The sequence below is a fragment of the Cyrtonyx montezumae genome, unplaced genomic scaffold (genome assembly GCF_038088225.1).
Source record: "Cyrtonyx montezumae isolate F1298 unplaced genomic scaffold, pur_monq_1.0 scaffold_9, whole genome shotgun sequence".
Taxonomy (NCBI): Eukaryota; Metazoa; Chordata; class Aves; order Galliformes; family Odontophoridae; genus Cyrtonyx; species Cyrtonyx montezumae.
The window spans coordinates 5622788-5901167 of NW_027072100.1; the positions used below are offsets into that span (position 1 = coordinate 5622788).

At 50.0% G+C, this 278380-nt stretch overlaps 15 protein-coding genes across 18 annotated transcripts; 5 read left to right on the top strand and 10 right to left on the bottom strand.

The window, feature by feature from the left end:
• The first annotated feature begins 9335 nt into the window (after positions 1-9335).
• On the top strand, positions 9336-12827 carry KCNS1 (potassium voltage-gated channel modifier subfamily S member 1). The gene is made up of 2 exons (XM_065754105.1): positions 9336-10313; positions 12289-12827. The coding sequence occupies exons 1-2, from the start codon at positions 9348-9350 to the stop codon at positions 12730-12732; spliced, it is 1410 nt and encodes a 469-aa protein (XP_065610177.1). The 5' UTR covers positions 9336-9347; the 3' UTR covers positions 12733-12827.
• A 4334-nt stretch (positions 12828-17161) lies between these two features.
• Positions 17162-204036, bottom strand: STK4 (serine/threonine kinase 4). 2 transcript variants are annotated; one of them, XM_065754559.1, is made up of 12 exons: positions 204031-204036; positions 53656-53728; positions 52045-52125; positions 51242-51370; positions 49422-49536; positions 48722-48886; positions 48156-48323; positions 47487-47624; positions 46741-46869; positions 44381-44567; positions 33012-33169; positions 17162-17685 (listed from the first exon to the last, which is right to left on the bottom strand). In XM_065754559.1, the coding sequence occupies exons 2-12, from the start codon at positions 53685-53687 to the stop codon at positions 17527-17529; spliced, it is 1461 nt and encodes a 486-aa protein (XP_065610631.1). In that variant the 5' UTR covers positions 53688-53728; positions 204031-204036; the 3' UTR covers positions 17162-17526. The 2 variants fall into 2 exon arrangements, with proteins under 2 accessions (XP_065610631.1, XP_065610630.1); XM_065754558.1 differs by lacking the exon at positions 204031-204036 and adding an exon at positions 152412-152416.
• On the top strand, positions 53773-57308 carry TOMM34 (translocase of outer mitochondrial membrane 34). Its single transcript, XM_065754562.1, has 7 exons — positions 53773-53910; positions 54014-54113; positions 54354-54506; positions 55291-55451; positions 55659-55803; positions 56377-56503; positions 56710-57308. Exons 1-7 carry the CDS (start codon positions 53799-53801, stop codon positions 56806-56808), a joined length of 897 nt encoding a protein of 298 aa, XP_065610634.1. The 5' UTR covers positions 53773-53798; the 3' UTR covers positions 56809-57308.
• Positions 60055-69252, bottom strand: PABPC1L (poly(A) binding protein cytoplasmic 1 like). The gene is made up of 15 exons (XM_065754573.1): positions 69060-69252; positions 68273-68466; positions 67767-67882; positions 67028-67167; positions 66176-66270; positions 65769-65906; positions 65239-65334; positions 64385-64651; positions 63815-63905; positions 63423-63551; positions 62764-62897; positions 62373-62466; positions 61804-61934; positions 60962-61051; positions 60055-60388 (listed from the first exon to the last, which is right to left on the bottom strand). Exons 1-14 carry the CDS (start codon positions 69250-69252, stop codon positions 60968-60970), a joined length of 1902 nt encoding a protein of 633 aa, XP_065610645.1. The 3' UTR covers positions 60055-60388; positions 60962-60967.
• YWHAB (tyrosine 3-monooxygenase/tryptophan 5-monooxygenase activation protein beta) lies at positions 70945-83780 on the bottom strand. Its single transcript, XM_065754395.1, has 6 exons — positions 83758-83780; positions 76886-77186; positions 75806-75929; positions 74738-74901; positions 73323-73418; positions 70945-72833 (listed from the first exon to the last, which is right to left on the bottom strand). The coding sequence occupies exons 2-6, from the start codon at positions 77177-77179 to the stop codon at positions 72777-72779; spliced, it is 735 nt and encodes a 244-aa protein (XP_065610467.1). The 5' UTR covers positions 77180-77186; positions 83758-83780; the 3' UTR covers positions 70945-72776.
• On the top strand, positions 104559-151889 carry RIMS4 (regulating synaptic membrane exocytosis 4). The gene is made up of 6 exons (XM_065754563.1): positions 104559-104819; positions 132347-132488; positions 143198-143310; positions 143941-144042; positions 144299-144438; positions 146464-151889. The coding sequence occupies exons 1-6, from the start codon at positions 104723-104725 to the stop codon at positions 146680-146682; spliced, it is 813 nt and encodes a 270-aa protein (XP_065610635.1). The 5' UTR covers positions 104559-104722; the 3' UTR covers positions 146683-151889.
• Positions 154834-158545, bottom strand: KCNK15 (potassium two pore domain channel subfamily K member 15). The gene is made up of 2 exons (XM_065754028.1): positions 158263-158545; positions 154834-156223 (listed from the first exon to the last, which is right to left on the bottom strand). The coding sequence occupies exons 1-2, from the start codon at positions 158543-158545 to the stop codon at positions 155310-155312; spliced, it is 1197 nt and encodes a 398-aa protein (XP_065610100.1). The 3' UTR covers positions 154834-155309.
• Positions 162577-164243, bottom strand: LOC136060038 (P2Y purinoceptor 1-like). Its single transcript, XM_065754298.1, has one exon. The coding sequence runs from the start codon at positions 164212-164214 to the stop codon at positions 163177-163179; it is 1038 nt and encodes a 345-aa protein (XP_065610370.1). The 5' UTR covers positions 164215-164243; the 3' UTR covers positions 162577-163176.
• On the bottom strand, positions 166373-169508 carry CCN5 (cellular communication network factor 5). The gene is made up of 5 exons (XM_065754062.1): positions 169449-169508; positions 167607-167814; positions 166915-167166; positions 166612-166790; positions 166373-166460 (listed from the first exon to the last, which is right to left on the bottom strand). The coding sequence occupies exons 1-5, from the start codon at positions 169506-169508 to the stop codon at positions 166452-166454; spliced, it is 708 nt and encodes a 235-aa protein (XP_065610134.1). The 3' UTR covers positions 166373-166451.
• On the top strand, positions 178527-191059 carry ADA (adenosine deaminase). The gene is made up of 11 exons (XM_065754017.1): positions 178527-178599; positions 182568-182629; positions 184051-184173; positions 184270-184413; positions 185465-185580; positions 187217-187335; positions 187710-187781; positions 187893-187994; positions 188147-188214; positions 188330-188459; positions 189474-191059. The coding sequence occupies exons 1-11, from the start codon at positions 178564-178566 to the stop codon at positions 189573-189575; spliced, it is 1074 nt and encodes a 357-aa protein (XP_065610089.1). The 5' UTR covers positions 178527-178563; the 3' UTR covers positions 189576-191059.
• Positions 192218-200052, bottom strand: PKIG (cAMP-dependent protein kinase inhibitor gamma). The gene is made up of 3 exons (XM_065754564.1): positions 199985-200052; positions 193858-194033; positions 192218-193091 (listed from the first exon to the last, which is right to left on the bottom strand). Exons 2-3 carry the CDS (start codon positions 194006-194008, stop codon positions 193012-193014), a joined length of 231 nt encoding a protein of 76 aa, XP_065610636.1. The 5' UTR covers positions 194009-194033; positions 199985-200052; the 3' UTR covers positions 192218-193011.
• Positions 204037-216481: 12445 nt separating the features above from the next.
• Positions 216482-223982, top strand: SERINC3 (serine incorporator 3). The gene is made up of 10 exons (XM_065754585.1): positions 216482-216565; positions 216974-217135; positions 217502-217695; positions 218406-218485; positions 219154-219291; positions 220117-220286; positions 220984-221074; positions 221447-221624; positions 222048-222275; positions 223053-223982. The coding sequence occupies exons 1-10, from the start codon at positions 216527-216529 to the stop codon at positions 223189-223191; spliced, it is 1419 nt and encodes a 472-aa protein (XP_065610657.1). The 5' UTR covers positions 216482-216526; the 3' UTR covers positions 223192-223982.
• Positions 223983-226713: 2731 nt separating this feature from the next.
• Positions 226714-232397, bottom strand: TTPAL (alpha tocopherol transfer protein like). 2 transcript variants are annotated; one of them, XM_065754085.1, is made up of 5 exons: positions 232379-232397; positions 231118-231570; positions 230240-230433; positions 228697-228807; positions 226714-228070 (listed from the first exon to the last, which is right to left on the bottom strand). In XM_065754085.1, the coding sequence occupies exons 2-5, from the start codon at positions 231554-231556 to the stop codon at positions 227795-227797; spliced, it is 1020 nt and encodes a 339-aa protein (XP_065610157.1). In that variant the 5' UTR covers positions 231557-231570; positions 232379-232397; the 3' UTR covers positions 226714-227794. The 2 variants fall into 2 exon arrangements, with proteins under 2 accessions (XP_065610157.1, XP_065610156.1); XM_065754084.1 differs by lacking the exon at positions 232379-232397 and adding an exon at positions 232128-232180.
• A 4577-nt stretch (positions 232398-236974) lies between these two features.
• On the bottom strand, positions 236975-253559 carry HNF4A (hepatocyte nuclear factor 4 alpha). Of its 2 annotated transcripts, none has more exons than XM_065754022.1 (10): positions 253010-253559; positions 249672-249846; positions 248486-248580; positions 246412-246518; positions 244668-244823; positions 241643-241730; positions 240991-241146; positions 240474-240710; positions 239983-240105; positions 236975-239339 (listed from the first exon to the last, which is right to left on the bottom strand). In XM_065754022.1, exons 1-10 carry the CDS (start codon positions 253128-253130, stop codon positions 239197-239199), a joined length of 1401 nt encoding a protein of 466 aa, XP_065610094.1. In that variant the 5' UTR covers positions 253131-253559; the 3' UTR covers positions 236975-239196. The 2 variants fall into 2 exon arrangements, with proteins under 2 accessions (XP_065610094.1, XP_065610093.1); XM_065754021.1 differs by having other exon boundaries at positions 249672-249849.
• Positions 253560-267600: 14041 nt separating this feature from the next.
• On the bottom strand, positions 267601-270391 carry R3HDML (R3H domain containing like). Its single transcript, XM_065754566.1, has 5 exons — positions 270131-270391; positions 269008-269126; positions 268777-268909; positions 267883-267998; positions 267601-267800 (listed from the first exon to the last, which is right to left on the bottom strand). The coding sequence occupies exons 1-5, from the start codon at positions 270389-270391 to the stop codon at positions 267668-267670; spliced, it is 762 nt and encodes a 253-aa protein (XP_065610638.1). The 3' UTR covers positions 267601-267667.
• Positions 270392-278380: the final 7989 nt, after the last annotated feature.

A 278380-nucleotide genomic window follows, 5' to 3' on the forward strand; every position in this document is an offset into this window, starting at 1 on the left:
ACCCTTATTTTATATATGGAAATTTCTATCCTGACAATAAACACCCTGGAGATTTGTAGGACATGTCTTGCTCCTTTTTGCTGGGCTGCGGGGCCCTGCTTGTGCCCGAGCAGGGTCCCCCACCCTCTGCCTCTGAACGTCCCTTGGGAAGATCTTTGCTCCATGAGCACCCCACGTGGACCCCCACTGGGGACAAGGATGGGTGTTGCTGAGCCAGAGGTGTGATCCTAATGGCACACACTGCCGGTCTGACGCTGCTGATGGGAGCAGCTCCCCGAGGAAACACGCAGTAACCCGCTGAGCTGGGATGTGGGGGACAGCACCCCAGGGCACAGCAAAACCCCATTAGGGCCGCGGCTGAACAATCCTGCGCAGCACCATTAGCGGCTCTCACTAGAGGGCACCAGACACCGGTGCTGCTGAGGGGTGTGGGATGGGGCACCCTTTCTCACCCGTGAGCTGTGTGGGGAGGGATGGAGCTCCAGACAGAGAGCACCGCATCGCCACAACAAGGGGACAAAGGCTGGCTGCAGGGCGAAGCTGTCCCTGGGAGGCTTTGTGCGTCCTCATACAGCTGGGATTTCACCACCACAGCCAGACCGAGGCACGAGCACTGCCCTCCCCCCCGCCCCCTCCCCGACTCTCAGTGATTGTTTCATAAGTGATCAAGGGGTTGTATCTCTCATTAAAAGTGCTAAATTACCGGTGCACATCCCAGAACGCCTGTTTGTGTTGGCTGACTCCTTCCCGTTGTTTAACAAATGACTTTACAAACAGCCAAATGTGACCACAGAGTCATTAGGGGAAGTGGGTAATAATTAACAGATACACAGACAGTTCAAGACCAGTTTTTGTGGCACAGGGAGACACAATGGAAGTCAGAGTGGGAAAGGGTGCAGTGAGACAACAAGAGGGGACGGAGCAAAGAGGGACAGTGCCCTCGTTTTGCTGGGCTTTGCCCTGCACACTGCAAAACCCAGGGCTGCCCCAGCCTGCATCTGTGGGAACACAGCTGGCCCAGAACCATATGCTTGCCTGGGGGAAGCCCACCCCCTGACCACTCCTTGTGCCCATTTCCATCACAGCTAGGCTCTGCATGCAGCAGGAATCCCAAGGAAAAGCTTCGGGAACTGTTGCACAAAGTAAAGGGGGACATTACTCCATTTCCTGACAGAGGCAACTTCCCATTGCCCAAGAGCACCTAAAGAGAACAGCTCCGCTTGGAGGAAGGGCACAGGCTCCTCATGCAGGACAGATACTGACTGCCCCCAGAGAAGCCCCAGGAGGAATTGCAGCAGGTCACTGTCGTGTCTTATCCTGGAGAACGGTGCCTGTGCAGCAGGGCACACAACCACTGCCCATCTGCTCAGGGGCTGTGCCCCCCACCCCACGTGCAGCCGCACAGCACAGTTGTGCAATGCAGCAACTTTGCTTTTTGAGCAATTGAACAATCGATGCGTGTCTTATGCAAAAGGCTTCCAGAAAACACAACGCAACAGCAGAGGAAAAAGGCACAAACACTGACACCCGCCCAGCTTCCTCCCCTTCCCCCGCCCCTTCATCCCGTCCCGTCCCGGGGCACTTAAATGCCGCTGTCCCCAGCGAGTCACAGTCGCACCTCTCCGGGAAGCAGCAGCATGAAGGCCGTGCCTGCCCTCCTGCTCGTGGGGATGCTCATCCTCTGGGCTGAGCTGCCATCAGGTACGATGCCCTGGAGGGAGAAGTACTGGGCAGGGGCAGGGCACTGATTGCAGCAGCAAGCCATCCCCGCTCCATACTTTGCTGCGAGGGTTGCTGCAAAAGTGCAGCTCCTCCTTGTGCTTCAAGGGGAGTGGGTGGCACCTGCATCAGCTGGGAAAAGGTCCCCTCGGGAGAGAGCCCCTCCCCGGGGTCTCTGGGCTGCAGCAAACAGCCCTGTGCTCTGCAGGCACTGCCTGGTCCTGCCCCAAGGTCCGCATCACCTGCGCCTTGGCCAACCCGAAGAACGACTGCTACCTCGACCAGCACTGCCCGCGCTCCAAGAAGTGCTGCAGGACCTTCTGCGGGCGGCGGTGCCTCTCACCCCCCCCTGCCATCCCCGTGTCCTACGGTACCACCACCTCCACGGCCGCCTCGGGGTGCTGGGGCTGCGGTGGCCGTGGCTCTGGGCAGGGAGCTCGGGCTGCTGCGGGTAAGCCGGTTTTACCTCTTTGCTCTCTCTTCCTTTCCCCAGTGTGAGCTGCTGCTCCCAGCACAGCCCGAGGGTGTCTGCATCCCCGTGCCACCTCCAGCACCATGTACCCGCAGAAGGACTGCCAGCTCGCAGGGGATGGGGACAGCTTCTTGCTCGCACTGAGACCTCCTCTGCTGCTACGTGCCATCTTCTCACCCTCTCCCTTCACTTCCCCACTGCTGTTACAACAAATAAAGGCTTATCCCACGAGCACCGGCGTGCAGCTCCCTTCCTCCCTTCCCTGCCCCTTGTAGCCCATCCCAGGTACACCCAAGCTGTGGGATGGGGAGTGGGACCAGTGCTGCAAATGGCAGGGGCATTCTTCCATTGCACGGTGCTGATGGAGGATACAAACACCAGACGATGAGGGCTGAGAGCTCACCAACCAAACTCAGGTGGGAAATTGGGCATCGCTTACCTCCAGAACAGAGCCTTCCCATGGGGACAGCCCCTTGCATCATGTGCACCCGTGGAGTGGGATGCACTGTGTCCTGCACAGGGACAAGGCAGAGCCCCAGTGCTGCACCCAGGCTGGCACTGTGACACAGACAGGCTGGCATGATAGTACACACGATGGCGTGTCCCATTAGTCACAGCTCCCCTCCTCCAGCAGCACCAGCTATTATCAGCTATTAAGCAGGCATTTCCATACAGCTGGCTAATTCGATAACGCTGCAATTATCCTGGTTTGTTAATAAGATTAAATCACTAATTAGTTTGATTAAGTGCTATGCTCCAGGCGTGGGGTGCCTCCAGCTGCCCGTCCTGTGGGGACAGAGGAAAGGTGACAGCACAGGAGGGCTTAATTCCCCTGCAAGCTGCTGTCTGGGGCCTGCAGGCCTTGAGGTGGGTGTCTGCAAGGGCCCTTCCTCCAGCCCTTGTCACCACTGCCACCCAGATGGGCAGCAGGAGATGATGAAAGGAGGAGGGGGCTGAGCACAGTGTGGGGCTCACAGCTGTGGGACCTCCAATCGGGGTCTGAATACAGAGCAGGTTGTGCTCTGCAGTGACGCGAGACCTTTCCAAAGGAGGATTCTGACTGGTCTGCTAGGAAAAGCTTTGCAAGGGGAGGGGGTTTAACCAGCCATACCCCCAGCAGGATGCAGCTGCTGCATGGAACCCTGAAGAGGGAAATCCCTAGGCCGAGTGGACTGTCTGCTACGTGTGGGGAGCAGCTGGGGCTGTTGGGGGGAATGAATCAGTGTCACCCAGTGCCTGCAGACAATAAATACACCTCTGCAGAGAAATAAAGCATCCTCGCTGCTGAAGGCCAACCCGAGCATGCACTTTCCCTGTGCTGCCTCCCACACACTGGGTGCCCTCTCTGAGGTTCAGGAAGGGCTGAGCCCGATGCTGAAGTGGATATGTAGGCAGCGCTGCCCACTGAGGGAGGGGGAGGGGGTCCCCCCCCATAACAAGGCACGGCTCCTGTATGCACCAGCACAGGGATTCACATAACCCTGCCCGTGCCAAGGCAAACGCAGCTGCTCCTTCCCCTGACATCTATGTAGGTTAATGGCATGCAATGTGATTGCGAGACACAGGAAACCACAAAGCTCTGTCAATATTTAGCTTTTGCACATTTGGCTAATTAGGGAGCAACCTGTGATTCCCTCTGAGCGAGGAGTGGCTGCTCTGCTCACTCTGTTGCTTCGTGTGCTCCTGCTCTGTAAGGGACAGACATCACCTCCTTATTCCGGAGTTCTCTGCGGTCCTGAACCGCATTGCCCAGGCTCTGGATGTCAGAAATCATTACACTAAATAGAGCTTCATGCATGATTCATGAGGCAAGGCTCCGTGATCATTAGAGATGGGCGTAAGCAGAGCACGGTCCCAACACACACAGAGCCCAAACGGGCAGGCTGGATGTGGGCAGTGGGCCGATGATCGCTGGTACCTTTCTGCTTTGGGATCTGCTGCAGCTCACACTGCTTATGAGCACGGGCAGCTGGCACAGCAGCCAGGAGCAGCCCCAGAGAGGCACTGAGCACAGCCAGCTCAGGGCTGGTGGAAACACCTCCTGGCTCCGTGCAGCCTCTGGAAGCAGAGGAATGGTTCTGAGTGCCATCAGGAGGCTCCTTCCAGCTGCAGGGTGAGCACAGATGCCGTGCTGCAGCAGTGGGGAGCTCCCTGGGACACAAACCCTTCTCCCATCACTCCAGGTCTCTGGAAATTATGGAGATGCATCACCTCTTTGAGGCTGAAAATGCAGTCCCTGGGCTGTGAAAGACAAGCAACAAGTGAGGGCCGCCCTCAGTGTGGCAGTGGCAATGGAAGCGGGAGGTGGAGCAGCGTGGTGCATTTATGTGTCCTGGGTACAGCACCGTGTGCAGGTATGCTGTCAGGTGAGGGTGGAGGTGATGCACATCCTCCAGGTGTGTGGAAGCCCTTCAGACAGTAAATCCCTCTTCATCAAAGCAGCTCTGCGGGCACGCTATACCTATTTCTATTCCCCCCCCCCTCCTCATTTTAATTTCTTGCTACATCAGCTATTAAATAACAGGAAAAAAATAAAAAGAGCAGGAGGAAGAAAGGAGCAGAGCTGACACGGGATGAGTCACTGCAGCACGGAGATGGCTGCTGGCTCCGCTCGCCCCGCTGTGCAGCACAGAGCGTGGCACGTGGCCGCGTCCCTTGGCCCCACATTCACCAAATGGTTATCGACAAACCCCCCCCGGGCAGCGGTGGGAGGAGGGCCACCTTTGAGAGAGGAGGGAGGGGAGACGTTTGTTAACGTTAAGGAGGGGATGGCGTTTCCAGCTGACCTGATTTCTTCATGTTTCCCTGCTCACATCACTGTGAGTTAGCTCAGGAGCTGCGCTGGGCGCTGGGGTTGTGGGAGCTGCATCCCCTGGTGTGGTCACATTGATGGTGCTGTGAGCACGGCCCTGTGCTGGGGAATAGCCTGGAAACAGGAGTCCCTCCATCCCACACCGGCTTCTAGGTGTTAGCAGGAGGTGTTAGCCAGCCTGGGAAAGGCCAGGAGGTGAGCAGTCCCGGGCTGGGAGCAGAGTGCCGGGGCAGGCATGCAGGGATGCTCAGTGCCTTTTCCCGATGCATAGAGGCATCAATGTCCCAGGGAGCCCCAGCAGTGATGGGCTGCCACAGCTGTACCCGGAGGCGGGTCTGGGTCTGCCCCGCAGCACTGCATGGCAGTGGAGGAGCGCTGGCAGCGTGTGCAGGCTGCACGGTGTGAGTGCTGAGCAGGTCCACGGAGAGCACGCAGGTTCCCCGAGGCAGCGTTCCCTCCCAGAAAACAGAAGGGGAAGGACAGTTCCCCCCTAGTTACAGAGCAGACACACTGGGATTGTGCCCCACAGTCCCCGCAGCCGGGCAGGGAGCAGCGTGCAAGCAGGCGGTGGTGCCATTCATCTCGCAGCTCAGCCATCCCTAATCGCCATCAAAACAAACGCTTTTTGCTCCGTGTCTCAGGACAGAGGAATTTCCCCCACTTGAGTATTTTTTCCGATTTTTTTAAAATATTTTTTCTTTTATTTCCGAGGCCTCTCTCGAAGTCTCCCCTTCCCCCTCTCCCCCCCCCCATCTCCGCCGCCTCCTTCCCATGTAAACAAGCGCGGGGCGCACACAGCCTGACACATCACGCACACGGCATCCCGCTGACGGCCCCGCAGCACTGCCTGGCTCAGGGACCGCTCTGGCACGGCCACGGGAGGCGGGCACACGGCGGGGGGAAGGATGCTCTCCCCACCAAGCATCTCTCGCGCGGCTCCGGGCACACCCAGGGAAGGCTGAAGGCCTGCAGGACGCTCCGAGCGTAAAGGATGGACGCGCGGTGAAGCTTCGTGCCGCTCCGACGCGGCTGCGATGAGACATCGCCGTGCGGCCACGCGGCCCCAACCGGAGCCCTGCCCGGGGCTCGGCTGGTCGCCCTGCCGTCCCCCCGCCCTGCCGGCCGGCTCCTGGGGCACTTCTGGCTCTCGCCCTGCTGTGCTGGGGTGCCCGCAGGTGGCCCAGTGACCCGAGCGCAGCGCTTGCCATGCCCGGGGCTCACCGCTTTCTCCCGACGCGGAGACAGTGGGGAGCGGAGCGCCCGGGGTGAGGGGCTCAGCCTGGGGGGGCTCAGCCCCGGTGCACCACGCGAGCCCCGTGGCAAAGAGGAGGATGGAGCCGGATGGTGTGATGGGAGCTCAGAAGGGCCGAGGCGCGACGGCTGTGCAGTGTGGGGGGACACGCTGAGCCCACCCCAACAGCTTGCTCTGAGCAGGTAAGGACGTGGTGGGGTGGGGTGCCCATCCCTGGACACGGCTCCCCTCCGGTCCCGTTGGCAGCCCCGGCCCTGTGCATCTATCGCTGTTCCAAGTAGCAAACCGGTTTTTGCCAAAAATCGGGTCCCCCCCCCCCCACGGCGTGCACAAACAGCTCACGCCCGTCTCCGGCTTCCCCGGGGGTGCAGGGTGGGGGGGGGGATTCCCCAGAGCCCCCATCCCCCACCCCCCCATCCTTTTCCCCGCTCGAAGCGCAGCGGTTCGGGCGGGCGGGGCCGGAGGGCGGCACCCCGCGGTGGGGGGAGGACGGGGGGCGGCGGGGCGGCCCCCCCGGCCCCGCGGAGCTGCCGCCGGCCCCGCAGGGCTCCGCAGGGCTCCGCGCCGGGCGCTCACGTTGCGGCGGGGCGGCGCCGAGGGCAGGTGAGAGCGGAGCCGGGCCGGGCTCCGGCTGCGGGTGCGGCATCGCGGGGAGCGGGAGACCGGCAATGCAGGGAGCAGCGGGGACCGGGCAGCGGCATCACGGGGAGCTGCGGGGAGCGGCACGCCGGGGCTCCGGCATCCCGGGGTGAGCGGGGAACGGGGCGGCGGGTGAGCGGGGTGTGCCGGCGTCCTCATCCTGGGATGATGCTGGGAGCCGGCGCTCGGGGATACCCCTCCCGGTCTCTCTGCAGGCGGCGGTAGAAGAGCCCCTCTCACCGCAGGGCTTTTCCTTCCCTCCCCCCGAGAAGCTCAGGGGCTCGGGCGTCCACAGCCAGATCTGTGCACCCGCTGACCAAAACCTGGGAGCAGAGGGTGGCTCAGAGCAGGGCATCGCCTGCAGCAGCGCTGGGCTGCCGGCTCCGAGCAGACATCCCCCCGAGAAGGCAGGGAATCCCCCCACAACCTGCCTCCCAGCCCTGGGCACTTCGGCGGCCTCTCGGCGTGCGGCAGCAGCTCGCTCTCTGTGTTTCCCAGCAGTGGGAAAACCCCTTCCATGCTTTCCCCCGCACCCATGCCCGCTAGACAAACCGCCCAAGGACGGGCGTGCTGCTGAGCAACCTCCGCTCAGAGGCACAGAGGGATGGGATGCTCAGCAAAAAGGATGGGGCACTTCTGCCTAACGGGAAAAGCGGTGCCTCCCCAGTGCTGCCCAGGCTGCCCCCAGTGTTGAGGACAAGAGCTCAGCCCCTCGGTGCCCCCAAACCTGCCCCATGGACACCCCACTTCCCAGCACACGTGGGGCCAACGGGCGCATGGGGCCGGGCTGCAGCTGGGGCTGAAGGGTTTCCTCCGCTCCGCATTCCCAATGGCGCTCCCCACTGTGAGACACGCTGCCGGGAAGCCGTGCTGAGCGGTGAGTGCAGGGCTTTGTGTTAGGGCTGTGAATCTGAATCCATTGTACCTGTTTGGAAAACCCCCGCGTGCAGTACTCCCTGCACTCACCGCATCCTCCCTTGAATATCTATGAGCATCTCCCTTCCCACCCCCCCGGGTCCCCTCTGCCAGTTGGAATACATATACATAACTTCCACTGGAAAGCCTTTCAGAAAAAAAAAACCAACAAAAAAACCCACGTTGTCAAGGGAAACTCTTCCAGCATTTCTTACAGATCGGCTCAATCTGCTTTTATGTTTAATTTTTGCTGTCATAAATGCATGTATTAGAGATCTCTTTTCTCCACGAGGTACATATTCGATGAACGCCCGATTCACGCTGGGCTCGTGCAATTCCAGTAGCTGCTCCTTCAAACAGCTTACAGTACATTTCCAAATTCATCGGGGAGAGATTGGCCTAATCTGTTCCATCATTTACGGAGACGGCACCGTAACTAAAAGGGGAATTTGCAAATTCGCATTACTCCAGACACACACATTTGTATTCTCTGCCCGTTGTGCCTTTGCAAAGAAACACACCCGACCTTCCCCATCCTTTCACAGCAGATAGCCCTGCAGACACCACATGGTGCTGGTGATCAGTGGGGAGAGCACGCAGTGCTGGGTCCAAAGCCCAGCACATCCCTGAACCTCAGCTCAGCTCCTCATGCACCTCCAGGAGTTGGAGAACTACTAATTGCTGCCTTAGATTCCCAGATGAAAGTGAGACGTGGGCAGAAATCATTTGTTCTATGCGGGAACAAACGTTGGAAAGGAGAATCTCCACTGGAGAACCTCGTGCTGCTCCCTCCGCCGTGCTCAGCCCCAACCCACCCCACTGGGGGCTGCCCCCAGCCAGAGCTCTGCTACCTCCACTCCCCCACTCTGCTCTGAGCTCCGCCTTTAGTCGCAGAGGAGCCCCTGGGGGCTGCCCAAAGCAGCAGATGTGTGCGGGGAATTGCGAGGACTGCCAGCTCCACCACGGTCCTGCACACAGCGGTGCTTGGGCACACAAGGTGAGCAGCATCTGTTCCCAAGGTGACTTAGATGGCAAGCAGCATTTACCTTCTTGACTGAAACCTCAGGTTTAGGTGGGTAAATGCACTTCGGGGTGTGGGGATGCTGCTCTCGGTCAGGTGCTGGAGCTGGTTCTCAGTGGCAAATGGCATTGCCGCTGTGCAAAAAAGCAGAGCTCCCCAAAACCCATAAAATGCCAAAACGCTGAAATCAGAACTTCAGGCTTTTATCCCTTCCAACGTACAGGTTCCTATTTCAGAGCCATCGGTGATTCTGACTCACGTCTCTTTACGTCTCAGCACTATAAAAATAAATGGTACTATTTTACACGGCAGGACACACGCGTACACACACAGCAGGCAGGTGCATTGTTTTGGCTCTTCTGCCATGGAAATTCCCCACTCTCATTTCCCCCCCCAACACCGAAGAACAAAGCCCGGAGCCTTTCCCTGCCCCCACGCACATCCCATCCCCCGCCTGCCCCCGTCCCAGCCCCGCTGCGTCTCCCCCACAGGTGGAGGGGCTCCGGCTCTGCCGATCATGGTCAACAAGACCTTAACGTACTGGGGTTCCGCCTTCGAGGAGGACCTTATCAACATCAACGTGGGGGGGCTGCGGCGGCGGCTGAGCCCCAGCGCGCTCTCCAAGTTCCCCGACACGCGCCTGGGCCGCCTGCTGTCCTGCGACTCGGAGGAGTCCATCCTGCAGCTCTGCGATGACTACGACGTGAGCGCCCGCGAGTTCTACTTCGACCGCAACCCTGGCTTCTTCCTCTACGTGCTGCACTTCTACCAGACCGGCAAGCTGCACGTGATGGAGGAGCTGTGCGTCTTCTCCTTCTGCCAGGAGATCGAGTATTGGGGCATCAACGAGTTCTTCCTGGACTCGTGCTGCAGCTACCGCTACCACGAGCGCAAGCTGGAGGGCCGGCACCACACCTGGGACGAGGAGAGCGAGGTGAGCAGCGTGGACACGTCGCCCGATGAGATCTCGGACATCAACCACGAGCTGCTGCGCTACAGCACGCTGCGCTGCGGCACGGCACGCAAGCGGCTCTGGCTCACCATGGAGAACCCCGGCTACTCCATCCCCAGCAAGCTGTTCAGCTTCGTGTCCATCAGCGTGGTGCTGGTGTCCATCGCCACCATGTGCATCCACAGCATGCCCGAGTACCAGCGCGTGGACGAGAGCGGCGCCGTGCTGGACGAGCCCGTCCTGCACAAACTGGAGTACTTCTGCATCTCCTGGTTCACCTTCGAGGTGTCCTCCCGCCTCCTGCTCTCCCCCAACCCCAAGAAGTTCTTCAAGCACCCGCTCAACCTCATCGACATCGTCTCGGTGCTGCCCTTCTACTTCACGCTGCTGGTGGACGTGACGGCGGGCAGCGACTCGGAGCTGGGCAACCTGGGCAAGGTGGTGCAGGTCTTCCGGCTGATGCGCATCTTCCGCGTGCTGAAGCTGGCACGGCACTCCACCGGGCTGCGGTCGTTGGGGGCCACGCTGAAGGTAGGACAGCCAGCTCCCATCTGTGGGCGAGCAGAGGGCTCCGGGCTGGGTGGGGATGAGGGATGCTGCCCAGGAAGACTGCGTGGGGCTGTGGATGGGGCCGTGGGTCTAAGTGCTAAGGCAATGTAGCGTGAGGGGCACTGAGTGGATCCTGCTGCACGCAGCCGGGGCTCGCAGAGGGCTGGTGTAGGAGCAGGGTGCTGGCACGCTGGGAGGTGGCACCCATGCAGCTGATCTGGTGAGATGGGGTCCCCTCCCTCACATCGTGCCCTCTTGTTGTGACAAGAGTTGAAGCATGAAGGCACTGAGCCCCTCAGCACCTGTCACTGTGGCCCTGACCTCCATCACTACAGCCCGGCCACACTGCGCCCGACTCTGCTGTCCCCACTGTCCCTCCCTCATCCATCCCCACTGAGCTGAGGTACGTATGGAAGGCAAAGCTGCCCCCTTCCCTCCCTGCACTCACATAGGAACCCCAGCTAAACACAGAGACCAATCAAGCCCAGACTTTAATTTTCTCTCCTTTCTGGTGACCCCTCCAAGACACACCCCGAAGCCAGCCCTTGAAGCTGGCCAAGCAGAGCAGCTCAGGCTTGAGCCGTGCAAGGGGAGCACAGATCAGAATTACACATGGGAAAGGCACCCTACATAAGTGTGGTGAGGCTGAGCAGGGCTGCGGGGCTGCCTGCGTGTCACGGAGGTGCAAGGGCCACCAACTGGGGTTGGTGATGTGATGGAGTGCCCCTTCTCAGGGACCCCGAGCCAGCTGCAGCCGGGGTGAGCACAGACAGACCTGATGCAGCAGCTTGGTGCTGGGGCTTACCGGGCACGTAAACGACAACACAGTGTTAATCATGATTTAGTTCTTGCTGCATCAAGCAGCAGCAGAGGAACAAAGCCTGCTCACAGCCAGGGAGCGACGGCTCTGGCACGAAGAGGAGTTGTTCGCTGCCACCAAAGCGCCGGCAGAGGGATTGCTGCCATTTGTGCATCGTAAGCTCCGAGCCCTCTTCAGATCAGCTGGGGCTCAGTGCAGGGTCCCTGCTCTTCCTCCCTGCTGTGCACCAGCTGCAGGGTTGGTGTTGCCTGCATTGGGCTGTCTGGGCTCTTGGGACCCACGGGAGTTGTCATCTGTCTCTTTGGTGGCCTGGACATGAAGATAGCAGAGATGTATGTCCCAGAAGGGACCTGTGTCACATAGGTGGGACAGGTGTCACCGTGAGCTTGGTCACCACATTGGTACCTCTGTCTGGGTTCAAACCAGGCTTTTTCTTTCATTTTTCTTCCACTGCAGTGGAGGGAAGGCACCGTGTGCATGCAGCAGGGAAAGCAGTCTGCCTTCCCCTCACCTCTGTCCTCTAACACACCCTGGGGCCATAACTGATGCTCTTTAAAGATGCATAGGGTTATTTGGCTGGGACCTGTGGGTGTGCTGCTGTGCTCCAGCCCGGAGCATCTTTCTTGGTGAACTGACACATCTGTGGCGCTCAGAGCTCTTTGTCCTTCCTTAGGAACAGCCCCAGAGCTGCTGTGGGGCTTATGCTAATAACATGCTGTTAGAACTCTGATTTCCTTTCCCTAGAAGATGAAGAGCAAGTTGGCAGATCAGCAGGCAAAAACAGCCAAGAAATCCACTTGTGACACTCAGAGAGGGAGCGAACTGCAGCGCTCCTGCTCCATCCCCTCTCCCATCCCCACTTCACTCCACACATCCCCAGGCTCAGCCCTGTGCACTGCTGCTGGATCCCACCCTGTGCACACCTGTGTCTCATTGCCACCACCCCGGGTCCCCACCTGAGCTCAGGTTTCCCCTGGGGCCCAGGGGATGTTCAGCCCCAGAGGGCTGCACTTTCCTGGCCCATAGGCAGGCAGCTGCTGGGTGATGCTATACAGGGGATTTGGGGCAGCAGAGTGGCAGAACTCAATGCCTTGCGTGTGCTCACTGTGACTCACTGTACCCTGCTTTGCCTTCCAGCACAGCTACCGGGAGGTGGGCATCCTGCTGCTCTACCTGGCTGTGGGGGTGTCTGTCTTCTCTGGCGTAGCCTACACTGCAGAGAAGGAGGAGGATGTCGGCTTCGACACCATCCCGGCGTGCTGGTGGTGGGGCACGGTCAGCATGACCACGGTGGGGTACGGTGACGTGGTGCCTGTGACCGTGGCGGGGAAGCTGGCTGCCTCAGGCTGCATCCTGGGAGGCATCCTGGTCGTGGCACTGCCCATCACCATCATCTTCAACAAGTTCTCCCACTTCTACCGCAAGCAGAAGGCGCTGGAGGCCGCCGTGAGGAACAGTGAGAAGAAGGAGCCCGAGGAGATAGAGAGCGAGCGGGACTCAGAGGTGCTGAGCGAGAGCTCCCTGGGGGGGGGCAGCCCTGACCGCCGCAGTCTCACCCCCGGTGCCCTCCCCGCTCCCTGAGCCCCATGCAAAGGACAGGGGGTCGGGGTCTGTGCAGAACGAGCCCCGGAGGAGCGGTGGTGCCTGGCATGGCCCCCCCCCCCCAGCAGCAGGACCGGCTGGGCCTGGCCCTCCTTGCATTGCAATCCCTTCCAGAGGAGCAGCTGCTGCAGCCGCTGGCACCCAGCCCACGCAGCACACAGCCTGCCAAGGGCTGCCGGGCACGGGGGGCACGGCTGGGCACAGAGCAGCCGCCTCTGCCGCGTCCCTGTGCCCTCAACTCCTGGTGCTGGAGGAGCTGGGGCTGCAGCCCCTGTGCAGGAGGGAGCAGCCTCGCTGTGACCCCGAGCAGGACCGCAGGGAGTGGGGACAAAGGGACCTTGCACTGCTCAACTCCAGCTCCTGCCTGACCCCTCACAGCCGGACAGGGAGGGCACCCCCATCTCACCTGGCCCCCGACCAGGCTGCACACACCCCAGCACAGCATCAATTCCCCCAGCATCGTGCACCCCAGCTGACCAGCCCAGAGCCACGCAGACGGCTGCAGGATGGCCCTGGTCACCTGGACGATGGCTTTCAGGGCACAGCAGTGGGTGGGAACGGCTCTGCAGCGGAGACTGCTGACCTTGGGGAAGAGAAGATGGAGCTGGAGCAGACACAGCCCCTCTGCATGGGTGGGAGCAGGGTGCAGGTGCCCATGTCCGTGTCTTCCAGCACTATTTGCTCCGGTTCAGCTCCCACTGCACTGTTACTTGAACAAAGGAAGGAGTTTCCCCTTCTCTCCATAAGTATTCCTGTAGCAAAATGTACTAAAATAGGAAGACTGAGTGACGTGTATTAACTACAAAAGCATTATGCAAACCATTAGAAAAGCATGTAAATTAATTTTCTATCTATGCATGGGATGCATACGGCATATTTTATTAAAGATGGAAGTGACCCAGTTGGGAAGCTGGTTCTCTGTGTCACAGCAGTACCACCACCGCCCATCAGAGCCGAGGGACCACACGTCCCTGGGGCAGCAGTTTTCCCAAGAGCATCTGCACTCTCCTTTGGCACAGTAGGTAAATCAATTAAACACTGTATCAGGTTATTTCCACATAAATCCTCTCCACACTCAAAAAGTGATTGATGAAGGAGAGACTGCGTTACCTCCAGGGGATGGTGATTAAGGAGTGACCTCATTAAGCTATTCCACGCAGCTGAGAATTGGACAACGCTCCTTGGAGACAAAGCAAACTTCATTGCTTGTTTCAGACTGCTTCCCTTTGCTAGCTGCCAGAGCCCTGGCTGCCCTGAGCGTGCTCTGTGCTGGGTGTGGGAAAAGCAGGAGATCTTAAGGGTCAGGACACGAGGGAAAGGAGAGCCCTCACCACAGCACGGGGGCTGTCCTGCTGCTGCAGCAGCTCCGCATGGGACTCAGCCTCTACTGAGTTAACAGCAATGACAGGGAGGGGAGCAGGGCAGGATGCAATTCATAGATGGGATTGGATTGTTATAAAGTTTTTAAACAAGTTGGCTGCCTTCCTGGGCTCTTAAATTAAAGGGCAATTAAGTCACTCTCAGTCTGGAAATAGCTGATGGGTGTTTCCTGGTTTGACTATTACCTTTTGCTGGAGTGATTAATGCAATGAGAAATCATCAGCTCTCAAGTCGGGGCTGTCAGCCAACACTGAGAGCATTTATCTGAGCTCCTGCTTGGGCTCCTCTGGACCACGGACAGAAGGAAAGAGGACAAAATGATGGCTGCCCATCTGCCATTGTTAGTCACATTTGTGTTTCTGCAGCACAGGCACTGCTTGTGGCATGAAACAAATGCAGGTGAGGACTCCCCTGGGGTGCAGCCCTCCCTTCATGCAGGTGATCTGTGGTTTTGTGGTGATGCTGCTGAGAGCACGTAAGTGCTCTGGGCTTTCCTAGCTCTAGGAATGCCTGCAGTCTCCCTCCCGTTGGATTCCACACTCCTTCCTAACATTTGAAAGCTCACATCTATTTTGTTTCTTCCGGCACTGCTAACACAAGCTGCCTCCTGAATGAATTCTGTCTCTGCCTCAGTTAGTCATCCCTTTGGGACAGATTTAGTAACTGCTCAGGGAAACCACGTAAAAGCCAACAGTTCGCCGTGAAGGCAGCACCCACTCACTGTCAGCATTCTGAGCCAGCGAGCTGAGAGTGCAGCCAGGATGAGGAGCACGACTCGAGCCTCACCTGCTGTGTAGGAAGGGATGGACTGCCCCTCACCTGGTCCCAGAGCAGCTCCTGTCACAGCTCGCCAGCTCTTATGTAACACTCATGACACTGAAGCTTTCTGTAAGGACAGTTTATTTGCCCCTTTGAACAAATAAGGCAAGAAATGTTGAGAAAGATCAAACACAATCTCCTGTATCAAACTCAGAGGAATGCAATAGAAGTTACTATTTCATACGTACATAAACTAAGGACCCAACACTACTATATACAAACAGCCAGGTCTTACAAAAGAGCATTTCAAGTCAGCACTTTATGCCAGTGTTGCTAATTCATTACAAAAAAAGTTAAAGCTATAAACTTCACATTGTTAAGTCTCGTGTGACTGACATCATCAGTATCTGTGGGTAGAAGCAAAGAACACGGTTTGTCCAGAACACTTTCGGCACTGCAGATGTGCCCAAGGAGCACTTGAATGCAGCTTCACAATTAAGCAAGTGTTTTGCTTAAAAAACCTTGTCGGAACAGCTCTCCTTGAGGGTGTGAGCCTTGGTCTGTAGGACTCTGAGAAGTGAGTGGGTATGATGCTCAACAAGGGGACCAAAAGGAGAATTACTTTCTGTCTACCTGATAATCAGTGAAGGAGAAAATAATATGAGCTCCGAGTGCAAGAAACATCATCAAGTCTCAGCCACCACAAGCTTGTAAGAAACGTTCGAAGGCAGTTAAGTCATTGGACCAGTTTTACTTATTTTGGTTCATTTGCTGTATTTTAAGACAATCACACCAGCTAAGCAGAGCTTACATTCAGTCACAGCAGACACAGGTTGCATATTCCAGAAGTACACACCGCAATGTGGTGCTGCTTCACCTCAAACTCAGGTTTTCTAATGCCCTACGATGACCAGAAAGTTACCTACACAGTGCAGAGGTAAAACTACTCCCAGGAGAATCTGCCTGACTGACGTTACACGCCAGCAGTGCACGGTTTGCCACGTCCCACATCCCTGTGCCCACCAGAGCTACAGAGCAGGCTTGGCAGAGCAGTGCTGCTCACTCTGGGACAAACCGAGGCAGCCAGATCTGCAGGGGGGTACAAATGGCTTGGTTCCTTTCACAGCAACGGAGTATAGCTGTTAACAGTAGTCAGGAGTCTGCTGCAAGCAGGGAACAAGAGCCTCTCGAGGCATGAAATGAGCAGCATTTGATTCAGGAGACAGTGCCATTCAGTTTAATTACCTGCATGAGGTACCAAGGCCTATTTCAGAGGGCTGCATGGAAACTCTCCATCAGAGCAAAACAAACATACATCGGTAGGAACACGTGGTTCTGTCCAAATATTCCACCATAAGCCAGGTAAGCTTTGGTTTCCTCCTCAGCTCCACCAACGGGAGCAAACTGCACCACTCTCAGCGATTGTACACGCAGGGCACCTTCACCCACAGACCCATGCCAGGAAATATAACGAGAAAGGAGCACTTGGAGGGACTGGAAGAGAATGAATCTCTTCCCAGACATGAGCCATTGGCCTCTCTGGATCAGCTCTGTCTCCACTCCACCCAATAAAGCATGTCTCTGACGAATGTGTGTTTTCAGTTTAACTTTTTGGTGTGGTAAGCCTGGCAGAAATATGAAGGATTGTGAAGTTTTTATACCGGCACCTAAAGAGGTAAATTTGAAATGATGAAGCGTACAAAGTATTTCACCAACTGCAGAGTACTTTCAGCCCTCTCAGATGCAGCAGAAGTACCAAATTCTGAGAGAGATTCACCCGATCTCCACCCATTCCCATCCTGTGCCCTCCTCTCAGCACTGTGCTGTCAGAAGGACATTTCTAAAGGGACAGAGGAAGGGGAACCTGCTTTGTTTTAGGTCAGATCACTGACTGGCTTTCAGCCTTACGTCAATGTGGGTTTTAAATTACAGAATGTAACTTCTCCTGGAGGCACAACACACTATCTACTGGTATTAATTCCTAATGTACATAAACGAAGGACAAAACCAAGGTCTTGAAGAAATCACACTCGCTCAAAGTACGAAGTGTAAGGCATGGGGCTTGTTATAGGCTTCTTAAAAATGAGATTTAAGTGTCTTCCTAAAGGCTGGGACAGTTAGTAGGTGTTCTCATCTACTCTCTCCAGTGACCCAAAACTTATCAGTACCTTAACAGCAGAACCATACAGTCATCAGCATGAAACAGAGTGTGCATTCACAAAGAACAACAAAAACAACAACAACAAAAACCCCACAACAGATGTGGATGTTAAATACACAATTCATATTAACTTAAAACAAAGAGAACGGACTATGGAAAGGTTCAGTTGAAAAGAGAGTGAGCCATCTTCCATTGGTCTGTTTCTATCTGCTCATCTGATTTAAAAATAACCCATCTAAAAACAGTAACAAAACTCCTTCGGATACTGCTTTAAATATGTGCCTAAATTAAAACACACCACAAGGATTCTCCACTTAATGGCATTCCTGAGTTCACAAAGGTGCTATGGAAAAATAAATGAGCAGAAGTATTGCCCTCTATTTTGCTAGCATATTTCAATAGAAATCAACCTGCTTAGTAGTCACAGAAGCAAGGAGCTGATTGTTGGAGGCTGGAAGGTCCCTGCCCGGGGCTCAGAAGTTCTGCTGCCGCCGCTTCTTGGCCTCGATGGCATCGAGGATGGGCTGCCGCTTCGACTGGTACTTCTGGCGGATCTCCTCAATCTCCTGCTCCATCATGGGGTCCAGCGCCGACAGCCGCCTCTGCAGCTCATCCACACTCCACGTCTTCAGCTGCCAGGGAGAGGAAACAACAGACACCAGCATCAGAGCCGAAAGCAGGCACAACCACAGGTACTTCTGCACTCTCAGGTTGAACATCAGTCACGGTGAGGAATTCAGACTCCTCTGCTGAGTAAGAAATCCCAGGGCACACACGTCAGGTCATGCAGGTCAGCTCTGCGCTGATATAATATGCAAGTACAAGTTGTGTTTTGCTGTACAGCTGTATTTCACTGTGAAGATGTCAGGCTGGTCTGGATGAGCCTCTCGCACTGACTTCACTATCTGCCTGTCCTTGGCTTAATTGGTTCTCTTGTGAGTGCCAATTTGCTGAGAACTGGCACAGAAAAGTTTTACTCTGCGATTCAAAGTGCCAAAGTTCGCCCAGGACAGCCTGAATCGTCCACAGCTATGTCCTCTATGTAAAACTGTAACCTGAAAAACAGGAGGATTTGAGGATAACGTTAAAAAAATAGGGATGCTGAGTGTGCTTCCCCCAAGAGCCAGTCCTCCTGCCATCCAAGACAAAGAGAAAACATCCAGAAACACGTGGGAGGTGCTGCCTGACAGACACTGCAGCACAATGGGGATATGACTGCCTGCACGCCCGCTTGCAGCTACAGAATCACAGATCTGATCTAATAATCCAGGTGAAACAAACTCTTTCAGCTAAGGGTGTACAGTCTTTCTGCTTCTCCAATCAGTAAACCGTTCATTAGAAAGACAAAGCACTTCCGCCACAATGATATACATTATTTATACACAGTAATGCAACTTTACCAGGCAGCAGCTTCAGTTGATGTATGGCACCAGTGACCTTTTCACACTAATGTATCACAGAGCAGGTGATCATTCAACACTGCCCTTCCTCACAGTCCAAGGGACTGAGAGCAGAGACAGCTAAGTCTGCAGTGGGCAAAAGCTGGCAAGCAGACACAGTGACAGAGACGGTGGGCACAGGGGGGGATGGGCTGATGGTTGGACAAGATGACCTTGGTGGTCCTCTCCAGCTGTAACGACTCTATGATTATTAAGTACACCACCTGTGCAGACAGGTGATACAGAACCAGGCTGCTGACCGTGGGTTAAACAGAAGGGAGATGTCGGGAGGAGAGGGAAGTCACTGCACTGCAGGACTGAAGGGCACAGAAACACACCCTGTGCATAGCACCGGGTGATGGAGAACTAATTGCAGGCGTTTCATCTGGAATAGCATCAGTGTGGCTGTGAACAGAAGCAGAGGATCCAGAGGGCAGCCCCAGCTGAAAGGTGCAGAGCGTGACTGCTCACCACGACAGCCACGGTGTGCAATTACTCATGGCTGAGAGGCAGTGCCCACGCAGAGCAGGGGAAGGGGAGCAGGGATGCCTGGCCCCGCTCCCACACGCTGTCTTCTCACTTGCACCGACATCTTTGAAAGGAAAACCAGAGGTGCTTAGAACCTGAGTCTCCACTTCATTTTGCTGCACGGCCTTGCCTCACAAACCAGCCCCACAGACAGACCTTCTCCTGGAAATGAAGCTTTTAAAGGCCAGCACTCCTGTCTCAGCAGTGTTAGGCTTCTGGGATAGCAACATCATTCTCTTAGTGAAGCACCAGGAGCAAAATCAGAAGAGGACAAGGACAGAGCATCCCACGATGCTCAGAGTCAAGGCTGCAATTAGAGCTGGGCTCAGCCCCAGGGCTTAGCCCCATCCTCTCCTCACTCCTCAGCGATTTCTCTCTGGTAAGGAGCCCAAAATGCCTTTGTCAGAGCTATCTATTTTCATCCACTGTGATCAAACAGCCATGACAACCTTTTAAAGGAAGGAATTGCATTTCAAAAGTAAAGTCTGATATCAAACACTTGTTCCAAGGCTGGTGTCTTGCAATGAAATGGATCTCGCAACAGGGAGAGGGGGCAGAGCAGGGAAAGCGTTCAAGCAAGGTTCCATGTGCAGCAAGCTAATTGTAAACTATTTGATTAACAGCCTTCTTTCTATGCAAGGTTGCGAGGCACAATTTCTTCCTCCAAGCAACAGATCCACAAGCCACCCCCAACATCCCTCCACGAGCAGCTCAGACACTCACTGATAACAAATGCACTGCACAGAGCTCACCTCAGCAAACTGCTTTCCCGAGTCACCATCCTTTCAAATCAGCCCTTAAAAAAATAAAATCAACCAACATAAAAAAACTCACCCTTAGCATTCGTTGCAGTCAAGGCAAACGCTGCTGCAACGTGATATTCTGCTGAGTGCAAATGAACCTGAGCAAAAGAGGAAACGTGAAGGCTCTCTGCAGGGATGTCAGAGCATTTTCCCACAGCAGAGCCTTCAGCACAGCCAGTCTGGGAGCCAGCATATCGGGATGGTCTCTTCCCAGCCCTCCAGCAGCACAAGGGCACCGCTGGCTCGGGCCAGCCCAAACCACTGCCATAAACACAGTGCTGCCCAGCAGTCCCACCTCAGCTCCCGTTCCTAGTGCTCCTCTTGCAAAAAAGACTGCCAAGAACATCCATTTGCTGCATGAGTTATAAGCATCAGACAGAAAGGAGCCATCTCCCAGCAGCTGTCACACTCTTCTCTCCCAGCATAACATTCCGACAGAGAAACTCCTGCTGCCTCTCCACTGGGGTCACAGGCACCCTGAGCACTGCCCTGCTGCACCTTTCCCTTTCCCTTGACAGCACTGCATCTGGTCCTGAGATGTAGTGCAGAGCCTTTTCTCTGCGCACACCACATCAGCTCTGTTTTTAAACACTCTTTAAATTCCTGAAGCTGGTGCCCAACGTGAACCCATCCGTCACCAGCGATGGGGTGCAGCTCTCCCATCGCCTGGCAGGTCTGCAGACAGATGGAGCACAACCAGAACACACGTGCTATTGGTGAGATGGGGATATTTCCTCACGGTGAAAACATCTGAGCAGTCCTGCACAAGTGCCACCAACAGCTGTGTGCTGCTGAGGAAGGGAACACCCAGCAGCAGCTCCCAACCTGCCTTCAACCCCCATATTCCAGGTGGCATCCACTGCTCAGCATAACTTGATGTCAACTTAGAAGATTTAAAATAGCCCTTCGAAAAAGTGGCTTGAGCGATTCTCACTTCATAAGGGGCGGTGGGAGTTTGAAGTCTGAAATACAGAAATAATGAAACTGCAGCTTCCCACGCCACATGGGGAAAAGACATCAGCTAGATGGGAACTAAAGAAACAAAAATAATCCTTGCTTGAGCATGGCTTTTGTTGTTCTCCCCACCTTTCTGCCTGGTTTTACACTGCAGTTTAACAGTTCTTGACTGCACACCCAGAGATCAAAGCCCCTAAACACACTCAAAGTGTATCAAATGATGTTAACAAGGAGCACAATGCTCGGCATACAGGCAGGCAACGCTGAGCATGGCTCCAGAAGGGTGTCCATGCAAAAGAAGTCATCCAAGGCATGCTAAATATTCAATGCCAAAAAGGAGTTGCTGCTACAGATGGTGAAAATGACCATCCCTGTAATAATAAAGCTCAGAATTAATATAAACTGAGTTTCATATGTGCACACGCAGACATGTGGGACCTGCTGTGAGCACAGAGTATGTAAGGATGTTCACCAGCTCCTGGGTGCCACAGGAGTTATGTGTCACCAGGAACGTGGAAGTCAAGATCATGTATAAAAAGCCAGACACTCCAAAATCAGACACGAATCCAGCAAGAACAGCAGTCACCTGGACAACACCAAGCCACCTGAGAGCCACTGCAATGCACGGCAATGAAATCATGAAGGACAAAGACCAGGAAGGAGCGAGGCACAGCCAGCAGCCAGGTTAAAGAGCAGCAGCAATGCTGCCAAGATGTTTCCCCTCCGAAAAATCCTGGGGCAATGCCTACATTCCTCTTTCAGGATCCGGCCGCTCCATTTGACATGCATCCACCTCAATGTTATAACCCTTCTTCTATCACTTCCTCAAGAAGAGTTTTATTTTTGGGCCACAGACTTGGGTTATTCTGGAATTATGCTTCTGTGACTTGAAGGGCTGTTTAAGCACGGCATCAATTAAATGCTCGTACCAAATACACCCGGAGGAAACAGATCACTGAACAGTACTATCTACTTTTTTTTTTTTTAAGCATTCAATTTCTCAGGCCAAAATTAAATGAAGAGGGTGATTTCTCATGCTAAGCAGTGCTCCGGAGTCCAGGTCTCGAAACTGGTGATATAAATTGGTGTTGGAATAGCATGCCACTTTCCCTTAGCGTTTTTCCTGAAATGCTGGCTCAATCCCATTTGGCATACTTTCAATCACTGATCTAAAAATTAAGTGCCTTGTTCTCATTTATGTTCCCAGCGTCAGGAGGCCTCGATGCAACACAGGAGCAGGCATTAACTAGTTATGTACCGTCACCTCGTGCCCAGCGCAAGGGACACGGGGATCTAGGAACCTGCAGCCCCTCCCTGCCCTCTTCTCACGGTGACTGCCAGGGCCCCACAGCCTCACATGTGTCAGTGTGTAGCCGTGCTATGGAGAGGCTGCAGTACATCAGAACCCCTGCACCAACACCAACATTAATTACCTTGATCTCCCCCCGTTTTTAGCATGAGAAGTTTCATACCGTTATGAAAGCGGCGGGTGAAATGCACTCACTGTGGGATTTCATGCAAGATTAAAAATACAGATATTAATCTTTCAAAGGATTTGAAAAATAAGTCTCTGCAGCACAAGCTTCTGCTTTTAATGCATCTTAATTATTTAGCAAAACACACCCTGGGCTGCAAGCATCCAGCACAAATCGAACAGCACTGCGTCCAGCATTTCCAAAAGGAAGGACTGCTGCAACAGAGCACACATCTGGAGACAGCAGCTTCAGACCACCCTGTGTGGACAGGAGATGACTTCACACAAGAGACGAGATCCCAGCTTTCAAGCAGATCATCATATGCTTCAGAGGCCAAGTCAACCCAAGTCAGTGCTAAGCAGTAACATGGCAACGTGCCTTGTTGTGGAGGACAGGCAAGCACCAGTGCACTCAGCTCTGGATATCTGTATCTCACTTTTGCAGCTGTGGAGTTTTAAGGCTCCTGGAAGTGAATCATAGAATCACCAAGGTTGGAAAAGTCCTGTAAGATCATCCAGTCTAACCGCCCACCTATCACCAATAGTTCTCACTAAACCATGTCTGTCAACACAACACCTTCCTGGTACAATGCTGGTGAGGATCCTAGCTATCAAACGTGTAGCTCTGCTGATAAGGCAGGGCTAGCTCTGAGCTGGGGACTTCTGCAGGCCCTCCTTCCAGCCCAGCAGCTCACTGCCTTAGCAAGGCTGCCCTCAAGCTGTCACAGGACAGTGATGGGCTTCTGGGGATCTGCCTCAGCACCAGCACTACCTCACTGCAGGAGATCCTTCACCACTGGCTGAGGCAGAAGCTGCCTCCAGCTCAGGATCTGTCTCTTCTGCAGCATGCTCTCTCTTTCTTCAGGCTTTATTTATATCCACACGGTTTGATCCTGCTGGTTCAGCAAGGACCTTGCTCCAGCACATTTGCTAACTCTGTCACTGCTATTGAAGAGATAAATAGACACACTTCAGATACGCATCTGCTCCTTCATCGCCCACGAGGCATCTTTCCCCTGCTGGCTGCCCTTCTCCAGTTTGCAGGTCTGCCCCGTTTCCTTGAAGCCTGCAGAGCTGGGGGGAGCTTTGCTGTTGGCAGGGTGTCAGAAAACTCCCAATCCAATATGCAGAGGACTACAGCAAGCACAGACCTCGCTGGTAGTTTGGGCTCTGCAAATGTACCGGCACAGAGCAGCATCCCCAGGGCACAGATGGCCCAGCTGTGAGAGCACCACGCCGTGCAGCAGCACTGCTGGCATCCTGGAGCTGCACCTTACTGCTCCTTACTGCAACCCCTAAAAGGCTCAAGGAGGTGCCACTGCCAGCACAATCATATGGCCTCTACACAGGGTTATTACCCTCAGTAATGTACAGAAATTGTATTAAGGGGAAAAAAAAACAAACCAAAACATCCAAAGGAATACTCATTGATATGACTGGCCAAAGAAAAAAAAGTTTTATCTTTTTTGTACTTTAATCTTCAGAGCTCCATGATTTAATTCCCTTTTATTCTACCTTTCTATCAATTATTCACTTCCAAAACCATCCCAAGTATAACAAACACTTAACCTAGACAAAGGGAATGACAAATCGTTTTGGTGTTGCTCCGCAGCAGGAAACTTCAGGAGGTCCAAACCTTAAGAACCTCCAGGGACCCAGAAAGTGGCTGAGTAATCCTATAACCACCAAGACAAGTTATCTCACCGGTTTTATTTCAGTAACTGAATTACAAACCAAGCAGAAAGGTCAGCCTGTCTGGACAAGAAGGGAGAAAAAAAAGTAGCAAAAAAGGAGCATTGGCTGCTTATAAAATACACTTGCTGGCCAGAGATTGGATTAAAAAAAAGCACAGCAGGTCCAACGCCCTTCTAAGTGATTATGCTTTAATTTCCTTAAGTAAGAGTACCAAAATACTCTGGACACGCTAAAATAAATCATATCACTGAAGATCCTGCTAGCTGTACAGATCAACTGCTAAGTGCACAGCTGGCCAAGTTGCCTCCCTCTCTCCTTTCTTTTTAAGAAATGCAGTCTGTCAGAAAATGCTGATTTCTTTAAAGTGAATACATGTCTCCAGCAATGTGAGGCTTCTAACGAAGTTCTGCTTGCAAGGGTACGTGGGTCTGTAACAGAATTCTTTCTCGGTCAGATTCACTCTTTGTTTAGGGACTCCAATGGGCTCTACTCACTCACTTATTAAAAATGAATGTATTTCTTCAAGATCTCTTATTCTGAGTGCAGCAGAATACCTGCAGGAGCAGCAGTAACACTGCAAGTCTGAGGGATTCCTTCACACTGCTCTGCTCCAACCCGGAGCACAGCACTGCCATCAACCTCAAGCTGTACCCATCCTTCTGGGGTTGCTCAGCAGATGAATGCTGTCTGCATCACATCACTGACTGAGTGCTCTGCTACTGGAAGACAAAGACACTGGAAAGAAATCCAGAGCCACTAAGTGAAAGTTATTAGGGCAAATAAAGGTAAGGCACAAGAACAAGCGTATCCCCAACCTGAAATTCTCTGCTTTTCCTGGAAGACTGAAGCTGGTCTAGTGAGATGCAACAACAGCTTAGGACAAGCAGCTTCATCTTCAGAGACTAAATCATCCCTGGCAAATATTAATCTCTTTTCAACTGGTGCTTTTAATTTCAGTCTTAGTCCTTCCTAATCTATTTCCTGCCCCAGGAGAGCTCCTGAGCAGGGCCAGCCTGCAGCAGGGCCACAGTGCTTCCTCATGCTGTATGCCCAAGAGCAAGTGACAGAACAGCACTGCCACTGCCCTGCCTCTCCTCCACCACTGGAAAAGAAATGTGATCTGGCAAAGTGGATGAGAGAAAGACGGCAGGAGAAGTCAGTGTTTTTGTGCAGAAAGACAACTGTGGGGATTTCAAGGGCGTTTTGAAAACGAATAGCTGCATGACCCCGGGAGAGGCTGTCGGCTTTGAAAACGGAGGCATATGTTTGATATCTTGGAGACAAACACTTTTTCAGAACGGCCCTCTAGTGAATGAGCCAGCTACTTCAAACCCTTGTCACACAAACCTGCATGCTTTGCCACGGGAGCTCTCCTCAAGTGTTCACTCTTGCTTAGGCACCTATTTATAATGACACCGTGTGAAGGCAAGATGAAAAACAAGGAATTACGCACACTATTTCTCGGTAATATTCTTCTGACTCTGTGTGTGCTAAGTGAGTCTTCCTCCCTCTTTCTTGCAGAGCAAAGCTTGGGATCATCCTCAGCACTGCACAGATGAGCTGGGGCAAAGCTCCCAGCACTCCCACAGCTCACTGCAAACTCCAGCACTCTGCTTGCTGGAGAGGCCTCAAACGTGACAAAACTCCCACTGCACAGTCCCCTGCTGAGGTAAACTGGAGACACCCAGCAGTTCCAGGCACCGAACACCAGGAGCGAGCACCATCTAGGCTCTTCTGCAGGATTTACTGCAATATGCACAAAGGCAAACACACCAGGTCCAGAAGTCAGAGCTGCCTTTGCTGCTGCACAGAACGCGGCTCTGGGTGAGGCCCTGGGATGCATACAAGGCTGGATGCAGGCTTCGTCCCTGTCCTCCTCCCTCTGTCCACAGACTCCATCCTCCGAGGCGATCCCAAGCAGCCATATCGGGCTCTTGATACTGAGTCACCAAGAGGAGCCCTTCTTGCTAGAGATGAGAGAAACCTGGGCAAACCTGTCTTTTATAGCAGTGTTACCCTTCACATTCGTGCTGACAGATGAGTTGCAAGAAGATTTTAGAAGCATTTCCAATCGATCTCATCCAAGCAGCAATGTTCTTTAAAGGAGGCACTGTGCCAAGAACACACCCAGGCTTGAAAACAGGTCTCAGGGCATAACAAGGCTCGAACAGGTTTTCTAAAGAACTCAGTATGCTGTGAGATGTTTCCAGCATCACACCTTCAATTATTAATTCCTCTTCCCTTGCTCCCAGCAAAGCAATGCACGCTGCAGCCTGACCATAAGCACACAGCACTGAGACGAACGCAGCGCTCGCACTGCCTGCCTGCACAGCTGGTCACTCTGCTCCTCCACATACCCTTCAGCCTCAGCTGACTGAACACAGCATTAGGAAAGGACAGGCCAGGATGCCTTGTTTACAACTCTAAATACTTTGGTAAGAAGTTGATTCCAGGCTGCATTACTTCTGTCTCCATTAAGGGCTGCGACCTAAGCAATTCAATGCAAACAGCAGCGACTCACTTTACTTCCCACTCACTGCAAGTTTCATTTGAAAGCCTTATGTCACAGAAGGCCTGCTACAGACAAAAATACAGCAAAATGAAATTCTGACAGCAAGTCGGAGCAGTAAGTGCTTTGCAATCAATGTCAGTACGCACCAAAGTGAAAGCAGGTGGTGAACAATGACCCTGTTAGAAAATAGAAGAGGACAGAAAGCTATTCTCTTCTACAGCAGATAGAAAATTCAAGCCACTGCACTATTCCTCCCATTTCAAGTATTGCTAACAAATTATAAAGCCAAACACCTTCTGATCTTGTTACAAAGGGAATTGAGGAAGGTTTATGAAACCTGCGTGGTGTGGAGCTCGCTGTATATCACAGCAGGGCTTTGAAGCAGCCACGAATGCAGGTTTGCAGCAGGGTTGAGAGTGCTCCTCCATGCAAACGTTACAGAAGACTCAAGACCACTTAAACAAGAAAAGAGAAGACAAGCAAGCTGTTCCACGGCTTATTTTTAAAATGACAGTATGTTTGATTAGGAGGTAACAAAATAAACCATTTCTCTTTAATAAAGATGTCAGTGGTTAAAGTGTTCTCTGGGAGGGACATGCTAAGCACACCAGCAAGGTAACACTGGAAAGAAGAACAAACAATTAGCAGAGCTTTAAAAAATTTTGGCAGATGGCTGAAGGAAAAAAAAGGAAATGCATTTAAGGGACTTGATGCTATAAATCAAGGCAGGTGACATTTAAAACTGTTGAATAAAACATATCAAAAAGCTGTCTCTTTGTATAAATCATACTTCACAGCAGAGATCACGTCCAGGCAATGCACTTCCAGATCTCACTCCATTAGCAGGAGATGTGGTTTGGGGTACAGTTTTGGAAGTGAGCTTTCTATTCTGGATTGCTTACTTCTGTCAGAAAAAAAAAATAATCTTGGTTATTTATTTTTTTTATCTTTCAAAAAAAGCGATGGTCTCAGTGCTCTCCCATTAAAAGAAAGCTTTCATTTAGAGACAGCACAGAACAAACTAATAAATACCTTTCAGTTTGCCTGCATCCCAGCCAGGAATCTGCCACAGCTCTGGTGAACATGGACAGGAATACCCATCAGCCATCCCAGATCTGGCTTTCTCTCACAAATTGATCCATATTCTAGTAATAAGCTCAATTTAGGATTGAAGTAAAACTATTTGAATCAGTTGCTGCTTGAGAAGTAACTGGAAAAAAGGGGAGGCCACAGCACACAAAGGGGAGAAACTCCTGAACAGTCTGAAGGTTCACTGAGTGTTTGGTCAACAGCCTTAAAAAATAATATAATCAACAACAAAATAAAAGCTCTACTTCAACCAAAGTTCCCTTTTATCCTGCACAAAACCGTATGTATTCAAGCTAATTTCTGGAACAACCAATCCTCGTTCATCACGCGAGGGTCAGAGAAACTTGCTTCCCTAGAAGATAAGGAATGTATCACAAGATTCACGAATCAATAGAAGTGGAGATTACTTGCTTCTCAATGAGCTTCTGAACGACCTGCAAATCTGCATGCTCTGAAGGATTTTTTGTAAGTGGACAGACTTTCTGGAGCCTTAGTAAACCAGCTCACAGGAGTAATTTGGGTGGGGGAAAAGAGGAACAAAAAAGATCAGCACAGAGACACCTAAACCAAGCAGCTTAAAAGACAGAGGCAAGTAATGAAGAGATAAAGCTAGAGACAGGATACATTATAAACTGATAAACTTTAAAAAGTCACACAACAACAGCTTACTCATACAATGAGAGTGCCTTTCTTCCAGCATTTGCCTCACCCACGTATCCTCAGCATGCCTTTCTCCTTTTGCTAGAAGAGACCCAAGGACCAGTTTCAACGAAACAAGAACCAACTATGCTATTGTTTTCAAAGCCTGCAACTGTATAGAAAATACTCCCAAGTTTTTAATCAACTGAAGAAGGACAGACAACAGGCAGCGTGGCTATAAAGCACCAACATTGGATTGCTAATAAACGCTATCCAAATGAATGTTCAGAGAAACCAAAGGCAATGAATGTTCCAGGTACTGGTAGACAACACACTGTTCACAAGACAAATGACATCTTCACAGACAGAATACAATAAATTAGAGCCTTTGGTCATTGTAAAGCAGAACGTGTTTACTGTCATTGATAAACAATAAATCACCTGCCCTCTAGCAGTTCCTCCCTATAAATCACTTCCAAAGGAAGAAGCAGATGGTTGCAGCCCAGAGCTGGGAGGGGAAGCACAGCACCCAGCAGCTGCACTGGGGAAGCAGCAGGGCCATGCATGAGCACAGAGCTCGGAGTTCACAGCAGCTCTCTGGCTTACGACTGCAGCCTACACTGAGCCATCCAGGCCAGCATCCTCCCTGCTGAACCTCCCTGACACACAGATGGAGATCCTGATCTGCAGGCATCACTAGGTTGGTATCAGGCTCAAAAGTATGTCATGATCCTTATGTGATTTAATTTGCTTCCGAAAGAATTACACTTTCTATACACTTTCCAGTAAGAACCTCATGCTCTTGCAAACTCAGCATCAAGTCAATCCTCTAAACTGGAAAGAAAGGATTTACATTCACCATTTCATCACCAACCAACAGCCCTATGTGCAATGGAACAAGCTAAAGACACTTATGAGACTAGTATGCCTCTCTGCTGGTAAAGACCAGTTTTTTCTTTTTTTATCATTGTTTCCAGTGTAATGCTTCATGCTACTAACTAGAAGCACAGAAATGAGGGTGTTATTGAAAAGCAGTATATCCCAGATAGGAGCACATAATGGTACACTATCTCAATAAACTGAGAAATTTAAGTTTTCTTTACTGCTTTGGCGAATAGAATTATATCCTCATTTAGGAAGAGGATGCTTTCATTTCTTATATCTGTAAAATGAAAATCTAAGCAATAGCTCTGGCTAGAAACAGCTTCAACAGAGAGACTAAAATAATAGTTTTCTATCAGGTAAATAGAAATGGATATAACGCCTTCTAAATCTGAAGCCTTCCAAGTTACATAGCAGAGGCTGCTGTTGGGATACCAGCTCTTGCAGCGCAGATCATTGGAGAGCTCCAACAGATGTGAATATACCTGAAGAAAATGTACTTTATTAAACACAGAAGAATACATTTCCCTTGACAGTTTCCCAGACTATTGCTTTGTCTCTGAGCAAATCACAACCTCAAATGTGAAACGTGTTTCTGTTGCTCTCTCCTAGGTACCACTGGCTCCACATCCCCAGCTGAGAAGGTTCCAGGTTTGCCAAAGGTCCCACAAGACAAGAATGGCTGTAACCTGCTAACGTCCTAACGAAACAGACTTCCAGCAAAGTGATCAGTGCTACAGATGATCCAGGGGTACCTGCTACAACAGGCTTGAACAGGGCAGTCTTTTGAGCAGGATAATAACAAACTTGATAGTAATAATAACGAAAAATGATCCCACTTTAGTCACAAGTGTCACTGCAATGCTAGTCTGCCCAGAGCAGTTAAAAGGCTTTAAGATCCATGAATAAAAATAACCCTTCAGAAGTGCTCAGGAGTAGGAAACACCGCACAATTAATTCTGCTGTGTGCTACGGTACCACTGAAGGATTAGAATGCAAAAAAACTGCACGACAACATCTAAACAAATCTTCGAGCATTATTAATTTAAGTCTGTGCAACAGTATGTGACTAATGTGCACTGGCAAAATTAAATTCAATGACAAAAGTGTTGAGAAGTGATTACGGCAGCTAGGAACCGCACGCACAGCGCAGCCTGCCCATCAGCAGCCTACCCTGCAGCACTTCCAGACCAGAGGTTGTTATTATATTCCTCCTTGCAGCAAGAAGCCTTGCACATAATTAGAACTGTTTTCCACAGTAAATAATCACGACGCTTTTGAAAATACTTTCTGCAATCAGGCAGGGCTAAAGTCTTCAGAGATCCTTGCTGAAACCTGAGTGAGGAGAAGCAATAATACCTCTGGGCGTCAGCTTATCCCTCATTTCAATCTCAGAAATCTAAGGCTGGAGATGCATCGGGCTGATGCCAACTTAGATGAGAAGCAGGGCATGGTTCGAGCACCGTGTTTAGGAGGAAGGGAGTTCATCACCTTTCAGAACAGGATCTTTGGGTTTTCAGCTGTGCAGTGTATGGGGCTCGACCAACCCTTATCTAACGTGTCACTGCCCTGTGATATAAATTGCTTCTTATTTGCCTGCTTCAGAGCAACAATTTTAGTCCAGAAAAGGTCAAATGGTTTTATGACAAGGGAAAAGAGAAAAACCATCTGTAATTCAACATTGGTTTGGTTTTTTTTCCCCTTTTTTCTTTAAAGATGGGAGACCCCAGGTGCCACTCACAGAGGAAGGAGGGGAATTCAGAACAGAAGCCAAGGCATATTTATTTAGGCTGCAGCAGCACAAAGCAATAATATTTCAATTGTTTCCTGAGGCTCTGGAGGCACTCTCACGCACTGAGCACCTCACTGATCCTGTCTCTGCTTGGAATCCTGCAAACTCTATAGACAATGCTCAAACCTATTTACCTTGGCAGTGCAGAAATAAGTTACAGCTACGGGAAATGCTAGGATAGATGAACTTCACGCACCTAATGGCTGTATTCCTTCCGATTCTGCAAAGCGTACTGCATCGACGCTTTCAATTACTAAGCATTAATAAACATGACTTTTACCCACAGCTTTTACCCACCACGTGGATCTCCTCTCAGCCAAACAGGAGAAATCATCCAGTTGTTAAGTCTTGGACTAGGTTCTGCACCACGAGGTTATCACTTCCACACCCCAGAGAAGGGCAATACAAATCCCCAGGTGTTGTTTTCAAGTGTTTTCCTTGTCCCACAAAAAAAATAAGGAAGCGATGAGGCGTGAGTGCAGCTGTTACAAGATCTGCATGCAGGACAGGCCAACACGTTCATACTCTAACTAGAGAAATACACAGAGCTGCCTACAAATTACTACATGAAGGTGACCCAAGGCCTGATTTATTCCTACATTTTCTGGTTTGCTTTTATTGCTCACAGCACACTGGTAATCTATGCACGTGGCAATACTTCAGCACTAATGGAAATGAGTAAATAAGGTCACACGCATGTCAAACAGTTGCTCTGCACGTTCCAAAGCCTGCACCTACATCTCGCTGGTGGAGCATATCCATCCTGCTGAAAACAAGGGTGACTGATATATACCAACCAAATCAGAAAGAAAAAATAATCAAAGCACATTTTCCCCTGGGCAATATCTTCTGCAGACTACAAAAAAATAAAAAAATTAAGTTGTTCCCAAACTGTCTGCCTTCCCTGGGAAATGCCACACGTTGAAAAAACTATTTCTCATTGAATTAAGTTACAGAATGTAAGGTGAATGAGCTGCACTACACACCTCACCAGACTGGATTCGTGTGCTTGTCCCCTGTGATGCACAGGCTGACAAGGCAGCGTGCAGGTTATTTTTGCAAAGCATGCCCATGCAGTCAGTTTGAGCCTTCAGGCTACGCATAACATAGTGCAAAGGACTACAAGGAAGCAGTGCAGCAGGTCCCCTCTGCTCCTCCCTGCCTAGATAACAAAACTAGAGATGTCACAGCAAGAACTGCAGAATATACATAACAACAACAGCCTACCCAATCCGTGCAACCGGAACGAATGGCTCCTGCTGCTGTTCAAGCCACAGAGTGAAGCATCTCCTCTGCTGCCTTCTGTCGTGACGAGCAGAGGGAGCTCGCCTTCTGCACGGCTTGGTGAAGGTGGAGTGAAGCTCACCAAGGGCTGAGTGCAGCGTGACATCCTGAATCACGGGCAGCACCAGCACACTCTGTGAGGGTGTACAACACACTCAGAGCAAGGAGTGCTCGCACTGAAGCATCGCTGAAAGAAAACGCAGTGCAGGGATCGGTGCTCAGCACAGCACGTTTCCTCTGGCATTTTAACTCCCATCAGATTTTTTCCCTCGGAAAGCTTATAAATAATGGAACACAGAACTTAGGATCTTCCTTCTCACTTCTGAAAACTTCCTGAAAATCTATGGTTTGGGTGATCAGAAAAGACTGAAACTGCAGATTTGTATGAAAAATGAAGATGAGCTTGATGCCCACACAGTAACCCAAAACCCACTGCTGAAGCTTGACAAAAACAAGGCCATCCAATGGTTGTAGCACTGTGGCTGTTTTTGTTGGTTTCTTTTTGTCACACACTCTGCATTCAAATTCTACATTTTCCAACTACCATCTAGAATTCCATTTTTCTATTTTACTTTAAATGTATAATGGGGATTTGAGGCATCGAAGTTTCTACCTTAGTGTCCTCAGGTTTTACTTTTTCTTGTTTGCTTTTAAGCAAGAAAAGTATACAGATAATGACTGGTTACAATAACAGAGAAATACCTAAAGAAAATGAGTTTTTCAAAATGACCCACCCAAGTTCACTGGCAATTACAAACTCCTCAAGTTTCCCATTAGTCTGACAAAACAAGAAATAATCTTACAGCAGTTCTCACTAAAACTTAAAGATTGTCACACTGATTCAGTTTCATAGTATAGACTTACAAATTCATAGTCTCCATCCTGCGGTACTTTCCAATCAGATGAGTTTTTTGTCTGGCCAGACACATTCTTCCCCAAGTTATTGACTTGATTCTCTTTCGCCTTCTGCTCAAAATATTCCAGGAATGATGGTCTGGCTGGCTGCATCGTTTCATCTCTCCCTGGAAATATAAGGAAAAAAAAGCAGAGAAGTTTTAAAAATATACTTTCGATTATGCTGCCTCATATCACACCCAAAAGTGAGTTCATCTTTTTAGCAGACACTAAATCACACAGGACTGCTGAAGTACGATTTTTCAGCAGCTGTTCAGATATAAAGCTATTATGAATCATCCAGAAACACAGAAGGGAAGCTCAAGGTCCAGTACACACGTGATGACAGCGCTGGAACCTGGGGCCCTAGAGCTGCAATCTGTCCCCCAAACCGTGCTACCAGGTAACCAAGCTCTGGGCACTGAATGCTGCAAGGAAGCTGCCACCTACTGCTGCAGTTCTTCATCCAGCCAGGGTGCAGGCTGCAAATACTACACACGCCAAAACCAAACAGCATTATTTTAAAAGCACAAACTCACATTCATATTTATGAGTAGAACAGTTCAAAAGTAAGGCTTGCCATGTCTGCTTCCCATACAGTTCCTAGTTTGCCTTGGGTAGGAAAAGTTAGGTTCTAGATTTCTTGAGTAGAAAGTACTGATAATAATTTGATTAAGTAAAGTAATTTGATAAGCAGCTTTCTCTTTAGAAGCAATCAGTTAGTAAGCTGTCATGTTAACAGTACTAGCTTAAGCTGATTCCTCTGGAAATACTGTCTTATTAGATTACTTGAATAAACCATATATATAAATTAACTGTCCAAATTCAGACCACGTTTCAGAAACTTGAGTCAGTAACAAACAGGTAAGGAAATAAAGGGAAACAGGGGAGTCTCAATAAATGTCTGAATGCACCTGGATTCTGAAGAGCAGCCTTGTAAGCCTTCCAAGCACCGTAACAGGGAAAGGTGTTCACCCATAGGGCAGCACAGCAGACAGCCAGGAGCACAGTGCTTCAGCACAACTATGTTCACCTTGCTCTAGCATTTCTAAATCATTCCTCAACAAGCAGAAGTGCAACGCGAGGAAGAACAATGCTGACCGTTAAGAGCAATGAACCAGTACAACTGCAGTCTCACCAGGTAAACAGGGATGTCATGCAGTTGGTCAGATCATGGATAACAGCACTTGTCCCATTTCCTCCAACCTTCACATCACTTGAACTCCTGCTCCTGTCACATCTGTACCATTACATCAAATGAGCCCAGCAAACATCAAGCAACAGGCCTCCAGCACCAATTAAAACTACTCAGAACGTAATGCCATAGTGCTGCTCCCCACAGTAAAACGCCTCATAAAAACCTGTGAGTCCAACTGAGGTGAGCACTGTGACAACACCAAGTGTTTCTGTTGCAATAAAGTAGGTGGAGTAGGTCCACCTACTTAAAAACATATTTTTATCCAACGCAGAAACCATAACTTTCAGAAAGCACGACTGGGGGTCCAAGGACCAGAGTTAACAGAATTGGGTGGCAGAACTGCCAAACACATGCACAACTCTGGACCGTGGGAACAGGTTCACTGCTGAATGCCATAAACTTGAAGTAAACCCCATCTGCCTGGCAGCCAACCAACCAGCCCTTCAGAGCCCCAGAAGTACACAGAGCAAACAGAGCCACCCCTGCAGAGGTTCTCTAGGTCTGCATGGTGAGAAGACTATCACAAAAGAGCTGTCAGCTGCAAGTTACTCAGCAGTGCCTTCCTCTTGAAAAAAAATATTACCTCCTCCGGAAATCCATTAAGATTTTAATCACAGAATATCATTCCTGAGCTCAAAATTGCTATCCAGTGATCCAGAACTCCACTGGCAGGATGTCCGAGCCTCAGACAAGTGTATGAATTCCTTGTTCAGCCATTAAATACTTAGGAAGTTATTTGTCTGCAGACACACTAAAGGGAAAAAATTTCAGCTATCCCTAGCATTAATTCCCCTTCAAAAACAAAACCAGAAAACCCACACCAAAAAAACAACTTGTGCAGAATTAGATGAAGAAAGACATCTTCAGACAGACTGCGTGAAGGTCAGTCACGAAATGTCTGAGAAGGAGAGAACAGATTTGCTATTGGGAATAATTACTGAAATACAATAGCAATCCAATTACAGCTAAGTGATAAAACATTTATTTAGAATGAAGTAAATACACCACTTGCATTCTGGCAGCCCAGCCAGCTTGAAGCAAGGCTAAAGTTAATGCTACAGCCAATCGTGGCAACATTTAACACTGACAAATCTTATCAAAATAAATGAATTCCTAATGACCCAGGCTAATCTATACACAGCTTACCGAGAGCCAGTTTAGGTCTCAAATTTAATTTGGGCTTCCTAGATGAAAAAGCCATCTACATTAAGCTTGCACTGTACACTTAGAAAACAACTACAAGCACAGGAGAAGCTGAAAGCAAATGTCCCACGCAAGGTGACACTGGATTAGACTTAATCACATTTGGTTCCCCATGTATGTATTTTATCCATAACTGCAATATTTGTGTCCAGGTAATTGGGATGAGTTGAGAGGTGATGGCCACAAGAGGTACCAGGGGAGGTTCAGGCTGGGTATCAGGAAACATTTCTTCTCAGGAGTGGTGATGGGTCAGGCTGTCCAGGGAGGTGGTGGGGTCACTGTCCCCAGAAGTGTTCCTGAGCCGTGGAGATGTGGTACTGAGGAACACAGGCACAGTGGGGTGGGCTGGGGTTGGACTTGATGATCTTAGAGGTCTTTTCCAAGCCTAACGATTCTATGAATTATCACAAGGCACATCTGAAAATAAGTTTTATTTACTAAACCTTCTGCTTTCGTGATGATATGAAACAGACAAAGAAGGAAGCAAATGAAGTGGCAGCAGTGGCTTATAATCCTGAGAGTACCACAGGATTTTTGGCCCCATCAGTGCATGCAACCAAGAGGCCACAGCAGAAGGCTGGGGCTAGGATGGGCTGGTAGCTGGGATGGAGGGGAACAGCCGTGGGTTTGCTTGGTACAGGCTGGGCAGGAGGGGCCCAATGAGGTCCCCCACTGCCCCACAGGAGCCGGGCCTGCCTTCCTGTCACCCACACGGTGCCACCTTTTTGAAGATGAGCCACTGTTAACTGAACAGAAGGATCACACCACTGTAATTTTAAGATTTTGGTCACAGGCGGCCGAAGACAAAACTCCATCACTGCTATTTGCAGGATCAGGTGCTGCCAAGATGACAATGCACTAAGCATGCCTGTGCCAAAAAGCATTTCAGTTTCCAGGTTTGTAAGGTTAGACTAAAATACGAATAGTTGACAGAAAGTGAGATCACAGCTGTGGCAGAGAAGTGTCTTTTATTAGAAGGTCATCCTGCAGTGACAAGAAAGGCATCTCTGGGCATCTATTCTGAAACCCGAAGAGCAGTGTATAAAGCTGTGCTGCGAGAGCTCTGTGGAGCCATTAGCAGCCTGCCATCGAGATGTGCCGTCATCTTTTAGGAGCTCTATTAATTACACAAATGGAACACCACAGCTCTGCTGGGACCAGTCCAGCCGACTGCAGAACTGCAGGTTTGGGCTAGGCACACAGAGTGCCCAGTACTCCTAAAGCCATGCTGAGTTCGGCCCTACAGCAAAGGGCAGAAGCCTTACACACACCATAAAGTGTTCCTATACCAAGTGCTGCCTGGTATCAAGTCATATTTAGGAAAGCCCAAAAACCAATCAGCCCAGATAAGCCAAAAGATGACAAAGGCTGCAGCACACAGACCTCTCACACCGAGCAGGAGAGGACAAAGGAGGTGTGGAGAGCACTCCACACATTGGTACTTCCATATCGTGCCTCGCAGGAAAAGGAATGATCAGGAAGAAATAGCACAGCCAGTGAAACCAGCACAAGATTCAGCCTGTCCTTCAAGAGCAAGGAGTGCTGGTGCAACCAGATCATTCAGCATCATCTAGTCCCAGAAATGAATGTACTCATTTTGCTGATTTTGTCAAATTAGCTCTCGCAAGTGAAAAATTTCAGAAGCTCATGAGCTTCAAAGGAATCCTTCAACAGGAAAGTAGATGTATTAGTCCTTCTATCTGACTGAAGGCTGAGCAATGAAACTATAATTCCTGCTTTTCTCTAAGATTACTCTTCTCTACTCAATTCGACAGCAGAAGAATCCTCGTTTTGTTATTCTCCCCTCTTCAAAGAGATAGCTACACCAGCTGGAGTGAATTCCAGAATCACAGCCTATCATGAGAAAGAAACATATCCTCAGGAACACATTTAACTCTTTACTCAAGGTACTTAAGTGAATACTGCATTATTTAAAATACCTACTCTCAAAGCCACACTGAGAGATTCCCTCCCTTCTCTCACACAAATGGGAAGCAGCCTGGAGATGTGGAGCAGCCAGGACACCCCACTACAAACATGTTTTGAACTACTGCTGGATCTAGCAGTACATTTTAGAACTGGCACTCATAGCATTTCATAAGGGGAACACTCATCTATGAAGAAGGTAATTTAAATCAGCAACCATGAAGTGATGAATTACTACATTAGCAATATCCAAGTGAAATCAGCTACTTGCTACACGAACACATATTTGTCAAGATTCCAGGAAGCTGCAATCTTTAGAGAGACAACTGTTGTCAGCTTTGGAAGATACTTGTGTTTTAACAGGATGTCAGGAGCAATAAGATCAAATGTTTTAAACCAACTTACTTGTGCTAACAAAGCATGATGAGCTCCTTGAACAAAGCCTGGGAAGACGCTTTTATAATAAAATAATTTGTGATTCTTCAACTGCAAAGGACTTTGGATAGAATGAATTAATTTCATTGTCATGACAAATTTTACTCTTAAATTTGAGAGTATACGGGATTTTTCTTTCTTTATACTTTTGAGGATGAGAAAATATGTTAGCAAGCTCCCATGGGCTGACAAGTCACCTTGGAGTTGGACTCCATGATCCTTATGGGTTCCTTCCAACTGAGGTTACTCTATGAACACGGGGAACCGAGCTCTACGCAGACACTGTGAACACTGCTCTTGTTAACTCTACACACAACAAAACCAATGCTGCCTTTCTGCCACAAAAGAGTGCCCTGGGAGAAACTGCTTCTGCTGTCATACACACAATTACACACATCCTTTCACAGAGGGACCAAGACCTATTGTAAGGCAATTGCTTTGCTTTGTCCTTGCTGCAGCTCTGCTGGAGCCATATGCTCTCTCACCTTCAGTCTAAGCCTTATTGGTTACTTGTGCACATGCACTTGCTCCCGAGCAAGCCCCAGCCCTCAGGTAATCAAAACATTACTCTCTCCAGTGCTCACCCTCTCTCCTCACGACTCCCACCTTTATTTTTGTTTGATTTAAATAGTCCTCATACCCATTTTCAACCTCCATTTACGTGGTTAAAATAAGCACGGATCTTTCGCTGACCTCTCATTTCCCAGCCTTAGTCCCCTGTAGTCTCAGTACTCTCTGCATGCTTTGGTTTGAATTATGTAACTTTGAGACAAATTGCTCACATATCTAGGATGCACAAAGTGCGGGATCGTTACGTGCAAGCAACACTTCATTAATATTAACATTTCCAATGGAACTGTAGTTTTATTTGCTTCAGGCTGCTCCTTCGAGATCACAGATGAACCCCAGCAGCTGGACAGCATAATTTGTACAGTGCAAGTAGGACTGAGTCATTTCATACAGCAGAGCAGAGAGATGCCAATTTATTCAACCAGAGTAAAAAGTGCTCCATCATTAATGAATTCAACCCGTGGCAAAATGAGCTGATCTCCTCACATTAAAAGCAGGCTGCATAACACCTGATACATGTCAAAGCTCATGAGGATGAGCCCTTCCCATAACTATGGCCCATCTCAAACTAAATCAAAGCAGAATGTCTCTGACAGGCCCTGCAATTACTGGGGAGCCCCTGAATGACCATCAGTATCAATGCTGGCTATCCTAACTCATCTCTCTTAATGAATGTAAGGTGGAGACATCTAAGGAAAAGAGTACCCACACACTCATCCCGATCTGTGGTGTATTCAATTGAGAACTTGCTGAAAGAGGAAGAAACCCCAGTAATGAAAGCCTTTCAAGACCAGACTGCCTTTTCTCTTGGATATCTAAAATTTCTGTTACATAAAAAAAATCGAGAATATTATGAATTTATAGCAGCTTCCTTTCTCCTCCTCCACAGATCTCCAGTGGACACCTAGATCATTAAACCTCATTTGCCTGAGTTGCTAATTTAGTCCACCAACTGCATTACAGTGCAGCTGCAGTGAGACGTGAAGGTGCACGAAGTGCACATTTCATGTCCCACGTGGACTGGGTCAGGTTCTGATGAACTGTAATAAGAAGCAGTGTTAGTGCCAAGGCCACGAGCAGCAGCTCAGGCTCCCCACATGGCACATAAGCAGAAAGTATTTGCTACCACCCCTTCGGTTCATGACCTGAGAACTCATTTGCTCATCTACAGAGAGCACAAAGCAGCATGGCAATGAACACTTCAATGAACCTCAAAGATTCAAAGGCTGTTGGTAAAATCTAATCATTTGTAGAGGGATTGTTTGCTGCTCAGGAGGAAAGCTTCAACCGTGCTTTACTCTGACCCAGCAGAAAACGAGTTTATTGTTGGAAGAGAGAGGTATGTCACCTTCTGCCTGTATGCCTGTGCAAATACACCTAGGCACGTGTGACAGGTGCACTCGAGTGGTTCTCTACTCCCTGTCCCATGGTTGATTCTCATGAAATGTATCACCTTCTGTATGTTATTCAGTACTCTATCAGCCATACTTCCCATCTGCATCAAGCAAAACATCTCTTCTGCTTCCAAACCCCCACCGTCACAAATGCATATACAAATAAAGGAGTGCTTAATAAGCTACAAACAGTAAAGAAAAAAAAACAACCACAAGCACCTCTTCCTCCAGTTTCAGTGTCTCTGGAAATACAACCATGCCTCATCTTAGAGCTCTGTCAAACAAAGCAACTGAAGATGGATGAGCATCCAGCTCAGATCCCAGAGGTAACTTTGTGATGCTTCAATCCAATAGTGTATCAGTACTCAAGTAAAGGAAGAAAAATCCTTCAAAAATGAGAGTACATACAACCCCTCCCATTGATACTGTCCTTATGTCCACACAACTTAATATTCTTGAACAAATGAGGCTGGCTGCTGTTTAATGTAAGGTCTGCCAGCAAGCCTGCTATTAAGACAAAAGTTAAAAAAAAAATAGTGCATATGGAAGACTTATCTGGGGAGATTTATATTCTCCACAACTCAAGGGTGGCAGCATAATGCTTCTTACAGTGAGAGGAGAGCTCAATCAATGTAGGTGTTTCTAGAAGCAGTGTGTTATTTAAATGCATAACACAGAGAATGGTTTATGGTCCAATTACGCCTAAATGGACCCGTTTGTTTTAAGTACAGAACTGCACCACTGGACATTAATAACACTAAGCAGTGAGAAGCTGCTACGTCTGCAGGGAAGAGCAGATGCAAACACATCCAAAGTCTTTGAAAAGACATTTAGCCACACTCTCCAAAACCTGCATTATCCATTTGGTAGTGTGCACCTACACAACCTCAGCCAACTACTGATGTGGATCCACCTATCGCGATCTCAGCCCCAAACCATTCATATTTTAATGGAGTATTACATTAATGCAATCACAATCATCTTTCTATCCGTATTCATTCTGCTGCTCATTTCAAGCTTCTGCTAAAGCAGTCACTGCTTTGTATGACAAATTACAGGTTAATTTGGGGGTTGGAAAGCTTCCAGAACCTTGGCAGCAACACTTCTCCGGTTTAAGCATCATCCACTCTGTGCCTTGCAAAGCCACCACGACTAACAAGCTTATTCCAGATCATTTTTCTAATAGGAAATCGCCAAGTTTGCATCTCCGCTTGTTTAATTTGCTAATGAAATCCAATCTCCCCTCAAAAAGAAGAATATGGTTTCTAGAGGGCAGGACCAAGCTTAGCAGTGCAAACATGGTAAAAGTGTAACAAAACCAAGACCACCCCTAACTTGAAGGGCTGAGCCTAGCAACTTCAACATTTACCAAATGCTCAGAACGTTCACCTGCACATTACATCAATTAGGGCAGTATCAATTAGGGCTTCTGGGCCATCTCCATACCAGATGATCACCATGTGTGCCACATTAACAAACCTACACCCGCAGTTCCATCCTCTCCCAGTCCCTCATTCCTCTCGACCCAAAAAACTGAATGGCTCAGTTTATGTCACTGCTGACAGATCTTCATTCTCCAGTGTTACCTCGTGCTTAAACATGAGGCACTTTAGCAGTGACAGACTCAAGCACTGGACTAACTCGATCCTGTTCCTCCTGGATCCAATCACATTACAGTCTAAGAAAGGCAATGGGTTCATCTGCTGTATTATAAAATTATGTTCCACTCTAAAAGACAAACTCATGCCAAGTTTCCACTATCTAAAGACCTAAAGCAAACAAAGGAGGAAAAAGAATACGCCGCAGAGTTTACCACCGCTATATATTCTCACCCAGAATAATTAAAAAGATGATTGCAGGCATATCCATAGTTCAAACTTATTGCACTGCCAAACACAACGGGAACGCCTCACTGCAAATCACTGTTTGCCCACAGTCCTTCAGCTGCTGCTCAAGCCTTCACGGAACAGTTAAACTGCAATCCATAAGTAATCCGGCAGCTATCGATTCGTAAGTAAAACGTGTCACAGCACAATTTAGTACCTGCAGTTTCGTGCAATCACTTGAGTGCTTTGAAAATGCATAAGAGAATGTCACGGTGACATTTTTAATGCTGCCTGAATGTTTATGTTGAGCGTCCAGAAAAACAGCCAAGCAAAGGGAAGAGTTTAAGCAAACGGAATTGCAGCTCAGTTGACCACAAAACAAAAAGAACTTCCTCATATTACATCCAATACTACAACGTGAGGATGCTTTTCCTCTGAGCCTGAAATGTCATGAGCTGACTCAAGCAAGAGTCACTTGGGAGGCTATTAGAACTTGTTTGCTAGACATTTCTAAGACAACGCTGTCTAAAGCATTGTATTTCAATGTCTCAAATATTTTCACATTAAAAAAAAAAAAAGAAACCAAAGCAAAAAGTGCTAAAGATAGATGTTTGTTTTTAGCAGAGCTAGATGACTAGCTCAGGAGCTCGCAGTCAGGGAGGTGGCTCACAGCTGCCCAGGGAAGCTCATCTCTCCTGCCAATGCCACGCTAAGAAAAAGCTGTACTTCTTCATTGATTTAAAGCAGGTTTTATTGTGAGTCATAACACAAGCTGCCAAGAAAAACACAGACCTCTGTAAAAATATGAATCAATGAAGCCTCTTCACATTCAGCAGCTTCCAAATACCATTATTACTTTTATGTTTAGGATTACAAAAAGAATTTGCTCCAGAGAGTTCTGCAGCAGGCAGATGAGCTCTACAGTTAAATCAATTTAACTGCATGTTAAGCAAACATGAATATGGAGATGGCTGAAAAACAGAGCTGGAGGTAATTCACGTGAAAGATATCTGCAAGCTGCTAAAAGACACTGCTCTTCATACGCCTACAAAACCATTACAGAACTTCCTGGTGCAGCAGCATCAATGTCGGTGTCAGGCTATTGGAAAAGAGACTAAGGCAGTAAGGAGAAGTTCTGTTTTAATTTGGCACAATTGTCTTCATTAGCATCACATCTATTGGAACCCAGTTACAGCAACGCAGCACCACCTGCAGCAGCATGCTGAGTGCAGCTGGGTGTCAATGGACACTGCTGTGCTGACCCTCTCACCATGGCAGTGGTACCAGTGTCAGACACCACTCGCTCCCAGAGCCTCAAAGTACCTCCTGCAGAATGCAGAGCTGCTCAAGCACTTCTGCTCCAGCTCGGCTGTGAATCCTAGTCACAGAGCTTCACCCTTAGAGCTTGTTCTGCAGCTCCCTCTTGAGGCTACATGCTAAACCACACTAAAGAAACTGCAATATCCTCCTGTTTCCACTCTAAATCCTTGCAAAGGAGAGGTTATCAAATGTGCCTCTTCAAAGCCCTGTACACAAGCTTGAAGAGATCACTGGAGCTTTTGAGTTACAAGTACTGCAACCTTAAAAAGAAGGTGAGAAAATAAAGACCTATTAAGCACAGAGATAACCCAAGTGCTGCTGCTTCACTGCCACAGCTCTGATAGCCACTGCAGGAGCTCCACAGACAGTGCCTCTGCTATTACAAATCATGAAACAGAACAGCACACACTGGCTCTATCTGTACAGACACAGTGACTTCATTTGATACAGATGTGCTAACGCATCCCACTCTTTGGCTGAGTATTAAAACCCTGTCAGCACCCACCTGGCTCCTGCTGGTCACCTGGCTCCACAAACACCCAGCAGCATTACACCCCTGGCTTCGTGGCCCTAAGCTGTCACATGGGCTGATGCCTCCATTTCTAATCCATTTCTAAAGCACTGAATTGGTGTTTGCTAAAGTTTGCAAAAGCCCTGGAACAGGCTTTGCTGAAATGTCAGACTTTAGGAGAAAGCAGTATCCCCCCACAAACACAAGAGGGCACCCACACAGAAAAAGCTTTCAATGCAAAATTTCATTAAGAAAATGATTTTTCTGAACTCTCGCTGATATTTTTTTTTCCTCCCACAATAGCTAAGGCTTAAAAATCAGACAGCCAAAGAAACCTCTGGAAACTCTGCAAGAACCTAAAGAACAAGCCTTGCCTATGACAGCCACATTTCCCAGCTGCCAAGCCCCCAGTCAGCACTCTCCTCAGTCCTTGAACAAACACCCACACCGGCCAACTGACCTCTGTGACTGCCTCTGCCTTGAAACTCTTGAGATTACCATCTCTATGGGAACAGATTTCTATGAGAATTCATAACTGACGCAAGATTTCCTTTCTTCTAGTCATACTTCACCCAGGAGATTCATTCTCCTTACCAGCTCTTCAATTAAATATTTTCAAGTCTTCTCCAGATCACACTCTGAGGTCTTTCACAGACTATCAACAATCAGCATGGCACCCTTCTAAATCTTACATCCTGTGATAAAGCTTATAGTCTTAGCAAGCTTTTCTCTTTTAGTGTGGAACAAATTTCAACTTGAGCATCTCAGAACAGCCACCATTTATTCAGTTGTCTTTACTAATAAAAGTACCTTAAAAAATGCACACATTTTAGAGATGCTAGCTCTTCACACTGCATGCCCATGGGTTTGAAATGTGTAAGCTGTTGCGAGTGTGGCCTTTCCTTTATTTTGCCAGTTTACCAGTAATTTTGTGTAAGCTAAAGATCAGTTCTTACTTTTCATGGTGCCCTCCTCCTCTTCATCTTCACTGTTTATGACCATCGTACCCAGCTGGGATTCCAAGGTGCCATCATGTTCTATCATGGTATTGGCTCCATCACTCATTGTGTTGACCACTCTTATGGTACCAGTTTCGTCCCCACTTGCCCTCACCATGGTACCTGAATCAGTTTCATCTTCTTCCTGTACAAAGATACCAGAAATACATTTTTAGTGATGGTGGTGAAGTCCAACAAAGAGTGGATTCATGGATCCTCTGAATCAGTAAGATTTTCCAGATCTTGACAGATACACTTGGAAACCAGCAACATTTTGTTTTATGCACTCAGATCTCTCCCTGTTACCTCCAAAGAAGTAAAGAAAACTCTTCATACTGCAACAATGAGTGGAAGTTTCTCAACAAACCAGCATCTCATTGCTGACCTGGTGAGCCGGCCCAAGACAGACTGCAATACTCATTCAGTCATCAGTGTTTCTATTCACATTGCCAGTTATAACAGTGGAACTAAAACCCATCTTAAGTGATATAGTTCACTGAGGAGGTATTAATTATGAGACTGCAACAGCTCCCAATCTGTACTGTGCATGGCATACCAAACAAAGCCACTACACTCTGCTTCAGAAGTCTGCTTTCAACATTTAGGTTGTTTTATTTCTATAAAATTCAGAAGCACTGAAGAAAACTGAACCAAAAAGGAATTAAATACATTATCAAAGCCTCATCATTTTTTTTGTATCAGATGAAAGCTATTTCTTATCCTACCATTTATTAACAGCTATTAATTTGTTAGAAACTGAATTATTGCTGTCAACATTCAAGGGATGGAATCTGTAAGAAACTTCTGAAACAAGTTCTTGTAGGAGTGAGGTCAAAATCACTACAATCTAGTTTACCAGCAGCATGCAGCTGGTATCCCACTACAACAGCAACAGACATCAATTCCTCAGCTTACAGCAGAGGTACTTATTATATCTGGTAAAAATGAGTTTCTGGGCATCCCACCTTGAAAATTAATGTTAAAAAAATAAAGCTCATATTTTGGTTTGAGGATTAAGTTCACAGTTCTTTAACCTGTGCAAGCATGGGCTTACAGGTCCGAATTAGTGATGAAGGGAAAACACAGGTCTAGCCCAGCAGGCTGTAATACTCTATCTCAATGCCACTGGCAGAAGGTTCAGGTGGCACCTTTTCCCGTTCTGGTGTTCTATCCATTTTCTTTGCTCTGTCGAGCGTGTCTATATAAATATATCTCCCAACCTCAAAGCCAATAGCACGAGGAGGGAAAGACTACACAAGATGTTAATGGAAGAGAAGTATGTTTTATGTGGAGATGAGAGGGTGAGAGGAAGCAATAAATTCCTTTGCTACACATCATTTAACAAAGAACTACAGCAGAAATTTCCACAGCACTTCAAAAGCACTTGAGAACACTTTTCTGCTGGCAGACAGAGTACAGAAGCTTCAGGAAAACAAACAGGCCCAGACAGAGACCACTCGGCTCCTATACAGGGACACCATCTCTGAGCACCACCACCCCAGAAACAAACGAGAGACGGTCAGGACAATACTCCTTGGGTCATCATGGCAACAGAACCAATAAAATTACTTCCACACTGAATAAATAAACATTCCTCAACTGGAAAACTAGATTAACAGCATAGATCTTTTTTTACTGTGCAACACGTTCCTCGTGTCCAAGCCCTGGAAAGGACTGTGGCACACAATGACTTTTGTTGCCCATGTCATTTATTCAGGTTGAAGCAAGCAGAGGCCCATGAAACAGCTTTCAACATGCTTTCCATATTCACATGCTGTAACCACTGGAACAAGGCACCCAGGACAGAAATTCACAGCAATCCCCTGCACACTCATCATGCCCTCACCTCATACTTCTGCCGGTTGCTCTTGTGTAGTACAAAGTTTCTATAAGGGATGTTCTAAAGCACAACAGTAAAACAACATAACACACTTTATTACAGTGCATAACAGATATTAGTTTGAATTAAGACAGCATTCTAAGACCTGACTGGTAATGAAACACTGTCGTTGCTGTATGAATAATACAGTCCAGTTAGAAATGTCTTTTGCATGTGCTACTACGAACTCACAGTCAATGGCAGGTCTTAGTATTTAGCTCCAGGTACAGCTAAGTCACACACACTGACTGTCCCTTACAAAGAAAGATTGAGCAGAGCCCAAACATCAGGTTAAGCAGCCCTAAGTCCAAAACCCTAAAGCTATGTAAAACCCACGGGCAGTTGAACAAAACATTACCAAAATAAGGAACAAAACAGTTGAGCATTACGCAAGGCCCAAGAGTCTGAACTTTGCACACTGCTGCTCTTAAATACTCACTGAATTTTCCTCATCTTCTTGATCCAGCTCACGCTGCTGCGCCTCCTGGCGTTTCAGTTTGATATCCATTGCTTCGTTAATCAAATCACGCAGAATTGATGCTCCTTTGGCACTTTTAACAAATGGATGCTGTGTAGTATGTTAAAGTTAGTAAGCACTGCACCTGAACCAACACGTAACAGTTACTGCGGCCCACTTCCAATCAAAAGTAATGTCTAACTCAATATCTTGCTAAAAAAACCCAACAAACTACAACAAAAAACCTTCTGCACGCACAGCAGGGAGACCTCCAGTTCCCACAGACAAGATCACACTCCAAAGGCACTACTGCTGTGACACCTCGGGCTCATTCCCCTCCCACAAGCTCTACTTATTCCTTAACAGCTGAACTGTCAAAAAACCAATGCCAGCATCATTCTGTGCAGTTATGTTCAATTAGAATCGCAGAACGGCTTAGCTTGGAGCGGACCTTAAAGTTCATCTAGTTCCTTTTTAGTGGTTCTCCTGAACAGTTACTTAGCACTGCTGGTGAGAATATGAAGGTTAAAAAAACAACAAATAAAACCTCCACAAAGGCAGGAAGCCGAAGTCAGACTAGATCTTAAGGAAGAACTGAAAAGCTGAAGTTGGGTACAAATTCGTCATGAGAAGGATCACCCAAGAAATGAAAACAGCCCAACAGGCACAGCACTGCCTACACTAGCAAGCCTTCTCTAGAGTCCACGCCCCCCCCAGGCGAAGCAGACCTGCAGAAGCTGTGTTGCAGTAGCACGCTGCTCGGGGCTCTTGACAAGACACTGCTTCACGAAGTCTGTGAAAGCATCTGACCAGAGCTCTGGTTTCCGAAACGTTGGAGGTGGGTTGGTTGGAATCATGAAAATGGCCTAATAAAAGAAGAACATTCCAGGTTTCCAAACAAAGTTTATAACCTCCTGACATAAATACATAAAAACATAAATACAAGCGCTAAAGAATGACACGTTTCAAGTTTGCTGCTTCTGAAGAGTTTGTACCAATATTTTATATATTAATTTCCTCAGAGAATGGAAAAACATCACTTTCCTCACTACTTGCTTACACTTCTGACTGAGCCATTTTATGCACCAAGAGGTGTGAATCTGCCACTTTAAAGTCTTAAAAATAAGTGCTTGCTTGCAAAAAAAGAAAACCATTTTGTACAATGCACAGCATGAAGTATATTTCTTCACACTCAGCACTGGAAGATTCAGCTGTGCTTTGACAGATGAGGATCATGATTTTCCTTCCGTCTTTCACTGAATCAACAGTACAAAAATCTGACAGAAAGCAAATCATTTTCTCTAAGTTACAGACAGCATCTCAATGTGCCACTCACCCAGCTCTAAGAGCAAATCACTTTCCCATCACAATGCATTTTCAAAAGTCACAGCCCTCACCCTCATAGGATGAATATCTGCATACGGTGGTTTGCCTTCAGCCATTTCTATTGCAGTGATTCCCAGCGACCAGATGTCTGCAACACAGTTATATCCAATCTCTTGAATCACTTCTGGAGCCATCCAAAATGGGGTCCCTATAACTGTGTTCCGTTTTGCCATGGTATCCTGAAAAGAAGATCAAGATCCAGACCATGGCAATTGTTGTTAGCCACAAGTATTTATTAATGATTTACAATCTTAATTATCTTCCACCCACACACACATACATTACTAGGTTAAGCAAGATAAAGGTATGGAGGGCTGCTGAGAGCAAGTGAAATATGCTTGCAGACGCTAGACATAAACTGAAGCAAACAGCAAATGTTATTACAAACCATTACTTAGGTCTAACAGCTCCCACTGTTAAGCAGAGGAAGCTCTGCTGCTGCTTCAGTGTCTCATTATGTTGACATAAAGTGCTAAAAACACTTCTGAATGTCTCAAAGTCTCCACAAGCACATAACACCGATGTGTACGTTAGAAAGAAAAAATGAAGCATACACAGTCATCCTGGTTTTACTTACTGTGAGCTGTCCTGCCACTCCAAAATCTGCAAGTTTAGCATGTCCCTCTGTATTTAGCAGTATATTTCCAGCTTTAATATCTCTATGTATTTTCCTCATAAAATGCAGGTACTCCAGTCCTTTCAGTGTTGATTGTACTATCGTAGCAATTTCCTCCTCTGTAAGCTAAAAAGAAGTGTTACTGTCAACCTCTCAGTTTCTGAGATGGAACATGGTGGCATTCCAGTTCATACCTCCCTGAGATTTACTGACTGTTATTTAATTGCCTGCACTGAAGGTTGCCATACTGACTAATAGAGAAGTACATATACTCCCAGGTAGCAACCTTCAGCATTACATTCTAGTATTAGCTTTTGACCAGCATACTTACACTACCGCACCATAGCCCCTCACACCTAGTAGTTCTTACCCTGCAACAGCCAAAAGCAAAGCAAAGCAGTCTGTCATTCAGAACCTCTCTGGGTTTTCAGGAAAGCCAATCCAACATCTTAACAAAAACGTGCAAAGTGATTACATGAGCCAAACACCCCAAACTTGGTCAACACAACCGGCATCCTTATCTTCAGGGGAACAAAGGACTCACATCCAGACACCAAACACCTCATGAGAAATACACCCAAAGCACTGCATGTGCTGCTCAGCTTCCTGAGCTACCACTGCTGATTTCCCACTCATGGCATTCAGAGGAGAGAGTACGTACAGTTTTATTTCGTAACCGAATAATATCGGACACGGATCCAGCGCCGCAGTACTCCATGACGATCCACAGGTCTGTGTTCTTAAAGTAGCTGCCGTAATATTTCACCACATGAGGACTATGAAACGTGAAAAAAGAACAAAAGGTCAGCACCACTGAATAAGCAAAGGCAAACAATACTGCAGCCTCCCTACGCAGGTTCTAAAAATTCAGACACGGAAACACTGAAGCCCTGACCAAGTGCTCCAAACCACACTGAGTGTGCAAGCCTCCCTGGCACCAGTGTCTGTGTGACCTGCCACAAAGGCTCAGGGAGTGAAACGTCTGGATATAAACCCTGCAGGAACAACGAAAGATTAGCTTTCAGTCTGCTTTTCCTCCCTGAACTGTGGCAACCAAGTAGGCAAAGCAGCAACAGAATGAGAAACAGATCACGGCAGACCCTGGTACAGCTGCTGCTGCAGAGTGTCTGAAACCAAACAGAAAGATTAAATAAGGGCAAAAGCTGAAAAGCTGGAAAGTTATTGTGCTCATGATGAGGAACCGTCATGCTTCTATTATTGGGTCCAAAACCACAATGTATTTTAGAAATTAAGTACAATCCAAATCTTTCTCATATAGTCAACTATTGGACTGCCCAGAAGGCAAACAACAAAGCGTAGCGTAGTCAGAACAACCACTTGTACTCTGGGAAAGGTAAAGCAAAAATGCTAACAGAGAGAACCTTTCAAAGGGCAAAGCTCAAGAACAGAAGTGCACTTAACCTAAGCTCTACCAAATATCTTCTAATGAAGAAGTTCAAGACTAGCAAAATGGAGAAGCCAGTCACACCCCAGTGTACTCCGTAACGTTTGAGAAGAAAATCTGACCTCTGTTGATTCACACAGTATGGCTTTACAAGAACAAATTCTTTATAAGTTTCAATTTCTTAGCTGCCACCATTTATCTTCACTTAATGCTAGTGAAAGTGAAGAGCAATAGAGTGAATGACTAAAAACAGTTTCATCTTGCTAATATCATTTATTTTAAATGGTTTTCTATGCCTGAAGTCCCTCAAAATAGCATTTCTTGAGGTTGGACTCAAATCATAGCAAGAAATTTGTATGTTTTATGCTTTCAGACTAAAAGATCACTGACAGAAGGTCTTCTGCAGCCCTTGCTCTTGTCCAGCTGAGCCCATATAATGACTTTTCCCATAAGAAACATGCAAAGTCAACCAGAGAGCCAAACACCAGCCCGTAAGTTATTCTCAGCATGCTGACATCAGCACAGCTTGTCATGCACTGCAACCTGCACTGTTAGTACAATCCTGCCACCTAAGCAGATGACAACACGTACACTGCGCACATGCAAGAGCAGTCATGCATTAGCAGCTCTGATCCACATGCCCTTAAAAACAAAATGAAACAACAATCTCTCTCCTAACATTTTTCTCTCCCAAAGCTTGTGTGCAATTCACTGCCCCCCTCTGGACAGGGGAAGTCCAACTCACAGCCTCATTACTGCTGCCCAGAAGTTATGGTGCATCAGGAGCACTGCAGGAGCTGCTCACACGCTTCGCTCTGTGCTGGCAGCAGGTGCAAGGTTATTTCACTTAGTTAGCTTAATGCTCTCACATTGCAAGCTAAGTTGTTGTCGTCTTACCTTCACTTGGGTTAACACTACCCAAACATGACTCAGGTGATACGGGGTAACTTGACTGTACAAGTCCAGCCTTTCAAAAAACATTGAGGCAACATCATCGCTGTTATGTGGCTACATGCCAGATCACAGTCAGTACTTTTCTTTGCACACTGATGATGGGTTCTGCAGTATACATTTACCTGTCACATTGCTGCATAATGGATATTTCCTTTATGATCTCTTGCAGGTCAGACTCCACAGGAACCTGTTTGATTGCAACAACTTGACCCGTTTCTTTATGAATAGCTTTGAACACACTGCCATAGGAACTATGGAACAAAATATCAAGCAGTGAATACAATAATATTTTAAAAACACAAAAAGCATAATTGCAACTGCAGACTTGAGAGGAAAAAACAGATTACCCTCCTGCTAAGATAATTTTCCAATTTATTTAAATAATCAACCCACAGCTTGCAGATGCTGTAAGAACATGAATAACCAGCAGCATGCTGAGATGGTCAGAAAGGAGCCAACAACCACTACGTGCCCACAGCTTTGGAAGAATCCAACAAAACCAATTCTTTCTTTCTCTGGCATACGGTACTGCTGAGCAACAGGAAAAACTACAGCTCTGGTCAGAAAGCTTTGCTCACTTGTCAGACATTATTTGCTTTATTTCCACCTTCTTACAACAGCTAGGAAGAACTGCCACTCCAATTTATAAATGAAGTGCTTAAGGTGGTAAACATGCCGCTCACTGAGTGCTCCCAGAGCAGTGGCCCTAGGGAACAGAAGCTGCTTCCACCACGCAGACCTCCTACAGAGGAACTGGGGATAAACTACAAGGCCTTCAGCCACTGCAGCTGCTATGCTACCACATACTTCTACAGCAACAGGATCATGACAAAAGGGAAAAATCAAAGCCCATTGAGCACATGCTAGTTACACACATCTGTTCTTTGATAGATGTACTTTGGGCACATTGTCATCAAACACATACCCTTCTCCAAGCTTCTCCAATACATCAAATACTTCTTCAGGCTGTTTGGTTAAGCTGTCTTCATCTAACTTCTTCAGCTGCCTGCATATGTAAAAACAGAGAAATTTCACTTAATTCTGTGACAGTTTGGGCTCTGTTGAAACAGAAAAATTAAAAAATGGCACTGAAACTTACAAAAAACTCAGTATAAAGTAGGTTTATTTCTCATCATCAGAAGACCAAACATTAGTGTTGCCTAATAGCAAAAGAGGACTGAGAATTACAGGGCAGAGGATTTGGTCATGGACACAGACCTGCAGCCCTTCTTTGTGGAATGCTCTGAGGGATATGCATGCTGGTGGCAAAACTCCAACACAGCACCACAGCCTCTTGCTGCTACTGACCACACCAACTAACATTCACAGTCCTACATGGAAAGGACATCACACGAAGGGCATGCAGAAGGGAACATAGCCTTCTCTGATGCATTCTATATATAAGATGTTTGCTGGGAGGAAGTAGGCAGTACTGTGCTGATCTCACTTTAATGACATTAGTTCAGACATTGTTTTTGTGCCTGGACAGATAATGCATGAAAGAGGAAGGGCCAGCTGGAGTTGTACTGTGACCTCTCACTTATCAACCTCCCCAGTACAACTTTATGGAGATCCCACACACAAAACAACTACATTTGTTCCAGTTCACTGTGCTGCACTGACAGCTGATCACCAGGAAGCTTCCTAAAGTGGCTGAAGGACCTATCTTTATTTATAACAGGCACTACAAATCCTAGAAGACAAGCTGAAGGAGCTGGACTGGTTCAGCCTGGAGAACTGAAAGCTGCAGGAGACCTCAACACTGCCTTCCAGGACTTCAAGGGGGATTATAAACAGGAGGGAAATAACCTTTTTACACGGGTAGATGGCAATAGGATGAGAGGGGGTGGTTTAAAACTAAAGGAGGGAAGATTTAGAGCAGCTGTTAGGCACAGGTTGTTCAGACAGGGTAGGGGTGCTCTGTCCCTGGGGGTGCCCAAGGCCGGGCTGGATGAGCCCTGGCAGCCTGACAGAGCCCTGCAGCGGCAGCTCACAGCTGGAACACGATGATCGCCGAGGTCCCATCGACCCGAGCCGTTCCGTGATGCTATGAAACACGTTACAAGAACGCACCATGCAAACACATTGCAAGCACTGAGAAAATGCCGCTTTGCTGTCAAATAAACATCGCTGTTCCGCACGGACCTGTTACTCTCGCTACTAAACACGCACTTTTCTCCCGTTTTTTCGCCGCCGCCGGGAAGCACGGGGCCGTGCAGCGGCGCACAATGGCTGCCTGCAGCGAAGGAAACATGCAGGCGAGTCAGGAAGTGGCGAAACGCCGAGCACAGGAGGCAGCCGCTTCCCGCAGCGCTACCGCCGCCAGTACCGGAGCGCCGAGCCGAGCCGAGCCGAGCCGAGCCGAGCCGAGCCCGCTCGCACACCGCTGCGCGCAGCCGCAGCCCGCCGCTCCCCGCCGGCCTCAGCCCGAGCGCAGCTCCGGACGACACCGGCGGCCCCGCTGCCTCCCGTCCGCGCGGGGCCCCGCACCGCCGCCCTCCGCAGGCTCGGACCGGACCCCCCGCCCCGTCCTCACCGCCGCGGGTTCCGCAGCTGCACCGCCTCCATAGCGCCGCGGGACGGCCGCTCCCTCCGCGCTGCCCTCACTCCTCCATCGCGCTCCCCGCGCCGCTTCCGCCCGCCGCCGGAAGTCGCCCGCCCCGCTCCGCGCGGGCCGAGATGGAGAGCGCCCGCGCTCTGCGCAGCGCCGGCAACGAAGAGTTCCGGCGCGGGCAGTACGGGACGGCCGCCGAGCTGTACAGCCGTGCGCTGGCGGTGCTGGAGGACGCAGGTACGGCGGGGCCGGGCGGGGCGGGGCGGGGCGGGGCCGGGCACACCGCACCTCACCTCACCTCACCGCACCTCACCTCACCGCGCCGCTGTGTTTGGCGCAGGGGAAGCCGCCGCCGAGGAGCGCAGCGTGCTGCTGGCCAACCGCGCCGCCTGCCAGCTGCGGGACGGAGCATGCCGGGGCTGCGTCGCCGACTGCTGCGGGTGAGCACGCCGTTCCGCTGTGGCTGACAGCCAGGAGGAAAAACACCCTTCTTTCCCTTTCGGTTCCGTACGGTAGGAAATGGGACAACGGCTCCCAGCCTGTTTCCCGCAGTTTGGCAGCGCTGTAGGTGAGCACGGAGCTTGGCTGCTCAGTGCTCGCAGGACACGTCCCGTTACACGGCGGTAGGGAACTCTCCGAGGGCTCACTGCCCTCTGTCACCTTCTTTGTCCCCGTCACAGTGCACTCAGCCTGACCCCGTTTGCCATCAAGCCCCTGCTCAGGAGAGCGGCTGCCTATGAGGCCCTGGAGAGCTTCGCCTTGGCCTACGTGGACTACAAGACCGCACTGCAGGTGGACTGCTCCATACAGGCGGCCCACGATGGGGTCAACAGGTAACCCCGACTGTGCTCTGCTTTCTGCCTCCAAGCACTGCAGTTTGGTTTACTGCTCCAGGCTGCCCAGAGGGCTGTGGGTGCGCCACCCCTGGAGGTGCCCACAGCCAGGTTGGATGGGGCCCTGGGCAGCCTGGTGTAGTAGGGGGCAGCCAGCCCACGGCAGGGTTGGAAGTGGATCAGCTTTAAGGTTTCTTTCAACCCAAGCCTGAGATTCAGGGCCCTGTTTTGTTTCTGCAGCAGTGTCAGGAGCACACTGCATCCTGAGCACGTTAACAGGATGGCTGAGGCTCTGATGCTTTGTGCAGAGGGCAGGCTGGGTCATGCTCCTTGCATGTGCTGACTCCCTCAGCTCTTTTTAGGCTGCTGGCACTTGACAGAGGGATAGGAATAATTTCTTGCTTTGCCCAGTGCCTGTTTTAAAGGAAAAATAATTTACAAGTTCTAGCATCCTGTGCGTTGTGCCCCCCACGCAGATGGGGGCTGCGGACTGCTGGAGTCTTTTTCTCTTCCTGGTCGTGTCTGATTCACTCCACTGTTCACCAGGCTGAGGAGTAACAAATGTCCCCAACCTGGCTGAGTATTAATAGCCCCAACCTTTGTCCTGTGGTATTTTTGGCCCTGCTGACAAGAAGGCACACCTTTCCTTAGCAGCCTGCTTATAGCTGTTTGTAAAATTGTTAGTGGGGAGTCGTTGCCCTCAATACAATCCAGGTTAGAAAGTGGTCTTCCAGCTCCTAAGCTCTGAACCAGCAGGAGCATGACTGCCAGCTGTCTCTTCCAGGATGACCAAAGCTCTGCTGGAGAAGCACGGGGTGAACTGGCGTGAGAAGCTCCCACCCATCCCCACAGTCCCCATCGATGCCCAGAAGAGATGGAGCCTTCCTTCTGCAGCAGCCTCTGCAGGAGGAGCTCCCCCTGGAAACACACTGCAGGGAGACCCAGGTGAGAGCCCCTCAGCTCAGCAGGGCTGCAGACAGCAAGGTGGCTGTGTGCAGCTGGGGCTGAGAGCTGTGGGAACCTGGGCTGGCTGCTTGTTCTGGGTCCTTTGATGTGCATCTTTGCCTCTGGGATGGGGCTGTTTGCTTTCTGAGAGGCTGCTCTGCTCTTAACACTTCTGTGTGTTCTGTATTTTTTTTGTATTGTTTCCAGGCCAGACTGCTGCTGGCATAGAGAGAGCTCGAGCTCTTAAGGAAGAAGGAAATGAACTCGTAAAGAAAGGAAGCCATAAAAAAGCAATTGAGAAGTACAGCGAGAGTTTAAAGCTCAACCAGGAATGTGCAACTTACACCAACAGGTACTGCCCAAGTGCTTTCTGGCATTTTATAAAAGCCACTTTGGTACTTCTGACACAGCTGTCTGATGTTTGTCCCAGACAACTGAATTAAAAAAAACAACAACAAAACACCCACACATTTCCCCCAAGTACAATCTTCCCTGTAGTTTGTATAATGTTGTACAATCTGATCAAAGAACAGGCCCTAGAGCCACTCAGCTTAGGGCTGCTAGGGGCTTCCTCCCTTTGATGCTTGTCTGCCAGGACTGTGTTATTTTGTTATTTGTGTCTGCTGCCCCATGAACCACAAATTACACACCACTGTACTCAGAGTATACTTCTGAGATGAGCAGTGCATGTTCCAGAGCAGTAGAGCTAGGAGCATGTTGCTGTGAAAATGCTGGGTTCTTTTCTTTTTTTGTACTGAAAAACTGTTTGCTACCTTCTGCTCTTAAATAAGCATCAAGCTCTGCAAGATTCCCCTGCGTGCCTCCTGTTTTGGGAGTCCATCTCTCTGCTGTGGATAGCTCTCTGCACTGCAGCAGTAAATGCTGCTTTTAACCAAAGGTCTCTAACCAGGTGTCTGTATTGCAGAGCTCTCTGTTACCTGACTCTGAAGCAACACAAGGAAGCAATCCAGGACTGCACAGAAGCTCTGCAATTAGATCCTAAGAATGTTAAGGCATTCTACAGGCGTGCTCAGGCACTCAAAGAACTGAAGGTAAGTTGGAGTTTTTGATCAGTTTTCAGGTTGGAGACTGTTAATGACCTTCGGCACGTTTTTAGAACAGCTGGTGTCCGAAAGCAGCTGTACAGAGGGAGGCCCAGGCTGTTGTGTTGCCTTGCCTCCATCACTGGTGGTGGGTTCTCCAGCAGGAGCCTTAGACTGCATTTTCAGTGCACTAACATTTAAAATTCGTCTTCTAGGATTACAAATCAAGTATTGCTGACATCAACAGCTTGTTGAAAATTGAACCAAAGAACACAGCTGCGCTGAGACTACTGCAAGAACTGAACAGAGCCTAGGGTAACCAAGCAACAAGGAAAGCTTTTTCTGCTGCAGAAAGAAGTTCCTCCCTTCTGATGCTGCAGGGACCAATCTTAATGCAGGATTGGTACTGAGATCTGTCTTTAATTGCTGCTGAGATATGACATGTTCTCTGCCACCACAGCGAACACGTTAATGTTAATAATTGTTTGATACAGTTTGTGTATCTGGCTCTAAGATGAAGCAAAGTTTTCACACACTTGCCTGAAAGGGAGGCACACGGGTGAACTACCCTGGCTGAATTCAGCATGCCTGTACCTGCTGGCCTCAGGGACTCTATCCACTTGGCCAAGATGCACGTGAAGTGGCTGCTCTTTCTGAAGAGTTACAGGTTTTTTTAGTCCTTATTCAGGTGACAGTTTTGCTGCATTTGTGCTGCTACTTAAGTAGGGTTGCTAAAGGACTGCTGCAAGAAATGCTGCAGATGCCTGAGCACCACATACCACTCCTAGAACCAAGTCACTGTTACTTGCACAGGGTTGAGTGCTTTCCCTCTCCTGCCTGCTGCCTGGTGGCCTTCAGTTGAGTTTCTGCTGCAACCTGTGACTGGACAGGTGTTTACAGCAGCAGCTTTATCTTTAATTATTCTGCACACATAAGAACAGCAGCTTCAGCCCGCCTTGCTCAGCTGTGCACTACTGTCCCATTTATAGGTGCTTGGGCATTTTGCAGGGGGTTGTGGTGTTGTTGGTTTTTGTTCTGTTAAAAGTTGAGCTTGTCTGTGCCTTCTGGAGCAGTTGCTGCAGTTACAGGGTGTTACAGGGCTGCCTTACTACATCAATGCATGTTTATACTTCTTGATATTTTTTCTTTATAATACTGATGGCACTGACTGAAAATGGTAGATTAAGAAGTAGTTGGAGTTGTTCTATGTCCTGTTGGAACTGTTCACATTAAAACGTTTATTTTCACTCTTGGAGTGTGTTTTATAGGGGATGGAAGGCACGGGGGAACTGAGACACTTTCATGCTACTTTATTTCATTCTGTTAGCACTTAGTCAGGATGCTGGACAACACTAGGCATGACCTAACAGCAGCTTACAGTAATGATCCCAGCTGTTAGTACTCCAGGCAGATGCTGCATTGAACTGAATTTGGAAGGCAGGCGTTACTAATGCTGTTACACTCCTGTAAGAAGTCTTTGTAGATCCCAGAGTTGTACTCCAGCACCTGCAATACCACCAGGGTTGGAAACAACACCTCCCCAGGGGCAGACTGTGCTTCCTTCAGTGCTTCACTGACCCTGCACCCACCATTCCTCAGGCAGTTAGAAGGTAAGCATGATAAATTTCAGGTCAGCCCTACACAGAGAAGAGCAGGAGGAACTGTCTGCTTTTAAAAGCTCTCCTTCTAACAGTCCCCTGTGTTATCAGGGCTCACAGATACCTGCATGTTCCAACTACAGTTCATTACAGTGCTAAGCAGCAGCAATCATTACCTCCTTCCCCCTCTCTAAGCACAGCAATGCAATTTTGCTGTCTTATCTCTATGACTTTCCCCAGTAAAGTGCAATACCACCAAGCAGACACAGATCACACACAGTAAAATGACAGCGTGCTTCAAGCCCAGGTTTCTTCTGCTCCTCTTTCCCTTCAGTTCCAGCAACCATGCTGCTGACTGCACAAAGATATCTTCCAGGCAGGCAAAGGTGCTGCAACCTTCATGGGCAGTTGGAGAGTGCTTCTCACAGAGGCACTCCTTCATTTATCACTTTCAAATGCCACAGCAATTATTCCAAACTAGACTCCAGACCTACACGTCAACCTGCTGCAGCCTCAGACCTCCCTGAGGAGTTCAACCACTGAGCTCCTCTTGAGAACTTTCCAGCATTCTCCTGGGCTTGCAGGTATCCAAGTAACAAGTTTACACTTCCATGTAACGGTTTTAAGGACTCCAATCTTTGTTAATGTCCTTTATTTGTCTGTTCTATATTCTGCCCATCCTGAATTACTGCTAGCTGTTCTTGTGAAACAAGGCTTCTAGCACTGTCAGTGATGTAACAGGCACATCCAAACTGGTAGGCTACGCCTGAAGGACTGCTGCAGCTCAAACTAGGCAACAACAGAATGAATTTCACCTGTACAATTCCATCCCAGCTCCTAATATACATATCTCCTATGCAATATGCACTTTCTCCTCTAGAGAAAAAGTATAAGGGCTTCCAGCCAGTTACACACTGTGGAAAAATAACTAAGAGGAAGTAAGCATCTCACTGATACGGAATTATCTAAGCAGTGCACAGCTCAGGCTGTGGCATCCTCTATTGAAGAAAATATTTAAAGAGCTCAGAGCAGGAAAGTAAAAAAGCCCCAGGAAAGAGTCCCAGCTGAACAGAACAGTGGCCACAGAAGAGCAAATGTGTTAGTGCCTCTATTAAAATGCTGGAAAGAAAACAAGAGGTAGGAGGGATGAATCAGTAGTGAGTTGAAGGGAGGGTGTGGTACAGCACAGAAGGAAGAATGTGACAGCAGTGCCAACTCACAAGATGGACAGAAAGAAGGTGGGCTGTGCTGATGGAGGTGGACTCCTGTGAGCTAAAGGAAGCAGTCAAATAAGATCAATATATTGATTGACAATCCCAAATATAACTCTAAGGATAGAAACTCCTCTCCTGAATGCAGAGTGGAGGATTAAGGCCAGGATGACTATAGCCTCTCCTGGAGCGTGCTGCAGTTGCTAAGAGCAGACAACAGTAATAACAGGCCTCAGCAACCTCCATGCAATTATCAGAGTTCTCAGGCCCATCAGCCTGAAAATACACAGGATAAGCAGCTTTTGATTTACAGATTTTGATCCACAGTAATTCAAGCTGGGTCTCACCACAGAGCCACACACGGTACAGGGGCAGGCAGGAGGCTCTCAGCCCCAGCACTCCTGCAGGCATACAAGCCTATTAGAAGAGCTGCAGGAACAAGCAGTCCCTTAAAGGGAAATTAGAAGGGCTACCTAGAAAGGATAAAATCCAAGAGGATGGTGTCAAATTTGCTTAAAGCCACTCTCCCAGAAATTGGAAGCATCAGGAGAGCTGCTGGTCAGCAGTTTGTGTAATCCTGCACGGTGCTTCTCCTGTCCCTGAGGCAGCTCTGAGGACTATCACCCTGCCAACATCACAAGCTTCAAGCACTAATCCCAGCAGCCTGGCTGACACGTGTCCCTCCTCTGGCATAAAACAAAGAGAGTATTTGCTGCCTTTCTGCAAAGGAAGCTAACTCATGCTTCGGAAGTGGAAGCATCAGTTCTTTATTAGCACCAGCTACAGGAACAAATAAAACTACAGAACCCAATAAATTCACCAAAGTGATGATTCATCTTGTCACTTCCTGGGCCACCGAGTCAGACTGAGTTCCACATTACATTTCACAAGATGCTTTCAGAGGAGAATTAACTTCTACAGAGGTGAAGGAGGAAGTGGTTCTGCAAGATACACAGCAAGCAGGATGGGGCATTGAAGGCAAACCAGGGTCAGTGTGAGGGCACCATTCCAAAAGCAAGGTGAGGTGAGGCAGCTGCTGCTGTTCTCCAAAGGCAGTTCTCAACATTCACTCTCAGTCACGAAGCCTACAAGAAACACAAAGAACCCACACAGAATTTTCAACTGCCAGAGAACCATTTAATCCAGACAAAATTCACAGGCCAGCTCTGGACTTGGATTAACACAGTTTCCTGGTGATAAGTCAAGAAAGCATCATTTTTAAAAAGGTATGTGAGAGTCCTAAATTGCTTACTAATGAATCCATCCCACACTCAGCTTCAACATTTTAAAAGCTTATCTGCTGACAAGGTTCTGCAATGACAGTGGGGAAATCCTACGGAGGCTGCACTAGTCCTTCACAGGACAAACAGGAAAGCAAGATCCTTCCCTGTCTTCCTTTCTGGTAGCACAGTTGCTCTCATAAACATGTGAGGAAATAAAAATAAACATCACACACAGGACTGTGTCTTTGCAGTACAGTTAAGTCTGGAAAAAATGGAGGATGAATCACGTGACTTAAAAAGTGAAATACTACAAACACTCCTACACTGCTTAACCAGCTTCACTTGATCTGGACAAGAAACCCAGTCCCCATGCTTCAGAGTCACAAGCCACAAACCCTGAGCACATGGCAGCTCCTGCAGCAGCTCTGCACCTACCCGGGCTCACTGCAGGAACACAGCAGCACTGCCCTTGTGCGACACCTCCGTGGCCTGGTGTGCCTGGAGAACAGCAACTGCTTCCTCAATCTGATGAGAGAGCACATTTGGGGAAAAGCTGAGTTGCTCCATCATGGGAACATAGTGCACAAGAACTGCAGCAGCCCAGGTTCCACTCAGGCCATGCTTCCAGGGGGTAAAGAGCTTACATAATAAATCCAAGTCTGCTTCCTGTTGCAGAAGATGAATCAGCCCTCAAACCTCTGGTGTCTCCTCCCTAAGTAAGGGCTGAGACATTTCTCCTTTTCCAAAGGAGTCACAAGTGGCCAGAGAGAGAACCCAAACCTCTCCACATGTGAAGCTGCTAGACACTGCCCAGCAGAGCCAAGGCTCCTCCAAAGAGACGGTAACAGAATGGTGAAAGTGAATCCTGCCTCCAAGCAGCAGCAAGGATATGCAATAATTCATTCTCATTGTTTTGATGGGAAACAGAAGTGAAACATCCATCAGGACCAAGTCAAAACTAAATAGCATTTTGCCATTTAATTGCTGGGAGCAATGCTCACTCTGCGTTTTCCCATCTTCCTTCCTATCCATCCCCAAACCCAGAGCTTGGCTGTGCTTTCAGAGCTGCTCTGAGCTCCTCCTCTTGCTGAAGACAGGCAGGCATGTTATCAGCCTGTGGCTCTTTGTTTTCCTTTCACTACAAAAAGCAGCTGGTTTATCTTTCTGTGGTATCAAAGTCCCCAGCCACAGTCAAGGCCAGGGCTCTTGTCTAGCATTTGCAGCAGTAAGACTTTACCCTTCAGGACATGATCTGATGGACACCACATGCCCCCTACCTTGGAGTGCAGGGATTCAGGGGACTCCAGCAGAAGCAGCAGCTCTGAATTGTCGATCTCCAGCAGCATGCCTGTAATCTTGCCAGCCAGCGAGGCATGCATTGCATGGATCAGGGGGTAGAGCCGCTCACCTGCACAAAGCACCAGGGAGGACGTCAGTGAAAGCCCCCCTGCACTCCCAGCTTAGTGCCTCCTCTTCTCTTCTCTCCTGAGACTGCTCTGCTCCCAGCCCTCTGCTGAGCCCAGGAGGGTTTGGCATGCAGAGGGAAGTCAGCAGGTGAAGTCAGACAGCTGCACAGGCAGTATGGAGTTGTGCCTCTCCTGCAGAGTGTTACCAGACTCCATCTCACTGCCAGGCAGTGAAGACAGAGAAGGGGTTGCTACTTCCATACCCCTCCAATACAGCCTAGATCCCACCCCTGCTCCCCACTTTTTAAAGCAACATAGTATCAGAGAAATCCCACAAGGGATTACAGCTTCTTCTATCATCTACATCTTCCCTAGCACGTGCAAGTCCACTTGCCCATGCATGCATAGGCAGGAGGATCTCTGCCAGCACGGACACTCACCTATCATTTGCTTCTGCTCCTGTGGAGGGGCTGCTGCAAGCATGGACGCCGTCAGTGGCTCCTGCCCTTGGATGTGCACAGCAGGTTCTCCTATCTGGGTGAAGAAATACAGATAAGAGCAGCAGTTAGGCTGAAGCAAAGCATGAGCTGGCATACAGGAACAATACTGGCCCATGGATGCAGTGGGGCATTTCACCCTTCAGAGCCACTAGGTGCAAGCTCTGGCACTGCCTACTTGTATCCCAGTTTTTTTGTATCCCAAGCTTTTGAGGAAAATCAGAGCCAGGCATCACATCTATGCTGCCACAGAATGGGCATCTAGAGCTCACAAGGGTATTCCATCACACCAGTTAGGACCAAAACCACAGGATACCCCACAGCCAGGCACTACCTGCTGAGCCCCAGGAGGCACACTGCCCATCGGCTGGATGTTCCTCACAGCCAGGGAGTACTTGTACTGCGGAGCACTCCGCAGCGTGGGTGAGGAGGGCACCCGGGCATTGACCGTCTGCGTCCCTATGTTGGCTGCAACAGAGAGGGAAGAGATTGTTAAACATAGGCCTGCAATCAAGCTAATCTCCCTGTGGGCTCAAACAGCCTCCAAGACAAAGGAAGCACCCCCAGGATAGGCACTGCCTTTGTGCCCACCAGTCTGTGAGAGACACCCACACCTTGGCCCCCCAGAGAGCAGTGTGGCAGGCCATGGCTCCAAGCAACTGTGACATGAGCATTTTACTGGACTCAACCTCACAGCGGTTCACCTGGAGCAAGTAAGATCCCCTGCTTCAGTCTGAGCACCAAGCCATAGCTGCACCACCATCTTTAGTGAACTCATGCAAGGAGCAGCATCTAGCAAAGCCAGTCTGTGTATCAGAGATTTGTTCCTTAACCAGAAAGGCTACAACTTTCCCCAAGTGACATACTTCTATATGCATTGCTCCAGCCCCATCGCCACCCCTCCTCCTCTGCAAGCAATCACACCGTCCCACGTGCCTCAGGGGCGGCCAGTCCCCACGCACACCCACCATGGCAGGGCCCCGTGGCACTCACCCACTCTCTGTGCCTGGGGGGGCACACGAGGCACCTGGGTGGACGCCTGTCTCATGGTGCTGATGTTGGACAGCAGGCGCCGGGGCTGCACCGCAGCCCTCAGGATGGGGGTGGTTGTAGGGTACGCTGCTGGAGAGATGGAGCACAATTAGTGAAGTTTCTGATAGAAAAAGGCATGGGAGGAGACGTGCTGGGAGGTGGCCGTGCTCAGGGAAAGCCTCTGTGGTTAGCCTGAGCCCCAGTGCCTGTCACCAGTGAGCGCTACATCAAGACACCACATGCTTCTCCAGGTGACATCTTCCCATGGCCACACCATTTGTGGTGGCTTTAAGGAAGCGTTTTGATCCCTGGACCCGCCCAGCTGACTGCAGGGGACGGATGGATGCACTCACAGGGAGGCCGGGAGGGCTGCGCACTCCAGCGAGTGGCAGGACGGACAGGGACAACTGGGCTGGGGCTGTAGAAAGCAGCTCTGGTTTGTGGCTGTGGAAGGAGAACAAGTTACCTGAGGTGATTTGGGAGCTGATCTGTATCAGATCAACAGGGCACAGAGCATCTCAGCAGCCATGCAAGCCAAAGATCTGATTCCAATCCTACCGCCGGTGTTTCCTCCAGCAAGTCCATGCAACTCCTCCCCATGAGCACCTTCTGCACTTCTCCAGCCCTCCTGCCCCCCCTCATTCCATTAGGAGATTCTGTTTCCACTCTCAAACCCTTCTACTAAACCTCTTGGTGATAGGAGCAGACTGTGGCTACTGAACACTCAATCCCATTGCTGGAGGATCTCAAGACAGCTTTCCTGCACACATCCTGCTGCTGACTTGGAAGCCAAGCACCAATACCAGCCTGCTCTTATGTCTGTGCAGAACAGAGACTCTCTCCTAGATCCTACCAACCAACCCCAGCTCCCCCCCACCCCCAGCAAATTCAAATCCCCATGCAAGGCTGCCCAACGGACCCACCTGAGGGATGGGGGGGAGGAAGTACCCTGGGGGAGGCTGGAAGGAGCCAAGGAAAGGGCTAGGCAGGGCCCTCATGGTGGCCAATCGCTGCATGTACTGGTTGGTGAGAATTGCTTTCCGCTCCTCTTTCCTTTGTGCGAGTGCAACGTAGAGAGGCTTAGTGCTAACAATCCGTCCGTTCATTTCAGTCACGGCCTTGGTAGCCTCTTCTGGAGAGGAAAAACATACAAAGCCAAACCCTTTGCTGTGGCCACCCTCTGTCATCACCTAAAATTGGATTAGAACAACACAGCTAAGTCCACAGATCAGCACAGCCACCCACAAAGCACAGCATGGTCAGAGCCTGCCCTGCTTGTCAAACAGCAGGACAGAGGAACCACATGGCACCCACACCCAGGGTTGGGCAGGCTGGCATAGGATGCTCCCACCTGTCCCAGCCTTTCCCAAAGAAAAAGCACATATGCCTGGGTGAAAACCACAGGTTTGCTACATGCAGAGGTCAGACTCCAGGCCAGACCAAGATCTGTGACCTCCCTTAGCCCTGCAGAACTCAGCCATGCTGCAGCATGCAGCTCAGAAGCAAGGGTTGCAGTGTGGCCCTGAACCATGTTAGCAGCTGTGCAACATTCCAAGTGATCTGGGATCACATCTTGCACTTCACTGGGGCTAGCATAACTCAGCAAAGTTACCAAGATTTGCTGAATCAGATCTGGATACAAATGACAAATCCTTCATGCTTGGCTTGAGATACAAGCCATCAGTAGGGAACTATAGCTCAAAAGGACAATCATTCCAACCCCTCACAGAGGGCTGAGCAGTCAGCCAGCCAAGCCCAAGGACTCTCAACACCTCACCTTGGCACTGGTGATGGTGCCATAAGGAGAGAACTCCTTCCTCAGCCGCTCATCATCTATCCCATCATCCAGGTTCTTCACATACAGGTTGACCCCCTGCAAAAGGGCAGAAAAGCAGCTTGGCCTCCTCCCAAAAAATAAGTTAGGATCACAAGATTTTAAAGCAGCTTTTAAAGCTGACATTTCATCAGCAGCTCAGCCAGCAGTTGGGACAGCCCAAAAACACTCCAGTGAGATCAGCAACTTGAAGAGGAGCATGTGTTTTTGCTCACTTGGGGATACACACCTAACTGATATGAAGTGATGAAGTGGCTTCCAAGAGCTCAAGAAAATTCCCAATTTTGAGACTAATATTTTATTTTTGGAAAAAAAAGCAGACCTGTTTTTCACCCTGGGCTCAGAGCTCTTTGCTGATACTGCTTCCCTGGATGTTAGAGAATAGTGACTGGGTGTCTGCGTGGTTACCTGCATTGTAGAGGGTATGCCTGCAGTGCCAGCACATGTGAGGGAGCACCCCACTCCCCCCTTACCTGGTACCTGCTCACTCGCTCCTGCTTCATCTGCTCAAATTTCCTTTTCAGTTCACTCTGTCGCTCCAACCTCTTCTGCGCCCGGCCCACGTACACCATCCGCCCATTGATCTCCTTTCCATTCATGCCAGCCACAGCCTGCCAGCAGAACACAAGCTATGAGCCCAGCCCACTGCCCCGGCCCCACAGCAAGCAGAGGTGAGCGGAGGGCAGGAGCTGTGCCCTCACAGACCTCCACACACCCCAGCCAAAAGGCTGGCATGTGCTGCCCCCCACAGCAGTGCTGGCACCATGGCCAGCAGGGACATCAAACTCCCACTCCAGGACACAGGAAACCTCAGCAGGTGACCAGAGACAGCAGCAGGTGGCCAAGCTGCCCATCAGCTCCACAGAAAGAAGCTGCTTGCCTTCTGGGCTTCTTCGTGTTTCTCAAAGTTCACAAACCCAAAACCCTTGGAGCGGCCGGTGTTGTCCATCATGACTTTGACACTCAGCGTCTTTCCTGGAAGAGGGAAGGAGAGCACCAGGTTAGAGAAGGCTGCCCAGACAGAGCACAGGAGCAAACAAAGCCACCACAAGACATCAGCCCAAAGAGATAACCAGGGGGCAGTGGGGAAGAGTCAGTCAGCAGGAGGAACTGCTGGATCCCTGCTGCAGCGTGGGAAAAGGAGGCTGTGGGCAGCCAGGATGACCCCACCCATCCACTATGCTGCTCTCATTGCTGTGGGCTTTTTAGGTTCTTTGGCCAAAGTTCTCATCTCCTTGATGCATCAGCACATACACTGGGTTCGTACAAACGGCATTCACAGATGAGCTGAGCTTGCACTAGCCAAGCATGGTCTATGAGCTGGCACAGCACCAAGCTCTGCTGGGAGAGGCACCCTCCAGTAACAGACTGAACAGAGAAAGCCACTTCAAATTCAAACTCAACAGCTCCTATCCTCAACATCTCCTATGGCTCCTAGAACCAGACAGCACACTGATTTCAAAACAATTTCAAAAGCAAAAAGGTACTAAAATCTAAGGAAACTAACACTTTTCTAGGGTCACCTAACAATATCCTCCATCATTACAGGGAAGTGCACATAGCCTCCTGACCATGCAAGTCTCTGCAATTTTTGGCCATGTGATGCTTTAAGCAAAGCAGGTCACAGCAAGAGAAGGGCTCTGTGCTTCAGCCAAGCATTCCCCATTTCTCTTCGGGGTCCCCAGCTCACTTCCCAGACATTTGGTTATTTGGTTTCAGCAACTCCACTCACCAAACTTGGAGAATATCTCCCGCAGTCTGTTGTCATCCATGTCATCCCCAAAGTTTTTGATGTAGACGTTGGTGAACTCCATTGCCCTAGCCCCAAATTCTGCCTCACGCTCTTTGCGGGATTTAAAGTGGCCAACAAACCTACAGAAAGCAAGCAGAGGACCATAAAACCTTCTGTGTCCTCTGCAGAGGGAAAATAGGCACAAGCTCATCTGCCTTGGCACAGGCCAGGAGCGTAGCTGGGAGTGTCATCCCAACAGACACTGAGGGACGCCACCACATTGCAGCTCTCCTCCTCCAAGGCATCCCCAAGCCCTTTGGCAGCCCCTTGCACAGAGAGGGAAGCAGCCCACAAGATCTGAGGTGATGTAACATCAGCAGAGTGCTGCAAAAGCACAAAGCTTCTTCCTGCCCCAGATTAAATGACTCAAATGATGAAGATGGAGGACCAGCCCTGTTTTGTGGGCATTCATTACACGGCCTTAACAATAAAACACAGCCCCAGGTCAGGTTCCTTCCCCATCATCAGGTAGGGCTCCAAACTGCTATCACGCTGCCATCAGCAAAGACTGCAAGTGGCTCCAGCTCTGGAAAGCAGAACTGCATTGCTCAACTAGGAAGGGGAAAAGAGGAGATCCTGAGGGCAGGAGGCAGCAGCCTGAGCACAGCACACATCAGCTCACAAGCAAGCACCAAGGCGATGGAGGAGCAGCAGCAAGGCAGCCCCAGTGCAGACTTACACCTTGCGGTCGTTGAGCAGCATCCCATTCATAGTCTCAATTGCCCGAGTTGCTGCCTCCTGAGTCTCAAAATGAACAAAGCCATGACCACGGGATCCATTTTCATCACAAACCACCTATAAAAGCAGGTAAAGGGAGAAGAAAATCCACAGATGCTGGTTTTCTCCATCCTTGCACGTGATAAGTCTCAGGAAAACCCACCCTTGTTTCCAGAGGGTTCACAGCCCACTCCCAGTGCAGCAGAGCTGCGTTCAGATGTCTGCAGGCAGCAGGTCAGGGATAGGAAGAAGAAATTAAGGGAGTGTGGGGACAAAAAGCTGCCCCCACTCCCATGGGAAACACAGAACTTTCAGGCATCTTTCCAGGCAGAGGGTGGAAATTCAAAGGAAACTCAGGAAGTGAAACAAGAAAGTGAATTTCAGCTGGTTGTAACACGCTGCCAAGAATCTGGGGAAGCTCTGCATTCAGCAAGTCCCCACCACAGCAGCGCAGCCACAGGGATGTACCTTGCAGGACAGGATGTTCCCAAAGGCTGAGAACGTGTCGTACAGGGCTTTATTGTCGATGGAGTCATCCAGGTTCTTGATAAAGACGTTCCCAACCCCTGACTTCCTGAGCCCTGGGTCTCGCTGGGACCACATGATTCGGACAGGTCGGCCTTTGATCACTTCGAAGTTCATAGTGTCCAGGGCTCGCTCAGCTGGCAAAGAGTGAACACAGAGAGGATCACCACAGGGACAGACTCTTTCCACGTCCTAGAGCCCTTGAGACAGGTGTGGGAATCAGGGACTCTGCTGGGCATTTCCTTAAGCTAAACAAGGCAGACAGCTTCAGCTCCTGCCAGAAGCATCTAGCAGATGAGCCTTTGCCTTTTAGGCAATTCTGCCATTCAGTGCAGTACTGCTGCAGAGAGCAGGGTGAGATGGGATGTCAGCAAAGGGAAACTGGGTGAGGAACCTTACTTCTGCTTGGTATAAGCCCGCAGGCAACCAGCTGCCCAGCAAAGGGCAGAAGGGGTTTAGGGGCCCTTCTTTAGGAGATCAGAGAGTGGAGACTCACAAGTCACACTCCTCTTGCCCATACAACCCCGAAGCCCAAATGCTGCACCATCTCTCAGCCCCTGAGCAAACATAGGGTCACCATCCCACAAGAGAGTTCAGACTGGGATTAATGACAGCCCAAACCCAGTTTGCGCAGCGTATCAGCACCCCTAACAGTTACCAGCCCTGCTCCTCCCAGACCTCCCAGAGCCCCAGGCGTGGGGCAGCTCTGTGGGGCTGTTTCGGAGCTCACCATCCGCTGGCTGCTGGAAGTTTATGTAGGCATAACCCAACGATCGGCGTGAGGCCACATCCCGGCAGACCCGGATGGACAGGATGGGCCCAGCAGGTGAGAACTTCTCGTACAGCATGGCTTCGGTCACGTCCGGGTGGAGGTCCCCCACATAGAGAGAGGCCAACGGGTAACCGGGGCCACTGGCGTTCATGGTCAACCACAAAGCTCAGCTGCAGAGGGAGACAGACTCACAGCGGGGGCTGGGGACCGCAGGGAGCAGTGACAGCCCCATGCCAGAGCCAGGAGAGGTGCCAGTGCCTCCAGGGGCAGCAGCACCAGGGGGACCCCACCGGCACACATCACAGCACGCTGCAGGCACGGGCTCGGGCCTTTCAGCGCTCAAACACAGAGAGGAAAACAACGAAGCTCCGTCCCTCTGAAAGCAAGCAGCCCTCCGCCAGCAGAGCTCCGCGCCAACCCCGCGCTCAGAAGGCCCCAAAACGGAGAGCGGCACCCAAAGCCATCAACCAGTTGGGGACGGCGGAGCCCGGCTCGGGCATCTCGGAACCCCCAGCGCCGCAGCAAGACGGCACAGCCGAGCCGCGGCCCCACGCCGAGCCCTCACACACAGCCGGGGCTCAGGGCTGCGCCGCAGCTCCGGAACGGCGGACGCAGGCGGAGCGCCGCGGGCAGAGGGCGGCGGCGGGAACCGGGCCGGGGCTGAAGGAACCGGGCCGGGGCTGAGCGCGGCCCCGCGGGGAGAGCTGGAGGGACCCGCCCCGCTCCCACACTCACGCCGATCGCTCCGGCGGTCCCACGCGCAGCACCGCTGCGACCGCGGCCACCGCCCGCCTCTTCCCGCGGCGGCGCCGGGGGCGGAACGCGGCCGCGCCTTCCCCGGGCCCTCCCCGCCCTCCGCCAGCTGCCGCCCCGCCCCGCCCCGCTCCCGGCCGGGATGATGGGTCCCAGCTGCTCGCAGCTCCAGCCCGAGGGTCCGCACGCGGTGCCCGCAGGCGGAGCGGCGCCGGTTGGGGCTGGCGCGGGTAGCTCTGGTTTGCGAGAGTTACACCTTCCCCAGAAGACAGAGCGACTCGGGAAGCGCTCCTGAGCTCCGCTGTACGAGCGGGGGCAGCCGGCCTCGGGATGTGTCGTTTTTGGAGCGGACGGCGCCGTTAGTGTGATCGATAGGTAAAACTCAGAGCGGCTGAAGGGCGAAGCGGCAAGCAGCGCAGGTAGGCGTGAGGAGTGAAACATTGAGGCCGGGCTGCAGGGCCGAGCTGTCAGCCAGCTGCACGCCCCGTCCCGGCACGGCTCGGCCGGGGAAGCGTCACCTCCGTGCACGAGCCGGGGCTGTGCCGAGCTCAGCGCCCCGGCCCGGCTGGGATGTGCTGCCCGCGCCTCCGAGCGCGGCTTCCATGAGCTCCGCACCGCAGCGTTACTGCTCTCGTACCAGAGCGTGTGCAGGCTGCGGTCCATCAGCGCCACGGGGGTGATGGGTTCAGGCCCAGCCACGAGGCCAGCCCCCACTCAGAGCGATGCACTCGCACGTCTCCCGTGGAGAAAGCTTTAAACGTGAGCGGCCGAGAGCAGCGGGCGCTGCGTGACTTCCCGTGCTACGCCGTGCTCGTCCATCCGACATGCAGTGACTCGCGGCAAATTAAACGGGTTTATAGCTGCACTTCCATTGAGCGCCACAGTGGCACTACAGCACGAGTACGGCCCCCAAAAACAAAGAGAAGCAGCTGGTCGGAGCTGGAAGGGTGAGGGACAAAGCTCTCCCTGCGAAGGAGTGGATGCTGTGCGCCTGGGAAAGCACCCATCGACTCACACCCCCAAGAGGAGCACTTAGCACAAAGGAAGAGGCAGTTCTGCCACGGGAAGGATGGCAAAGATACCACGCGCAGACAACTGATAAAATTTTTTTATTATTCACTTTTGAATTCTTTTACACTTTCCTGATTATTCCGTGTAAGGTGAAACTAGAACTGTTTAAAAGACATACACAAATCTAGTACATCAATAACCAGGTTTTTCTTTTTGCTATACTATTCTCACAACCACGTGTGTGCTAGGCAATATAACCGTCACAGAAGCAAACTTTAGGCAGAATACTGGTCAGTAAAAACAAAGCAAAGAGCTACCAGATATACAGACAGGCTCGGTTCCACATTCACTACTGCATTTATCAAGCGCCAAGTATTAACTGCACAATTTGTTCAGCTAGTAGAGGGGAGTTTTAAAATCAGTGCATGAAATTCTCTCTTCAGCAGACGGATGGACAGACAAACAGATGGATCCTATACCTATGTGGAATGTGAAGGCAGGGGATGATACCGTGAGACCGGTGGTGACCGCTCCTCATCTTTTCCACTGCATCATTCATTAGGTTTTATTCAATGGGACGTGCTTGAAACATAACGAGGCGAGGACATGGGGAGCTCAAATATGATGAGTTACAAGCATTACAGATGTGTGAGCTCCGCATTCCAGTACCATACGTGGGAAATCCCGAATTTTTGAGCCAGATTTTGGAATTATATATTAAAAAAAAAAAAAAGGCAGATGAGCTGAAGACTGCAACAGCACTGGCAGCTCTCAAGCATCCAAGACAGAAACCTGTCCTCTGGCAGACTCAGGCCTCACGTGCCATCCTGACATCAGCCACAACCAAGGGAAGGATGATGTGTGTGTGTGGGAGTCTGAAATTGCTTCAGTGGAGTTTCAGTGGGTAAAAGGGTCAAGGATGAATGGAGTCGGATGGGAGAAAGTTTTCTGTGAAGCAAACTTAAAGGCTCAGTGAAGTAATTAAAAGGCTTGAGAAAATTACGTATGGGAATACCACGGAGTTTTTGATTCACCCAAGAGTACAGTAATGCAAAGGTGGCAGATCACTTCATGGTATCATCCAAACTAATAAGGCCATTCAAAAAATTGAATCTTCTGCTATTGCAAGTCCATGGCAGTGAACCAAGAATTCTCACTATTGAAGAATATCGAAGATTTAATTAAGTTATTGCTGTGGGAAGGGGCTTAGTCATGCATGTTGTATGAGCACAAAACCACTTTTGTAAGTCAAATCCCAGTTATCTGCCAGTGTAAGGAGTTTGGAAATCAAGCTGCTAACTCCCCCGTTACCCTCCTCCCCAAAACAAACCCAGTCCCCAGAAAGGTGGGATCCACAAAGTGAGCTTTTGACTGAAAGCGGTGCCTCAGACTTGGTTAGAAATGTCTACAGAGTGTGCCTGTTAAACTAACTCATAGCAGTGTGTTACTAACTGGAATGCCATACAGCGGACTGTTTTCCTTCCATGCCCCAGTGTCACAATAGAATCTCTATAACTTTCTGTACAACTTTACAACAGAATTGTACTTCGACTATTTTGGTGCCAAATTTTACTTTCCATTGTTACATAACTGATGTCTACTTCTCTACCAATAAGAGTTTTGCAAAGTCAATTGCAATCACAAAACCCATAATCACAGTGTTCAGTTAAAAATATAAACACGGTAATCGTAACTGTAAATGTTCATAATAGGAAAATTCGGAATGCCATTATAATAACCGACCTCCATTTTAAGTACACAGAACACCAACCAACTGCTTTTACCCCACAGACAGTTTTTGCTACGTTGAGGTTGTGAAAGTCAATGTACTATTCTTTTTGCTTGTCGCACAAAGGGATATATGTGTAGGATACAGGGTGACATTGAACATATAGTGAAGCGTGACAGCCTTTAGTTCTCTCCCTCCCCAGCATCACCTTCATCTCCCTGGTTTTCCGACGTCCATAGCTGTAAGAAAATACAAATAAGTGTTCATGCTGAAAGCATACATTTAATTACAACCACAAGTAAAGGGAAGACAGCATAATTAGCAGTAGCTGTGTAATTTACTCAGCTAAGAGTAATTGAGAATTGAATTTAATAGTAAAGGTAAAGAACAAACTAGGAAATGGGTAGAGGATTACAAGTAAAAAGCAAACAAAGTTCTCAAACCAAACAGAAAGACAGCCTGGCTGCTGAGAACAGCCACACTGCATGCTGTGTTACAAAAAGGTTGTTTGCTGCAGTGGTTAACAAGTGATCACTGATTTAAGGAAGCAAGTCTGACTTGTCTGCTTACAAGAAGCAGTGCACTTCAGACACTGACTTAATGGCTCAGAAGAGGTGTTTTTAATGACACAGAACGACATGAATCTACAGCCATGTCCTCCTTAGCAGAGTCCAGCTGCCTCAAGCAGCAGCAACGCAGAAAGCAGCAGTTTGCCCTGTGCTACTTACAGTGAGGTTGTCTCTAAGCAGCTGCATGATGAGAGTGCTGTCTTTGTAAGACTCTTCATTCAGCGTGTCCAGCTCTGCTATTGCTTCATCAAATGCCTAAAACATGTGAGACAAAACAAGAAAGCACTTCTACTCTGCTCTCTGAACTCATTTCTGCCTACATAAATCACCTAAATTTGTCACAAAAGCTTTGTGACAAAGCTTCCATATTTTTCTACCAAGAAAAGGAAACTGAAGTAAGCACCAGACTGCTAAACAACCAATGGGAAAAGACAAGTCTCCACAAGGGGCCAGACTGAGGCCAACACCAAGTACTGCAGAGGTAAGCACGGGCTATATTGAACAGTGACTCATAGCTGAAAGTCAGGTCTAAGAGGAAAACTTAATAGCAGTACTTTAATTAAAGGAAAGGCAAAGCCCTCAGTGGTTTAAAGTGAGAGTAGAAGAAAAAGGTACAATTAAGTTGATACATATTATACTTAAACAAATAAGAAATAAAATGAAAGTCAAGGGTTTCTTTTTGTTGGTTTTTTTTTTTTTTTTTTTTTGAGGGTAGAGTAGGATTCTTTGTTTTGGATTTCTTTTCAAAACAGTAAAGGACATCAGGTATGTTTCAACAGAGATTAAAAGCCATGCTGCCCATCCATCTGTTCCACATGAAAGCACACACACTGCAGGTCAGAGCTGGGAGCCACGATTACAGTGCCCTTTCTCATTTGGGCTTAAAAAACAATGTAAGCACGTTAACTAAAAACAATGATCAGGAATAGCAGTATTTTGCACATACAACCTTCAGTACTTGTTACAAAATATTGTTAAAATGTATATCGAGATCACAAAGATTCAGCTGATCCCATATTATTCAGATTACTACCAGACACCATTCACAGATGTAAAAAAGTGTTTCATTTACAAGGCTTTAATTCTGTTTTAGGGAGAAGACTAAAGCAGAAAATGACTAACTATTTGTCTGGCATGAACCACAACACAAGCTCTTTTTGGTCTCTGGAGAGAGGTGAGCACACACACACAAAGCAACACTTAGAGCTATGCCTGTAGTTACAAAAGACAACGCTCCACGTATCTGCTAAGTGTTCAAATTTAGACAATTTTCCACTTTCAGTGTTTTCAAGCTTGACATGAGGACATTTTAAGGTAATTACATGAACATAAGAAGAATCACTTGGTCTCCCCCTCAGTGGATCAAGTGCCCTACCAAATTAGCTTCGCTGAAGGCTAAGCTAGTCCAGCTTAGTTAACTTACCTGAAAATATACCAAGATGAGCATAGTTTAAAGATAACAATATTATCAAGGAATTTCACAAGAGAAAGCATAATCATCTACAAGGTGCTACTGTAACCATGTAATTAGCTCCTTAGCCCACACAAAAATTGGTGACACAAAGTCTGCTTACCGTCTTGGCCAGATTACAGGCTTTCTCAGGAGAATTGAGTATCTCATAATAGAAGACAGAGAAATTGAGAGCCAAGCCAAGTCGAATGGGGTGTGTTGGTTGCATCTCTTTCTTGCTAATTTCAAATGCCTCCTGGTAAGCTTGCTGAGAGTTTGCTACTGTTGCTGCAAGAAGCAATTACAAGCATATTAATGTACAGTACTTCATGGTACTTGCACTCTTGGTCCAGACTATTTATGCCACTAGGTGCTTATAAAATCACAAATGCACTCAAGGTTCTTTCAATGATTTTGGAGGGAATGGCCTCTGGGTGAACTACTAAGGCTGAAACATTTGTTCAGAAAAAGGTTTGGGCTATAGAACTTAAACTCTAATAAATTCAGACAATACAGTATGAGGGAAAAGAGTTCGTCTAAACTACATAATTTGAACTCTCCCGAGAAGGAAACTTTCAGCAGGCAGGCCATGATGTACTCAATATCTCAGTACGGGCTTCCAGAAGAAAGCAAACAGTCCCTTCCCTGCCTAATGGGCAACAATGCATTCATGAATGGTGTCAAACTAAGCTTGCAAGTTATGGACCAGATCAAACACTCACCAAGAACTCAAGCATAATTCAGTGTTGCTTTACTTCCCAAGATTAAGTGGCTTAAGACTCAGAAACCCAATGTCCTACACCTCTGCAAGCAGAAAGCTTGCAAACATAGAAGACTTGTGAGATAAATTCATGGCTGAAACAAAAGATGATAGCAACAAAGCATTTCCCAGGAGAAAAAAAAAGCTCTCTTCCTCCATGCACCAGGAATTAATTTTTACACTGCCAGATAAACTTAAAAATCATTGAGTTTGGGGGTTGCAAGCAGAATTTGACTGCTGTGATGAATACTGGTTTATCACTTCAATTAATTTCATGGAAACCTGTTTCTCTGAAAGTGACCTGCTCTGCATTCATCTTCAAAACTATACAGCATGAGCAAAAAAGAAAGAAAAAGGAAAAAAATGAAAAGTGTTTCCTACACTTCATTTTACCCAGTCCTCAGCAGAATGAGAGCTTTCACCTCTACCTACTTTGCTTATTGTCTCCAGATGCCACCTCTGACAGGTATCTGTAGTAATCGCCTTTCATTTTCAAATAGAAGACCTTGCTTTCCGGCTGCGTGGCATTGACGATAAGGTATTTATCCAGGAGTTCCTGAGAAAGGAAACATCACTTATTTTTTTTCCAGGTCATAAAAATAACGTCTGAAACAGAGCCTTCATCACAGTGGTAAACATGTACTGTTAGAACATTAACAATGATGTGTGTGCTCGTGTGCCAGCCACTCTGACGCTTCCTAAACTCAGAAAGTAAAAAGAAACTGCTTGTATCCTTGTCCTCAGAAAGCTTGCTCTGCTGAAGCTATTGAGAATCACTCCTGCAGAATCTAACTGCTATCAGAGCTTAATGCTGCAAATATTTTCCTAGAAATAACACTGAAGCAAACCTACACCCACAAGCAAGCTAAGGAAGAGCAGCAGCTTGCCATCAGCACAAATACAGTCACTCTTCCCACCACAAACTTCAGGCATGCACAACAGTGAACTGATCCTATTTGCAACTCCAGCTGAAAACCTGAGCAGTGGCAGTGAGCACATGCACATTCAGAAAGAGGTGAAAGGGCTGAGAGTACTGACATCATCCACTCCTCAGGGCAGATCCTTAGCAAAAAAAGACAGCAATATAAAGGATCCCTCTCAATTAAGGGAAAGAAACAACAGAACTAATTTTGGGGAAGTGCACACCTTCTCCATCCCCCAAAAGTCAGTATTCATTAACAAAACAATTTAAGCAAACAGCAAGCTTTTTAACAGGATTTATGCTAAGCTCACTTTCACACTGACCACTGGCCAGCAGTTAGGCAGTCTTCAACACTGCCCTGTTCATTTCTATATAAACAAAATGCTATTTTTAAAACACGTAAGAATCCAAAAAATTCCTTAAGAAACAAACTGGATTATTTAGGAGCCAGAACTGGACTTAAACCTGTTAAGTTTTAAGCAAAATTGTTCCCCTGCTATGGTGATGCAGTGCCTACAACCTTAACAAGGTTCCCTCTCTGAAGAATGCTGCAGGACCAGCTTTTGTTATTTCTGCTGTTGGATTATTACCAGAACATCATTGCAGATATCTTGCAATTCAGCCTCGATTTTCTCACGATATTCTCTTCCCATCTGCTGTTTTTTCTCGTTCCTCTCTGTTTTCTGCTCAATGCTGGAAATCACACGCCAAGATGAGCGGCGGGCACCAACCACGTTCTTGTAAGCAACCGAGAGGAGATTCCTTTCTTCATTGGACAGTTCGTGTCCTTGCTCAGTGACAGCCTTCATAGCGGCAGCCATGTCATCGTAACGCTCGGCCTGCTCAGCCAGCTTGGCTTTCTGTACCAACTCACTCTTATCCATGGCTATCCTGTAATTAGCAGGGAATAAAAACAGAAAAATACTTTTCTGTTGTTATACAGTGAAAGTTAATGCTGATGGGTGAAGGACAACTCACAGGCTCTAAAAGGTGGCAAGTTTACCAACTCCAGTAGATATGATTTTTTTTGTAAATATATATATTCTAACAAATAACAATTTACATATTGAAATTATACATATTTACAACCCTGAAAACACATAACCATTATTCCTCATACTTCAGCAAAATCTAAATGGGCATTAAGGTGGGCACATCAGTACATGGCCTGCATAAATCTCTCTTTCCCACAGTGGCCATAGCTCAGTCTGGGATACACCCCATTTTCTAAGGCAGGAATCAGCACAGCTTCTGTTGGTTTGTTTTGGTTGTGCATTAGTCTTCAACAGCAGCTGTTTCAGAGCACAGAACAACTGGACAGCTCCTCCTGACATCACATATCTTCTGCACATTGTAAAAGATGTTTCTGTGGCAATGGACCATACCCACTAAAGATGCAGCCATTGGCAACCACAAAAAATACATTTATATTACTCTACTAGAAAATTGCTCTTTATATATATTGATGCATGTGTAAAATGGACAATTCTATACACCTGGAGTGGCTGCAGATTCAGGTTCTTAAGATCTTTAAGTAACAATAGCATTCACAGAAACTGAATGGGACGCAGCCTGCAGAACAGTCAGTGCTGCCGAACCAACTGCTCACATGGAAATGACTCGTTTATCATCTCCAATGGCTTCAGCTAAACTGCACTAAGAAAAGCACATCACATGACCATTATGTCCCTGAACAAGTTCAGCAAAGAAAAATGAAGTAAAGAACGTGTCAGTAAGCAGACTGAGTGTTGCTTGTTCCTACAAGACAACGCCAGCATATAGTTAACTTGGCCATTGAGCTAACATTACATTCCATCATCCGGGCCCCAGTTTGCAGGAAAATAAAAAGAGTTTCCATGCAGAGGACCTCAGTGCCTCACAAACTTTCAGGTGTTCCAGATTTATCAGTAACATTTCTCCAGACACTTAAATCTGCACTTTCCAACAGACCAAGAGTTGTCATTTTTGTTAGTACTGAGCACTGACATTCCTTTCTTCTTTAAGTCCAGTCAGGGTTCTCACAGTCGAGATCAGAAATTTTCAGTCTGAGGCCTAAACAGCCTACAGACACCTCTAAAAGAACAGGAAAAAATAAATGAGAACAATAAATTCCTAATTGGCTTTCACAGGCTTCTCCAAATTAGGCAAGAGACTGTAGAATCACAATAACACTGGTGTGTATATACACGTATACAGTAAGACTAAGGAAATCACCAGACTGCTTAGCACTGAGAGAATCTATCACAACTGCTGCCATCTTCTGAAACCATCCCCTTAACTCAGCACTGCATTTAGATGATGTGCTTCATGTGCAAAGTGACTCCATTTCTTCATCCACAGAGCACACCTGAAGAATGCTTTGGATGTCACAAGAGCCAACTTTAAAAGGACATCTAAACAAAGCACTTCCAGCTTCCCCAGTCTGCACAGCTTCTAGAAGGAGTTCTACTGCCATCATCTTCTCTTCCTCTCATGGAGCACGATTATGCAGTAGGAAAAGCCTGCTTGCTGAAGCCCCAGGGCAAGCAACTCCAGCACGTTACGTTCTGCCACTGAAAGGTCAGTATGATCTTTGATCAGTATTTCGCCAGCAGTGGTCTGACGTGCACACAAGGCATAGGTCCAGAATTCTGTTTACAAACAGAATATAGTTTAGTTCTGAAATGCTGAGGGGTTTGTTTTATCAAGCTAACTGACACATCTTCGGATGCAAGTCAGTTCATGGCAGCCACCAGGCTCATGTAAGGACGTGCTAAGGACATCGGGGATTTGCAAAGACGAAATTGCTCCAGAAACCACTTAAACACATCAGCTATACAGCTGAAACATTAGCACAGAGCATCACAATGTTGTTTCTCAAATAACTTTCTTTAGTAGCACAAATTCATGCACACCTTAAACACAACTCAATCTCATTACTGAAGATGGAGCTCATCAGAACTCCACTGGCTTTAATTAAGAATTCATTATACAGAGGTTTGAACAGTCAGTTTATCTTAATATCTGTACTCTTAGCATGTTCGATATGAAACTACAAAGCACTATTCCATAAAATGGAGTTAACAGAACTTAAATGCAACAAGACAGACATTGCCCACACCAAGATGTCTGCAAGCCACCAGTAAGCCTACCATTACTTCACTCACAGGGTGCTGCATAAAGAACACCATTTTATTCTCCGTTGCTTACCTTGCTAGAAGCCTGGAGAAGAGCTTTTCAGAGCTATGCTGGCTTGAGCTCCAAAAGAGGGAAGTGTTTGCCAGAAGGAAAAAAAGATACAAGGAAAGGAGTGATGTTTGAAAAGGCAAAGAGGCAAGTATCAGTTATAACTAGTCCCTCCCATAAAGGAGATGGAAGCCACGCTAACAATGGATCAGTGTGCCACAGTCTGAAACAAGCAAAGCCTAGAGCTAAAAGTAGTCCTAGGCCACAAACAGAAGCCAGCTAACAAAGGTTACCTGCAGCTAGGAGCCACACACACAGAGGTGACGAACAGAAGGCCAACAGGAATGAACTACTCCAGTACTAATGAAGCCATGCCATGTAGGCAAAAGGGAAAGAGGGAAGATGGAAAAAGGAGGGAAGACGTGCAGATCACAGCCATGGAGGAGTTGCAGAAGTTGCCTGTTCTAAGCAGAAGATCTTCAGATTTGTTAATACATTGAAAATTCTTAAGATTGCCTTCTTAAGAATCTGTCAAACCACAACTTAGCAGCCCTCGGAAAAGAAGTGGCTAGACACTACTTACAGTAGGAATGCCACTACTAGCCAGCAGCTGCAGCCACCAGTACAAGCAGCCAGAAACTCCAAGCATTCTGATTCCCCACATTCAAGATGAGACAAAAAAACATCTCTCCTTCATACAGCCTTAGCTCTTCCAACCCATTACAAGCATGGGAATACAAGTATAAATAAGAAAAGACTACAACTGCTTACTTCCCTCCCCTCAGAAAGTTTTACATCTGCATTGGTGAGATCTGATACAATTACAAAACATCTAAGGTAGAGGGCAGGAGGTTTATAAATGCTTCACTACTTTCAGTGCCAGATGCAGTAAGGAGGGAAGGCGTGTCCATCCTGGAGATAGTACCTGAAGTCAGGATGCCCAGAGCTTTCAAGAGAAGAGGGACACACAGCACTGGGGGTTTACATGTCAATAATCAGCCGAAGAGCAAACCCCGTAGGTAACATTCTTCAGGAGACTACAGGTGCTTGACGAGGACTGCGTCTTGCTACAGCAGATACTACATCTGCTTTGCAGCCTTCATTGCTCCCAGGCTCAATGAACTGTTTAGGACAAAGCCAAAACAGATCAGAAGTAACTGTGTTTAAAGTCTGCAGGAACTCGATGAAAAATGACACTGAAAAAAATCTGGCTTATGTAACATATTGAACTGACAAGACAATACTAATAAGCCGATGTTGGCCTGAAGTCTGCCTGTTCCTCTGATGCTAATTAAGTCATCGATTTCTGTGTATTGTTTTTCTCCTCACAGCAACCATTAGAGGCTGTCAGACAAACACTTCCACCTCATTATAAAACTGGTGCAGCTACTGGTTCGACATACCCACTACTAATGAGTCAAGGAGAGAAGTAATTTAACAGACTGATGTTTCAGTGAGAGAAACGAGTGTAACATCAGATTCAGTGTAACGTGACACAGTCATTTCTCAGTCACAAACTGTGTAGATCTGTTCAAATTGTAACAGGAAAAGCATAAGTGTGGTATAGCATTCGTGGTTCAACTGCCAGCAACACATGAACATACCTCACAGGTTTGTGGATGGGCAATTAATTACAAAATTAAACGTGTCTGTAAGGTACACTCTATACTGACATCTCACAGTCTGTTTCTATAATTATTGAGAATAACCTCTTCCGAGGTATTTCTAAAGTGAATGACAAGGCCATAATTCAGGTGCACACACACTGGCACTAGAACTGTAATGCTGGCAGAACCTGTGTGACACTGATGGCAGCCACCAGCAAGCAGGTATAGATCACAGTTGGTATTTTCTGCAGGAAAGGAATTGGCTCACTCCAAATGGAGTGCGAGGAACCTTCTTTGCTTTCTCAGGCATTTCACTTCATTATTTTTGTCTCTCTATTTTAGTTCCCTCCAAGGCAACCATCTATTGTTAAACAACTGATTAGAAAATGGACGTCTGCTATGATCAGAACATTTCTACAGCTATCCTGAGCTTGGCTACAACAGAAGTTTGGTAAAACATACTGCATTCTTAACGAAGGGAAAACGGTTTCACAGCTGTGATACTCTCACTGACCTTGTATAGCACATAACATCATCCCCCTCTGTACCTGCTGATTAGAAATACATCCCAGCCCTCAGTGCTAATCGTTCTGAAAATGTTAAGACAACATTAACATTCTATAAACCCATGCCTCAGCTTGCTCTGGCCACTTTCTGCCACCATTAACTGCCACTCTCTAAAACTGACCAACACCATCTTGGAAAAATGATACATAAGGTTTTCAATCTCTGCAGATAACCATGGGGTTCTCCATCAGAGGGAACAAGAGCACAGATGGAAACTGATAGTGTATGGACAACTGAAATTTAGCAACTGCAGCCCTGCTGTCCCTAATGTCTTCTGATGAAGAACTCGAGGCTGAAAAGCATTGCACTACTACATACCTATGGCACTTCACACAGGGTAGCTGCAGGTGGAGACAAGCACGCGGTTCCAAAGTACAATATACTTACGTGGTAACACCTCGTTGTTCCAAAGAGAGTGTTTTTGGCTCGAGTCCAAGAGGAGACAGCGAGTTACCCCAAAAAACATCCCCCCCAGGCATGAAATTAATGACAAACTACTGTATTCGTATTACAGACAAATCACTTTGGTTAATAATAACCTGAGAACGTTTCTATAGTAAGCGTGGCCATATAAAAGACACCAAGGTAAGGCCCAGTCCTGCTAGGATTCAGGAGGACACCAGACAGACTACAGTACTAGTTTTTTACCTCATCATTTAAATCATTATTTACTTAACTCCTCCTCATGTGAGTTTATTCACACAGAGCACAAAAAGCTGCATAGCAGCAAAGGCCTGCTTACAAAAAAAGTACTCAACATCAAAATAGCAGAGATCAGAACATGCGGTACTGACATAATGAGGTTGAGAAAACTGCACTAGGCCCATCTGTGCAATGAGTCTACCACTTCACCGGTACCAACCTAATAAACAAAGTATTACATAAACTATATTTTTTGTAGGCTTTTAATATCAAGAATGAAAAAAGCATTTACATTCCTGTTTTTCTTTTTCTACACCAGTTTGCATCTCCACCTTTCTTTCAAATAAAAGCAAGTTTCTCTTTAAATAGGAGAATTACTTTCCAAGTGAGGTCCTGCAGCAGTGCACATGTGAAGACATACTCCTATAATCACAAATGCTACACAACCTTTAGCAGAAATTTAGCTTTTACAACACTGTGTGATATGTAGTTTTTCTCCCTAGCATAAGTTACTTTAACTGCTAGCAAGAAAATTAACTAAGTAATTTATATTACCATGGCTGCGTGACATATACTTTTGCTCCATGTGCTAGCACAGTGACTGCATCTCACTGATTTCTATCATTCCAATTGATATCTGATTACACATACCTCAAATAAGGCCTAGAGTTGTTAGCTCTGGGTTACTGCCTAACGTTCCTATATGTTGGGGATAGTGTGAAGCCACCTTCTTTCTCTCTGCAGTCCTCCCTAAACTCATCTCTATTCCCAAATGCAAATATTTAAAAATTATACAGCGAATATTACATTTTCTTCTAAATCACTGAAGATGTTCCTCTGATCACCTCTGCTAAACCTGAGCAGGCTCACGCGGAAGGGCACAGCCCCAAGGGGCTGCAGGGGCCTAGCAGCTGCCTCCAGAAGCTCCCGGCTTTGTGAACGCCGCGAGAAGGCCCAGAGCCCGGAGAGGGGTCGTGAAGGGAGGAGTCCTCGGGAGGAGGGGGCCGCGAGCCTGGCTCGGCCCTGCCCCAGGGGCGGATCGCCTCCTCCCCTCGCCTCACCGAGCCCTTCACGGGCGGCGACAGAGGGCGCGGGCCCGCGGCTCCGGCCAGGTGTGCGCGGCCTCGCCCCGCGGCGGCCCAGTGACTCAGGCGGGTGGGGCCGGGCCAGGAGGGGGGCAGGAGGAGGCGGCGCAGCCCGCACGGCCTCCGCGGCGGCCCCCGCGGGAGGGTCACACCGTTACTCGAGGCGGACTCGCTCCGCCGGCGCTAGGAAAACGAGGGGTAAAAGGCGGCGCGGCCCCGCCGCTCCCCCCCCTCCAACACGGAGCCGGGCCCTCCCGCCGCGGCCTCCACCGCCCCCCCAGGCGACGGGGCGGGAGCGGCAGGCCTCCCCCGCCCACTCCCCGGGCTCCAGGGGGACGGCGGCGGCGCGGCACGGCCCTGCCGGGGAGCGAGGTACGGACGGCCGAAGACCCTCACCTGGCCGGGGGAGGGGAGCGGGGCGCACCGCAGCCTGGATCCCGACGGGCGAGGCGACAGGAGCGCGGCGGCCGCTCGGCGCACGCACACACACACCCTGCAGAGCTGCGGCCCCGCTTCCGGCGCCGAGAACACGCCCCTTCCGGCGCCGGGGGGGAGGGAGGGGGGAGCGCCGCCTCCTGATTGGATCCTGATTGTGGCGACGGGCGCCAGCCGGCTCGCGGTTGCCATAGCAACGCGGAGGGAGGCGGGCGCGTACCCGCGCCTCGGGCCTGAGGAGGTGATGGGGGAAAATGGCGGCCGCGGGGCGGGGTGCTGCGAGTCGAGCCCGGCCGCACGCTGCGGGCCGAGCCGTGCGCTGCCGCGGTTGAAGGAAAAATACAACAAAGCCCCCCGAGATCCTTATCTGCGTGCTAGGTTTTGTGCAGGTGTAACACCGGCCGTTGCTGGGGGAACGGGGGGTGAGCGTGTTGTGGCCTGGAATCAAGAACGCCAAGGAGAAAAAGTACTGCGTTACGTGTGTGTGGTCCGATGGGACTCGGCCAGCACCGCCCCTCCGAGCTGTGCAGTGGGCACAAAAGACAAAAGTCTGTCCAGCTGTGGGACCCCAGCGCCCAGCCTGCTTTTCAGGCTCCTGTGTGGCCACGGGAGGACAGGGGCAGCTCCCTGCTTCGGCCAAAGGTCAATGGCTGAGAAGTCGGGAGGAAGGTGCACTGCCCTGTGTCAGCTGCAGCAGTGAGCCTGGTTCCATCACTGCTGCCCCCCCAGGTTTCTCCTCCATGTAGGAAGCGTTCTGCTGCCTTGCCCCATCTCCCTGCTCTGTATGCTCCCAGCGCTGCTGTGGTCCTGCTTCCTGGTATGGACAACTCACACCATGTGTTCAGCACAATTCTGCATTGGTTTTGAGAAGTTCTGGTACGCTCCCCATTGCATCACTCAGAGCACTTCACTGGCCTGCAGCTGGGTACCATAGGCACAGAGAGCTCTGCCAGTGCCCCTGGTCATTCATGAGTTTTCCTCGCTCCAAGATAGTCCTTGTTGCTGTGAGGCTCAGGGAAGGAGGTGAGGAGCAGGAGGTTTGGGCTGGAGCTGCTGCCCTGACTTAGCTGTGAGTCCTTCAGGAGCACCAACTTCCCAAGGAGGTACTGCAGGCTCAATGGAGCCAGGAAGAGTCTATGAAATGACAGCTGCTATCTCAGGGGCTGTTATCTCAGCCCATCGACGGGCTCAGCACAGAGACCAGGCCTCTCTCCAGCAGAAAGACTCCTCTTGCTCGGACCAGGGAAGCACAGCCACTTCTACTGGGCCTGGCACTGCTCAGGCAGACATGCTCCAGGATCCATCTCCATCCATAGGTGCAGCCGAGGTGAGGACCCACAGTGGAGGAGCGGTCATTGCATGGACTGAGTTTTCCTTAAGGAATGAAGTCTTGATGGGTTGCTCAGGTTTTGTGCTTTTTTTTTTTTTTCCTGTCATTTTATTTTGGTAGCAGTAGATCTCAGCTGAGGTAGATACCAGGAGCAAACAGGTGATGGCAGTGCATGATCGCTGTGTAGGGGACGCTGGCTGCCGAGCAGTCTGTCGCCCAAGGGGAAAAGGAAGGTGCTACACTATCATACTGAAAGGCGAGCACTCAGAATATAATTGCAATCTACCGAGTAAGGTTTATTTTTTGATTCTCTTGTTTTCTGTGTTCTGCATCAATAGTCCGGACCTTCCCGTTGTTCCAGAGCTGAATCAGATCAGTGATGTGGGAGGGGATGATCCTGAATGGAACTAGGATGCTGGTTTAAGGCATGTGCTATAACAACCTTTTGGCTTTCCTGGGCCATGTGAAGTGAAGAGGAACTGTCTGGGGCTGCACCTATGAAAGTTGCTCTGGAAGTAACACCTCCTAATTACCTCACAATGTAAAGTACAACTGCTACAAAGAACACAATAACCCTGATGAGCAGAGCATGTTCTCATCTACAAAGCATGCTTTTTTAATGGTCACCACCAGTAGCTATGCATTTTTGGCAGCAATGAACAAGGGCCTGCATGCTGCACTCGTAACAGTCTGCAGCAGCAGAGATGACCTGTGTCAGCACTGCTGAAACACACCAGCACGGCCTCGCTGCGCTCACACCCACTGCTTGTTGTCCATCAATATTCAGCAAGCATCGATGAATATCAGCAGGGGCCATTGTTTCTGCATGGAGGAATTCAATGACACGTTTTTGCTTCATACACACTTCCATCTCAGGTGCCATTCAGACTGCCCCTCTGCTGCCATCTGTCATTCAGCAACAAAATGCCATGCCACCGATGTCCACTTCTGGCAGCATGGGCCGGCGTCATAAAATATATAGTTAATGTATATAAGTGACAAAAAATAAAAATAAAAAAATAAAAAACAGCTGCAAAACCATAAAACCAATGGGATATGTCACCTTGTTTTCATGAAGCTGACGCCTGTCTGCAGTGACTGCAGTTCATGGTGAGCCCTCAAGGTGCTCGAAATGTTGCTCTTCCTGTGCTTCGTCCTTGAGAGCACTTGTTCTCAAGGGTACTTACTGCCAGAAAGCGATGACATGAATAAGGTTGGACTGTGAAGTGAGGGCTGTTTCTGGTAAGAGAGGGCTGGTAAAAGTGGTGAAGAGATGCGGTCACATTTTGGATTGCAGCTCTCTATATTCCATTTGAAAATTTGCAAGTAATGTATTTATGTTGACTGGAAATGGAATTGCAAATAAGCCAAAACATTCATGACACTTTTTGCAGTCTTGAAACCTATCCTCAAGTTCCTTGATCACATATTTTTTGCTGTTCACAGGACTGTTTAGCCAGTCTATCAAAATCCATGAACTCATTTGCCATCACTTGAGTCAGCCCTGCCCTGCTCCCTCCCCGTGCCCTGGTGCATCCCAGGTGGGGCCAATAGCACACCGATATTGGGGTGGTGCTGAGGGATGGCTGTGTGCCTGGGGCGTGGGTGTGCCTGGATCATGGCTTCCCTGCCGGGATGGCCAGTTGGTACACCATGAGCTCTATCATTTGTCATTGCTGGTTGTGGTAAAGTTGTACATGGTGGAGATGGGTAAGGAGCCTTGTAGGGAGGCAGCACTGAATACAGAAAAGCCCCAAAGGAAGAATACCTCTGTTTCATGTCTGTCCTGTGTTTTCTCTCTGTACACAAACTGCCTGTGACACTGCAGCCAGCTGTGCTGAAGTTGAGACTAGAAGTAGATTAGTTGGAATTAAGTTTATGAAAGATACTGGTACTTCTGAACAGGTCAAACCCAAACTTGAACCAGAGGGAAACATCTCACATAGGATGGAATTCCTTTTTAACATTATTATTAACTTAAAGTGGCATTTAAAGCAAAGAGCTGCAGGTTTCCTGCATGGCTCCTGCCAGCTAAATACTAGGCTGAGTAGTGCTTGGTTTGGGCATCTTGCAGTTCTTCCTTCTGTCCAAGCAATGTGAGGGTTTGGTACAGATTTCTATTAAATGCAGTTTGGTCTGAGGTCAAACACTTATTTTAATTTGAAGGTGTTTGAAGGTCCGAAGGTGACTGAAGAACAAAGGTGAAAGCAAAATTGCAAAGCAATGGAACGACGTGAGAGCAAGAAAGCATAAATGACCTAAATAGCAGAAAATGGTATGATGGGGAATGTGGGCAGAATTGTACAGGGTAGAAATTCAGCTCCAGGAATGCAGCCTTGGCAGGAGCATCCCAAACAGAGAATGCTATTTCTCGGGCAGTGCAGCGAACTCTATGTCGTGAATTAAACTCAGGTAATTATTGCAGTCTGCAAGCAGTGACAGTGCAGAAAACCAGCATAAATGGAACAGAACACATTGCTGTACATTTTGTAGCTCTTGAGACCTGTGGAGTTGCTGTGCATTTCTAATGCCAGATAATGCCTAAAATCATTCAAGGAACAAAAAGCAAGTCTTCCCGGGGCATCAGCTCAAGGAAATAGAGTTTCCAGGGAAAAGTAGGATTGGTCTGGAATGGTGTGCCAGCACCAGGGCCTTTGGTGTTGCCATGCTCCTTTTTCAGTAAGGGCTTTCTGAAGGCCTAGAAACCTGAAGCCTGAAGAACTACACAAGCTGCCCATAGCTCTGAAGAAGGTCTTCATGGTGAGAACAGGACTGTGGAATATTCAACCTTCATCCTGTGCAGAACCTATCTGTCAGAAAAGAATTTATAGCAAAGGGCAGATCTTTATCTACTCTTAAATAGGACCACAATTTCCCTCCTCCCATTCCTACCCAAAATCTGAGGATGAGGCATGCAGCCAGTCAGCTGCAAAAGAAGAGGTGACCGTTCTCTACCTTCCCATGTAAATGACTCTCAAAAGCTGTTTTTCTCAGGGAAGCCACAGTGAGAGCACTGAAGCAGCATGTCTCCAACCTCTGGCTTGTAGTTCAAGGTGTCCTTCTTAACAGACAGCAGCCAGTGGCCATCAGCAGCTTAACAGTCCTCCGGAGCTTCCAAGGAAGTGACAACTGATGGTCAGAGCTGTGGGATAACTCTGAGGATGGCACAGGGCTGATAAAAGGATTAATAAGTAACAGCATGGAGAGCTGCAAGGGCAGGTTTGTCTGACACTGGCACTGAGGATTATTTCATGCACTCAGTGCTTGTAATTACCTTCCTCCCCAGAAATTCAGTGTGCAGCTCTGGGGTGGGCTTTCTAGAGCTTTCCCCCGCAACCTGGATAAGATTGCCTTCTAATTCATGCTTATACTCCAGTTCTTCCAGCCCACTCATGCATTTGAGGTGTGCTGATTAAACTGATGGAGGCAGAGGACATGGGGCAGTGCTTTCTCTCACTTCCTTCATGGCAAAGATGGAACAGTTCTGCAGATGTAAGCTGTGGACTCTCCCAGCCTTGCTCCACAACTCCACTTCTCTTGGAAATTTTGTCTTTCTCTGGAAATAGAAGTCTGATTTTCTTTCTGCCACCTGCTATTCCCACGGGAAGTAGCTGTTCTGATATCATGAAGGTACCACCACTCTCAAGGGCAAACTAAGGACATTTCACACACTGATCTGCAGGAAATTTCGGTAACCAAATTCGGTATGTTACTGGAATTGAGCTACTTTTTCAGAAAGCAAGTAAAGCCCTGCAGGGAAATCTCAGCTTCTATCTTTGGGTATTTCCAAAGCAAAATGCCATCCCTCTGCCTAACTGGAAAGCAGTCAGGCCTGACAAAGTGAGAAAGAGAATCTGAAACTACATTTTAGCACCTCATACTGAAGCTTAGCATCGCAAGCGCTGCGCTCCCAGCACCGAGGCTCAGCCCCACTTTCCCAGAGGAAGGCAGTGCTGCTTGTGGGCCACCCGAGTTCCCTCAGCAGGATTGTGCTCCCAAGAATCATAGGAAATGGACTGTCTCCTTCATGTCTGTACAGACAGAAATTCAAGTGGAGAGAGACGCAGGAGAGCCAGGGTTCAACGCGCTGTTAGGCACAGAGCCCAGAGCAGCATGAGGCTGTCTTGAAAATCCCAGCTGAGACTTCCCTGTTCATACTAAAGATCTACAAAACATCTTTATTTCAGGCTGCATTCTTTTATTGAACACTCACAGATCAGCCAGAGGCCAGGAGAGTATATGGGAAAGTGTTAATGCATTTACCTTTGGAGTGCCAGAACATAATCTAATTATCCATTTTGATGCCAGCTGCCTTGGAAGACAAAAAGCTCTTAATAAAGAAGCAACTGGGACAAAGAAATGGTGAAATGAAAATAGCAGAGGTTAGCTCCCAAAGATGGATGAGTTTGAGGTGTGAAGGGATAACAAAGCCACCCGGAATGCAAACAAACATTTCACAAACGTAAGTGCATCAGAGGATCTGTGACTGTAGCCCCAGAAAATAAGACAGGATGTGGTATTTCATTTTAAACCAATTTCCTTCCAGTCTGCTTGCGGGAAGCACTGCAAATCAAAGAGCCCTGGGATTGTGGGTGACAGCAGCCACTATGTTCCAGCACTGCTCCCGGACCTGGCGCCCAGCAGCTGCTGCAAACCCACATGGCAGAGTAAAGCTGGGAAAGTGAGATGAGCTTTGAGCACATGGACACCCTTCTCTGGGTGACCTCTGAGTAGGAACAGAGGCAAATCCACACTACTGCCACAGCACCAAGTCCTGTCCCCTTGGGAAATGGATTCAATCAAATCCTGTTTGCATCTCTGACAGTTCTGAGCCTGCGCTCCTATCTTCAAAGGGCAGTTATTATCCCTCACAACATGTTCCTTTGGTGCTCATTTCTCTGCAGTCTTCTATGCCCGTGTATCTAAATAATGAAAAAGTCAGAAGCTGTGATGCCACCATCCCCACAGTCATCACAATTGGTCAGATCTGCTGCTAGCTGTGCGTTGCTCACGCTGTCTTTCTTCCATAACCATGGCAATAAGATATCCCTGGGCACAGAGAGCAGGCAGTGCTGCTGGGCACTGCACAGCGGTGGTGGTGGCCCAGGCAAGCCCTGTCCCAGGCTCTGTGCTGCAGCAAACACCCCCTGAGCCCACACTAAGCTCAACTCTGGGCTGACACGTCTCTGTGCAGACCCAGGCAGGGATGTCTGTGCCGGTGCAGCCTGCAGGCACCAGCTGGAGGGAGCCCCTTGGGAACCAAGGACAACTAGCAGGCTCAGCCTGACCCTGCTCTTGGAGCACAGTTCTCCCACTGCTGGTGAGGTTTGAGTTCAGCTGGCGAGGCTGGAAACATTGGAAACATTGCTTTGTGTAAGCTACGGAGCAGAAAGCAGAGTCCTGGGACTCTTCTTCTCCAGAGAATGCAGTGTCAGCTCAAGTCTGGTGACAAAATTAACTCCTTCCTGCCCAAGGATGAGCTCTGCGCTCCCCACAGCGATCAGTTAACATTGGCCACAGCAGCTTCCTGCAGTGCAGAGGACACGTGCTGGGACCCAGGCACCGACCTCAGCCCTGAGCTTCTCTGTCTCCCTGGGATCTCTCCTCTTGCTGCACATCCCATCTCGCTTTTCAAGAACCATTTTCTACTTAACCACCAGCCCCAACTTTCAAAGTTACCTGGGGCTGGGGAGGCATAAATAGATGCTGGACCAGATGGGATCTCTGTTGTGCTTTATAGCTAGCTGAGCCATCGCATGTTCCTCTTGTAGCCTGAGCAAGGGCAGTATTAATTATGACACTGCCCAGGCAGATTGCATGGGAGGTTACGACTGCGATGCTCAAGCTGAGGTTAAATATAACCTGGCCGGGATGTTTTGCTGAGTGAGCACAACACGGACATGGGCATGGATGACCAGCACAGTTTGCAGGGCATTTCTGCAGCAAACCTTAAAGCAAAAGTGGGCATTTCGCTTTAAGAAATCATAGGTCTTGCACTTTCCCTGCACTGCACGGTGTACAGAATGCATCTCAGTGTCACACACGATTGTCAGACATGGGGAAATCTTTATACAAAAGCTTCCTTGGGAGCTCTCTGCATCACAAGCTGAATCAGATGTGCAATTACAGAGCCACGACTTAAGAACCTAAAACCCTTCTAAGCTTGATGGAAGGTATCAAGCCTATAAACAATATGTAGGGAGAATTTAATCTTGCAGAAGCTGCCTTTATTTGAAGGGAGAGATTGTATTTGGGATTAGGAGCCAAATTACTGCATAAGTTTTTATTAAGTCTTTATATTTTCAGCCGTACCTTAGTATGGGTGTTTTGGGACAGGATCTCAGTTTTACGGTGGACATAAATCCAGGAAAATATTGCAGATTCTCTGAAATGGGCAAAATATCAGCACACACAGACACAAAAAAAAGAAAAACAAAAAAGAAAGAATTTGTATCCTGTCGGAGCTGCTGATTACTTAAAGCTTACGCACAAACATTTCATTAAAGCATGCAATTTTCTGGAAGGCACCAAAAGGAAGTAAAAACATCTAATTTCTCCAACATCCCTAGAAACTGAAAGAAGCCCTGGGGGTGTACAGCCAAGACGGTTGGGTTGGGAGAGACCTTGGAGCCCCCCCAGCTCAGACTGCCCAGGGCCCATGTGTGGCCTCGGGCACCCCCAGGGATGAGGCACCCACTGCTCTTTGCAGCAGTGCTGGGGCCTCACCACCTGTGGGTAAAGAATTTCCTCTTCACGTCTGACTTAAATCATGGGACCGCATGGATCTGCCTTTAGCACAAAAACCCCCATCTTCAGGTTGAGAAAGTGCACTCATCTCCTGCCCCGTGCTGGCAGCTGCCTCCCCAGGTCCTCTGTCCTGCATCCAGCTGCAGCCCTGGTGGCACCATGACCCTGCAGCACCTGGCACACCGGTGTCCCCTCGCTGGGAGCTGCGGGACAGAGACACAGACAGCAGGACCAGGGCTGGCTGCTTCTTGCAGATGTGAGGATGAGTACTTCTGATTTATGATGGCAGAGAGAAGCGATTGGATGTCTTCTGGCAGCACTACTCCTGTACGAGCCATAACTTAATCACAGCTGTGCACAGGGCTGGCTTGGCGTGGAGGCAGCGGCCGGCTCGCTGCTGGTGAGGCAGCAGACAGCTTTGTTCCAGGGCACAGAAGCTCACTGCTGTGATGCCAGTGGTGAAGGGACACAGCTCTGGGCCACCTCCCTTTGCCCTCCCATTACGGAGGATGCCCTCCATTACTCCTGAAGCCCAAGTGGGAGCTGCAGCTCAAACGCAGATGAGGCAAAGCGAATCCCTGCTCATGCCAGTACCGGGCTCCCAGAGCTCTCTACTCACTCATCCCCAGTGTCCCCAGGCTGCTCCTGCTCCACTGCTGGGTGATTAATTCAGTGTGAGTAATTTTGGAGCAGATGATCTAATTCCCATGGTTCCTGATGTTTTTCCTGCAGAGGAAAGGAGAGGAGGGGGTGGTGATGGCAGCAGGGACAGTGCAGTGTGACCCCCCCAGGCCAGGCGTCCCCATGGCCAAAGACAGTATTCATTGGAGCCATCCCCACACATTCATAGGAGCAGAACACAGCCTGAGAGCACTTGGTGCCACGAGCTGAGCAGAAGGAAATTTGCTGGCAAATTGATTTCTCTCAACAGAGGGCAGTTTAATCATTTAGGCTAATAAGGGCTCAATTATGACTTTGCAACGAGGCCAGTGTTTGGGGCAGCAGGCGGCTGCTGTGGCTGGAGAGCTGCTTTGATGCTCAGCTTCTGGGGCTGGCAGGGGCCCTGCTGTGGGGTGGCCCAGGCACCCAGGACTGCCAAGCTCTGCCCTGCCAGGGGACGGGGAAAGCTGTGCCCCCACACCAATGCCACAGCCATGGTGGCCTTTACAGAGTGGCAGGGACACGCCACATGGGAAACCCATTGGATGTGGCACCCTCCAGCTTCCCTCCTTTGCTGAAGTGCTGAGTGCGTATGGAGATATATAGATGCAGGTCTACGAACATATATTTTCTTATACAGCTCCATTTTACTTGTTTCCCCCTCATCTTATGGGCAGAGTGGGGCTGCTGCTGGCCCTGGAGGGCTGCAGGCACAGGGCAGCCTCAGCACAGTGCTCCTATCCCTCTGTGCCATGGAGTACCTGGAGGGAACCCTGGGAAATGGGATGAGATTAGCAAAGCGGTTGAATTATTCTAAGCTAATAAATTATCCAGTCCAGATGGCTCCCACCATGAATACTATTAAAAAGTCAGGGTAAATTAGGAGATTTGGGACTAACGCTCTTAATTCCTGTGCAGAAGATGCTCTGTGGGGCGGGAGCAGCCCCGGCCCCATGGCTGCCCCCTTGTAGCCCTGCAGGGAGGAGGATGCGCAGATCCATTGCTCTTGTCCCCCACCCCCCGCCCCCCCAACTCCTGTTTCCCCCAGGACACTGCATTGAAGGCTGTGGGGCTGTCTCCCCCTCCATGCTATGGCCGAGGATGGACATACAGAGCACATTCTTATTCAGACAGGGACAAGGAGAATGGAGCTGCCTCCTGCCCCAGGGATGGGATCAGTTGGTGGCAGTGTGTTTTGGTTTGGGATTACCCCAATGAGATGCAGGGTTCGTTATTTGAAGAGTTCAGAGAACTGGTGAGAGCGGGGGAGCAGGGACACGGGGATGTTTGGAGATGGAGCATCCTATTAATACCCCTGCTTGCACAAAAGGTCATCAGCAAACCAAAGAAACATCTGCAAGATCCATTGCTGGGCAGGGAGTGCTGTGGTGAAGGTACCAAAATCCCCATCACAGAGAGAATCAATGGGGTGAGGTGTGGGGGTGGGTGGTAAAACCTTCCCTTGTCCATTTCTCTGGGTTTTTTTTTGGTCTCTTTTGGAGGTTACTGTGACCACTGTGTGCTCTCAGCCCTGTGCTGAAGCTGTGCTTACCCAGGAATTGATTTGCCATGCTTGAGAGGGAAGGAAGCACAGATTAAATGTAAGCTATTTGCTCAGGATCTCAGTTATGCAACTGGACATCGTAGATTAGGGAAGGTGACCTCCTGTAGCGTGGGGATTTATGTTCTGGCAGATATTACATGTCCTGGGATCCAGCACAGCTCGGGATGGAGGAGAAAAACGCTGCATTGCGAACTGTCACTGCCTGTTTGCTGAAAGGCTTTTGACTGACAGCAGCTTGTCATACTGCCAAGCAGGGCTGGGGGGCCGCGAGGTGACACCAGCAGCAGCTCTGGGCAGCCATGCAGGGGCTGTGCGCTGTGACATCCTGGCCGGACAGGGCCACCTGCCCAGCAACATCGCTTCCCATAGCTCTGAGCTCCCTCAGGTCCTTATCTCTTTCTCCCCTCTTCAGACCCTTCTGAATGGCCCAGGTTTTCTCTCTTGATGTGCGATCTTGCAAATGAAAATGATTTCCCAGCAAAGCATCTGCTCCTCAGGCAGCGGCTGTACCACTGCAGGCATCCTGCAGGAGATGCCGCTGGTCCTTCGTGCAAATGTTACATGAAACAAACAAACCAATAAAAGCAGTGGCAGCAGCAAAGGCTTTGGTTGTCTGTGCTGGGAAACATCAGAGCCACGTGTGATAACTGCCCCGCAGCCGTGCCGGGATGGTTTCTGGGCCCTGGGACACCTGCCTGCTGATGGAGTGGTTCAGCCCATCTGGTCGGTGCTGTGCTCACTGGGAAATTATTTCTTTGCTTTGGCTTTAAATGATGAATCGTTGCCTGACAGATTATCCTTTGTTTATCTCCCTTTGTTCCAGTGGCCCTCTTTGCTGCCCGCCCTGGGCAGGAGCTGGGAGCAGAGGCTGCTTTCCCAGTGATTCCCACCCCATGCTCAGGGGCATGGGCAGAGTGCACAAAGTGATGCTTTGGATGCAGGCTGGGCGTAGGGCGAAGGCACCTATAGTGCTCCCCGCCTCACTCCAGCCCCCCAACCCCAGAGCACATGGTGTGAGCCCACCTCTGTGGTAGTTTTCCCTTCCTCCAGCAGAACAGCCCCTATACCGGGGATGTAGGGAATTATTTGTGGTTTAGATAATTTTCCTCAGAAAAATTTGCTGGAGAGGGGGACCATTCACGGGGACTTGTTCCCACCTCACCGCTTGGAGGAGCACTTCTGCCTGCTCGTGGCACGGGCAGGAGAGGGGGACCCCAGCTGCAGTAGAATGGGGAGACTTGCATTTCTCTACAGCACGAGCTCTGCTCAGAGCACAGGCACCAGGACTAGGAACTACAAGTGCCAGAGCCCTCTGTAACTCGGCTGCATCTGGGGCGGGGAAGCTGCAGAAGGTCACAGTGACACCGCAGAGGAACAAGTGTGCTGTGTCGAACCCTGCTCAAGTTTTCGTGCCTTGGTAACAGAGCTGGAGCATCTATAACTAGCAGCAGGTTATTTTTGGCATCTTAACCTATTTTGTAGCTCCCAGGAGGATGAATCCGCTTCTGTTTGACTTTGCAAAGCCTGGATTTCTTTTTGTGTCTGCAGGATGCTGAAATCTGCATTAAAATTCTCCTGCCTCTGCCTCTCTTAGCACAAATATAGGGGTCCTGGCAACTGCCCCTGCTTTGCACAGAGCTCTGAGCCCACAGCCTGGCAGAGGGCTGCGTTGTTCAGGACACTGTTCAAAATAACCATGCATAATGCTGTTACTGCCCTAAAAAGCCCCAGATCTGAGCAGATGTGACACGAGGGTCACGCCTGCTCTCGCAGGAAGGTCACTGGGCGGTGGGCATTGGCTGGAGGTCACTTGGAGAGGTAGAGGTGGGTGCTGGAGGTGGAGCACAGGGGATGGAGCAGGCTCCTGGGGGCAGCTCTCATGGCTCTCCCCATTGCTGCTATGCTCTTCCTCCACTGAGGATGCATCCACCCCATGTTCCCACACTTCTGAAGGTGGGTGCAAGCTCTCTGGTCCTCCAACACACTGTGTGACTTCTGCTCTGCCTTCCTCCTGCTTCTCCCACACGGAGAATTAGAGAAAGACAGGAAAATATTTAAGCCGGAACGCACGGATCCGTCACAATCAAAGCACTTCACAGAACTGACTGCATTTCACTGCAATTTTGTTTTGAAAGCAACCCAACAAGAAAGCCTGGCAGCATGAAGATGTCTTCTTTCAGTGTTTTCAGGAGAAGGAAAACCTTTCTTCTCCATTCTGAAAAGGCTCTTCACTGCTGAAATTGTTTCAGAAAATGGCTAAATCGACAGAAGTTAAATTAAAAAGTGAAAGTCTTCTGGGGATGGGTCCAGTCAATGCGTTCTGCTGGGGAAGGCAGAGCTGCTCTGAGCATCCCCATGTGCTCAGGTGTGCCAGTCCTGATGAACGTTAACCCACACACATTTAATGAGACTCTTCCTTTGGGAAAGAATGGAAATGGACCTGAGCCATTGGAGCTCACGTTGCCCACACTGTACTGCGTGGTCCGTGTGGTTCCCGGCGGATCCGAAGAAGAGCTGGCACCTTACATGCTGATACTGAGTGAGTGTCAAATTCCTCCTTACCTTATTTCTCCCTTCTTCACCTTTTTACTGAAACAAACTGCCAGCAATTCTTGGGCCTTGTACGACAAGGTAGTTATCTCTGCAGACAGCCAGCAGCAGATTTATTGACCTCTAAGACGCATTGAAACCATATTTTCTCTCATCTGACAAGCGTGCTATTTTATTAAAACAGTTTTTCAGCAATTCTGAATCACTGACGCAACTCCATTTTGTCAAAAGCAAGCTGAAGATGTTTTCCACCGGAGACAAGGGGATGGAGCTCAGCACTGCTCTGTCTTGTGAAATGGAGAGCATCAATCCCGTAGTGTTCAGAATGGAGGCCAGAAAAAGGCAGGTTTTCAGACAGCCATGATAAACTTCTTAATAACTGAACTTGAAAGTGAGGGAGTCTTTTTGGCAGAAAAATTAGCAGATATGGGAAACTGTTGGTACAGTATTTTCAGTGAACATTCCAACGTGTGGGCCTCGTGTTTTGAAGACTGGGAGCAATTTGGGTGAACTTGAAGATCTCTCCGCAGCAAAAAGCATGAAACCCAGAAGGAATTGTGTTTGTACTGTTGTCAGCGATGCCCTCCAAAAGATTGGCAAAGGTGAATGATTGGAGGAGCTTTCAAATGTTAAAAAAAATACTGAAATTAAATGTGAAGAGGGGAATAAAAATAAGACTGGTGAGATAAGAAGCACAGTGATAAATTCGAGTACTTTGTGCAGAATGCAGTCTGAGAGAGAACATGGAAATATTATCTGCTTTTTTACTGGTGCTACCAGGAGCCAATGATAAAAAAAAAATACAATAGCTCTGAAACTACTAAAGCAATCAATGTACAAATGAATTCCCAGGATATGCTTGTGGTGCATTTACATTATGCCTCTTAAAATGAAACTTTCAGGAGACAGACACTTCCCAGTCTCTTCCGTCCCCTCCTATGGTTTCCTAAGGACCAAGAGAGGAGTTGCACCACTGGGAAAACCAACCTGTTGATGATGTATTTGACATGTGAGCTATAGCAAATGATTTGTTGGCTTTAGGACAGGTTACATCAGAAGACAAGAGGTTTTTGAGAAGCCAAGTTGGCTTACCACTGAAGGCTCCAGCACGCTCCTGAGGTCCCTGTGTATTTGCAAGGTGATGCCACATTGGAGGGTATGATGGCAAAATGTGTGGCGTCACTTGGCTGGGCTGGCTTTCAGTTTGTAGGTACACTGTTGGAGTCTCAGCTTTCAATTACTTATCTTGTACAGTCTTCTGCGAGCAATCTGCTGGGGGCTCCTTATGTAACACTATTCCTACTGACTTCAGCAAAAATGCTGCAGTGTGAAAAATGTGCATAATATACAACAAATTTAGCCCCGTTGGTACCTACAGACGTGTGAGCCCTTTTTATCGTTTTTGGAACGTGGTTGCAACAGCCTGGGGGAAGGAGGAAGGGAAAAAGAAGAAAAAGGGTAAAAGCAGCCGTGCAGGCAGCACCAGAAAATTACCACCACGCTTTGCCAAGCTGTTGCTAGCTCTCGGGGGGAAGAAAAAGCATTTTTGCCTCTCCCCGTTGCCCAGCCACTCCATCCTGCAGGACACGACAGCAGCCCCAGCACAGCCACCACCCTTGGAGATCTGTGTCCTCCCGTGAGTGTGGCAGTTTCTCTTTCCTGGACACAGCTTTGCTCTAGCTACATTGCATCACCGCTCATTCTATAAATCTGTCAATGTCTATTCGAGCCCGGAGCAAATCCATTTGCTACAACTTTTACAAGTACTAAAGCCCATCTGTGGGAAGTCACACACGGGATTATTTCTGTCCTCTTCTCATTACAGACTCAGCAGTCTCATTTAAAAAGATATTTCCCAATCCAGGCTGGGAGTATGTACAAAGTCGCCCCAGTGCCAAAGGCTTCAGCCCTACCAATGATGCCCAATGGAGGGAGCAGAGATGAGACATGTTGCAGCATGGAGCACTGCAGCCACATGTTCTGGCAACTACAGAACCCAAATTCTAACAGTAAATGCACCCATGTATGCGTGCAGGGGAACAGGGTGCAGCCACAGCCGTCAGAGAAGTAAGCCTGAATCCTTCCAAGCATGACCTGGGATGAGTGCCATACTACTGCTATGTAATTTGGCTCTGCAGCTCTGAGCTATCCGAGTTCTTCAGCCATCATTACTTTGCTTGGTTATCATTCATACATTTCTATATGCTAGTTTGCTTGGAAGAAAGAGGTTGGAAATTTACAACTAGAGTGGATCAGTCTGTATTTTTGGAATTGGAGCCGAATTACCCACCAGTTGAAGCATTATTGTGTTTTACAATAATTGCTGATTAAAATTCAAATGCACTAAATTCCACCTGTCACTCCCAGCATCGCCTCCTCTTGTGACAATGCCAGTGCCACGAGCAGCTATGAATGAAAGGAGTGAAGGAAGCAGTTTGTCTGCACAATTCTATGCTTTCATTCAGCCACAATCTGTTAAATCCTCGCTCCTAAACCCTCAGGATATCTTCCACAAAATGTCTGCTCTGCAGGATGGTTTGTACAGCGAAGACACTGTGGCTCAGATTTGCAGGGGCAGCTCCTTTGTTTCCATACCCATGCAGGACTGACCCCTGATGTCTGAGCTGCAGCTCTCTCTCGTTTGGGGCCAGTCAACCTGACACTTCAATACACAGACACTTAGGATTACTGATCTGCTTTCCAGGTGAGATTTTCTCCTACAAAGCCTTTCAGAGGAGCTAGATGGGCTGTGTAAGTCCTACTCAGCCTCTTGGGTGTGCTCCTCAGATGTAGGATGTGCCTCAAGCCCAGCTCTGTTGAACTTCTCCATGATTGTACAACCTCTGACTGCTTAAACTCCCCACTCCTTTCCTTCTCTCCCGGTGCCTCCTCCAGTTCAGCATTTTTGGCTTTCTTCCTGCTTTTGATTTCTCATTTTCTTTTTCTCTCAAGCTTCTGCTTTCGGTGTATAGCATTTCCAAGCCCAGAGAGCTGAGGAGTGGCCTCCAGAGAGGTGCTGTGCTTATGATAAATCAGGGCAGGGGATAAGCAAGCACTTGCTCCTTAGAGTATTTTTTCCATGCAGATATTTCCTGTTCCCTTTCACTTGTGGCTGAATTTTGCAACAGAAAGCACTTGTCTGCAAATGGCCGCTACCTGTACTTCATCAGTCTGGGCCCATGTTTCAGTCCTTCGGATCTTCAGAAAACAAACAGCCTGAAAAAACACCTCTGCTGTCTGAATCAAAGTGGGAGAAAAAAGACAACAAATCAACACCTGAGAAGGCAGAGTGAAGCAGAGATTGTCAACTGAAAGATATCCTACAGCAGTACTCAGCCCATCCATGCAGCCCTGCTCCCAGCGGGTGGAAATCACTGAATGGGCTGAAACTGAAGTGAGTCGATGCCAACAGTAAGAACAGAGTGCATGGTCTGGTGTGAAGCCTCAAAACTTCTTAACCCTTGGAAAAAAGGCTGGCTAGGCAAATATGAGAAGAAATGGGGATAGCAAGAAGAGGGAATGTAGGAGTGAAAGATGATGGCTCAGCATCTTGTTGCTCACCTTCCTGGCTCTGTCTCCTTGGTGGTTTAGCACATTGCAGGCTTGTTTCTGATAACTAAGGATAGAGAGAGAGATGACTACAACTACAGGATATTAAGAGAGAAGGGTGGAAAAACAGAAAGACTGAAAACAAATCTGCTTATCAGTGGGGCTTGGGGTTTAAAGAAGGGCAGTTCATTCTGGACTGTGCACCACACTGCATGCTGCACTGGCCAGCTTCCTGCAGCAGCAGTGCTTGCTATGCCACAGCAGGGCACGGATGGGGTTGGGCTGTCAAGAAACTGAAGCACTCAGCTTCCCTGGATTCCAGCCAGCAAAGGATGCTGTAAAAACCTGTCTGGACGCTTTGGCAATGTGCACTATTTCCCATGGACAATGTAAGTTTGCTGAGGCTAGAAAATAAGAATGCCTATATTAGCAAAAAGCTGAAGGTAGGCTTGAGATCAAAGCAGGAAATCTGCATTCAATTCCTAACTCCAAAAGAGCTTTTCCTTATGTGGTCTCGGGCAAACCAAGTAAAACTCCCATGCTTCATACCCTGCACTTGTATAAGAAAAATTATACTGCTTTCTGTTATTTGTCTAGACTATGCAGACAGTGAGCTCCTGGGGAAGAGATGTTTTCTACCACATGTTTGTACAGCGTCTGGCTCCTCAGAGCATCAGTCTTCAATATCCTCACAACACAGATAACAAGGAATAAAAATAAAAATAAATAATAATCCTCTCACTCCAGCATATAAAATATATCTTCCCAAGCTGACCCGGACACCCAAGACTCAAGATAAAAAAATAAGTGGCGTGACTAGTTGGAAGAGAAAGAGGAAGTAGGAAAAATCTATCAGAGCTTTCCATGGTTCAATCCATCAGAGCCTGCTTCACTGGGGAAACAATCAATGAACCACTTCCACTGGAGCAGCCGCAGACAGGCTGTTCTGGGGGCAGTAAATCCTTGCGTTTGTTTGTTCTCAGTTACACTCAGCTTATTTACAGCTCCGCAGGAATCTCCCTCCTTGCTTATCCTCACTCTTCTGAGTTTCTCCCAAGGATCATTCTGTTCTTGCTGACCAGTGAAGAGCACTTCCAGGCTAACAGCTGCCAGCTTCACTTCTTTGTTGCCCTTAAACATACTGTCTTCTCCAGCCATCCAGAGGGCATTATGACTTTAACTGTCCCTCTGAATTCCAGCTGTTGACATATTTTGACTTGATTAAAGGCAGAGGTTTTTGGTTTAGGATGTTTTGGCTCAGTTAGGCAAGCCCCTGCCTTAAGAAACATCATCTTAAAGCAGGCAGAGGAGGGGTAGATGACACCAAAGTTAATGGATGATACTGAGAGCACTCAGATCATGCATGGGTGAAGAAAGCAAAGGACAGAGAAGAGCACTGAAAATCACTCGGCGCCTGAGGGAGCAGAGATCCAAACCACAGGTTAGGCTCTGTCCATTACCTACTGGTCCCTCTGCCAAAATTGTGCTTTAAAATGCAGTGGAACAAGAGACATTCAGGTGACTACAGCATAATTCAAGACTAAATTGCTGCTCCTTATTTCAGAACTTCCTTATATGCTTGGAACAAATAGAAAGCAGCTCTCAGCACTTCTAGGTAGCTCCTGGGAACCTGGAAGCAGATTTTGATTCACAGATGTCCTTTGCTCCTCAGATTGCATGCGCTGCCAGGTCTGGTAGACAGGAGCTGTCTAACAGCTTTAATGCACTTGGATTTGTCCCTATAGCTCTGCTAATGCCTTGATTGGTGCTATTGAAATCACTTCTTAAGCATATGGTAATACATTCCTCACTGATGTTCTTGCCTTTCAAAACTCAGACCTGGAGTCATCATTGTCTGTAATAAGTTCATTCTGTTCCTTCTGCTTTATAGCCTGCCCATCCTTTGATGAAGGAATTAATGCTGTTCCAGAGCAAATTTTGATTAGTTTTTGGATTAAGAAATGCACTTGCTATTGGTAAGCCTTGAAAACCCAGTTTAGCATCTGAAACTCAAATGACCTTTACTATTCCGTATGGATCACCAGTAATAAAAACAGTGTATGCTAGGGTCAGGGAATGCACTAATGGGTCTTAATTACCCTGAAAAGCCTCACCTGAGTCCCTCAATAGGCACTCCATTTAAACTCCATTCTGCCACCTTCAGCTCTTGCCTGTGCCGTGTTAGAGGTGAACCTGCCTCAGTTGTATTCCTGTGCTGGTACCTGGCTTTCCTTGGCTGACCTTGGAGTGCGTGTGCCATTAGGACGTGCTGCCTGCAGTGTGGGGCTCTGCCTGAGCGCTGAGGGTGCTGCTGTGCTGTGACCTCCTGTTTCCCTGCTCAGGGAGCAGCCTTGCTTGCCTGGCACTGGCAGCATGTGTATGCTGCAGCCCTGGAAGGGCTTTCAGGTGATTCTGTGGGTTTATTTATTAACTGTTTGGGAGAAAAGTACAGTTGTTATTATGAGCTGTAATTCTTATGTCTTTTTACCGTGCATGGAAATAAAAAGAAAGGCAATGTTTGCAAGCATGAGGTCTTTAACTCTATTACAGCCTTAGAGCTACTGTGGGTTTGAGGCAAGTACTAGATGTGACCGAGCCCAGGGTGTCCTCTGTGGTCATCTTCTGTTTTCTGTAGCTGGGCTCCAGCATCTGAGAATATTTTTCTTTCAGGTTGCTGCTCAGTAGCACCCAGCTTACAGCAGCTACAGCCATACTTTTCCCTTAAACAATACCCTGGGCTCTGACCTGCATTTTGTGAGAGCACTGATAGGCCTGTGATGCTGCAGTCTGTGTGGGAGCTCGTGGTGGTGGTGGTGGGTGAACAGAGCAAGTGTCTTCCTTTGTGCTTCCAGATAACAGCATCTCTGATGGGGAGAGTAAATTACAGATAGAAAATGTGCTCCACTTCCTCCCTATCCAAGGCATAGCTACAGTGAGTAAGGTATGTTGGTTCCCTCCCAAAATGGGTAAGGGTGATGTCATGATGTCTATGCCACTTCAGAGCAAGCAGTGATCAGCTCCTCCGGACAGCTGGTGCGTCTGAGCCAGTGCCAGCAATTCTCTGAGAGGCGGGCCAAGAGAAATCCAGGCACCTAGCCTTTGGAAATGAGCTGAAATTCACTCTGTTTCTGCAGCACCCAAAATTCCCATCAGAACTATTAAATGGTGTTGCAGAGCCAGCCTGAAAGCTCAGGTGGAACAGGCTGTGGAGGCCTGTCCTTACCGTGTGTGGACCCTGGGTGCCGCGGTGGGAGCAAGCTTTGGTCTGCCTGAGGGTAGGAAGGCCCTACAGGGGGTCCTGGGCAGGATGACTGCTGGGCAGGGGCCAATGGGATGAAGTTCAACAAGACCAAGTGTTGTGGCCAAAGTGTAGGACCCAACAGCCCCACACATTGCTACAGGCTTGGGGTGGCTGGAAGGCTGTGTGGAAGAAATGGACCTGGGGCTGTTGGTTGATGCTTGACTGAACGTGAGCCAGCAGTGTGCCCAAGAAGGCCGATGGCATCCTGGTGTGTATGAGAAATAGGGCAGCCAGCAGCACAGGGAGCGATCATCCCCTGTGCTCAGCACAGGTTGGGCTGCACTGTGAGTGCTGTGCTCAGCTGTGGGGCCCTCAGTACCAGACAGACCCTGGGGCCAGAGAGGGGCAGTGGGGCTGTGAGGGGTCTGAGCACAATGGGGTCTTGTGGGGAGCGGCTGAGGGAACTGGGATGGCTCAGCGTGGGAAAGAGGAGGCTCAGGGGAGGCATTATTGCATCTACAACTCCCTGAAAGGAGTTGTGTGAGGTGGGGGTCGGCCTATTTTTTCCAGGTAATAGTGGTAGAATGAGAGGTGATGGTGTCAAGTCGTGCTGGGGAGGTTCAGGTTGGCAATGAGGAAAACCCTGTCAGAGAGAGCGGGGATGCAGTGGCACGGCTGCCCTGGGAGGTGCAGGAGCACTGTCCCTGGAGGTGTCCAAACCCATGGTGATGCTGAGGGATGTGGGCAGTGTCGGTGGTAGGTGGACAGTTGGATTTAACGATCTCAGAGCTCTTTTCCAACTTTAATGATTCTACAACTCTTCGCTTCAATTTTCTGCTGCTTGATGAGATGTGTCTGGGAGACAGAAGGCTCTGTTGGTGAATACCCCTCGGGACCCGCGGACCGCCCTTTGGACCGCGACCTCCTCGTTCCGGAGGTTCATCCCCTCCTTACGCGGGTGCGGACCGGCCCCGGGCTCGGCAGCCGCCGTGAGGCGCGGCCCGGGGCGGCCCTGCCTTCGCGCCGCCATTGGCGCGGCCGGGCCGGGCTGGGCGCGGGGCGGGGCGCCGCTCAGAGCGCCGTGCGGCAGCAGGTGGCCGCGCTCCGCACCGAGCTCCGCGCTCCGCTCCGCACCGCCTCGCCCCGCCGCCTCGCCGAGGCCCCCGCCGCAGCCAAGACGCCGCGGGCCGTGCTCCGAGTGAAGAATGGGGCGGCCAAGCTGGCCAAACCGCCCGCGGCGGCGGCGGGCGAAGCCCCCGGAGGCGCCCCCGGCTCCGGGCTCTTCATGGAGCGCTCGCAGAGCCGTCTCAGCCTGTCCGCCTCCTTCGAGGCCTTGGCCATCTACTTCCCCTGCATGAACAGCTTCGACGAGGAGGACGCGGGTACGGGGAGCGGCGGGCAGCGCCCTGCGGGGGCCGCGCGTGTCCGTCTGTCCGTGCGTGCCCTGGGGGGGGTTGGGATGCGGGGCGGCGGACACGGGCGTGCGGCGCTCCGGCCCCACGGGTTGGGTGCTGCCACGCGTGCCCGTGCCGGAATAAAGGAGGAGGTTTATTTTCACGCGCTCGCCCTTCTGACTGATGGCAGAATCCAGGTTTGTGCGGATGAGCCGCTGAGCTCCCTCCTGCGTGAGGCGTTAAGGGGCAGCGCTGGGGGAGGAGGTGGCTTTGCTGCTGGCTGCAGGGCTCGGGCTGCTTGTTTGGGGCTGACGTTAGCACACCGTGCTGCTTTCGGGATGCGGGAGCGGGGGAATAATTCAATCGAACACGGGCAAAGTAGATCACGAAATGAGTACAGAATCCTTTCAGAACGGTTGTGGTGACATCTTTCTGCTGCACGACGGCAGTTGGTTGTGTTGGTAACATAAAGGCAGGCTTCAAGGAGAGGGCTGTCTGTAAGCAAAGCGGGGTAACAGTGGGGCTGAACGAGGGAAGGGCACTGGGGAGTGGAGGGTGGCTCAGCAACTACGTGGGGAGCCCTCCACACATGGCTGGAGGACTGGTGATGGGTGCTTCTCCCAGTACACACTGAGTCTGAACTGTACGTGAATCCTCTGAGCAGCAGATGATGAAAGTTGGTAACTAAGGCATGTTTTAGCATGGACTGTGATGGTTGCATCCTTCAAAATGCCGGCATGCGCCTTTGTTAGCTCATCCCAGGATGTGCAAATGCCAGCAGGAATTCATGGGCAAATCAGTGCTGCTGCACCTTTAACGTTATTGTTTCTAGAGGAATTGACGTAAGAATAAATTCATCGTCTGTGATTAACTTGTGATTGTCATCAGTGTCTTGTGAGGATGCTGGGGAGCGGGCAGAGGATTGTATCCCCCAATGGACATGTATTTAATTTTGTTCTCCAAATGTTGCCTGTGATTTATTTTCAGTTCAGGTTTGGTTTCAGTGTGTGGTGATAACGGGAGCTTTGGGAAGTCCTGGCGCTGTTGCTTCAGAAATGATTAATGGTGAGACATGCTCGAGTACCAGAACCTGACACAGTGCCCTGGACAGTGTTTCATTCCCTGGAGTCCGACCTCTTTGCTCTGTGCAGGGTGACGGTGAAACAAATACCTTCTGTTCCAGTGCTTAGAAAAATGGTTTTGCACAGAACTGTATTTATTTATTCACACTTACTGAATGCTCATGCATGAATGCTAATAGGCTGCTCTTAATACAACACAAGTGCTTGTCTCTGAATTAAATGAATCTACAATTAAGACCTCGTTCTCCAGCAGTGTATTAGTGGCTCTTGCCTGTCTGAGTTAGTCTCGTTAATAAAGCTGTTGGGGTGATGCTCAGTACATTGAGGATGTTGCAGTATTGTTCCTGTGTTTTCTGCCTTTTAATGTGCATCCAGACGTGTGTGAGCCAGCAGCAGCAATGAGTGTGTGCTGCTGCCTGAATTTTTTTTTTGTTTAGAAAGTAAATATCATGAAAGGGAGACTTATAAGAGAAGTGATGAGATTGTACCAGGAGGTATTCTGTAGTGTCCATCCCCATGCATGGCCCTGAAATAGTGAGATTCTGACCACTTTGAGTTGCAGTGTGATTTCTGTCCAAAAAAAAATTATATGTATCTTGATCACTCCATCATGGAGATGAATGCTGCATTTGGCAAGGTGTTCTCCATAGGAGACAGCAGCAGAGAAGAAATAAAATTGATCCTATGAGCACTGACAAAGTAACAGTCTTATTTCAGACAGACACATCATCCATTTTGTCTGAAGCTCAGAACTGCATCTTTAAGAGAGTACTCATCCTATGGAAAAGAAACGAGGAGTTGATGGATGGCTGTGCCATCCCTCTGGCAAGGGGAAGCAGCCTGATGAGAACTGGGATCTGCAAACAAGGAAAACTTTAAGCTCATCACTAAAGTTACTTCAGGTGGGTCAGGTGGAAGGGGTGTGGGAGGAAATTTGTCAGTGCCCATGCTGAGAGGTGTGGTGGTGCAGCAGCTGCCAGCCAGGTTTGGCCAGTGGTGGTAGTATGTTTAGGTTCTGCATTTCCCACTTTTTGTCTTGGAAAATGGATCTGCTTTTGAGAAATGCTTTGACTTGTAGTGTGTCCTTTTTTGCACTGGCCCTTTTGTTCTATACTGTCCATCCTCTGCACAGCAGAGGAGAAAACTCTCACAATCTTTTATAGCTTTTCTGCCAGCCATGAAACTTGAGAGGTTTAACTGATTTCTCAGCTGCAAAGTGGATGCAGGTGATGCCTGCACAAGCCACATAGTGTGCAGAAGCAGGAGGCCAATGTGCATAGGACAGTGATGGGACCAAAGAACCAAGGAAGTGGGGGTCTTTGGACACTTCCTGAGCTATCGTCCCATAGTGAGGGTGTGCTTGAGCCTCTGGTGTGTGCTGTGGCAGACAGGACCATGTGCCTCTTGCCAAAGAGGCCGATGTGGAGCAGCTCTGAAATTTGCACTCCTGTGCTGTGATACCCTGTTCACTCCTCAGCTGCCTACACAAAGAGGGTACTGTGAGCAAACACTGGGCTCTGTTCACCAGTAGGCTGCAGAGGGGCTTTGAAATAACAGAAATTGCTGTCTGCACTCAGTAGCATAAGGACACTAGGTTAATCGCTCTTTTGGTCTGGGAATGGTAATGTTGCTGTGCTTCCTGCTGGCTGAGTGCTGCTCTTTGTTCCACCAGGGTCCCCATCAATGTCAGTGAAAGTTAACGATTTTGAAACTGCAGTTATCTGCCTAATTGTTGTCTTAACTTATGCAGATGCCTGTCCTGTGCTCTGATAACGTTTCAGTTATGGAGTAGTAGGCTATAAAGAGGTTCCACAAAATGAAGTGTAGATGTCCAAATGGATATGTACCTGTGGCTACAAAGTAGGTTTACTTACCAGGATCATAGGTGTGGTGTTGCTCTCCTGCCCTGCTGGGATGTGATAGGCTGCCTGCCACCCAGGGCCCTGTGCTCTCCTGACTTTCTGTCTGCTGTCCATTACAAGCATGCTAACACTATCGTGATTGCCCTCTGTGCATGCATGTTTCTAGAGATGTGAGACTGAATCCCCTGCTTATTCATAAGTGTGAACACAAATCTTGGCTGTTTGGAGAATTTGCCTCAATGCTTTGTCTTGCTCTTGGCTAGAATCAACTCTACTGGTGGCAACATGTCAGAAAAGCCTGAACTGCCAAGTGGCAAGTGCACATGGGTTAAAAATAGCATGCTGGGGATTTATGATGACTGTGGGAACCTGCCTTGTAGACAGCTTGTGATGTCTGGATGCGGGTTGCAACTGAAGCTTGAGTTCTGCAGAACAGAGTGCTTGTAAACCCCCCTTTACCAGGAGAGGTCTTCCACGGCCTTGACCAGAACTGAGGGCAGTCTGCAAGATTAGTGGGAGTGTTCTGCTTAACTTCTACTTGCTCAAGTGAGGATTGGTTGAGAGTAACAGCAGCAGGCTTGGAGCTATGCATGCAAAACCCAAGTGAGCTCTGGGTAGGAACAAGGAGGTGGCCTTGCTGCCTGGGGCAATCAGTGTAAGGGAATTGGGGTCCATGAGCTCTGAGGAGGAATGGACTCACATGCAGGAGCCTGTGTATGACTGAGAATACAGACTGTACTTGCAGGCACAGGTGGGGTAATGCCAAACATTGCTCTGTGCTTAGTAGCGTGCTTTGAAGTCCATGGAGTCTGCAGGGTTGGTGGTGTCTCTTAAAAATGGCATTGCCAACCCTGGGTGCTCTCAGAGCTGGAAGTGGAGGTTGGGTTTCCCTAAGATAGTGATTAAACTTCATGATCCAGGAGCACTTCTCACATCTGGGCATCTGCTCCAGCTGTACTGTGGCTGAGGAACAGACCCTCTCTCTTCCATCCTATGCCCCGATTTCACAGGGAGAAAAATCCTGTTGCACTAATGGAAAGCACCTGAGGTGTGCTCTGACGAGAGGCAGATGCAGCTGTCTGGGAGGTGAGCCATGGCTTGTATTGCCAATACAGCTGCCCTGAAGTCGAGGTATTCATCCCTGTGCTCACGTTAGAGTGACTTGCAGGCCTATGGATACAGGGGAGCTGAGAGGCTTTGTCAACTGAGGCCATAGGTGCACGGTGCTGGAGTCTGATGGGTTTGGAGCCTTGACACAATGGCTGTCTGCTTGGAGACCTCCACCATGCTGTGAGGCACAGGGTGCAGACGTGCCTCAGCCAGCTGGAGCTGAGGGTCTGACAGGGAGAAAATGGTTTCCAAAGTCAAAATGTCTCCTGGATACTGACTGCAAGCCTTCCTCGTGGCAGCTGCTTGTTCTGGAGAGTTGAGCTCGAGATAGAATCCAGCCTGGGCCGCTGCGCACACACACTATCAAGTACTGGCAGATGTACCACACTGTGATCGATTGCTTTGAAGAGGAGCCACATGAAATATGAATGTAACGTTTAATGTTGGGCTGGAATAATGGGCTAGTTGAGGACTTTAAGGTTAGTTTAGGAAAAGCTTTTGCCTTGAGTTGTATCTGTTGGACTTTGCTGATTTTAATCATTAATGTCTATATAATTTTAAACATTGAAGATTCATAAAGTTATTAAGCAGATCTCCTATGCAGGTTTTTAAGTTACCGTGGATGTTCTTCAGTTGTAACACTGCGTTGGATTGGGGTTCATGTGATCTGCAGAGAAAAAGATAATTCAAGTCTTTTTAACGTATATTTACTGAAGTTTAGTCCCTCTATTCCTTTTATCTAAAAGATGTTCCACATTTATAGGATGCTCCAAAACCAGGTTTGTTGGTTCTTAGTGAGGTAGGCAACCTCATCCATGCAGAGAGCATTCAGAGGACAGGGTAATTATTTGTGTGGCTGTAACATCAAGCATTTTTTCTATTAACGTTTCTCAAACAAAATGAAAGTTAATCCATGCAGAGATTTAAACTGTGGGGCTCCTCCAGCATTGAATGCTGCAGGACAAATCCAGATTGGCCTTGGAACAGGTACGTAGGGAGGTGCCCATGTTTGTGGTTGCTGTGTGAGTGGTGGGCTGTGGTTTGAGGGCAGTTCTGTGACAGTATTTCCTTTACACCCATGATAGCTCCTTGCAGAATTCCCTAAGTGCGTGTTGGGTGCTGTTCTACCGTGCTGTAAGCAGAGCACTCCCTTAGGGCCAGGCTGGCTTGCTTTGCCCAAAAGCCCAGCCTGGGGTTGGGGACAGCCTGTCACTGCTGCCAGCCTTTCCTTGGTGGCCACCCAGATTGTGTCTGGGTTTGCAGTCTGGGGGGATGTCAGTGGGATGATGGGGTTTCTGAGGGCATCTGCTGTCCCCACAGGACGGCACTGGTTGTTGCAGCACGCACCTGGAGTCGTGGGAAATGATGATGCTGCCTCCTTCCCTCAAGTGGGACTGTGTCCGATTGGTGCTGTGGGTGCCCCAAGGATGGTGTACACAGCAGCCCTGTGTGTGGTGCTGAGCAGGGCTGCCTGGACACCAGTCACGGGGGAAGGATATCTCTTTCTCTTATTTTGCTGTCAATTTACTCTAAGTAGAGGAGTGTGTCCCTGAAAAGCTTTCTGCCTGGGAGAAACTGTTTCCTTACTGTTTCTATTTCATGTGAAATTAATTCTAATGCAACATTTATTAATTCAAAAGCACTCTGTTCTCCAGGCTAAAAGAAAGGCTTTACTCTGTCAGCTTTCTACATCGGGACAAGTCGTGAAATGCTGTAACTACTTTGCTTCAGCATTTCTGTTTGACAGAATGTATGTATCTGCTTTGCGTAGGGGAGGAATTAGATTTGATTGGAGCAGTTGTTTTAAGAAATAATTTATCTGTGCAATTAGATTCGGAAGCGCTATCTGCTCATATTTGAGTGCCTTGGTTAGATTAGAAACGTGAATGTTTTAATTGGGGAAGTGGTCTGTAAGTGGCCTACACGTTTCAGAAGGGCGATGAGACGCGGTTTGCATGGGTGTCACAGCTCTGCCATCCCCTCTGCTCTTCTTCCCCATCAGACATCTGCCACGAAGCTCCATTTGCGTATTTGAATAAGAATTTCTAGTCCAGTGCTGCTCAACACGCTTTGAATACAATACCCATCTCTGCAGTGGTGGTCCTTGGAGAGTTGCTGTTGTGCTCTGGAAGAGGGTAGAACTGTGCTACATGTATGGGAATGTGTCAGAACAGGGATCGTGCAACATAAATGATTTCTCTGTGGGGGCCATTGCTTTAATTATCTGCTGATGATATGCACAAATTAGGCTCTGCTTTAGTTACCAAACCGTGCTTGCTTGGATTTGCCTTTGTTATCTTATGCTTTGCTTTTGCCAAACTGCGTGCACATGAAGCCTGGGAAGCTGTGATGTAGCCTGACTTCATGTAGGAGTACAGCAAAGCTCAGCAGCCCAATTTTGTAACCAAATCCAGCCACAGTGCAATCACAGTGGCAGACAATTGGTATTTCAGCTTCGTGCCTTAGCACTGTGTCACACAGAACTCGCTCAACCAGCTAAACGTTGAGTGCTCACCAGTTTGAGGAGCACAGTGCCTGTAGAGCTGGACGTCACCTTTTTTGTTAAAACCCCTTTATGAATAAGGGGAATTCACACTGATGTCAGCCCCTCGACTCTTAGGGGCATAGGGTGCAGGGTGTCCTTGAGAGGTCACTCACGTCAGCTTCCCATGAACAGCTCTTCCCATTCAAGATTCCAGTTAGGACAGTTTTGCAGACTAATTTGTAGACTAAATTGTAGACTAAATTGTCCTGGAAATTAAGTGTTACCACTGTGTAGCTCCCAGTGACGTGGGGAACAGTTGATTGCTTCTGGCTTTGGAGCAACACTTCACGTGGCAGAACTGTACTGCCCTGTGCTAATAATCAGGAAACTAATGAAGACAGCTACTGTCTCATCCCTCTCCCTCATTTTTTCAGCCTTGCTGCTTTGTCCCTGCCAAGTTGGGTTTGCTTTTTGCACAGAACAGCATGGTGCAGGGCTGTGGGAAGAGGGGGGTTGTCAGCCCCATGCTTGGGGCACAGCACCCTCAGCATGCATGTGGTGTTTCCACGTGTGTCATTGTTCTGGACTCCCATTTCAGATGCAGTCCCTACCACTTTAAGATTGCAGGATGGCTGCCTGGCTGCTCAGCTGCTTTTTGGTGGTGGTGCATTTAACAATTTCCACATCCAGAAGTTACAGCTTTCTGTGTGTGCCTCTACTGGGTTTCCTCTTACTGATTTGGGTGAACTATTTTATGCCATTGGCATCGCTCTGAATTCTGTACCTCATTGAGGAAGAGCTGTGCTGCTGGGATGAGGGTGGGATAAATGGCCATAAGTGCTTTGTCCTTCAGGAATATTGAAGTGTTTTGAGGATGGTTTTGGCAGCTGAGGAAGTACAGCTCCGTAACTGAGGGTCCGCAGGTGAACTGGAGCATCCTTGAAAATCTGATGCCTCTAGTGCATAGGGAGTTGTCTTTTTTAGTTTCTTTCCCCCCTACCTCCCCAGTGCAGTGCCCAGTTGAGGGGACTGTGAGGTGTGCTTTGCAGTTAATAGAGTAAAGGTAACTGTAGTTACAGTGGCAGGTCTGACTGAAGAGGTTGCGGTCTCCCAACTCATGACATTTGTGGTTTTGTCCCTCTCTGCAGCTTGCCATCCTTCAGGTGTAACATCCCATCTGCCTGCAGGCCAGACCTGCTCCCATGGGTGCGGGGCTCCTGCTGGCTGCCCACCAGCACCCTGTGTATTTGCAGTTAGCAGGGAACTTCTCCTGCCCTGTGGATGGCATTAATTGCTCAGCAGATGTGATGTCTTAAGAAGATTAAGATTTTTCTGTTGGAAAACCAGCTCCTCATTTAGTGCTTCTCAGCGTCTTGGAAAGATTGTGTGGGTGGATGTTTATTTTTCTTTACTATTATTTCTACTACTTACCTTTCCCTTCTTGTGTGGATACATGACATCACAGCACTAGCAAAAAGTTGGGAAAACTTGGTTGGAAAATGTAAAGGTTGCTGCTTTATGTCCATATTTTGTTTTTTAATCCCACTGTCAGGAAAACAGATGAGGAGACTTTTCCCCTTTCTTTGTGCCTGGTAACCCTCCAGCTGTTGGGGACAGCTCACTCCTGGATAACTGTGTCATGGCAAGCAAGACTCAACAGCTTTCTCTGTTTCTTCTGCTCACTGTTGTGAGGTCCCACTGGTGGCTCACAGGTTCAGAGCAGTTGCTCTGCAGCAATTCTGTACAGCCCTTTTAGTGGTGTTTGTTAAAGTTATGGTAAAGGTTGGTAGTGGTCCAGACTAACTTTGACTGCAGCCTAGTGCTTCTCTTCCCTTCAACAAAACAAAACCAGCAAATTGAGTTGCTGCCCCAGTGTTTCCTATTTGGTCAGTGGTGATTTTGGAATGTATGGATCAGAAAGCACAGTGTTTTTTGTACCTTACCTGGGTGATCCACTTACATCTGTCTTTGGGAATCACATAACCCACAGCTACATCCCCTTAGAAACTGAAACCCCAAGTCCTGTGTGAGTAGAAAAGGCAAGGTAGGATGTCAGTGTGCATGGCCAGGCTGAGCAGAGGACCGAGCTCATTTGAGCTCTGTGATTCAAAGAAGTTGATGGAGGATTATTGAGAATGCTGGTCTGGAAACTGGGGCAAGAAATGTTGAAAGTAGGTGTCTGCCAGGCTGAGCTCTGGCCTGCACAGCATATTAAATCAGAGTGATTTATGGAGCTGTTTCTGTTTAAAAGCTTCCTCCTGCATTTTAGAAAGAGGAGCTGCCAGACTGGTCAATGTCCAATCCCCAGGCAGCCGGAGCTGGCTGCTGGCTGCAGCAGGAGCCGTGGCAAAGCTGTAACAGCCATTCCGTGCAGGTTTTGCATGCTGCTACATCCTTACTGCTTCCCAGAAAACAGACAGTGTCAAAATGTTACACGGTATGAGGACATCGCCATGGCAACGTTAGCATCCCATGACACTCACTCTGATGCGGTGGTGTCGGTGCTCGCTGTCATCGTCGTGCTTGCTTTCTCCATCTGGGGCCTTTAGGAATGCCATGCTGCTATTGGTGTGTGTTTCTGCAGGCTCTGCTGGTAGCTGTGGGGCTGATGGTGGGTGAGATGCTCCCTGGTCTTTAGGGTCTCTTAAATAAAGCGTTCCCTTGTGTAACACAGTGGCTCTTGTGTAATTAATCCTGTGCTGTAGATGCTGCCTACCTGTGCTCTTCCTGGGCAGCAGGGATCTGTAGGGTCTCGTACTCTGTCTCCTGCTTCCATTCCCATCTCTGGCATTGGTTTTGGGCTGCCTATAAATACTTCAGTTCTTGCTGCTGCCTCTGCAGTAACAGTGTCCCACTAGGGTTTGCAGTATTGCCTGTCTGTGTTTCTCCCCCTTTTTCTCTATTTATGCATTTCTGCCAGGTGATGTTTTCCAAAATTAGCATCATGGATTTTTTTCACTGAGCAGGCAACACATGTTTATTGGCTCCTTTCCCTTGACACAGAGAGAGTTGTTCTCAATGTTTTATTGATAAGCAAGAGGCTTGGCAAGAAATAATAAAGGTAAGGGTATTTCTATATGGCAGCCAGCAGCCATTCCACCACTGATATTTTCTACTGCTGTTTGACACTAGGGAAGTGCAGCAGGCTTAGTTTAGTTATTGTGCATGAACAGCTTCTGAAAACTGCACGGTTAGACAGCCATTTACCTAATGATTCACCTATCTCCAAGGCATGAGCTGTGGGTGATCGTAGCTGGGGATGTGAGCAATCAGCTTTGCTGTGTGTGCACAGCAAGGCTATGCTCATGCTGCTGCCATAGGATAAAGGGGTCATGCAAGATATATTTCAGGCTTGTGATTCTACCAGCTGGTCTGAAGTATTTCACTTGAAAGGAAGGAGAGGATAAATGGAAGATCTGAGAAAGTACAGGTTGAAAATAAGGGAAGAACTTGACTTGGGATCATCTCTTCTGGACAGTTTCATAACATTAATTCTCAGCTCTCCTCTTGGCACAGGGCTCTGCTTGAGTCATGCCAAAGACCCAAGTTATCTTTCTATGAACTCTTTCTCATCTGTTTCAACTAAATTCCTAGCTTCTGCCTCGTATAGGAGTCTGTGCCTGTGTCCTGTCAGCTCTGTGCCTGCGGAGATGCTCTGTAAGTCCCCAGCTCTGTTTTTCCTAAGACACAGCCCAAGTCGAGTGCCTCTACCACAGCATCGTGTTGGACCTGTTTCACTGTGTTCTGTTTTTGACTCTGTGCTTCCTGGCTCACCTGCTAGTGCCCCATGAAATGTTGGATGGTTGGTTAAGGCAAAATTTGGCTCGCTGCTCTAGGAATAATACCAGGCAAATTATCCACAGCCCATTTTAGTTGGTGAATTTGACTCTGTTTTCACAGTCTGTTCGCTGCAACCATCTGGTGCAGAGAGGCAGCGAGCTTCTAGGACAGGCTTCCTGTGAAAATCAGGAAGTCTTATTTCAGGCCATCATTTTGCTTAATCTCCCAGATTTTATAGAACTGCTTGTTTTCCTCAGCACCTTTCCCTAGAGCCTGAAGACTGGCTTTGCAGAGGTCAGCTGTGGAGGAAAGAAGTGAATCTTGAAGGGGTGGTTGGACCCCATGGTGGCCTGAAAATGTTTGTTAATAACTACTGAGGCTTCTGTCTGTTTTGTGAAGACTGTGTTGTTGTGTGTGGGTTGATCAATACAGAAATGTTCTACTTGTGTCAGTAATGCAGATGACAACAGCATTTGCCCTCTGACATTCAGTTAATGGTTTGATAACTGGATTTTTGCTTTTGTCATATTAAACACTGGTGTTTGGAAACGTTCTCAGTCTTTTATTTCAGTTTGTAAGAAAGGAAAAAAAGAAAAGTGGAACATCCTGATATGAGTACACCTTTCAAGGTTTAGGTGTTGTAAAAGATTCATTGAGCTTAAGCTCTTACAGTCATCAGATTTGAGAGGAAATTGCAGTCAAAAGCAAACACTTGAAAACTTGCTGATCTAAGTGGTCTAATAGTCGACCTGTTTTTCCCCTTCATTTTCCTGTGCTTATCTCTGCAGACCTGCAGGTATTCAGTCCACCAAGGCCGCAGAGCAAAGAGCTGAAGAACTAGGACAGACTTGGATTATATTTAACAGTGCTCTATTTCAACTTGACAACCAGCTATGGAACACCTACAAGTTTGCAACTGTGATTCACTAGGAAGCGACATTAACTGATGTCACGTTGTATTAATAGCTGCAGAATTGTAACTGCATTTAGCAGTGAGCTTCATTAACAGTCTCTACAAACACACTGACAACCGTTTGAAAACCTGAAAATATTAGGTATGGATAAAAATGGTTTGTGCCATAGAGGAACCTCCCTGTGCTGCCAAATGTGTTTACAGCAAGTTCTTGCAGGTGTTATGCATAGTAATTCCTCTTCATCACTTTCAGTAGGTCTTGCTGCTGGAAGGGAACGTTTGAGGTCTGATCTACATTCCTAAATTAATTAGGTGCTTGTAATCTTAATTGGGGCTACACACAAGCATGCGTGGCTGTTCTCAAGAAAAATGCTGTGGCCACAAGTGGAAGCTGTCCAACAACTACCCAAATAGGGCACGCTGTTGCTGTGGGAAGCTTTTGGTCCTTCGTGGTTTCTTGCTGGATGCTGGATTTGGTTGGAAGCACGGTTCTCACGCATTGCCTGTAATGGGCTCTGGGCTGAGCAGAGCTCTGAGTTCAGCTCCCTTTGAGCTTTGCCTGTTCTGGGTGTGAACTCACCTCCCAGATGGATGTGGGGAGGTGGAGGTGTTGAGTGCTGCCTGCTGTCTTTTATAGGTGCTAAATTAGCAGCTAGTTCCTCACCAGCACTTGCAAACTGTCCCAGGATGAATGAAGCAGTTCCTCTTGTCGCCTCTCTGCACTCTGTATGTGCTGCATTAAGCTTTGCATCACTGCCATGGAAGGTCAGGATTCACTGATGAGGTGAAATGAAAACTGGGAGTCGGAAGAGCGTGTGTTCATTGTGCTGGGTGCTGAGAGTGGACCTGCAGCCTCTCCTCCAAGGAGGTGGCAGGGAGTAAATCTGTGGGCCTGCACACTTTGGTCTGTGTAATGCTCCAGGTACCTCTGAAAGCCGCTCTGCTGCTCCTCCCAGCAGTCAGTCACCTACTTCCCTCTGCTCCTTTTCTGTTATATGTCACACTGCCTCTTCCTTTTGGCCATGAATAATTCAATTGGATTTAAATTTGCAAGTGATGTCTGCTTCTGTCATCCATCCATCACTTGTTTTTGACATCTATCACTTGGATACAGCTCAGCTTTTGCTGACCTTGTGAGCCCCTTTCTAGAGGCTGGGGGTCCCCTGAGACCAGCAGGAATGGCAGGTAACAGCCCTTTGAAAGCAAAGGACCAGAATTAATTAAAAAATACAGAAATCATAGGCAATTTTCCCTTTTCTTATTGTTCTTTGCGAAGTTAGAAACATTGTCTTCAAGTACAACACCAAATGGTCACTCGCTCTTCCTTCTGTAGGGTGCTAAGAAGCTGTCCAGTTAATTAAGTATATTGAGGTCTTCCAGTAATATCACTTTATTTAAGATATTGCAATAGCAGCTCTTCATTGGATGTGTAAGCCAGCAAGTGATGAAACCACCTCTGGCTCAGTGTGTCTATGTTGTAGCAGCCTATGACAGTGAAGGAGTGTAATTAGCAAGACACATAGAATGGGATTAAAAAAAAATGTGAAAATAAGCAGAAAGATTTGAAAAGGATTAGGAGAGTAAATGACAAACCAGTGGTTAAATGGTGCATGATTAATGCCTGTAGATGTAAAAGGTTGGCTAAATGTTGTGGCTGTGTAATGGCTGCCCCAAAGTAATAGACAATATTGTGTTCAGAAGACTCCACAAGTGGGTCTGTGTCAATGTGTGCTGGCTCTGGGGTTAGACACAGTTTGTGTTTTAGAGGTGGGCATCTCAAACTGCCTGGAATAGCGTTTGTTAGCTGGTGGCTTTGGGAGCCTTACAGGAAATTTGTCTGTACTGGAATTGTTTTCTTAGTGCTGAAGAACATCTGTGTGTACGTAAAAAGAGCCTGGAGAGATGCATCTTCCACAGTGGTACAGTAGGAAGCATTGAGAGTAACTGCAGCGAACTGAGAGTAGCTGTGACTATCACATCTGCTGTAAGACTAAGTCTGCAACGTACTGCCTGATCTGGGACTGGATTTTGTCTCTGGTTTCTTGTCATTATTTCTTAATTCTAATTTTCAAGGAGGTGCTGATCCCTAGCTTGTGTTCAGCAAGTACAGTTGGAGCAAAACGTGCAGGTGGTGCCTGTCTCTTCCCAGCTCTGCTGTGTCCTTTAAGACACGGAGGAGCAGATCTGAGAATGACTATTGTATTGTTTTGTGCTTTAAAGGTCAAGATTGGTATCAAATCAATGCAAGCCAGTGAAAACCCAGAGTGCTGTCCTGTCATACTGAGATGCTTGAATGAAGATTTGCAGCTGACCTAATTTTTCCATTAGGAGCACTGAAGTTAGGGAAACTGAGTGCAGCTGGGGAGGGGGGTTGGAGAAATGGTGGTTAATATTGCTTAACTATACATTTGAGGTATGTCACAGGCTGGGCGTGAAAATGGTCACCACAATGTCTGCATTGACTTTGTCTTGTCCGTTATATCATTGGAGTGTATATGAGGACTGTGTTCATCTTCAGAGTTAACCATCTCTATCAGTTGTATCAGTATGGAGTGTATTCTGTCTCTTTGGGATGGATGGCTTCCTGAGAAATGTTTGCCACACACCTGCTTTATAATCGGGACCTTTGAATATAGTTCTGTGTTTGTTACACACAAATGTGGGGGGAAAATTATCTAAGGGTGGTTTATTAATAATGCTTTCCATAAGAAAAGCTTTCTGTCGTAAGACAGCCATCTGTGCAGGATGCTTTGCTTGTGGCAGGAAGGATTTAAAGAGTTCATTTCTGTCCTGGAGGTGTATGCCTGTGCTGCATTGCAATGGGAGCTGATGGGAATAGCCAGTCCAGAAAGAAGAATAGATCCTAAGGACTGTACTAGTAAGAAATCTCAGCAGACTCTGATGCAGGGCTGGGTGTGTAAATTGAGTTCAGATGCAATAAATAGGTTGCTGTCATCTGCCCATCATCCGCCTCTTCTGTAGAGTGAAGATGGGAAACAGTCATTGTGAGAGTTTCCAAAGTGATTACAAAGGGGTAAAACCAACGGCATTGTTTGACATCTTTTAAGGAAGAGATGAGGTGCAGCGTTTTCTCTTTCTGGTTTTCACTGCCCTGTCAGCCTGTGTTCATCAGTAGAGCTGTCCTGAGCAACACCAGAAGCTGTGGTCAGTAGCTCCCAGCTTTTGCAGTTTGATTTTGTCTTTGAGCATTAAATTGCTGTGAGTTCAATAATTTATCTCCTTCCGACTGCTTTATTGTCATTTTGATTTAGTAATGGGTTGGCTTGGACAGCTGTGTCACTGCAGAGTGAAAGCAAGGGGTGTGCTGAGCTCAGGCAACAGATTTGAGCACATCCTGTGAGCAGTGCACCATTTCCATGGGGCTGCTTCTGGAGGGACAGCATGGCTGGGAGATCAGGATGTGCAGAAACCAGAGCTCCTCAACTCTGCCTCTGTCCCTTGGAATGCCCAGTGCTCATCCTGTCACACTCTCTTGCTGTTGAAGTTCTAATTGTTCTTTTTTGTTTCCCCTTTTCCTTTCCTGAAGTAGATTTTGCTACTTAAATAATATTTGTAGAGCAGCGCACCAAAACTGCCATGGGTTTATGTCCTCACTGGCATTATTAGAGCAGGAGGGAGCCTGCCAGAAGGTATTGATTACTTGGTAAAAATAAACCCTTCAAACTTCTTTGGTCTTTATTCCTCCTTGCTTTTTTATCTTTGCTTCCTGCACACACTTCAGAGCAATTTGCCAAAAGTTCAGAGCAAAACACTGACCAGTCATGGCAGCCTTTCGGGTGACATCAGAGGAGGCTTTGCAGTGCTCTGGGAAGTCTTTCTAGGATTTACATCCACTTGGATCATGGATCAGTTTTATGACCAATGCATCCAACTCGCCAGGTAGGACTAGGGAACTAATGTCTTTGGGGTTCGTGGAACTCTGTTGTTCACAGAAGCTTGTCTCAGCTCCATAAAGCTGACATTTAGGTTTGGTTAGTGGAGTTATTGATAGCTGAGTACGAGCAGTGTATTTGCGATGTATGGTGGGTGCTGTTGAGGGTGTTGGGGCTGGCTGGTGGGAAGGGCTTGCTGCTTTTGGTGTTTTCTAGTTCATCTCACAGCAGTGGCTTACAGCTTCCCTTATGCCTCCCTGCAAAGAACAAAATGTCACACTTCAAGTTCATTAGGCAGCTGCGCAAACGGTAAAATGCAAGGAAGGAAGTCACGTATCTGTAGTAGAAAATGAAAGACAAATATTGTAGAATGGTCTAAGGGCAGTTGTGTTCGGTAAAAGAAAATCTCTGAGGAGGGATGCAACAGAAGGATGTTCAGAGAAGGAACGTGGCCAGCAGGGTACCAGAAAGGTGTGACAATGGATCCTCAGAGCTGCCATTTGTTAAGGAGCTCAAAATCAACCCTAGCTTACTCTGGTTGCAGTGGGTAGTGGAGCAGGAGCAAAACACAGCGCTTCCTTGTGAGTAGGACAAGGCACGCACCAAACACCCGCACGTGTTGTGACCTAGTGATTGCTTCGGCTGCAAGGCAAGTCCAGGGCTGGAGGAGACTGCAAAGTGCTTTCTGTGCGTGTGTCAGACTGCAAATGGGTTCTTTCCTTACCACATGTCTCCTTGGCATTCATTTTCTGCCATTATTCCAACCACTGAACTTCTCCGAGCATTTAGGTAATCGGGGAGTTTTTAAGCAAGTATTTATTAATGGCTGCGTGCAGTGAGCCATCCAGCAGCCTAAGAAGTGTCCTGTCACTGAGTGAAGGCGCGTCTGTCTGCCACCCATTAGCACTCAGAGGGCCCGTGCTGATTCAGCATGCCAGCCTGCTGCTAGCAGAGCTCCTCCTGGCCACGCTGTGCAGCCTTGCTCCTCCAGGCTCAAACAAATGCTTTGCTTGGGAGACCTGGGACAGTTTATGGATAGGAAGGCAAGAACCACCAGCAGGTGCTACAAATGCATTCCCCTGAGCTCAGATTGTGCAGCTGGGTAAGAGAGATGGAATGGTAACCGATGCTGACAAGTGGCAGTGAGGTTTATTTTGTTACTGAAATGTTAGAACCCATCAGTAACTTCGAGGTGGAGCTGTGGGACAGTGGGAACCCAACACTACAGTGTTAACATTTGTCAGTGGAGCTGTTTGTGTGTAATTGTTTGAGGAACCACCTGAACATAGGTGACTCATTAGTCCTACTGAGTGAGCTCTGTGTGGGCATTGGCAGCTGCATGTAGGAGCGTGTAGAGTTGGATAGGAGCATCTGTGGGATGGAGGGATCCTGTTGTATTGGGCATGGATGGAGCAGGGAGGCCACGCAGAACGTGCGTGGAACCATTGTGTGAGCTGCAGGGAAGGACAGTATGGAAGCAGCTGAGATAATGAACAGAGTGCTGTGACCTGACTGCTCCGTGCTGTGGTGAGTGAAGGATGCCCAGCTCACCTCGTTAGCATTCTTCTCAATTGTTGGGATGGGAAGTTCTTGGCTGTGGGTTGCCCCCACAGGTGGGGCAGACCCTAATTTTAGCACATTATGCTGGTTTAATGACACTAATAGAAAGTCAATTTATAGGCAGGAACAAACTGCCTTTTTATGTGGGGAGGAGGATAATTCCTCCCCTGTGTTACATTATTAAATTTGTAATCTTCATTTCTAATGCTTTTCAAAAGAGATTATTAACAGAATCTACAATACAGATTTTAAATTTATGAGCTGCGTTTTTCCCCAAACTCCTGAAATTGTATAATTTATCTTTAAAGGTGAACTTCAGCAAGGCTTTTTTTAACTTAATGAATTTGAGTCCCTTATTTGCTAGCTATATCTGGACAAGCTCAAAGGCTCCAAAGATACTTCAATTTTAAATAAAAGTAATGGTTATCTATTTCCATCTTTGCTGAGTGGTAAGTTTTGAGTTCAGCCTTCTTCCCTAGCGACAAAAGACTCTGGAGGAAAAAAGGTGGCACGTTTCTACTCACACAGTGCTTGCTGGAGGGAAGGCTGCTGTGATGCTCCCTTTTTGTCACCAAGGAAATGGAGCCCTGAATGCATGGCTCTGCAGGAGGCTGAGGACGTGTTTTGCTCCTGGGATTGCTTTGTGCTTCTTACTCATGACTGGGGACACGTTGGGACCTGGGGTCTCTGGGTGGTGTGTGAGGTGCTCCTACCTCTTCTGGCCCAGCCAGTGCCCATGCCAAGAAATCCCAAGGCCTTTTACATCAGCCTGGTCTTGAAGTCTGAGAATACCTACAGAAAAGTTAAATGCAGATCTGAGGAGCAAGTTGTGCAGACACAGGTGCTTCGTAAGCAAGGTTCATGTGCAGTGTTCCCTTCTGAGAAGGTGTTGCTTGCATGCCTTATAAAGAAGTTCCCATGCTACAGCTTTCCTTCCCTTTAAATAGAGATGCATATTGCTCTGTAACGTGTGCTTGATCTTCCTGTTAGTGTTGTCTGCAGAACTGTCACTGGCTTTATCACCAGTGTTACTACTTTTGTATTTCTCCATCAGCTGTTCTCATTTCTGCTCCTGAGGTCAAGTGAGAGGAATCAGCAAGGTGCTCTGCAGCACTTTGTTCATCCCTGCTCCTTCTACACAATACACTTGGCACAAATCGTGGGCTTCTGATGAACTTGCTGCTGCCTTGTGTCATTGGGTAATTCAAACCATCAGGGATTTTTATTTTGTGTGCTCCTTCTGTGCATGCAGAAGACAGATGTGGGAGGCAGCTATGTGTCTGCCATGTTTGTCTGTGGGAGTATTTCAGTGGGATGCAAATCAGATCTTTAAGTTCAGGATGAGAAAGATGTTACTTGACTTTTTTTTATATATTCATATGATGTTTGTTAGGAGCCTGCTAATGAAATGTCAGTGTCCCAGTTCTTGGTCCTGAGTAGTGTTTCCCTGTGGCTGATGACTGACTGGTCACCGTTTGGAGATGCCTGTCAAAGCAGTGTGATTGACAGGGCTGCTGACCTGCTGCTGTCACCCGGGGCTTTGGCTGCTTTGATTGCAGTAACCACGAGTTGCTCACGTTGCAGCAGGAGCTTTCACTGTGGTGGCTGGTCCCGTCCTGCTCTTAGGCTTGGGAGGTCTGACCCCTCTCTTCCAGCTGCTCAGAGATGCCTGCAGTGAGGCCATGGGGGGCAGAGCTGCGGCCTTGAGCTGTGTTGAGGTAATCCTGGAGGGATGTGACAGCTGCCTGGCACAGTGGGCTCTGGTGGCATTGAACCTGTTGAGGATGATCTACCTGAGTCAAAGCAGCATGTAGAATTAGAAAGGAAAAATGTGCTGGCTTTCTTGCTTCTCTCAGCACTCACTGCAGGTGTTATATGAAAGCACCTTTGCTGACACCCTGATGTGCGTGGCAGTATCAGCTGATGCAACTGAAATGAGAAGCTGAATGCCAGGGGTTGTTTGACCCTTTGGAAACCAGACCATCTTCTCTCTCTCTCTCTGCTTCCACAGTGGATCAAATAATTGCTTCCCACTGGATGCAAGTTAATAGGCAGCGTGTATAATTAAAGTCAACTCCTTGTAAATTTGATCATTCATTCCTATAAGGAAAATATGAAGTAATTACAACCCAAGCTGAACACAAATCAAATGCTACTCTGTGTGCAATTCTGCACCGTGGTTCTAGTTTCTGAATGACTCTAGGGTTCTGTGGCTTCATGCCTGCTAAAGAAATGTGGCTGAGCCCTTAATTGTTTATAACAAATGAACAAAAGATTGCATGACTCATTCATTGTCAAGACCTTGCTCGCTGTGTTCATGCGTGTGTGGGTTTGACAGAGTGGTTGCTCGAAGAAGAGCTTCAATGGGACAGAAGAGAAGGAAAAAAATTTAAGGCATCTGGGCTCGTCAGTTCTTTTTCCTCTGAATTCAATCTGTACCAAAACTAAACTTTCTGTGCCCCGAGGACTTGGGAAGGGCAGAACAGTGTCTCACAGAGCTCCCTGGTGTAGCAGAGCGTGGGCAGGACAGCTCTTTCATCTCATGCCATCCTTCTCTTATAGTGATGCTTTCTAGCTGCTTTTTTTTTTTTTTTTTTTTTTTGTGAAGTCACCTCATTTTCGTGATCCTCTTCTAAATTGAGAGGTTTTCTGCAGCTCAGGCTCATTCATATTTCAGACTCTGGACTTAAGCAACGTCCTCATGAGGAGTTATTAATAGTATAAGACGGATGGCAGAATTGGGACAGTGCTCTGGTTCAACACTCTTGTAATTAAGGAGAAATCCTGACCTGGCCTTTATAACTTGCTTGGGCTGCTGGAGGACTTCCAAGGACAGGGATGCAGATCTCTGCCTCTGTCCTTCCTTCTGAAATAACAGCAGGAAAGCTCTGGCATGACCCTGGCAGACAAACAATGGCCACTTACCCTTTGGCCTTTCCTTTTCTCTCTGTGCCCGAGTCATATAGCTTGTAAAGTTTTAGGTTTTGAACTTAAACTTTGCCTTAAATCAGTAGTTGGAAGAAAATGTCAGATGTAGTGTACCAGTTTAATAGGGGAAAAGTATTGCCATGCAGAGGATAATTTGTGTTATTTGTTGTTACCCATTGCCCGTGGCTGAGCCACACATACCTGTTCTCCAAGTCCGGCAGCTCAACCTTCCTGGTCTTGGAGTGCACTTGGATAGTTGGCCCCAAGGGTGGGCGAGTGCCAGAAAGGAACAGTTACACTCTGGGTGACTCTTAAACCACAGAAACACAAGAAGTGGAAAGAGTGGATCCCCTCATTGCTGTGCAGTGTGTATATATGTAGTTTATTGCATTGTAAGTACCATGGTAAGGATTTTTTTTTAATTAATTTTTTAATCAATCTTTGCTTGAATGCTTTAGGTGAAGGTGGAAAAAGGCCAGGGACATGTCTGGGAGCTGCAGCATCAGCAGTCCTGTACTTCCCTGTCCCTGAAGAGCTGGGCCTGCAGGGGTGGAAGTGCTGGGGACTCACTGTTAGGCTGCTGAGGTATTGTTACAGCAGGTAATGTTCTGCATGCATACGGACACTTCATGTAATCAGACCCTTTCCTGAGAGGCATGGCAGACTGCGGGAAGAGAAGAGAGCATGTTCTGCTTTTTTTACAAAAAGGAACAAGAGCCAGCCATCAGATGAAGCAGTTGGATTCTCCAGTTGCAAATGAAACAGAGGCCCACAGAAGCCAGATCTTGCTGCAATTAGTTCCCATGAAGTACTCTGGAAGAAATGATCAGTGTTCATAGTGTTATGGTACTGTAACTCATTTTCGTGGTGAAAAACATAACACATTTTTGTAACCATGGTCAAAAATCTCCTTATATATCCCACTTGCCAATGGCTTCCATGTTCACCTTCTGGTTTCTTAGCTTTGTCTCTGCTGTCAGTGAAGGAGAAAATCTCACATTTTGCTGCCTATGTGCAATTTGTAGGATTTTGTGGAATTCTTTCGTTAGAAATCTCTAAATAAGAATTTTGGCCGTTTAATTCTTTCTTACGCAGATTAATTTTCCAGAAAGGTCAAATCATTAAAAATAGCATTATGGAAACTGTTCGTTTTTAACCTCAAATGGAGCCAAATAAGTGTATTGCGTTTTCCTAGTCTCAAATTTGCAAATGGATGTCAAAGATAGGACGTAACCAGAGTTTTACTGGTGCACTCAGGGCTAGCATCTCTCTGGTGGTGGAGGCCTGCATGTAAAGACCTCCTGTGCCTTGCTCAGCCACACAGTGTGTGCTGGGGAAGCTTTCCTCTGTGCATCCCGTGCTCAGTGGGTAAGGAACGGATGGAGCCTCGAGGCTGTTGCCAGGTGCCTGCTGCCTTCTACCAGCTGCTTGATTAAAAATTGTGGGTCTTGGTCATCTTGCTCATCAGGAGGAAGAGGAAGGAGTATGTGTTGTGAGGAGAGTTAGTTTTACTGGCAGAGTGCCTGTTGAGGGTGGGGGAGAGAAGGCAGGGGCAGACACTGGGATGGGAGAAGGAAGATTGATTGTCCTTTTCCAGCCACACAGATGTACTTAATGTAATCAGATTAAGAATTAAAGGGTTAAAATATATTTTCCACCCCATGGAAGATTTTCTGTTTCATTTGAAGAGATGGGTATAACTTTGTTAGCAGCTGGAAGTAGGGCAAGCAGCCTGATTAGTGCCCCTGTTTATCCCCAGCCATTTTCTGTCATTTCTGCTGGATTACTCAGGCTGTGATGATAGTCTGGCATGTTCTGGAGCACAGTACAAACTGCCTCTCTTTAGGTGCTCATAATTCACACTCCATTAGAATGTCGACATTGGGAATACTTGGCAGGATGTTAGAGCTTGCCAGGCATGATGAGATTGAGTTCATCTCGTTAAGCTGCTGACAATCCAGCGCTTATATCTTTCTTCCTCAGCAGCAGGAGAGCAGCGTGGCTTGCTCTGAACACTGACACCAATGTACAGGGCCTGTGATGTACTCCCGACAGGTGCAGCTGGGCTGCACAGATGTTGGATGTTTGTGCTCAGCTGGGGGAGGATTTTCTTTTCCCTTTTGTTCTGAATAATGCAGTTGTTATTAATGTCAGAACTGATCTGTGGTCAGTGGTTCAGCAGATCCTCATGGGGTGTGAAGGTCCCCCATCCCTGAGTCCTTTGCTTTATATGCCAAGGGGCAGCAGCTAGATTTGAGACCCTTCTTTCTGGTCTCAGCAGGTGATGAGATCCAGATGGGTGCATGGGTGGTTTTCCTTTCTTTTTTAGCCCCCAAACTGACTGATATCATCTCTTCTGTGGGGAAAGCCCCATGAGGAAGGAGGAACTCGCTCTTAGCTTTGGGCCTTAGGAGTGAAGCTAGTGGCAGTAGAAGATGAACAGCTTGCAGGGCTGTGTTTGAGCCATGGATGCAGTAGGCACAGTGCTGTCTCGTTTTTCCTCTTGCCTCTGCAGAACTCTGCTGCTTATCTCTTCTGCGTGATCCACAGCATGCTTTGAAGGGTGCATTACCTCTATCAGATGGGTTTTTCTCTGTGCCCATACTGGGGCTGTCAGTTCTCAGTGCTGTGTAAGTGTTGCTTTGAACCCAGGCCTCATTTTGGGGCAGAGCAGGTAATTCCTTTGCTGAGGGTCCCAGATGTGAAGGCAGGGAGCAAGTGTGCTCAGGTCAGTATCCTGCAGCAGGCAGGGATGCAAATGCATATTGCTTGTTTTGGGTAAGGACACAAGTAGAAATGTGTTGTCTTTGCTACGGCTTGGACTGGTCCATCTGGAAAAGGATGGGCTATTATTTTGTCCAGAGCTTTACAATAGGAGCAAATGCAACCTGCATCATCTGATTTCTCTTCCTTGTTTTTTCCCCCTTGCACTCCATGCTTGGGAAGGCAAAAAGCCCATCAGGCTGTTCTGAAGGATGTGTAAGGTGTATTGGGTGGCCTCGCTGGTGCTGTGGGTCATGTGCTTTGGCACCAGCATGTTCCGTGCTTGGAAGCAGATGGTTAATTTGGGAGCAAGGCTGATCGAGTTGAAATTCAGTCAATTCCTAATCTAAGGGTTAAATCAATAGCAATTAATTCTAAAGTGTGGGAGGGCCTGTAGTGCATACATCATGCTTTTTGCGTTGGTAGCATTCAGCAAACAGAGGAGAAAATGAGAAACAAACTGGAAAGAGAAGGAAGATAGCAAGCACCTGTGTGGGGGGATGGAAGCAGCAGGAGGTGATGGGAGGTGACGTGCAGATAGTGGGAGGGGCACAGTGCCCCTCCAGTGTCTCAGTAATCAGCTATTGTGGTGCACTACTGGGTGGTAGTGCTAGTTATGTAACTGTGACCTTGGAACAAGCTACTGCAAAACTCATGTAGATTTTCAAGACTTGATGTTGTCCAAGCACTGGGTCCTACTGGTCACAGAGAGAAAGGGCTTCGGCGAGTTGAGTTAGGTGATGTGTAGGAGGGTGAGAGATGGTCACTGTTTCCTTGGGGGACAGGTAGAGACTGTTTTACTGTATCCCACCCCCAAGATGCAGGCACATACAGCTCTGGGCAGGGTCAGCTGTATTGCGATGCCTCTCAGTGCAGTTGGCAAACAAAAAGGTATTTAAGGAAGAAGATACTCCAAGGGATGCTGTGCTCTGTGGTCGCCTCTCCACCCATCACTGGGTCATTCAGAAGAAGCTGCTGTGTGGTGGTCTGGTGTTACTCATACACAGAACTAGGAGAATCGTGATAATAAGGCTTAATTAATAAAGAACAAAATGATGGAACTATAATTAATGTGAATCAAGGTTTAAGGAAAAATGGGTCTTTTCAGACCTTTTTTCCCTTGTTATAACAGAAGCAGGTATCTGGGTAAATGTGATGCATATGTAAGGGTTATGTCCTAGAACAACATGACCCTAAAAGTGTGGTAAATAGACCACAAACTTTCTTCAGTACTCAGAAAGCACTGGGCAGGGAAAATCCTCTAAGGCAGGAGGCTGTGTTAAAAGTCTGCTGCTGTTTCATTCAGTTTGGAGCAAGCATTTATATGTATAGGTCTTATTAAACTCACAGGTAGTGTGTGTGTTACCAAGGTAGCAAGTAGTACTGGGAGTAGGAGAGTTGCACTGAGCCTATGGACTGTTTGTTGGATTGTCTCCCTTAAAATAAATGGCTTTTTTGTTTGTTACATATCTCTTGGTGTCCCATTCTCCAGGGCCATAGCAGCAGGACAGGCAGGAATGCACAGTGCCCATGTGAGCAGTGCTGCCCAGCCAGGAGCTTACTGTGGTGTGGAGAGATGCTACCAGCAGCAGCCACGAAGGGAGCACCAGCTGAATTTCACTTCCATTCATTTTCTTTGTGGTGGAATGCAGCCTCCAGTTCTGCGTGCCCGTTCTCTAAAGGGTGTTTAAAAGCTGGGAAGGTCATTAAAATGATTCAAGGGCAGGAGGGAAAAAACGCCAGCGCATGAGAAACATAAAGAGCTCGGTCTGTTTAACTTGTCAAAAAAGATTGAGAGATGACTTGATTATGCTGCAGAAGAGCCTTTATAGTGAGAACACAAAGCAGCCCTTGTGGTGGGGATGGGCATTAAGGAGCTGATGGCTGAGTGCTGGAGCCAGACAAACTTCAGTCACATCTTCAAATACCAAGCAGTAAAATAAGCTGCACAGGCAGGCGGCAGATTCTGCATCTCTATCTTTCAGTCTGGAGTGGATACCTTTATAAAAGATATTCTTTAGATAAATGCAGGTTGTTTGGCTGAGCAGAGCACGAAGCCGCAAAATGGCAGCACCTGCCAGCACAGCCAGCTTGGCAAAGGCTCTGCTGGTCCCTTCTGGCTCTTAGCATCCCCACGGTGCTGGGTGCCTTTGCCCTGTGATTCAGGCAGAGCGTTTCTCCTTCCCAAGGTCATTCTTCAGCAGCATGCTGCCCTGTGCACCGCATAACCCTTGGTGTTCACTGCTGAATCGGAAGAGGTGCAGGGAATAAATCTAGAGGTGCTGCAGAAAATCTCAGTCCTGCTCTCATAACAATGAAGACAAGTGGTTTTGCCAGGCAGCGCTCTGGGGATTTGTCATCTACCTGTGTGATTTGCAAAGCATGGGGCTTCAGCTGAGGGAGGAGGTGCAGCCCTGTGTGACTGGGGAGGTGACCATTGCCTCTGAAACGTTTTCAGCCTGCAGACAAGCAGTGTGGGTGTAGACGTAATGGTTTTCATTCTGCACCAACACTTTCCAGGTACGTTGTTACCGATCCTGCTCTTCTCTCCTGACTGAGGGAGGTAAAATAACATTCTTGCTGTGTTCTGACTGTAGGCAGAGTTTGACTGCAGGGTTTAAGCAGGTTAGGAGCCTGTCCCCTATCTCTGGTGCTCATGGCACACCCTTAGCCTGTTTCAGTCTTGGTTTGGGATGTGGTGGTTTGGAGCTTGCCTTTTTGGTGTTATCAGGTTCAGCCTCTTCTGTTCAAAGGACAGTTCTGGCAAAATGACTGAAGGAGGACAAGGCTGGAGAAACTTTGTGTAGAGCGACTGGAGGTTGTGAGCTGCAGCAGTTAGTGTGTCCATGCCTGGGGAAGAGGGGTGGTGGTAGCTTCTTGTCACTGTGACAGCAGCTCATTCTTGGCATCTGACTTAGTCCTGGCTTGTTTTCCATGCTTTCTCTACTACTATTTTTTTTTATTCTTTTAAATACGAACATCTACATGTCACAGCCATGAACATGATCAGGAATATTGGTGTCAGTTGTGGACACACAGTCTTGTAAGCATGGATGTCTAATTAGTTTGGAGGAATAATCTAGATATCTTTTTTAAGCAGATGTCCACTTGCCTACCTATAGAACATTTTTTCACTGTTTGATTTCTAGATATGTCTCAATCAGGTGTTTTAGATCTGTTTCCTGAGCAAGGCTCTCATAACAGCTAACCCTGCAGGGGCAGAAGGATGTGTGCGGAGAGCAGTTATGTAGAGGTGGGGTGGGAAGTGGCAGTCATTGATGGTGGAAAGGCTGTTTGTGGAGGTCAGTGTGAGGAATGACAGGGAGCATCAGGTCAGGCTGTGGGGTGCTCTCTGAAGAGAGCCTCGAAACCACATTAGGGTACCAAAGTAAAAAATATAGGTCTTGTAGAAGATGCATCAAAGAGCAGTTCTGCAGCAGCTGGGGAAATAGGTAAGGCTGTTTAGGCTTTGCTTTTGCTGACGCCTGTATTAGTGTTCTTGCCTGAAGCTTTGGAGTTTGAAAGCTCTTTTTTAAAAAAATAAAGTCTGTTTTACATTTGTGTGACTTCCTGATTTATACAATACGCTTCATGCATTGCTGTAGGCAGACAAACAATACAAACTGTAGTTAATGTTAACTCAAAACATATATATTCTGTTCTGTCAGCCCACGGGGACATGCATACACATGCAGCACCATATGTGGGGATGACAGCTGGTGCAGAGCCCTGGGGCCAGCATGCTCACCCAGCTGGAAACCTTGGGATGCTGGAGGAAAAGGGTCTTTGTAACTGAGTTTATTAAAAAGAAATAATGAATTGTCTTTGCATTTTGTTGCAGGTAAAATTGGAGAAGTAGGATTAGAAGTATGTTGATATCTTACTTATTTTTATGAAAATGTCTGTTAGACCAAGACCTGAAGAAGAAATGATAAAGGTCAAGCAGCTTGCTACACTAACAAGGGTTCTGCATCCTCTGGAGAGGTTCTTGCAGATATCCTTGTGTTTCTCTAAAGCAGCTGGGAATAACTTATTCTCTTAAATATTTGGGAGTCTCATGTTCTCCAGACTCAATAGCTACATCATTTCTTCTGTGGGGGAGTGCTAAGAACCTGGTGGGGTTCTCAGGGCATTGTGACTTGGCAGTGCTGCATTCCCTACTCAATGCTGTCAGAGAGCTGCAGTGATAGCAAAAAGTAAGGTAAGAGAAATAATGTTGGTGGGTTAGAGGTTTGTTGCCTGGATCCAGGTTAGCAGATGGATGCCTTTGAATGGATTCAGATTTTCTGCTTTGTTCAGGAGACTTGGAGCTGATGTGGTGAAGGATGCATCCTGTATGTGGGATGAAACTTGGAGCTTCCTAGCACCAGCTAAAGCAATTAATAGTAATGATATTCATTACATGTTCATTACATAACGTGGTTTGTTCTGTGAAACAGACTGCTAGAAAGGGATGAAAATAGCAGCTGTTAATTTCAGAGGGCTGAGCCTCTGAAGGATGCACCCAGGAGGGAAGAGTGCCTCTTTAATTCCCTGTGCTCTGACCCAGGGAATGTGCAGTGGGAATGGTGCTCTCTGTGGGGTTTCCCTGTTGATACCATCCTAAGTGCCAACACTGGGGTATGTTTTGGCTGTGCCTCTCTATTCCCGTTGTCCATCTGGGGTTGCTCCTGCCTTTAGCACTCCTGCTTCTGCCTGGCCTTCTCCTTCAATGCTGACATGGGTCAGTGGCTCTTTGCTGCTCCCCACAGTTGCTGTAGGATCTGGGAGACGTGTCAAGGCTTGCTCACAGTGCACACCTAGGTTTGCCTGTGGGTATTGTTGGGTAGCTCTGTGCATAGTGCTATCTTGCGTGCCAGTATGCACCTGGACCCAATGCATAATTAATTGGTACAAATGTTTGAGGTAGGTGGGGTGGTATGTATATTTTGAGTTTCTGCTGGGCCCTGGCTTGCTGGATGTCGGGCTTTGTTCCAGAGATGGCTGGGAGCTGTTGACGAGGCTGAGTTAACAGAACAGTGTGAGAGTTAAGTGCTGCCAGGCTGATCTTCTGGAAGGCTTTCTCTGCTTCTCCTTCACTCAGTTACAGCAAAGAGCTCTGAGCACAGTGGCTAACCACCCCTTCTCTTTTGTTTCTAGATGGGGATGGTCGGAGACTCAAAGGAGCCATCCAAAGGAGCACAGAAACAGGGCTGGCTGTGGAAATGCCCAGCCGGACCGTGCGCCAGGCCAGCCACGAGTCCATTGAGGACAGCATGAACAGCTATGGATCGGAGGGCAAGTAAGTCACTGACAGTGGGCTGGATGGTCACTTGCAAGGTGCTCTGCTCTTACACCTGTTAGTTTGCATCCAGCTTGATAGATGTGTTTCCCTGACTTGTTTATGCTGCAGGTGCACTGCCCATCCAATTAGAGCAGAGCTGGTTGCTCCCTCTTCCTGCATAGCTGGCACATACTTCTGCTGTTTATATATTTTTTTAAAGTGTCCTCATTATTCTGAGCTGAAGCTGTTACCCATTACTTTTAACGGCCCTGCCTTTAGAAGAATAATTCAGGGTGAATAGCTGCAGCTCATTACTAGTTATAAATTATAAGCCAGTAGTCTTCAACATTGCTAAGTAGCTTTCTGACTCCCCCTATTTCAAAGTACCTTTTTGATTTGGGAAACAAAGTGTGCTAAGGTGATGAAAATGATGCAAGTGACGAAACAAGTATTCTGATAGCAAAGTATTCACAAGTTTTTAACACGTTTTCTACTGGATTTGAGTTATTGTCCCAAAAAATGTATTTTAGAATTTGACTGGGATTTGACTGCAGGAAGTTATAACTCACTTCGTTGCATTTGTAACTGAGTGCAAAGCATCAGGGTTCAGAACTTCAGGGACTGACTTATCTTTAGTTGTGTTTTCTGTATTTCCATTATTTAAATCCATATATGGAAGTTATCATCATTTGATTATGATGGCCATTCATGGGAATCTCGGACATGGGTAAAAAATCAGTATTAAAAAAGGGTAGGCAATGTATATCATAAGATTCCATGTTTCTGGATATGAGGCCAAAACATTTACATGCCTAAAATGTGTTCTAGTTTAAGTCTGGTGCCATGCTTGGCTTCACTGCACACACTCTTGAGTCCTGTGTGATATTCTACGTGCACTGCACCACTAGAATATCAGGATAGTCCAAAGTCTCCCTCAAATAATTAATGCAGTTCTGGTGTTAAATAAGTAACAGGCTGTAAATTAAGAGATGCTTTCTTTAGCTTTGGAAGTAGGCTAATCCTGGAAAGGCATCGCAGGTCTGTGCTGGAGGTTGGAAATAGTAATGAGGCACAGGCTGCGATAGCGATCTTGTCACTCTGAAGCCACGATGTACTTTATCTCTTCAGTGAGCTGTTGTCTCAGGGGATCTATTCCATCTGCACCACGGCAGTCCTGTGGCCTGGAGTTCTGCCTCTGCTCTGAGATTCAGAGGATTAGTGATTAAGTTCAGTCTCTTGGCACTGTGGGGCAAGAATCTGCTTTCATGTGGAGTGGAATACTTTTCCCTTTATATTTACATAGCTTACCCTCCAGGGAAGGGGCATACTTCTCCTATCCTTTCATATTCTGGCTGCTTTGGCTCTTCATCCCTGGAGAGAGGATACTTCTGCCAACACAGTGCTGTACCCATACAAGCACCCTGAGTGCAAGCAGCGTGTAGCTATCAGTGTGGCAAAGGAAGGAAAATCCTGCATTGCTATCCAAATGTCTTCATTAGAACACGTCTGACATTTGGTATTCAAACCCCCAGTGCTGCTGGAGCATCCTCACCAGCCCCTGTAGTGGGGTGGGATGCTTTTTGCTCTCATTTCTCTGAAGCGTGAGATAAGGGATTCCTGGATGCTTTGTTCCCAGTTGGAATAATTGATCTTGGAGAGCCCATGGGAATCACTGTTATCTGTCTGAACCATGGCTGATAACAAACAGGGCTGTGAGTACAAGGAGCTGAGAGGGCCTCTTCTCATGGGACGTGGCAGGAGTGGGGAGTTCCTTTCCCCATTGTGGAGAAGGGAAGTGTTTCGGGAATAGCTTCAAGGGGTGGAAATTTATTCTGCTAAATCAGATTTCTCTTGGCTTCTCCTGTTTGCTGAAGATGCATTCCCAGGGACGCACAATGAAGATTCATATGACTGTTAGCTGTAGCAAGTTTATTTTCTTTTTGCTGCTGGGTTTTGTCTCGTGCAGGCAGTTCTAGTTGGAGACTATTTGCTGGTGACTGTCAGAAACCTGATCTTCAGCAGCATGAGGTTACCCTGGTTCCTCCTACCCATGTATCTCTTCAGTATGTGCGCAGAGGGAAGAAAATGGGTTCAAATCACCATTTTCCAAAAGAGCTTGTTTCCAGAGTTCATTGTTTTCCTGATCCTCTTCAATTTAAGGACTAAATGACAACTCCCAAAGGTGATCCACTGAAGGTGACTGAAAGTTTCAGTAGAACTTTGCTATCTGCTCTCAGTCAACCAACTGTGCTCTTAAAAGGTGAGACTGATCGACTGCTGTCTTGTTCTCTGCGAGCTGGCTGCACCTAGCTCCAGCACACAGAGTCACAATCAAAGAACTTTATCTGCTGCATCATTTGAGCAGACTGTTTGTAGTGTGATTGCTGTGCCACGTGAAGTCTGGATCATTTCATGAAAAAACCACATATGTAGGGATATGTTTTTCAGATATGGTATGTCCTCCTTCAGGAAGATACTCACTTCAGGGTATGACCCAAAGGCTGAGGAATGCAGGAGGTTAGCTGATCTGCAGGGTGTCTCCTGGTATGTGAGCTCATTCAGCATGCCATGGAGTGCTGATGATGTCAGTGCACTGCTCCACGGAATTTTTTGCTGTAAAAAAAAAAAAAAAGTAACTTCCCAACCACGTTACTCAGCTTTTATCCTGCACACTAGTTGTGCACTAGTGTAGGAAATTAACATAATAAAACTCAATGTGAGACCTTATAGAAGGGAAAGGTGATATTTCAGAGAACTATTTTCAGTCCTTCAGGCTTCTAGATTTCTCCCCCGAGTCGATGTGCAGGTGCCAAGCCTCATGCATTGGCATGCTTTGCCAGCCCGGGTTGTGTGCTGCAGGGACCAGGAGCACCATCTGTCTCACCCTTACTGTGGCTTCTGAATTGTTCTTCATAACAGATTGGTTCTTGGACGGCTTTTTTACACTTTCTAGGACTTCTATCTTATTATGGTGTGATCTTTCAACTCAAGAGTCTTACTTTCTTCTTCCTCCATAGGTCTCACACAGATATTTCTGTTCAGAATTCATTCAGAACATCCTTCGTATTGGTTGCAGATTTCTACAGCAGTATTTTCTGAGTACATATTTAGCAACCTTTATGAGAGAGCAGCTCCCCATGTAGCATGTGCCAAGCAGGCAGTCCCGTGGCAGCACCAGGATCACCACAGGGAAAGAATTCAGCAGAGAGGAGTAACTCTGAATGCACCTTTGGGATTCAGCAGCTCCATCCTGGCTCTTGCACCACCTACATCTTGTTCTGGCTGCGTTTTGTTGCAGCTGCACAAGACAATTTGTGACATTCAGAAAGCAGCAGATTCTGGACTTACGTATAACTTATTCCTGCCAACCATTTTTCTTTCTGAAAATGGAGCAGAAAGACAGAAGTGGGCCTGGAACAAAAGGCTGCTAGTTGCTGTGGTACTTGTGCTACTTGTCATGTTTTTCGTTCTCGCTGGCTACTGCTGAGATGATTAACTCAAAGAGAGCTGAGGTGACATTTACCTTAGAAAAGCCCAGTGGGTGATGAGGAGCAAAAACGTTGAGGTGTGTTCTTGTAATTGCCAAGATGAGCCTGCCTGTCCAGCAAGGAAGTTTCTTGTTTGCCACATCGTAACCCCTTTTTCCTATCACAAGATGACCTTACCTGCTCCTGCTGCAGCTGCTGCAGTGATGAGCTGAAGGCAGCTGCACACTGGACGTATGCATCCAGTGCCTCTCACTTGTGTTCTGGCTCTTGCTGTGCCTGCAAACCACAGTTTGCTCTGGTTCTATCAGTGCCTATGAGGGAGCAAACCCAATGAGAATTAGTTTCTGAGCTGCCTGCTTTTGCTTTACCATGAAAAAGGAAGCTGGAGACAGCACTGATATGCCTTGTCACCACCTATCTGTGTTCAGGTTCTCTGTCCTTCACGCAGAGATCTGCAGAGGTACCATTGCTACTCTGAAATCACAGGAATGCTTGATCCCTAAAAGCACCATCTGAATTATTCATGTTGTTATCTACTCACAGAGTGCCTCTTTTCTGGTGTTCATAGCCAAGGGACTTCTGGTCTCTTTTATGACAAATTACCTTTAGGGCTCTTCTTTTATCTGAGTTTTTAAAAGAAATGTGTTGTTAATGCAGTTTAGGCTGTAGGAAACCAAGACCTGGAGGTCTTAAGCTGGAAATAAGGGAAGGCATGGAGAAATTGTTTCTGTAGCACTTCAGTAAGTGAGTCAGCCTGTGTAACAGCAGCAGATGTCTGTGCTGTTCAGCTTGATCTGCATGGCTCGGAGAGGATGTGCCCCTGTTGTCACAGGGCTGGATGTGTGGAATCCCACCTGTGGTGACCAGGGGCAGGCAGAACTGATGCTGGCAGTGGTGTCTGATTGAGTATGGCTGGGATGAGCTGTGGAGCTGGAGCTTGCCTGGCCTTGGGACACCGTTCCCTGCCTCATTTTTATAGCACAGTTTAAGTGGCAGAATTCATACAGCAGACGGAAGCGTGCACAAGCGGAGTACAGCGTGTTACAGCACATAAGACAGTACGTCACAGCACTAAAAATGTTACAGCAAGCGGAGTGGCCAGGAGAGAGCAGAGCTTGTTGGGAGGCAGAGATGGAGCTGTCAGTGTGAGCAGAGCTGTGTGGTTGGTGCTGAGAGCTCCACGTCAGGTCCTGCAGGGAGAGGTGCTCACACGAGCCTTGCACAGCCAAAGCAGAGGCTCTTGCAGGATCTCACATCAGCTTTGACAGGTCTGGGGCTGTGTGCCCAGGCCCATGGCATTGTACTCTGATGTGCATTGCATTAATAATTCCTGATGTGCTCCGTACGTGTTTTAACAGTAGGGGCAGGGGATGTTGAATTAACCATTTCTGCCTTTCTCCTTGTCTGGCAGGTAGCAGCTTGGCTTTTGTGTGTGATAGATGCAATTTAGAAGAGCTTAATGTGCAGTGAGGATGATTGTGATTGTTAGACAGAACGTTCCTGCTTCTTAAAATTGGAGTTCTGATGCCTTTTTCTTTTTGCTCAGATAAAATAACTATTGAATATGTTATCATTCTCAGAAGAGACTGTTATTTCTTCTGGATGAAGCATGTCTTGCTGTCCCAGTTTTTTTAAAGGCACAGCTGAAGGCCTTCCTCATGCAGGAGGTATTGGTTGTGTAGCAGATCTGTTCATCCAGCCATGCAGGTTTAAACCACAGCTGCATTTTCAGTTGTGTGGCTGTGTTTAGGCAAGTTGCTTATTGTTCACCACTTAATGCACTAAAAGGAGGAGGAAATGTTTCAGACAATATTTATGAGAAGAGAATAATGCTTTCTGAAGCCCAGCAATGCCCAGGGCCCAAGCAAACTGTGTCAATACTCAGCACAGGGGGTGGAACTTCTCTAGGTTTGGACAGTGTGAATAAATGGTGAAAAGCACCAGACAGAACATTGTCTTTCGAAAGGAGCTTCATGAGTCCCTGCCGAGGAGTCAGTGTACAACTGTGTTGGAAATGGTTATGAGGATTTGGTCCAAGGGGGAGGGCAACAGCATCATCTCAGAATACCTTTGTTCTCTCCGTAGCAGAAGGGCCGTGCACCCATTTCAGAGCTGAATTCCTTGCTCTCCATTTTCTGTGCGCAGCTGCAGCAGCTGCTGTGCAGTCAGCACAGGTTGGTGCAAGGGACACCTGTTTTATATTTAAGAAAAAGAGGGTTTTTTATTAAAACAAAAAAAACAACAAAAACAAACAATTGTATTAAGAGCCAGGGGAAGGACATAGACTAGATTGTGCTTCATACTGATAACTCAGAAATTGTGTTAAGGACTGATAGGAAAGTGGTTGGGAAAGAAAAAGTAAAGCAAAGCACAGGGATGAGCTGTCTAGGGAGAGAGGTTTTCAGGACAGGTTGGGTGAGTGGTTCTCCTAAGGGTGCCCATACCTGCTCTGTCCTTAGGCCTGGGTGAGGACCTGGGGAGGTGCTTCCCTATCCCATTCTGTACAAGTTTTGCGTGGTCTTGACAAGTGGGTCCTGCAGCAGCACAGGGGTAGTACCTGGCGTACAGAATCCCAGAGGCAATTTAAAAATAGATGTAGAAAAGAGGTCAGACAAACTCCACGTGGACAGGGAAAGAAGTTAATGATGCATTTTCCTTAAACTTGTCTGTGCCACTGTGTGCTGATGTGCAGCAAACAGGGGTGAGGCAAGCAGCAGTGGAGTGGAGCCATGGCTGTGGTAGGAGGGGGATCAGTGCAGGTATACTGAACTTTCCTTGTCCTGTTTCTTTTGAAATCAGTGCTGTCCATCAAGGTGTTCGGATCCTGAGCAGTTCACAAGCAAATTCGTTCCCTGAGTACAGGAGAACAAGAGCAGCTTGCTGTGGAGGATCTGACTGTCTGAGGGTTTGTGTGTGCCTGGGAAGGGCAGCCCAGGAACGACTGCTACCTTAAAAGAGCAGCAGCTGGCTGAGAGCCTTTAAGCCACTCTGAAATTACTCTGAAGAGGGCAGATTTCACATGCCCTGACCTAACAGAGGAGCACGGTCTTCAGAAACCGCTGCACAGATATCCTAAATAATCAGGATTATGATGTTGCGCTTAAAAACTAAAACAACAAAAAGGGAAAAAAGAAAACAACCGACAAAACAACAGCCGGGCATCCTCAGCCCCAGCCCGGGCGCGCTCAGCATCCCCGAGCAGCCCGGCGGGGAGCGCTGCGCTGCGGCGCCCTCTCGTGGCCGTCCGAGGCTTTGCAGAGCAGCGCCCGTCCCTGCTGTCCCCGCCGGCTCTGCTGCCGGGGCTGTGCTGCTCGCAGCTCGATTCGTTGCTCTTCGAAATCATCCGTGTATCCGGGGTGGGTTTTGCAGCCTGGGCAAAATCAGCCTCGGGCTGTGAAGGGAGTTGACGTTATTGCGCGTTTTGCTGGTGCTGCTCGGCGCAGGGTGTGCTCATTTGTGAAGAGACCCCAGTTTCCTTTGCACGCTGAGTGCTGCTGAGGTGCTGTGCTCCTTGCTTGGCCCCCCTGCCTGCAGCCAAGGACTTCTGTGTGTCCTCCAGTTCACTGCCCTCTGCTTGTCCCTGGTGCCCCGCAGGTCACTCTTCCCTGCCCACACCTTCAGGACAATAATAAGAGCCCCATTTACTTAAAACCAATTCTGTGGCCAAACCCCTAATGTTTAACTTCATTAAAATCATTCCCAGTCAGCTGTGACAAAGCAGAGCCCATGAATCATGATTAGTGAAAGCAGAGTGCTGGAGGAGAGAGAATGAATTTCTTCCCTCTTCAGAAGGCTGTGCCGTGCTCGCTGGGTGGAGGACGTGTGCCCTTTAGACAAAAGGCTGACAGGTGTCACCTGTTCATCTTCTCGGTGTGCTGTCATTTGGCAGCATGAGATGGGGTCTGGAGCAGCAGCCCTGTCCCCAGGGCTGTGCTGGGCATGACAGTTGCTATCTGCAAGTCAGCTGCAGAATGCTGCCTTTTTGTTCCTGCAGCTATTTTTAGCACTTCTTTTTACGTCGAGATAAATAAGGCATCCCATTGTAGTGATAACCAGGTTGCAGCAATTTCTGCCCCTTGAAGTAGAGTGTTTTAGGGGGAAGAAAGAGTTGGGAGTAGGGGAGGAGTGCTTTTGGTGATGGGACCAAAAGAGTCCCTTGGACTGACTTCTGGATGGTGGAACAGAAGAATGTGAGATGGAGTGGCAGGGAGGGCTCGGGGGAGCACCAGGGCTCAGGTGGCTCAAAGAAGTCCCAGAGATGCCTAGAGCTCTTTTCATTCCTGCTTCAGGTGTATAAAAAGCAGGTGAGTGAGTGGGGAAGGTGTCACACAGACCTCTAACTGCATCAGGCCTGGTACCCACGCCCACATCCTAGCTTCTCACTGAGCATTGGTAAACAGAGCTCACTGAGCTGCATTTGAGCATCATAAATTTAGCTGATGCAGCTTAATGATGCCTGCTGGTTTTTCTTCACACACGTGCTACGTTTCTGCAGCTTTGTTTTTCCTCTCTCCTCTCCAGGGAAAAGCAATAGCTTTCTTGGAGGTGGCTTATGATTTTTCCAGACAGAAATTGTTTCCATTCCACGGTTATTGACAATACCCAAATATACATCCTGGAATTGCTTAGAGCCAAGGAGCCTGATTTAGAACTGCTGCTTTTTAATAAAGCAGCACTGCAAAAGCTCAGCCTCAGTGCAGCGTGCCAGGGAGTCCCAGCACCTAAAGGTGCTATCCATTAAAGAAGTAATTCCCTGCATCTTCCTTTCCTGTTTAGATATAACAGCACAAGGGCCCATTAACTGTCTGATGTAAAATTGAGTTTCATGCAGTGCTAGTAAGCCCATTAACTGCAGCTGTTAGCCAAACTACTGGAGTCTTTACCTTGGGCTGTTTTAAAATGGCCTTTTCCATCTTTGTGGGGCAGTGTGCTGCCTCCTGCTCCTTGCTCCAGGCTGTCCCCGTGAGCATCCATTATTCCAAGATATTCCCATCCGACCTCAGGGCAGAGAGAACAGTGCTGGTATTTCACTTCCAGCAAACAGCTCTTGTTCTTCCAGGTCTTTCTCTTCCTCACTCTGAATCTGCCTAGAGCCTCTGGGACCATTGCTGCCCCAGGAGGGCTGAATGGGTGGTGCAACTTTACTCTGCTCAAATTCTGAGCATCCAGCATGTGTCTCTCCCCAGCAGGTAGTGGGAAGGGTCCCCCGGGGCAAAATCAATGAATTATTTTGAGTCTTGGGAGCAGAGTGGGTTCTCCTTGCTTTTCTGCTTGACTAGCAAATGGAAAGTGGAGTTTTGATGGGTGCACTTCTCCCTCCTGTGTACCCAGGGCAGTCACTGGTCAGGCTTCACCCCACAGCCCTGCCTTGAAGTCAGGGAGCGTGCAGAGACCTGTGCCTTGGGCTCCTGCAGCTCTAGGCTTCTCTCAGTCCTGCACTCGTTCTCCGTTCTCATCCTGAGCATCTTGTTAATGAGGCAAGCATCTGTTTGCAGCATGGTGGTGAGCATGTCCCTGTGTGCAGTGCGTTTTCTTGCCAGCTTGTTATTTACTTGCTTTCTCAGGTCATGTATTCCCTGGGGTAGGAGTAAGACCTAAGGTTTATCCATTTATCTGCCATGAATCGAAGGGGATAAGGAAAACATTTACCTTCTGGCTTATAATCCATTAGTCTCTGGCTGAATCCCATGTCTTTCTCTGTCAGATCTCCTTTTTCCTGAATTATTCTGGGTTCTTCATATAACTTTTCACTTTTTTTTTTTTTTTTTGGCCCTCTATGGACAGCTTAAAACGCCTGGGCCATCAGCTTGAGAAACCTGGCTGGGCTCTGTCTTTGTGTGAGGAAATCGTGGCCCTGTAACCTGGCTGGCTGCAGGCTGCCATGTGCTCCCCGTTGCATTTTCCTGTGCGTGCAGATGCAGCAGTGCTGGGGGTGGGTGTCTGCATGCAGTCCTCACCAGGTCCAGCAGCTTTGGGCTGTGCCCTGTGCAGTGATCCCCTGGGCAAACTCTGTCTGTTAGCACGAGGCCATGAGATGCCCCATGAAGCTGTCGTGTCACTGCTGTCACAGTGATGCTGAGGTTTGTGCATGATTTCCTTCTCTGTCACGTGAATAAATAAATACTCCCAGTGGGCTGAGCCGGGTCTGCACATAGCTAATGAGAGCTGAAATCTCAACCTGAAATTACCACTCTTCTGGATGAATGGGGTTTTAAAAAATCGTTTTGAATGTCTTTTAAATGTAAATGGCTCACGGGGGAGAATGAATGGATCTTTGTGGCTCTATGCAGCCTGCAGTGCCTGGCCCGCCCCAGAAACAGGGCTGCTCCCCGACTTTGTTGCTGGGGCAGGTTGGAAGGAGCACGTGGCTCTCCTCTCTTTTCCTTTCTGAGAAATGAATTTCAGGAGTGCGTGGGCACTTGTCCCCTCTGAGGCCACTTGGCAGAGTGCAGGGGCTGTGGTGTGCATCGCTTCCACGTGCAGCATCTTCCCGGGATGCAGCGTGAGCGTGGCATGGTGGTGTGGTTATTCCTGGCACAGACTGATGTGCTTCAGCAGCTGTGTCATGGCTTGGCAGATGCTGACAAGTCAAACGTGGGCCTTTAATGGGGGCTTCCGGCCCTCTCCTTGCTATTAGCACCTGGTGGGGATGATCGCTTCAGAGCGGGTCGTGGAAACAGGTGGGAAAGCCACACAGCAAGTGTGATGGGTGATCCTGGTAAGGAGCAGTGTCCTCTTGTCAGGGAGGAGGTGCACTGCTCTGCCAGTGAGAATTCAATAGGAAATTCACTCCCGAGAGGATTTATGTCAGCAGCCCTAAGCTCACCTTTGAACACAGCTCTAGATGTGTTAATTAATTCCCAGAAATGAAGGTTGGGAAAGGGTAGCTATCAAGAGATCCTGTAAGCTACACCAAGAAGCTACTTAGCTGGTAATGCTACCTGGAAGAGGTGACAGGCTGCACGTGAGTCTGAGATGGCAGTGATTTTTCCTTGTAGGCAAACACGTGTTAACCAGCTGGTGACTGCAACCATTACTGTTTGTGTTTTTTTAATACAGTGAAAGAGATTTTAAACACATCCCATGTAACTAAACTGCCTATGAAATCACTGAGTTTTGCAAGAGAAAAGTGTTCTGTAGGTGCAAGTCGTGTCAAAGATGTATTAAATCAGGCTCTGTAGTTACCAAGTTGCTTTAAAATGCAAATTAACCACTTGCCAAAACCAATTCGTTTTGCAGCTTGAATTTCAGCGGAGTCCATCTGGCGTCTGCTGGGCAGTTCAGTGACTTCCTGGGCAGCATGGGCCCCGCACAGTTCGTTGGGCGTCAGACCTTGGCCACCACCTCGATGGGTAAGGAACGCCAAGATCTTAGGCAGCTTAAATTTAATATCGAGCAGACCACTCCTACAAGCCACCTAATAATGTGCCCAGCATCTGCTGCTCCACCACTCCTCCGCTCCATTTCTGTATGAAATCGAGTAAGCTTGGCTGCAAGATTTTGCTTATTGCTGCTAATGTGGCATTAGCAGGGGAGCACCCACACCGTGCTTTCCTCTCAGGTCTGAAAGGCACAGACTAAGTGAAATGTGGCTAAAATTCTGAAAATGCATCCCATGCCGTTTACGTGTCCAGACACAGAGCCCGCTGCTCTGTAAAGATGTTCTTATGGCACACTATGACTGCATTTAGCAGCCTGCAGCTCTAGGTATTCCAGCCTGGTAGAGATTGGAGGCTAGCTGCCACCAAAGGCTGTGAGACTGAGTCACCAGAGCTGTGTTAAGAGGCTGGAATTAGAGACTGTTTTTGAAAATGTGGGCTTGAGTCACTGCAGAGCTGCTCCAGAGTAAAGCAGGAGGAGATCAGGCACTTATGGCCTACAGTGTGGCACAGCTCATAGCAGGAATGACACAGTGGTTGTTTTGTTAGCCTGCAGATGGATTATTTAGAAAGCCTTCTATCTGTTCTGACATTTTTGTTTAGGGGATGTGGAAATTGGCTTGCAAGAGCGAAATGGGCAGCTAGAAGTGGATATCATTCAGGCTCGAGGACTCACACCAAAACCCGGCTCCAAAACACTGCCAGGTAGTATGCTTTGACTCCTCAAACACTGCAGTGAGCCCCAGCTTCCTGCATTGCCTGCAGAGAGGGGGATTGTTGATTCTGCTTGGCTTCTGTGAGAATGAGCAGTCTGTTTGTCATACTGAAAATAAGAGCAGTTGAGCAAAACAGTTCACTTTTTTAAATGCCTTCTTGAGAAATAGGAGACACAGCACTGTCTTTTTTAAGTTGAGCATTAAGATTTGTTTGTGTTTGACCATATTTGTTTTTCTTTTTCCAGCTGCTTACATCAAAGCTTACCTGTTAGAGAATGGCGTGTGCATTGCGAAGAAGAAGACAAAAGTGGCTCGCAAATCATTAGACCCTTTGTACAATCAGGTGTTACTGTTTCCTGAGAGCCCCCAGGGCAAAGTGTTACAGGTAAGGTGAATGCATCTCAGGTCTGCCCATCTTCCTTTTTCGTCTGTGCTGGAATATGCTATATCTGGCAAAGAATCTGGATGAGTAACATAGAGGAGGAAAAGCTAATGCTTTCACTGAACCAAATGCACTCTGTCTGAACATAACAAATGAAATGGAAAAGCTTTGCTTCGTACTCCAACTTTATTATTTGATACCATGCCAGGTAACGTGAATGCTTACCAGGAGAAGGTTTTTGTTTTGTTTCCACTCAGGAAATGAGTAATATCTAGATACTAAGCAGCCTTGCAGCAGAGGTTTCTTCTGTGTTTGTTCAGAGCACTCTGCTTTGGCCTTCACCCAGTCACATATCCTACCTGTTTCTACCTTTTTCTTTTACTACCATACATTTCCTGCCATACTCTCATTTTCAGTTCTGTATATGTGTTTCCAGGGCGAAGAGTGAATTCCTTTGTTAATCCATGCCTAAACAATTTCCATGCCATTAATCCTAGCTGAAATCCACTTTAAAGACTGGCATACAGTACAAAGCATAACATTTGTCTTCGTTTCACAGATGGGAGTAACATTTTTCAGGTAGTCTCCTAAAGAGTGTCCAAGGTGGGCTGGCAGAGCACAGCTGTCTCTAGAAGAGGTCTCATGGGTTATCCAGTACTGACTGTCCCAGACCACCATTTCACCATCCGTCACTCAGCTGTGGCTGAGGGGGTTCCCCTGAGTCTTTGCCTTGCCCTTTCTTTTACCAGTAGGCCTCAAACTGCTACTACACTGCTTTGCCACTTAGTGAGAAATGCTGCTGCCTTCCCATGGGCTGTGGTACAGCAGAAACTGAGAAGGAAGCAGTTGTGCTAAATGTTAGTATGTAGTCCTCTGTGAGCCTCCCACCTGGTCTAGCTGTGTCTTTGCCTTGGCAGCATCCCTGGTGCAGAAGGCAGGCCTGCTACAAGAGGTTGGAACTGCATCTGCCCCATTGCAGTTCTTCTGTCTCATGCCCTGCTCCATTTATGTCATTCCGTTTGTCTTAAGGAGCAGTTTCACTGTCTCACTGCAGCTTGCAGTGCCTCACTGGAACTTACTCAAAGAGAATAAAATTAGGAGCTCAGCTCAGCTGCTGTGCCACCAAACCAACTTTCTCCAAGCTCTTGCTCGTTCCCATGCTGACCCAAAGTGCTAATTTTTGGCTTTTCATTGGCATTCATTGTCTCTCCTACCTCGTTTTGCTGAGAACTGTAATGTTCTGGTTATTCAGAGCCTAGGGAAAGAAGGATTAGCCAGAGATCACCAGCCACCATCATAACCCATCATACTCATCATCTCCTCTTCAGAACTCGAACTTGCTGTGGAGTCATTCGTCACCTTTGTCTCGAGCCACGTAGGGCCGTTTGGTCTCGTGCAGATCTCCAGCATGTCTAAGCCCATGACCCTCACTGCATCTGTTGTTCCACCCACCGGTCTCCATCGTGTCACAAGTGTGATTCAGCCTTCCCTGCTCGACTGCCAGCTCTTTCATTAGACCTTCCTCTGCGTCTCCAAGCTTTTCTCGGCAGTCTGTTCTGTTTTCCCTGCATGCCACTTCAAGTGTGCCCCTTACGTCACCAGTCCCACTTGCCAGTGCTCAGCTCCTGCCCTTTGTCCAGGTGAGTAACCATGTCTCATTGCCATCTGCTGTGCATTACAAGGCTGAGTGCAGAAGTTAAGTTGTATACTTCTGCTGTGTTTGAGGCCACTTACTGTGCCAGGACCGGGTTGTGTAGTGGGTGTTGGAGCTGCAGCTCCGGGGATATGTTGTACATGTGCTTGGCCTACAGAAGAAGTCCTCCTGAAGAAAAGTGTTCATCCAGAGCTTCACATCAGCAGCAGCCTAGCCTATCCCTGTATAATGTAAACACTGCTGCTCTTCTTGGATTCTAGTAAAGTCCAGGGAAGCTGGATATGTAGGAGGAATAGAGAGATTGGTCAGACTGCTGCTTCCCCAGCAAGCACGCGATTTTGAGGATTAACTGTGCTCCCCTTCTTGTTCCTAAGGTGATCGTCTGGGGAAACTACGGCCGCATGGAGCGCAAGCACTTCATGGGAGTTGCAAGGGTCCTCCTGGAAGAACTGGATTTGTCAACTTTAGCAATTGGCTGGTACAAGCTCTTCCCAACCTCCTCCATGGTGGATCCCACTACGGGCCCGCTCCTGCGCCAGTCCTCACAGCTTTCCCTGGAGAGCACAGTGGGACCCTGCTGTGATAGGTCTTAGTGAGTAAGGAAGGGGGAACTGCTTTTGTTTTTTAAACATGCTGTCAAGGTTTTGTTTGCTGGAACTCTGACCTCAAGCGCAGTGCATGTTCAATCAGTTCTTGTGGAGCTGGAAGAGGAGGATAAGCCAGTGACCTTAGACAGAAGACAAGGGGGAGGGTGCTGTACCCTCTCTGTCGGAGGAGGAGGTGCCGTGGGGCATGAGTCCTAGTTGTCAAATTAGACATACACCTCTTGTTTCGCTTCTCTCGCTGTCATTCTTGGACCCTTGTTTCAGATCAGCATTAACTCTGGAAAGTTGCAGCGTTTGAAATTCTGGGGGGAGTAAGGAAGGTATTTTTCTTAACTGTGCATCTTCAAAATTTCTTAGGCAGATTCTTTCTCAAAGTACCTGAAAAATGCAGAGGCCAATATCTGACCTAGGAAGAGCAAGAGCAGAAAGGCTGAGAGGAAGCATGAGTTTTTCATAAGATCTTATTGAAAGAAAGAAAGCTGTAATTCTTTCTTTAGTATCAATTCCACATCACTGAGTCACGTTACCTGTAACAGTGTCATTGCTGTGTTTTCAAACTGTGCCAAATTACCAGCAAGTGTCTTTCCTGCGTTACTTGTGTAACACTGCTGATGAAGCATACTTGGTGGGAGAATAAGCGCCTGCTCACTCGGTTTGAACAGAGCTTGAGTTTAGCAGTCTAATTATCTGCAGTTTTGCTCAGAAAAAAGCCCACCAGACTGCTAGAGGTGGGAGCTGAGCATCAGGCTTGCAGCTTGAGGTACACTTTATTCCTTTGTGCCCTCACTTGTCGCTCTGCATCCTTCAGTCACGTCTTCTGTCTCCTGCTCTTCTTTCATCTCCTTTGTACCGGTACATATCTGCTGGAGATGCTGCCCTTCCTGTTGTGCTATTGACTGACCTGAAATGGGGCTGTTTTATTCTGCCACAGGAGAGTGAGATTTGTAGGGGGTGCAGAAGAAAGAAACTCGAGTCTGTCATCTGACAGGAAGGTGCTGAGAGCACATAACCTTCCTCGTGGAAAGAAGGTTGCTTTAGGCACTCTCAGCAATTGTCAAATGTCCTGAAAGAAGAGATGCTGTCCCCAGAGTACGGAGCAGTAGTGGGTGAGGAAGCTGAAGGCACAGTGGTCACAGCATGTATATTTCTTTTAAGTGCAGTGCTAACTGGAAAGGAGCCTTGTAGGTGAACCTGTGAAGCACATTCTCTGCCAGCAGAATCATGTGCTAGAGAAGGGCAAGCTAGATCCTTCAGACAATTAAAATCTCCTCTTTGAAGACGCTTCTTATCTAAAATAATAGAGAATCTCCAAAGATTTCTTGTTAATGGCTAGATTTTGTATTTCACAGTTCATAATGAGGATTTGGTGACTGCACGTTCAAAATCAGCTTTAGAGATGTTCAACTTTGTGATTTAAAAGTGAAGGTCCCATGTCAATGATGAGGAGTGGGCAGATCCTCGGCCTCTCACTGGGGCACACGGAGCATTTATTTCTGCATGCGGACCTCAGCTTTGTTAGAGTAAGAGCATGAGTGTAGGGTGGGTGGTGAGAGCAGTTGCTTTTGATCCAAGCTTGTCTGTGGCATTTTAAATCATTTTGAGATAAATTACTGAATAGATACAGAACAAATAGGCCTTATAATAATGTCTGCAAAAATGATAAGATATAAAGGAGAGGGAAGGCACAGAAGGGACATAGAATGAATAGGTTTTTAAGTGGCAAAAGCCTCAGCATTTCAGATAAATTTCTTAATTTCCTTGGTGAATTATGTCTCTGGCCTCTCACTAATTATTTTTTCTAATCGTATTAGACAATTTCTATATATTAGCTGAAGAAAGTTTGTTGCATGCTGGTCAAACTATGTTGTGGCGCTCATATTTTCTAAAGAAGCACATTTACTGTAATTCAAGTCAGCATCCTTTCCTCTTGGTATGTAGTGAGTACTAGGCAATATTGTACAATATGTGTATGAACTAGAATAGATTAGGTAGATTAGTGGTTTGTAGCACTGGATCTTATAATAACTACGTCTTCAAAAGGACCGTGGGGAACTCCGGGTACATTCCAAACCTGGTAACTGAGAAACAGGGCTTCTGTTCTGAGTGATGCTAACACCTCCTGCTGGAGATTGTTTGACATTATCTCTGGGTAACAGCCAATGGTTGTGTTTTTCCTCTGTCCAGTAAGGTGAGTGCAACATTGCAGTCTTTCATGTGGAGTACGAGACTATATATGCCCCCAAAAAAATAATCCCTCTGAAACATTATTTAATGACTGTCCATTGGAAAGCTCAGTTCCTCTGTGCCTGGCAAATAAATGTGTCTCTCAATCCCAGCCCTCTAAAAGCACCGCAAGGCGACCGGTGTAGCTAAAACTGAGACTCCTGAGCACTGAGGACTGTCTTCCATTTATTTGTAGCCATTCTAAAAGTTGGTTTTCAGGGAAAAACAAACAAACACACTTCCACTCTTGTTTTTATTAGCATCCCAAATTCTGAATTTTGAGCTCATTTTAACAGTCCTCTTTGGGCTGTTTGCTTCTGCCTTGTTCCCTTATGTTTGGAGGCACTTCCACGTTCTGTTTCTCCTCAGTAAGTGAAGGTTGCACCCTCTGGCTGCCAGGCACGCAGGGTCACGCAGTCTGTGTGCTACTCCTTCAATAGGCAGATGAGCTCGCAGGAGCAGGAGTGCCCACGGGTGTCAGGTCAGGCTGTCACATTGTACAGTACTGTCCAGTCTCAATTCTTGCTTCATTCATGCCCATGATTCCTGCACTGACCATGGCATATTGCAGTTAAAAAATGAAGTCCTAGCTTTCCATCAGTGTAAAGACTCCCAGTGTAGCATCCCAGGCAGACGTTGGGCTTGGAATGGCTCCTTTCCATAAAACCTAACCCCTTTGAATTTAAAACCTGCCAGTTTCTTTCTAAGGTGGTGTGATGTGCTGGTTGTGATTGCCAGGGTGCTCAGTTTGCTGTGGTGGCAAGCGGCTGAAAGCTGAGCTTCGGTCCCCTTAGTCCTCCTGGAGCTTTCTTCCTGTCCGAGCTGAGTGGTTAGTTATGATCACAGAGGGGAGCAGGAGGAGTCTTTTAACAAAACCAAAAATAAAAAAGCCATCATAGCATCTTTGATCTGTAAGTGCTGATGGGGGATGACACTGCGGTGAGATGAGTGTCTGCCCAGCACAGGCTTGGTTCCCTGCTCCTCACGTGTCAGGTGCTCCGTTCCAGAAGGAACAGGAAAGTTGCTGGCAGAAAAACAACGGAGAGCTGATCCCTGTTACCTCCATTACTGTTACTGCGGGTAGGAAGGGAGCCGTGGTGCTGAGCACACGTCTGAGGCAGAGCCATCTCTCCCCACATACCCCAGCACACCGGGGCCCCACGCACGGCTCTCGCTCCCTTGGCTGAGCACAGTGTGGCTGTGTTCCTTCAGCCAGCAGTGCGAGTTCTGCTGTTGCTTTCCCTTTGCCCCAGCATGGCTGGGATGCCATAGAGACAACACAAGATCCTCATTCTGCAGTGCAGCGTGGGGGTCCTCGTCCTCCTCCCGCATCCACGTGGGCAGGCGGAGCGAGGGCCCGGTGACTGTGTCAGTCAGCCAAGCACATCCTCACTTCTTGGCTGCAGATTGCTTCAGAGATTCCTGCAGAATGATTTGCTTTGGATGGCGATGTGTATTTAATGTTTCTAGCTACTGGATCCTTTATCGCTGTACTGTTGTAAATTTGCAGGTCTTCTGGAGTCAGAATATCAGGGCTCCTGTCCAGGGGCTGTTTTTAAGACGTTGAGGCAGTTAACAGAATCTCAACCTAAGCATGTTTAGTAATGTTTAGACAGCAAGACAACTTTTTTATGAGACTCATTTTAAGTTAGTTTATTACATGCTGTTAGTAATATTTTAAAACAGGAAAAATATTTTTCTTTAAAGACGACGTATGTTTTCTAAGGGATAGCATCACCTAGCCTTTTCAGACACGTTTAACGTTCTTGCTATGGAGTTTACTCATTCTTTTGATTTCTATGTTCCTCGTTCTATTTTATCACCCTTTTTCCAAAAGAAAAAGAGACGTTTGTAAATAAACACTGGCAAAGAGTCCTATAGGAAATTCTGTTCAAAACCGACCATAAAATTATTAGTGAGTGTTTGTCATCGTTCATTACATCTCAGCTACTACTCGAGCCTTTGTTGACAGAAATAATTGATGTTGTATTTTCGAGATGAAAACGACTTAGCTAGTTTTGTCATAATCCTGTACTCTGTATAAAAATCTTTTTATAAAGAAAGTCTAATAGGCGACCAAGCAATAATATATTCCATTCGGTGTGCACAGATTGTGACTTGCAGGCTGTAGTACATATTGTTGATACAGTTTATAATTGTCTTCAATCTTAATGACTTCACTTTTGGAAAAGGTCTGTATTAACTTAGTGGAAGTGGAGGTCGGGCTGTTGCCTTGTAGGAATATTCATCGTATAGACTTCTCTGTGAGTATATGTGCCCATTAACATGAAATCTCTCTTAGGTGAAGAACGAAGCAGCTGTAGGTGACTTCATACCGCAGAGTTTAAAAATAGTTTCAATATAAACTGAATGACTGTTTCAAGCACCCTGTTTTTCTTAGACTATTTAGTATTTGTAACTCAATGAGAACGGTTCCCACTGCCACTGTAGCCCTGATAAAGCAAAAAAGCCTTTGCACTCTGGGCCACATGAGTTCTGCCCGGCCGCTGCCTGTTTGCCTCAAGGTAGCAGGGGCAAGCTAAAGGGAGTTTATTTCGGAGCAGCAGATTGAACTGCTCTCGTTTAAAGGCTTTGTGGGTTGTTTTGTCCATTTCACAGATGGTATTTGTCCATTTTGTTAGAAAATTCCACCCAAGGCAGCAAGATTGCACCTTTGCAGAGGATCAGGGGGACTGATGTGAACGGGAGCGGGCTGCTCCGGGCCGTCCTGCAGGGAGCCAGCTGATGCTGAGCTCAGCAAAAGATTATTCCATGGTGGCAGGATCAGGATACTGGATTTTAAGTCAGCTCTGTCATTGTTGTGGAACCTAAAATAAAACAGCTTCAGAGCAGCATCCCGCTCAGTTGCTTGTGGCCCATCTTTGCATTGCTCTCGAGGTTGCCACCTGCCAGCTGTGCAGCCAGCAGGCCACGGGCTGAGAGGTGCTGGAGAGAAATAATTCACAGCTGATTGTGAAATTCTTGGAGGATAAAGGGCCATGTGAATGCAAAGTGCCATCAGCAGAGCAGTCCAGGGAAACACATGTATTGTCATAGGTGTCCGTGTGTGTGTGCAGCCACACTGCCCCTGCCTGCAGGTCACCTGGGGAGCCTGCCATGGCAGGGACTGTCCTGCACAGAGGACCTGGGGCAGCCCCAGCCACTCACCCACAGCAGTGGTGTCAGGCTCTGTCCCCAGGAGTCTCAGGCATTTCCCACAGCATGGACATCTCCTGCCCTCCCTTCCCTTTGGTAGCTGCTCTTGTCCTAGAGGAGAGGAATGGGAGAGCTTCTTGTAGCATTTGGTTCTTTGCACTTTAGCAGCCAAACATGAGGAGGAGCCAGCACCAGCCCTTTATGGAGCACCAGCAAACAGAGGCTGAGACCTAATGCTTTTCCCTTCATGCCTTGCCAGGAGCTGGGTTGGCAGCCAGTGCCACATGGTTAAACTCTGCTGAGCTGGGCCAGCGGGCAGCTTTGTGTTGGTGCAGCACGTCGGGCATCGTGCGGCCCCCAGCTCAGAGAGGTGGGGTCTTTGTCCTGCAGGAAGGATGCATGGGCACAGACTGTGGCAGGGCTGTGGGCAGGAGCACCCCAAGGTAGGACTTTAGGGCACACCTGCTTCTGGAGCCAGCTCACATGCTAATCCAGGGCTCGGTTTTTACAGTAGTCTGGGCACCATGAATTCAGATAGCTGCCCATAGGGCTCCAGCTCCCACTGAACGTGGGTCTATATATCTTGCAGCATTCTTTCCCTGGGGCTGTTGTTCCTTACCCCGTGCTGCTCCCTGGTCTCTCTTTTTGGTGATTCCATCTCTTGGACCTAAAGCTGATGCAGGTTTTATTTGGAGCAGATCTGTGGTGCATGCCCTTAGCTGCACAGTGCTGGGAGCTGCAGGTTGTTCTCTGGTTCAGGTGGCAATGGGACCCCAAAGGCCCCAGTACAGCACTACTGTGACCCTGCTGCCCACCCAGGGGACAAGTGTCCCAGCCACTTTTTGTGGCAGTGCTGAGCTCAGAGTGCAGGGTAGCTCCATGCCAAGTCTGCTTGGAGCTGGGGGTCTTCGCAGGCTCTTGGTGGCCCATGCCATACTGTGTAGAGCCAGCCAGGAGAAAGCAGAGATGGGAGGAGCTGCCTCTGTGCTGGCTTTGCTTTCTGCTGCTCCGTGTGTGGGTTCTCCCTTTCCTCTCGAGGCCTTACTCCAGCCCGCAGGCCCGAGGCTGCCCGGTGTCCATCCCATGCTTCTGGGCAGCCTGCAGAGCTGGCCTCTGCACAGGGACAGGGCTGTCCCCCCAGCATCCCCCTGCAGCGGGCTGCTGCCTCCATGTGCCCCCAGGGAAAGCTGCTTCCATTGGGTCTGACCTTTTTACATCATCAGTCGCTCCAGAAAACAACGATAGCTCTGCAGGGGCACCATGAGGTTGCTACTTCTCCTCTCACCTTCCTGCAGGAGTGGGGGCCTCTCCAAAGCATTTGGAGGTTTTTAATGCTGCCCACTGATCCCACAGAGCTGGAGGGGATGCTGGGGCGGGCAGTGCTGGCCCCACTCCTGCCCGGGGGCTTTGAGGTGTGGGGCTGCCTTGGGTGGAAGCGTGGGACACCGGCAGCGCGGTGCTGCGGCCGTGGGCGAAGGAGGGTTCTGCTGTACTTTATTCCTGTCTGTAGGTTTTATTCAGACAACATGTAATAATCGAGTGATTTACAATTCAGTGTTAAGCTAATGAAAACGTTGATAACGGTGACAATAAAAACCTTTTTTTTTTTTTCCTATGGTGTGTTGGATTATTTCGGTCTAAACTTCAGCCTTCTCTCTGTGCCTGAAGGAGATGCTGTGAGCTCAGCATGCTGCATCGCAGTGGTGCCCGTGCTCCTTCCTGCTGCTCCCAGCACAGGGGCTCTCTCTGAACCCACCCCAGTTTCAGTCCTGCATTCCTCTCTGCCATTCTTAGACATTATTTGTTTGTGGGCATCTCCACAGACAAATCTTTCCTGCAGGCAGAAGCCTTCTGCTCTTGCTATTGTTTTCTGTGGGGACCCTTCGTGGAAGAGTGATTTGGAAACCCTGGAGCAGAAGGTCCTGCTGGCAGAATAACTGCGCTGTGCCTCAGGATGCTGGGAGTTCGAAGAGCAGTGTGTGTTCAGAAGGGTGTGGGGACCTCTGGGGAAGAGCATCCCTAGGGGTAACACTGGGACTGCAGTCCTGGTTGCAGGAGGCATTGCAGAGTGCTGCTCCCCTCAGAGCTTTAGGGTTTTCTCATGCCTCCCAACACTTGTGTGGATTGGACACTAAGCAGCCAGTGACCTCCCCCAGGGATGTGCCAGCACATAGACATCCACAGCCCATCCTTGGCAAGGCAAGGGGAGCCCGGCAGTGCGCTGGGCTTTGGGTTCAGGCGTGTCTGCTCCTTTTTTGTGACAAACACTTCACCACCAGCAGCTGGGTTCACCTTTTATTAAACCTCCCAAAACAAAAAGGAGACTGCACACCCTGCCCTGAAGCCATCCCGACGCGGGCACTCTGCATGCCTTCCCTACCGCAGGCAAAATGGAGAGGAAAACCACACAAGAGGGGTTTTAGATAGAACCGAGTGAAAACATCTCTTTATTGGGGGAGAACAAAAAAGTGAAGCAGAGCTGCTCCCACTGCCAGAGCCCAGCCCTGCTCTGCTGCAGGGTGGGATGGGGCATGGAGCACCAGCTGGAAGCAGCCACCTTGCTGGGGCTCTTTGCTCGTGTCCTGATCTGGGCCTGACCCAGTGCAGGTGGCTGTATGGCTCAGGGAGGAGCTCGCTGCTGCTGAGCCCTCAGCACAGCCTGAGCTCACAGGTTTGGCTGCAGTTCTTCCCACCAAACTCAAGTCCTTGTGAGCGTGATGCTGTTGGCAGGTGGGTGCGTGGAGCTCAGCTCCAGGGCTTCTGAATCCCTCCCCCAGCCACACTGCTGTCAGCCAGGGGGCTGCAGCCCACCCCGGTTCCTGTCCTTGCATGGCACTGCCTCGTCTGCCCGGAACAGCCTGTGGGACATCCTCCGCCCCGCAGGACTTGTTAACGTGTGTTTGGCCATTGCTGTGCTCCTGGCAGAAGTACACAGCCTGAGTGGCAAGAGGCAGTGACCGTGGCTCAATGATCTTCGTTTAGAGAGCAGAGAGGTGGGAAAGCAAACCTACATCCTGCTGACAGGGCCAGATCCAAATGCTTGATCCTGCTTGGGAGGAAGGAAAACCAAACCGTGTAATCGGGACTTGTCTCCTGGCCAGAGGAGCAGTGCCACCTCCAGCCCCAAGGTCCCCCATGTAGGGCTGGCTGCCCGCTGGGAGGGAGGAACAGAAGAAACGAGAGAGGCCGGAGGGTCCTGATTCCTCCGTTAATTGTTCATCAGCACAACGAGGCTCCTAGATGGATTTCCTGCGCGGCCGCGGGTGCCGCGGGCACCGAGGGCTGCTGGATGACAGCGTGCTGCCCGGGGACGAGCCGCTGTGCCCCCGCGTGCTCAGCGATACCTCGTCGATCTTGTAGGAAACGGAGTTGTAGTAGACGGGGTTGGTGTGGCAGCTCAGGGTCTCGGGGTGGGAGGGCGCGGGGCTGCCGCACAGCGGGGCCCGGTAGCACAGGCAGGTGCAGAGGGCCGGCACCTTGCCCGCCGCGTTGGCCGACTGCCGCCGCTGCCGCTCCGCGTCCTCCTGCACCAGGGGGATCAGGTTCACCTGGCTCGTCCTGTCCTCCGCCGGCAGGAAGATGGCTTTGTTACTGCGGCCGTCCTCCTTGGCTGTGAGGTGGATGGCGTTGCGGGCTCTCCGGAGCGAGGCCCTCTCCTCGGCGTCGCGCCGCTCGTCTTCCGAGTTCATGGTGAGGAAGCGCAGCACCACGAGGTTGAGGAAGGCGCCGATGACCGTCAGCCCCACCAGGATGTACATGAAGCTGAACGCCACGTAGGGCGGCTTCTTCTGCAGCGCCTCGTTCTTCTGCAGGGCCACGAAGTCTCCGAAGCCGATGGTGGTCAGGGTGATGAAGCAGTAGTAGTAGGCATGGAAAAAAGTCCAGCCCTCAAAATAAGAGAAGGCGGCAGCCCCGATGCACAGGGTCCCCATGCAGGACAGAAAGCCCACCAAGACCATGTTCTCCATGGAGACGTTGGTTGTTCTCATGCCCAGACACTTCTTGATCTTCTTGAGCAGGAGCCGCACAACGGTGTTCATGCGCTCGCCCAGGCTCTGGAACATGACCAGCGTCAGGGGGATGCCCAGGATCGCATAGAACATGCAGAACACTTTGCCGGCGTCCGTGCCTGGGGCAGCGTGCCCGTAGCCTGCGTGGGGGAGGGAGAGAACCATAGGATCATTAATGTTGGAAAAGACCTCTAAGACCATCAAGTTCAACCGTCCATCTACCACCAGAATTGCCCACTGTGTGCATCGGTGCCACATCTCCACAGTTCCTGAACACCTCCAGGGACAGTGACTGCCCCACCTCCCAGGACAGCTGTGCCACTGCGTCACCGCTCTTTCTGATTAGAAGTTCCTCCTAGTTTCCAACCTGAACCACCACTGGCACAATCTGACACCATCACCTCTCATCCTGTCGCTCTTACGTGGGAGCAGAGGCCGACCCCCACCTCATGTACACAGTGATAACATCTCCCCTGAGCCTCCTCCACGCTGAGCCATCCCAGTTCCCTCAGCCACTCCGCGTAAGACCCCATTGTGCTCAGACCCCTCACAGCCCCACTGCCCCTCTCTGGCCCCCTCCAGACCCCAATGTCTGGTACTGAGGATCCCCCAGCTGAGCACAGCACTCGAGGTGCAGCCTCACCAGTGCTGAGCTCAGGGGGTCCCACGTGCAGCCACGTGTTTAAGCCCTGGAGCCGATCCTCCCATTCTCCTCAAATGCCTCTCAGAGATTTAATTTCTCCACCTCGCTCCACGTCCCAGCACTGTGACTCAGGAACACACACAGTTATACCATGAGGTGTAATGAGGAGCTCATCACCATCCTCCAGACCTGTGCCCACCTCAGTTACATGAACTGAACCGAAACCAGCGGCCTCCAACCAAACAGGGTGAGTAAGAGCCAGGCTGTGAGGAGTCATGCAGCATCGCTGCGTGGTGGCAGGGGAGGTGTCCAACCTTTCCTTTGGGTTTCTGTGATGACCTGCTGGTGCCAGAGGTGCCCATGTGAGGGGCCCTGTCCACAGCCCGGCCGTGCTCTGAGCTGAAGGGGTTCATCCCTAATTGCTGCATCTGTTAATAAACCCATGCAACCAAACCCAATAAACTGAAATCCCACATGGCACATGTTGTGGAATACAGAGCAGAAAACAGACTGCAATGGCAAAAAAATATATAACCAGATCCTAGTGTAATAACTGAGTGCAATTATCAGGTCCTGGGCTCCAAGATAGCACAGTGAGAACAATGAGGATGTAAATAAAACGATCCAGAAGAGCTGTTGTAGCCTAAGAGGTTCCTGAAAGAGCATATGACTGGTGCTTTCAAAATGACAAAGCTGCGTTAGAAAGCTACACAGCTACGTTAATGTTAGAACCGAGATTGATAGCACAGCCCGGCACAACGAGGGCTGGCATTGAGCAGTACGGCACCTGGGCTGGGATTATTTATCGCAGGGGGTGTGTGATAAGCGTGGCAACTGTTTGTCACAGCCAACGGAGGAATAATGTAAATGAAGCCATAAGCTGTCACGGGATGATGGGGGTTTTCATTGCAGCCATCCATCCCGCCGGGGCCGATGCCCAGCAGCCTCATCTCCCGGCCCCAGACCTCCCCGCGTGTCCGTGCCAGACACAATGAGTGCGGCCGGGCCGAGCTGCCCCGAGGGGGTGAGCCCTCAACCGCAGCCGGGGAAGGGCAGGACTTGGCCTCAGGGCTCTGCCTCTGAAGCACCGCTGCTGCCGTTCAGTTTAGTTTCACTCTATCGTGAAATAGCAGGCGGACCGAGACCGGGCCCCGGTGAGTGCGTACCCCTCGGGGCTCGACGCGGTGCCACCCCCCACCCGACCCGGTTGGCCCCGGTTTCCCTGCGGGTACCCGCGCTCGCGGGGCGAGACGCGGAGTTCGGGGCAGCCAAACCCGCCCGGCATCCCGACTACAGCAGCGGAGACGAGCATCGCCGCTCCCCGCCCCGCACCCGCCGTCTCCTGCAGCTCCCGGCCCCGCCTCGCTGGGACACCGCGCAAGTGGCGGTCCGGGGTCACCCCCCAAACCCTGTCCCCCACCCCCCACCCCACCGCGGGGTCCCGGCACCGGGGGCTGAGCGGGGCGGCTCCGCGCTGGGTCGCCCGGAGCGGTGCGGGGACGCGGGGACGGAGGCGTGCCGGGCTCCGGCACTCACCGATGGTGGTGATGACGGTGATGGCGAAGTAGAAGGAGCCGGCGAACTTCCACTGGCGCCCGGCGCGGTGCGGCTCGGCCTGCAGCACCAGCCGCTCCAGCTCCCGGTAATCGTCGGCGGAGAAGCGGTACTTCCTGCGCAGCTCCCCGCGCTTCTGCTCCAGCAGCCGCTTGCGGCCGCTCTCCGCCTCCGACTCCAGCGCATCGAAGACGGCTGCGCCCACCAGCAGGTAGGAGAAGATGCAGAGGATGAGCGCGGCCGTGCGCAGGTTCTGCCGCTTCATGGCGAGGCGCGGCCCCTCAGCCCCGGCTCCGCATGGCCCCGCCGCCCCCCGACGGCGCACCCCCCGCCCCCCGCCCGCTCCCCGCCTCCCTCCGCTTCACCGCGCTGCGGGGTCACGGCTGAGCCCCGCTCCTCTCTGCCCCGCTCCCTCCCTCCCTTCCCAGCCCGGGCTCCGTGCGCGCCGTTCGGGCTCGCTCCTCCCGCACCCCCGCCCGACGGCGGCAGCGCTGCGGGGGACGGCCGCCCCGGGATGCGCAGCATCGGCCGTGGCAGCAAAACGGGTCCTCCGAGCGCGGGCCCGGCGTCTCGGCTCCGGTTCCCCACGCGTTTGTGTAAGCCTCGGGTTTCGTGTTTTAAAAATAGAAAGACGCCTCTTCCGAGCTGCGCGTTGCGGGAGATGGGATCTCCTTCGAAAATGAACTGCGCCCATCTCGGCTGGGAGCGCTGCCGGGGCTCTGCGGGTCCGCTCTGGGCTCCGGCTCCGCCCCGATGCCGCAGCGCGTTACCCCGTGCGGGGCCGGGCGCACCGACGTGCTCTGCAGATGGGCACAGCACCCACCGTGTGCAGCTGCGGGACAGCGGTCAAGATCCACTCATCGGCAACAAGGGCAGGAGCGGTCCTGTGCTAAAACCTCTCGGTGACGAGCACAGTGTTAACCAACGCAGGGCTGTGTTTGGGTGTCTGAATGAAGGCAGTGCTGCTCTGCGGCCTCGTGCTCGTGTGTTTCTTTGCCTGCACACCGTGGGTGCACCAGGGCCGTGTCACGCTGCACACTCATCCCTCCTGCCTGCACAGAAGCCCCACGCTGCACAGCTCGGCCTTTGTCTTCGCTCTCGTTGCACTTGAGCAAGGGCACGTGGGACCCACAGGACGGGAGCAGGCAGTGCACTTCATCATCGATTTCCAGCAAGAAGTTGCATTTGGAGATTACACATCTCCTTTTTATTACACTGGGAGGCAGGGGGACAGCAGAGCTCTGCACATCAAGCACGAGCCCGGTGCTTGGGGTGTTTGCATCCTGGGGGCTGTGGACATAGTTGGCTGCGTGGCTTTCCCTGGGCTCTGGGGTATCCCTGTGCCTCCCACCCTGGGCTCTGCGATGTGGGAACCTGGCACCTGCATCCCACTGTGGATCCTGCCCGAAGCCCTGCCCGAATTCCCCAGCCCCGCTCCCCTGGAGCTCGTGCACGGAGCAGCCCCAGGCTGCCAGCGCTGCTGCTGTCAGTCTGTGACCACAAACTCTATTTTCAGCCTATTAAGTTTTTATGTGCTTGGAAAGCTGTCAGTTGAGCGCCAGCCAGGCACACAGCACCTGCCATAAAGCGCCTGGCTCTCTCCCAGCCCGGAGAGGTGCTGCTTTGATCTCGGCCGCTTTCATCGGCGCTTTTCTTTGTCTTGAGCACCTTGTCTTTAATCGTGAAAACAAGCTAAAACAATAACGTCCCTGCTGAATCGCTGCTGGGATTGTTTGCTGAGAAGCAGAGCATCCCGGCGTGGCCGGGGCTGAGGCTGGTGGCACTGGGATCAGCACATGAACACGGCCGTGCAGTGCTGCGTGCAGAGCGTGACCTGCTCCACTCTCACGGTGGGCTATGCTATAAATGAGCTCTCTGCCGCAGGCAGGGGAGGGGCAAAGGCTCTGGGAACGCATTGCAAATATGTCAGGATTTTCCCGAGGATGCCTCCGTCACAGCCTGATCCTGCAGTGGGGCTGGGAAGGGGAATGCTGCTGTCCTGCTGCTTTCGTTGTCCCCTACCCAGCGTGTGGGGTGCGCTGCAGAGATGCTCCCGCGGCTCTCGGCCGATGTGTGGTGGCTGAGCTGTGTCCTCGAGGCAGAGCACACGGCAGCACCACGGCCACAGCTGCTCTGCGGATCTCTGAGTTAGTGATGGGAATGGAATTAACACTGTGCTTTGGGGTGCCGGGCAAAGCGCCGGCTCAGAGCAGGAGGAGCAGCCTGGGGCTGCTCTGGGATGAGGAGTGCTTGGCTCATGTTGAGATGCTCTATTTGAGCGTCTCTGGGTGGGGGCTGAGGCACAGAGCTGTGCAGGTGAAGCTCTGGGTTACCCCAGGGCACCTCCTGCCCCACACAGGTCCCACGCTGCTCAGCATCCCCTATTTATAACCACACACACAGAGGAATAATGTGGGACCAACCAACAGCCTCACACAGCCACACTGAATGTCGTTCTATTTATACACTGTTTTCTTCTGAAGAAACTGTTTGTCTCCCAGATGCCAAAACACACTGCACAAAGGCTCAGAATTTTTCTTTTACAGAAATATTCACCCACAGCACCCAGTCCCACACACATTTACCATTTTTGCCCGGATCACCCGGGGTTAACTGCATGTACTATTGCTTTCCCAGCACAGCACATGTCCTTGGGAAATCAGATGAGCTGGCAGGTCTGCTCCCCCTGCACCCAGAGGTAGTGGGACAGTGAAACTGCTTTGCTGCAGAAATAAATGCCTCTCACTGCACTCAGGGATGCTGCGACCTTTCAGCAGTGACCTGCAGGACTCAGCCCTTTCTGTGCACACTGCAGCTCCCACCACACTGCAGGAGATGCTCGCAAAGCCCCCAACCCCACATCCTCTGCTGGAGGCCTCTGGTTTTGCTGCTGCTGACAGCAACTTGCTCTTTCATAGCATTCTGGATGCCAAGCAGAACAGTTTTGCATTCTAGGGAAGAGAAATGGTCACACATCTGTACATCTCTGTCTGTCACATTGGTCCCCTGTGGGGCAGCAGCTGCTCCATGCATGGGGAGGAGCCTGGAGCAAGGGCAGCAGGAAGGGGCTGCTTTACTGCTCCATCACACAGCTGCAAGAGCTGGGCAGGCTCATGTGCCAGTGGTTGTCCTTAATTACATGCACAGCTAATTAAGGGAAGGAACTTGGCCGGGTTTGAGGAGGGTTTTTTTTCAGCTTGCATAGAGAATGGTGCTGCCTGAGGACTGGGAGGGCTGTGAAGCAAAAGGTGCTACCCAGCCCCACAGCTGTGGTTGCAGCATGCAGATCCCAATGGCTTCTGGTGCTGTGACTGACGTGGGATGTGGAACAATGAGGTGCCACAGCTCCTGGGCTCCGGGCTGCTTTGTGGCATGCAGATCTCTAACTCACCCTTAACAGTGGTGTGGGGGCAGTGGGTGAGAGCTGGGCATGTGGAGGGGAGCAGAGCTGGTGTTTGCCCCTGCTCCTTCCCCCAGGCCAGCCGGCTCCTGTGCTGCCACCAAGCTCTAGGAGAAGCCAGAGGAGCACAAGTGAAAGTGTTTATTTGCACCTCAGATGCATTAGCTCTGTGTGATTGCCACTGTGGCCTCCACAGAGCAGTGAGGTCAGACAGTGTGAGCAGCAGTTGGTTGGTACGGGTCAGGCTTTGCTCCAGCTGCAGCCTTCGTGGGGCCGTGCTCTCCAGGGACGGTGCAGCTCTAACTCATGTGCCCTTTTCAAAATCCTCTGCTCTGAATCTCACTGCTCCGTTCACACGTCCCAGCCACTCATGGTGGGGAGAACCAAAAGCAAAAAGCAAAGCGCTGCTCAGGAGCTGTGGGGTAAATAACTCCCAAGGATGGTACTCCACAAAGAGATAGTATAGAGGATGGTATATTTTAAGTAGTTCTATATAAACAGTATACAAATAATACAAAAAAGATGGCTCACCTTTAGGATGACAGGGCTCACAGGGGACTCCACATGAGAGGGATCTCCAAGAAGAGATCCTTCCCCAGTGGTGGTCAGCCCTTAAATGGGGTTTGGGAGAGGTGGAACCAGGCTCCACCCCTTCCACTCACACAGGTATATCACCTTCACCTGTGGCCCCATGGCTGACTCGGTGCTCACCTCAGGTGACCAATCAGTGGTTCAGGCTGTGATTCAGCAGTTCCCATACAGGAGCTGCTGCTGCTGCTCCCCCTGCTGCAGGAGTGTCCCGGCATCCACAGATGCTGGCCCACGTCCTGCCCTGGCAGCTCACCACACCTCTGCACAACTTCAGCCAGCACTGCTTCTCTGCAGGTAGCATTTGTAAGAGATGCGTCTCGTGTTAATGCTGTTGTGTGGCTGAATGCTGGAGAGCTGCTGCCCCCCCTCTCCCCCCTCCCAAGTGGCTCAGAGCTCTCTGGGGCAGCACCCGGTTCAGGCCACTGCAGTCATTTGCCTTGTAAATTAGAACAAAACCCTGAGAAACTTTAAGATGCTGGTTTGTTGGTTATACGCTCTTCCAGAAGAGAGTATAATGCTAAAATGCTTCTTTCTCCTGCAAAGGAGGCAGGCAGCAGTAGATAAGCCAGATCCCCAAGCAGCTCAGCCTCCAGAAGCAACCAACACCACCGCAGGCACAGTTTAGTCATATTTAAACCAAGCTATGTTAGCGAGTGTTTCCATTTCTATCACACTTCCCCCTGCAAACTCCCCCTCTCCACCATCCTGCAATGCAGCTGCTCACTGCCCTGCTGCTTGCTCTGCTCTACACCCCGAGCCCAGCCTGCTCCCTGCTGCCCGCGGTCCCATCTGTCCCAGGCGCTGTGCTGGAGCTGAGGACTGCAGTCTGATCTCACCACAAGCCGTGTGTCAGGTGGGGAGGGCTCGAGCTGATGTGTGCAGCTGTCAGAGAGGTGCTGCGCTGATCAGAGCTGCTCGGAAGCCTCCTGCTCCCCGAGGATGGTGCTGCTCCTTGTCTCGTGGGCTTGGTTAGAGGATTCCCATCTGAAGAGGGATCCCAGGGTATCCGTGGCCCTTCGGTGGATGTTCCTCATGCGCGACATGCAGTCCTTGCTGGTCATGACATAGAGCAGGGGGTTGAGCGCGCTGTTGAAGCTGGCCAGGCCCCTGGTCACCTGGTAGGAGATGTAGATGTCCTTCATGGCCTGTGTGCAGGACCCCCGCTGCTGCCAGGCTCGGGACAGCAAGTTGAGGTTCCTGAAGATGTGGTAGGGCAGGAAGCAGACGGAGAAGAGGACCATGACGAGCACCACCAGCCTGATGCTGCTCCTCCTGAGGCCGGGCTCCACCGTGTCACTCCTGCACAGCACCACCACCACGTGGCAGTAGCACCCGATGATGATGAGGAAGGGGATGACGAACCCCGTCACGGCGACGGCAGCGGTGTAGGGTACGTATGCCCCCAGGCTTTCGTCCCCCGTCGTGTCGTGGCACCGCGTCCCCGTGGGGTCCATCTTGCTGAAAGCGAAGTCGGGGCCCACCTGCACCATGACCCACAGCCACACGGCCGCGCTGAGCCTGCCCGCAGACATGGCAGCCTGGCAGCGGCCCCGCGCCCGCAGCGGGTGCACAATGCCCAGGTAGCGGTGCAGGCTGATGCAGGTGAGGAAACCGATGCTGGCATACAGGTTGAGGTGGAAGAGCCCGCGGGTGAGGCGGCACCAGCCCTGCCCAAAGGCCCAGACACGGCCGTGCAGGTAATAGCTGACGAGGAAGGGCAGCGTGCAGACGTACAGCAGGTCGGCCAGGCCCAGGTGTCCCACCAGCAGGCTGAGCGGGCTGCGGGGGCCAGAGTGCAGCTGCCACAGCCCCAGCACGTTCCCCAGCAGCCCCAGCGGGGTCACCAGCAGGTACACGGCGGGCAGGAAGCGCTGCGCGAAGGCGGCGTCCACGGGGCACGGGGCCACGCTGCTGTTGTCCCAGAGCGGAGCGTTGGCGGCCATTGGGCGCTGGAGGAGATGAGGAGGAGATGAGGAGGAGATGAGGTGGCGGTGTCTGAGAGATCAGGGTCCAACCCCAGGGCTGGGGATGTGGGATGTGGGGCTCCGGGAGGAGCTGGCAGCCCCTGCTGAAGAACTGCGAGCAGGGCACCAGGGCTCCAGCTATTTCTGGTGGTGCTGGGAGGGGCGGGAGGAAGGCATGCACTCTGGGCGGTGTGGGTGGGAGAGCTCACAGCTCGCTGCCGCTCTGCTCGCTGCGTCCCGTCCCCAGGGAGCAGCACTGGGATGCTTGCACCCTGCACCCAGCTCCCACCCTGCAGCTCGGCACTCAGACCATGTATTGACCATTTGTTACTGAGCACCACGTTCTTGTGCTCAGGGAGGTGTGTGAAAATGTTCTGCTTTCACGAGGGGTTCATTAGCCCTCCCCCAGCCAGCTCCATGCGTTTAACCACTGTCACTGGTGAGGATGGGTGGAAAAAATGAATTCCAATGCGTGGTGTTTGCTCACGCAGCAGTGCACAGTTTCTCTGTCGATTGTCACACGTGATTGCTGAGAAACGAACCGTGGTCTGCCACTCTTGTGTGCTGCTGTGTGTACGGATGTGGCTCTGAGCTTTGGGGCTTCCCATGATTGTCTGTGGGTGTGCGGTGCTTATCTGACCCCTCGCAGCAGAGCACGGAGCCAGGGCTGCAGGAAGCACTGAGCACCCAGGCAGCACGGCTCAGAGGGAGCAGATGCTGTGCAGCTCATGGCTGAACTGACAGTCAGTTTCCCTTTACCCTCAGGCAAAAGCAACTCCGATTCGTTTGGAGTCATTAAGTCATTATTTCGATGCTTGCTGCCGAGTGAATCACAGCCCCAAGAAGAGCAGGCAGAGAGGGGTGCAGTCATGAACTCAACATGCCATCCTGTTTGAGGCAAGGATGGCAGATTGCTGCTGGAAAAGGGACCTTTAGGATTTCACCACCAGCACGGGGTGGTTGGGACGGGCCGAGCAGACGTAGGGTCCACACCCCTGCACACTCAAACCAGAACTACCTCAAACCCAGGATGTTTGCTACACTGCTCGTGCCTTACCCGTGTCAAGAGGAACTTTGTGGGTTTTAAGGTCTCCATGAGCCTCGTGTCACTGCTGTTTTTGTCACAGCCACCGCAGAGGCAGAAAAGCCAACAGTGCCAGGCCCCTCCTGCCACGTGCTGCCTGCCAGGGGGATCCTGCGTCCCCTCTGTGCCACTGAATGAATGGTTGGTGTCAGTAAATACCTCCCTCTGTAAACAATGTATTGCCGCGTGAGCAGTGAGACTTTTTATATATATTTGTAATTTCTCCTTAACTTTATTTCCCCCCCCCCAAGAGGTGACAGAGCCCTTTGCACTGCTTTATTTCCAGCAGCTGCTGGGCCCTGCTGCTGGCCGAGGGGCAGTGCGTGCTGACACGCCGCGGTCACGCCGCGATGCGCAGTCTCTGTCCCCGCTCTCCACCCTTCTCGCCCCGCTCTGCGCATCGCTCCGCGGCCATAAGAGGGCATTTGGGTTTCGTTTCTGAACGGCCCCGAAGGGTTCATCGCGGCTCCAGCCCAGTCGGGCTCATCGCTGCCGTGTGTTTTCCCGTCTCCTGTTTTTGGGGTATGTGCTTGGATGCGGGGTGGTATGTCTGGTGCCTCCTCCGTCTGAGCTGCTCGCTGCCAAACCGCCGGGCTTTGGAGAGCAGGCGGAGCCGGGAGCTGTCTGTTCGTCCCGGAGGGGCGTGGGGAGGGTGAACGGGAGCTGCTGCCAGGAGGACACCTCTGTCGGTGTCCAGGCGTGGTGGGACAGCGAGCCCCCGGCCCCAGCGTGGGGGGCACGGGGCGTCCCGCTGGTGGTGTGATTCTGCAGGGCAGAGCTGTGTGTGTGGTGCTTGGCACAGCTGCATCTCCCGGCCCTCTCCAAAAGCTGGGAAAGGCGCACGTCCCCTTTACCCAGGTGGGTTTGTGCGTGCGGCAGCGCTTCCCCATCCTATACAATTGGGGGGTGCTGCCCAGCAACCCTACCCGGGGCAGCAGAGTGCACAGGTGTGTTGTAGGGATCTTGTTCTCTATTTCCACCCTCCTCTGCAGCTGAAGTCCATCGGTTCTCCCCCAGATTCCCTAGGGAAGTGTCTTCCATTTCCTCCAAAACCATGGATATGTGACAGCCTCTGTGCCAGGACATTGGCTCTGGGATGCAACCAGGGTGGGCACGGCTGCAAACACCCTCCTCATCCCCTCTGGAAAGGCAAAGTAGAGCGATGTGGGGACAGTGGGTGCTGGAGGAGCTCATGGCCCGGGGGCTGATGGGGCGTGCAGGGAGTGTTGGCTGGGACGTGCCATTCCCACTCCAAGCTGCTGCCTGGAGGTGCTGGCATTGCCGTGGCTTACCGCAGGGGATGCTGCCGGCAGAGCCGGGCAGGGCCTGAGCACGCAGAGCCGCCGCTGTGCCTCCAGGCGGCAGGAGCGGTTCTGGTTGGAGACGCGGGTGGAGAAGCCCACGCCGCAGGTGGCCGAGCAGGCGCTCCACTCTGTGCCCCACGGCTGGCAGGGGTACGGCACCGCAGGGGCTGGATGGAAACAGAGGAGGGGAGAACGGGGGTGGAGCCCAGTGCTGCCTTCCGTGCCCTGTGTCACAGAGAGGGGCAGTGAGGGGTCTCCTGTTGGAACTCACTGCCACATCCCATCTCCTACCTGCCCCAGAGCTCTGCAGGACGTGCCGCTCTCCAGCCTCGCAGACCCACTCGGGGCAGCACTTCCCTGGGACCTCCACGCGTCGTGGGTAGGGGCAGTCCGGGGTGGGCAGGCGGATATCCTCCTGGCAGAGCGGGACGCAGGTGAAGCCCCCATCCAGGCAGCGGCACTGCAGCTTGCAGCTGGGCTGGAACACCTCCCCATCGCGGTACAGCCGCCCGTTCACCTCACAGCCCTCCTCATTGTCTTCAACTGCAACAACAGTGGGGAGCCATGGGGCGAGGGGGCAGAGAGTGGGGGTGGCAGAGGGGATAACTGGTGGTGAGTGGGAGCTGCCACGAGGAGGGGGAACTGGACAGTCACGAGGGCATAGGGAGGCATGAGGCTTGCCCAACCTCCCCTTCCCTGCCTCCTACATCTCTAGGTGGTGATAAACCCACTGCCCTCCAGTCCTGTCCATGCCTCTCAGGGCTTTCAAACTTGAAAATCTCTATGCTTTCCGGCATCTCTCCAGCCCAGCAGCATCCCTGGAAACCCTGGGCCCATCCCACTCAAACCAACCCAAAAACCCAGCCAGCAACTGGTGTTAGAATTGGCGTGAGCAGCAACACAGCCCTGCAGCCAGCTGTGTGCATCGTCCTCAGCAGAGCAGCTCTTGGAGCTGTGTCCAGGTCACCAGCCGTGGTGCTCACAGTTGCAGGTGCCTCCTGTCCCTGCGCTGTAGTCACACACGAGCCCCTGGCTGCGGTCACAGACATGCAGGAAGTCGCAGGGCTCTCCCAGGCGCCGGGCACAGACCCTGCAGCAGCCACAGCCATCCAGGACCAGGGGGGACCCGCGGGGGCAGCGGGGCAGCACATGAGGGCAGTAGCACGGCCACCGGCACAGCTGGGAGTACACCTGGGGGGACAAAGCATCACAGGTTTGAGCCAGATATGGCAGCTGTTGCACTGGGACAGACTCTGAAGCTCAACCTTGGTTGGGTGGAGACAGATTGCTGGCTCTGCCCACCCATGGGAACATGGCAGTGCTGCTGGGAAAGCTGTCGGCTTCTTAGGGAGTGATTGCACAGCGTGATGGGCTCCCATGGGAACCAGGAGAATCAGGGATGCTCTGCAGGATGGGGTCTGACACGCACTGCTGCTGTGAGAGCAGGATGAGGTGGGGCTGGGAAGTGAGCATCCTCACACTGGGGTTCACCAGGTGGTGCTGGCAGCCCCACGTGGCAGCTGGTGCACAGTCAGGGATGCAGCTTCCCAGGGGCTGCGTGCACATGGCGAGGGCATGGCTCCTCCCCAGCACCTTGCTGTGAGCACATCTCTCATTTGTGCCAAGAAATGGCACAACACATTTGCAGGGGAGAACTGAAGCCTGACGAAGCTCCCTGCTGTCCCCTCTGCTATAGCTGCCTCCTCCCCTGCCCTTCCTTCAGCAGCCCCTGCCAACCTGCTCCCCACGGCGGTGTGCCCGCCCTGTGGGTTGTTCTCCTGGGCTGTGCCTGAAGGAGTTGCCCCAGGTGGGCAGCACTGTGTCCACAGCTGTTCTGCATGCACCATTACCCTCGCACACCCGACACGGATGGCTGCTGGGGCTGCTGCATGTGGGGTCTGAAGCCAAACAACTTAGATCTGTGGTTTGCCTGTGCTGCTCTGCACAATGCAGGTATGCGTGCAGCCCTACCAGCATGTGACAGGTGAAATCTATCCAAAAAGGGGCTGGGGCAACCCCTGCCTTGTTCTGGTCCTCTCAGTGAGCAGAGCCTCACCACTGATGGTGGTGGCCAGGCTCAGGCTGGTGGCTCTCCAGAGCTCACTGAGCTTTCCTGTCCAGGAGCTGCTCATCTGTCACAGCTCACCCAGGAGCCAAGTGCATTTTTCATCTTTCAGGTTTCTATTACAGATCGATGTTTCAGAAGGATTGGCCCAGCCACCTCTATTAATCCATTTCCCCACGCTCCCTGCAATTAACTTGTCATTAGATGACAACGTGGCTCCTGTTGGAGATCTGAAGTGCCTGGGAAAGCAGTCCAGCAGGCACAAGACTGTTCTGATGTCCCTGCTTGCAGTCTGGCTTGGGATTCAAGCAGCAATTACAAGAATTTGGAGCTGACATACCCAAACATTTTTCAAAACTCTGCACAGGGAGCCGTGTCATGCAGAATCCAAGGGAAAAAAGTCAAACCACTGGAACAGCCCTGATATATTGGATGCTTTGTGAGAGCATCCTGGGGTGGGGGAGAGCTGAGTAGCCCTGGGGATGGTGCTCTCTGCATGGAGCCTGCAGGAGCTGTGGGATGGCTGCAGGGCCAGGAGAGAAAACAGAGCATGTTGTTGCATCAAAGAGGCCTTTGGTCCACGAGGATCAAGACCATGCTGCTTCCTTGGAACTCTCTCCCAGGCAGAGCTCAGCAGACATACAGCTGTCTGCCAGCTGTCAGCGTTATGGCAGCACTGCAGCCTCCCTGTATTCCCGTATTGGGAATCCTGATGCTGCCCTGAGCAAGCCTGAAGACATCCCATGCCCCAACTCCTTACCTTGGAGAGGATGCAGAGCAGGGAGAGGATGAGGAGCTGCTTCTCCAGCCGGAGCCTCATGTTTGCAGGCTTTAAAGCCCTGAGTGGATCCCGCTGGTGTTTATACTCTCCCTGTTCTGATGTCACTCCCAGGCTCCAATATAAACAGGAGTAGGTTTGGACGAGCCTCAAGATTTGCTTTCTTTTTTTTCCAGCCCACATTCCAGCTGACATTTCCACTCCCTTCAAGGTGAGAGTGTGCTGTCTGCCAGGAGAGCAAGAAAAGGGAAGGGACAAGGGACACGTCCCCAATGGCATGGGCATGGCAGAGGGGGCTGCTGAGCATGTGCTGCCAGGCAGAGCCAGCACCTCTCTGCTGGGCTGTGAATGGGCTGGGGTGGCTGTTCCCCTGACACGCAACCTGGGACATTGCCAAGACCAAGCAGGGCTGGGAACCCAACCCCATGTTTAACACTGCCCCAGGACACGGTTATGGGAGAGGGGTGCATTGCCCACGCTTCACAGAACCCCAAGGCCAAGGGCAGGATGCCGCCCCAATGCTGCGATGGATTTACTTTCGATTGCTAGCGTGTAGAACTGGCCAGGCAAGCTCTGCAGGTGCTGAAAGTGCTCTTCTTTTCTTGGCTCCTCTGGCACAGCAAGAGCAGGAAAGCAATGTGCAGCTCCGAGCAGGACAGCACGCGTGCAGATGAGGGGTTGGATGCACGTGGTGTGGATTTGGACACACTGCCTCATGAAGGTTCTGGCTTCTGCAGGAGCATGGAGCAGTACCCCAGCAGCTCATCGTGTGAATACTCCGTTATAACCGTTCCCCTCTGGAGCACGTACCCCATCTGTGCTCTGTACCACGCGTGTCATTTCAGGGCTAGGATTTCATCCCACGTGTTGTGCTCCACTGTTCCCATGGTATTGCTGTCAGGTTTTTTGTTTCTTTTTTGTGGTCAGTTGTGCAAGAAAGCAGTTGATGCAAGGATCTAAATATGTCTCCTGGGGAGCTCTGCCGTTTCTATAGAAATGAAGGAACCCACCCAGCAAATTGACTTTTTTAGACAGCCGTGTTTTTTTCAGGGCTGTGCCACTGAACACACCCTTGTGAGCAGCACTGCCAATCTCTCATTTGTTTCCCCATTCACCCAAACTCGCATCCCCCTGCAACAACTGCACACCTTGCTCTCCCTCCATCCCTTCCCTTTGCTTGAGCCTCTTCCTTTCCTTGCTTGGGACAGCAAGGAGCCATGAGGCTAAAAGGACTGCTGGTGGCTGCCTCTGTCCCTCTGTGGTCACTTCCATCCCCCACGGGACCACCAGCCATGGCGAGGGGCAGCCGTGCAGTCCTCTACCTTGAGGTCACCACTTCTACCCCAAGCTTAGGCGAGGAGAGATGAAAAGTATTTACCATCTGGTGGCTGTCCAAGTGACTTGTGAGAAAAGAATTCCGGGCTGCCATCCAGCTCCTGATGGTCAGGCAGCGGCACCAGAAACCCTCGGCTCCAGCTGGGACTGCTGACCCCCGAGGGCTGCCATCAGGGGCTGGAGGTAAGCACAGAGGACCCCCACAAGGGGGGATCTGTGGAGGCGGCCATCTCACTCACAGCCCCTGCTCCTGCTGAGAGGAGCTGAGGTTGCACTGGGGAGCTGATGAGCTGTGGCGACTGAGAAAGGGCTCCGTTAGCCAAAATCATTGCAAGAATCATAATTCAGACTTGAGGGGCTTATCACTACAGCATCCAGCTGTGTTGTGAAGGGCCAGTGCTTCTTAATAGGTATCCCAAAACCTGGGCAGCAATTCAGAGTGACTTTCTGCTGAAGCCCAGACGAGAGCCATCCATAACTGTCCCCATAAGTTAAACATTCAGATAACCCGAAGAATAAGAATGTCGTGAGATGAAGCCTGGAAGCCTCAGGCAGATGAATCTTCACATTATTATTTGGAAAACAGTGTCAGGAATCATCACATATCGAGTGTTGCGAGCCTCGGAGAGGTTATTTTGGTACGAAGCATCTCCAAACATAGGCTTCTTTTACAATCTCACTGCAAGTTCGTCTCCCAGACAAGATATAAACCCAGACCCTGACCTCATGGTTCCAGACCCTCGGTATTTTCCATGGGGCTAACTCGTGTTTCCTGATCACATTGCTCATTCTTTTTGTCTATCACTGTTTTTCTTGTGATTAAAGGCTGAAATAAGCTTTGTTCTCCAGCCCTTGTCTTGGTGGGGTGTGCTGCAGAGGGTCACAGCTCCCAGCTCCCTCTCTCCAGTGCCGGAGCCATCTCCCAGGCGTGCAGTTCCCATTAACCAGCTCCTCCTGTCCGCATCTCCAGCCAAGTCCATAACAGCATGGACGAAACCTTTAGCGTGTGTGTGGGATCCAGCTGAGAAAAACAAGCCTCCAGGTCTCACCATGGTTATGAAATCAACGATGTTGCCCGGAAAGTATGTACCAGGGAGCAGAGAACTGCTGTGCCGAGTGGGGTGAGTGGAGGAGGTGGGCACCCACTCAAATATGACTCAAAATCAGGGGAAATTATTTCTGATGAACGTAATTACTTCGGCTCCAGCCCTGATCAATACGAGGAGATGAAATGCTCATAAAGCAGCCGAGAATGCGAGCTATGCGCCGTGATTTGTAAAAGATGTTTGGCTCCGGGCTGCTGCTGTCAGGCTGCCCGTGGGGCAGGGACCTGCTGGGGGGGGCTGCAAACCCATGGCCCCCAGCGAGCATCCCCTATGAGGTAGGAGAGGTGGTCTCAATGTTCATTAAGAGCTTGCAGCAGCTGGGCTGGGTGGGATCCATGCTCTGACCACAGCACGAGAGCCGAGGCAGCCCCTGTAGGATGGGGGTTTGGGTGGGATGTCCTTGGTGAGAGGGTCTTTGGAGAGGGGCATGCAGAAAGGGAGCATTTGGCTGCTGGGTCTGCACACATCGTGCAGGGCTGGTGACAGCAGCCAGACCCATGGCTCTGCACGCCCTGCTCCTGGCCAGGGCTTCTGCTCTGTTTCAAGCAACCAGAGCCCCAGAGGAGCATCTCAGGAGGCAGCTCCTGGGAACCAGGCTCCAGGAAGGGAAGCACAGCCCAATACAGTGAAGGCATGCAGCTGCTCTTGCTGAGCCCAGAGAGGGACATCTCCCATGGATATCACTGAGCACAGGGTCGTGTGCTCTGCGATCACCCACCGCCCAGCTGTAGGCTGTGCTTAAGCTGTGTTTGGCTGCTGCACGTGCCATCTGTGCCCCATTTCCAACAGTTTCTCTGTCTCTTCCCTTGGGCACTGAGCTTCCCTATCCAAATGGAGTAATCCCAATCTCCCCATGCTGGGATTTTGCTGGAAACCACATCCAGTGCAGTGTGGCTGGGGTTAGGAGAGCCGCTTCCCCAGCGATGCTGCACGTGGTCCCGCTGCGCTGCGGTCTGCCACGCTGCTGTCACCCAGAACAAAACACAAATGCTAGGAACAAAACACAGATGTTTCACTGACCACAGTCCTCGAGCACAGGGCGAGGAGCCGAGCATGGCCCAAGCCAAGGGGAAGCTCCTCTGAGTAGCAAGTGCCCGTGCCCACCCGGAGCTGGGACCTCATGGTGCCATCTGTGTGCCCCATCACACGGCAGGAAGAGGTGACAGTGATGCTGCACCTTCATTGTTCTCACCCTTGGGGCACCCTTGAGGGGCCGTGGCTCATGGGGTGGCACTTGGACCTGGCCAAGCCCTCGCTGCCCACTCATCCTTGAGAGCCAGGGGCACCTGCTGTGAGCTGCATTCCCTTGCCAGAGCCCTCCCCTCCCAGAGAGCAGCCTGTCTGCATGCTGCTCCTGGCAACATCTGCAAGGAAATAGCTGAAGGTATTGAGAGGGGAGGCAGGAAACGCTCTGCATTTTTTTTCTAAATATAATGACACTGATGCTGTTTGCAGAGGTTAAAAATAGCCACCCAGAGAACCTGCCTTTTTCCTGTTCGCTTTGAGCTCTCACTTTCTGCGTCCTGGGGATCTGTGTGAAAATAAACCCAGCAGAGACAATCTCAGCAGTGTGCAAAGCCAAAGCAGGCGACCACGTTCAGCACCACCGAATACACGGAGCCCAATGGAGCTGACTTGGGCACCCTGAGCTCAAGGAACAGCCAAGGAAGCTGGCTCCTGCCTTGCCCAGGTGCTGAGATGAAAAGCTGTGTGCTCATTTTTCAGCACAGCACAACAAGGTGTGCGTGTCCTGGCGGGAACTCTGCCTGATTTGTGGCAGGAGCTGCTTCAGGTGCCCTGGGACAGAGGCTGTCCTGGCAGAGGATGAGAAGTGGGCGTGTGCAGGGACGGACTGCGGTGAACAAAATGTGGTGTTGTATAGGGCTGCCTGGAATGCACCGCAGCTGGGAGCACGGGATGAATGAGTGCATCAGCCCCGTGTGCATTCCTCTGCCCCCCTCACTCCTTTCCCCGCAGCCTTGGGGCAGATGGGCACTGAGTGGGAGCATCACTGGCACTGTGCTGGCAGAGGCTGACAGTGCCATACAGCAGAAGTTGGCATTGCTGTATGGCTGACACTGATATCACCATATGGCAAAGGCCCACCGGTCTGACCTCACGTTCTTCCCAGAGCCCTGCATCAGCTGGAAACACGGCGTTTAAAATACTTCTGGGCTATTATGAGTCACTGTCTGGGCCACTTCTGTGCCACAGAGCCAGTTCTCCTGCAGGCCCACCCTTAAACCTGACACAATGTGGTTTTTCCAACTGCCCCAAGCATCCTTCCCCCAGCAGATGCCCTCCTGGCTCTCATCGAGTGCTCTGGCCGTACTTTTGGGGTCTGCTCAAGCCCCGAGCCCGCGGGGGAACAGGATCTTGTCCTGCCTGGTGCCGACCTGCACCCTCCCGCGGCGTTAACCGGGGAACTTCTGGAGGATCCCTCAGCCCCAAACTCCGCACTACCGCAGCCCGACCCGGGACCCCGCACCGCGCGGCCTCTGCCCCCCCCTGGCGGCAGCGCCCGGGGACACAGCGCGGGGACGCGGGGGTGGGAGCGGAGACACGCGGGGACGCGGTGCGGTGCCCCGAGCAGCGCTCGCACGCGCAGCCCCTTCTCCCCTCGCCCCAACTCGTTCAGCTTGTCTGTTCTCCTAAGCAAAGCCTTTCTGCTGCCACTGGGGAGAAGCTTCTTCTAGCCGGGCTTGCATCACGCCTGGGGAATGGCTGGAATCGAAGCCAGCTTTGCTAGAGACAGCTGTCTACAAGTCGAAGCCGTTTTCTTCCCAATAATCTGTTTTCAATTTCTTGGGCAGCCCTTCAAGCCAAGAACAGAACAAAACAAGGGCTCCAGGAGATCCTATAGAATATTAATTGGGCCGGGGCCCTGGATTAGGCGGATTAAAGTGTCTCCAGCAGTTTCCAGCTCCACGCAGCAAGGATCGGGTTTGCTCAGACATTCCTTGCTGCGGCAGGGGGCCGTGCCCGGTCTCTGTGGGGCAGCAGCCAGGCAGCCCCCAATGTCTCCCAGCACCATTCCCATCTCGAGCCAGCAGGGGGGCTGGGAGCCAGCACCTGCTCCCCTCCTTCTGATTCTCCCCTTCACCCTTCCGCTTTTCTCTCCATTCCTGCTGTTTCTCCTTCCCTATGCAGTAGCCCCTGGGGTAGAAGAGATGATCCCCCCATCTCCAGCATCCTCTGGAGAAGCTCCTGGCACTGCAGATCACATTGGCTGGGGATGGGACGGGCTCCAAACACCAATCACTGTGGATTCCTAACCCAACTGTCTGCCAGAGCTGACAGCACCAGGGCACTGCATCAAGGTGGTGGAGGGGTCAGTGCAACCCAGGTTTTACTCAGAAGGATGCAATGCTGCAAGCGTCAGAGGACACTATTTACCAGCCCTACCTGTGTGCCCACACATCTGACCCAGGAGCTCTATTTAAGTGCAACCCAGAGGATCAGCCACATCTCAGGCTGCACTGAGGAGTGTAGGGCTCCAGCTTGGCCATGGGGACCTTGAGCTCAACCTTGTCCAGCCTGTTGGAGCCTCCATTCCTGGCATGGAGTCACTCTGCCCCATCACTACGGACCTGCAGGCTGAGCTCCTGGTGCAGAGGGACCGGTCACATCACAGCAGTGATCAGATCACATCACAGATCAGGGCATGGAAACGGCTGCACGGACTGAGATGGAGATATAGGGCAGTGCTGGTCCACAGGAGTGCTGGGAGGGACTGGGAGCCCCTTCAGCTCTGGAAGCCCTGCGCCTAAGGCAGGGGGTGGGTCGGAGCCGTGCTAATTACGCAGCACTAACCCCAGAGTGGTGCGGTTCAGATGCAGCGATGCTCCCAGTTCTGGTGCTGCGGAACCCGCTGTGATGCAGTGCTGAGAGCTCAGTTAGAGCCCGTGCAAAGCCCCCAGAAGGCACTCCCTGAGCACCTGGGGAGGGGTCGGGGGGGGGGGGGAAGGGGGAGAGGGGCAGCGGCAGCCCGCGGGTCGGGGCTCCGAGCTGGGACGGGTCCGTGCGGGCTGCGGTACTGAGCAGCGTCGGAGGAGGGCAATGTTCGGCCGCTGTGCTCATCTCGGTCCCAGGCAGAGCTACTCTGGGAAGGCTGTGCTCGGCAAAAGCGGGGTTTGATTATTTAATTGTTTATTTCTGATTGTTGCAACGGGGACGGAGATACGCGGCGCTGAGTTTGCAGCCCTCCCGAGAGGAGCTGTGCTCGGGTTAATTCTGCCCTTCGGCGGCTCGGGGCAGCGTCTGACCGAGCGCTGCAATCCAATTACCGGGGCCGGGAGGGCAGCTCGGAGCGACACGTGCAGATAAATCCGGGCACGAAGGTCCCCTCTGGCCCGGGGAGGGCTGTGAGGAGGCAGCTCAGCATCCACATGAGGTCTCTGGCCCTGGTGCAAAGAGACCTTTTGTCATCCCAAGGGTGAGAAGGGACTCTGGTCTGCCAGGCGTTCGGTGCCGACTGGGTGGGCCCTGGAGGTGTTTCCAGGGCTGAAGTGCTGCCAGACCCAAACCACTGCTCCTCTCCCCAGCCCAAAGCAGTGGCTCTGTTTCTCTGCCTTTTCTTTGCAGCACTGCCATCCTGGAGTGGCCTTTCTGCTCCAGGTGCCCAGAGCAGGTCACAGGACCTAACGGTGGCCTGATGCTCAGTGCAAGCTGGTTTTACCCATCCCTAATCCCATTAGGGGATGAGCTTGCAGCAACCCACGCAGCTCTGCAGGCAGCTGCAGCCCAGGACATGACTGTGTGCCCTGTGCTGCACTGGGCTCTCTGTCACTCAGCTGAGCATGCATTGGGCGTCCCCTGTGTTGCTCAGAGATGCTCTGCTATGGGAAGCTGCAACTTGACCCTAAGACAACATCATCTGTGCCCCAGAACTCCTATTGGGAAACAAAGAAGGGATTCCAGCACTGGAGCTTGGGATTTCCTGTATCAGCATTGATGGTGCTTTTCTGATAGAACATGAACACTTCCCTCCCTTGGCTGCTTGGAGCGGGCTGCAGTGATGTTTGTTGTTCATGCAGGTGTGAAAATATTCGTGGGTGGTTGTGAAAATCTAAGCCCAGCAGAGGTGTACGTTTCAGTATTCTTCAGAAAGCTGTTGGGGTGGGGGGGGGGGGAAGCAGGTGGCAGCAGCCCCTCTCCCATATGGTTCCCACCTGTGGGGCAGAGGAAGGATCAGGTTTAAATATAGACCCTGTGGGAAATCGGCCCTGGAATATCCACTGAGATCACACTTCCCCCTAGTCTGCCTCCTGGGCTTTTCCTCCAGTGGTTGCCTCTAGGGCTCCTGCCTGTACCCTCAAGCAGATGGGCCCTGTTCCCCTTCCTTTCCTGCTTTGGAAAGGAAGCTGCTCCACTCAAGGAGCTCTTCCTTTGCAATGACTCAAATGTGTGACAGAAAAGGGAGAGCCAGCAAGGAGGATCTAACAGGTCCTTGTCTGCATCCCTAATGTCTCCCAGGTGGGAAACTGCTGGTGAGGACATCAGTAGGAAAACATTTGTTTCCCATCAGCTGCACAGCGTCTGCCTGGCTGAGCAGCAGTAAGGATGGGTGAAGTGGGTCAGGGTGAGGTCAGCCACTCAGCCCACGCCTCATTTGGAGGGCTCTAACGGGGCTGGGTGCTGCTGACAGCAGCACTGCTGGAGGCTCTCCTGGAAAGAGCTGAGTCAGCAGAGACAGGCATTAGTCAGCAGGATGAAACCCACACCTCCGGCAGCACTCCCTGCCTCAGTTGTTGGCCTCCTTGACCTTTGCTAACAGCTTTTCTCCTGCCAGAAAATTCTCCCTCTTCTTCCTTGTAATTTCCCTTAACCTCGACAGAGGCTCCCTCCTCCCCCTGTGGTGTCAGTGTGTGAGGCTGTGCCTCCAGGAGACCATGAGAGAGCACCGTGCATCACTCTCTGTGCTGTAGATGCTTTGGAACAGAAATCAGACCTCCAAGCATGTGATGCTCCAAGCAAACCAGATGTTTCCAGATAGATATTAAAAACAACAATCAGTACTGTGAACATGAAGTTGTCCATGGGAGCTCAGCAGGACGATGCTGCCTCCCCACAACTGCCAGCTTGCACATCCCTGAGCTGTGCTTTGTGCTTTGTGTTGACCGGGCTGTTGCAGCAGTCAGAGCAGTGCTGAGCTCTGTGCCTTCCCCCAGACACCGTCCCTGGTGCAGACACGGCTGGGCTATGAGAGGAGGCTGTTTTCCATCCACCTGTGCAGCCCCGAGCGCTCTCCCTGCTTACACACCCGTGCAGGTAGCAGTGGTGTTTCCCACTGTTGCAGTGATTTTTGAAGCCTGGGGGCACCTGAGCAGGGGAACTGCAGCTGTGCAGAGCGGTGCCTGATTTGGGAGACCCCATCTGCCTGCATCACCGCGGCTGCACTGGGACCAGGGGCCGCCAGCTCGGCCTCCCAACACAAACCATTCCAGGTACATCCCTGCGGTGCCGTGCCTCGAGTGCCACGTGCATCAGCCACCTCGGGGAGGGGAAGGAAGGAGGCAAAGCACAAAGCCGGGAGCGCCCGGCTGCCCAATCCCCCCTCCCTCCCGGCGGGGCGGGGCCGGGGCGGAGCGGTGCGGCGGCAGCAGCGGTGCGGCGGCAGCAGCGGTGCGAGCGGCAGCGGGAGCAGCAGCAGCGGAATGGAGCGGGGAGCGAGCGTCTTCGGGGGGCCCAAGGTGAGGCGGTGCGGCTGCGAGCGGGGCTGTGCTGCTGGGAGCCGCGTGTGCCACGCGTGTGTGTGCCACGCGTGTGTGTGTGCCACGCGTTGCGCTGGGAGCCGTGCCGTTCCCAGTGCCCCGCACAGCGCAGCCCGCAGCTGCCCCGCTGTCCCCCGGTGAGGGTACGGCCCCGGAGCTGGGTGGCTGTACTGCTTGTATTTTCTTCTTTTCTGTCTTAAATCTATTGTGTTTATGTTTTGCTTTGTCTTCCTTGAGGTAGCGTCTCAGTGCCTGGGATCAAAGGCTGCTCTGCTGTTTGGTTCTTCCCGTTTGCTGTGTAAACGCGTGGCAGATGGGGTCATTAAGTAACATGCCTGCTGGAGGTGAGAGGGAAGAAGACGAGACGAGACGGGTGTGCTCAGCAGCAACCACCTCCTGGGTGCTTTCTGGGCAGGACGCTTGCTCGTGGGTTGTCAGGGGTGCTGACAGCTGGTAGTGCTTAAAGCCTGGTTAAGGCTGCTTCAGTTTTAGGAGATGTTGGTGTTTCATGAGCTCCACTACAGCTTTCGGTTGGCCCCAGCGGTTTCACGTTTTTGGCTGAAAGAAGCGAGTTGATTTCTTCTTTCAGTTGTGCTTCCCCCTGCTAGCTCTGTGCAGGCAGTGAGATGCAGAGCTGAGGGAGCAGGGAGGCCCTGTGCCGTGTGTGTGTGGGGTCAGCTCTGTTGTGTGGCTGTCAGTGGGATTTCATGAGTCAGGCAGTCCCTTTCAGCCCCGCCAACCTGCTCACATGAGGTCTAAAGGCAGTCAATGGGCCCTGCTCACCTCTATTCACACAGCAGGACCCTCTGCCATTGGGAACTGTCACTTTTGTGCTTTAGGGACGTTTCTGGCACCCGGAGCAGCTTTGAGCTGGGCCATGTGCTTTTCAGGGCTGTGCTGACTGCTGGCCGCCCTGGGGCTGAGCTTTGCCCCCTGCTTGCTGTGGGCCATAAAGAGCAGTGGAGGCTTGCATGTAGTGGGAAGCTGGTCATCTAGGTCTCAGTCCACTGCATTTCTTATTTAGAGACTCAAACTCACATCCTAAAGGGCTGGCAGATCTGTCTGCCAACAGCACTCACAGGGTGTGAGGACAAAGCCACGTCCCTGCTGCCTTGCATCCCTGGGAGCAGCCTCACCTGGTGCTTCTCCCCGGAGCTGTGTGGCCGTGCAGAGATGTGCATGGCTCAGCTCGTGGCACTGTGCTGTTCTGGAGCCAGCACTGGGGGAGCGCAGCCTGCTCTTTTTGCTCAGGTTGGCATTCACCTCATCTCTTGTGGTGGTCTCAGCGTTTCTCTGCCTCATGCCTTGGCCATTTGTGGCTGTGGTTATGCAGTTGTTGAAATCCATAAAGCAGGCTTCAGATTAACACCTTTGGATGTGTTGATAAAGAATGCTGGGCAGTCACTGCTGAGGTTTTAAAACGTTGCAACTTGGATAATCTATGAACATCTGCTAGAAATGGTCAAAGTAAAGGCGAGGGTTGAGGTCCTTCTACCACAGCCTTAGGGCAGTGCAGCTCCAGCACTGACCAGCTGCTGCTGGCCATTGGTGGATCAATAACAGTCATAATAAGAAAAGAATGGCACCTCATATGTGAACTCCCTCAAGTGCACTCGTGGGGTTGGTGCCTTTATGCCACATAACACCGCGTGGAGCAGCCAGCAGGTCTGTCACAGCCTGCTGGGCACTGCTGTGTGTCTGCAGCACTGCATCTCGTGAGCCTCTTCCTGCTCCATTCGCTACAGTGAAAATCATCAGACTTGGAACGGGTTTGTTTGCTTTTTGCATTGGAGTTTATTTTTGAAACTGACCAAGTTTCAAAGAAAATACTGCAGTATTTTCAAAGGGAGAGGCCAAACCAGAACCCTTAATGATTCTCTTTGTTTTGCTTAAAGCTAAACCATCTTGCTGCTCTCTGCCTAGTACAGTATGTACTGTTGTTGATCTAAATCTTCTTAGTTTTTGCATAGAAATGGCAAACTGAGAGCACCCACTGACTGGGACATCTCATGTCTTTGGAGCTCATCTGGGCTTTGTGTCACTTTGTAGCCAAACTTGGGCAGTTATTTAATTGCTGTAGTGCTGGGCTGAGCATAATCAGGTCCCTCCAAACAAAGCTGAGATCTGTAGTGAGATGGGATCCACACACGTGTGCCTCTCTGTTGGGGCTGCTGCTCGCTTGGGCAGCATCTCCTGCAACCCCGTGCAGACTCTTTCATCTTTATCTGGATACTTTCCTTGACTTAAAGCAAGGTCACGTTACCCACTTCTATTTGGGAAAGCCTTAGGCTTTGTTTGCCCAAAACAAACACATAAGAAAGGAGCTGCAGTGGAGCTCCACAGCCTCCTACAGACCTGGAAACTGCAGGGTTGGCAAAGGAGCAGGGATGTGTGTCGGAGAAGAAGCCTCATGCTGGTGCTGCAGAGGAGCACTGCTGCTGTCTGAGCTGCCTGCAGCAGCAGCAGGAGGTGGACTGCACGCACAGTGAGTTTGCTTTCACAAGAATGAAAGTGTGGAGCTGGGAGGGCAATGAGCACCTGAGGGGTGTGTGGGGTGGGCTCAGCTTGCTGGGTTTTCCTGTCAGGGCAAGCTGCAGTTCCACCAGGTGGGCACAGGGCTATTGAAAACCACAAGGAATGGAGTTTGCACGATGTTGAAAATGCAGTCAGAGCTCAGGAGTGGAAAACGTGTCAGCTGTCCGCATCTGGCAGTGCAGATTGTGTCCATCATGTGTTCCTTTATCTGCTGCTTCCTAGGGTTAGTCCTTGCAAGCAGCATTGCGAAACTCAGGGCAGGGGAAAAATCAGGTTGTGCCCTTTGTGAGTCACCATAGGGTTCAGGTCGTTTCTGTAGGGTAGAAGTGGTCACGGCCATATCTTTTTACAGCCTGCTTTGCTGGTGGGGTTGTGACCCCCAGCTGGCTGCACCCCCACTGGTTAAGCAGATGTTTCCCAGATGTTTGTGGCTCACACCTGGCTGGCATAAGTGAGACACTCTCTCTCTCTGTATCTTGTAAATAGGTGTCTTGCTTCATCCACGTTGGAAAGATCTGGAGTGAGTGTAGCTAGCCTGTAGGCTTTCCTTCCCAAGAGCTGCTTTGTGCTTCAGATTCTTTGGTACACAAATATTTATTATATGGCCTTTCTGTTGCTTAAAAGCAAACAGTTCTGGAAATACCGTGGTCTAGCTGAACCATTTTACAGCTAACATTTTCCTTCCCAGTTCAACTTCCAAATTTCAGTTGTCATGTTCCTCCAAAGCTCCAGCTGCCTAATTGGAAAAGCTTGCTTTCCCTTCTCTGTGACTCTTCTTCCAAAACAGGATTTTGCAGGGACCTGAGTTACCGTCCCATTTCTTGTGAGTCTGAATGAGTCATCTTATTTTGAAGCGAGCTTGCTGGCACTATGGGACAGCTCTTCTGTGTTCAGCACCTTGAGCCTTGGGACTCCATGTGTAGCTTTACAAAGTCTACGTGCTTTGATAATGCCAAATAATTAAGATCATATCTGGAGCAGATTCCTGGAAGCGGAGTCCAAGTTCTTGGGTTATGACTCTTTTATCAAGTTGATTGATGCTTGTTTGAGGGTTGTTTTTTCAACATTCCCAAGCCACGCAAACTAAGTACAGATAGGGCAGCTCCTGAAAAAACACATTACATTACTGAAAAACAACTTTCTGAAGAGCTGTTGCTTAATCTGAAGTTGATGAATGCTGAATTGACTTGATCTGAACATGCAGCTGGAATAAGAAAATACTTGGACAACACTTTGGCTATCAGAACTGAACTTCTTGATGATGATGTTCTTCAAATGGTTTTGCATTTGGGTTTTGTGACTTGGTCCCTGTATTAGCAGCATTCATAGCTGTGCTAGCACTGCATGTCTATCTGTAAGGCATTGCTGCAGCTCCAGGAGTATGTCCCTGATGTCTGTTTGTGTTACTGCAGGTAGAACTGCACCTCCACCTGGATGGAGCCATTCGGCCAGAAACGATCTTACACTTCGGCAAGTGAGTATCTGGTGGAGGAAGGCTCCAGGTGATGGTTTGGCTTTGGGAAGCTGGTCAATTTTGAGTAGCTGGGGTAAGGACTTGGCTCTGCAGCTGTGGGCAGAAGGAGCTGAATTGTTCCTCCAGCTGTGAGCATGAACAAACTCGAGCAGATAATCGCTAATCAAGGATGTAGGCAAGACAAAAGATTTCAGGAAGCAGCTCTTAAGTGCAGCTCTGTTAATCTGGGGAGGAAATCAGTTTTCAGAAACTTTGCTTCAACATCGAAGCCAGGGGGCCGGCGCCAGCAGCCTCACGCTGTGCAATGTCTCCAGGTGCCATCGCTGGAGTGGGGCAGCTTTGCTCAGGGCTGTGCAGGGAGTGCTCCCAAGGCAGGCAGGGGAGAGCTGAGCCAGGGCTGACAGCAGTGTGGAAAGGGCACTGCGGGGAGGAAAGCCGATGCCTTGGCAGCAGTAGTCCCTGCTGAGTGCCAGCAACTTAATCTGTGCCATTTGCATCTGAAGGCTGAGCATGGGGCTGCTTTCCTGCCTGCCCGAGAGGGGAAGCAGCAGCGTGTGCCCGGCCCTGCAGTGGTGCTGATGGGGCTGCTTTCCTGCGGGGCGGCTGCTGGCAGCGGGTGGCTAGAGCTGTCACCGCTGCCTTGTCTGGGTTAGCAGAGAAACATCCATCAGTCAGTTGTAATTCATCCCGACAGGGATGGGAAGGAAAGAGGATTAAATACAAATGTCTGGTTATTATTCCTGACTTAGGCTAGCATTTGTGGGTAGGTGATGGTGCACGTATGGGGAAGCCTGCCTGGAGGCGTGCGGTGTCCCCGGCTCAAAGCGAGCTGGCACCTGGGGACCTGTCCCCATGTGGTGGTGGAGGAGGATGGGCACAGCACCTCTTCTGCTTAGGGGAGCTGCAGGGTGAGAGCTGCTGGGGCCACCCCGTGCTCTTGCATGGGGTGCCCCCAAGTGTGCTGCCATGTGGAGCTGGATCTGGGCTCACTCACAGCAGAGCCTGCATGTTTGGTGTTGTCCCAAGCCTGACAGCCTCCCTCATTGCTCAGGCCTTGGAGCCTCTGTGAGAAATGACTTTTTTTTCTAAGGAATTTTGGCAATTCTGCTTCTAGAGCTGGAAGGTGCCAATAAATAATCCCAAGGCCCTTCAATTGGGCCTGTGTTGTGCCCTGGCTCTGCTTCCACGAGGTTGCTGTGGACTCGTAGCTCCATGTGCCTGTGTTTTCTCCTGCCTTGGGTTGCCATGCTCCCTTCAGAGGTCTAGGGCCACATCTGCTCTGGAAGGACAGTGTGTGCTGTATCTCTTCTGGGAAGAAACAGCAGCGGTCTCTGCCAGCTCAAGACACACTTGCTGTACAGAATAGGCTGATTGAAAATGTGATAACCCTCCCCATCGTTAAAACGTGGCTTCATTTACAGGAAAAGAGGGGTTCCTCTCCCCGGCAGCACTGTTGATGACCTCATGAAGCACGTCAGCTACAAAACACCTCTGTCGCTTAAACTATTTCTAGAGAAATTTAATCACTACATGCCCGCCATTGCGTAAGTAACTGCTGTTTGCTCACCCCCTCCTTGGTGACATCCCTCTGGGTCCCCTCCTGGTGGCAGGGCTGACGGATCCCATTGCTATCCCTGCAGGGGGGACCGTGAGGCGGTGCGGAGGATCGCATATGAGCTGGTGGAGACGAAGGCAAAGGAAGGCATCGTCTACATGGAGGTGCGGTACAGCCCTCACCTGCTGGCCAACTGCCGTGTGGAGCCCATCCCCTGGGGACAGGCTGAGTGAGTGACTGCATCCCATCCCATCCCATGCCACGGGGCTGGATCCCAGACAGGAGTGTTTGGCCGCAGACAGCTTACCTTGCCTGCCCGTCCTCCTTTCTCCTTAGGCAAAGTGTTGCAACTCAGTGAGATGTGAAGGCTAATGATTTTTTTTTTCCCCCATAACCTGCTGCAGCAAGTTAATTAGTAAGATTTAATGGCAGCTTTTAATGTAATTGTGTTTTTAATTGTAAATGCTCCCACTTAGCTCCCAGCGCCAAGGAGCCAGCACCCACGCAGGTTGGGCAGCACATCTGTCACCTCAGTCCTCCTGCTCCTCCAGTGCAACCAGCTCTGGCACTCCTCCTGGCCCTGACCACAGTGTTTTTCCCCTTCTCATGCCTCAGCGTGCTGTCATGTTTGAGTGTGCCTTTCTGCAGGCACTTAGTTCTGCATGTGTGAAGCAGCTGTACTGGAGCCTTTGGCTGAGGCCGTCCTCCACACGAGGGGAAGCAGGGCTCGTGCAGAGGCTGCCTGCCTGCAAAGTGGAATTGGAGCTGGAGAGGCAGCAGTCAGTGTTGCAGGGGGCTGGTGATCTACTTCTGGCCCCTTGTCTCAATGTCACCCCTGCTCTAATGAGTGTCTGATGAAACCAGAGCTTGGTGGCCCCTTGCAGAATATGTTGCAGTGGCTTTTGCTGGGATAGGTGCTGACTGAAGTCTAGCTTTACCCTTGTACAAATCACTAGCCAACATACAGCCTGGCTTGGTAGGAGGGACCCCGCAGGCCTGTTGTACAGGGGTATTAGGGCATCTACTGCTGCAAAAGTGACCCAGCAGGATTGGCAATCCAGTTCCTTGTCACTCTGCATGGTTTTGTGTCTGACATCATCATTTATGAGGACGTGGCGTGGGTGTAAATGTGCTCATTTGCTTGGGGGATCTGGTTTGTGGCCCCGGGGATGTTGCCAAGAGTGGGACCTGGGAATCCTGGTCTTTGTGGAGTCTGTGCTCACTGTGAGTGAGCAGCTCCTGCCCACCCGCAGCCTCTCACCATCTCTTCTTCCCCACAGGGGAGACCTCACTCCGGATGAAGTTGTTAACCTTGTAAATCAGGGACTGCAGGATGGAGAAAGGGATTTCCGCATCAAAGCCAGGTCTATTCTATGCTGCATGCGCCATATGCCAAGTAATGTATTGCAGCTCACCTGCTGCTCTGCTCCCCTTCCCTGATGCGTGGCGCGGGGGACATCCCCTGGGTTCAGGTCCCTGCAGAAATGCAGGGAGAGCACTGGTCCCATGGCCCTGGGTGTGATATGGGACTATATGGTGCTGAGAATGAGCTGTTTTCCCTCTGTCAGGGCCCTCTGCTCTTAGCAAAGGGTTTGCTGGCTGTGAAAATGGAGTCTGTATGTGCAGCAGATCTGGAGAGCTAGCTGAGGGCTCCTAGGGGAGCTGTGATTCCTGTACCCCGCTCCCTGCCAAAGGGCCACAGCTTTCCTAGGGCCAACACAGCCAAAGCCAATGGCAGGGGACCTGCAGGCTGCTAACTTGCTGCTGGTTTTAAAGGGAAACACGCATAGAACAGACTTAAGCTAACAAATACAGAAGTTTGTTCTCAAAATTAGCAGTTCTAACCTTATTCTGTTGGGCTGCTGAGTTCCATGAACATCTTCGCCTCGAGAGAAGTGCAGCCAGAGTGAGTTGCGTGGCCATAGCTGTCTGACACTGAAACTTTGCTGCCTTCAGATCCTCACAACAGTTTTCAGCAGGTTTAATAGGATGAACATTTTTGCTAACAAATACATGGGTAATTTGTGCCTAAAAGTATGAAAATTTACATTCCTGGAAAGGGGAAGATCTGAGGGTGGCTCTGTCTGCTCAACGGACCCAAAGCAAAGATTTGAAACCTTGACTGTTGTGCTTCTGATTCCTATGGAGAAAGGCTGCTGAAACAGGAAGCTGTAAGCCTGTGTCCAGTGTGTCTGCAGCTGCAATACTGCAGGGTGTGGGCAGCACGTGCATCACGTGCTTGCACAGCAGCAAGAATTCCTCTTGCAAACAACTGAGTCTGTGTTTTAGTGAATGCACTACCTGAAAAGGTGGTGTCAGGGCACAAAGTCTCCCCTTTGAAGCCACCTTGGAACTTAGGAATTGTTGGGAGAGGCAGAAGTGTCAACCAGAGATAGTTCATATTGAAGTTGTTAGTAGAATAATGACACTAACCTGATGAGTTTGAAAGTAGAGATAAAAGGTGATGAATTTGCACCAATTTGTGCAGCCTGGTCTAGGGAACCTGCTTTGATGGGGGGTGTTAGACTAGATGATCTCTAGAGGTCCCTTCCAACCCCTACAGTTCTGTGATTCTGTCAGTTTTCTTACACATTCATATGACTCCAGGACTGTAAGTGCACAGCAGGTGAATGTTAATAATTAATGGTGGAGTTTATCTCTGTTTCTTGGCCTCCTTGTTAAGGGTAGGTGCAGTATCAGCTAATAGATGCATTTCCTTTTCAAGAGATTGTACCATGTCCTGGTCAGAGATAACTCTCGAGTCGTTGCTGGCCAGTTGTTGCTCTCTTTCTCACTGATAACCAAAAGCATAAAACTGCCAAAGGTTGGTTTGCCAGAAGGCTTTGCAGCTTCTTTCTATCATCTTGTCCCAGGAAGCTGGTGATGCTGTGCAGTGGGCCAGGGTGGCTGCTGTGCAGAGGTGCAGTCCAACCTGAACTATCCCGTGACACCACATGTCCCATGGTTAGGAAATGCTCAAGGTGTGATTCATACGATGGCTTTCTCCTGAATCCTGGTACTGTCTGTTCCAGGTTGGTCTCTAGAGGTGGTGGAGCTGTGCAAGAAGTATCGGAACAACTCCGTGGTAGCCATAGACCTGGCAGGGGATGAGTTGCTGAAGACTTCTTCTGATCATAAGGAGGCTTACGAGGTCTGTTGAATAAACTTCTTAAAAACAACGATAAGAAAATACTGACAGGGTTATTCCTGGCTAGGGGATGTGCAGCACGTTATGCAGACCACAAACAGCTGGGAGAGCTTAAAAATTAATTGCAGCTGTTAAAAATATGTTGTTAAATGGCGTCACTATTCCTATGTTTATATCTCAGTGGTTCAAGGCAGATGTGGGGCTGGAGCTCAGTGAAACAGCCGGGCTGCCATCACTGCCTGCCCTGCCCTGGGCTGGGGGTGACCCAGCTTTCCGAACTGTGCTGCTGGTGGTATTACCATTGATGCAGAGTTGTCCTTTGTGGGCTGGGGGCTTACAGAGGGTCAGACCCAAGCGTTCCTTCCCTTGTCTCGCAGGAAGCGGAGCGATGCGGCATCCATCGCACTGTCCACGCTGGGGAGGCCGGGCCGGCTGCCATGGTCAAGGAGGTATGAGGGGTGTGGGGTGGAAGCCCCATAGGAGGCCCCATAGGAAGCCCAAGTGGTTTCCACGTTGGCGTTTCCGTGCTCGCAGGCTGCAGCTCTCTCCCTGCTCCCCAGGCCGTGTACCTCCTGAAGGCTGAGCGCATCGGCCATGGCTACCATGTGCTGGAGGACCCCGAGCTGTACAGGGAGCTGCTGAGAACCAAGATGCACTTTGAGGTGAGGCCTCTCCTGCAGAGCAGGAGGTGGGAGTGCCCAGCCCTGGGCCTCCGCCTGCTTTGCCTGCCTGCAGCTATCTGCCTGCACAGTTGTGATTCAGGTCTGTGTGGCTGATCCTGTTTTTTTGCGTTTGCTTTAACTCCCATGACCAGGTCTGCCCCTGGTCCAGTTATCTGACTGGGGCATGTCTTCCGGACCTCAGGAAACACCCAGCAGTACAGTAAGGCTTACAAATAACGCGTAATCTTATCGTCCCCACCCCAAATCCTGACTGCTCTGAGCTGCTTTACTGCAGCGAGGCTCTCACCCACTGTTCTGAACCTGTTCCCTTACAGGTTTAAGAAGGATCAAGCTAACTATTCTATCAACACCGATGACCCTCTCATCTTCAATTCCAACATTGACAAGGATTACAGCATAGTGAAAGAATACATGGACTTCACTGAGGAGGATTTCAAGAGAGTGGTGAGTTGGTTTCAGCTGAGGCTCTGCAGGAGTCCTGGTGAACTCCAGAGACATCAGCTTTTTTTTTTTTACCTTTCTAAACCTAGAGTTTTCAATGGAAATAAAATCCTGCAGGGGGCTGAGCAGGGCGTTGTGCAGAGTGGATGCTGGAGGCATCACATGGGTAATGCCTTGGGTTGTGTTTGGTGGAAATAGTCCCTTCCTTCCTACTGCTCAGACCTTTTTCTTTTTTACATCAGTTTGGAATTGTAGGGAGGTTATTTGGAAGGCTGCCCCAAAAATTAGTAAGATTCAGCGTCTACAAAAGTGCTTGCAGTTTTTGCACTTGTACGCTAAAGTGAAAACAGAATGAGTACTGGTATGGTGTGCATAGTCACTTGTGTGTCTTATAACTGAAAAACTGGCTTTCTCATTGATTTTTCCAATTACTTACCTGTGGTAGAAAGACAGGTGTTGGGAGTCTGCACATCAAGGGGAGCTTTCCTGGCTCGCATTCAGTTATGCCCGTGACTCCCACCTTGTTGGCTGCAAAGATATTTGCTTGAAAGCAGGAAGTCCAGGTTTCACTGAAGGGCAGCTCAGCGCGGGCATCCCTGGATGCCAGCTGCCCTTTCCTGCCCTTGCAGAAACCAGACAAAAGAAACATCCCTGCATGAGGCCAGCCAGCAGGTGACATTGTGCAGCTGGGCTGTCACACAGCGTGCATCAAGCTGCCACCACCAGCTGGGCTGGCACAAAGAGAAGCCAGAGTGTAGGATACCTTCTTTAGATCTTTTCCTACAAACTCCAGAGTATTTAAGGACCCCCTCCTTGTGCCTGCTGCATTCTTCTTGGGATTGCTGCTAATGGGAGGGGCAGAGCAGCTGCCCTGGGAAATGAGTCTGTGGAAATGCATCTTGGAGCAGAAACTTCACCTTCCCTTCGCTTGATGATGGTCAGAGGTGTTTGGATATGTACAGCCACGTCTCCAGTGTGTCTTAACATCTTCCTTCTGTTCCCTCTCTACCTTCCCAGAACATTAATGCAGCTCAGTCCAGCTTCTTACCTGAGAAAGAAAAGCAGGAGCTTCTTAACACGCTGTATGAAGCCTATGGGATGGTGCCTGCCACCTCGTGATGTGTGTCCTGTGAGCCAGCGTGGAGCAGTGGCCCCTTTCTCGTGTGTTCTTGGCTCTGCTCTGCTGGGGAGCAGCAGGAGGAGGTCAGTGTCCATTATTGGCACCCAATGTTAACTCTTACAGCGCAATCAGGCTCCTATCATACACCCCCTCTTATCACTCCCTGAACTGCCTCCCAAATGGACTTCCAGCTTCCTCTTGGTGTTGAGCAAGCAGATTCAAACTCCTCCCTTCATCTGCTGCTTCTGCCCAGTAAATGAGAGCAGGAGGAGGTCCCCTGTGTTACCTCTCACACACCACTGCTCTGCCTTAGCCCTTTTCTGCAGTACAGGAATAACCACTCCTGCCTGTCGCAGAGGAAACAAGCAGACAGAGAATTTCTTCCCATCCATGCAGATAGGGAGGTTTGGCTACAACAAGGTTTACCTGTGGTTAGTCTTGTGCTAACAAGAATAGGACAAGAACAAGCTGGGAACTGATGCACAAGTCCGAAGGGTTGGTTGGTTTGTTTGAAAATAAGTAAATAAATAAAAAGCCTTTCTGGCATCCTCCTTCAGCCAAGGGGTTCTGTGTCCCAGGCCTTATGGTGGCACTGCCTCAGAAGCTCACACCTTGTGCTCCAGCTGTGCTCATACATGCATAGGAAGTTGGAACATTTTTACCATTTTGGGCCCAAATCTGCCTTCTGGGACTTCTCCCAGTTCTGTACTCACCCTGGGAAATTCCTGTGAACGACATTTTGCTCCTCCTGTATCTTTGTTTAGAAAAATTGTGCTTGATGCCTGCTTTAACCATTCTGCGCTCTTCCTGACTTGACGTAATCCTTAGGTGCTGTTAAAACCCAATGAGTAAACAAATAAGCTAGGGCCCAGTATCACATGCTGACTCGGATGCTATCTGGATTGCTTCTCTCACTTAACCACAGCACTGGCTAGAAGTCAGTTCTTCATTTTGGTGGAGAACTTACGAAGAAATATTCACCAAAACTCCTAAGCCATTTTGTTGCATTACAGTATTCTTTGCTAATATGCATCCAGAGAAGAGACTGTAATTTTCCTACAGTCAGAGAGCAGCTTGATGCACCTGAGGAGGGAGTGTGGCATGCTTTACGTGGCTCCAAAGATACTACACCAAAAAGTTGCCTTTGGCAGAGGGCTGTGGTGGTCATGTGTAGCATCTGCCTTGCTCTCTGCCAGCAGTACCTGAGTGCTGGGGACATTTCCATTCTTTCTAGACTTTCATATTTGTCTTCTCAGTAAAGCATTCATCTCTGAAATATGTGGTGCATATCTACACACAGATTGGAGAGAGTGAATTTCTTACTTTTATAAAAAAAATGATTAATCATTACATTTAAGGATGTTGCTATTAGAACCAAGCTTCTTTTTTTGTGTAATTTTTCTCAAAAAGAATGTTGCTGAAAAATTGTTTGTTTGGATTCTGGACAGTTGATTGTTAATCCTGTTTAATAAATTAACAGATTTATATGAAAACAAATCCTCTTGCCTTTCTGCTCAAGGGAGTCGGTAGGAGGCCTCCATGCCCTTCAGTGTGAGCTGTCATACCCGTGCTTGGGTTAGTGGGTTGGTGTGGTGGTGCTTTGGCAGCCTGACTTTATCAGCTTGGCAGGCAGGTGTTTTCTGATAGACTTGCCCATTCTTTAGTATGTTTTGAGTATTGGGAGGTCCTGCATGCTGAATTTCCAGCTGAAATCAAAGGCCCAGAGCAGCTGTGTGCTCAGCAGCTTTGCAAGTCAGGATTCGTGAAGCTGGACTCATGCTGTGTCTGTGGTCCCCGTGCAGACAGATGAGTTGCAGGGGAACCTGATGCCTGAGCTCTGAGGCACGGAGGGTGGGTTGATGGGTCACTAGTGACCTTGCTAAATATAACAGCGACAGCTACCTTCTGACCAGGGAGACCCAAGATTAGCTCATGCTTGATTGCTGGGAGTCATGTGTGGTGTGCAGTCCCTCTGCACTGCCTTTCCACTGGCCTCGTGTGCGTATCTGAATCAAAAATACTGCTTGGTGAAAGCAAGGAGAGCTAGAAATGCAGCTTAAAGCCCAAATTATACTGTCAGCCAGGCCTGGACCTACCTGCTGGTTTGCCCTAAGGGTAGGAGAAGGGAGTAGGCACTTTGCAGCTCTGTTCCTAGGCATTGCCAATAGTATCCTGGCAGCTTGGTGCCAAGGAAGCAGATGAAGCCTCCACCTGGCTGCCAAGTCCTTGTTCTGTGTGGGTCACAGTCTCGTCCATCTCTGTCCTGGCTCCATGGCCATTGCTTCTTGGAGACCTGTGCACAATTCAACCTCTGTTTGGCAGCAGCTTCTCTGCTTATTTATGGCCTTGTTTGCTCTGACAAATCCCAAATGTGGTGTTCACTTCTTTCCAAGGCCGTGGGGGAGATGCTTGTCCCTGTGTCACCGCTGGAGCCCTTCTCAGGTCAGCCCCTGCCCTGCTTAGGACCTAGCAAGCCCATGGGGCTGGAGCTGTTCCTAGTGCTCTCCCAGGCTCCTGGGTAGGGAAATGCAGGCGGTGGATGTCCTTGCTTGTCATACAGATTCCAAACTGCCCATTAAGGGCTGGTGTAACCTCCCACAGCCCAACCTGTTACAAGGAAGAAGAAACATCCAGGCAGAAGAACACCTTAAGTACTTAAAGGCTGTGTTGTTCGTTCCAACAGCTTACATAGTTTTATCAAACCATCTTTAACACAAAATATGTCTCCTAAAAGAATGGTGTGAGATCCTACCAGAGATAATCTCAGCTAACAGCTTGCAAAGTTAAGCCTGAATTTCAACAGTCAAAACAGCAAAATGTTTCTCCCCTCCTCTTAACAATACCTTAAAACACTAAAACCCAAAGGAAAAGATGCCTGTGGCTGATGCTGCTGTCAGTGGAGCTCATCCACGTGGGGCTGTGCTTTGGTCCTTCCCGGGGCTGGCCATGGGTGCAGGGCTGGCCGGTCCCTGCTGCTGCCTGCCCTGGTCCGGAGGCCAGCTCAGGGGTGAGATGCAGGATGAGGGCAGTGCATGGAGAAAACAATTGTCTAAACTTCTAACCTATGGAAACAGAATAAATAATAGTCTAAATTTGCAAAGCGGGAAGGTACCTTGGACAGGAAAGTCTGATTTGTATATTATTACTGAAATAGTTTTTCCCATAGGGGAAAGTTGCAGCTAAGGCATCTTGAGAATGGCTCATATCACTACAAACACTGCAGTGTTGCTCTAAGTCATCAGGGGTGGGAGCAGAAGTCTTTCAGAGGTGCTGGCCCTTGTGCAGCATCGTGTGGTTCTTGAAACAAAACAGTTGTATCAGAGGTGTGTGACAGACATCTTGTTGGTTGGCTTCTGTCCACAGATTCAATAGCAAATTCTTGCTTAACATTCACAGCAAGCCCTCCTGCTACCCCCTCCCGCCCCCTGTGTGCTGTCATGGGGAGGGTTTGCTTTCTTGCTCCTTTGGTCTTGCTCCAGGGCCGCTCTCGGAAGAGGTACTGGCTTCTTCACTCTCTGCAGAAGGGAGAAATGGGAGGAATGCACAGTTACGTTCTGCTGAGGACACAAGTGATCACCACATCTGGTTTTATTCAGCTTGCCTGCTGAAGCTGTGCTGCTGCCCACCTGGAGACAGATATTTGGCTTAAATGTATTGAGTTATCTCGTCAAGTTCCCACAGCACAAGCTCTTCTCAAAGCAGAGCATCTGGTGATGTTCAGAGGGCACCTCAGGGCTTAAAGAAAAGCACCAAGACTTAATATTTAACTGCAGGGTGCATTGATAGAGCAGCCCTAAACCAGGAGTCCATTTCAAAGCAGGAGCGTGTTCTCCCTGTCTAACCTGTAAGGGCAAGCTGCACATGGACAGCCTGGCAGGTACCCACTTGCCTGCTGCCAGCTGAGCTCCAGTTAGCACTTACTGTAGACAGATGACCAGACGTGGACCTGTTTTAGGAGGTACAGCTGGGGTCACAGCACACCCCCTCACACATACACTTGATTTTTATGAAGCCTAAGGTATATCTAATGGGTACGTGGCCCTGAGAAGGCTTGTTTCTCAGTGCTTGCTCCAATTAGCATACCAGTACCCCCCACAAACCAGCCAAAGACAGGCCCTGGGCTTGGGACCATGCACTGGGACCACTGCACTGCTTGCAAAAGATCCTCCTGAGTGTCCCTCACCACACCTGTCTCCCAGGGGCTTTGCTTTGCTGTAGTTTCAGGCTGTGCCCACCCATGCGGGGTCTCCTGATCCATTCCCAGTGCCTGCAGCTCCTCACCTGCCCCTTCGATATCGAGCTCGCCGATGTCCTTGGTCAGACTGCTCATGCTGATGGTGTTTGCATCCTGCTGGATGTCATGGACAGCATTTCTCCGGCCAGCCCTGTCGCAGGAAATGAAGTCTGCGTACGTGCTGGACTCTACCTCCATCGCATCTCTATACTCCTTCAAAATCCTGTGGAGAAAACAGCTCTGAGCTCAAGGGCGCCCAGCCAGCCTTGAGCCATGGCTCCATCTGGGTTAGGTTACTGCATGGAGTTAAATTACAGCACGAAAAAATAGGCCCTGTAACTCTGCTCCCTGTCAGAGCAGCTTCTGAGCTCTCAGGTAACGACCTGCTGCTGGCTCTGCTGTCATAGGCTTTGTCACCATGTGCCTGCTACTTTGGGGAAGGGAGGGGCCTGCTTTGGATTCAAAGCTCAGCATTTCAGCTCAATGTCAGACTGGCCTAAGCTCTCCTTCCTCCTCCAATTGCCCTGGGAGCTTTGAGTGGAGGCTGAATTTGGCTCTGCAGTGGGAAGGGGTGAACTGACCTGAATTTGTAATCAGGAATAGGGCTTTAGCAGGCACTCACCCGAACGGTCCAGGAGCTCGTGATCTTTGCAGACACTGAGCTTTGCATCAGTGCTGCTGTGCTTACACATTCATGTGTGAGACAGCTTTGAGAGAAGCAGCACTTTACCCTGTGAAAATCAACCTTACTGCAAGGTTCTTGGATCCCTTTGCTCCTGCCTGTGCCAAGCGCAGAGTGCAAAGAAAGGCTCACAATGAGCACGAGCCATCAGCCAGCTCCTGGTACAGCCCAGCGGGTGTTCAGGGCTTCATTCAGCTGAGGGTCTGGCTTGCCAGCACACGGTGCTTGGCAGCTTTGGGAACACACCACAAGTGTCCCAGTGCCCGGGTACCAGCGGGCTGTCACGTGCTGCCTCCGTGCTGGGAATGCGATGCTCCCGGTTCCATCTCCTGCTCCCTCGGCCGTCATCCCGGCTGTGTGGAAGCTGGAGATTACTGGCCGACTTGTTTTGCCCACTGCCCCACTGGTGTTGTCAATACTTGGAGGAGGAGCTGATCAGAAACACTTGTGGCTAACGAAAAAAAGCATTAACATCTTGCATCCACGCCGCTCCCATACGGAACCGCACGCGGGGTGAGGCAGACCCCAGGGCGGCCGGGCAGGACCCACGCGGGGCTGTGGGGCTGGGCTCCGCTCCTCGGCAAACCCACAGCGCCGGGATCCTCGCCCCTCGTGCCCGGGTCGGACCCGGGGACCGTGTGCTCCCGCAGGAGCCACCGGGAGGTGGCGCCGGAGCTCCGCGACCGTGCCCGGCTCTCCCGGTGCCCGGCTCTCCCGGTGCCCGGCTCCCCGGTGCCCGGCTCTCCACTTCAGACCCCACAGTTTCAAGCTCACTTGCCTTGCCGAGATAACCTCTCTCTGCCAAACCTGCTGTTTGGCCTCAGCTTATTTTTCCACAATATCTTGTAAGGGTGGGAATGAAACAGGACATATGGGGCTGCAGCAATGTGAGCTCTGCAGGCATGGATGTGGCACGAGGATGAGGTTCTGCTGCCAGCCCTGGGCCGCTCTCAGGAGTCTGTCCCCAGGACACCAAAAGGAGAACACTTTTCAGGTGAACTCAGTGCCTCTTTCAAGTGGATAATGGCCTGGAATTACCCCGGGAGAGTTAAACTCAACACAGGACCACACACCCGTGGAGGAAATGTGGCCTGCATCTGAGTGAGAGGGCTCAGGCCCTGCAGGCACACCTAGCCCTGGGCTCCAGTTTCAAGAAAGCCCTTTCCGTGGCACTGTATCTGCCTCTTCCCTAGGTTTAATTGGAAGCTTTTCCCTCTTACCTCAGCCTTTCCTCATCATTTTGCTCTGCCTCTAACCTGGCTTTGCACAAATTGCAGAAGACTTCTGTGTCAGGGGAAATTCTCAGCTCTCTGCAGCACAGGTGGCACGGCCTGGTGAAGGGCACCTTCAAGTCCTGCCTGGACATCCTCACCCCCTAGGGCAGCCAGCACAGCACAGCAGGGACTGCAAGGGAGGAGGTGGGAAGGTTCAACATGTTAGTGTCTTCTCTGCATTGCTTGGCCCCAGGTCCCGAGGGACTGGAGCCCTGCACTTACATCCCTCCTGTTGCCACTATCCATTAAAAGTGACTGCTGGGGCCAACAGCTCTGTGCCCACAGCAAGGCTCCCTGACCCACAAGGACAGCTCCTGCTCTCTTGGTGACAGAGCCAAGGATCAAACTGCTGCCTTTTGCCACCAGGAAGCATAAAGCCACCAAAGCCAAGCTATACCTGGCTGTGTTTCTAGGTTGAAATCCCCACCTTATGTCAAAGGTCAGCAGGGGAAGAGGGGGTTGATCCTTTTTGTCTGTTTGGGCATCACATCCTGCTTCTCCTCCCTGTACTGCAGACATGAGGACAAGGGCACAGAGCATTTTGGTGCCTTCAAGCTCTTCGTGCTGCCTTCTCTTGCCCTTTCATTCCTGGGTACCGGGGCTATTATTAGCCCAATCCTGCTGGGGACAGATCCATAACAACAGCAAAACACACCCAGCAGTCCTGCTGGGCTTGTAAAATATTTACAGAGTAAGATAGTTCGCTGCAGAGGGAGTCTGGTAGAGCACAGAGGCAGCAGCACCAGGATCTCTATGCTCCCTGCGGTCTGCTGCGACGTTCCCCACTGTGAGAGCCTCATCCAGCCTGGAGGGAAAAAATCCCGCAGGGCAGAAGTCAGCACTTGAGGTCAGGGGGTTTCCACCAACTGTCTGACAGCTTCCAGATGGAATTTCAGCGAATTTTCCACAGGCTCTTGTCTGGGAACATGCATGAGAGATTGCACATCAAAGCAGGAAGGCTCCATGGCTGAGTTATCAGGATTAGGGAGTATTTTTAGACCTGTGCCAGTGCCTGCCAGACCTCTCTATGGCTCAAGACCCCTATTGTGCTGGAGCTTGGATCAGTGGCAGAAGCTGGGTGATCCTGTTCGACATCACAGCATCTCCATGCACTGCAAGCATTCTGCAAGAACAGAGCTCTTAGGGCTCTTCAGAACTTGGTGGAAAAATGTCATTCATGTGAGACAAATTACTGCAGAGAGATGGAGGCTTAGTGTGTTAAAGCAGGTCCTATCTTTTGCTTTGGCCTTCTTTTGTAGTGTGAATATCATTTGAGCACTGGTAACTCACTGTCTAGCCTATGATTTAACATTTGGTTTGGACTCCTGTAGGGGTTAGGACCTCACACACCTAGTGTTTAACTTCTCCCTCCATTCTGCCCTTCAGCACGTGCTAGTTGCAGGGACCCCACCCGTGTCTCTGCTGTCCCACAGCACCTCTGTAGCTCCAGCCCCCCCCAGGTCATCACCTGGCTCCCAGCAGACACAGGAGATGCCCTGGCAGGGTTTCATGGTGTCAGACAACCCCTAGCACCTGGTGCAGGCTGACATGCTGCAGCAATCCCAGGGGAGCAGGGAACATTACTCAGCACACAATGACACTGCTTCATTAGCGTCACTCAGCACTGGCCTGGCTCAGTTTCCAGCCTCACGTTGGCTGCACAAGGATGCCAATCGTTATCCTCCACCACGGGAAACATCACAGTTTTCCTTGACAACTGAGCTTTTCCAGGGCTCCTCCCTCCACTCAGCATCCAAACCTCATCTGCATTATAAGCCTCTTCTGCAGCTTCTCACCATGTTGATTAATGGAAATAATTGGTCTCTCCGTGCATCTGGAGACAGTTGCCGTGACAGCAGTTGTATTTGTGTTTGGTTCCCAGGTCGAGCTTGTTTTCCACATCCCGCAGCTTCACGGCATCCCTGCAGTGGGCAGCCACATGTCCCTCGGGGTGCAGGGAGACAGAGCCAGGGCAGCCCCCAAACATGCAGGACTAGGGGCTCCCAGTATGTCTGTTGGGGCAGAGCTGGAGCACCCTAAAAGTGCCTTTGCAGCAAAGAGGGCTGAGCCAGATTTGGGGCACAGCCCAGAGCCTGTCCTAGGCTATGGAGCTGGTGCCTTTCTCTCCCATTTTCCTCTCCCAATGCTTGTCCTGATATGGGAGGATGTGGCCCTGCACAGAGTAGCCTCATGCTCACTCGTGCAGTTTAACCCTTGGTGCCCCACAGAGACCCCTTCAGTACTGCAAAGAGCCAGCATCACCACTGCTTTTATTGTCACTTCTTCCCAACCTCTTGTTTAAACACCTTTGTATGGGAATTTGCTTTTCTGTGAGCAAAACTGTGGCCACGTGGAAGATCTGCTAAGTGCTGGAATTTCAAAATGGAGTAATAGCAGAAACTTTAAACCCTTCAGCTGCAGCAGTCTCACAGCTGCTGTTCTAGCCACATCCTAGGAGGACCTGTGTATTGTTCCCACCTGTGATGGGCAGGGAAACCCCCTCTGCTTCCTCCATCATGGCTGGGTCATTCAGATCCTTACAGACTCCTCTCTCCAGGCCTCAAGAAGAAAAGCCCCTGCTTTCACTTCACCTTTCCAGCAAAGTACCCAACAGTCCCACAGCTTTTCTGATTATACCAGGGCACTGCATGTGGAGCCATGATCTCCCCAAGGATGTGCCCAGGATCCTGCAGAGTGCCCAGGTGAGAAAATGCCAATGAGGCTGGGAGAGATGCGGCTGGGACCTGCCTCCCTGCAGGGCTGCCCTTGTGTATAAAGGGATGTGAAGAGAGAACATCTGTTGGTAAGATAGCTCTGTGTTGGAGGAAAGTCATTGCTGCTGAGCAGAGAAGGCTCTTTCTACCAACATGGAGGTATGCAGGGTTAGTGATTTTTATGCTGTAGCAGTGCTGGCAGGGAGGCCCAAGCCTGGCCCTGCCTCATCCACCTGCACAGCCCACAGGGTGGTATGCTCACAATGGGCCTTGTGCCCACCTCTGTGAGCTGGTACAAGTCACGCAGCCTCCTGAGGGATAGGGCCCTGGCTGTTCCCACAGCAATAAACCAGGGCAGTTCTTAGGAGCCTTACAGAGGAAGGAGATTGGCTAATTAGCAAAAATGGGCTCAGCTCTGCTCCCTGGGGTATGTTTGACCTGTTATCTGTGTTGCTGCACAGAGGAAAATCACTCGTGTAGCTCACAAGGTTGGAGTAGCACTTGGTTGGGAAATGGGAATTCTGCCCTTGGGAGCAGTGATGAGGTGAAGGGTGGGGGTGCTGCTGTTGGTGATATGCTGATGGTTCAAATGGGACATGCAGCCCTTCCGCGTGGCTCTGTGTCTCCACTTACCCAAAGCAGCAGCCCTGATGGTTGTGCTGCCTTGTTGGGCCCCCACCTGAGCAGAGCTCCACTGGTCCTTGTGTACACACATTACTGTGCTGGGGGGAGGATGCTGGTGCATTGCATTAGGTGGGAGCAGCTGCTGAGCCCCCCTGTGAGTAGGGCAAATCCCCCTGCACACCGCTCACGAGGGATGTGGGATCTGACGTGAGCTGGTGAGCAAGATGCCTCTGCAATACTGTCAGAGGTACAAAGAGATCCTTGTAGGTGGGAAAACTTGTAATTAAACAAATCACCAAGTATTTTATGGTCCACTGAGATGTCGCCTGGGCGTGGATGGACACAGGATGTCTCCAGTATGCATAGGAAGATGCTGGTTGTAGGAGGTGAGCTGCTGTGAGACCTGCAGAGTCAATGTCTGTGCAGCAGTGAGCCCAGAGATCTGTCACTGCCAGATCTGCAAACACCAGCTCAGTGTAGCAAGGTGATTGAGATGCTCTGAGCAGCACAGGGGTGAAAGCACAGAAGGACTGTGCTCACCATTTACATCAGTGTCACATAGAAGCTCGGCTTTCGGGGTTCCCTGCATCTTGATGGAGTGATCCTGTGCACAGAGCAGGATGCTGTGCAGGGCTGTCCCAGCAGGGGACAGAGCTGTTGCTGTGACACAGCTTGTGCATGGCTGGGAGGTATGGAAAATGCAGCAGGAAAGTTGTTACGGCAAAACCACAGATATTTGTTTCCTCTTAGCAACTTTCTAGCAACTAGTGGTGCAGAATACAGAGGAGGTCAAATGACTTCTTGGAAAACAGGAAGGAAAACCCCCTTTTCCTGCTTCCTGTGAAGAAAAATGTTACCAGTCTGTAGTGTGAATCCCTACCTGGTTTAGTTGACTTTCCTTCTGGACATGATTTCTAGCAGGCTTTGTACGCAGCAGGGCAGCAGCTTCTGGGGAAGGAAAATAAACATAAGAGAACAGAGTCTGTGCTGGTGTTAGGAAGCATAAAGCTCCAAGGCTCTTCCCACCCCCTGTAACTGTAACAGCAGAGGGATCTGGGTTTGGTGAGCAACAAGAGGAGCAGTGGAGGGCTCTTAGGAGTTGCTCTGCTGGGTCTAAAAGCGAAATGTACTGTGGTCTGGCCTCGTAGAGAATTTCCCTTTGGTTTTACTTCTCCTTTCAGTATCTTGATTTGGCGTTACAGTCCCCTGACTGGCACCACAGGAAGGTTGAGGGGCTCAGTGCTGGCAGCAGGAGCACAAACAAACGTTGATTTCTAGCTCCACTGCCATTTAAAGAAGTGAAACTTCCATGTCAACTGCTTCAAGGCAGAAGAGGAAGCTTGCCTGGTGCCGGCAGCTGCTTTGGTTTGCTTTGTGTTGCTCTGTGCACAGCTGTGCCTTCTCCCTTGGTCCCCAGGCCTCTCTCAGACATTTCCTCTGTGGCCTTAACATCTGTGGGTGACTTGCAATCTCCTGACCTGCAGGGCCCAGCCAACAAGACACTTGCTTATTTTAGCAGCTGTTTCAGCTTTCAGACATTTTGGAACATCATGGACTGCTGGTTGTTTTTTATTTCTTGCTCCCAGGGACAAATATTAGCAGGCTAAAAAGCAGATTAACCATTTAAGAATGCAATCAGTAGCTCATTCAGCAGTTCTGCTTACTCTGAGCTGTGGATCACTGTGATAATTCACCACTTTCCAAACCAGGTCAGATCTACAGCCTTCCTCTTTATTCCTTGGCCCATTTCTAAAACTATCTCATTGCTGGAGCCAAACGTTGCTCACTGGCTCCATCCCTGCTTCAAGGACAGGGCACTTGCTGCTTTTGTGTTTGCTTTGCCCATCTGTTAAATGGAACTATTAATACTCGCCTTCCTCACTGGACGTTTCACATATCTGTAAGGCTTTGAGATCTGCAGATGACAGGCTTGCAGAAGTGGAAAATACTAATGATGATCATGACAGTATCCAAACAAAGATGCAAGGATTTGACAACGTGCTTTTGTTGTTGTTTCACCCACTTATGGGGGTGAAGTGCCTTTTGGAAGTGCCGGACAGGAAAAGAAACAGTATTCCCACAACTCTGAGAATGTGTGTTACCCTTTTGGGGTACCAACCAGAAAACAAAAGCAGGAAGGAGGAAAGCCAGCTTTGGAAATCCTTTGTTTCCCTCTTTTGCCTTCCTGCCTCGCTCTGGCTCCTGTGTCACACAGCCCAAATGTTTAAACTTCTGGCATTTCAGATGAGTTGCAAAACACCTCAAAATCCACAGACTTGTGCCATGAGATGCTTAAAGCAAATTGGAACAAGGATGGTCTGAACTAGAAGAGCCATCACTAAGCAACATCCCATCAGGTACAGGGTTGGGGAAGCCCCTTATTCTCCTAAAAGAGCTGATTTCGGAGAGAGAAACCCTCTAGCTTTCTTGGCTTTACTCTTGGCTTTCTACCCCTGCAGCTCTGGCTTCAGCCCTGTGTTCCTCCTCACAGCCCTTGCTGAGGATTTTGGAAGTTGAATGCCATGCTCCATATTTAATCCATCCAGTCCTGGGTGATGGGCAGAGCTGCAAGGACCCAGTGTGGGCAGACAATATCCTACACAGGGAGTCTGTGGGCTTAAGGATGCTGTTAGGGCTAGTTGCTGCAACAGGACTAAAGCTGGGCGGGAGTAACTTGTAGAAGAACATTTCATGGGTCCCTATAATGCATCAAAGAAACATGTGGAAATGTCCAATGGATAGCTGATCTTCAGGACTGAATTGCGAGGGCATTGCCATCAGCATGGTGCACACAGTTTGAGATCCAGATTTTCTGCCTTTTTTCAGCTGTTACCCCAAAGGAACACATGTATACGCACGCAAAACAAATGCAGATCTCAAAATGAATACGTGCTCCAAGCAGCTCAGAGTGTTTTTTGGCAGAATTCAGTGTTGTTCTATACAGCAGATGTTATGGTGCTGCTTTTGATCCAGAGAGGAAATCTTTTTTGGTTTTCACCAAGGTGATGGCAGCAGACAGAAGGTTGTTGCTTTGACTCATGGGTAAACATCAGGCCAAATGCATCACTGACTAGCTTGGGGCTGCTCCTCCCTGGGCAGACTGAAAGACCACCTCATTTGGTATGCTGTCTCCAAATACAGCTGGCATCCTCGGCTCAGAGGTACAAGAAAACTTGTAATTATGATGAAGTATTTTTCATCAGTTACTAATTGCCCTAAACCAGGAGGCTGTATAATTCTTAAAATGCTATATCCTCATAATTACAAGCAGAGTAGTTTAGCTACCTACATAACGACCTGTTATCCAATAGTTATCTAATAGAAGTCTTCTGAACTCCTACTGCCAGCGATATCTAGAGGCAACGAGCACTGCGAACTAATTACACTTTGTGGAAAGAGTAATCCCAGTAAAGCTGATGACTCTCTGGTGGGGATGTTCAGCTTATGACATCACTGCAAACGTCAACAACTGTTGGCATTTCAGGGCTGGGCTGCTCCCATGGCAGCCACTTGTGGCTGGCAGTGTGCGGGCATGGAGGAGCCAGGCAGAGCACTGCACCTCTCAGGACTGTGCTGGGAAGGAAAGCAAGCCAGGAGTGAGTGGTGCAAAGGCTTGGAAAATTGGAATGTTTTGAAATGGGGGAATAAATAGTGCCCTTCTTGCTCAGGTCCCAGGCTGAGCCTGCAGAGATGTCTATGCCTCTCTGTCACTGCCATTGGGAGGAGCTGGGGACAAAGTGCATGCAGCAGCTGACCCTCCCCACTGCACTGGCTGGCACTGGTAAGCCTGGGGGAGCACCTTCCTTCACAACTTGTCTGGAAGCATGTTGTTTGTTATTTCCTTCTCTCATCCTCTCTGAGGAATGGGCAATGCATTGGAAAACTTGTTTCCTGGATTGGTCTATGTGTATGGCTTTGGTGACTTGCAGAATACCATTAGCAGTACGAAGCAACAGCCACGTCCTGGCTTTGAACGTGAAAACGAAGATCACACTGGAGTGGCACAGAAAGACAAATAAAAAGCTGTGTCGTAGCTTCTGCTGTTTCTTACTGCCTTGTAGATTGATCCCCTGGTTCTCCTCCAGACCTGCATGAGCCTAGGAGAACCACTTGATTTGTGCCTGGCCCCTGGGACATAGGGATCACACTAGTGTTTGGCTGGAGGGATCAGTGCTGCAATAACTGGCCCCAGAAAAGTGGTAACAACCTGGAAAATGTTGTCCACAGCTGTCTTTTGGAGGGCAGGGGTGTGTGTGTGTTTGCGTGTGTTTGCATGCCTCCAAGGAGGCTCAAAAGTAATGTGCTTTTCTTTGGTAGAAGAGCGTAAGGCAAAGGGGAAGCAAAACAAATCTTGTTAGCTCATTTTAGCCTTTACACCTGGTCAGAATCAGCCACAGCACATACAGAAGTAATGAGCTGTTGCAAGCTGCACGTCTATGAATGTCTTTATGTTTTAGTGTGTCTGCTCTGATGCTGCCATGCCAGTCTGTGTGCTTTACTGTAACGAGCTCCCGTTCTTTGAGGGAATGGTGTTCCCACCCTCTGGAAAGTATCCATGAAGTGGAGGATTTGAAGCTCAGGGCCTCATCCAGTGCTCAAGGTACGTCAAGCTTTACTGGCAGAGCCATGTTAGGAAGTGGCCATTTAGTCCGTGCCTGTGCTATGAATGAATTCACCCTCCTTCCCCAAGCAACGTTCCTCATTACAGCAGACACATGACACCTTTCTCAGTCAGCTGGAAGGGCCCACCTTGCTCACAGGGGACCACCCAGGATCCCGAGCAGCCAAAGCACACTCAGAGCCAACCGAAACCATGCTGTCTGTGGCCAAGCACAGCCCGGAGTGCTCCCACGGAGCTGTCCTTGCTGCCTCAGTGCCTCTGCCAGAGCCTCACCTGGCACTGGCCCGTCCCTCCATCCCAGCCACCTCGGGCATCGCTCCTGGGAACGCCGCGCGTGGCTCTCGTTCTGTGCGCGCGTTTGCCCCCTCTGACACCACGGCAGCGCTTCCCAAGCGTCCCGCAGGAGCCAGGCGTCGCGCTCACGTGCCGGCTCACCCGCTCCCAGCTGCCTGCGGGAAACCGGAGAGCGACGCGCAGCTCCGAGCTGGGGGGATTTTCGGAGCCTCCCGAGCATACCGCCGCGCAGCAGTTCTTTTTTTATCCCGCGTCTCTGCCTCTTAAAACACTCGCTAGTGAAGCTGGGTGCCAGCGAGTCCCCGAGCCTGCTTACACCGCATCGGTGAGCGAGGCTCCTGGCCGTGCCGGGGCTCGGGGCAGCCCTGCGTGGCCGTGGGCGCAGAGCCCAGCTGCTCGCAGCCTGGCGTCGGCTCCCGGACGGACACAAGCGCACCCCTACGTCGTAAAGGCTCTCGTCTGGCCGGTTTCTTAAAATAAACGGGTAAAGGGCAGAAAGGATGCGTGAAATCCCCGCGGGGGTCACTTGAGCCGCTGAACGGTCCTTTGTGACCGCGACAGCCGCTCTCCCCGCCGCCCTGCCTCAGTAAACGAGGAGCGAGGCGGCTTCCAAAGCGAAGCTCAGCCTGAGCAAAGCCGGGCAGCCGACGTTCCGTCTGCGCAAACCGGCATCCCCGGGCCGAGCGCCCGCCCTCGCACCCCGCTCCCGGCGCCGCACTTACGGGGTCCCGCTGCCGCCGGAGGAGCGGGGCTGGATGCGGGGCAGCCGGGCTGCCCGAGCCGGCTCCACGCTCCCGGCTTCCTCGCGTTGAGAGCCGCTAAATGAAGTTGCACTTGTGGGGCCGAGGGGCGTGTTCTGCTCCCCGCCGGGTGAGTCCCTGCCTGCTGTAATCCAATGCCCGGCCCGATGATGTCAAGCAGCCGCCGCTCGGCTCCTACCTTACGGGCGGCGGGAGGGATCCGTTTCCTCCTGGCGGTGATCTTTGTTTAGCTTTGCGGTGTAACCTCATCTCCCGGCAGCTGCGTGCGCCTGCTGGTGCCCCTTCAGTGCGAACATCCTTCCTTCGGTGCGCGGCTCCGGGCGCTCCGTCGGTGGGTCCCAGCTGCCAGGCAGCCCCGCCGCCCCGGGCCGTCTCTCGGGGCCGCGAGCTCCATCTCTCGCGAACCGTCTCTCAGTGAGCTATGTATGCATCTTTCCGGGATGCTTTTTGCGCTGCAAAAAAGCGTGCCCCGCTCCGGGTGAAGTTCAGAGCTGGTGGCAGTAGCTGAATGTAAGGGGGATGGCGTTTGAGGCAGGGCAGCGCGGTGTGTCGTGCTCACCCCGCTGGCAAGGCTCTCAGCCGGCTTGGCTGCTCCAGGGGGAGAGGAAGCTCTGCCCGGGAGTGCCTCGCTGAGTGGTGTCACCTCTCTGCGTCCCAACTGCCTGGGAGATGGCAGCAGGTGACAGTCTCGCAGAGCTGATGGCAGTGCCGTGCCCCCTGTCCTCTTCCAGCACAGCCCTGCTGGTGGTGGGCAGCTGCGCGCACACGTGGGGCAGATGGAGCCCTGGAACCAGGGCTCGTTTGCACTAATTGCTTTGCCAGCAGAAGGAGGGGTACATCTCTTCCTGCTGTAAGGTTGCTAGCAGCCTTGTAAATGGGACAATAAGTATGCACAAACTTGGCTGGAGAGACCTGATCAATGTCTGCCGGAGCCAGGGGAGGTCTGATTTCAAGCTGAGTACCCAGCGTGACACCTGGCAGGGCACCCAGCAATAGAGCCCTGCGAGCAGCCAGCCCTCTCCTCTCGCCAGGAGCTGCGTGCCTGTGAGCTGCCACTGGTGGCAGATGCCCACGCCCTGCCATCGCGTGCAGGAAGAGATAAAAATACCAACAAAAGCAGCCAGCAGTGCAGGAAACGCCCTGACGGCTCCGGGGAGGCTTTGACGAAAGGGAAGGGACCTCAGCGAGGCAAAATCCCCTGCGCTCCATGCAGCCACGCTGACCTATAGCTCCACCTCTCGATTCTGCTTCGTTCTATTTCACAGCCTGCATCAGGAAGCCAGTCTGATTTCCAGGGGAGTATCATTTGACAGAAACTAATCTCTCTGCAGCCCGTTTGGGTCATGCATTATTACTCGATGGCAATAGCTGGGAGCCTTGCTGCTGGCCCTCTCCGGGCATGAGAGACAGGGTGGCTGCAGCCTCGGGGACAGCTCAGCTGCCTCAGAGGAGCAGATGAGTTCTGTGCTCCCTCCAGCTCATATTTGAGTGCAATCCAAAAGGTTGAAGCTTGAACTGTGGGGTCCAGAGGCCACATCTTGTGTAATACAAATGCTACCACAGCAGCAGTGGTGCCTTTTCTTGGTAATTGCATTGCCACGCATGCAGTATGTAGCTAACAGCAAAGCACTTCAGTAATCCAAGAGAGCAGTATGTGGACTTTATAGTTGAGATGTCTACTATTTGTCGTATTCAAACCTCCCAGTGCTATGCTTGGCCATGGGGACAGCCCCCAGAGCACTCACCAGGAGCCCCCTCCTCCCCCCTCCCACTGCCTGGCCTCACAGTGCCCTTGAGGACTGGCTGAATGTTTTCCACTGGAAGTAGAGAAATGCATTTGAGGATTAAACAGTGTTTTCAACAGAACATATCTTTTTGTTTGTTTGTTTGTTTTTCCACAAGGGAAAAATAACCCATGAGACATCATCAATTTTTCAGTTTGCCTGAAATCTTAATATATTAGGAGAAAAATACACCATTCTCCATGTATTCGTTCTTGCTCTTTGTAAGTGAGAGTTGTTGTTTTTATCTGGAAATCTACTCCAGCTTCTGACTGAAGGTCTCTGCCTTCTCTTGTCCTTTGTACAGGATACCAGAGGCCTTGGCATCAGACACCCCACAACACTCACTGCACTAAGAGGATGCTACAGGTGCCTGGCGTGGCCTGCTCTGGATTGCAGACTGTGCTGAGGGGGTGAGCAGATCCAGCTAAAGCCTCAACCAGCCTTCTGTGGCTTTCTGTATTTCCCTATGGCTTTTACTCCAGCTGATTTATCTGCTCATATTGGCTGAGCTTCTTGCTGCCTCTTGCATCACTGCTCTATGCTGTGGCACCCAGCATGGTCCTGGACTGGCATTAATGGCATTGCCTTTGCTCAGGGGGACATTTGGCTTTGCTCTGTGGTACTGGTGCTGCAGAGGATTGCAGTGTTCTTTTATTTTTGGCTCTTTGAGGCTCTGCATCAGGGTGGGATGTAGATGGGACTAAGAAGGGATGGAACTGTGATGCTGTGTGGGTACCCATCCACTGCTCTGCAGTGAGGAGCCAGCAGTTGTCCACGAGGCAGCTCCCAGAAGGAGGGGAACAAACAGAAATCCCATAGAGCAGTTCCCAGCATGAGCTGAGAGTATCCCTAAGGGTTCTTAATCAGAGGAAACAATCCCTTGCACAAAGCTGTGGTGCTGGTCACGCTCTGCATGTCCCAGCGAGGAAAGCCATCAGCACAAATGTCTGCCCAGGGAGCTCCAAACCCAAGCACCAAGCTGTCATTGCAGGAGGCTCTGACCTGAACACCTTGCAGCCTGAGCCTGGTGTCCCTCCTAAAGCACTGAGTCTGTGTTACTTGATGTCATCAAGATCGCCAGGAAATGTGGAAATGGCACAAGTTAGACATGGAAAAAATGTGGTGCACTGATTTTTTCAAGACTTCCATCCCAAAAACAAATGCTTGAAATAAATGTTGGCCTGGGAAATGCAAGGCATATTCCAACAGTCTGCTGGGCTCCCTCAGGAAAGTGCAGATGTCTCAAGCCATCCGGTGACGTCTTGCACTCAGAGTCATGAGAAGAAGAGGCACCAGCAGGTAAAGCTGTTGTCAGTGCCAAGCTCTCTTTTCACTGTCACAGGAAGGACACTTTGCAGTAGATTAAGGCGTGTGGGTGTTGATATGCCTCAGTGAGTTATCCACGTTCAGACCAATTTTGTTGTTACAGAAGTTGTTAACCCAGAAAGGTTTGTCATCAAGAGTGGGGACTCAGAAAAGCCTTGACGAGGCTGAGCTCATTAGCACAGCTCCCTCAGGACCTGGAGCCCAGGCTGGTGCTGAGCAGCATGGCTGGACAGGGGGCTGCCATACCAGCAGGGCAAAGCGTGCTCAGAAGCTGTTTGCTTTGAGCTGCAGCTATTTTTGGCTCCAGTAATCTGTGCAGAGATGATAAAGCTTTGCAGTGCAAAGTGAGAGGCTGTGCAGTGCTTCTGGGCAATTTCACTTCGTGAGCTGCTCCCAGCCCTTCCCAGCCGCTGTGGAGCGTTATCTCTGTGTCCACTGAGGCAGGCTGCTCTGAGGGCTCACCCAGTTGGATCACAGATCAGACTCTCAGCACCAGATGACTTTTTTTTTTTTTTCTCCTTTATTTTTTTCCCTTAGGGAATGCATTTAGTTTGGAAAGTAAAAACTTTTTTTTTTTTTCTTTGCTAGTCTCCAAAGTTTGTTTTAAAGCCTTTGCAGAAAGCAAATCTTGGCCAGGAGCCTTGAACCACTCATTTCTGCAGAATGCCTTCCAACCAAAGGCTCTTTCAAAATAAGACTCTGGATGGTTACCTCTCTGCAGCAGCAACAAATACAAGCAGATCTCAGAGTCAGACCATGCAGCAGTAGTACTATCCCATGCCACGCTTTACCCACGAGGGTCCTGCAGCCCATTGCAAACTCCCCTGGATGCTCTATATAAGAAGCACTTTACCTGCTGCTGGCAGGAGAAACTGTGACAGCTGTAGCAGACTACAAAACAAGCATAAATCCTGCTTGTTAAGGGATTTGTTTGTCTAAAAGAATCCAGAACCTTCTTCAGTATAAACCCACAAAGGTCATGCATCCAGCACATGCTTCACCAGAAAGTCATCCCCCTGGCCAAAGCCTTCTCATTTGTGATGGGAGTGGATAGCAGTGCAGAGAGGGGGAAGTAAGCAATTAATTAATTACATTCCGCTTGTCCAGAGAGTCTGGATAATCAGAAAGGGACAAAAATGACTGACGGGATGAGCAGGTACAATTGCTTGGTGTTACTGCATGGGAAGCATGCATCCCTCAGAAGAATTCATTCCTCTTGTCCCTTTGTTCCTGCTTGATGGGACAGCTGGAGGACAAGCAGCAGGCTGGGACAGTATTTCTGGAGAGCAAAGGGCTGTGCTAATAATGGGAGAAGTCACCTCTGCCAGCTTTAAACAAGATTTGTTAAAGGCACCCAATCATCACACCATTTTGCAGTGTTTGGCAGCCAGAGGAGGATTCCTGCTGCAGATGTGCAGGAGCCCTGTAAATATTTTGATTCTTACTTCTGCTTTCACGTGGTTTTGTTGCTGGGCTCAGAATGGGGTTCTGCCCCGTCCTGCCATGAGGCAAAGGGCTGCAGACCTCAGGCTTTTTCCAGTGCACCCACACTGCAGCTGAAGGCAGGAAAAGCTTCAGCCTGCCCTCCTGGCTCAGGTCCCTGCTTTCTGTGTTGAATGGATAAGGGATGGAGGAGTTGGATGCCTTCTTGTGGAGCAGCAGCTGCTGCAGCAGGCAGGCTGAGCTCAGCAAAGCCATTCCCATGTCCTGAGCATCCCCAGCCCTCAGATCAGGGTCTTAGCTCCTTTGGAGACTGCTTCTAGTCTTACAAGACTACTGTACTTTTAGGAGAAAATACATCTTCTAGTTCCTTACCATCAGCTCTGGGTACACTCATTGTATCTGTTTCAGAACATTTCCCTCTCCTAGAGTTGGACTGTTGTTTGTTTTGTTTTTTATCAACTGGGGTGAAGTCTTCACTCCTATGCAGGACTACAGCTTTCTGGGCACAGTGTTTGCTGCTTTCATGCAGTTCCCAGCTGTCACTCACTTCTGTGGATCAAATCATTCCCTTTCATGCCAACTCTCAAGTAGTGGTTTTCTGCTTTGTAAAACTTGGCCTGATAAAACGTCAAGTATCTTTATTTAGACTGTCCATTGCAAGAATAGTCTGTCTGTGAAACACCCTTCCCAAGCTGGATGTGGCTGCTGGAGTGCTCAGTGCTCAGCATGGGGATGTGGCACCTCACTGCTGCATGCATTGCAGAATTACAGCCCCAAATGGCCTTGGCTCTCCCCATTGCTATGGCAACCTGCAGGCATCGTGGTGTTTGGACAGGAGGTGCGTGCTTTCCAGAGGCACTGCATGCCCTTCTTGCAGAAATGAGTGTTCAAACAAAGGACCCAGGAGGGAAAATCTTTTTTATTTTGACTAAGATGCCTCATTAGTTATTTATCCAAGTCTCCAGGCACTGTAACATATCATTACTAATACAATTACATCTCAGCAGTCTTTAAGGGATGAGCTGAACAAGAATGCAGGCAGCTGGGCACCTACAAACATTCCTTCGTGCCTCTTTATCACCATGGGAAGTTCATCCCCAGCTCCCTGCAGCAGCTCTGCACACGCTGCTCCTGAGCTGGATGCACAAGGCCACTAGATTTTCAGTAGCTACCCCAGGCTGGAAAGCAAGTTTGCAAACTGTTGCATCACTGAATAACGACAAATGGTGTGGCACTGGGACAAAGGATGAATGGAATAGCAGATGCCGTGCTTCATTTGCAGGAAGGGAAACAACAACAACTAAACAACAATCCAAGAATTTGTAGGTTTACTAGATAAATGTAAAATGCAAAATTAGAGAAACTTCATGAACTTGATATGGAAAAGCTGGAGGGAGCAGCATGTGATCTTGCTGGCCCTGGGAATGACAGCTTGCTGCATGACATCAGCCTGGCCCCAAAGACATGCATATGCAGAGAATTTGGGGCCATAGAGGGAGTTTTTGCCCACTGAGTGATAACCACAGTGTATGAGGAACCTCCTGCAAAGTAATTCCTAATCTGAAGTAAGCCACGCCATGATCTTTACCCCAAGAATTAATGTGGACTGGCTTGCGTGCTCTAGATTTCATCACAATCTGCAACATACCAACTTTGTCATGTCAGTGGGTCATTTTGGCAGGCTTTATGGCGTGCTTACTGCTGTTTATTCATCACTCCTTGAAGCTGTGACTCCAACAGAGACCAAACCATTGAACAGTGACTCCTAGCTATGGATACTACCCAGCAGGAGCCACGACCCGGTGCTGGCATCGGCACTGACAGTGATGGCATCCAAACAAGATGAGTTTGGGAAGCAGTCAGGAGTCCTTTCTCATCACTGCCTTTTCAGTTGGGTTCATTTAGTTCCAAGCTGGCTAATTACTGTCTTTTTACAATGAAGAAAAGACTGCAAGCCAGGCAGAATAGTTCCTTCTGTTACTGATGCCAAGACGTGATAGCATATCTGTGCCACATGGAACGTGTCACGGTGTCAGTTTTATTAACAGTAAATAACAGCTCTTCAGTTAAGCAATATCTTAGCTCTCCCTGGTTCCTAAACATACAAAAACAAAGCAAATTTCAGTCCCTATAGGTAATGAGCAGAGTTCACAACATCCACAGAGAACTCTGCATCCACTCCAACAGCAGCACGTCCACTTCTGTTTTGCTTTGATGGCTGTTGCATAAAATTAAGGATCAAACCTACCCCAAATACAGCTGTGCACAAGTGCTGCCTGCAGGAAATGGCTCAATTTAGCCTCTCTCAAGCAAAGCTCTATCGAAAGCAGCGATGTGACTAGAGATGGGTATTGTATTATGAGATTCCTCTAGGGCATATATTTTTTTAAATAATCTAGGATGGGAAAAACATTTAAATAAAGAAGAATGTCATGAGTCACTTTCCAAAGCCATGGAGATTCAGAGCAACCAGAAAATAGTTAACAGCACAGCCACCCCTTGTAGTATTTCAGAAGTTCTAAATACAGAATTCCTTTTAGTTTTGGATGCCCATTTCTGTTATCTTAAAAGTATTTCTGGAACTCGTGGCCCGACTCTTGGCCAGCTTTAAACAAACAAACAGGGAGAAATAGTTGCATAGATAACATGGTGTTTGGTTAATGAGTCCAAGCTGAAGGATTTCATTTTTGTGTTTCATTTATTTAATGCTTGTGAACCAAAGGAAAAAAAAAAGCTTTGGATGTTAAATCACAGCCATTCCAGTTGTTGGCTTAGAATAACAATCATTCAACTTAGCAAATATCAAACGTGGGAAGGGCTTTATCTGATGCATCTATATGATCATGTGAACTCCTTCCCCAGGGAGAAACAACCTCTGCTGGAGACTCAAGAGGAAGGAACTTGCTTCTCTTCTTAAAAAAATAAATAAATAAAAATACAACAACAACATAAGAAGCCACTGTTACACGCTAACTGTTTCCTGGCTCAAGTGCAAAAATGCAACCTCTGAAATGTCAGCTGGTACGCTGGGAGGATGTGCATGATGTCAAAGGTTTATGATAAAATAACATCTCACCAGTTTCAGAACCTCTTCTTGGAAAGCAGAAGCACCAGCATGGGGAACAATGGAGGGCAAACACCAGCTAAAGCAATGTCTATGGCCCGTATGATCCCACACTGCTCTTTGTTGTGAGAAGAGTTCGGGTCGGGTGCTCAATCTGGGCAATGTTTGGGTGGTTAGGTGAGTTCAGACCGTGTTGAGGACAGCCCTGGTTTGGCTGTGCACTTCTGTGTGCTGCTGGCTCCCAGCCCCACTGTGCAGCTGTTCACACTGTGAGGCTGTGCCCCAAGTAATGTCCTGGCAGCAGCCGCTCATTTGGGCTCTGCATTCCTCCTCTGGGAAAATAAGCAGGCATGGTGCTGGGATGTGCCCATTTCTCATGTACTGACTCTCACAGTCCTGTGGCTCACCTGAAGCTGCACAGCTCATCCCTTCTAGAGGCATCCAGAAATTCCTGACTTTTCCTTCCCCTGGTGTTTCACTGGATGTTGTGCCACAGTGATTGCCAGCCCAATGAGCCCTCAGTGTGGGCTTCATGGGGCAGATGGGATCACAGAGGGAGGGAAGTTGTGGTTTAATGAAAAATATGTATCAGGAGAGGAAAAATCACAAAAAATATCTGAAGCAATAAATCTGACAACGTTGGTAAGCCTGCTTGTGCAATGCTCAAGTAGGAGATCAACTTTCTTCATGACCATCTACTTCTGAAGTGGATACTTAAAGTGGGACCTTTGATGCCCTGCACAGCTCGAGGTGCTCAGCCAGCAAAACCAAGCTCAGCTCGGCTCTGCTGAGGAGCAGGGGATGACACCTGGCTCTGCGCTAACACAGTCTCACTTGCAGGGATGGGAAATGTGCCCAGCTCCAGCAGCTGCTCGCTGGCTGCAAGGCTCCTCCTGGGACAGCTGCTAGCAGCAGTGCTGGAGCAGGGCTCTGGCTGCCCCAGAGGGCTTGCAAGAGCTGTGATGGCCCTTCTGTGCAAGATCCTGTTCCCCAAAGGGAAGCACCCCATGCTGTTTGTGGGGATATCATGTTCACCTATTACAAAAGGACACCTTTCACTCCCTCCTCCTTTTTACCAGCCATCTGTTGCTAGTCCTTTCCATGGTTCGTTCACAGCTGTCACTGCAGATCTGTACAAAATATTCCCTCCAGCATATTATATATATATATATATATATATAGTTTCTGTAACCTTTCTTTTTGATTGTTGCTGTTTTTTAAATACTTCTCAATATATTTAAGTTTCACTAATGCTTCCATAAGTAATGAAATATCTCAGTAATATCACTGGATAAAGATGAACGTTTCTCCATCTGTTTTACCAATAACTGAAAGCAGTTTCCAGACCAAAGCACATGATCTGAAGAGAACTGAAGACAGTGAAAATATTTCTGGTGACATACAAGGACTTGGAACAGATTGAACAGAGGTGTCCTATAAAATAGATTTCTGGCCAAAGAAAACTGGAAAGGCACAAAGATTGCAGTTCCTCTGCCGTAACTGGAGTGACTCATACAGTCGCATAGTCACTTGGGCTGAAAAAGAAAACAGTTATTCAATCTCTTAGGGATTTAGACACAGAAGAATATATTATGCAAGTTTTAGCAGTGTTACTAATGGCCTTGAAGCACGCAGCGTTACTATGACTCTCACTCAGCTCAGCAGATCACAAATAAGATGACTCATGTGTCCATGACATGATAGGAAAATAGTCTAAGAAGAGCAGAGGCAGGTGTTAATGCAGTCACAATGCATTCAGCCAAGGGAAGATGAAAACTATAAAATCGTGAGCAAAGGACTGAGAAGAAAAGACGCCTGCATATTTGAAAGCTCAAGAGTGTGGACTAGGTTGACTTTGCTGGTCTCCCATTGCAGGAGCAACTGCAACAAATAACACTTGATGGCCTTTGTGTGACAATGGTGAATGCATTCCTGCATCTGTGGTGTGTGATAAGTACATGCCCCATCAAAAGTGGTCTGGGATTTCCATAAACTTAATGACATTTGTACTTGGGAGGACTTTCCACCCTGCTGGAATGTAATGACTTTGTAGAAACTATTAACTCCATCCGTGTGAAGACTAACTTAACCCACAGCTGGTTTCAGCCGTAGCAGTGCTGCAACATTATCACTAACATCAGCAGAGATGGGGGGGCTTTGACAGCTACCTTCAAGTGCAGTGTAAGATCTGTATTGTGGAATATAGCTCAACCCAAAGTCAGAACTAAAGAAGAAAACTCTGAAATCCCTCACGCTCTGGAGATCCAATGAAAGCACAGTTAGAAGCAGTGTTTGAAGCTGAACAGTTCACAGAAGTCCAATAATTAGGAGCATTTTATTAGAAAGCTGACACCAATACCTCAACATTCTGAAGTTCATGCAGGCCAGCATGCAGGAAGACATTTAAACTTCTCTACAGGTCAAAGCAGTGCTACTGTAGAAACACGGATTATGTATATATTCTTACAGATTATTTGAACCAGACATCCTAATTTCAGTTCCTTTAGTTGAACACCTGCCTGAAAGATTCTGGACAGGGGTCATTTAATTATAACCGCGTTAATTACAACCTGGATCTGTCCATTGTTGCATGGATCCCATGCAGAGCAGAAATCCTTGAATACTCCAAGAGAAAGTTGGGTATTTTTGTTATCATGAAAGGGAGACCCTTGAGATGAACAAGAATAGAACTAACGCACAAGCTTGAGTGACATTCTCTTACTAGCTCAGTTACACAAAGAGCCACAGAGAAGTACTTTCAAATGGCTCTGTCTGACATGTTACTTTTAGATACCACCTGATTTTGAGGTAAAAAAGCTGAGGTACTTCAGACAACAAACACATAGGTGTTAATGGGATCTAACATACATAAGGAATGCTCCATTTATTCTGCTGTCAGAACTGATTAATACAGCAGAGCAGGGTGTTTTTGTAAAATGAGGATAACCTCCTGCCATGTCCTGTCTCGTTCCCATGGCTGACAGCAACCAGGCTGACTTCATCCTTATCTCCTGTTAAAAGTGCGTGCTTTCAGATGATGTTACACAGAATCAGAGGGGTATTATGTCGGGAGGCAAAGTGAGCTTGGAAACCTTGTTACACTGGCAGAAAAAGCCTTCTATGAGTATTCTCTGCCTTTTCTTCACATAATCCAGTGGAAGATCTCACAGCACTTAACAAAACTATTGGACAGGGTGTTAAAAATAAGACAAAGGTTTATGTATAATCTGAAGGAGGCACAGTGTCAACGATGTACGGCGTGCTCTTCTGAAAGAAGCCTGCACGTCTTCACGAATGGGGCTGACCAGAGGAGGGCTGACACTGAACATAACTCATATACTCTTAGGTGTTAAAGCCGCTGCGGAAAATAAGCGTCAGCTTTCCTGGCTGCTGTCTGCCTTGGCGGTTTTCGGCGGTGATAAAGCTGTCATCCTAACGGCTCGTCACTGCGAGCAGCGCGGTGATGGCAAGCAGGCTGTGACGCGGCAGCTGGAAGTACAGATGCCCTGCAGCTGCTCAGCCCCGACCCCGACCTCCGGCACTTTGCAACGCCGCTGCTAATTAAGCAGTTCCCAAGCGCTTTCCTAACCTCGGCTCTCAACTTTAGTCCCCTTCCGGCTGTGATGTCCTCACAGCCACCTCCCAGTCACGTGCTTTGCTCGCACACCCGCCCGTTTCGCCCCGAGCCCCGGGACAGCCGCGGCCCGGCGCCATGGCGGCTGCTATGGCAACCATGGCGAGCCCGAGCGCCCCCTGTGGCCTCAGGGATAGCTACTGGATGCTGAATGGCTGCGAGAAATGCCAATCACCGCCCTCATGGCGATCGACCGCTCTCATTGGTTATTTTGCTAATAACACAGCACACCTCCTGAGCTTTTTGACCAATCAGCGCCTTGCTTCTTAAAACCCCTAAAGCACGAGCGGTTCAAATACACCAACAGCGCCCTCCCTCTCGCCCTCATTTGGCCCTTTTGAGTCTTCAGCCCGCGGCTCCATCCTGCTTTCGTATTGGCGGGCGGCATGGCGGGCGTAGCCAATGAGCGGCGGCGGAGGCGCAGGGAGCGGTCACCTGACGCCCCGGGCTGTGGGCGGAAGCAGGAAGTGGGCAGGCGGGCTCGGTGGCGGCGCCATGGGGGCGGTGCTGGGGGTCTGCTCCTTGGCCAGCTGGGTGAGTGGCGGTGGGGCTGCGCCCTTCCGGGCTCTTCCGATCAGTTTTCCTCCCCTCATTTGCCCGGTGTAGAGGTGGGGGCCTCGAGGTGAAGAGGGTTTGTGGGGCGTGTCTGGTGGTTGGAGGTCCGGCTCTCTTAAGGACCGCGGCCCGGTTTTTGCGCCCTTAGGGTGGGGCGGGCGTTAGGGGCTAGCGTACCCGCGGGGCTGTGGGGCAGGGGGAGCCCGAAGCCCGGATCGTGTCTTGTGGGGCGGTGCCATACACAGGGTCGCTCGGAACCGCGGACCGAGCGTGGTCCCACCGCGAGAGGGGCTGCCTGAGCAGCTCAGATCCCGGAGCTGGGCTGTCCCGGTGTCGTTGTGCAGCCGACGCCAGCCCCTTAGCAGCGCTCTCAATTTGTTTCTTCAGATTCCCTGCCTGTGCGGCGGTGCCTCCTGCCTGCTGTGCCGATGCTGTCCCAACAGCAAGAACTCCACCGTCACGCGCCTCATCTATGCCTTCCTCCTCCTTCTTAGCACAGCTATTGCCTGCATTATGCTGGCACCGGGGATGGAAGAGCAGCTGAAAAAGGTATGGAGGGGAAAAATCTCCTGTTTACTGTTTGCAAATCCATAGCTTGTGCCAACAGCTGTTGATTTTCTTGGAATGATGTGCAGAGGAGTCATGACGCCCAGATACTCTTCCTGAGGCAGGAGAGTCCCTGATGCTTCCCAGTTGTTACCACCAGCACCTGCAGTTTTGAGTGCTTATAGTGATGACATGGAGGAAGAAAAATGGCCAAAGGGTCTGTGCAGGCTGCCTGAATGGAAGGCCTTTTGTAAACAGATTTCCTAGAAGAGAGCTGACTGGGAACCGTAGCTGTTAAGAGTGCTTAAAGAATGTAGTTGCAAATGAGGAGGTGAATTCGCAACTAAATTTCTCTTTAAATTTGCTCAGGTACCTGGATTTTGTGATGATGGGCTTCATACTCAAATACCGCATCTGGATGGCTTTGTCAGCTGTGATGTGTTTGTTGGGTACAGAGCTGTCTACCGAATCAGCTTTGCCATGGCAGTGTTTTTCTTTGTCTTTTCTCTGCTCATGATAGCAGTGAAAACAAGTAATGATCCAAGAGCTGCAGTGCACAATGGGTATGTCTGTGAGCTGGTCATCTGGTCTTCTAACTTCTTTTCTCTGTTTCTCTTCTGAAGTTTGTCACTGTGTATATGTTGATGGTCTGAAGTTTTCTTGGAACTGAATGAAGAGTAATATTTAAGTCTTCTAAAAGGCTTCCTGTTTGTGTAGCATAATCAGTGTAATGGGAAGCTAGACATCACTGCTAACACCAAAAGGAGGTGTGCTCACCTTCTGTGCTCCAGCAGAGATGCTGGATACCATTTATTTCATATTCCCTTCCTTGTCTCTAGCATTTGTTGGGTTGTTCTCTGGGCCAGTCCGACTCAGTCGCAGGAGTCTGCATACAGTGTAAAGCCTTCTCACCCTTCTTTAGAGAGTTGAACATAACAGTTAGGTCTTGCTTTTCCGTTCTCCAAACTGAAAGATGCAGAGCTAGCCTTCCTCCCTGTGAGGGTGTGCTGCTGACTCGTGTCTATTTGGTTGGAGTAGGAGCTCCTGTTCTGTCACCTGTGGGCCCCCAGCACATCCTGTTCTCCTAGATGCATCACTGCATTTGTTCATTCTTCCCAGTTTAGTGAACTTCACTTGTAATCCCACCGCACAAAAAATTCTACTTTATTTCTTAGGTGTTCATCTGTGCGTTTTAGGTTGCTTGTAGATCTTTAAAACTTGAATGTTGTATGCAGAGCAATACTCATGTTTTCAACTTTCTTCCTTTATAAAGGTTTTGGTTCTTCAAAATCACTGCCATTGTGGGCATCATGGTTGGAGCATTCTACATTCCTGAAGGGCCTTTCACAAGAGGTACAGTTAAATCAAATCATAAAGTTCTGTTCAGTGAATCCCAACTTCACAAACTTACTGGGCTATAGTTGTAGTAGTGGAAGTTATCTTGTAGAAAGCACTGATTCTGTCCTACTTAAGAATGTTATGGTGAGCATCTGAATTAATGGCAGTAAGCAGTCTCCTTCAAGTGCATAGTTATTGTGTATTACTAATTCAGTTCTCTGTTATGTCAGCTACTGGGAAGAGACTTATGATACTGTTATGATTGGAGGTGTCTCAGAATGCTGTTATGAATGCAAAATAATGCCCTAGAGCCTCTGAGATATCTCTGCAAGATATTATTACTGTCTGGCCACATTATAGGAACCTCAAGAGGGTTGTTGAGCCTCAGATAGATGTGGTGTTACAACGTACACAAAACTATCTTACGTTAGATCTTGAATTCATTCTGAAAACACCTTGGGCTAAATGTTTCCATGCTCATCGTGACTATTGTAGTCATGCTTGAAGTAGCAGTCTCCTTACATACTTCTGCAGGAGTAGGATAAAGTGAATAACAGTTCTGTGTATACTTTCAGGTTTTGTTTTTTTTTTTTGTTGGTTGTCTGCAGTAAAAGTAGCTTTTTTTCCAGGATTAATATGTAAATGATGAAAATTAAGCTTGTTTTTGTTGCTCCTTTTTCTAGCCTGGTTTGCTGTCGGTGTTTGTGGAGCCTTCTGCTTCATTCTTATCCAGTTGATGTTTCTTGTGGACTTTGCTCACTCCTGGAATGAGAGCTGGGTTGAGAGAATGGAAGAGGGAAATTCTAAGTGTTGGTATGCAGGTAGGAATCTTAAACTGGCGGGGATTTGTTTTGGCTGGCTGGGAGTCTGCAGAATATCATGTACTAGTATGCAAATATATCCTAGTATTGTACTATACAGTCTTCATGAGTCACTACTGTAGACATTGGGAATTAATAACTGGAGTTGCTTTTTTCTCATTAAATAAAATGCAGAATATTCTGGCCTTGTGACTAGCAGATATGACAGACATAATAAACAATGCTTAACGTGTCCAGACTGCAGTGAGTGCAGAATAGCCTGGTTCTCTTCAGTTCTAACTTTTTGTCACCTCCTCAACTGACGCCCTCAGAAAGTCAGTTATGTTGGTGATAGTGGCTGCACTGCAACAGTGTGCTTTGGCACATGTCACTAACTTCTCTGCTGGAATTAAAGTGCTAATAGTTGTGGTTCTTTGTTCATAGCTGAAAATGCTGCAACAGCATTTTCTAACTTCATATAAAGGTATCAGAATGAAAATACAAACAGGTCATCTTCAGTCCATTAGAAATGTGCAAGAAGTGCTCTCCTTCTTGGCACTCTGGCTTGATAGCACAGTAAAATGAGCAGTAAAATCGGGTAAGTCTTGTTCTCCTGATGGAAGCAGAAGCATTGGTTCACTAGGCAGTGCAGCTCAGAAAAACCAAAGCAGACATATGTCCATGTTGGCCACATCTAATAAAAATGCTTTCTGCTAGTCTAGCTTTTTTAACCAGATTTAGAAGTGAGGAAGGGGAACGGTCCCTTTACGCTGATAGTTGATTCACCTTAGATGTACTGTTTAAGTTTTATGTTCTTATTCTAATAGTTGTTTTTCCCCTCTGCAGCTCTGCTGTCCTGTACAAGCTTGTTCTATGGCTTGTCAGTGGTTTTTGTTGTGCTTTTTTATGTTTTTTACACAACACCTGAGGATTGCACTGAAAACAAGTTCTTCATAAGCCTTAATATGATCCTGTGCTTTGCTGTATCTGTTGTTTCCATCATTCCAAAAGTTCAGGTATTGTTTTTCTTTACTATTTTATTCTGGCATACAAAGCAGGAAAGTAGGAAGGGTGTCATACCAATACAGCCAGGCAGAAGAATTCTAATGCTTGGCTATCATAAGTGTCAGCTGGGGATATTTGAGGAATAAATAATAATTGTTTAAAGAAAAAAAAACCACAGCTCTGAGACAAATGCATTATGTAGTGATGCATTTCCTGAAGATAGGCTTTCTTTTTTTGCTAACATTGTTTTGAAGTTAAGTTTCTGTGGGCGTCACTGCTGGCATGGCTTTGGTGGGAACAAAGAAACTCATAAGGGAAAAAGTAATAAAGATGGGAATTTATTACTGCAATACTGTGTCTTCACAGTCATGGGTAAGAGTGTTTAATATCAGTAAGAAGCTTTCGTGTTACCTGATCCTGAACTGGTAGTGCTCCAAATCACGAACTCAATTCATATCTGCAGAACTGTTGAGCAAGTTGGGATTAACTCAGGAGGAATCTGTAACTGAGTCTTGAGCAGAGTTTAGTTTCCTTAGTCCTTCTCTGTTTTGAGTTGCTTGTTGGGTGAATTATATTGCTCTAAATTGTAATACTCTTTTTTTTTAAACAATATGAAGCCCAATACATTTTTAAAAACTGAAATTCAATAGGCATTCTTTTGATTGTAGATAGAAGCTGCCCTTTTCACATTGGCTTGTCTTTCAATAGGAGTATCAGCCTCGATCTGGCCTCCTCCAGTCCTCTATTATTACTCTGTACACCATGTATCTCACTTGGTCAGCCATGTCCATCGAGCCTGGTAAGCAACAGATAACGGATTTGTTCTGAGTAACATATCTTGGTGTGAAATTGTTGGTGTCTGTTTGTACAGATCACTGCATGGGGACTGCTGATCTTCTGTCTAGATAAAATCTAGTGGAAAAAGTAAAGCTAACGTAACTGAAATGGTCAGTTTGTCTCTTTCTGGATCTAAACTGGGGTTTTTGTGAGGAGAAAGGAAATAGTGTCGGGACATTCTGAATTACTTATTTAAGTAATAGAACATTGCATGCTGCCATTGCCTATAAGGAATCAGATCATCAGTTAATGAGAATGATAAACTATAAACTTCTGCCTTAAGTGAGGCTTTTGAAGCTCATCTAGCCTTAATCTGCCTCAAAATTCCTTTCAGAACAGAACTGTAACCCAAGTTTGCTGAACATCATTACTCAGATAGCTACGCCCACAATTGCTCCAGCAAATACCACTGTCATTCCTGCAACTCCAGCTCCACCCAAGTCCCTGCAGTGGTGGGATGCCCAGAGTATTGTTGGATTGATTATATTTGTCTTTTGCCTCCTGTATTCCAGGTAGGATTGGCACTGCTATCAAATAGTAAACAATTGGGATTTGTCTGCCTTTCTTATTTGACTGTGGCCCAGTAAAAATAAATGTACCAGTGTTTGTTCATATCGAGCTGCAGTCTCAGGCCCGAGCCAATTACAACTAATAAAACTGCATTCTGTTTTGTGGATCACCATAAGCTTTATTAGCCCAACTCCAGTGAGATAACAAAATGTAGTACAAGGCCTGGACTAGAACTGGTTTGCTTATGTTAACCAAAGCTCAGATGCTAACAGTTGTAAGGAGCATCCTTGTGGTTTTCAGATGGACTTAAAAAATGTTATTTGCTAGTCCTGGCTTTCACTGTGATCAGTTTCTTGTTTTATTAGCAAACACAGCTACTTGAAAAGGGAGTCCTTAACCATGTGTTTCTTTTGGTTGCACTGCAGCATTCGCTCTTCAAGTAACAGCCAAGTGAACAAGCTGATGCTGTCTGCGAGTGACAGTGCCATCCTGGAGGAGGCTGGGGGAGCAGGCAGTGGGGCTGCAGAGGAAGGAGAAGTGCGCCGTGTCGTGGATAATGAGAAAGATGGTGTTCAGTACAACTATGCCTTCTTTCACTTCATGCTCTTTCTTGCCTCTCTTTACATCATGATGATGCTCACAAACTGGTACAGGTAAGAGTGAGACAGAAATTGATAGGTTGCGTGCCCTAGCCAGCATTTCTGGGAGGATGGGAAGCTCCTGTTCAGGCTCCTCTTGACAAACTGTTTATGATGCTGTCCCTCAGCCAGCTGCATGAGAGTTGTGGCTTGTCACTTTTTAAGTTGCTGAATTAAGGATGTTTAAAAAAAAAAAAAACCTGCCTAAAAAGACAAAAAAACCCCAGTATACTCCTAGTGGAGCACCTCTTGTGCAAAGGTATTAAGTGTGCCAACCAAACTCTGCAATGCAGAAGCAGGAAGGATACATATAAGGCAAGTGGTCTCCTGGGATGCTTGTCAGAGGCCAGCCTTAAGCCAAACCTACTGGCCCTGTCAGACTGGGAAAGCTGTGTGGGGATATGTTGCTGAGATGTTTTCCTACATCAGTTGGGAATACTTGAACATACCCTCAGCTTCTGCAGCTTATAACAGCTTTTCTCACAATGGCAACATTGTGTAAATTAACAAATATGCTTTGGAGCAGCAGCTAGCAGGAATCTGTTGCACAGCTCACTGGAAGACTTTTTAAGAGCAGCACATCAGTGTATGCAAGCAAATCTAGTTTGAAAATGGAATAGAGAGCAAAAGGCCCAAGGAGCCATGGGAAACTGCTGCTTGTCTCACCGGGCTCCCACAAAGGCCCCAGTGCTGGAGTGCCCAGGAATTCTCTGAATCTCAAATTCATTTGGGAGGTAGAAGGGATAGTGAAAGCATCTTCTACATCTAATAATTTATTTCTTTGCTTCTTAGCCCTGATGCAGATTTTAAAACAATGACAAGTAAGTGGCCGGCCGTGTGGGTGAAGATAACCTCCAGCTGGCTTTGTCTTCTTCTCTACCTTTGGACCCTAGTGGCTCCCCTTGTCCTTACTAACAGGGACTTCAGTTAAACAGCTGCTTCTGAGCTTACAGAAATGAGAATTCTTTGCTTAAAGCCAAAATGTTTTATGTATTGCTTTAGTTATTAAGGTAAATACTCTTATGTCGATATTAACACGCAGGTGGATGCACAGTTAAGTATTGCACAATGCTTCTGCAGGATCAAAATTCTCAGTTACCTTTCTACTTTAACCTTAAGTCATGGTTATCTTGTTACTGCATTTATAAAACTCACTACTGCTGTGCTGTCAAAGCACAAAAGAAAATTTATGTCCAGTAGCCCCAACCTCAGTATTAAAGAAAATAAAATTTATCTAAATACGGAGTAATATATTTTAAGGAACAAATTATATTCAGCATAATGCACTGCTGCTAACACTTCACTCCCTTGAAGTGTAAGCCACACTGTTTAATTTCTGCATTCCACTACAAAAGTTTATTTAAAGCAGTTTATTTAAATGATACTCACCTTCCTATGTCATGGCAAAAACCCCATACTCCCCACCAAAACAACAGACCTTTGAGGCTCAAAATCTGTTAACTCTAATTCCTTTTGAAGCACAAGCTTGCCCTTTCTAAGAGGCAATTTCTGTGATAACCTCTTTTGTGATAAGCTTGCCAAACGGTAAGCAGTAAGTATATGACTAGCTTAAACAGCTGCAATTAGGGTAAGAAAAAGAGAGCTTCTAATTAATTTTCATTTGTCTAATATGCTTATAAAAGTGTATATGAAATGATTATTATGGGCACTATGGTATTTGCACTGTAAATCCGTTTGAATAAAATGGACTAACTACTGGAACTCTCCCAGCTTTGTTGAGAAGTGTTAAGGACTGAGGCAGTTACTCTCTAAGGTAAAGTATTATATCTAAAATGATTGAAGTGTTAATTGGCTGTTTAGCTGCTGCAGTCACCATGTGGATGTGACTGGACACTTCATGCAGCATATAGGAAATCAGTGTGTTTCTTTTCAAACAAACTGCATCTTCCATGAGGCTTTTCTGAATGTCACATCCTGTTCTTGAAATTGCTGTTATTGTTCAAGTAAGAATTTAGTCCTGTGGCAGGAGGCAGCACCTCTTCTAATATCATGCCCTGGCAGTTATGCTTAGCTGCAGCCACGTTTTAGTGTAGAGTTAAGGACATATTGCCATTTCCTTTTACTGTGGAATACCCCAAGATGACACAAGGCAACTGTATGGAAAGTACAAAATTAGCAGCTGTTACAGTAATGTATTTAATCACCCAGTCATGCATCATAAAATTACATATTTTCACCACTCCATTTTATAAAATGCAATATAAAAATAAGATTTTGTCAAAATAACATGTACACTTAACCACCTAACACCTCTAGGCCTACATATAACAAAAGGCAAAATTATTAGTTTGAATAACACCATGATTGATTCATGCTAAAATGAGGTTTAACAAAAACAGTAACAACCAAAACATCAACCCATATCCTGAAAATACCTCGGGGTTTATAATACCCATTTGAAAGAGTATAAATTCAAGTATTCTTATGTACAGTATGCAGCCAAGTCTTGTCCCACTCAGTGCTGAAAGCCATGGCTACCCCGTGCAGTTTGAGTACAGTTCCTTGCTGTGTGTTGGATTTGGCAGGGATGGCTTTCCAGGGGTGTATAAACTGTGATAACAAAGTTTTGTCAAGTGGAATAAAAGATAGATCAGTTTTAGTGCTGTAGAGAGGAGGGGGGAGAGAAGCCAAACCCACAAAGTTGAATAGTTTTTCCTGCCTTTATCTTTTATATGCCTATCTTTTAATCTGAAGGAGAGTATACAATTAAATCAAGTGATTATTTTCCAAATCTGACATGAGAACAGTTGTTTGTTTTTTTTGCTCTCAAGTGCTAAAGCTCAAAGAATGCTCTCAGCTCTTTAGTCAGGTACACGTGAAACAGAGCTGTGCTCCCTAAGCACTGACTTTAAACCTAGAAAGGGTTAGAGATACAGCTTAAGTGCTAAAGCAAAGAACAAATCTAGGAGCAATAGGCAAGGGCTTGATACAAGTAATTGAAGCTTAAGTGTTGTACCCTGACATCATCTACACAGCTTAAGGAAGTTTTGGAGGCATAACACAAGCTGTTCTCAGCTTGGATAATGTATCATTTCTTATTATGTTAAAGATTAAAGAAAATTACTTATTTTCTTTGTAAACAGAAAGGGGGAATGTGAGGTGGATATTTTTAACCTACTGTGCAAGAGAATCTATGAGCCTGAAAAAGGGATCGGTTCCTTTACAGGTTCCTCAGGTGCAGCTTTCTGCTGACTACCCATTTTTTTAATGTGACCAACATTAAATCGGATTTTGAATGTTCTTCTCTAGTACTTAAATAGGTGGATCAAAATAGCTGTTCTAACAGAGCTGTCAAAATGCTTCTTTTTTAAAGGTCATATATTGTGGCTGGAATTAAGAGGCACTCGAAGGCCAAAAAGACCAGAGCAGCCTCTAGTTCTGTCAGGTAAACAGTGTGGGCAGCCATGTACCTTTTTGAGTCATGGGCTGCATACTAATGTCTTGCTACATGGCACAGAGAAATCTAATCTCTGCAAAACATTCACCACATTGTGGTCAGAAATGAGGAGGAAGTGCCTAGCAGTACTTCTTTACCTTATTTTATGTAGCAGAAAGAGTGTTGTTCTGGTTTTTTAAGCCTATGCTTAAGGTCACGACTGTCAAAGAGGAGTAAGTCTTATACAGGTAGGGAAAAAGATGTTATAAGTGAGGGCAATTAATTTCTTCATACCTTTGTTCCAAAGCAGGTCAAGTGATGAGTTCCTTACACTGATGTTCCTGACTGCCACTCAGGAATAAGCTTCACAGCTTACCCCTTCTCAGAACCTAGTCTGCTTTTATAATGCTTAGATGAGAGGTGTGGCATTTGCCACCCCCAAGATTCCAGATGCAGTCTGCTGCCAGGTCAGCAGGCCATACTGTGGTGGCAGAGCAGGATTCTGGCAGTGCAGTTGTGCTGAGGAGGACTGAGGGAAAAAGACATTCAAGACAGAATTTGGCACTTTGAAAAATGAATGTCTGAAATTCTCAAGATACTTTAGGGTTTTCTTCCTTATAGTTACAGAAATAGTTGGTGCTTACATCACGCTTGGCACTAAATAGATTTCAGCCAGAGGAAGTGCTTCAGAGATAAGACTCCTGGTAGAAGGGGTGTTCTTTTTCACCAAGCACTGAAATATTTCACCTTGAAATAATTGAGTGTGCTTACTTGTTCCTAGTGAGGTTACCCAGCTCTGCATTACCACAGTGCAGAAGAACATGTGCAAAGAGTGTGCTGGCACTTAAGCCCTAATTCTAGACCATTTAAACAGATGGAACTTCAGGAGTGGGAACAGGTTATTTAAACATTGGATACCTTACCCTGATTTGACACTGGAGTCTTAGTTCTGTTTCTAGACAAAGACCTCTGAGCATAGGCATACAAGCTAACTATTACAGAGGTGAGATTCAAGTCTAACTTCATACAAGAATGTGACAACCAAAGGCAAAAGAGATAAACCAGAAACCAGAGTTCTAACATTTCACAAAAGTGCAAATAAGCACAGTAAAAAAAAAAAGCTATAATACCAGAAAATGTAAAAATGTGCTTTCAAATAGCCTGTCTGCATTTGGTTTCACAAAGGCTTAAATTCTGTCCAAGAATACAAGCTTAAGAAGCACCTTGCTTTCCTACAAGATATTGCCTTCTATACATCATGTCAGCTGCTACGAAGCTGCCTTACAAATTCTGCACTTGAGTTACTTAGCACCTCCCTCAAAGCAACCAGCTGAAGAAAAGAACAGCTGATAACGTGGAAAGGTGGGTGACAGTTTTTCTCATTTGGTCCCAAGCATCATATCTGAACTTGTATCTAATCAAAAGCCTCATTACCTGATCTGAAAAATTCACTGCTTTCTGACAATGAAGTTTGCTTCTGTTGATAATAAGCCTTGGTATTGCTGTTTTAATAGTTAACTTCTTACTGTGAGAAAGTTTCAGAGAATTTCCATACTGGTATTCATAGATAAGAAAGCTTTCTCTGTGCTAAATTCAGCCAAATATTCATTCAGATATTCCAGAAATGCCAACTCAAAATGTGAACCCAGGGACAGGGGACAGGCCAAGTTAGACACTGACAGTTTTAAGCAATGTCTGACACTGACAGAACTACGTTTCACAGGGTTCAGAGGCAACTAACAGTTGTTTTTTTCTTGGATTAAGGGTGTTTTCAGAAGGAGAAGGGAACGGACAGCCACAAAGCTAGTAAATTGTCACTTTTATCTGGGGTGGGGAGAAGAAGCTATCAAACTTACCATCCTGCATCTGTCTTTATTGTTAGAAGGAACAGGCAAGTTTGCACCTTCCACAGAGGTTGACTAGTCTAACTCAGTAACGATATGCTCTTTCCCATTATCCTCTGCAAACTCTGCCCTGCCCCCACGGTGCCCTCTTCAGCTTCCTTTGGTTCTACAGTGTAAAGTGCCTCAGCAGTCTGTTCCTAAACTGCACGTTTAGGAGTAAGGCAGAGTTCACAACATCACCTATGAGAACAGAAGAGGTCTTAACTGCTAGAAAGCTTCCCTTCACCAGACTGTTAGTAGCAGTAATAGAGCTGAGGTTTCATGCCTCGCAAGGACTCGTCGCATTGCTTTTCATCAGCATCCCCACTCACTAGCATGTCATGGGGAGAGCTGTCACATGGGAGAACCAGCTGTGAGAAGTCATGCAGGAAATCCTCTTCAGAGGCCAGCAGCAGCTCATTCCACGCTGAGATGTCCAGCTTCCCTGCAGCACCCCCGTACTCCTCAGGAAGAATCACCGGAGGAATGTTTTGATGAAGAGAATTCAGATCGGAGCCGTGAAGAAAAAACTAAAGAAGAAAGAAAAAAAAATGTTATTAATGGACATCAAATACTTTGCAGCATGTTACTAGTCAGTTAAAGAGCTTACTTTGAATTAAAGAGCAAATTTTAGAAGGGATGGCTTTATGTGCAAGCGTACAGCAGTGGCAGGTGCTGTTAGACACGCTGGGGAGAAGGCCTGAGATGAACCAAGTCCAGTGCAGCTTAAGGCCCAGCAAGAAAGGCTTGAGATGTGTCAGTCTCTGCAGAGAATCTAGGTTCAGATTATCCTCAAGTTCCTTTGTGGGACTGACAGTAAAAGGGCATCATCCTTTGCAGCTACATCCAGTCCTGCAGCACCCACCAGTGCTGTGCTGGACACTTGGGTAAGGGAGAAAAGCAAGGAGAGGACCCTGCCTTCCTGTGACACCACCCCGATGTCCTGAACATGGAGCAGATGCTCAAAACATCTTCATTCATGTTACACCAATATTAAGTCCCTCAAAGTCTCCTGAAGAATTTTTAAAGATTAACGTAGAGAGGACCAGTTCAATCAAGTAAATGGCACCAAGGGTTTCAGTGGGTTTTACTCGCACGGGCCCAAGAAGGAACTTACAAACGTTAACATTAACGTTCAAATGACACAAATCCTTACCCGGTTTGCTATCTTTTCCTTCAGAAAAGGCTTGATGATGGCAAAAATGCCTTTGAATATACGAGGTTCATTTATTATATTAACAGCTTTTATTCGAATGGGAAATCCATCCTGAAAGGTAAAGAAGATTTTTATAGTGCAGTTTAAAAAACATTTGCTATTTTCCTCTTTTTTTTTTTTTTTACTGTCCTGAGAGTGCCTTCCAGCACAACCCCCAGGTTTCCAAACTTCCATCTCAGATAACATAAACCAGCATGGCAACAGAAACGTCCCTTTTCATAGGGAGCAGTATGAGAGCTGTGGGCATGAAGTCAAGGGATAAGAAAACACAGTGCCCTTGCAGTGGGAAACATACTGCTGCCAGTAAATCTTCATTGCCTACGTTGTTCATCTCCCTTGAAAAAGATGCCTAGGTAGTCACTGTCCTTGGGGTGTTCCCAGCCCTGCTGAGGATGTGGTTACAGAGCAATGATCCCAACTTCTGAGGAGGGAGCACTCCGTGCTGGGAGCAATGAATTGGCTCCTTCAGGAGATGCTGCACAGAAAGGCAGATGCAATGTGTTTGTTCAGGCCATAGCTTACAGCCTTCACCTTTGCTCTGTTCATAGCTTCCACTTAAAGAGTGGGACACCCATCACTGTATCTGTGCAAATTAAATATGGGCTCAGTTTAATGGCACATTCAGATCTTAAGTTAAAGGACTATGTGACTTCATAAAGTGACATTCAAAACCTCACTACTTTCATCTCCATAAACTCCCAGTTCCCCTTGTTATTCCTCATTCCCTCATAGATGCAGCAAATAGAACCAGCTCAGACCAGAATAAAAGCAGTGAGGACCCAAACCCTTTCAAGCTTTCCTCATCTCACTCCTTCAGCTAGCAGAGTAGAATGTGAGCCAAACTCATCAGAGCTCCCTACCACTCTGATGCTTTCACCTTCCTATTCAGTACAACTCTGCTTATACTCCTGCTCTAAATTGCTCTTTGTTGTTTTCCTTCCAAACGTGCAGTTTGAGTTCTTTTATTGCTGTCCCTCCTGCTGCCCCCTGTGCTGAAGGAGCCATTCCTCTGCCAGGGACCAGGTGGAAATCCTTCTCAAGTCATGCTCAGTCCAACAGCTCTGCAGCAGGACCTGGGCATGTGCTCACCCAGCGCTGAGTGACGCTCCATCGTGGCAGAGCCATCTTTAGGCACAAACCACCTGCACACCCACAGCCACTTCTCAGCACTTGGGCAAGAGTCTGTCCTCTGCTAGTAACTCGTGGCTGTTCCTCGCTGCCAGCTAGCAGCGCTGCCCTTTCCTGTTCCAACTCCAAGTTTGCATTTCTAATGCAAATCTAGCTTTAGGGATGCAGAAGTCAGAGTGGGAAGCAAGGAAAACTGGCAAGGATCTGAGAAACTGCAAGGGCAGGGGCATGTCTTAAGTCTCCCAGTAAAACCCAAGATGCTTACGTTTCTGGTAATACAGACAAGAACTCTTTTAGACACATAAGCATTCAATTACAATGAATAAACTTATTTTCCCACCGGATCAGGTCTTACCTGAAGAATTCCAATCACTTTTTTGGCTACAAAAGGACCAAAATGAGACGCCTTAGATAAGCTGACTCCTTTGTAGTCTGCCAGGATTACAATTCCATTCACCTGGGTCTCTTCGGACTGAATGAGTTTTTCTAACGTTAAGTATATGGCACGAATGTTCTCAGTAATCGGATAATTACTGGGTGTCCATCTGTCTGAGGTTACAAGACATGGATGGTAAGTTGAAAAGTAAATGTAAGCTAACAACACACATTCCAAAAACTGATTTTCTATTTTCCTGGACTTTAAAAGTCTTTAATAGCCACAGTTCTAGTTCAGAGCAGCTTTTCTTAAGCAAGAGATCAATGGCAACTCATGTTTCCTGCAAGGAGCAAAAGGTTTCAGGAACCCCAGTTTCCACCCAGCACAGCTGAACAGAAGCAACTTCAGCTCAGAAAGAAAGCAGGTAAATGGAAGAGAGCACATGAAGTCAGACCTACAGCAAGCCTGGCAGCACCAAGAGCACATCGAAACCTCTGGCTGTTCACAGTGCAGTCAAAGCCACAGGCTCCTCTCTCCCCTTATTATCAAAGCCAATTACAAGCCTCTCACTGTGACCAGCAGCCCGCCTTTAGTCTGAGTTACTAGCCAGTAATTTTTCTGGCATCACCTAATATTTCATCAGCCCACCGCACTGCATTTTGGTTTTTACTCAACTGCGGTTATTGCTGAGACAGGATAAGGAACCGGTATGACGTTGGCTAATGACAAACGTCCCTGCACAAGCTGGCTGTTCCAACTTCAGAGATCCATTAGCCAGTGCTCACAGGAGAGCAGGACACAGATCTCTGGCCCAGAAACGCCTCAGGGTTAGAGAAGCTACTCATGCATGTCAGTACCTGGACGGATGCAGACAACGTGGCGTCCCTCTGGGTCCAGGTGGGGCAGCACAGTGACAAAACCAGACTCCAGGACAGGCTTTATTGCAGAAGGCCTCAGGTTGTTGAAGACCTCGGGCCAGCTCCTCCGACAGCTGTGGTAGTTCACCAGGAGCTGCAGCGCTCGGTCGTAATCAAATTTCCTGGCTCTGAGGAACCTGAGCAAAAAGGCATCGTCCAGGCAGGTCCCCAGGGAGGGGTAGTCTTTGCACACCATGTCTCGGAGCGCCTGCACGTCTCGCAGCCGCCATTCGGGTTTCTCCTGGAGCTCCTCCCGGGCTTTGGTAACGAGATCGGGAGACAGTGAGCAAACGTACTTTGGCCGGTCCGGCAGCAGCTCGGTATCCGAAAGAGACCCCGCTGACGGACTCGTCCTCGTGCAGTCGCTGTCCCCCGACATTATGTGGCAGCAATCTGTGAAAAACCAAGCTCACATGTGACAAGCAATCCCACGGACCACTACAGCACAAAATCATAGAACCGTTTGAGTAGGAAGAGACCTCAGTCACATCTGTATTTGGGATGGGCCGCGTCCCTGCTGAGGAACCGGCACTACAGCCCGGAGCAGCTCGGGCACAGCCGCTCTGGTTTGGGGGTTAGGAAGCGCGGTGCGTGGTCTCGCTGTCCTGCACAGCAGGTACGAAGCACCCCGGGGTGCCACCCAAACACAGAGCAGCTAGAGTACAATCTGCACGCGAATTACGCAGCGCGGGGCTTGTCTTAACACGCATTTCCGACAGCGTCCAACTGGAAACCACAGCCAAACGAGCTCCCAAACCTAACAGCGAGGGGAGGAGCGGGGAGATGAGGAAGACGGGGCTCGGCGCGGCTGCTGCAGCCCGGGATGGGGCCGCGAGGGGAACAACGCAGCTCCGTCCCCGAGCGCCGTGCGCTCAGGGCCGGCACCCGTGCGAGCGGCGGTCTCGGGGCCGCCGGAGCGCTCACCTGCCGGCTCGGGGCCGGGCCCCTACCTGCGCACGGACGGCTCTACGGCCCGCCCGGCTCCGACCCGCAGCCCCCGCCCGGCGGCAGCGCCCGAGCCCCGGTCCCGGCTGTACCGGAGCGGCCCCGCGCGGCAGCGCCGTCTCCAGGCAGAGGCGCCCCGGAACCAGAGCGGCCGCCAGGAAGCCCCGCCCCTCCCCGCCCCGCCCCGGCCCGGCCCGGCCGTCCATGCCGCGCACACGCCGCCGCCTCGCGGCCCCGCGGCCCGCAGCGCGGTTACTGAGCTCCGGCAGCTGCGCCCAGAGAGCGGAGCCGTCTGCAGCCGCCGCTCCTCCGCTCCGGGCCGCGATCGCCCCGCGTCACACGGAGCTGACGCTCCGTGCGCCTTCGGCCGGGAGAGGGAGCCCGGGAGCGGAGCCCGCGCCGCCGCTCTGCGTCTGCAGAGGCCGCGCTCGGCTTTGGTGCTCCTCTGCACCGAGAGGAGGGAGCGCCCCGCTCCCACGCGTGGGGGGGCCGTGTCGGCCCTCTGCGTGGGGTGCAGGCGGCGGGAGGAGGGGTGTCCCCAGCTGTAGGGCGCGGACAGCCGGGTGGGATTGTGCCCCAGAGAAAGAAGGGGGGTGGGTAGGTCCACATGGAGCCGGGTGTAACTGCTGCTGCAGCGGGGAGTGGGTACTGCTGGGATGGATACGACAGAGTAAGAAAGGAAAGCAGAAGTGAGGGCACCGTAGTGAAGGGATGGATATGCAATGTAACTTGGGGTCGGTCCCCAGGCACGGCAGCCCTTTTCTGAGCTCTCCTCGCGTGGGGAGCGTTGAACTTGGAAGAGATCAACAGGTGGTGACCAGGAGGGAGGATCTGAGTACAGAGCCAAGTTATGGGGGCAGTTCTTAAGATACTGGCTGCGATAGCACAGGAGTGGTGGTGAGCGTTTCTGTAACTTGCTCTAAGTGGTTTGGTGTCCTGTAATTAGAAACCAGTAAATGCAAAACACATCTATAAGGAAGTGAAAGCTAAAAACTTAGTGACGAGCATCGAGGCAGCGGCAGCAGTCCCCTGCCTGGGGAGTCCTGTCCTCACCTGTGGCTGCGGGAGGGAGGATGCGCTGCATCTGTGCGTGCACACCTCCCCAGCTGAGGGGGGACGTGCTGCACTTAGCTCCTGCTCCTGGTGTGCCAAGTTGTGCAGGAGCTTCGGCTGGAACTCTGCTGCCCGACCTTGGAGCCATTCCCCCCTGGCCTTCCTCTCTCCTATCTCCTGCTTGCTGCCTTTCTCAGCTCTGCTGCTGCTGGGTGCTCCTGCCGTGCCGCTGTGTTATAAATGGGTGGCTGTTGGTGCTGGTTGATATTTAATGAAGTCCATGTAGTACTCTTCACTCATTTACTTATCCAAACAGTCTTAATGCCCAGCCTGGGAAAGTTATCTTGGCTTCTTTAAGCTTTTCCACCATTAGCAATAAACATTTTACAGTCTTGGCAAGCTGAGGCCCAGAAGTGAGCATGACTTCAAACAGTATTGCTAGCAGAGAAGGCTTTAAACTGATATTAAATCTCTAAACTGATCAAACTTAACAGTCCAGTAATAAAGATAATCTGAACAGTTCAGGCCAAGAGGGGCTCTGGTCCTTGGGGCGCAGGCACTGTCTGCTATTGCAGCAGCACCCTCTGCAGAGCTCTCCCCGCTGCTCTGCACGTGCTCTGCCCACATGTGCAGCAGGCCAGAGATGCATGCAGAGCGATGGAAACGGGCAGTGCTATGCAAATGCATACAAATCTGTCATGGGAGCAGCTGTGTGCGGGCAGACACCTCACACCCACGTGTCATGTGAGCACACGGTGCTCGAACACAGTGTGCAAAGGCACGCAGCTGTACCCCAGGTTTGAGGAGGCTGCTTTCCTCCCTGGCTTTACTAGCCTCAAGGCTAGCAATGGTTTTACAAAACCTTGGTGAGGAGTATGCTCTGCGGGGCCTCTGGGTGTTTTAAATGCTGTGGGATTTCTGTAGTTTAATTTTACTCTAAACTGAGACAGTGTTTGCTCAGTCTTCTGTTGTGTTTTCTGGTGCCTTTGTGTGCTGTGCTGCCTCTGCACTAGGATGTGTGCCTGGCAGGATCAGTGCCTGTGGGGGCTGTGAGTGCTGCTCAAGGCCCTGTGCCGCATGGTTGAGAGCAGCAGGATCCCGCAAAATCCAGTCTGAAAGTGATGGGGGCCAGGTGAAGGAAGCACTGCTTCTCACTGGGTTGGACCAGTGCTTTGCTGTTGGGGTTTTCAGCCCGGTCGCCATCGCAAGCCCTTACATCAGCGGGAAGGAGCGAGGCAGTCTGTACCTGTGTCACGTCCCACAGCAGGGCTGGTCTCAGGCCTCTGAAAGCTGATGGAGCAGCCGCAGCACACCTGGCATTGCTTCAAGTCCAGAGCCAGGGTGAGCCTTGTCATCCCTTGGAAAAGAACAGTAAGACCACCAAGGATTTCCCCCTCCCATCCCACCACGCCCTGTAACCACGTCCCCCAGTGCCACATCCCCATGGTTGCTGAATACCTCCAGGAATGGTGACCCCACCATCCCTGGGCAGCAGTGCCACTGCATCACCACTCTTCTGTAGAAGAAATTTTCCTTACTATCTAACCTTGGAAACACGATTCCCAAACCACCCTTCTTCCCAGGACACAGCTTAGATCAAGAGTTCTTCACCTCTTTAGCGCAGAGCACAGCATTCACCCCAGCAGCCCCTTCCCCAGAGCACTGAGCTGAAGGAAGTGGCTGCAGTCTTGTTTGTGCCAAGCTCTCCTGCTTGTTCTGCACGTAACAGAGCCAACGCTACATTGCTGTGTTTATTGGCCTGGCTGGCAATTTTTCAGGTGCTAGGTGTGTTTATGGCCGTCAGGGTCACACCTTAATTAGGAATGGGGAGAGCGATTTTAAACGTACCCACAGCTTACCCTTCTTCCTCTGGCCTCTTGGGGTGGAAGGGGGCTGTGCAGTGCCTGCCCCACATCCCCAAACTGGTTGGAGTTTGTTGTGCTCAGCCTTGAAGGAAGCGCAGCCTGGCACGCAGAATTGCCTGGCTCAGCAGTGCCACGTTGCTGAGCTGTCCCTCCTGCCTCTTGTTTTTCATGCCTATCTGTGTCTGTGTGTGCACTTGCAAGTTTAATAGTGGTAATAGTTGCTTTTGTCAGAGATGATATGCGGGCCATAAAGCTCATTTGTGTTATTTATTTATTTTCTTGTTTGTTTGTTTCTTTCCGCTGAGATACAAAAGCTGTGGAAAAGACTCCAAAGCCTGTTGGCTGTTTCAGATGAGGGTTATATAAGGAATATGAAAAGAATGCATTTCTTAGTGTCCAGGGTACCTAAAAATACCATTTCTGCAGATCTCTGCTTGGACATGGTGAAAATATCTTGCAGCTGGAGATACTGATCCCCAGGATAACATCCGTAGTTCAGATAGCAAGCACTGAGGAGGACAGTTTTTACCCTCCCCTCCAAAAGCAATGTCAGATAGTTGTCTTAAAGGCCAGCACAGCTGTCCTCATAGAGGACACCTCCTGTGATGTGGAACACTGCCTTTGCAGAGGATAAAACACAGCCCACACGTGGCCAGGCCAGTGTCTCAGTGTGATTTTGGGCTGTGGTGACGGGTGGGGTGAGGGCTCTGGCTGAGGATGCCACGTAAGGACAAAGCGGTCTCTGGGGCACATTGTGGGTTTATTTTCTAGTGAGTTGAAACTCACAATGAGAAACCTTCTGTAGGGACTGCACTGATTTAAGATTAACCAGGTAAAGGGCAACCTTGGTAGAGCAGTTCACGAGAAGGGATCCAGGAGAATTTATTGCTTCAAAGATTTGATATTGCATATATGGTGTTATTAGTGCATATACCCAACTGTGGTTCACAGGGTTCCTGTGGCAGGCAAGGGAGCCCTGGGTTTGATTTCACATTCATGATGAGGAACCAACACCTATTCCTTCTTCTGAGCAGCCCAGCTTCTCAGTCACTATGTTTGCTGCAATGCCATGTGTTCAGCCATGGCACTGGGGCTCTGCTGCTCAGCCAGGGAAGGGAATGCAGGTATTGAGGGAGCATTATTCAGTGTGTGCCCTACTCTTGAGCCTCAGAGTGGAGGTGTACGTGAAGTGCTGTCTCCGTGCAGTCCTCAAGCGTAGCTCTGCATCTCATACCTGCTGGCAGCATTCACCGACACGGCTGTCACTGAAGGTCAGTGAACGATGTGGGCTGCAGCTGCCTCCTGAGCCATCCTGCCCAGGGTGGGACTGCCCTGCATTAGGGGAGCAGGTGGGAGACGGGCAGAGCATCCCCCGAGGGTCAGAGCTGGACAGTGGTCCTGCCCCTGTCTTAATCTGTGTAGCACTCTGGTCCTTTTTTCTGGTTATCTTCCTGGGCATGCTGCAGCTAAGAACAGGCTCCCGTGATCAGGAGAACAGGTCATTAGGAGCCTTCTCTAATTGTCAGTGTATTTCTTCACCTTTACAACCGGAGACAAGCTGACTTTCACTTTATTGTCTCGTTGTGCCCTGTAGGCTCAGTGTGCCTTTGGCTGCACCTGCTGCCGGCAGTAGTTGGCTGTGTGTGAGCCAAAGCCAAACCATCATCCAAACTGCTCTGAAATGGCCTTTAAAATGCAACGAGGACTTCAAAATGCATAGGTTCAGAATGCTAATGACGTATTTTGGCTTCCATTGCCTGGCACTCAGAGCGTGGTTACTTTAATTTTTTGAGCTCCCTGGAATCATGGAAGGAAATATTTATTCTTCATGGATTTCTTTTTTATTTTTTTTTAGTGGAAATTGAGTTTGCCATTCAGTCTTACAGTTCCAGCATATGTGGCCTCAGGGCCTCAGACACCAGCTAACATTAGGATTTTTCCTCAGTGTGCACATGCTTTGTGCTTATACCAATGGGGAGGTGAGTGCCTTGATTTAAAATAAATCCTCCCAGAAGAAAGAAATCCATCTGTCTGGGAAAAGTTAGAAAATATTTTGTCATTTATTTTTTTTTTCTCTTTTTAAAATGAATACAAACTCTAGTGAAGAAATCATCCTGTTTCCATTGGAAGGCAGTAACCAGCAAAAATGGATGTATAGCATTGAGGAATGCTTGGTGCAGGTGGACCAAAAGGGTTCCCCACACAGTATCTCTATGTACAGGAAAAAGAGGTTGCCAAGGTTGGAAAAGACAGCCTGGTTGTGAAGTTTTTTTCACATTTAATTTCCCAATTATAAATAATCAATGTGATTTACAAAATAATTTACAGAAAATGATTGGATTCATCATTGCAATAAATTACTGGGTATAATGCCACCAGCTCTGAGAGACGGTACAATACTTGGTATGCCACCAGCTCAAGGCCAGGCGGTTCATTTTTGCATTGGCAATTGAGGGATCTGCATTCCTATAGCCGGGCTCAGATCCATCCCAGTGACCTCTCCAGGCCCTTCAGCAGCTGTGAGCCCCCACCATGGGGCTGAGACCCTCGGGAACACGATGGATGGTTAGAGCTGCTGCTGCCCCAGCACAAAACCAGGATTGTTTTTCCTTCGTGCTGGATTTTCCAGAGCACAGATGCAGTGCATCTGCTGTTGAGTCCCTTCTGATGAAAAGCTCTTTCTTGGCGCCTGTGCCTTGGTGCTGCCAGCCATGAGTGAGAAGGGAAGCCTGAAATTGCTGTGCGAGCTCCAGGAAGGCAGTGGGAGGGCTCCCGGCCTGATTTCAGCTGTAAACCAAAGGTCGGATCGGTGTGGCTGCAGCCCTGGCAGGCCTCAGTGGGCAGAAGCAGTGGGCAGGCAGGAGAGCAGGGCCGTGGGGGCAGTGCTGCTGGTGCAGGACGCAGGGATCTGGCCCTGACCTCTGTCGGTCCTCGAAGCAGGACTTTCTCAAAGCGCTCTGCTTTGAGGTGACTGCTCCCAAGCCCTCTGAGATCTAGAGGAGCCATAAGGAATTCTTATCGTGTTACGAAGCCCTATAAATCTGTTATCAGCCACTCACTCTAAGCGAAGGGAGTGGCACTGAACTGGACACGTACCTCAGCATTAAGCTGGCTCTGAACTCAACTACAGGGTCACAACTCTCCTGGCATTCAGCAGCCCGTGTGTGAGGCTCCGGCTGTGCTCACCTTTACACAGCTTCCCCCTTCACATGTCCTGCCCCTGCTTCTTCTGAACCAGCACCGCGTGGTCCCTCTGGCTGCTCAGAAGCAGCACTGGGCCCAGTGGTATTTTGGTCAGTGCTGCCTGTTTTGGGCTGGCTCCATCCCATTTGGTGACGTTTCCTGAATCACACAGGCCCCAGCTGCCCTATCTGGGTGGTGAGGAGGCAGCAGTGCAAAGAGTTTGGCAGTGGCTGCCTCTGAGGCCTGGGATGGGGACAGCCACAGTGAGGAAACAGCAAAACCTATCCAAAGGCAGAAGGATCCGAACAGTGGAGAATCTCGGTGGGCCAGACTTTGCCCCTGCATTGGCTGGAAAGATTTGTTAGCCCTGTCCAGGGGCTTGGTTTGCTGGAGAGTGACTGTGGAAAGATCTGTGATAAGCTGAGGCTGAGGAGCAGATCTGACAGTGCTGCTGGGCAAACCCCAGCGTGCTTCGATGCAGCTATGCTCCTGGGGCAGCTCCCACCTCAGTGAAGCTTGGCTGCACCAGGGGCTGCCTGGGGAACCGGCCCAGCTGTGGGAATGAAGCCTTTCACCCAGCACGGTCTCCTGATTTGGAGGATCACTTGTTCACAGGGTCTGGTGTACACTGAATGGATGCTGAGAGGTAGCAATGGCGGAACAGCTAGCTGCAGTGTCCCCAGCCAGGCACTGCAGCCTTTGGATGGGGAGAGGCAGCAGTCTGCCCCTTCTTACAAGGAACATGGGTTTCAGTAAGGCTTCAGTCTTAGTTCTGTGACTCGAGGCTCTCCGTGGCACGCGCTGTCCGTAGCAGAAGGAAGACAGCTTTTGGTAGTGGTGGACTGGTCCGATAAGTAAGTCCATGTGTTCATGCCCAAGGACCTCGGGATGGCTTTTTTTTCACAGTGACGGAGTCTGCTCAGACTTTTCTCCCACACGGTCTTCTAAATGCGGCCAGCTGCTGTGCAGGCTGCTAGATGACCTCCTGCTTTGTGATGGCAGGCTGTGGGATGGAGGTGGGCTGTTTTGCCACGGTGGCAATGGCTCCAGGCAGCAGCTTGTACTGCTCTGGCCCTGAGCCTGCGGGTGGAGATGGCTGAGGAGTTTCTGGAGTAGCTAGAGAGAAAACCAAAATTAAGAGAGAATCACATAGACCTGATGGCACTGGGATCTATCTTGCCTGTGTGAGGTTCAGGTGTAAGCAATACAGAGGCTCTGTAGCTAAAACATGGCTCCTAATGGCTTGCATGTTGTCTGCATGGCAGCCCTGACGTGAAGACCCAAGAAGGTGTCCTGGAAGGGCCACAATAATAAGCAGTGGATGAAGGGAGCTACTGCCTTTTAACATGTGCTGGCACTTTTTGGTCAGCTGAGGTCATCTCAGCCCAAAGTCCTGTATGGTAGCCCTGTGGGGGGAACCAGATTCTCCTGTGTTCTTGCAGCAGGAGTACTGAGGTGTGTTTGAGGCATTCAGGAGAAGGGGAGCCTTTCCTGTGATTTCATTAGGCACTGGATGGGATCATTCATCCCTGAATTTAAGGGCAATGTAAAAGTTGCAATCTGACAGGGAAGTCTTGTTGAATCAGTTAATCTAGTCTAATCTAATCTAGCCCACTTCTCTGTTTGTCTTTCCCTCCTTTCTGCATAGGAATTTCTCACACACTTGATCAGAGACTCTGTCTTGCACTGAAATTTCCTTGCAAGGTAGAGACTATCTCCGTGCATACTGGAAAGCTCCCATCTCCCTGGCGATACTCACACATCTGCCCGTTGTGCATCTGAGGAGGCATTGTGTTGGCCACAATGACATTTGTTCCCAGGTTCTCCTGGATCAGATGTGGATGCAGGGGGTGGTGAGCATGTGGCGTTTCACTTGAGGAACCTAAAAACATGCATATCACTTTTGTTGCACAGTGGCAGACAGAGACAGCTCAGGTGGGCAGACACACTGTCAAGCTGATCTTCCAGACCCATTAGTTTTGCTGGCTCCCTTCTGGCAGAGGGTGAAACAGCTGGCTGGTAGGAGTTTGGGGGGTTGCAAAGTAAAGCAGCTCTTTAGGGGAATAGAAATGGAGTGGTCTGTGTTATCACAGCAACTGACAGGAGGAGATACTTTCATGTGAGTCAAGGGCTGACCTGCTTGCAGGCTGTCCTTCCACCCTTTTCAGGTGAATAACAGCTATGCAGTTCCCAAGGGGATGGTGACTGGGGAGCACTGGGAGTCCTCTCACAGGATGCTCACATACTCACCTCCCAGCAGCATCTCCTGCAGCAGGTTGTCAATCTTAGCCATGCCAAAGAGCTTGACAAACTGGATCTGCTCTATCATCTGCCAGGTGATGCTCTGCAGCACGGGCAGCAGCAGCAGCAGCTCCCCGAAGCGGCCCCGCGAGTCGTATTGCCTGTCATTGATGTAGTCCTCCAGGCTGACCTGCACCTGGTACCGCATGCGCTTGATCTTGGAGGGGTCGCTCAGTCCTTTGGCATCTGAAACAACACACAGAGCAAAGCCATCCAGGCTGCTCCCCCTGCATCTGTGCTCCTGCAACAGCATGAACTCTGGGCACAGGCTGAGGTGAGCTGATTCTCTGCTGTCTGTGGCAGCAGATGCTTTTCCTCTCGGGCTGACTTCACCCCTCCCTTTAAGAACAGTTTGGTTCCCGAGTGGAGATCAGGCAGAATTTCCACAACTTCCAGCTGGTATTAGTGGGCATAACAGACTGCTCCCTGTGCTGGTGACCCTTGCCTGCTGCAAGCTGCTGCATACCTGGGTCGAAGAAGATGATGGCTTTCAAGCAAGCATATTCATTGTCATCTATCTGCAGCTCCTGGAAGGGGAGGACCAGCTCATCTAGGATGCGGATGGCCACGCGGCTCACCTCCACCAGCTCAGGGCAGTTCCGTGGGACGATGTGGTCGTTCCCTTTGGACAAGCAGCACAGAGACCATCACATTGGCATTGCCCAAGCCTTCATAAGGGCATCAAGGAGTACAAAACCCAGGGGACTAATGCTGAGATAATTTTACAGAGGAAGCCTCAAGAAGTTTCTGTTCCTGTCCCTAGCATAGCCCACCAGAAATGCTGATCTGCATTGCCAGACTGGGAGTCAGTCAAGCACTGAGGGGCTGCCTGAGGAGCAAGAGCTGCTTTCTCAGCCACACCACTGCACACTCACACTGAACTAAGGGAGTGATGTTGGTGTTCACTGTCCCCCACATTTGCCACAGCACCACGTCATTGATGTGAGTGTGAGCCAGGCCTAGCTACACCTAAAGCTTGTGCTTGGCTCCCTAAAATAGAGAAGGACTCAATCTACCATCCTGCTAAACGGGTGCCCACAGACACTAAGCCACCCGCTCCTTTAGCCTGGCAGGGAAGCCTAGCAGAAGTAGTTGGTGTGCAGAAGTGCACTCTTTACCTAGCAGCAAGACATCCTTGAACACCATGGACCTCTTGGCAACTCCCAGTAACAGATGTTCCCCTGCGTGTGCCCGCAGCAGTGCCACCTGTAAGGGTAGGGATGCGTTACTTGTGTGATGCAAAGACAGACACAAGGCTGAGCTATGTTCAGCAGCCCCGGATTGGAGGGCCAGGAATGACTCTTCCCCAAGTATCTGTGTGTGGGGAGATGATGCTTTTTCTTGCTCTTTATCTCTGAGCAGTGCCTATGTCCTGCTGAAATTCTGCTCGTGGAGACCCATGTCTGCTGGCTGCTGGGGTCACCCTCTGGTCACCTGCTCCCTCTGCAGCATTAGGTGTTTGGGCCAGGGAAGCCAAAGGGATGTTTTTCTGCCCCAGCGTTAATGATTGAAGCATTTCATTTTATACCCTCCATTGGCTCCTGAGAATGTTCTGAATCTTTTGCTCTCCTTCAGTTAAAAATTTCAGAGATTTAGGCAGAAACAGAAGTTAACAATTGGACAGCCTGACACAGAGGCCTCTTAATATCCAGCCAGGATCCTCTGCTGAAGAAAACAATCATTAAACATTAAAGGAGAGATTCTGAAAAGTGTGTCCTGTTGGGAATGGTTCCCTTTCTCTGTGCGTTATCTCTCAGTATCTGACAAAGCTGAGCAAAGCCCTGCCCTGCCTGAGATGTCAGGAGTGTGTGTCACCTGTGGAAGAAAGCACTGATTAGAAAAGATGCTGATGTCTGAGAGAGGGCTTGTTTTTTTCAGAGGGTGTAAAAGAGTTTGACAAAATAAACAGAGTGAAGGTCCTTGCAAAAAGACCATGCATGCATGATGCCGGGGAGCCTTTATCTGTATGCCAAAATCTAGCCTCTATCGCTATCCAAACATGGGTGGATGTGTTCGCTGAGCTGCTCGTAATTAGCAGAGCTGCACAAAGCTGAGCTTCTCCATCTGCCGAAAATTGAGAAGGTTGAGAAGACTGCATTTCCCCAGGGGAACAGAGCCCTCGTGTAGAGTTCTGCCTGTTACAAATTCAAGAAGAGCTCAGGAAACAGAAATGCAGTTTTCTTCCCATAAAATTTGCTTCCTTTTTTCGAGCAGAGTTCATGTAACTCACTTCAATGTGGCAGAACCCTCTTCAGTGATATTTGTTCTCTCCGTGCTCAGCCTGAGGTATATCGTCCCGTTCTCAGCCAGGGTAAACATAGAAGTTGTAACACATCAAAGTAGAACTTTAACGATAAATATAGAAGTTGTAACACAACAAAGTAGAACGTTAACTTTGAAATGAAATGGCTTTGCCCCACCAAGCCCAGCGCTTTGACATTTTGGTGCAGAGGAAAAATGAGTTGGGTGTGACCTTTTGTATGAAAGTGTTGGCAGAGATGATTCATTCTCAGGCAGCATTTCAGTGGCAATGTACCAACGTTCCCAACATTAAATGTTCCCACTGGACATGTCTTGACCAGCTCTCATGCCCCTTGGGCAATGGACTTGTGTATTTTTGCTCATTCCTGCTCCCTGGCATTTCTATCCTCCCTGCATTCCCCTGAGCATTTGCTGTCTCTGTTCTCACACTGTGTCCCTCGAAAGAGTGGATGCCATTAATTCCTTTCAATGCAGCACATCCTTCCCCTCGAAGCCCTCTGTGGCAGATTGAGAACTGCTTGTCATAGGAGAATGGCTCAGGATAACCATATCAAAGACCTCCTTCAGTCATGGAGCTGAGCAGCCTCCTACCCTGTGGGAAGGGCTCAGACAGTCTCTTTAGGTTTTGATTTTACCGTGGTGGGGCTGTCAAATTTTTCTTCTGTTCTGATTGTAAAGTGAGCTCATGTGGAAATTGCTGTCGTTTGCAGAGCTGTTAACTGGTTTTACTGCCTCTGTTCCAAATGGCAGAAGGATGCAGGAGGTTGTGCAGCACTGCCCCAGGCCTCTGCTGGGCTGCAGCCTCTTTGCTGTGCAAATGTCGTTTGCCATTGGGCTCCATTTTGTTTTTCATAATGTTTGAGCTGCATTTGCCATAGCAGTGCAGCCGACTAGCTACTGCTTTAAACAATTTAACAGTCACAGAATAGGAAAAAAAAAAAAAAAAGAAATCAACTGCTGTAAAAAGTTCATTGAATTCCTTGGAGCTGCTGGGTGACTGCTGGAAGCCTCAGCGCGGGTTTTGTGACCAGATGGATGCTCTCACTTTCTGCAGCAGGACTGCAGACTGACTCAGGCCGATTTTTTGACTGCACAATGGCTAAATGGGAATCCCTGAATCCCTTCCTACGTGGGACATGAACCATGCTGGCTGCCTCCAGAAGTGATGTCCCTGCCCACCACCCTCACATGCCAGGGCACAGCCATGTCCTGTAACATCTATAGCAGACCTCTGACGTCTGGGTTTAGCAGGAAACACCTCCCTGTGTCTCTCTGAGGCTGCTTCAGGTCTTGCAGTCCTTGCAGTCTGCACCCACGGTGCTTACCCTGGTTAGAAAACTAGCAAATGTCATTTTATCATTTGTGTTAAGTGCAGATGTATTTCTGCTTTTTATCTCTGAAGAGAGATTTTTTTATTGCCTCGGGAGCAAAATAGTGTTTAGTTTTAATAATTCCACAGCAGGAGAATGGGTAGAAACATATCCCCTGGCAAGAAACAGAAAGAATACCAGGCAGGTAGTTCGATTTGAAGTGCTGAGCAGACCTGAGGCGACAATTCCTGCTAAGCCTGACTACCCTAATCATTTTCTATAGCACTTTAGGTTTTCAAAGCGCTGCACGAGCCATAGTGAACAAACAATTGGCTGGCAGATCCATACAGAATGCACGCCTGATTGTGCACCTAGCTGTTATCACGGCCATGCTCTTCGGCTGATTGGTCACACATCCAAAGGCCTGTGGCAGCATTGTATGCATGCTGCTCCCAATCAGCCCGGGGTCACCACAGCGGAGCAAACAATGCTCATTTTCTTTGAAGGTCTCAACCCTCATTTTAGTCCCGATGCCATCGCCAGGGCAGAGCGAGGCGGGGACGGGGCTCACCTGGTCATCCAGGGGCAGCTCGCAGAACGCGGGGATGTACTTGGCCCACTCCACCAGCACCAGCAGCTGCTGCTTCATGGACTCGCACACATCGGCGATGTTGGCGATCTTCTTCCCTCGGATGTCTCCGTTCATCACGAGGACTGGGGATGATATCTGGAAAGAGAAAGGATCCCTCAGCAGGAGCACAGACAGGAAAGTTCCCAGGCCTGGGAAGGTTTGGGTGGTGTGCTTAGCAGTCCCCAGCAGTGAGATTAATGTTTTTGCACTTAGAATTGTTTGTGATCACAGAGGCAAATGAGGACATTTCACATACAAAGGACAAACCTAAGAGTACCATCACTCCGAGGAAGAACATCTCAAACCCAGGCCGCAGCTTCCTGCCCTGTTCTCATGCATAGCTGGTCACTCAGCTCATCTGACAGTTTGCCCTTCGTCACTACTTTATCCTCATGCTTCTGTAAGCAATTAACTCAAGCCCGTCACTGCCCTCCGCCTGCCCTCTCTGCTCATGTACAGCATCAGCTCTTCCTGTCCTGTTCCTGCCAGCTCAGACCCTGTCACTCCTGAAGGAAATGGAGTCCAAATGCCACCCAAGGCTTTCTTCAGGTTGCTTTACCTGGAAGCTCTCCAGCTCTTGAGCTATTATTGAATAAATAAGATTGTAAAAATCTCACCATGTATTACCCTAATCAGAGAGCCCCGGAAGGCTTAGCAAATAAATAAAACCCTCTGAGTAAGTGACCCAAGATCTTGGAGAAAACAGCTCCTCAGCAGTATCTTGTTCTAATTAACCAAGCCTATAAAAGTTACCAATTAGCGTGCTGCAGTCTGCCTTGTTTAATGAGTGTGTCTGCACCCCGTGGGAGAGCGACAGCTCCCCTGGATGTGTCAGTGGCCGTAGTTTTATAAGCAGACCCTGCTCGAACCCTCCACCTCGTGTCACTGCAGGACTCAGGGCCCCATGGGTGCCCATCCCTTGTAGGTCTGGCTAGTCGAGACCCCATGGTCTCACCTCTCTGGGAGCAACACCAATGTTATTTTCAGAGGATATGTAAATACATTAGGACCCATGCAGGAACGAAGTGAGACACGGGATGAGCTTGGATATCCCACTGCTGTAGAGGCTTGGCCTGCAGCCCTTCTGGCATATCCCTCCTTGAAGGAGATGTCCTTACAGCCATCCCTAGCATGGAGCCCTGTCCTGGGAGCTGTCTGCAGGGCCATGTGAACATGGACCACCTCTCCAGCTTGAACCCCTCTTTGTTTTCATGGGACAAAGGGATAGATTCTTAAATAGCTGTGTTCTGTTCAGTGAAAGCTCTAGGATGTAAGCTTTGGCAGTATGGTTGTGGAAATCAGGAATTTCAAGCAAATGCTGGAAAGAATATCTTCATTTAAATAAAAAGATGAGTGAAACCGATTGCTTGAGAAACTGTGCAGGCCACCAGAAACCAGGAGTTCCTGACAAGCACTGGGGAAGGGAGGCTGCCTGTATGAGGCCACAGACTTCCAACAGACTCCCCAAAGCAGACCAGACCATTGGCTATTACTACAGCACAGTTCCAGACCAAGGAGCATTGAAGGGCTGTTTTTGGGTAACAAATGCCTTTGAAAAAGCAGTTTTGAGTTGGCAGATAAGTTGCTTGGAAAGGAGGTGGTAATTTGAAGACTCAGCTGTTAATTGCTCAGCAGATCCTAATGCCTGGTGCTTTGTATTGGACACAGAGGAAAGAAGAGGTACCTGTTGTGCCAGGACTTCTGCCTGCAGTAAGACGTTGATGGAGGGCAAGCTGCTGTCTTCATAACTTGATCTTCGGGTGCTGATTCGGTCCCGTTCATTTTGTACGGCTGCAAGAGAGGATGTTGGCACAGCTGCAGGTTGCTTGTGGAAACATGCAGCAAAAGCAATCAGTGTCTTACAGCATTCACTTTCTCAAGGCTTTGGACCACTTAATGAGCTGCAGTTTCCCAGCTTCTCTGCCTGGCAAAGCAAAGGTGCAGCTGTGTCTGGTCTGTGATGTGATGCCTGCAAGAGCTGACGTTTGGTCATTCTTTTTTTCACACTGGCTATATTTGGCTTTGTAGGACTGGGGTGTTTCAGAACCCCAGCCCTTGGTTCCAAACCTGCAGAGTTCAGTGGGAGAGTTTCATCTCAAGGGATCTGTTTCTCAGTATTTTGATTTTAAGGTATAGGATCTGTTTCTTAAGGGAAAGTCTGAGAGCATGGCCATGCTCAAACAGGCAGCCCTGTGTGTGAAATCAAGCAGCCAGGTATCTGCATGGCTATTTTGTCCATCCATGCAACACCTGTGAGCTGCATTTGGGAAGCTCTTGTGCTGTGTACGTGCAGTTTGCAAACTTCTCTCTCAGCTTCAGTAAGGAAGGAAACGCCAAACAGCCCCTATGCATCTATGCAGAGCCACAGAGCACTCTCATACCTTAACATAGAGAGAGTCCCAGGCAAGTGTGAGCCCAGCATGCCTCTGTGCTCTGTGTGCTCTGAGAGGCAGCAGCAGCAATGCTGAGGAGTGGGATTTGCCCTCTGTGCCACAGTGCTGCGGGCTGGCCGTAACTCACCACAGCCAAGGCAGTCACCCAAAGCCATCTGCTCAAACAAGTATTGATCGATGGCAGGGGAAACAGAACAGTCTCTGCCTTAAGCCAGCGGCTCTCTGGATTGATACGCTCTCGATGTATAAATCTGCCTGATAAAAAGCAATAACGAGGCTGGGCCAGAAGCAAAGCCCTGCAGTCAGCGGCTGTAAATAGGAGCTCTCAAGGTTATGCCGCTTGTTATCAGTAGCAGGCCCCCGAGTTCAGTCACGCCATGATGTTTTCCAAATGTTTGCTCAGTATTAGCTGGTCATGCACCTAATGTAACTTCTATTGAATATTAACAGACAGCAGCAAAGCTCTGGGCATGGGATGAGCGGGCTCTGCAGGGAGAGGAGGATTCCTGTGTTCTACAGGAAAGTCAAACCCAGTTCCTTGTGACACCTCATCTACTGTAACGGGGGAGAAGTGTTCCTGCTCAGAGGCCTTCCCACAGGACAGTATCCTTGGGGCAGGGCCTTTGTGGCTCCTCCAGTGGGGCCACCAGCAGCCCCAGGTGTCCCTGCTGCACTGAGTGCACTGGGGCTGAACAGGGACTGAATTCAGCTCCAGTGTGTCTGGGTTGTGGGTACATGAAGACTGCAGGGGAAGAGACGCAGGGAGGTTTGTGGAGTCACCTGGGCCATGCAAGCCCAGGTAGAGTTATAATTGAAATGCTCCACTTTGCCCTGGGTCCTTTCTGCTGTGGTTGATGTATCAGATACAACTCAGCTCCCTGCAGAGGGCCCACAAGAACCTACATCCATGTGAGCAAATGGAGGGGCAGAACGGCTGCTGCACTGTGCTGGGGTCACCTGCCCAGACGTGGATTTGTTGGTGACACAGTAATTTTCCCAAAGTGCTTCTGAATGGACCAGGCCTCCTCCGAGCTTCATGTATCTCACAGTGTGAGCAAGCTCAGAGCTGTGGATGCAACTTGTAGGTATAAGAGAGGGCAGTTCTGGGACATGGGTATGGCCCTGTGGCTCTCTCCTGGCTTTGTCTTTGCTGGCCCCTTTATAGGGCCCCTGGAAATGAATTTGGGAGCACACAAGGCCCTCGTGCTTTGCCAGGAAGCTTAAGAAAGAGCTGGGGTGATGGCTGTGTGCAAAGGCTCTGTAAAGCTGGGTCTGCACAGGGATCATGGCAACAGCCAACATCTCCCTGCCCCGCTGTGAGGGAGGGCTGCTCTGTGCTGAGGGCAGGGAGGGGAAGGCACCCACCTTCCTTCTTCATCCCTGCTCGGAAGCACTTCTTAAGCCTGCAGTATCGGCACTGGTTTCTTTTGTCTTTGTCTACCACACACTGCCTGTTAAACCTGGAGAGAAACAGAAGTGTGAGGAACAGTGAGACGGAGCCTGTCATGGAAGGGGAAGGGGAAGGGAGAAGTGGGCTGGAGTCCCCACATCTGTCCAAGGCAGTGTTGGCTCCAGGAGATTCCTGCTGACCTCTGGAAGGCATCGCTGACACACAAACAGCTCAGAGCAGCCTGTTCTTCAGAGAGGAGATGGCAAGCACCCAGCTCCTTCCCTACCCACTCGTATCACCACATCGATTGCAGATGATGGTTCATTACAATGATCTCCCATATGCAGCGTAAGTCTGGTAGCCATTTGCAGCATGAATTTCACTTGCAAATATGCTCTATTTGCTGCTGATCGATCAAGCTTGCAAAGACAAAGGCATACAGATCTATGAAAGGGCTCCCAGCCATGCACAGTTCTGTAGCTCTGAAAGGGCTTGTATATAGGACACTTTTGAAAGCCCCAAGCTAAGATTTGCCCAAATGGACACTAGAAAGCACATCTTTAAGCACTGTCATAGAAGATCTGGTGTCAGGAGAATTGGGAACCTTGGCTTTTCCCATTGGAACTGTGGGGACGGGCTTCCTGGGCAGACAGCCTGAACAGCTCTGGGTTGCAAGCAACTGTATGCCTCATGTGCTAAGTCTGGAGCTTATTGCTCAGATTTTTAGAGTGGTCTCACTGCTCACACTCACCAAGTGGCTGTCAGGAGCGAATCACACAAAAAACAGAGTGCTTGTGACAGTCTGAGCTGAGAATTCTCGATTTCCACTACAGATCTTTCAGTCTCAGCTGCTCAGAGCAGCAAACAGCATGTCACAGTCACTGGCAGAGCCGAGGGCCTTGTGCTAGCAGCACAAGATACAGTGTGTGAGTGGCACGAGCAACGTGCATGTCTCATCCTGACACAGGACATGCAGAGGTGGGCATGCTGCATTACCAACATTTTGCCTGAGAAGTGTCAGAGCAAGAGCTTTTCTGTGCCTCTGGCCCTTCTGAGCCAGAGGATGAGGTCAGGGAAGGCAGTGGTGGATACACAGAGGATGAAGGGGTTCAGCACTCAGCTTTGCTGCATAGCTGCTGGGGGCTGCTTCTCTGTCCTTACCTGCAGGAATACATGTGGTTCTTCCGCACGCTCCTCCTGAAGAAGCCTTTGCAGCCATCACAGCTGGAAGCCCCATAGTGCTTCCCCGTGGCACGGTCCCCACAGATGGCACACAGTGCACTCACCCCGATGCTGTTGGAGGTGTTGAGATTGGCTGCTTCTGATGGAGATGTGTCTGCTTGAGGAAGGACACAGCAAGAACACAGTGAGACAGACAGAAAACATCTCCTAACTCCTTTTCCAGTGATTTTCCGAAGAACTGTGTCAGCTGCAGCAGTTCGTAAGAAGTGGTGGGTGTCCTAAGTCATTGCATCTTGACTGCGCTAGCGCTGCTGGTGTGCCAGGGATAGCTGCTCTTCCCAAAGGCATGACTCCAGCAATGCCTTCAGGCTACACAGAAACCCATTTGCAGCTGTCACAAAGCACTGCCAAAATTCCAGAGGGATTTGCAGATGCTTTGGGCCTCTGCAGCATGGCCAGAGAACGAGTTAGTGCAGTTAGAGCTGAGGTTTTACAGCTCAGAGTGAGCTGCTGGTTTGTTAGTCAGGTGTTGGTGTCACCGCCCTGAAGGAAGTTATTACTGCACAGCAATTGCAGACTTTTTTCAGCTGGAAAACTCTTGGGCAAATACTAACTGTGCAGGGAAGGACTGATGGAGCCAATCCAGAAAGAAAGGACAGCACTACAACATGGAGAAGGCTGTATGCTGGGTAACTTACAGAGTATGGGACATGAGATGCACCCTACAGTCCCTACAAGCAGTAAGGGGACTGGCAAGCGTAGTGTGTTTTTGGGAGAGTGGGGAATTACAGCAGCCTCTGTAGGAGAGAACACCTGAAAGGCTCCAAACCATACAAGCCCTACACTAAAATCCCTCCAGCAAGCCAAACAAACCTCAAGGCTGAAGGGATCAGCTCATTATTCAGTTGATCTAATTGTCCCCTCCCAAGCACATTTTCTTGTATCAGCATGGGACTCAGAGGAAATCCCATTTGTAAATGATACCTAGGACCTACAAAGCCATAGAAACCTTCTGAGATGTTAATACCTGAGTACATCGATCCCAACAACCCCTTCAAAGGACAGTAGTGAAGATCAGCAGGCCAACAGAGGCTTAGAGCATGACAGAGTTGCTAAGAGGACCACTCAGGTGCTGCTTGTGACCCAGCCTGAATCCCATAGCACAGAGGTGGGCATTGCACAACAACAGGGCACCCAGAGAACATTCACTTTGTGCTTCTGAAGGCCTGGCATTCACTTTGAGGGGTGAGCACTGACCTCCCCAGGGCTCTGTGCTCCTCATCTCCCCTCTAGGTTTGGCAGGGACACAGGTAACGCTTACCCAGGAGGGCCACAGCTGCTCCCACCCGGCTGCTTCCAGAGAGGGGCTGCAGAGGGCTGGGTGCTCTGAGGGGAGTGGTCTCAGGATGGGGGGCTGCCTTGGCTGGCTGTGGCCTGTGTGTTGGAGAGGGCTAAGGTAGTATACAGGTGTAGGGCTTCAACTTTAGCTTCTGTTTAGCAGGAAAGGGATTGCAGGAAGTACACAGCCTCCTCATGCTGTTCCTTGATGCAGATGTGTGCGTGCAAGTGACCTGGAGTGCATGCTGTGATCCCAGCCCATGCAGGGCATCTCCCCCAGCTCTGGCAACAGCTCTCATTTCCCTGCCTGCTTTCTTTCTAATTCCTTACGTCCTTCCTCTATTGCTCTCCTGAGTCACAGTTTGCTCTCTCAGGGCCTGGCACACCCTGCTGTATCGCAGGGCTGTGGAGCTGTATTCCTGTGCCAGCTCAGGAAGCTCCTTCCTCTGCTCCTCAGTGCCAGGCCCCTGTGTCCCTTACTCCTGTGGGGCAGAACGAGCAGCTTGTCTCCCACATCCTTCCTCTAAGTGCATCCCGAGGGCTCAGCTGGATGATGCTTGCTCCAGGAAGAAAGTTAGGTTTGCAGTTCCATCTAGAGTTTGCAACAGAGAGGGAAACAGAGCCAATTCCCATCCAGTCACAGTGCTCATCTGTCTGTGACAGTTTGCATACATCCCTCCTAGCAGCGTGTGTATCAAATGCTGCAAACAGGTGAAGAAGAAATTGGCACTGTTACCAAAGAAATCACACCCTCTTGGTTTAAGAGCTGACCAAAAATGGACTTATTTTGTAATGGATTACTTTCCAATTACGCTTACTTTTATAATGCCAAAAATATGGACTCCTGGCTGCTGTGGTAAAGTGAGTTCAATGGCCATTCATTTGGAGTCATGGTTAATTTGTGTGGGACTTGCCCCCCACCAGGCACTGGGCACATGCAGAGCAAAGCTGGTGCCCCATAACCCATCTGGCTCATCTGCTGTAGGCTGCGGGATGAGGCACTGTGCCTGAGCTAGTCCTGGAGAAACCCCGGACCTTGTGGAGCTGGAGCTCACAGCCCCCGAGCAGGGCAGATCCCCTGGCTTCTCCCTGCTAGGAGCAGAGCTGTACCTCATCCCAGAGGTCCTGCTGCTTTCTGGTGGGGTTACGGGGCGACTTTGGGTGTGGGTAGGGCCAGCCTTGGGCAGGGAGAAGTGCAGCTTCAGATCCACGGGGAGAGGAATTTCATCCCGGGAAAGCTGTGCTGCTGGTACTGCCCTGTGGGAAAGGGGTAATGTGGAGAGAGGGGGAAAAAGGGCCTGGGGGTCACTGTCTACAGCACACTCAGTTCAGTCATTAACTGTGTATTTAGAGAGACCTTAGGGGGACTTGGAGAGGAATCTTCTGTTATTGCTGGGCATTTGTTCAAGCAGAATCCTTGTTCCCCAAATGGATGCATTCAGTGTGATCCCACCTTGCTGAGGGGGCCCATCTCCCCTCCTTGTTCCATGGCTGCTGGCTCCTTTCCAGCTGGGGCCAACCCCCAACCCCACGCTCTCCCTGCACAGCAGCCCTGGGGCAGCCCTTGGGTGGCATTTTGGGACGATTAGCACCCTGGCCAAGCACAAAGCAGCTTTCTGCTGTTGGGAGTACCTAGCTCCAGCTGCTCCTACAGGGACAGGGCTGGCTTTCTGCCCTGGAGCAGGCTTTCTGGTGAGCCACAGGTAGCGATTTTTTGGCACTTTTTGGTTCTTTTTTTACATTTCTATAGGAACCTTGGAGTGGTGAGACCCCTCTGCCCTCAGCTCAGGCTGAAGGCTGCTGAGGACCACGAATCCCACCCCCAAGGCTCCAGGGCACAGCTCTGCCACCTCGCTTTCCCTCTGGGGACAGCAGGACCCCCACCGTGCCCCCAGCCCTCCCCAAGCCATTCAGTGGCAGCCCTGGGGATGCGTCCCCGTGCAGCCCGGCTCATCCCATTGCCGCTGGAGGGGACTTACCACTGCCCATGGCCAGCACCTGCATGTTCTCAAACTCCAGGGTGGTGTACGCCGGGTCCAGCGCCGCACTATAATCGGCCATCTCCATGTCTATCAGGGCTTTGGAAAGGCGCATTATCATCGGCAAACACGGGCCAGATCGTGCTGATTCCCTTGTCCGAGGCTATTGGCCCTACTGCCTCTCTCTGCCTTCGCTGCGTCCCCTATCTGTTGTCTTTTATTTCAAATATTTCTCTGAAAGGATTTGCTGAGCCTCAAGGCCTATACTCCTCAGAGGGGTGGAGGCAGGGGGTTAATCTTTAATCATCTCACCCACTGCTAACGCTGCATGGCTGGTGGCTTTTTTTTTTTTTTTTTGGTGGAGCAGCAGTGATTCTTGTTGACTGTTTATGATTGCATCTCGAGGTGCTGCGCTGATCCCAGCTCTCAGGAACACACGGGGAGAAGCACTCTCGGCTCAGAGAACACCTTTGCTGGGCTATTGACCTTGGTGCTGGGCTGTGCCTGTGGTGGGAAGGCTGGAAAAATCCCTGCCTGGGGAACAAGGCTGTGCCCCACTCCTACCTCTGCATTCCCCTCTTTGCTTTCGCTCCCCAATCCCTCCTTCTCTCACTCCCTCCCTCCCAAGGCATTTCTCTTCCTCTCCCTTTCCCTCCCAGGGAAGGTCAGCGCCCGCATTGCGATTTACACGTTGCTATGCAAAGTAACAACGTAGGACTCATTTTACTTCCCTATAAACCCAGTTTTACAGGGCTGAATGCCCTATAAACAAGTCCCGCTCCTGAGCTGTGCCCAAACAACCTTTGGGGTGAGAGCTTGCCCGAGTGCCAGGCACGCAATGGAGGGGACAGTGAGGGGATGAGCAGGGCTGGCAGGGCATGCTGGGCACAGCCATGCTGCACTGTCCTGGCAATGGGCTGCCTGCTGTCGGGTACACCCCAGCCTGGCTTTGGCCTCTTAAAAGTTTCATTAGGTGTTTTATGGCACAGCAGGGCTTGACTCTGCAGTGTGATTTTTCCTTCTATGAATTCAACCAAGCAGAGCTCTCCACTGCATCACGCCTGCCAGCATCACCGGAGCCTTGCGTCGGAGCCCTGCTGAGCGGCAGCGAGGAGGAAGGCTCCTGCTTCCCTCCTGCCCACCCAGGAGCTCTCTGGGCCCCCTGCTCGCCCTCTGCTTTGCAGGGCTGATGAGTTTCAGTGCAATTTGCACCACATGACAATGCAAGATTTAATTACCCAATGGCGTCGGCTGGATGGCACGGGAAAACAAGCAATTAATGATTCAGCATCAGCTCGCTCTGCATTGAAAACATCCCCTTGATTTCACAATCGGCACCAGGTGACCGAGTCCACATGCTGCCAATTTGGGCTCCAAACTTGTTTGTGTTTGTGCATCCTGGTGCCCCAGCACAGCCCTGGCTCCCCAAGCCCTCCTAGGCAGTGTGGCCCTGAGGTCCCTGGCCCCGCAATGGTACATGCTGTTGGTGCAATGATTTGCTGACCATGTTTAGGAGCACTGGGGATTGTTCAAGTAGTCCTTGCTTCTCAAAAGCATCGTGTATCGCTTCCAAAGAGTGCTTTTACCTTAGGGCTACATATCTGCAGGAGCAAAGCAGAGAGCAAGGGAAAGCTCCTGATTTCTTACAATGGGCTGGCAGTCAGTGATCCTTTTCTGCAGGGAAAATAGCCCCTTTACACTCACATGGTCAGTGGTTCTTCCCTTTGGCAGCAACTGCCCTGAGCCAAAAATGTTTGTAATGATGTGCACCAGGGTGGAGGTGGTGAGGCAGAGCACAGCCCCGCAGTGGCCTCATCCCAGGGACATCCGTCCCAGCCCTGCTTGGGCCACAGTGATCCCTTTGATTAGATAAATGCTACAGACACTTGGTCAAATATGTGCAGGATTTGCCACAGTGTCTAGTAAAATACCATAAAAGCGTGGCCCATTTTGCTCCATTCAGCAAAACAACCCTTTGCTTCAAAAGCCTGCTGACAAAATAAGGCCATTTGCTCCTGGGGTGGGAAGGATTAAGAGGGCCAGGAACAGAAGACGGAGGGCACTGTGTGCAGGAGAGGCAGATAAGGAGTGGGGAAGTTTGGGAAGCATTAGGTGGCTCACGAGGCCGGGACATGGAGCTTTCCATCTATGGGTTTGTGTGGGCTGTCATTTTCTTGCTACTGGTGCCCCCTCACAAAACCCTTGTCTCAGCACTTGGGGTGAAGGACATCGTGCACTTCCTTTGCCCTGGGGATGGGCTCATGGTGCAGGGAACCTGCCTGGAAGCAGGGCTGCTGGGAGCCCTTGTTTCTGTCCCACATCCCTGCACAGTGAGAGCAGCTTGCCAATGTCACTGCACCCTATAGTAGTTAATCGGATCACAATGTGCTGCAGCAGCTTTGGGATGGGGATGTTTTCTGCACCTTCCAGTTATGCCAGGAGATGTCTGCAGAGGAGCCATTGCAGCCCCAGGACATGCAGCCTTCTGTGCTTATTTGATTTTTGTCAGCTGAGCAATAAATCCTTCTGACTTTTTCCACTGTAGCAGCTCATGACACTAATTCCACTTCATATCTTCAGCAAATTAATCCAAAGTGAAAGGGAATTCCCTGAGAATATGATCTGTGCTTATCAGTAGCTGAGATTCAGGAATAGATCATTTAATAGAGTGTTTCTGGTAAGGATACCACTGGGTGCTATGCTTGCTAACTCCTGCTCTCAGGTGGGTGAGCCTCTCCCAGGGCTCCTCCACAACAGTGTGCTGTGGGACCAAAGGACAATTCAGGCTGAAGGCAATCTCAGGAGTCTCTACTCAACCTCCTGTACCATGCGGGGCCTACGGAGAGCAGCATGGGCAGCTCAGGGCTTCATCTTGTTGCATCTTGAGCATCCCTAGTGCAGGAGTGAGCATCCCTAGTGCAGGAAAGCTGCAAACAAGACCAGTGCTCTGCAGCTCTTTGAGCTCACTGCCGTTGTGCTGAGCAGGTAGGTGGGGAAGCACAAAGCTGAGGGACCAGACGAGGAAGAGCAGTCCCAGGGGAATGTCACAGTCATCCCCACACATGCAAAGGTCCCTTCTGCTTTTTTTTTTTTTTTTTTCCTTCCTCCCCTTTGAAATTTCAAATTCCAGTTTGTGGACAAAGTCCTGCCTATCTGAGAATATAGATCTCCGACCACTGACCAAACTCCACTCCAAGCAGTCCTGAGGGCTGCGTTTCCCCTTGCCCACGCGTGTCTCCGCTCGGCCACGATCCCACCACCACTTCTGCCTCCAAAGCAGAGCACTCTGACATGCTGCACATGGATTTTGTGCCTTTCAGCCCTAACTTCAGCAGCTTCCTTCCCGAAGGCGGAGTGGGAACGGCCATCTGCAGCAACCAGGTAGGAGCCTTATCACCTGCAAGTCGTTTGGGCAGCCATAGAAAATGAGAAGGTGAAACAAGGGCTTCCATTGTGCTTATAGCAGCAATTTTAGCTCATCATTTAAATTAGGGAAGGGAAAGGTAGGTAGCTTCAGAAGGAGGACACTCTTGGGGGCAGAACTGCTCCATATGGTTAACTGATAACTCCGGTTTGCCTCTTCCCTCTCATCTTTTCCGATTCTCCTGATTAAGCTCGACTTATTCTCATGCTAATCATTTCTTGACCTGTTTATTCTGCATTAAAAAATTAACAGAGAGCAGTTTGCTGCATGACTTGTTCACACAGAAGTGGTGCAGGTTAGTGGGCAGCTGTAACCCTGCGCAGGGCTTCTGGATGCAGTGCCCATGCGCACACCTCGGGGATGAGGGTTTTTTCCTGTTTTTAAAGAACAGCTTTTTCTAAAGTCAATATGAATCCCCCTCCCTTCATGCCTTAGGTATATTTGCTCTGCAGCTATTTCCAAATGGGGAAGATAAAGCCAAGGGCTCATGTTTTGTCAGACTTTCTGTAAACAGGGCTACTTAGGCCGCACTGTCAAACCCCTTTGCCTTCTGCCTCAGAGCATCGTGACTCATGGAGCAGGGTTGGTGTGTCCATAATCAGCTCCACGGAGCGTGCAGGGGGCTGCAGACATTTTATCTCCCTGCTCTATGGCACATGACTCTTGGTGCTTTCTTAACCCCAGCACTGAAGCTGCAGTGGCTGTGGCTGGGACGGATTCTGGCTGGAGATCAGCACGGCTCTGGAGGATGGAGATGGATGGAGACAATGTGCTCCAGCTGAAGCTGGGATGGATGTTGGAGCTGGAGGCCATTAATGGAGCTGAAATAAATAGCTGCTATGAACGTGGGGACAGACAGAGCACACACTGCTTCAGTGATAACACTGTGCGTGCCTTTCATCCCGGGATCAGAAAGGGGTTTATTGTGCTGACTAACAAAGGTCTGAACTTGAGGAAGTAACTGCTGTTACTCCTGGGAGCTGTTGTTCTGCAAGGACAGTAGAAACAAAGAAAGTTTGAGCTGCTCTCGGGATGGCAGCTGCTCTCAGGGATGTCGGAGCAGCTGCTGAGCTGGTTTGTATTTGCAGTCGCTCTGGCTACACTGCAGCCCTCGAGAGCAGTATTGGTGTTATGGGAGCAGTGTGTGCTCGTGACTCTGAAAGTCTGGCTGCTGTGTTTTTATGCATAATGGTGCCATGAGAACAAGCAAGGAAGAAGAACAGTTACATTCATCCTGTTCCATCACACTGCAGTCTGCAGCTCAGCTTAAGTCACAGCTTCCACCCCTGATCCCTGCTGCCCCACCTGAAGTGCTGTCATCTGGGAGCACTGCACTGAACCCCAAACGTGACCAAAGGGAAACCCACCAAGCTGCTGCCTATTTCCAGAGCAGAGCTGCCACGTGGTGTCCCAGATTCACTATGTGTCGGCAGATGCTCAGCTCAAACTTGGCAGTTTCAGTCCCAATCTGTAGGGGAACAGCAGGCGTGGGGAAGAAGCAGCAGTGCTGGTGAGCAAGCTTGCTGCCAGGATTCCTGCAGGGCTCTGTGCTCTGCAGGGAACAACGGGCAGCCACAGCCCTCTGTTTCATTGACTTGAAACCTGATGTTCGTTATACACGTGAAACAGCCCGGGGTTGTTCCAGCTGGTGGAGAAATAGGCTGAGAACAGCCAAAATCAACAAAGGTTACACAGCAAGTTTTACCTTTTTTTTTTTTTTTTTTCCCTCTCTTTTTTATCTTTTTGCAAAGGTGAATTTCATCAGTGCCTGCCGGTGACCTCCAGGCACAGCTGGGGCTCACAGGGTCGGCCCTTTTTAGCTCATGGAATTAGGGCAAACAGCTGCAGAGCTGCCCTGGGTCTGATGGGAGAGCTGCAGGCAGCAGCAGGGCAGTGCAGGGGAGCTCTGAGCCTGTGTCCTCAGAGGTCAGGCAGCCCCAGCTCAGGGCTCCTCAGGGTGAGAAGCGCTGTGCTGAGCCCCATGGACCTGGGTGCTCGAGCTGCCCTCTTTCTGGGGGAACATGTCAGGAAGGGGCCACGTGTGTCTGAAGGGAGGCAGCACTGGGAAGGGCGAGGGCTGCCCGAGGTGGGAGCGTTGGTTGGTTCTGGGTTAGAAGAGATATAGGTGATGGTGAGTTAAAATTAGAGAGCTTCTAGTTTCTACAGTCAAAAGGAAACAACTTGCAAAACGCTTTTCTCTCTACAGGAGTGTGAGAGAATAACCCGGACTGTCCCTGATGTCCTCAATCTTCTGACAAAACAGCGGCCAGAGGAGCAAACAGGAGCAGCCACCACCAGGAGCTCACTGGTGGCACCTGCAGCCCGTGCACACCACGGCAGTCACCTTCACAACGCTCCTGCTTACTGCCACAGAAATGAAAGGGTGCAGCAGCACGCGAGGTATGGCTGAGTCCGAATGCTCTGTGTACAGGCTGTGCTGCATGGGGGGCAGCTGGGGGGGGAACATCTCAACAGTTCCCAAAGCCACTCAGCCAGGACACCACAGCACCCGCTGCTAACGAGCAGAGCAACAAACTGCTAATTCCTCTTTAAGTATTTGACCTATGTCTCCAGGAGAGAATAACGTTATTATTTGTCCCTTAACACTCCTGCATGGCCCAGTGCCATTGGCCTCTTCAACCATAAAGAAATTAAAATATATTATGACCATAAACGACATCATTTGAGGAAATGAACCATTTCTAGTAAACGTATCTTGGATGCCAAAGCCATAAGCTTTTCTAAATCAACCAGCAGCTGATGCAGAGTGCAGGTATGTGCCGGGACCAGCTCCCACCGCATGCCTCCCCTAGCACAGGGAGCCCATCCCATGGCACGGTGGCTCAGGACATGCAGCCACTGCAAGCACAAACCCTGCTTGCAAGGCATTGCCCAAATAACAGCACCCCAGAGCAAGCTGCAGGCAGCCTGCTTGCTGCCTTTGCTTTCCCCCCACTCCTCAGCACCGATGTCCCCCTGGATGGTGGAGCACAAAGCACAGGGCCAGCGTGCGGGTACCTGGTGTTGCCCGGAGAGGGTGGCATCTGCTGCCATTCATCTTCCAGCACTCAGCTCCATGGGCAGAGCTAGAGAGTCTTGGCCTCGTGCAGGGCCGTGCAGCTGGCGAGCCCCCGGTGGGAAGTGGGGTGAGAGCCATGCCCGAGCGGGAGCTGGTGTGGGATCAGCTAATCCCTTAATGCTGGTCACAATGAGATTTGATGGGGAGCAGGAGTTTGTGCCGCAGAGCTGCAGGTTTTAAAGGGTTCTGGCCACTGCCCTGAAGGGAATTATAAGGTGGCTCTGGGTTTGTGCCCCATTCCTGGTGCCCACAGCAATGCTTGGGGCTTCCTGGGCCACCTTGCTGAGGTGCCCTCGCTGTGGGCTCTGTCATGCCACCACTTCTCTGCATGCAGGGGTGCCTGATCCTGTGTGCAGCTTTGGAGGCTGGATTGAAAATGTGCCTGAGAGCATTTAACAGCAAGAGCGGGTCTGGCTCTGTGGGGAGAGGCTGGGAGCTTTCACTTTAAAATGTTTCTATATAAATACCCATAACCCGATATCCTTGAGAAACAACCTCTGTGTCAGCTCCCAGCTGCACGGGCATGGCGTTACGCAGGGAGGTGTGGAGGCAGAGAGGGCTGGCAGGTGTGGGCTGCACGTGGGGTGCCCCCATCGCTGGACAGCCTTCAGCTTTGAGCTTGCAGGGCACTGAATCCTAAGATTCAAACCACCCCTGTGTCAGCACTGCAGGAGCTCTGCTGTCCTGTGCTGTCCCAGTCCTCTCTTAAAGAAGTGGGACCTGGAAAGCTCTTGGGGCTGAGGTTTGGTGATAAGCTGTGCAGATTGGTTCACCCAGCTCCCCTTGGATGGGGAACTGAGGACTGCGTGTCCTCATCAACCTGAGCCTTCAGCGAGCATGATCCCTGCTTATGCCTTGTGCCATGGCTGAGCCCGCCAGGAAAAAAAGGGTTTTCCAACTGCCAAATGACATGAAAGCTCAATCCCCAACTCCTCTCAGTTCCATCTCGAAGGTACAAGTCCAAGTGGGCAAAACTCTTTGCTAGATTGTCCCTGTCCCACCTCTAGGAGTCTCTGCTCCCATCCTGGTTTGCCTGGGGCTCATCTGAGTTCACTGGGATCCCACACAGCAGCCAGGATCTGCCAGAAGGTTCCTGATGAGCTGTGGACCAGGAATGGTGCTTTGGTTCAGACAGAAGGTGCCATCTGGAGATGGGAGGCAGATTCAGTTTGGCTTTGAGGTTTCAGGAGTGCATTTGATAGATGTGGGGCTAGGCAGGGCAGCCAGAGCCCCTCCGGGGGAGTGGTGAGGTTGGATACTTGGGTAAACTTATTTTCAGAAAGAGCAGAGATGCAGTGGCACTGATCCCCAGGGAGGTGGGGGAGTCACCATCCCTGGAGGTGTTCAGGAAGTGTGGAGATATGGCACTGATGGGCATGGATTAGAGGGCATGGTGGGATGGGTTGGGCTTGGACCTGGGGGATCATAGCAGTCTTTTCCAACCTCTGTGATTCTGTGACCCCAGCCCAGCACATACCCTGCCCCACAGCGACGGACGTGGGCCTGGAGCAGCCACACATGCTGCGGGGAGGCAGGGCCGGGGCTGAACTGCACGTAACCCCATGACACCTCCCTTCACCCATCTGCCTCCACACCACCACTGTTCAGTGCCTGGAACAGGGACACACCCGGGTACACAGAGGTTTCTCCCAGACAGTGGCAGTCACTGGCACACACCCACGGCAGCGCCCGCCTCAGCTTCCACCAGGATGTCCTTGTGTGGCAAAGCCACCAACTCCACCCCACCACCTCCCAAATGTGGCTGGGGCGTGGGTTCCTCCGTGGGGCACTGAGGTTCTGCCGGGCAGTGCAATTCTGAGCGTCCCATCAGAGCAGAGAGGGAAAGAGACGGCCAAGCGTGGCACACAGCTGAGCCCCACAGGCTCCGTTACGGGTGCTGGGCCATAAATGTGGCTGTTGTGTCAGCAAACACGTTGAGTGGGCTCGACTATTGATTCTGGCCACATAAAAAGAGAGTTGTGCCACTTGTTCGGGTTTGCGCAGGTTTTACAGCTCTTGTTCTGAGAAGTGCCCATGTATTTGGTTTTGCTCCTTCCTTCAGGGCTATCTGTTGACATTGGCTCTCTTAAGCAGAGCGTTGAGCCATGCCAGGAAGCTGAGTGTACAGCTCTCCCGCGTTTCCCACTTTCCCAGGGGTTATCACCTATAAAATCTCACACACGCCCATGGCTGGGACGGCTTCGCTGCTCAGAGCTGGGTGAAAGGTACCCACTGGTCCTGTGCTGGGGGGTTCTGGTACCCACGTTCAGTGCTGGGTGCTGAGCCATGCAGCCTACGGGTGAGTTTTGGGGTGTATGTGGTCAAAGCTGTCAGGAAGGTGCTGGGAGACCTGGCCAGCTGAGGTAGGATGAGCAAAGTGAGGGGAGAGACCTCGCAGGGCTGTGGTGAAAACTGGTGTGAAAAGCAGCTTGGATGTCTGGAGCTCCTGGAGCATTGTCATGGATAGGTCCTATGCTCGGTGGCCTGTGCTGTAACACTTTCCCCACCTCCACTCCTCATCCCATGGGAGATGCCAGCACTGGCTGCGCCCATGCTGCCTGCTGGGGGCTCCCAGGACAGTCAATGTCCCCCACCCACCCTGGCAGTGGGGCTCCTGGCCCCACGGGATGCAGCTGGAGTCCCTCTAGTGGCTGCAGCATTTGGGGATGGGAAGTCTGGTCCAGCCACACGGACCCACAGCTCTTTAGATGTTCCACTCCTCAGCTGGTGCCTTTCTGTAGACACAGCTCTGCAGGAAGCTGCTTCTCTTCAAGCTTTGGAGCATCTTCTCGAGCACATCATTACTTTTTCAGGCTTACTTTCCCTGAGGGGATTTCCTGGGTGATTTCTGTTGCCGTTCAGGATGAAGTTTTGGACATGAGCCTATCCTGGGAGTAATTGCTCCTGGGACCTGGCTGAGCTCTGGAGCCCCGGCGGGAATGTGGTGCCTCTGCTCAGTGCCGGTGAGCTGAGCTGTCAGATCTGGGTTCACCATACAGCCGCTGCCTTGAAGTTTGCCTTCTATGAAAATCCTGCAGCATTTGTTGTTTCCACAAATATTTCTGCCAGAACCCTTGTTTGCTTGAATGTTTGAGGAAAGCCAACAGAGAAGGAGCCCAAACACAGTTGACAATGTTTTTTCTTGCAGCGTTTTGCCGTGTTCTAACCCTGATGCTTCCAGACACTCACTGTTCCACAAACTCTTTGCTCTGCCCTACAAACTACCCCAGTGCTTCTGGCCCTGCTCCTGCTGCAAATGTCGCTGTACAGCAGTGCTTCTCATTGCCCCATAGAAAACACTGCCATGTTCTCAAGCAAAGCTGAGGAAAAGCCCCAGAGCAGAAGTGGCACTTCTTTGTGCACTGGGAGCATCCCCAGCTCTGCTGTGCCCAAAGAAATCCCCACCGAGCTCCAGCAGACAGCTCTCTGGGTACAACCAAGGCAGCTAATTGTTGGTCTGTTTTGCTTCCTACCAGTGGTCGTTGCTGGATGTTGCGAGATCCTGCTTAGCCACTTCTGGTCCCTGTAAATGCCAACCCCTCAGCACTGACGTTATGGCCACTGCAAGCCAGAAGTGGTCCCAGCACCTGTCAGACCCTGCAGCCCTCACGCAGTGGACAAGGAATGAAGAGATGTAGTAAGAAGTAGTTGATGTGAGTTAAAGGAGGAAAACACTCAGTTCGGGTCATAACTAATGGAAGCTCATAAAAAAGGAAATCCACTTTGCAGTGAAAAGTAGTTACTTCACAGGGAAAAGCAAAAATATTCAGAAATTCTGCCTGCTTCTATGTTCTTCAGCAGAAACTATTCACCACATCTGACCAAAATGCCTGAGCAGCTCTGACGTCTCGCATTTTTCAGCTGGTTTCCAAAGCTGCTTTGCTGAGCTCGCCCCAATTATGTGCTGCTGCCTGCTGAAACCACCAGGGCAAGGCATCCCTGCGCTGGGAGCTGCACCCAAATACGTTGGAGCAGTGCTGGCTGTGCTGGGGTTCGGGGCAATTGCCCTGGTATCCTCAGCAGGAAGATAAAAGCAGAGAAGGGTGGCTGCATCCTGAGCATCCCCACGCCCCTCTCTCCATCCCACAGCCCCTGGCGCGTGCTGGTGAGGATGCTGAGTATGCCCCAGCCCCACCAGCCCTTCCTCCACCACTATTTGGATAACTTTTTCACCCGTTTAGTTTATGAGGACTCCCCTCCTTCTGCCAACAGTCTGAGTCTCCTCTTGCTGCAGCCTGGGAGGCCTGTCTTTCTCTTTTATTATTATTTTTCTCTCTCCCCCTCGCGAGGCCCCAGCTCAGCAGCCCGGCCCTGGGACAGACATGCAAGCTGTGTCTGCACGGAGCACGCCTTTGTTTGCACACCAAAACAGATGGGGAGAGGGTGCAGGTGGGATGTGCAGCAATCCTTCCCAAGCTGCCCCGCAGCACCCGGCTCACCCCGTGGCTGTCCCTCAGTTCAGTCCCCAGCAGAATTCATGTTGGCAGTGTGTGCCTGCCCGTGTTTGAGCTCACCCATGTGCCAGGGCTGGCAAACAGCTGCTCGCCCAGAGCCAGAAGCAAGTGGATATCACAACTCAGTTTTAAGTGATCCAGAAGCTTGTTCAGCTCCTTGAGGATCAGCAGTCCTGTGGGACCACAGCAGCCCCAGAGCTCCTGCATGCTGAGGACTGACAGATAAACAAGCAACATGGTAAAAATGAACAAACCAAAGGCTTCACAGCTGTTACATGTCTCCTGTTCCCTGTAGCTCTCCACTCCATGCTCAGCCCAGTTCAACCCAGGGATGCTATTGCGTAAACTGTGCAATTCCTACACGTTTCCATTGCGATGAGCCATGGAGCACCGAAGTGCTGATGAGCAATTTGCCACCGTGGAGCTGTGTGTCAAGATATGAACATTTTGAGCCAAAAAGCAAAGCAGTTTGGAGTGTCCTGAAGTCTGGGGGCAATTAAACTTCCCCCCCCCCCCCCACTTCATGGGCTCCAGCACAGGGCTGAGTTAGGGCTGTTCCTGAAACCAGGACATCTCCAGTCTTCCCTTCGGAGATGCAGGGAGTGTGGCTAAGCATCCTTGGGTTGGAACCAGAGGCACCAGCACCTGAAACACAGCCACAAGCAAAAAAGAATGGAGAGGTGGCCTGGGAGAACTGCAAGGCTTCTTGAGGCTGCTGCTACAGCACATTGGGCAGTTGGAACACGGGCTGATGGGACCGTGTGCTTGGGAAGGGCATAGAGTAAGGAAGAAGAGGAGCAGAATGCCGAAACTGAGGAAGAAGAGACAAGATGGTGTGATGGAGAGGCATAAAGATGTGATGGAAAACTATGGGAATGCGGTAGAGAGCCACAAGGAGCGCTAAGGGAGCCACAGAGATGTGATAAGAGAACTCTGGAGATGCAATAAAGAGCACCATAGCTATGAGACCTCATCTGCTGGTCCCCTGCTCTGCACCCTGGGGTCTGGGATTCCCAGGTCACACAGGACTGTACCAGCCCTGGCCCATCAGCTCCCAGAGAAGCTGCAGCACAAGTGCTCCTGAACGCAGGGGGTAACAGCAGGGTGCTGACAACCTTGGGAGGGGATTCTCTTCCCTAGTGTCCACGTGCATTTGTTGGCAGTTGGCATCCGGCCCAGCAAGTGAGAGCAGCAGCCTGGGGCTGCCCTGGCACCCAGGGCACAGCGTGCTGCCTGGTGCCTTGCACCACAGAGCCTCGAGGCTGCCATTTGCTCAGGCAGTAATCCCCACTGGGAAACCTGCTCAGCATCACACCATCCCCTTGCACCAGCCGGCAGCACCAGTGGCCATCGTCCCTGCTCGAGCAGCCAGGGCATGCTGCTGAACACAGCCTTTGCCTCCTGCAGGCTGGCCGTGAGTCCTGGGGCATCACACCACCTCCTTGCAGACCGCACGACTTGTGCTGAGAACCCACTCCCTATCTGGGGCAAGCAGCCCCTCGGCAAGGAAGTCAGCCTCGCTCCAGTGCCTCCTGCACCTTCTTTCTACTTCAAACCCAGCAGAGCGAAAGAGAAAATATATATATCTCTCCCTCTACATACATACAAGAAACAAGGACCCTTTTCCTGCCTCCGTCTCAGACTTTGCACGTGGCAGAGCCGTGGGTGGTGGGCAGCAGGGCCGGGTGCTGCTGTCCCCTGGCAGCCCCGCTCCCCAGGAGCAGCCGGGCTGCAGCGCGGGCGGTGGGATCGCTGTACTCACCATATGGAGCCTCCATCTTAGCGCTTAGCTGGGTGCTTACATTGACCATGTCTCGCCGGCTACCGCTATGGGGACTTGGGGCGAAAAGCAGAGGAAGTGTAGGAATAAAAATTAAAATAAAAGCAAATCAAATCCAAATGTATTTCTAAGGAACTAGGTGAAGGCAGGAGAGAGTGCGGAGAGGCAGGGCGAGAAAACCTGCCTCTCTTGTTATCTTATTGATTCGCTTAATCAGGGCTAATGTGGGTGGAGATGTTAAATAGTAACCAAGCTCTTATGGAAACCAATCTGCAAGGTGCTGTTGCTGTAGCTATAGTAACTGCTGCCAAGCTAGAAACTCAAACATGGCTTTTACTGTACTCTTTCGGGGCTCCTGCTTCCAGCCGGTGCCAAGGCCAGGGCAGTGGGGCTGGGGTTTGTGGCAGGAAGGACGGGATGAGCTGTGGCACTGCTGTTCCTGGGCACTGCGAGGTTTGTGGGCGCTGAACGCGATGGAGAAGAAAGGCAGGCAAGGGTGAAACCACGTGGCCCCAGGCTGGGGATGAGCTGAGCTGAGCTGGTTCGTGCTGGGGCCGAGCCCAGCCAAGGGATGAGGCTCAGGGCTTGTTCTCTCAGTGAGAAACTGGGGGGGGCACCTTGGATGGGGAACAGTGGGGTGTAGGGTGGTACTGGGTGGTACTCAGAGCATGGGGCAGGCATGGGGCATTTGCAGCTCCCTCTCCATCTCCACTCCCTGAATTCCCCCCCCCCACACCCTCTGTTTCTGATGGCATCTTTGCACGATAATCTGCTGTGCTCATGGAGCAGCGGGGCAACCTGGCTGCATTTTTGTGGGGTTTGTGGGGGGGACCTGCAATGACCTGCAGTGACCCGTGGACAGCCCTGCTGCACCACCACCCCTCCACCAGGAGGATGCCTGAGGACATTCTGCTCAACAGGTATGTAGATGCAGACCCCAAACTGGAGCAGGGCCCTGTGGGGAGGATTGAGGGGCTTCTATGGAGGAGCATGCTGCTTGGTGTCTTTTCTCCTGAGATGCACACTGCAGGAGCAGGGCTCTCTGAGTTCACCAGAGTGCCCACCCTGAGCTGTCCCTGCCAGTCTGGGGGCATTGCTCTGCCCCCCAGCAGCCCAGGCTGTCTGAGCCCCATTGTTTCCTCCAGGCCAGGCTAAAGCCCTTCACAGCAGTGTGGAAATGGCAAGTCTGGAAGAAATCCAAGGCATTGGCAGACGGGGATGGCTGGTGGCAACTCAGGGGACCCTGCCTGCCCCATCTCTTGCCAGCCCCAGCACTGTGAGCAGGGCACGGTCCTGAGCCATAACCCTGTGGCTTTCTAGCACCGTGTCCCCACAGTGCCCAGAGTCCCAGCACTGCTGGCTTCTCCCACACGATGGAGCAAAGAGCTCAGCTTCTCCCGCACTCACAGCCCTGCTGAGGGCTCCTGCACCCTTCTGCTATTTGGGATTACCCCAGAACACAGCACGTGGCTCCACGTTACAAGGGCTTAGCAAGGAAGGATGGACATTAGCACTTGGATCTCCAGACTACTTTATTGGGGGAGGGGGAGACACATCTGGAGGGGTACATGCAGAAGTGGCACACTGGATTTCAGTTGCTTGTCCTAAAGGGACAGTTTGGTCACTACACAGCTCTCACCCAGCCCTGCGCAGCAGGGCCCCACCAGCCCCGTGTGCCCCCAGCACCCCCAGTACCTCCCAGGTGTGAACCACCTGGAGATGGCAGCTGACCCAGGGGGTGTCCAAGAAAAGCCCCCAGAGTGGCAGCACTGGGGCCAAAGCAGGCTCCGTGTCCTGCCTAAAGCCTAAAGCAGCACAGGGAGGGCTTGGGGGGGACAAAAGCATCATGGTGCCATAAATAATCCTGCTGCCTCCGTCCCCATGGGGTGCAGCAGGGGGGATGTGGAGCGCTGCCACCGCCCTAAAACCAGCTCACTTGGTTGGATTTGAGTCCCGTGAAGCACATGTTGTTGGAGCAGACCCCTCCGTAGGCGGGCGGGCAGGCTGAGCACGGCCTCCCTATCTTGTACGGCGCTTCCCCGATCCAGTTGCCCCTGGGAAGAGAGGAGAGGAGAGGAGAAGGAGCATCACCCCATGTGCAGCACCAGGCACGGCCGGCCGCCCGCGCCCACTTACTTGATGGCGTAGTTGCAGACGAGCAGGACGGCGCGACGCCACGTGCTGCCCCAAACCTGCACGTTGCTGCAGGCCTGCAGGGCACAGCCCAGCCTGTTGGAGGAGGCCCACACCATCTGCGTGGGACACAGCATGGTCAGCCCCGCTGGGTCTGGGAGGCAAAGTCCACGTTGCCGTGCCCACCCCAGCGCCGTCCCTTTTCTGTGCCCTCAGTGTGCTGTGATGCACCGCCTGAGTTATAGGAGCTGCAGAGTCTGGGTCATGTCCCAGCTCACCCAAATGCATCCCCTGAACTGCTGCCAGCACGGACATGGGGAGGTGAAGCCCTCCTAAAGCTGCTGGAGGCTGAGTTTCTCCCTATAAATATGTGCTTTGCACATTTGTGGCCCAGACAGCCCCGGGCACAGCTGTGCTCCAGACACTCGTGCAAACACCGGAGGGGTCGGCCCGAGGCAGGGGGCAGTGGGATGCTTCCAGCTCCGGCTGGAGGTGCTGTGGGATGAAGGGGGGCATTCATGGGGCTGAGCAGCGCTCAAAAGCCACTCTGTCGTGCAGGAGATGATTCATGGCTGGCCAAGGCGGGAAGGGGCTGTTTGTTTTTTTTCTCTTCACAGCCTCTGAGGTGTTAGTGGGATAATAAGGAGAAATGGAAGGAAAAATGCTCTTGGACCAAACTGCCGGGACCAACCCAGAGGGAAGCAAGATCCAGTCCCTGAGGAGGAGCGCGTGTGCAGGGATCAGAGCTGCAGCCCCAAGTGCCGTGAGATCCCCTGGGATGCATTTGCCATTGGGACCCCCATCCTCTCCCAGAGGACTGCAGTGCTGCTGCCCACCCACCCCAAATAGGGACCCAGCCCTCCTGCATAGTGGGGAGCCAGGGGTCAGGGCTCTCACCTGAGTGTAGTGGCTGCAGACAGATCCGCTGCACTTGGAGGGACAGCGGGGGTTGCACTCACGGGGGTGTGGGAAGGAGTAGTGCTGCTGCTCGTGGTGCCACGACCTCACCATGTCCACCACGGAGCGGTACCTGCCACGGGAAGGCCATGGTCAGCAGGCATCCCCCACAGGTGCACTGCACCCAAGGCTAAACGCGTGGCGGGACCCCGCTCCCCAGCCCCCCCTTACCTGCCCGAGTGGATGGAGAGGTTCTGCCCCACATATTTCATCAGCTGGGGGGGCCCGTGCTCCCACACGCACCGTGCAGCCCATGCCTCCGCCGCCCTGGCCAGCCGCTCATCCCACACCTGGAGGGGGAATGGGGAAGAGCGATCTGATTTGGGCTGCTGGGGGAAAGGCAAGAGGAGAAACCAGCTCCTTGTATTCAGAGGGGCTCCGAGGAGCTGCTCCAGTTCTGCTGCTGGGACAGCTGCTTCCTTCATGCATTATTGAAAGCTTCCTCACCCATCCTGAAGTACGTGGGGAATGAGCCTCAGCCTTGCCCAGCAGTTACTTGGCAGGCAGGCACTTAGGATGCCCTGGGTGTCTGGCGCAGAGCTTGACAGCAGGAAAGCTGTCTGTGGCTGCTGGTTGTTGGGTGGTTTTTTGTTAATGAGACACCTACAGGGACAGATTCACAGGGATGTGTCCCCTCACTCTCATCTCTCAGAGGGTCTGGATGCTGAGCTGTGGGCACAGGCACAGACAAGTTTTGCCCCAGCAGCACAGTGGGGAGACCAAGGGGGACAAGCTGATGGTGGAGGTGTCCTTTCTTGGGGTGGGATGCTGGTGACCCTGACACTGGGGTGCACGTGTTCCCAGACCAGTAGCTGTCCCAGCTCTGTAGGACAGAGGCATGTGAAGCATGTCCTGGAGGCATGGAAGCTCCAGGAGATCTCAGCAACTCCTGGACTGTCATGGCCCATGCTGGAGGAAAGGTGGGCACACTCAGATGCTTTGGGCTGCTACGAGCTGATCCAGGAGCCTGGGTGGGCTCCTGAGGGCACTGCAGGGATGCCAGCAGCTCTGCTCTCTGCTGCAGGGCCTCCTAGGACACGAGTGGGGCCGGCAGCACCCCATGCTGCTGGGACAGTGGGAAAATCCAACTTCCAGCCCTGGAGCAGGAGATCAGGAACCCGCATCTCCCCCCACTTTAGCATGAAATGCAGCTGTCGCACACAGCACCCACTCCCACCTCTCTCTTGGGAGAAAGCTCTGGGCATGCAGCACTCTGCCCCACACCTGGGATGCATAACATCACCAGGACAGGCACTGAGCCACAGTACAACGTTCACGGGTGACGAGCACTCACCATGTACTCCATGTTGGCAGCGGGGGGGGACACCTGTGCCCGCACTTGGTTGTGGTAGTCCAGGATGGCATTCATGTCACGGGGTGACAGGTACCGGCGGCGGCGGCTCCGGGGCATCCCTGCACCCGGGGCTGGACCCATCCTTGTGCTGCTAGGAGGGGACAGGAGCTCGGTGGCATTGGGCAGCACCAAGGAGCTGGACTCGTGGGCCAGCCAGCAGAGCACGCTGGTGAAGCAGAGGTGCAAGTGCAGCAGAGGCATTGCAGCGTGGGTCTCCCGTCCCTGCTCCTGGAGTGTGGTGCTGGAAGAGAAAACATGACCTGAAGTGCTTCGCTTTGCATTGCTCATGCAAATCTCATTGCCCCAAATAAGAGGGAGCTCAGAGAGTGGTAGAATATTCCAAGTTGGAAGGGACCCATAAGGATCATCAAGTCCAACTCCTATCGTTTCCTTTGTCCTTTTCAAAAGAAGAGTATTAAACAGAGCTCTGATAACCAGCAACTCCTGCTCACTTGGCACTGTAACACTGTGAGCAGCAGGGAGATGTCTGCAGAATTCCTTCTCTTGTTTCTTTTAAGAGAAATCAGCGCAGGATCTGCTCTGGTTTTCAGCCATCCCACCTACCTGCTGCACAGGGCTCCCGAGGGGCACAGTGAGAGCTGCCCCATCCCCCTCAACGTTCATAAGGCGAGAAAATCCCCCGAAAAAAAGGAAAACACACACACATATATATATATATATATAAAAGAAGAAGAAAAAAAACCACTCAGCAAGTTTTAAAAGAGTGAGAAATCCTATTGAGTCCTTCTCTTGGGGGGAACGCAAAGAAACCACCATAAAAAAAATAAAAATAAAAAGGGAACCGCTGGAATGTGCTCATCCTTCAGCCATCGCATCCCCGAGCGCTGCCGCTCTCACCCCACGTACCTGGAGCACTGAGCTGAGCGCAGCCGAGCCCGGCAGCGCGGGGCCGACCTTTGCAAACAACCTGCTCCGGACACGTGTGCGAGGGATTTAACCCAGCCAAGGCGGGCAGCCCGCGGCTGTGTGACGCAGAAGCTGCATCCTAAACTCGTCCCCCCGGGAACGTGCTGAGGTTGGGGAGAGCTCTGCCGGGCGGTTTATAGCCGGCTCCCGGTGCACGCCTCTTGCACACGCAGCTGCTGCTGAGCCCCACGCGCTGCTGGAGGGAGAAGCCAGCAGAGCTCTGCTCGCTGCTCTGGCAGGCAGGAATGCTGCTTGTTTCAGAGGTGTTTGTTGCTTTTTTTTTTTTTTTTAATGAGATATCTACAAGGACAGATTCCCTGGGATGTGTCCCCCTGCTCATGTCCCCCATTGGGTCTGGATGGGGAGCTGCGGAGGAGACCCCTCAGGTTCAGAGGGGTTTTGCCCCAGCAGAGCAATGGGGAGACCCTGGTGTTGTGCAAGCTGATGGCAGAAGCGTGCCTTCCTGGGGTGGGACACTGGTGACCCTGTCACTGGGGTGCATGTGTCCCCGCTGGCAGCTGTCCTGCACGGCCCATCCTGCAGCAGTAGCTGTGTTGTCCCATAGCATCCCGAGCATTGTTCCCAAAGGCTGGCGGAGTGATTGCTGGCTGACAAAGTGATTCCTCACCCCACTGCTGTGTGGGAACGACCCTGGGGATGCTGCAGCCACTGCCAGCACTGGGACCACCATGTCCTGGGGGAAGCTGCCACTCAGGCAGGAGGAAAGGATGAGAAAAAGATGCTGCTGGGACCATCATTTGGTGGCTGCTGTGCTTGTTCACAGCAACACTAGATCCCTGCAACGGGGGATGCTCTAAGCCTTCCCAGCACAGATGCACGCTGTCCATAACCACAGTGGCAGGGTGACAAGGCAAGAAGCCTGGCACAGCCTGAGCATCCCCAGCAGACCCACACTGCGACCCAAGGGACATCGGAGCTCGAGGAGCACCATGGTGGAGTGGGAATAGCCCCCCAGTGCAGAGGCGTGCGTAGCAGTGCAACTCTGGGGCTCTGTTACAGATATTCCCCCGTGCACATTTTTGCCTGTGCTCAAGCTTTTGTGGAATTCACTCTCCTGTGGAGCAGCTCTTAAAAGTAGTGGGAGATATATGCAGGAGGGATGTTCCAACCTTCACCCTGTGGAGCCAACCTCTGGATCGGACATTGCAGCTGCCTAGGAAGGGCATTGGGGCTGCTTTATGGGGAGGCTATCTCAGTGATTTATTACTTCACAGAAGTCAGAGCCGTGCATAGCGAATGCTCATCCAGTGCCGTGGGCTGCTAAGTTGTGCATCTGAGGAAATAGCTCTTGTTTCCCTGGTTTGAAGTGCATTGGTTTGGTGGCCTGGGGAGGTGGACCTGTTGCACTCCTGCAGTCGTGCAGGAGCTGAGTTGCAAGCAGCCCTGCTTGGGGACAACAGGGGGTTTGCCCTGGGTGCAGAGTGAGAAAGTGCTGCTTAATCAGCACTCTGCGAGACAATCCGAATTCCAGGAACTGGAGGGGTTTGTGTCCCTGCCAGGCGTAATATCCTGCAGTCCAGACTGGCCTGGCTGCCAAAGCACACGGCATCTGCAGAGAGCAGTGTGCGGGGAGCCAAGAAGCACAAGCATTCAGCTGGAGGCAGCGGCAGCGCCGGCAAACTCATTTTCATGTGCATCGGGGGAAAGAAAAGATAAATCACCAGGTTTGCAATCTCGACAAAGCATGCGCACCGGTGCTTTTAGGGCTGACACACAGAGCAGGGCTCCTCGGGCACGTCCATGTCTCCCAGGCTGTGGCTCATGGAATTCTCCAGCAGTCACACGCAGAGGTGGCAGCAGGGACATCCCCACGCAGGATGGAGTGAGGTGAGGCTGTGGCTGAGACCTGCCTGGCACCCCTGGGCTCAGAGGAGGGCAATGCTGCAGTGCTCTTCACCAGCTGCAGCAAAGCAAAGCTGCACTGGTAAGCAAGGCTGCCCTGGTGCCGACCCTGGCAGGGCAGGAAGGAAGATTTTGACAGCTTCTTGTATTTCCAGAGCCATGCAGTGGTCAAACACAACAGGAGCCGGCTTCCTCCTCCTGGATCACGGAAGGGAGTTTTCCTTCCAACTCAGAGGTCAGAAGATTTGATCTCCACATTTTACACAATAGGAAAACCCAAGCTGACCTCTCACACTTTTATTTGTGAACTTTAGAAGGGAACACACAGCTAAACTGTCACCTAAGTGTTTTCTTCAAAACTGACATTTTTAAAATGACTTCTCCAAAGTATCCCTATGGTCATTTCATCTGGCAGAGAGACGTCAGCATCTTGGTACTGCCCAGACCCTGCTCCTCGGGTCCTCCAGACTTCAGTGAAGCCAAGATTTCACACTGAATTGGTCAGTGTGCCCCCTACCCAAGAATGAGATAGATTCCAAAGCCTGAGGACTTTAAAGCTGTCCTTATGGTTAATTAGGAGCATCTCCTTGAAATTTTAGGTCCTTTTGGACTGGGCTGAGCCCTGAAGGAGGGATGCAGAAGGCAATATCCCAACTGGGATATTCTTTGCTGGGTAAAAATCTGGCTGGAGGGACATGCCCAGAGACTGGAGGTGAATTCATCAGATATGAAGATTGATAGGCACTGAATCCTTCTGCTTGTTTTCTCAGAGCACAGAGCAAACCCTCCTGCAGCAGCTGGCACACAGCTGCATCACCCCTTGCAATGCCACTTACAGGAGCTAGAACAAACTTGAAGCAAGACAGCCTGTGTGCATTTACCAGAGCCTGTGGGGTGATGTATTAACGGCTCAGGAGCCTCTGTGAAGTAAAGTGCAAGCCACTTGTTTGGGGCATTGAGGCAATGGTATCCTAGTGCCCTCCATCAAAGCGCACACACTCGGGCTAACAGGATCTGAAGAGATCTCTTCCCTAAAAAGGGAGGTTACAGAAACCACCTCTCCCAGAGTGCCTGGAGCCAAGGTCCCCCATGCCACAAGGAGGGAGCTGGGGAGCTCTGCCAGCCCCAGGGAATAATTGGGGCCTTTGAAAGGTGAGAAATGTTTCCGCAGGCTCTAGAAATAAATGTGTCTGAAGTTGAGCACTGTGGACAGTAGTTTCTTGCAAAGGTGTATTTTACAGTAACTGAGCTAAGTTTAGAAATCCACTTACCAAACGGTGCGGACGCTGCTCTCAGCACCACTCAAAAGATAGTTAATTTGGTGTGTATGCCATCAGTCTTGCAAACACAACAGGAGGTATTTCTGTGCAGTGTCTCACTGCGCTTGGTGCTTGGTGTCTGCATGCTCAGCTGTTGGGCTCAGTGGTAGGAAACACATTGGTCCTTTTGTGTAGCCGCAGTGTTTGGCCTCTGTCCCATGCTGCTGGTGCAGGAGTCCTGCTGGGAGCTCCCCATCCCCTGCCACTGCCAGATCCTCCACAGCATGAGCATTTTCTGCTGTTTTCCCCCCAGTATCTGGTGGCCACCCCATGCCACCGCTCTGTATCTGCAGAGCCAGGAGCAGGAGCATCCCCCCCAGGCCCACTGCTCTGCAGCTGCTGCACCCATGCTGGGCATGGAAATACGGGTTGAGCAGCAGCACCTAGTGCCAGCAGTGCTGCTGCTGGGGGGTCTACAGCATCACAGCCCCCAAAGCCCACGCTGGTGAAGTCAGGACACCCTGGCAGCCTCACTGTATAATTTTCTTGCTTGGACAGGTATATGACTGAAGCCCCTGTGTACTCAGCTTGTACATTTTATTCTTTCCAAGACCAAAATTAAGATAGAAATGGAACACCTGGCACCAGCTCACAGGCGGGTTTCTTGGAGCTGTGCAGGGAGACCTTGTTCCTGCTGCTCCTCTGCTCCGTTGCCCCTGCGCTCTGGTGGCCCTTGCATCCTACCCATACCTTGAGACTATGCTGTTCCCAGGGCAGTGGGATTGCTGTGATATCTTCCTGCTTCTGGCATTGAAGCTGAGCCCCTTCCCAGCAATTTTTGCTGACTTTTACTGTACCTGAGCACCTGAAGGCTCCCTGGCTTGTGCCAGCAGGATGGGTGCAGCCTGACGGCCACCTGCTATTGCCAGCCCTCCACTCTCCCATAAAGATTGTCTGTGAATCTTTGCCAAGAAATCTCCCTTTTCTCATGGGGCTTCCAAGCTTTCCCACGTCCAGATGGCTGGAGCTGAGCCATCACATTTCTGCCTGCCTAGACAAGAGATTTCTCAGGTTCAGCTGCAGAGGCACAGATGTTCATAAGGACCATTTTGCTCAAAGCTGGACAACGGTTGGGAAAGCAGAAAATGAGGGAGGAAATGATCCTTTCTGCTTTATTTCCTCAGTCCTCACCTCCTGATGCTGACTGTGTTGCCCTGCAAACACAGTGTGGGCAGCCCCTGCCCTGGCAGCTGGGACCATGGTGGCAGTGATGGGGCAGCTCAGGCATCAGCTGCAACAACCCCAGATTATAATTAGAAATCCCATTACTGTTTCACAGCATCCTAGATTTTGGGCTTCAGCTTGGTAACAAAATGTGCACACCAGGGGCTTGTTTGCACTTGGCTGGCCAAAAAGCAACCTCCTGGTTTTTGGATTGCTGTGCAATAACCCAAGGCTGAGCCAAGCACATATGTGAGGTATACAGGAATGAAAATCACAACTCTCATCCAAAGCATTAGTGGGGGGATGTAGAGACAGGAGCTCTAGGTGACATGAGCTTAAACTAAACACATTCAAAATGGGAAGGATGCATTTCATGTCTCCCAGCACGGAGCTGTCCTCCTTGAGGTCTCTTCTCCACTGATCAGGGGACACGTAGACATGGGAACTCCAGAAAACCCTGGTACTGAGGACTGCTACACTGAGCCCCCACTCCCAGTGTCCAGCCATGAAGCACAAGGGCAGATTCCTGATGTTCATCAGCTGCTCTGGGTGTCACTTGGGCTGTGGAATGAAGGTCTGAGTCTTATGCCAGCACACCCATGTTGTGTGGCCTTGTCTGTGCCAGGAGCTGTGGAGGCTGCTGGGTCCTGGACTCTGCAGCTTTGTCCTCCCTTCTGAACAAAACCACATGCAAGTGACCATGGCACAGCCAGCTCTACTGCCCACGTGGTACTGCTGAGCTGGCTCTTTGTCACATCAGGGCACACAGCTCAGAGCCAAATGTGTCCCCACACAGGAGTTTGTGCTGCACTGCAACTCAGGACAAGCACGAGGGTGGCAGTGCTGCTGGGAATGGAGCCAAGGGAAAGGTACCCTGGGGCCCCCAGCTTGTCTACATGTGGCCAAAGGACAGAAGTACGGCATTGCCCCAGGGCTGTGGCAGAGCACGGGGCTCAGTCACCAGCAGCTGGGTTTGGGCTGTGGGAAAGGAGCCGCTCTGCATCCCTCTTCAGATTCATCATCTGCCACTCAGCTCATCTTTCTTTTTCCCTTCCCTTTGTTCTTATTTAAGTTGGCATTTTTGTGCTGTACTGATCAGAGAGGGGCAGTCTGGGAGCAGCCTGCAGCGCAGCCCTGCTTCCAAACCTGACACCTCAAAACTTCAGAAAGTAGAACTTCACCAATTCATGCAAGTTTTATATCTTATATGGTGTGTGTTCCCCGTGGCACCAAGGGCTTGCAGAGCCCACCACCAGAACCTGCAGTGACAGGTGGGAGACACAGTGTGCTCTCAGCCTCTGTGAGGAGGAGCTGATTACAACCTGGAGTAACGAGGCTACAAACAACACCAGCAGCACTAGGAGCAGGGCTGCTCTTCTTCTCTGCTCTGTGTGCAAGGACAGGACCTCCTTCTGCCTGATCCAGTGGCTGAAGGAGATGTCTGTGTGAGTTTAGCATGTGCAGAGGGCAAAGCCTCCTGGCCATGGTGCTTGGTGTCTGTCTGCCTCCTGAAGTGGTTCAGCAAACCATTGAGTATCTGTGCCTGCCAGCTGCTCTGGCTGTCCCACACAGATGACTGTTGAGGTGATGAGGAACTTTAATTGCCTCCAACAAATATTTACCTGTTTTCCTAAGTTTATAAAAACCTCACTCCAGCCACAGCTTTGAAGCTGAACTCAAAGCTGCTGTGATGTTGGTGTCCCTGGGGATGGGCACAAGGGAACGTTGCAGCAGGACAGGCCCGTGCTGCTCACAGCACCCAGCACAGTGCAGCATCCTCTGCCTGGGTCCCTCTTCCTTCTCAGCACCAGGGTAAGAATAGCTACACGAGCTCTTTAGAGCCTGAGTTAAAGAAACGGACCATAAGTGGGGTGTTTTTAAGGTGTGATGCACTTCTTGTGTATTTATTCCTAGTTCAGAATTGTGTCAATAAAGATTGGGTTGAGTTGCACTTCTATGCTGGGTTCGTGTTTAAGAAATGTAGCTTCTTTGAACTGTACAAACAAACACTTCTGAAAGGAATCCTGCTGCTTTAAGTGAAGCTGGTAAACGCTTGGATTTAAAGCACCAGGATTTGGCTTTAATCTTATTTTTTACAAAACTTAAAGCTAGCAGAAAAAAACATGCTGGAAAGCTGTTTATTGTGAGAACAGGCTGAGATCCAGCACTGCCTCCCTGCGGGCAGGAGGTCATCTCTCAGTGGGACTGAGCACCTTCCTCGGCTTTGTCCCACCCTGGTGAGGAGCAGACCGGGCCCCAGTGTTGCGGGAGATGCTCTGTGCTTGGTGGACGGGGATGGGCCTCCTTAGTGAGAGCAGCCTGATAGTAGGATGCCATCAGATGCATTAGGGGAGCTGCATGGATCACCCCAACCTCTGCACAGCAAGGCAGGCTGAGCTGCACACCACAGCCAGGCAAGCACTTGAAAACTCCAGCAGAAGCTGAAGGGAAGTGCCCTGTTTGGGAAAAGTGATGAATCAGAACTTGGAGCCTGGATACCAGAACAGCTCTGGCTTCTCCATCAGGCAAGTGCATTCTGCGTGATGTCAGTACCATCCCAATCCCAGGATTACTCAGTGCTTCACACTAGTGCTTACTGTCCTTCTGCTCTCTTGTCTTTTGGGTAGCATCCATGGCTGATTGTCACACAAATCCCACAGCTTTGGGCAAACTCAGTTCCTCTTCTGATGAAGGCTGAGATGTGGGACAGCCCACGCTGGAAGAACACAAATGAGATGAGCCAGAGGTTCACTTTGCTGAGCACAGAAAATAGGTAATCACCAAACAAATAATTTGCTATATATATATACATATTAATGTAAACATCTTAACTGAGATCTGAACTCAGATTATGACAATCCTCAGTCCACTGACTTGTCAACATACACTTGTACCAATAAAGCACAGATTAAATATT

Coding starts and splice junctions, on each gene's coding strand:
- PKIG (XM_065754564.1), bottom strand. CDS start 194,008: ATGGAGGTAGAGTCCAGCACGTACGCAGACTTCATTTCCTGCGACAGG. Junction 193,092..193,857: donor GCTCGATATCGAAGGGGCAG/GTGAGGAGCTGC, acceptor TCCCTTCTGCAG/AGAGTGAAGAAGCCAGTACC.
- CCN5 (XM_065754062.1), bottom strand. CDS start 169,508: ATGAGGCTCCGGCTGGAGAAGCAGCTCCTCATCCTCTCCCTGCTCTGC. Junction 167,815..169,448: donor TGCTCTGCATCCTCTCCAAG/GTAAGGAGTTGG, acceptor TTGTCCCCCCAG/GTGTACTCCCAGCTGTGCCG. Junction 166,791..166,914: donor CCTGCAGAGCTCTGGGGCAG/GTAGGAGATGGG, acceptor GTTTCCATCCAG/CCCCTGCGGTGCCGTACCCC.
- PABPC1L (XM_065754573.1), bottom strand. CDS start 69,252: ATGAACGCCAGTGGCCCCGGTTACCCGTTGGCCTCTCTCTATGTGGGG. Junction 65,335..65,768: donor AGCGAGTGAGCAGGTACCAG/GTAAGGGGGGAG, acceptor GCCCTTTTGCAG/GGGGTCAACCTGTATGTGAA. Junction 63,906..64,384: donor TCCTCCCCCCCATCCCTCAG/GTGGGTCCGTTG, acceptor CTCCTTCCACAG/CCACAAACCAGAGCTGCTTT.
- YWHAB (XM_065754395.1), bottom strand. CDS start 77,179: ATGGATAAGAGTGAGTTGGTACAGAAAGCCAAGCTGGCTGAGCAGGCC. Junction 75,930..76,885: donor ATATCTGCAATGATGTTCTG/GTAATAATCCAA, acceptor TTCCTTTCTCAG/GAACTCCTGGATAAATACCT. Junction 74,902..75,805: donor ATCTGGAGACAATAAGCAAA/GTAGGTAGAGGT, acceptor TGCTTCTTGCAG/CAACAGTAGCAAACTCTCAG.
- TTPAL (XM_065754085.1), bottom strand. CDS start 231,556: ATGTCGGGGGACAGCGACTGCACGAGGACGAGTCCGTCAGCGGGGTCT. Junction 228,808..230,239: donor AAGTGATTGGAATTCTTCAG/GTAAGACCTGAT, acceptor TTTACCTTTCAG/GATGGATTTCCCATTCGAAT. Junction 228,071..228,696: donor AGGAAAAGATAGCAAACCGG/GTAAGGATTTGT, acceptor TTTCTTCTTTAG/TTTTTTCTTCACGGCTCCGA.
- R3HDML (XM_065754566.1), bottom strand. CDS start 270,391: ATGCCTCTGCTGCACTTGCACCTCTGCTTCACCAGCGTGCTCTGCTGG. Junction 269,127..270,130: donor CTGCCAACATGGAGTACATG/GTGAGTGCTCGT, acceptor TTCCCCCTCCAG/GTGTGGGATGAGCGGCTGGC. Junction 268,910..269,007: donor CTCTCCATCCACTCGGGCAG/GTAAGGGGGGGC, acceptor TTCCCGTGGCAG/GTACCGCTCCGTGGTGGACA.
- HNF4A (XM_065754021.1), bottom strand. CDS start 253,130: ATGATAATGCGCCTTTCCAAAGCCCTGATAGACATGGAGATGGCCGAT. Junction 241,147..241,642: donor CAAGGATGTCTTGCTGCTAG/GTAAAGAGTGCA, acceptor GCTTGTCCAAAG/GGAACGACCACATCGTCCCA. Junction 240,106..240,473: donor GCAGGAGATGCTGCTGGGAG/GTGAGTATGTGA, acceptor GCATGTTTTTAG/GTTCCTCAAGTGAAACGCCA.
- KCNS1 (XM_065754105.1), top strand. CDS start 9,348: ATGGTCAACAAGACCTTAACGTACTGGGGTTCCGCCTTCGAGGAGGAC. Junction 10,314..12,288: donor CGTTGGGGGCCACGCTGAAG/GTAGGACAGCCA, acceptor TTTGCCTTCCAG/CACAGCTACCGGGAGGTGGG.
- ADA (XM_065754017.1), top strand. CDS start 178,564: ATGGAGCGGGGAGCGAGCGTCTTCGGGGGGCCCAAG. Junction 182,630..184,050: donor ACGATCTTACACTTCGGCAA/GTGAGTATCTGG, acceptor CTTCATTTACAG/GAAAAGAGGGGTTCCTCTCC. Junction 187,336..187,709: donor ATCATAAGGAGGCTTACGAG/GTCTGTTGAATA, acceptor CTTGTCTCGCAG/GAAGCGGAGCGATGCGGCAT.
- KCNK15 (XM_065754028.1), bottom strand. CDS start 158,545: ATGAAGCGGCAGAACCTGCGCACGGCCGCGCTCATCCTCTGCATCTTC. Junction 156,224..158,262: donor CACCGTCATCACCACCATCG/GTGAGTGCCGGA, acceptor TCCCCCACGCAG/GCTACGGGCACGCTGCCCCA.
- TOMM34 (XM_065754562.1), top strand. CDS start 53,799: ATGGAGAGCGCCCGCGCTCTGCGCAGCGCCGGCAACGAAGAGTTCCGG. Junction 54,507..55,290: donor GCCCACGATGGGGTCAACAG/GTAACCCCGACT, acceptor TGTCTCTTCCAG/GATGACCAAAGCTCTGCTGG. Junction 55,804..56,376: donor TGTGCAACTTACACCAACAG/GTACTGCCCAAG, acceptor TCTGTATTGCAG/AGCTCTCTGTTACCTGACTC.
- RIMS4 (XM_065754563.1), top strand. CDS start 104,723: ATGGAGCGCTCGCAGAGCCGTCTCAGCCTGTCCGCCTCCTTCGAGGCC. Junction 104,820..132,346: donor CTTCGACGAGGAGGACGCGG/GTACGGGGAGCG, acceptor TTTTGTTTCTAG/ATGGGGATGGTCGGAGACTC. Junction 144,043..144,298: donor CGGCTCCAAAACACTGCCAG/GTAGTATGCTTT, acceptor TTCTTTTTCCAG/CTGCTTACATCAAAGCTTAC.
- STK4 (XM_065754559.1), bottom strand. CDS start 53,687: ATGGAGGCGGTGCAGCTGCGGAACCCGCGGCG. Junction 51,371..52,044: donor TTGGAGAAGCTTGGAGAAGG/GTATGTGTTTGA, acceptor TTTGTTCCATAG/TTCCTATGGCAGTGTGTTCA. Junction 44,568..46,740: donor AAGAAGATGAGGAAAATTCA/GTGAGTATTTAA, acceptor ATCTTTGTACAG/GAAGAAGATGAAACTGATTC.
- LOC136060038 (XM_065754298.1), bottom strand. CDS start 164,214: ATGGCCGCCAACGCTCCGCTCTGGGACAACAGCAGCGTGGCCCCGTGC.
- SERINC3 (XM_065754585.1), top strand. CDS start 216,527: ATGGGGGCGGTGCTGGGGGTCTGCTCCTTGGCCAGCTGG. Junction 217,696..218,405: donor AGAGCTGCAGTGCACAATGG/GTATGTCTGTGA, acceptor TCCTTTATAAAG/GTTTTGGTTCTTCAAAATCA. Junction 221,075..221,446: donor AGCCATGTCCATCGAGCCTG/GTAAGCAACAGA, acceptor AATTCCTTTCAG/AACAGAACTGTAACCCAAGT.